Source organism: Thamnophis elegans, chromosome 11 (genome assembly GCF_009769535.1).
Source record: "Thamnophis elegans isolate rThaEle1 chromosome 11, rThaEle1.pri, whole genome shotgun sequence".
NCBI lineage: Eukaryota > Metazoa > Chordata > Lepidosauria > Squamata > Colubridae > Thamnophis > Thamnophis elegans.
The window spans coordinates 24411556-24683881 of NC_045551.1; the positions used below are offsets into that span (position 1 = coordinate 24411556).

The 272326-nt window shown below is 42.3% G+C and overlaps 3 protein-coding genes and 1 long non-coding RNA gene across 7 annotated transcripts in view; 1 reads left to right on the plus strand and 3 right to left on the minus strand.

Annotated features, from left to right (window-relative positions):
• WWC3 (WWC family member 3) overlaps positions 1–50488 on the minus strand; it is a 103641-nt gene extending 53153 nt beyond the window's left edge. The window contains exons 1-3 of one of the 3 annotated variants that reach the window (XM_032226847.1): positions 49896–50486; positions 13002–13111; positions 9392–9595 (exon numbers count right to left, since the gene is read on the minus strand). In XM_032226847.1, the coding sequence (XP_032082738.1) occupies positions 9392–9595; positions 13002–13111; positions 49896–50161 (580 nt within the window). In that variant the 5' untranslated portion in view covers positions 50162–50486. Of the gene's footprint in view, positions 1–9391; positions 9596–13001; positions 13112–49895 lie in introns of all 3 variants that reach the window. The other 2 variants (XM_032226846.1, XM_032226848.1) reach the window with 2 other exon arrangements.
• A 23825-nt stretch (positions 50489–74313) lies between these two features.
• SHROOM2 (shroom family member 2) lies at positions 74314–243320 on the minus strand. Of its 2 annotated transcripts, none has more exons than XM_032226217.1 (10): positions 243093–243320; positions 156195–156346; positions 140493–140624; positions 136637–139277; positions 127957–128057; positions 104981–105733; positions 102235–102786; positions 85159–85336; positions 75995–76267; positions 74314–74765 (listed from the first exon to the last, which is right to left on the minus strand). In XM_032226217.1, exons 1-10 carry the CDS (start codon positions 243318–243320, stop codon positions 74499–74501), a joined length of 5277 nt encoding a protein of 1758 aa, XP_032082108.1. In that variant the 3' UTR covers positions 74314–74498. The 2 variants fall into 2 exon arrangements, with proteins under 2 accessions (XP_032082108.1, XP_032082109.1); XM_032226218.1 differs by having other exon boundaries at positions 74314–74762; positions 243093–243272.
• Positions 243321–262121: 18801 nt separating this feature from the next.
• The window catches only part of GPR143 (G protein-coupled receptor 143), a 14742-nt gene continuing 4537 nt past the window's right edge, over positions 262122–272326 (plus strand). The window contains exons 1-6 of the mRNA XM_032226129.1: positions 262122–262365; positions 265158–265267; positions 268468–268562; positions 269157–269249; positions 271157–271266; positions 271470–271578. Coding sequence (XP_032082020.1) covers positions 262122–262365; positions 265158–265267; positions 268468–268562; positions 269157–269249; positions 271157–271266; positions 271470–271578 — 761 coding nt within the window. The remainder of the gene's footprint in view (positions 262366–265157; positions 265268–268467; positions 268563–269156; positions 269250–271156; positions 271267–271469; positions 271579–272326) is intronic.
• LOC116514544 lies at positions 263631–271746 on the minus strand. Its single transcript, XR_004256138.1, has 3 exons — positions 271336–271746; positions 264671–264779; positions 263631–264155 (listed from the first exon to the last, which is right to left on the minus strand). It is a non-coding gene; the product is annotated as an uncharacterized LOC116514544 (long non-coding RNA).

A 272326-nucleotide genomic window follows, 5' to 3' on the forward strand; every position in this document is an offset into this window, starting at 1 on the left:
TGCTGCAAGTTACCTCTCAACATTAGCATAGTTGTTGAGTCAAAACTGCTTTGGGTAAATAAAGTGTTATCCACTTTGCAGCCCTCCACAGTATCAAGGCTTATTTTTTAAAAATAAAACATTCATATCCAGTCAAGGGGAAGTACTCTCTTTGAGATATATGGTTTATTCTGCTAAAGACTAAGCAGCAACGAGAGGGATGTATCATAGTTGGCAATAAAGAAGGCTTTTAGGACCAGAGATCCATTTTCAATCAGTGCTACAACTGCCCCACTTGTACCACTTGTACTGATGACTCTGCCATGAACAGAAGAGTTTCTCACACAAACGCACCAGTGTGTGTGTGTGCGTGTGCGCGCATGCTTTGATGAATAGGCACAAAATCCTGTCCAGACACCACCCGGAAAGGGGTGAAACCAGTGCTGCTATGCACAGAATTATTATAAGCCACCTCCGCATGTGGTAACAAGTCCACCCAATCATCTTGCTGGTAGTTGATGAAACAACGTAAATACTGCTCCAGAACGGAATTAGTCCTCTCACAAGCCCCATTAGTTTGAGGGTGGTGGGCGGAGCTTCAGCCCTGGGCGGAGCCAATCCACTTAAGAAACTCCTTCCAGAACACAGAGGTGAACTGCACACCCCTATCCGAAATGATGCGGTCAGGCACCCCATGTAAGCGGTAAATGTGAGAGATGAACATTTTTGCGAGAGTCTTAGCAAATGGAATCTTGGTACAAGGGATGAAGTGGACTTGCTTGGAGAACAAGTCGGTAACCACCCAAATAACACTGTGCCCCTGGCTTTCAGGAAATTCGACAATGAAATCCATAGAGATCTCCTTCCACGGGGCGACAGGGCGAGCTACAGTCTGCAGTAAACCCTGCGGTTTCCCTGGCGGGCGTTTAGCAGCAGCACAAACAGAACAATTGGCGACATACAGTTCAATGTCCTTTTTCAAAGAAGGCCACCAAAATTGCCTTTTCACGAGATGCAGCGTCTTCACGAAACCAAAATGGCCCGCCATCCGGGAATCATGAGCCCGTTGGAGAACTACTAGGCGAAGAGATGCAGGAACATAAAGTTTTGCTCCAATCCATGGCAAGTCATCCCTCATGGTGCATTCAGCTACATGCTACTGGAACCATTCATCATGAGCGAGGGCGTTCTTGAGATTGGAAAGAAAGTCCTGGGACATCTCCACTTTAGAGCGTGCCTGAAGTCTAGTAACCACTGGAGCAGCGAGGCTTGAAGTGGGCTGGACTACGCTGAGCTTAGAACAGTTGTACTGAGGAAGTCTGGATAAAGGATCAGCCATGAAGTTCTTCCCACCCGGAATGTATTTCAGGGTGAAATTAAAACGATTGAAATGCTGAGCCCAGCGCATCTGCTTAGGAGAAAGTTTCCAGGGAGTCCTCAAAGCTTCTAAATTTTTATGGTCAGTCCACACCTCGAACGGGTGCTTAGCGCCTTCTAGAAAATGGCGCCATGTGGCCAAAGCCCAACGAACAGCAAACGCCTCCTTCTCCCAGATAGCCCAACGTCTCTCCGTGTCAGTTAGTTTGCGAGAGGTGTATGCGCAGGGTTGCAAGTTACCTTGATCATTGGCCTGAAGCAACACAGCCCCAACCGCCACGTCACTGGCATCAGCTTGAACCACAAACGGTGCGTCCATGTCCGGGTGCTTGAGGACTGGTTCTTCGGCAGAAAGCCGTTTTAACTTCTCAAAGGCAGCCTGACATTCCATGGTCCAATCCAATGGCTTGCTAGGCTTGGGCTTCGGCCCACCTTTGGACTTCAACGGGTTAGTTATGGGAAGAGCAATCTTAACAAAAGAAGGGATGAATTGGCGATAGAAATTTGCAAACCCCAAAAATTTCTGCAACTGCCTGCGCGTACGAGGGGCCTCCCACTCAGTGACTGTTTTAACTTTAGCGGGGTCCATCTCTACACCCACGTGGGAGATACAATAGCCCAGGTAGTCAACTTTCTCTTGATGGAATTCACACTTGGACAACTTGGTGTAAAGCTCCGCGGCCCGAAGCTTCTTCAGCACAGTACGAACCAGCTTCACATGTTCTTCCCATGTTTGCGTGTAAATAAGGATATCGTCCAAATATACGATAACGCCTTGGTAAAAATGGTCATGTAACACCTCATTAATTAATTGCATAAAAACCGCAGGAGCCCCCTGCAGGCCAAACGGCATCACACGAAACTGGAAACAGCCAAGGGGGCAGTTGAAAGCCGTTTTCCACTCGTCTCCCTCTTTAATACGGACTCTATATTATGCCTCCCGCAAATCCAGCTTAGTGAAAATGTGGCCCTTCCCCAATTGGGCCAGCATGTCCTTCATTAGGGGTAATGGGTAGAGGTTTTGGGCGGAGATTCTGTTAAGGTTATTAAAATTAACACAAAGACGAAGAGAGCCATTGTTCTTCTCCCTGAACAGTACAGGGGCTGCCACCTTGGGTCTAGCCGGTTCGATAAAACCCCTTTTCAAATTCTTATCAATGAATCTTCTCATTTCCTCCATTTCCCTAGGGGACATCGAATATATTTGAGGCTTGGGAAGCTTTACTCCAGGCAAAATATCAATGGTGCAATCAGTGGGTCTGTGGGAGGGAAGCTTATCAGAAGATTTTTCACTAAATACTCCTCTCAGGTCCCAACATTCTCTTGGAATTTCTTCCTCCCCTTCGATCCTCTCCTGCCCCCTGGCTGCCAAAGTGAGGTTAGAATCAGCAGGGTCTGGGGTCTCCACCTCCCTTTCAGGGGGCGCGCTAGTGCGAATGCGTAACCACCCCCTCCTCCAGTTAATGCAAGGGTTCCATTTATGAAGCCAGGGGAGCCCTAAAATAAGGGGCCGGTCCATTCCGGGTGCCACAATAAAAGTGATTAATACTTGATGGGTCCCCATCTTCATTTCTAAGGGCTCAGTAGAAAAATGAGCAGGGCCCCCTCCCGCAATAGAACCATCAATTTGGCAAAAAACAATAGGGGTTTTCAAAGTTCTTAATTTCAACCCCAGTTTTTCCACCATTGCTGCACTTATCATACAGCGAGAATAGCCGGAATCCAGGAGAACTAAAAGCTTTTCAGTCTTGCCAGCAAGTGGCACCCTTAGTTCAATAGGGATAAGCATGGGGCCTTTGTTCGAACTCACCAAACGATGTGAGCGGTCGTCATCAGATTTGTCAGACGAGCTGGAACTGATGTCTCCCCCATTCTCTGGCTGGAAATGCTGGGGGATATTTTCAGCGGCGCACGCAGCCTCTCTCTTCTTGCTCAGGGCCTTTACTTGCCCTCCCCTCTCTTCTAGGAGGGGGTGGAGCTGTCTGAGTCATTTTAACGTGGCAATTCATGGCGTGATGGCCTTCCTTCCCGCAGCGGAAGCACATGAAAGGCTTGGGTTTGCCGGTGAAGCTTCCCTTCCCTTCACTTCTGGCGCGGAGGGGGGCTTTTTGATCTGATGGGGGGGCGACTTCTCCTCTTTTCCCTCTTTCATGCATTGAAGTCTGGTCAAATCTAGCTCAACGTCTGCTGCGTGTTCATACCAAACAGTCACTCGGCGAAGGAGGTGTCTGTTAATGCATTGCTGGTAAATTTTTTCATTCAATCCCCCAGCGAACTGATCCAACAAAGTGTCTTCTGACCATCCCCTCATATAGGCCGACAACTGTTGAAACTCCTGAATATAATCAGCCACTGGTCTATTTCCCTGCTTCAGGGTCATAAATTTCATCCTCCCACATTTCTCAATCAGCGGGTCATCAAACCTCCTCTTCATTGCAGCCATAAAGTCATTAAAATTCCTCAGGAGAGGGGAATTGCATTGGTGTAAGCCCACCATCCATTCAGCCGCTTTTTTCTCCAATGCCAGTAAGACCATTCTCACTTTCATATCATCAGTTTCTAAATCCGGACCATAAATTTCCATATAGTTCCAGACCTGTATGATAAACAACCCTAAACTCCTGGGATCACCATCATATTTTACTGTTAAGGGAGGGACTTTTGCCATCCGGCGTCGCCTGCCCCCCCTACTCTTGGAGCGGTCCTAGCTGAGGGGGGGGGCTGGTTCTGGGTTTCCTTGCTCCCAACCCCCCTCGGCCTCTTTACCCTCCCTTAACCTGTGCATGGAGTACCTTTGCTCAAATTCTTCAGCTTGCTCCCTTTCTACTGCTCTTCCACGGCTTTTGCGTTCGGACCAAGCTTCCTCGAGGAGTCTCATAGTGTGGGACAATTTGTAATCCTCTTCCCCAGCGTCACCCCATTCCGCTGATTTTTTTTTGTCTCCTTCTCGTGACTCCCGCATCCAACTCCTCCGACTCCTCTCTTTGTCCCACACCCAAAGTCCATCGGAGACGAACAGTAGGCTCTTCCACCCTCAGTCCAGCCAGCCTTTCAGTTAAAGATGGTTCTACTGCCGCCCCTTCAGTTTCCTCTTGATCACTCACATGCAAAGACATTCTTTTTCTTTTTGTGAGGGCACCCCCCTCAGTAGATTGTAGCTCCGGGTGGGGTGGAGGTCAGACTTAGCTTAAATTGTCAGCCCTTTTTCATTTAAAAATCAGGAAAGAAAACCACAGGACTCCATTGGTAGAAATCAAGTGTACTTTTACTAATTATAAATGAATAGAAGCGAAGCTAAGCTAAGTCTGAATATTTAGGCGCTAAAGCGAAGAATATATTGTATAATTCATTCCCCTCCCATTGGCATCCCGTGCACAGTCCAATCATAATTCTCCCAAATGTCAGGTGTGAGATAACTTCGAAAAGCATCACCAGGATGGAATGTTGGTCCGTTGGCCTTGGCGGGAAACACTCCTCCTCCACATGCGCAGTAAGTTGGACAGTCCAAAATCTAGAATCTTTCTCCAGCACAACAATGAATCCCCTCCCAAACACCATGCCCCCCCCTCCCCGTTTCAATGGCAGCCGAAGCAGCAGCAAAGCGGAGGCTGACAGATTGGGCAGTAGTTTTCTAGATATGGGTCTGTGACCTTTCTATCCCAGTTCTTATTTTTCTAACTTTTTCTTTTCTACTACCTTGCCTATTCAAATAACATAAAGCTTTGCTATACAAACACTGATGAAGAAGCATAGTGTCTGAAAAACTATGAATTATAGTTGTTTTAGGAGATAATTCAGTATTGTTTAATCTCATAGGGCAGTGATGGTGAATCTTTTTGTAAAGGTGTGCCAAAATTGTGCACACGCGCTATCGTGTCTGTGTATGCTCACATCCACAATGCAATGCACCCCACCCACCTGCACATGCGACCCACACTCCGCGCATGCATGCACGACAATCCCACCCTGCGGGTGGAGGAGTTTTTGCCCTCCCCAGGCTCCGGAGGCTTTCCTAAAGCCTAGGGAGGGCAAAAATGACATCTCCTGCCCCCCTGGAGGCCCTCCAGAAGCCAGAAACGGATCGTTTCCGAACTTCCGATTGGCCTGTTATGTCCGTTTTTTGCCCTCTCCAGGCTCCAGAAGTTTTCCTGAAGCCTGAGGAGGGCGAAAACAGCCTCCCCCAGCCCTCTAGAAGGCCAAAAATCAGCTGGCCGGCTTGCATGCTGGCAAATATGGCTATGTGTGCCACGTCGCCATCACGGTCATAGGTGGCTTTACACCTTAAGAAGACTAATTTAGCAGTTTTCAGCTACAATTGTATAATTTTTTTCCTCCATTTTTTTAAAACAATTGTGGGGTCTGATGTAGTTATTTAATTTTTTCATAAATTGGGGCTTTTTTCCTTTTGGGAGAACATAGTAGTAGGAGAATTAAAGTTGATTTCAGAAACATCACAATATATTAAAAATTGAAAGGGTCTGAGTTATATTCCATTTGCAACATTAAAGACTGTAAATGTTTTTTTTTCTATTCACCAGTCCATCACGTCCCTGGGTGAGGTATCCTATTTCTAATGCAAGTCTAGTGCTAAAGCAGTGTTGCATGGAACACCCTTTCAGAAGTTTTCTCAGATACTGCAAATATTGTAGGAGGAAAGCCATACGGTAATAAAAGAAACAGAGGGAGTTTGCATCTGATGAAGCAAGCTGTTAACAAAAGCATATGGTTTTTAATAAAATTGATAGTTTGAAAAGATGCTACCAGGCTTCTTTTAATTCTATATGACCTTCATATCTTTAGCATGTTATCTAGAGAGCAGAATGAAGTACAATCTAAGACTAAAAGCCATTGTGTATTTAAAGAAGCTAGAAAATGCTATTTATTCATTTTTATCCTGACTCTCCCATTAAAATAGCAATTCTCTAAAGCCTCTTACAACTAAACTGTCTAATAAGAATTAAGCAATAATTTATTTTCTTCATTCAGTCAAGGCATTTCTGACAGGACTTTTTACATTTATTGACAATACCATTCACAATTATCATCCAATCAATCTTTTAAATACAATCAGCAAACTCTATGCCAAATATTTATTCAAGTTATATTACTGGACTGAAGATAAGACTAGCTAAAGAACTAATACTTCAACACTAGTAGATACTTATGGATCTAGAGCAGTGGCCCCCAATCTTTTGAGCACCAGGGACTGGTTTCGTGGAAAGAGGTTTTTCCATGGACCAGAGAGGGCATGGTTTTGCATGCTGGTTGCATCCCATGGATGGGGCTTCGCTTATTTGTGTGGCCCAATTTCTGGTATGCCCAGTGCTGGTACACAGACCAAGGATTGGGGATCCCTGATCTAGAGGTCCTCCTTATGCAGCTTTTGTAGATCTCCCACCTGCATTTGATTCCACGTTCATGGGAACCATGCCTATGAAATCTTCACTAGTTTAACACATTATCTGATTCCTAACTATCTGTAGCTCAAGGACAAAGCTTCTGCTTTGCATTCAAAAGTTTTCAGATTTAATTCCTTGTCTCATAAATTAGGATTAGAAATCCCAAGGTCTGTTTGTAGTCAATTTAAAAAATACTGAGTTAAATAGACAAACTGGAATAAAGCAGCTGCACCCTGTATTACTATTATAGAACACAGAAACAAAGAAAACCGATAGCAGAAAAAGACCTATCTGCCCTTTGAAGTTTATTTTTAAATTTATTTTATTTTTAAATTTTGTTGGGTGAGGGACATGTGTTTATCGTGATCATTTTAAACTCAGTTACCGATGATTGGCCCACTGTCTCTACTGAAAGTTTGTTTCAAGCTTCTACTACTCTTTCTGTGAAGTAACACTTTTTAACATTATTTTTGACCGTCCCTCCTGTCATCCCTGTCAGCCAAATGATATCCAATGCAGTCTTAATATTGCAGTGTATGCTGTGCCATAAAATATGACACTAAACAAAGCACATATAAAGAAAATTAGAAGTGTAGCAGTACATTTATTCCACCACAATATTCTATGTTGCCATTTTGTCTACCTCCCTGCCACCAAAAACTTCTATGAATGTCAACCACATATTAATCAGAATAATTATATCCTTAAACAGAGCAAATGCTTGGCAACTGTTAAACATATGTGAAAAAGTATAAGATTTAAGGATTTTTATTTCATATTATTTTGGACATGAAAGGTCAAATAATTATGTAAAAATAAATAAATAAATAAATAAATAATCAAATAAAGGAAAGGTAGGTATTCTAATATTTCTGTTGAATATGTAAAGAAGGGTCTTTGCAAAAGATAACTGTAATTGTTTAAAACACGATTGGGTGGAGTAATAGAATTGTGGAAAAATAGTTTTAAAACTAATTAAATCATAATATAAGTATTTTGATTTTAAAATATAAGTGTTGTTATCTAAAAATCTGCAGGAGCAGCACCAAAAATTCAAAGTACACTACCATGAAAAAAATAAAATATAGTAGAAATGCTATCAAACTATTGGTTTTTAAAAGATTCTGTAAGATCTATATATCCATTTAGTTTTGTCTCAAGAATGAATATAGATTCATTTTTTAGATGAAAATTATATTCCTGAATTATTTAAACCATCCACACACTTGAAATATGTGGCATTTTTCTTTCATTTTTATCTATGCCAAAAGATCTACATCTATACTAAGCTGTCTTATAAATATAACAGGATTCCAAAGAACTATCCTCATGTTATAACTTTTTACATTCTTAACTTTTATATTCTACACAAAATATTTATTTATTTTGAATAATTTGAACTTCCAATTTATACATCATTATTTGCTGAATAGTGAAAGTAAGCATTCATTCATAAGTGGAACACACTATTTACTTCACAAAAAGAGGACAATGATTAAATATAGAAGTATTGTTAACAGTTACCAATATTTAAAAAGAGAATGCACACTATTTTCTACATAAATACTTCCTACTGATATGACCAAATCAAATGAAATCTCTAGATTTCCACAACTGGGTTGGTTTAAGAGCAAATGTGTTGCTCTATATGTATTGAACAATTTGGTCTTAGAATACACGTTACTTGAAAATATTTCAGTAGTTTAACTTAAATTTAGTTCTTCTGGTCTAGATAACATTCATTTTGAAAATATTACATTCTGAATTCCAGAAAATGAATATCAGAATGTTATTATATTTATCAGATATTCTTGTTGACTTGGTAGGCTGTTCATAAAGAAACAGTGTTCATTTCACATAAGTTGCAAAGTTTAATATCAATGTAATCAAGGAGACTTGCTCAAACAAATGTCTATTTGTTTTTCTATTGTTTCACTTAGAATAAGCAATAGAAGTCAGGATTCTGAAAGATTTCCACACGAAAGTAAAATCATTCCCACTTAGTTCATTGTTTGTTTTTCAGGGAAAAATAAGAGGCACATTCAGAACACAGCAACATATAACAGCCACTGTAGGAAGCCGAAGAAATCTAGTATTTAATGGCTGGACTATAATTGGAAAGATCCATGTTCACATTTATCCTCAGTCATGCAAGCTCAATGGTTGATTTCCCATGCTGGCTATTAGGCTAGCTACCATGAATTTGTGGAGAAAAAGTATGATACAGTATAAATAAAGCATGTTACTACACTGTATAAAGATGAGTGATAGTCCCTTTGTTGGTAATAAAATTAATACCCGTAGTCCAATGTTAGCAACAATATATGTTATACTAACTTTCCATTAAATAAAACTATTGTGAAACAGAATCCCAGCCTCCACATAAAATTTAGATTGGTCTTTTATTCTGCAAGTATAACAGCTAATTTCCTAAGACTTTTTAAAGGTAAAGGTCATTTAAAAACTGCAATTAAATAAAAATAAATAAATAAAGTACACATAGTATCAAATGTAGTTAATAGTCTTCAGTAATGCAAAACGCTGAAGTTATCAAGAACAATTTTTGAAGGATTGGGATTTTTAGCTAAAATCTTAACTTTAAATTTATATTATTTGAAGAGGAAATGCAAACTTACTACTTGCATAAGAGTAACTGTCATCCTCACACATTTTGTTCAACTGTTGATACTCTTCTTGTGCTAGCTCAAATCGCTGCTGCTTAATTTGATAAATTTCCATTTTGGCATTAAGTGCTTCCTGAGCGACAATTAAATATTCCTTTAGCATGCGCTCCTGTTCTCTTCTCCATTGCTCTCTTGGGTCTTCAATTTGTGTGAGTTCTGATTTAGAAAGAAAAAAGTGTTCCAACATTTTAAATAAAAAAACAGAGCGATGTAGAAAATTCACATATTATGGCAATTAAATCAATTTTTATTTTTAAAAAAACCTAATGTCTAAAAAAAACTATACTGACATTTAAATTAAACTTGAAAAACTGTATTCTATCCAGGCTATTAAGACTTCAATAGAAATCAATAAAGAAATGTACTTTAATAAATGTAATAAAGAAATTTACTTTACAACCAAGTTATACAAGGTGTAATGCTAAATAGATAATGATCTGAATCAACCTAACAATTAGACGTAATTTGATCACTGCTTCCATAAACCTGCTCCATTTCTTGCCCTTTGAAGATACTGGAATATTTGTTTTATTTTGTAACTACAGGTAGTCATCAGCTTACAACTATTCATTTAGTGACCATTTGAAGTTACAATAGCACTGAAAAAAGTGACATATGACCATTTTCACACTCACGATCACTGCAACATCCCCATGGTCACATGAACAAAATTCAGATGCTTGGCAACTGGTTCATATTTACAACAGTTGCAGTGTTCCAGGGTCATGTGATCAGCTTCAGTGACCTTCTGACAAGCAGGTTTATTTAACAAGTGCAGTGATTCACTTAATGACTGTGGCAAATAAGATCATAAAATGGGGCAAAACTCACTTAACAAATGTCTTGTTTAGGAACATAAATTTTGGGCTCAATTGTGGTTGTAAGTCGAGACTATCTGTATAGTTTCTTATCTTGTCCTAACCGGAAAACATATTTAAATATATTTTATCTCAACAAGCCAAGACAATGATTCTCAATTTGTCTTTTTCTTACAAATTACTATTACAAAGTCATTTTGGATGCAGCAACAAACTGCAACTACTTGAAACTATAAATGGACCCCAAATTCTCATCACAATAGTTGAGATTGTAAGTCAAGTCAAAACTGATTTTATGATTACTTTTATGGTGGTCATTAAGCAAATCACTGTAGTCATTATACAAATCACACAGATGTTAAGCAAATCATATAATCATTAAGTGAATTCTGTTTCCCTAATAGTATATTTTGCCAGAAATCAACATGATTATAGGACGCTGCAATTGGTCTCAGGTGCAATCTGATTGATAAGCACCTGAACTGTGATCATATGATTGCAGGGTGGTATGATGGTTGTAAGTGTGAGTAAAGATTGTAAGTTTCTTTTTCCAAGGCCGTAACTTTGAACTATCATTAAACAAATGGTCATAATTACCTATATTTGAAAACTGAAATGGATGTCTCATGATCAAGTCAGGATTATATACAAATTCAGTCACTAATTTGTTCAAAGCCTTCAATGAACTTGAAAGTTGAATTAGAATTTTCCACAGCAATATTCATTTCATTAATCAATATTGCATGAAATGTGAAAAAATCCATATTTTCCAAATGTTTCAGTGGCAAACAGTAAGGAAAACTGATCAGTTACATTCCCTGAAATTCATAGGTTTTTTTTTTTTTGGCTTAAAAAAGATGGAGGAAAAAACAACTAAAACACATCAAGGAAACCCTTGGAACATGTGGCTATCCCAACTGAGCCTTCATCAAATCCCCAAAAAGAGCTGCTCCATAATAAAGAAGAGAAGAGTAACAAAGCTACATTGTCATTCCTTACGTTGCAAGAATATATGAAAAGCTCAGGAGGATTTTCAACCAATACATCATATATACACACTTTACACCAAGGCAGAAGCTTGTCCACCCCAAGGATAAAACACCCAGACAAAACTGAGCAACATGGTATATGCAGAAACAAAACAACCACTTCACAAAAGAGGGAGAGGGATACGACATCATCTATACAGTCCTTTCAGCAGTTCCAAGAAAACTCCACACACATTTGCACTACTCAGGTAATCCTGAGGATACAGACCTCAACAACTCTCTAAAATACGGGTGTCAAACTCAAGGCCCATGGGCTGGATCAGGATCAGGCCTACGGGGTGTTTAAATTTGGCCCGCGGGGCCAGCCTGAAAATATCAAAGGACCACCCATCGAAAGGGGACATGGGGTGGTGGTAACATGCACTCCCCTGGCCCGTTTTTGGCCTCCATGGCCTCCAGCAGCACTCTGCCGGCAGCAGCACTTTGCCGTTTTCAACTGGCAGAATGCTGCAGGAGGCTGGGGAGACTAAAAACGGGCTGCAGGAGGACTGGATTACAATTATGTGGTGTCAAGTAAGTGCCGGATCTGGATAGAAAACAAGCAACATCCTATGTTAATACTACAGTTTAATGCGAGATTTTACATACTGTAGGTCCATTTAATCTGGAATCAAGAATCTATAATTGACAGCAATTTCTATTACTACCCTGGAAATTTATCTCTGCTGTTAGATCTTGTATTATCATGTTATTTGTGCTATTATATTTTTATTATTAATAAAATTATTATTTATTATGAATAATAAAAATGCAATAGTGTAAATAGCTTTTCTGTCTGGAAAGGCAATTTAATATTAAACAATGGGGTATAAATGGAGCTCTCATTCTCTCTTGACACTGTTTAAGTCAAGTCAGCTTCTTAATTAGTAACATTTAAGCAAGAAACATGTTGAACTAATGTGCTATAACACACTAGATTCCTAATTTAAGATAGCCAGGTCCATTCTTTTAATTTAGGATTATTTTAACTTTTTAATATCTGTATCTGTTAAGAAGGAATCAAAAGGCTGAACAGGAGGCATTTGTTCAGATTAAGATTACATTTTCATTGTTTTCAATTTAACATGCAATCATTTTAACATATGTTTTGGGTTTGTATGCTGATATTTTTAAGAGGAAGAAAAGGGAAGCAATTCCAATTCTTTCAAAAAAGTTATTTATATCTACAAGTCCTATTCTTTCAGTTTTAATCCTTCATTTTCATCTCTTTCCACTGTCTTTTCTTCTGCTCTTTTCTCTCTCTGCTGCCATTGTCCATCTGCCATTTAATCTAATTCAAACACAGTATCTTGGAGTTTTCTAGTATGGCTACCATCAATGGAAAGATTAAAGATTTTTAAAAAGCAATACTAAATCCAAAATTTGTAAGAAAAAAGAATTTATATAAAATCACAGATATTTGAGCATGTGCACTAGAACTTATCAAGCTTGCTAATATTATTCAATAGTTCTATCTCGAATAAAATAAGTCATGATAGAAATCTTCAAACAAGTTATGAAAAGACAATCCTAAACCCATGAGAACTGTGCATGTTTTTTTATAGTGAAGGACAGCATCCACAATAGCAATAATTTTATAATTTTATTGTATCTTTCTCCCTAGCCCAACTCTGATTTGTCTATATATAGATGAATATTTAAGATCCAGGTTTGAGTTTATAACTGTGTAACTTAAAAACAAGACAGGTTACTCACGATTTATGTGGTCCATGTAATAAACCCCAATCTGTTGATCGTAAACAGTTTCCCATCCTAAAGGTAGTTCATCACCAACACAGTCAGCAAAAGTTAATGGCTTGGTAATCCTACAAATTTATAAAAAAACAAAAAAGTTCAAGCATGCTGCATTTAATTATAATTATAGTTGACTATAATGTAACTTTGATAAATTATGATTAATGACATGATGTTTTAATGCCAAAACTTTTAACATAAGATAAAGAAAATCAATCTCAAGTAGGAACATAATTCAAAATGTACTGAAAGGCAAGAATAACACATTTTACTTACAGATATGGACTTTACAATGCACTTACAATTTAATGTAAATTTGCTTTTCTTAACAAAAATGGTATAATGGAAGTCCTGCCAGTTTTTCCTAACAAAAACAGCTGTATTGAAAATAATTATCACTCAAATATATATATTTTAGAAAGGGCCTTGGTACTTACCTGATACGCCTCTTCTCATAGTGGGGGGAGGAGTATCCAGAATGGGTTGACCTTGTCCTCTCATGATTGGATGAGTCAGATAAGCTCTTTGGGTAACGCCCCCGGCCAGCAGATATTCCCCATATTTGATGAAGAGCTCTATCTGACTCATTGCACCATTCACTCCAGACTCTTAATTCAGTTCTTAGCTTTTATCGTCTTCAACATCAATATTTATATAACTTCATAAAACAATGAACATAACACTTAGTCGTACAAACATAGTCAGGGAGGGACTGAATACTCCTCCCCGCACTATGAGAAGAGGCGTATCAGGTAAGTACCAACACCCTTTCTCCATAGTGAGGGGGGAGGAGTATCCAGAATGGGACGTACCGAAGCCTGCATGTTCCTAGGGAGGGAGATCCCTGAGGCCCCATGTCCCCCCCTCATGCCAGTTGAGGCGTGGGCCCCGCCCTGTGAACCGCCTGCAACACCCTGCGGCCAAAGAGGCTTCTGCCGAGGCAAAAGAATCCAGTTTATAGTTCCTAGCAAAGGGAGAGGGGAAAGCCCATGTGGCTGCCCTGCAGATTTCGGCCAGGGACGTCTGCGTGGCCCAGGCCATGGATGTGGCTGCGCTCTGAGTGGAGTGAGTTGTGATATGATTGATGTCTGTAAGCCCTTCAATTGGTATGCAGTGGCAATGCAGGTTCGCAACCACCTGCCTATTGTGGTGGAAGTCACCTCGTTACCCAGGACCTGGTTGGAAGGAGACAAAGCTTCAGATTTCCTGTTTGGCCTGGTTCTCCTGAGGTAAATCCTCAGAGCCCTCCTTACGCCCAGAGTGTGCCACTTCTTCTCCAATGGGTGAGAAGGGTCTGGACAGGAGTTGGGCAAATCAGTTCCTGGGCTCAATGGAAGCAGGGGCCCACCGTGGGGATAAAGGACGGATCCAGTCGTAACCCCATCCTGTCTTGGTGGAAGACGCAGAGATCCGCCCTGGTGGACAGAGCTTGCAGTTCGGATATCTGCCTGGCGGAGGTGATGGCCCCCAGAAAGGCCACCGTAAGAGTCAGGAACTTAAGGGAAACTGTTCGTAAAGGCTCAAATGGAGCGCCTGTTGGAGCGTCCCCTACCCTGTGTAAGTCCCAGGAAGGGTACCTGAATACCGCGTGCGGTTTGGGGTTGGAAGCCCCCTTGAGGAATTGCCTGACCATAGGATGGTGAGTCAAGCTCTGGTTCCTGCCACGCAGGAGAACTGACGAGATGGCTGAAACCTGTCTCCTAATCGTGTTAGGAGCTAACCCTCTGTCCCAGCCTGCCTGGGGGAAGTCCAGAATCTGAGGCACTGAGGCCTGGATAGAATTGTACCCCAGGGAGTTACACCATGAGGCAAAGGCCCACCACCTGGAGCCATAGATACACTCTGGGGAGGGTGTGCGGGCAGTCTGGATAGTCTGCATCACCCTGGGGGGGGGGGGGAAGAGGTCTTTCCCCAGGATGCTCCACTCAAGAGCTAAGCGGTCAGATGGAGCCATTGAGGGTCTGGGTGCTCTAGCAACCCCTGGTTAAGGGAGGTTAAATCCGTGAAGCCGTGAATGGTCGCCGTCCTTCCCTGCTCCGGCTAGGTAGGCGAAAAAATGCTGGAAATTACCACTGAACCTAGCCAGAATCTATGCGGGAAGGAGCTCCAGTGGCGGAGGGTGACCTAGGGGACACGAGCAGGCAGCTATCGGGGGGTCACCGTTTCTCGAGCGGCTCCCAGTCCATGCGACTGCCCTCGGTAGTTCTCCTATTCTGGCGGCGAAGATGATGGCGGTGTGCTGACGGTGCCGTTTTCCGGCGGTTTCCAATGGCCCCAGCGTCCTCCGATTTTGCTTTTTGACTCTTCGACCGAGGGGAGCCTTGGACGGAAAAAACGCAGTAGACTATCTTGCCAGAGAGGGGGTGGCTGATCCGGGATGGCATTGAAGAGATCGGGCAGCTGGCTTTGTTTGCCGCCGCCGTGTTCCTCCCAGGTGCCCCCCCCATCGCTACATTGGCTTGCAACATTCAGGACATCTTCTGGTGTTGTTTTTTCGCGACCAAGAGGAGCCTGGAGGAGACCTTGGATTTATATCGGTTTGTCTTCGCCTCAGAAAGGGGATGGACGATTGTTATGGTGCCGGATGAGATCGGGCAACTGGCTTTCCTTGTCACTGCCGCTGCCCCCTTGGGCGCCCCCCCTCCGCTCCACTCGATTGGGCCTTCTCTGCGGCCTCTCCTCCGCTCTACACCTATGGCTGCGAGGCCTCCTCTCCTGCCTCTCCTCTCCTTTCTTGCCATCTGCGAGGCCTCCTCTCCTACCATCTGGCTCCCTCTGTTCGTGGACCTTGGGCTATTGGACTTACGATCTAATTCCATCTGTTCCACCATTACCATCTTTCACCGCCCTAGGGACACCACCTCAGCCACTTCAGACTTTGCCCTTTTTCCACATCTTCAGCAGACCGGACTCTTGCGAATCTGCCACAAACTTTGTATGAAATTTGCACTTTTTTAACAGCTGCGCAATTTTCCTTCTTGTTTGGGGTATGTATGTGGTATGTATGTGATTGATGGTTGATGTTTGTACCCACTTTTTATTAATTTTATTGTTATTGTATCCTGTAATTTTTAAACTGATTTATGTGGGAACTGTATGAGTGAGTGACTGTGTATGCATGAGAGGACTGAGAGGACTGAGAGAACAGTCGGGTGCCTCCTCCACTGAGTGCTATTGCAGAAGTGGTAGGGGGCCCAGGCCTATCTCCCGTCCTAGAATGATTGAGATAAATGGCCTGCCTGAGAGAGCGGAGGCTACGGGGGGGATGGGGTTTGCGGGTGCGGGAGTGGGCCAGAACATTACGGTCATGATGGGAAGGGGCAGGTACGACGGGAACTTCAGGGCTAGCCATTACCGGGGAAGGAGGGTCCGCTACGTCACAGCGATCCCTCCTTCCGGCCCTGTTAGTTCCACTCCAGGACCAGATGGCGAGAGTGGTCAGGGCCCTGGTCTCAGGCTGTTGTTGCTAAATGCCAGGTCTGTGGTTCACAAGGCTCCCCTCATCTGGGACCTAATATTAGACATGGCATGTCTAATATGGCATGTATTACTGAAACCTGGCTGGGCCAGGAGGGAGGAGTCCCCCTCACTGAAATGTGCCCAGAAGGGTTTCAGGTGCTCCATCAGCCGCGACTCCAGGGAAGGGGTGGGGGAGTGGCTGTCATCATCCGAGGAGCATTAGTTCCTCGTAGGATCCCTGCTCTGGAGCTTGTCGGGTGTGAGTCCTTGTTGGTGAAGTTGGACCTTGAGGGTCAAGTGGGCTTGTTGTTAACGTACCTTCCTCCCAACAGCATTGCAACAGCCCTCCCCTCGCTCCTTGAGTCAGTAGCTGAGCTAGCGGTGGAGTTCCCCAGGCTTATGGTGCTGGGGGATTTCAACCTGCCTTTGCTCGGTGAACGCTCTGATGGGGCGCAGGAGTTCATGACTTCCATGACAGCCATGGACTTGACCCAAGTAATCCAGGGTCTGACTCACTCAGCGGGTCACACACTCGACCTCGTATTCCTCTCGGAGCAGTGGAGACGTAATCTAGATTTGAGGGGTATTAAGATCTTGCTCTTGTCATGGTCTGATCACTTCCTACTGAGGCTTGACTTTCGGAAACCAATCCCCCACTGTAGGGAGGAGGAACCGATTAGGTGGTTCCGCCCCAGGTGCCTGATGGACCCTATGGGATTTCAGACGGCGCTTGGAGAAATACCTGACGCTCTCGTCCACAGTCCGGTAGAGTCCTTAGTCGCTGCTTGGAATATAGCGGCGGCGGGGGCTCTAAACCAGATTGCGCCTTTGCGGCCTCTCCAAGGTAGCGGATCTAGGAGGGCTCCTTGGTTTACCGAGGAACTCCGGGAGATGAAGCGCCAAAAGAGACGCCTAGAGCGCCGCTGGAGGGCCAGTAACTCTGAATCAGAACGAGCACTGATGAGATCCTATATCAAGACCTATCTTGTGGCAATACGGGCGGCGAAATGTCTGCATTTTGCCGCTCTTATTGAATCCGCTGAATCGCGCCCAGCCGCCTTGTTTAGAATAACCCGCTCTCTCTTGAAAGGGAGGGATGCGGACGACCCTTTACAGGGTAGAGCTGAGGAATTTGTTCAGTTTCTAATGGATAAAGTCGCTCAGATTCGGACAGATCTGGACTCCAATTGCACGGTACCAGCCGAGGTACTGGGGAAAGGTCTTGAGCGGATTTTATGGAGCGAGTTTCAACTTGTTGCTCCTGAGGAAGTGGACAAGGTCATGGGAGCGGTGAGTGCCTCCACCTGTATACTGGACCCGTGCCCCTCCTGGCTGGTCTCGACCAGCAGGGAGGTGACACGTGGCTGGATCCAGATGATAGTCAACACCTCTCTCCGGGAGGGATCCTTCCCGCTCCTCCTAAAGGATGCGGTGGTGAGACCCCTCCTGAAGAAACCTTCTCTGGATCCAGCCATTTTGAATAACTATCGTCCAGTCTCCAACCTCCCCTTTGTAGGGAAGGTTGTTGAGAAAGTGGTGGCCTTTCAACTCTGGCAGTCCTTGGATGAAACCGATTATCTGGATTCCGGTTTCAGGCCTGGTTACAGCACGGAAACTGCTTTGGTCGCGCTGATCGATGATCTCTGGTGAGCCAGGGATAGGGGTCACTCCTCTATCCTAGTGCTCCTTGATCTCTCAGCGGCCTTCGATACCATTGACCATGGTATCCTTCTGCGACGGTTGCAGGAGGTGGGAGTGGGAGGCACCGTTCTGCGGTGGTTCTCCTCCTACCTCTTGGACAGGTCGCAGTCGGTGTTCGTCGGAGGGCAGAGGTCGACCCCTAGGCCCCTCAATTATGGGGTGCTGCAGAGTTCGGTCCTGTCCCCCCTCCTATTTAACATCTACATGAAGTCGCTGGGTGAGATCATACGCCGGCACGGGATTAAATACCATCAAAATGCGGACGATACACAATTGTATCTGTCCGCCCCGTGCCAACTCAGTGAAGCGGTAGAAGTGATGTGCCAGTGCCTGGAGGCTGTCAGGGTCTGGATGGGAACAAACAAGCTTGCGCTCAATCCCGGCAAGACTGAGTGGCTATTGATGCTCCCTCCCAAGGATGGTCCAGCTATTCCATCTCTTAGCCTGGGGAGGTGAAATTATACGCCCCTCAGAGAGGGCTCGCAATTTGGGAGTCCTCCTGGATCCACAGCTGACTTTAGAACATCACTTGTCGGCTGTGACCAAGGGGGCCTTTGCCCAGGTTCGCCTGGTGCACCAGTTGCGACCCTATCTGGACCGGGAGGCCCTTCGGATGGTCACTCACGCCCTTGTCACCTCAAGACTGGATTACTGTAACGCGCTCTACATGGGGCTTCCCTTGAAGAGTGTTCGAAGACTTCAGTTAGTCCAGAATGCAGCTGCGCGAGCGATTGTGGGTGCACCTAGGTACACCCACATTACACCTATCCTCCGCGAGCTGCACTGGCTTCCCATTGGTCTCCGAACTCGCTTCAAAGTGCTCGTTACTTTTAAAGCCCTACATGGCATTGGACCTGGCTACCTGAGAGACCGCCTCCTGCCAATTACTTCCCACAGACCTATTAGATCGCACAGGTTAGGCCTCCTCTGGATTCCATTGGCCGGTCTGTAGCTGCTCCGGCCCTCTGGAACGATCTCCCCGTTGAGATCCGGACCCTTACTACCCTTCCGGCCTTCCGCAAAACGACTAAGACCTGGCTGTTCCAGCAGGCCTGGGGCTGTTGAATTATCCAGCCCCATTCTAAGTTATGAATATTGTCACAATTTTAAACTGTTGTTTTTATTTTTATATCCCCCTTCCCTTTTTATTGTAAGCCGCCCTGAGTCTTCCGAGAGTGGGCGGCATACAAAACTAATAAATAATAATAATATCCCCTCCTGGGGGATTCTCCAGGGCCTCTCCCCTGAAAGCGACTGAAGATCTGCAAACCACGGCCTCCGGGGCCAGTGAGGCGCCAACAGAACCCCTTCTGCCCCCTCCTGAAGGATTTTCCATGTGACCCTGGGGATCAGGGGTAGGGGCGGAAAGGCATACTGACGACCCCTGGGCCAGGGGCTTCGCAGACCGTCCACCCCTTCTGCCCCCCCCCCCCATGTCTGGTACCTGGAGAAGAACCTCGGGAGCTGAGCATTGAGGGGCGTGGTGAAGAAGTCAACCTCCGGCCGTCCGAAGCACTCCGCCAGCTCCTTGAAGATTGCTGGCTGCAGCTTCCGCTCCAAATTGTCCACCTTGGTCCGGCTGAGCCAGTCAGCTCTGATGTTCTCCACCCCTGCTATATGTTCTGCCCTCAGCGAATGCTGTCTAAGATCATAGGCTATCTGAGGTACTTTTGCGATTTCTCATAGTCGGACATCCCATTCTGAGTTTGTGGTGGGTTCTGGCATGGGGACTGGCCTGTCTGACCCTTTTTCCCCGGCCATAATGGTGCTATGATTCTATGGCTAGGATTAGCGCAGAGATATTCTGAATGTAAACACAGACAGAGTTCAATGGTCAGCCACTAGAGTGCGTGTAAAGATGAAGTGAGGGAAGCTAAGGCTCACAATAAAGAAAGGCCTGCCGCAAAGGTAAAATAATAATAATAATGACGACGACAACAACAACAATAATAAATAAAATACAAAAGGGGGCATCTTCCCACATGTTAAAAACAAGAAAGAGTAAGGAAATGATTGGTCCCTTGCTGGGAGAAAGTGACCAGAAGGTGACAAGCAGCAGGGGTAAAGCAGAACTATTTAACTCATGTTAAATGAGTTGCCTCTTCATGGAGGGAAGAATGCCGTGGAGTGCCCCAAGGCTCTGTGTTGGGCCCAATACTCTTCAACATCTTCATCAGTGATTTGGATGAGGGTGTTAGGTATGTAAGCTAACAGTTGGGTTAACACTATATATGATAGTAGTGCTGTTTCTTTAAGTACTGCTGTTATCTCAAGCGGTCATAAGAAGGAGCCAGAATGACTGTTAGCTCTCTGTTTGTTAAATGCTGATCGGTGGGGGGACTCATCAGATTTGCAGATGACCCCAAGCTGGCAGGAATAACCAACACTCCAAAATATAGGCTAAAGATACCGAAGGATCTTGATACACTTGAACATTGGGTAGAAGAAAATGAGATTCAATGAAGTAAGGTTCTACCTTTAGGCAATGAAAACGAAATGCACAGGTACAGAATATCTTGCTCCATAGTAGTAACTGTGAAGGGGATCTTGGAGTCCTAGTGGACAACCCTTTAAATATGAGCCAGCAGTGTGCAGCAGCTGCCAGAAAGACCAACACAGTTTTAGGCTGCATAAACAGAGGAATAGAATCAAGCTCCCGTGAAGTGTTAATCCCACTTTATAAGGCCTTGGTAAGGCCACACTTGGAGACTCTAGGAAGAGTGCAGAGAAGAGCAACAGAGGAGATCAGGGGACTGGAGGCTAAAGCCTATGAAGAATGGTTGCAGGAACTGGGTAAGTCTAGTTTACTGAAAGGAAGGACTAGGGGAGACGTGATAGCAGTGTTCCAATATCTCAGGGGTTGCCACAGAGAAGAGGCAGCCCAACTATCCTCAAGGCATGTGAGTGCAGAACAAGAAGCAATGGGTGGAAACTAATCAAGGAGAGAAGCAACTTAGAACTGAGGAGAAATTTCCTGACAGTTAGAACAATTAATCAGTGGAACAACTGCCTCCAGATGTTGTGAATGCCCCAACACTGGGAGTCTTTAAGCTGTTGGATAGCCATTTGTCTGAAATGGTATAGGATTTCCTGCCTAGGCAGGGGGTTGGGCTAGAAGACCTCCAAGGTCCCTTCCCACTCTGCTATTGTATTGCATACTATTGTATTGCATTGTATTTTGCTCTTTGCCTAGTCATCCCCACCCTTGGAAGGCCTTCAGGGGTAAACTCTAACCTGATTGGAGGGTCTTCTGTCCCTCCATTGAGAGCTGTAGCCTTTAGCAGCTAGGGCTGATTTCTGCTTGTTTTCCCAGCTGCAGGGGACTGCCATCTTGGGCCACGTGGGGCCTCTCCTCCCCCTTCTTCCCAAGTGTCTCTGCAGGGCAAATACCATAGCCCCGCCCTCAAGAATTAGCAACAAAAAACTATTTTGCTATTAAGATCTGCCAGTCTCCTGCAGTTAAGTGTGGCCTCCTGCTGAGAGCCTTCTCGCCCCCCCCCCCCCCTTTCTCCCACTTAAAGGGGAGTGTTCTTAAAGGAGAAGCCTCTGGAATTCTCCTGTGACTTAGAAAGGGGCAGAATAGGGTTTCCATAAAACCTGCAAGCAAGGTTGCTGGAACCCAGATGACAAGTCATTGCTGCCTGAAGAGAAAACTAGTGATCTTTCCTCAGTTTCCAGGCACATGGGGGAGGGGCTCTTCCTGCTGCAGGCCTTGTGGCAACTGCTTCTGCCTTTCCTATTTGGAGGTAGGCTGGGGGGAGGGGGGAATTGATCCACCGCCTGCCTCTTTAACCTCCTTGAAGGAGATACGCCTCCTTTTGGCCCTTTGCTGCCTCCCCCGCCCTTGGCTAATGCCTCTGTGATGGTCTCTCACCTTTTTAAGGGCGCCTCAGAGCCTCCGGTGGTGGTTGTTGCTGGAGGGCTGAGAGCTGGGCTCCTGCCAGCCTCCTCTGAGCTGCTGGGGGCCGCCATCTTGGACCACATGGTTTCAAGGTGGCCCCTGGCTCCAAATTCAAAAGGCTCCTCTTTGCTGGAGCAAATGGAAATGGCTTGTGCCTTTGCAGGCTGCCATGCGGCTACCGCTGGAGGCTCTCTCTCTCACCTCCCCCTGCCTCCCGCAGCTCTTCCTGAGCCTCTCCGGCTCTCACCTTGTTCACTGGTGATAGCTGCCAGCGCAGGCTTTCCAGGGCATTTTAACAACCCGCGGTTCGTAGCTCAACCCCTGAGGGGAGCGGAGGAGAGCTCCTGCTCCTGAGACGCCTCTGCGGCAAGGGCTTGCCTGCAAGAGGCTTATGCCCTGTCCTCCTGCTTGCCCAGAAAAGGTCCTCACTGAGTGACCCCGTCTCACTCAGTGGCCAGGGCAGCGTGCCGCCCCAGGGGGCTTGTGGCAGTCCAGTCCTTGCAGGAGGAGGCTGTGCGCGATGTAGGGAGACAGGATTCGCCAGGTCCAAGCTTATTTTCCTTAATCCTTTGTAAATTACTGGAGGTCCAGAGTGGTAGAACCTTTCCAGTGAGTGGATGAGTCAAATATGGGGAATATTTGCTGGCCAGGGGGCGTTGCCCAAAGAGCTTATCTGACTCATCCAATCATGAGAGGACAAAGTCAACCCATTCTGGATACTCCTCCCCCCTCACTATGGAGAAAAAATAATCAGCATTCAAGAAGTTGCACTTGTTTCCTGAAGAAAATTATTAAAATTCACATCATTATATCTATGTTAATAATGTAGTTCCAGTTATGTCCAAGAAGCTTATTATATAGAACCACAGCCAGGCAGCTCAATTATAACAAGGTCCCTGATCAAAGCCTGACTGAGTTGATATTAGTCAATTAAATCCAACCTCTCCTATCCCAAAGAAGTACAAGATGCTTTTTTAATTACTATTCTGGTCCAATATATCTGAAATTACTCAAGTGGGTCAAATTTTATATGGCAACAAGTTATTTGTCTAGATTGGCTAGGACAGTGATGGTGAACCTGTGGCATGCGGAGCCATTTGTCAGGGCACGTGAGGCACTGCCCTGTTAGCTGGCCAGCGCGCACGCACGTGCTCGCCAGCTGAGTTCACCCTTTTTTAAAGCCATTTTTCACCCTCCCCAGGCTCCAGAGGCTTTATAGGAGCCTGGGGAGGCCAAACCTCCCCCGCCCCCCCTGAAGGCCCTCCAGAGGGTCGTTTTGAGCACTCCAAAGCTTCAGGAATCTTCATGAGTTTCCCTGAAGCCTCCGGAGCGCAAAAAACCGGCTGTATGGGCAAACCGGAAGTTCGGGAACGGACTTCCGGTTTGCTCGGAGGGTCGGTTTGACTGCTTCAAAGGCTTCAGGGAAGCCTCCTGAAGATCCCTGAAGCTTTGGAGTGCTCAAAACGACCCTCTGAGCAAACCGGAAGTGACTTCTGGTTTGCTCGGAGGGTCATTTTGACTGCTCTGGAGGCTTCATGGAAGCCTCCTGAAGGTCCCTGAAGCCTCCAGAGGGCTTCCGTGCGGGTGGGGGAGGCTGTTTTCGCCCTCCCCAGGCTCCTATAAAGCCTCTAAAGCTTGGGAAGGTGAAAAAAGCATGCAAAAATGGGGGGAGCGCCTGTAGTGCGTGCATGCACACTGGGGGGGGGGTCGTGCATTGCATTATGGGTGCGGCATGCCCGCACATGACCCCCCCTGCGCTCCCCCCACTTATGGCACGCGAGCCAAAAAAGGTTTGGCATCGCTGGGCTAGGATATTGACACTAATTCAACTCTATCCTTTTTTCACTCCTTTATTGTTAAGTACAGTAGTTACTCGAAAGTAGAAATACTTTGAACTCTTGATCCCTTACAAAAAAATATTTTAGATTGTGTGCTTAAGAACTTTTTAAAATGTAGATTTAGAAAGCTTTCAAATTTCACATTAAAAGTCCCTAACAACTTCAAACCTAAAATAGCACCTTTATGACTATAGACATGGCACATATGAGTAACAGACCTGGTACATTTTCAGATATATTAGTGGAGGAAACACATGCAGTTCAAAGTTAAACATTCAGTATTACATTTAAACTAGAAATTAAAACCTCACTACTGAAATGGCCGCATAGGAATAGAAATATAAGCATTCTCAGTTCTATTGCCACAGATTTACGAGGCAGACAGTATCTTATTATTGTACTCTTATCTTTAGTTCTCATAAACAAACAAAAAAAGAAACTATGAAAGAGTGTATATATTTGTGTTACAAAAATATCCTATTAAACTTTTGTTTTGAAACAAGGGGAAAGGAAGCAAGGGCAATCTTTCATAGCATTTGCCTACTAGCACTTCAAAGTTTATCTGACAGCTTACATTTCAAATGGAGAAATGTGATTCAGAACACATGTGAGCAAACATATAGCCCCTGTTGGAAATTCCTTAAAAATGTGTCGTTCCCAGCCGTAGCTACTTCTTAACTACAGGAAAAGTCACAGTTGCTTTAAAGTGTTTCTGACAAATGCTACATTCATGTCTGTGCATGAGTCAAATCACATCTGTCCTTTTGAATCTAAATTGGTAATCTTGATCTCATCCAATTCCTGATTCCTACTGTCCATATACTTCTCTCAACAAACATATTTTTCAGACTTTCCTAGTTTTGCTTTTTTCTTCACAATATTTAAATCTTGCTTTGTTCTTATCACAATCCACATTATTGCTCCTAGATACTTTGTTTGTTTTGTTTGTTTATTTGTTTATTGGATTTATATGCCGCCCTTCTCCCAAAGGACTCAGGGCAGCGTACAACATTAAAAAACAAACAAACACATACTACAGAATATTACTTTGCTTGTTCTGTTTTCAGTCTGGTTCAATAAGACTTTGATCATTCACTCACCAGTTCTATCTTGTATGTCTGCTTTAATATCTGGCATACTCAAATGCATATTTTAGTTCCATTATCTTGAACATTAGTTCTATTTCTATATCTTGAAGAATCTGCTGTGTATTATTCAATCCCAATCAGAAGATTAATTAGCAAATAAAAAGGATCTATATATTACATCTGCAGGATAAACCATCTTGCAGGCACTCCCTGTAAAATCCATTTTGTCAGCACCTCTCCATTAAATAATTAGGAAAGAAAGACCACGAGACTCCATGTGTGGAAATCAAGTGTACTTTTACTAATTAAAAATGATTAAAGGCATAGCGAAGCGAAAGCTGAATATTTAGGCGCGAAAGCGATTGATATATAAAATAGCCCATTCCCCACCCCTTGGCATCACAGTTACAGTCCAATCATAATTCTTCCAAGTGTCAGGTGCGAGATAACTTCAAAAGGCATCACGAAGATGGAATGTCAGTGCCGTTAGTCCTGGCGGGAAACTCCCACGCATGCGTAGTCCGATCAACCGGTGAACTCCAGAACCTTCCTCCAGCACAATGAGTAACCCCTCCCAAATACCATGCCCTCCCTCCCCGTTTCATGGCAGCCGAAGCAACAGCAAAGCAGAGGCTGACACATTTAAATAAAAGAGACGACTCAGGAAACAATATTTCTAGTCACTCATACAGCTACAAAAAAGTTAAACTCCTTGCTGACAATTGATGTGTGTGTATGTGCATGTGTGTATGTGTACATATACGTACACACACACACACACACACACACAAACAAATCAGTTGTCAACATATACACACACAAAGAGAAAATGTGTCTACTGCAACCTATATACTGTCAGACCTGCAGTCATATTCCTTTTAGGATCTTTGGCCTGCCACACTCTCTATTATTTTACTATGCTGTTTCATTATTGGAGAATTGGGAGGAGGAATAGTAAGGAGTAGAATGTATTGTTGTCAAAATAAAAAAATTCTTTGTCCATGATGTGCCAACATGTCTTTCTTAATAAATTGGAAGTTTGAGGAAAGCTCTGCCTTGGATTCTGATTTAATTGTGGATGATATTTGGAACGCTGACATATATACCATTAGCAGCAAACACAGAAATTCATATACCGTATTTTTCGGAGTATAAGATGCACTCCCCCCGCAAAAGGGGGTGAAAATTTCTGGGTCTCTTATATATCAAATGTTGCGTCAGCTGGGGGAAGGGGTGGAAGGAGTTGCTGTGGTAGTGGTGACAGGCAGCAGCAATCCCCATTGCCTGGAACAGCTGATTGGTGGTATTCTGGGAGGCTGATCCAAGCGCCAGCAAAGACTCCAGCATTCCCCAGCTGAGGCAGCAACGCAGAGGTGAGATTCAGCCAGTTCAACCGAACTGCTTGTTACAGTTTTGTGCAGTTCGGAGAAAGAACGTTGGTCTTACCTGAATTTGTCTTTTTAGGGGAAGAGAGGAAGTGGTCACGTGTGGGTATTCTCAAAGCCTGATTGGTCCAAGACTGAGAGTAAAACTTCTTAAATGCTCCTTCCTGCCCTTCTAGCCGAGTTTCCTCGAAGGCGAACAACAGAACTACAATGGACACAACCAAAACCAAAAAACTCCCCTGGGAAAACACCCGGCCCTCCCCTTGGCCCCACCCAAAGAAAGGCGGGTTGTGACTACTCCCTCTCTTCCCCTGAAAAGACACGTTCAGGTAAGACCAACGTTCTTTTTCCAGTGGAAGAGAGGGAGTAGTCATGTGTGGGGCATACCCAAGTTCAGTCCCAGGAAGGGAAAACAAACCAACAACTATGGCCCAAGGGGAGCATCAACTGCCACCCTCTGCATGATCCTCCGACCAAAGGAAGCATCTGCTGAGGCGAATGCATCCAGATGATAATGTCAGATGAAAGGCATCGGAGAAGCCCAAGTGGCTGCTTGACAAATGTCTTCAAAGGGGGCCCTCGTGGCCCACGCCACCATGGTTATGACACTCCTAGTCGAATGGGCTGTAATGCCCGACAGGACAGGATGTCCCGATGCCCCATAGGCCTCCACAATGGCCTGACACAGCCAACGGCCAATGGTAGCCGAAGACACCCTGGCTCCGAACATCTGAGATTGGAATGAGACAAACAAGGCCTGACCTGAGGACCCCCACCGTCCGACAGAGATAAATCTGCAAAGCGCGACAACGTCAACACGGTGCCAGAGTCTCTCCCTATCACTAGAAGGCCCCGGACAAAAATCGGGCAGAATGATTTCCTGCAGCTTATGGAAGGGTTTGTTCACTTTTGGAAGAAAGGTAGGATCAAGTCGCAGAACCACCCTATCCTGATGAAAATGACAAAGATCATCCTTGGATGAAAGGGCGCCCAGCTCCGAAATATGCCTGGCCGAGGTAATGGCCACCAGAAAGGATACCTTAAGGGACAAGAACTGAAGATGAACAGACCGGAGAGATTCGAATGGAGGCCCCGTCAACGCCCTGAGAACTAGGGGCAAATCCCAAGTAGGGAACCTGTATATGGGAGGAGGCCTGAGTTTAGCTGGCCCCTTAAGAAATCGTTTGATCAAAGGAATGTGTGAGAGGGAAGAGGACCCCACACTCCCCAAGACTGAAGACAGAGCCGCCACCTGATGGCGCAGTGTTGTGTGACAGCCCATCCTCCAGGCCCTTTTGCAGAAGATCCAAGACGTTGGGCACAGTGGCCCTGGCAGGATCAATGCCAAGAGGGGAACACCACCAAATGAAAGCACCTCAGGTAAAGTTGTAAATCAGGGTTGTGGATGGGCACCTAGAAGCTTTGATGGTGCGAATGACCCCGGAAGATAAGTTTGCCCCCCTTAGGAGCCGCCGTTCAAGAACCAGGCGGTCAGATGGAGCCATTGGGGATCTGGGTGAACCAGGACCCCCTGTCCTAGGACCACCTCCTCCCGCGGAATCTTCCACAGAGGAACCGCTGAGAGTTGGACTAGGTCCGCGAACCAGCGCCTCCTGGGCCAATAAGGAGCCATGACTATGACTAGTGCCTTCTCCACTACCACCTTCCTCAGGGTCCCCAGGATGAGGGGAAGGGGGGGGGGAAGGCTTAGAGCAGACCCGGAGACCACCTGCACCTGAGAGCATCCATGCCCTCCACCTCCCGGGACAGAAACCGGGTGAAGAATCGAGACAACTGCGCATTTGCCGGAGTGACAAAGAGGTCCACTAGAGGGTGCCAAACCGCTGACATATCTCCTGAAACAACGACGAGGGAAGTTGCCACTCGCCGTTGTCCAAAGTCGCATGACTCAGCCAGTCCGCCTGCTGGTTGGACAGGCCAGAGATGCCAGACAGGCTCTGACACCAAGGACGACAGGTGCCTCTCCGCCCAGGGGCCGGGCCTGTAGCCAGAGAGCCCAAGAGTGGGTCTCCCCCTGACGATTTATGTGGGCCTTGGTGGCCACATTGTCCATCAAGAGAAGCACGTGACAGCCCTCCACTGAGGTCCAGAAGTGAAGCAGGGCTAGGCACGCAGCCTTCAGTTCCAACCAATTAATATTGTGTCGGAGGTCTGAAGCTGTCCACCTGCCCTGAGCCAAGCAACAGCCCACCAGAGCTCCCCAACCGAACAAACTCGTGTCCGTGGTCACGGTCACCCTGACCGGTTCCCAGAAGCAGCAGCCCCGCCGAATGGCCAGGGAGAACCACCATCTGATGGAAACTCTGACCCCCGCCGGGAGGCGGAGGGATCGAAGAGTTGCTCTTCCTTCCCCTTTGGAAAGGGATGAGTTTGGAGATGGAGCCTGGCCCATGGAACTATCCCTATATAAGAGTCCATCTTGCCCAACAACTGCCACAACATGAGGACCGAAACTGACCGACTTCCATGTACCTTTTCCACCAGCTGACATAGGCTCGTTTGACGGTCCGGGGACAGACGAACCACCCCCGACACCGAGTCTATGACCGTCCCCAAGTGAAGAATGCGCGTGGACGGAGACAGATGGCTCTTCGGAAAATTCACCGAAAACTCCAGGGTCTGAAGACTCCAGATGGTGAGCTGAAGGTCTGAAATCGTCTGGGGAAGGGGCCCCGCCTGAACCAAGACATCGTCCAGGTAGCATTGGAGCCTTAACAGGATGGAGCAGAGATGAGCTGCCAGAGCCGCCAGCACTTTTGTAAATGTGCACGGGGAGGAAGCCAGTCCAAAGGGAAGAGCCCGGTACTGGTAATGGTGATCCCTGTGGGAAAACCTCAGAAACCTGCGGTGAGCCAGGAGAATTGGAATAATAGCAATAGCAGTGGACTTATATACCGCTTCATAGGGCTTTCAGCCCTCTCTAAGCGGTTTACAGAGAGTCAGCATATTGCCCCCAACAATCTGGGTCCTCATTTTACCCACCTCGGAAGGATGGAAGGCTGAGTCAACCCTGAGCCGGTGAGATTTGAACCGCTGAACTGCTGATCTAGCAGTAGCCTGCAGTGCTGCATTTAACCACTGTGCCACCTTGGCTCTTGGAATATGAAGGTAGGCCTCTGTCAGGTCTATCGAGGTCAAGAAATCCCCATTTCGAATGCCCTGAAGGATAGACTTGAGGGAGGACATCTTGAAGCTCCTGTAAACCAAAAAGCGGTTCAGGCGCTTGAGGTCCAGAATCGCCCTCCATCCCACCGAACTCCTCAGGACCACAAATAGGTTGGAGTAGTGACCCAGCCCCCTTTCTCCTGGGGGGGGGGAATACCTCCACCGCCTGAATGTTGAGAAGGTGTTTTATAGCCTGATCCAACAGACGGCGGCGCTCCAGGCTCCGAGATGGAGGGAACGACCGGAAGAGATTCTGAGGGGTGGAGAGAAACTCTAACCTGAGATCGTGACGAACTGTGGGACGAACTGACCCAGGCATCTGACGTGATCTCGTCCCATCGATCCGCATAAAGGAGCAGGCGGCTGCCTATGGGATGACTCGGGTTCGAGTCACTCCCCTCTGCGGTACGGGCGACCGCCACCGCCTCGAAAGGGCCACCGTGACTGATGTTGGAACCTGCCCCTGTCCTGGTAGGACGACCTGGAAAACTGCCTGTCGGACCTGAAAGAGGAAAACCATTGGTGATGGTCATAGTCAGGAGACCTATAAGATTGTCTACGATAAGGATGCGACCGCACCTCGAGCTTTTTGGCATTGGATGGAAAGACCTTTTTCTCATCCTTATTCTCGACGAGAATAGGGTCAAGAGCCTCCCCCAAAAGATTGGGCCCCTTAAATGAGGTCGCCGCCAGATTCCACTTAGCCTTGTTATCCATCTGCCAATTCCTAAGCCATAAGAGACGGCGGGAGGTAACCAAAGTGGCTAACGCGCTGGACGCAAACTTAACCGTGTCCAGAGTGGCATCCACCGAAAATTGAGAGGCAGCAATAATTTTAGTCAAATCCTGGTGGAGCACTCGTCCTGGATCGGAATGCTATCCTGGAGCAGGTGCAGCTACATGATGGTAGTACGGTTGAAATAAGAGGCCGCCATCGCAGACTTTATCGCCCATGCAGTGGCATTGAAATTTTTCCTCAGGGTAAGTTCAGCGCGCTTATCCTCAGGTTTCAACTTGTCCGCCACATTTCCGGAGTCCACTGGGGATGAAGAAACCAAAGTAGCAATAGGAGTGTCAATAATGGGTAACTGGATGGCCTGGGCAAAGGCCTGTTCCACATTGTAGAAGCGGCGGTCATTGCTGTTGCAATTTTTGTGGTCTTCCTCGCCTTGTTCAGGAGAGTCTTGAACATGGCTGGGGAAAACAGGCCCGAGGAAGAAGGATATCTGCAACCTGAAGCTCCGGAGCCACATGCGAGTCTTTGGGTCCTCTGCTGTGGCTTCCTGATGGGTGATCCCACCACTGGCTGGCCCCACCCCTCGCCCTCCCAGTCACTCCTTGCCTGGCTTGAAAAGGTAAGGGCAACAGTGGGGGATTGAGAAATGGCCAGGGCTGATTCTCCGGCACCTCACTTGTTCCAGCCCTTGTTGGTGCTGGGAGTGCTTCGGTCGCTTGGGGAGCCATGCAACCTATTCTCCGCCCTGAGATACTGGCCTGACCCAGCTGTGACCGATGCTGGCTTCGCTAACATGAGGGCAACAGGGTGGGAATGGGAGCTGGGAGAAGAGGATGACAGAAGGGGGATGGGCTCTCTCTGTCTCTCTCTTTCTCTCCGTGTTTCTTCTCTCTCTCGGAAAGCCAAGGCTGCGTCAAGCTCTCCTTGGGGCGCTTCACTATTCCTTTTCTTTCTTTTTGCCAACTTTTTGAAAATCTGGGCTGGCTGAGGAATGAACGTGAGCCGCAGTGGAGACTAACCCTAACCCTTCAGGTGACCCTCCTCCTCCCCCTCCTCCACTTCTCACAACCATAGCTGGCCAGAGACATGGAGAGACACAGAAAGAGGTCAGGAGGGAGGCATAGAGAGAAACACAGAGAAGGGGAGAGATAGAAGGGGAGAGAGACAAAGAGAGACACGCACAGAGAAAGGGAGAAGGGGAAAGAGAGACAGAAAGCAGAGGGAGAGATAAGAGAGAAACAGAGAGAGAGAGAAACAGAGAAGGGAGGAGAGAGAGAGGTGTCAAAAGGGTTTTGTGGTTCCGGGTGTTTTTTAACAACTGGTTCTCTGCCCTAATGACCGACTGGGTAGGTGTGGCTAGGGTGGTCATGTGACTGGGTAGGAGTGAGCGATGGCAAGTTGGCCATGCACACTCAGGTTTTGTGGCTCCCAGTGTTTTATTTTCTGTGGACTCAAAGAGTCCAAATGACTCTTTGAGTATTTAAGGTTGCTGACCCCTGGTCTAAACAATCTACATTTCAAGTCTCTAAACTAGGTGATCACAGCATTGCCCTGATGTTCTATGCAGACCACACTGTGGATCTTTCCAGAACACCAAGAGGCCTCAAAAGAGCTCTGAGAACTTTGGTCTGATACAGCAGAAATGGTAATCTGGAAATCAGAAAACCAAGATTATGGATTCTGTCAAAAAGCCAAAGCTCCGCTTATGGAGCGTTAATGGCCATAAAATAGAACAAGTGATTCGTTCTGATTATTTAGGAGCAGCCATGCATGCTACTGGCTTGAGGAAAGCCCAATGTGAATATCCTGCTGTTACTAGACAAAGATCTGCCAATGCCATCCTTAAATTTTTCCAGTCCAAGGGAGGATATTACATTCCAGCTGCACTTAAACTCTTTCAGACTAAGCCACTAGCCCAATTTCCTTATGGGGTACTGGCTGGCCCTCAACTTGGTGTTTCACTTCTGTGGAAAGGATACAAATCAAATTTATCAGAGGCAATCTCGAGATATCACACTGGATCTCAAATGCACACTGAGTCTCAAAACACAAATGTGCTTCTATGATTGGAGACAAGTATGATATAAGTTGACTCCTGGATGTATCTAACTTTTATAAACCTTTGGTTAAAACTCAACTTCTGTCCTCAAAGCTTAAAGCCATTCAGGACAATTTTCAATCCTCATGGGTCAAGGCTGTTGAATTTAATATTTAAAGTTTAGGCTACTTTCTCTCTTCAGTTCTTAAGATGGAATATGATCAGACGAAACAAACCCTGAAGCAAAGGTTAAAGGATACAGAGAGGCAAACAGATTAGGGAAGACTAGCTCTCCTGACACCAGTACTGCTGCCAGCTACACCTGAAACAACTAAAAACATGCAGCCATTGATAAACTTTCTCTCTTGCCCAATGCGATCTCTACCCTCTGCAGCAGTGGACAGTAAATATTTTTTTAAATACCACTGGCTGAAAGATTCTGCTTCTGTGATTCTGGAAGGTGGGTGAATGACACTATAGGTCAGTGTTGGCGAACCTTTTTGGCACCAAGTGTTGAAATGGGGGGGTGCGCGCGACTTTTGCCTAAGATGTAATACAGCACAGGTTCAAATCCCAGTAAGGGTATGGCTAGCTGATTAGAGCTAAATAGCTTGAAATAGATCTATACTAGTCTCCCTTTATTTATCAGCACAATTACAACGTGTGTGTGTCTGTGTGTGTGTGTGTGTGTGTGTGTGTGTGTGTGTGTGTGTGTGTGTGTCTGTATGTATAAAAGTGAAAACCACTCACGAAATCTCCAGAACCATAAAGCCTACAAACTTGAAATGTGGCACATATGTGCCTCTTGGCTTCTAGGTGCTCGCTTAGAAAGGATTTTTTGAAATGACCATCAGATTATTAGTATTTCTTGTATTATCATTAACATGCTCTGATGCTAAGGAGTTAAGACGTTCTACTCCCCCTCCCAACATGAAAATCTGGACGTGGGCATGGGCGTGGCCAGCCCATAACTCATCTGGCCTGCTGGCTGGGAGTTTGGAGAGGAGCCTGAGGGAGAAAAGGTAGCAAGATAGGAGAGGATTCTGTGGGGCAAGCCTGAGGTGGAGAAGGGGAGAGAAGAGGCCGATGATAACTACTCATTAATTTTCACGTTGTAAGTGTTGATTTATCAAGCCCGATCACATAGTTTTGTAGCAGAGCACGGGTATTCAGGTGGTGTACTAATATGAAATGTCTACAGAGATCCTCAATCATCTAGGTCATGGTTGTCCCAAAGGTGCTTTTCAAAAGGCAACTGGACTTTTGGGGTTTTCCTTGAAAACATTTTGCTTCTCATCCAAGAAGCTTCTTCAGTTCATTTTTTCTTGAAAAGCACTATTGGGACTAATGTGGGTGTGCAACAAGCACAATATACCCACAATATATGTTAATATCCTCATTCCCTGAATTTATAATATATTATAAGGATGAAGTTGATGAACTGGGAACTAGTTGTTGCCATGCTAGTGCATATGTCAGTGCACTTCCTATGGAACTCACTAAGTGCTATTGCCCTGGAAGCATAAAGTTTAAACTCTGAAGCACAGATATAGTCTGTGAATACATTGTAGTGGCCAAACAACTATTATAGTTAATTTTCTCTGCAATAAAGAATTTAATCTAATTGTGTTTCTGAGTGTAAATGATAACTGATTTAAGCATTAAGTGTTTGGACACAATAATTTACTACTGAACTCTCATTTGGAAGACTGCTGAAACTCAATTTTGGATTTTTATTTTTAATTTTTCTCAATCAATTACAATTCTTCAAAGAAAATTGTTGAGAATTACAATGCAGAGATAGCATAATCACACTTTGAAGACCTTTGGCAGAGTCAGATTGGGATTGATACATCCATTGTAGGGTCTTTGATCTCTCATATCTCATGATACCATCAATCAGATATATTTCTGGCTATCCATATGAGGGGAACAAATTACCAGTAGGGGGTCTTCATCTGTCTACATCAAAGTGATATGAGCTAGGAGAGTCATGCCAGCTCAAATGTTACTTAGATTAACAAGGTTTGTGTCAGATGTTGAACAACCAGAACAATATGATATATGGGCTACTAGAACATACCATACAGGGACAAAACAAGAGAATCTGGAAAGGATGAAACAGCGTTACATTAGATCTAATAAGAAGAGATATATAAAAGATATTATGGAAGTAAGGATGGACAAAAAACCTGCATCCATACTGAGAAACAGCTAGTTATCCAATGCTTCAACATAATGAAGAGGAAGCCACTCTCAGAATCTGACATAGATCAGTGGTTCTCAACCTGTGGTCTATGGATCCCTGTGAGTCATCAGAGGGGGGTCTGCAAAGGTTTTAAGAAATGTTATGATTTAAATTTTGAATTAAGTCTTGAGAGTCTGTGGCCACAAACAGTATTTAAGAGGTCCGTGGTGAAGAAAAGGTTGAGAACCACTGACATAGATCAACTACACATTACATCCTGGACTCAAGAAGACTTAGAACACCCGGTTGGACAACCAATACCTGAAGCTGGAATGTCACTGTCATCTCCTCCATTCCATAAGACAGAAGTTAACATGAGGCATAAGATCGTGGATCTACAATCAACTCTTGACACCAGTTTCCATGATTCAGAGAAAAAGTACCACCAGATAATATGTCCATGTTGTAGGAATTCGAGCACCTGGGGAATTTGAGGCTGAAATGGACTCGATAGAGTTGGTGGAGCACTACCTGCAGAATGTGGCCCAGGTTGCATCGTAAATATGGTTCATAGAATTGCATCTGGAAGCCAGTATGGTCTGTATGACTCACCCGGAGAATTTCCTTTTTCTCAGGAGATCACTCTCAAGTGCCAGATGGTTAGCTGGAGCCACTGAAGATCTGACAGACTGACAAGTCCTCAAACCATGGGTATTGGGGCCAGTAGGGAGCTGGATAGCTGTTGAAATAGCACTAAATGAAGCCTCCACTCCATGTGGTCGATGGAAGACCTGCTGAACCAGTTTGCCTGAGTGTTGGTCGTCCCAGAGATGTGCTCAGCGTGGATGGACAATAGATGAGTCTCCGCCCACAGACACAGTTTCTCTGCCTCCTGCATTAGAGCTTTGGAATGCATGCCCCCTCGGTGGTTTACGTAAGCCTTGGTGGCCACGTTATTTGTGAGCAGGAGGATGTGGTGACCTGCGACCTGATCCTTGAAGCAACATAGGGCCAGGTATGTTGCCCTGAGCTCCAGCCAATTTATGCTGTTTTCCAGCTCCTCCTGCGACCAACGACCCTGCGACAGGTGAGACTGTAGATGTGTGCCCCAACCAAACAGGCTGGCATCTGGCCTTACAGTAACTTGATGGAGATCCTTGAAAAGGCACCCTTTCCTTGTGGCTGGGGAAGTCCACCAAAGGAGAGAGTTTTGAACTCGAGTGGGAATCCGCACCTTGATGTTGGAGTTGCTTCTCTTGGTTTGTTGGTGCAGTAGTAGAAGCCATTGTAACAGGCAGGTGTGCAGTCTTGCCCAGGGAACAACCAAAATGCAGGATATCATTTTCCCGAGTAAACGGGAAAGCAATATCAGGGGTACCCGGCATTGAGATCGGATGGATGAGATCATTGCTCGTAGGCTGGATTGACGGTCTGGAGAAAGCAACACCTTGTAGGCTATGGTGTCGATCATTGCTCCTAGGTGTAAGAGTCTGTTGGTGGGCCAGACATGACTCTTCTCCATGTTCGCGGAGAAGCCATGGTTCTGCAGAATGAGCATTGTGGTGCGCAGATCCCGTTGAGTATTCCGTGGTTGTCGCCAGTTTGTTTAAATCCTGGTGGAGCCTGGAATCCTCCATGGGAATTTTATTTAAAAGCTGCCTCAGCCACATAAGGATGGCTGTATTAAAAAAGGAAGTCGAGGTCGAGGCCTTAATGGCCCAGGATCCGACTTGGTGAACGTTCCAGAAATAGGACTCCACTGTCTTGTCCTCCACCTTCAGCCCTTCCATGAGAACAGAAGAAATTAGTGCTGATGACATAAGAGCGGTCATGGGGGTATCTACCCTGGGCCACTGTAAGAGGTTCTCCATCTCAGGAGCTACCGAATACAATCTTTTGACATGACCTAGATCAGCCATCCTTGATAGGCAGGTAGGCTGGCAACCAGAGATGCCCCATTTACCACCTCAGAAACAGGTCTGTATAATTGACTTGGTAGATTGTTCTCAGTCACAGTCTCACCGGATTGTGACCGAGTACTGGGGCAGGGAAGAGCCCAGGACTGGGTGGGAAAGGCGCCCAGGCAGCCTTGTTCAAGGCCTGGCACCACTCTGTTGGGACCTGCAGCTGAAAAAATGAAGCTGTTCCGTTTGATGTTGGAGCTGTTGCAGCTGCTAAAGCTGCGTAGGTAGACTGGTGCTATTATGCTGTTGCAGGGTTAGCCCGGATCTATTTGGCTCACGCAGATGGAGTCTGGCTATCAGGCTGCAGGGAAAGGAGAAACTCAGGTGCAGCCCCTCAGAGCCTTTCCTGAGGCGCACTCTGTTCGAAAGTTCAAATCGCCACTAGACTGGCAGTCCAATCCAATCTAGTGGCCAAAATGGCGACCACACCAAAATAGCAATTCAAAATGGCAGTTACCCCAAACTTGTGCCCAAAATGGCGGACGCACTTCATTTCTTTGACGATGGATCACCTGAGCACAGCCTTTGGACTCCTGCTGAAGCTGCAGCCAAAGCTCACCCGGCCAAATTGCTAACTGATCTGCTAGCCGCTGAAGTGCCCTCATGGATGTCTGTGCTGCTATGGAGCCTTTTCCACACATGAAGATTTGACAACTCTGCCTGATAGCTCCGAGCCTCATGCGAGGCCTGGAAGGAGCCTTTGCTGCTGCGAGCCCCGTGAGGCCTTTTGACAGATGTCAAATCGTCTAAATAAGATCCTATGCGCTGCTGCCACTGAGTAAAAATTGAAGAATCCAAACTATGAACTTTAATTTCTCTGCTCAATGACTGAGGGAAGAGTCAAAGTAACACCAGTGGCCTTGACTGAGTTGAGAAACTGAGGCAGTCAAGCCTAGGAGGCATGGCTAAAAGACTCTAAAATGACTGTTGGCTTGAATGACCTGAATGGTCGTTCTCTTGGCGCTGCGGGAGTGTCCAAGCATGGGTTAACTTCAGCCCAAGGACTGAGTTTAACATTTTTTGTAGCTCCGCCTTTTGCTCCCCTCAGAGACTCAGTTTTAAAAAATGAAGGAGAGTCCAAAAAGGTCATAGATGGAGATGCAGAATGCCCCCACTGGAGTAAGGAGCCCCACGGACACAAATTTTGGGTGGGGTTGACACTCCCGCAGCGCCTAGAAAACGATCATTCAGGTAAGCCAATGGTCATTCTCCTAGGGGCTGCTTGGAGTGTCCAAGCATGGGACATGCCAAAGCTATGCCGGCCCAGGGAGGGAAGAAGAATTGTCCAAGCCCGTGGGAGTTGCGATGACTTGCTGCAGAACTCTTCTCCCAAAGGATGCCTCGGTCGAGGCACAGACATCAAGTCTGTAATTTTTAACAAATGGAGATGGACTGGACCATGTAGCGGCTCGACATATCTCCTCAATGGATGCTTGCGTAGCCCACGCAGCTGAAGTTGCGGCGCTCCTTGCTGAGTGCGCTATGATGCCAGGAGGGACCGGCCTGGCCTGCTGTTCATAGGCTATCTTGATGCAAGCTCGTATCCAGCACCTTATGGTGGAAGAGGTGACCTTCCTGCCCATAGAGACTGGTTGGAAGGATACAAAGAATCCCTCCGATTTGCGGAAGGGAGTCGTCCATTTCATGTAAACACGGACCGCTCAATGGACATCAAGTTTATGCCACTGCCACTTTCTCGGATGCCTGGGGCCTGGGCAAAAGTCTGGGAGAACAATATCCTGTGACCTATGGAACACACTGTTTACTTTCAGCACAAAGGCCGGGTCCAGTCTGAGGACTACTCTGTCCGAATGCACAATGCAAAGGTCACCTCTGACCGAGAGGGCAGCCATCTCGGATATCCTGCGGGCCGAGGTGATGGCAATCAGAAAGGCCGTTTTGAGGGTCAGATGTCGGAGACCAATAGTCCGAAGTAGTTCAAAGGGGGCTACAGATAGAGCTTGCAACACAACCGACAAATCCCAGGTTGGGTATCTGTGGATGACAGGAGGAGAGAGATTGGTAGCTCCCTTGAGGAAGCTACGGACTTGTGGATGTCTGGTAAGCGGCAATTGAGAGTCCGTGGGCAGGATGGTGGCCAAAGCCGCTGTTTGACGCCTGAGGGTGTTAGGAGCGAGGCTTTTGTCCAAACCTTCCTGCAGAAAGTCCAGGATCTGCGATATGGTGGCAGAAGAGGCTACAATTTGATGAGTGTCACACCAGCAAGAGAAGGAAGCCCAAGTCGCCTCATTCTGACAGTGGAAGGACACCTGGATGGTACCAAATGACCTTGTCGGAGAACTCAGGATGTCCCCCTCAAGTGCCAGATGGCCAGCTGCAGCCACTGGGGCTCTGGATGACAAACGCCCCCGTGGCTGAGGGAGATCTGATCCTGAGGTGTGCGTCAAGGCTGAGTGACTGACAAACTGACAAGATCGGCAAACCAGGACCTCCTTGGCCAGTGAGGAGCCACAAGCAGCACCTCCGCTCTCTCCTATAGAATCTTCCTGATCACAGGAGGAATCAGAGGAAGAGGGAAAGCATACAAGAGTCCTGGTGGCCATGGCGACCGAAGAGTGTCCATCCCCTCATCCCCGGGGCAGTGGAACCTGGTGAAGTACCGGGAAAGCTGAGTGTTGGCTTGGGTTGCAAACAAGTCGACCTGCGAGCAGCCAAACCTCCACGCCAGCTGGTGGAATAAGGAAGGGTGAAGACGCCATTCTGAGCTCAGGATGGTGGTTCTGCTCAACCAGTCCGCCGTCACGTTGTCCTTCCCCGATATGTGGTCTGCTCGGAGGGAGGTCAGGAACCTTTCTGCCCAGCGGCCCAGAGCCTCCGCCTCTGACATCAGGGCCAGAGATCGAGTGCCGTCCTGATGGTTGATGTGCGCCTTTCTGGCGATGTTGTCGGTTAGGATCAGCACATCGTGGTCCTTGATCTGATGGTGGAAGTGGCACAGGGCTAGTCTGGCGGTCCAGAGCTCCAGCCAGTTGATGTTGTGGGTGAGCTCCGCCTGTGACCGCCTGCCCTGGACCACCTGAGTCTGGAGGTGAGCGCCCCAGCCGAAGAGGCTGGCGTCCGTCGTTATGACCAGGCGCTCTGGCTCTTTGAAATAGCAGCCCTTCAGAAGTGCATCCGTCTGCCACCACCTGAGGGATCATAGAACCTTTGGAGGGAGACATACCACCCTTCTGGAATTGCTGGCTTTGTGCCTCTGGAGTGGTAGCAGAAACCACTGGAGTTCTTGCGTATGCAGTCGTGCCCACAGGACCACTGAAATGCACGAAACTAGTTTCCCCAACAGCTGGGAGAGGGAAATGACCGATGCTGACCCCACTGATCGGATGGATCTCACCAGAGACCTGATGTCAGCCTCTGTTTTGCTGCTTGCTTTTCGACTGCCACTGAAACAGGGAGGGAGGGCACAGTATTTGGATGAGGGATATAATCTGTACAGGAGGACTGTTAATTGGGAGTTGTTCTCACCATTCGTTTGCGCATGTGGAAGGAGGGGAGTTTCCCGCCAAGGCCAACTGTCCGGCATACCAACCTGATGATGCTTTTTGAAGATGTCTCCCATCTGACAGCTGTGGTGATATACGATTGGACTATAGACTGGGGTACCAAGGGGAGGGGAATGGGTCATGTATTGATATCAACTGCTTTTGCTCAGATCCAGCTTTGCTTAGCTTCTTATTACTTATAATCAGTAAAAGTACTCTTAATTCTGCAAAATGGAGTTGAGTGGTTTCTTTCTTGGTTATTAAGTGAAGGAGCTGTGACATCTGATGCTGTCTACTCTCTCCTGCGTGAGGAAGATCTTGCAATCCATGGAATCGATCACCGTGCCGAGGTGTTGAATTCTGCAGGTCGGTGTCAGGTGGCTCTTGGCGAGGTTGACCGAGAACCCGTGTAGTTGGAGGACTCGAATGGTGGTGTCCAGGTCCCTCTGGGCCTGCCCCCTGGACGACGAATGTATAAGGATGTCATCCAGGTAGCATTCCAGTCTTACCGGGAGAGATCGCAGGTGCGCAGCAATGGTGGCTAGCAGCTTGGTGAAGGTCCGAGGGGCCAATGAGAGTCCGAAGGGGAGGGCTCTGTACTGGAAGTGCTGGTTGGCAAACTGGAACCTCAGAAACTTGCAATGTGCTGGGTGGATCGGAACATGCAGGTACGCTTCCTTCAGATCTATTGAGTCAAGAAGTTGTCCTGCCTGACGCAGCCCAGGATGGTCTGAAGGGACTGCATCTTGAAGCGCTTGTACGCCAGATGCTTGCTGAGTTTCTTGAGGTCCAGTATTGCCCTTACCCCCCCGGAGGATTTGGGGACCAGAAACAGGATGGAGTAGAAACCCCTGCCCTCCTATCCCTTGGGCACCTTCTCTGTAGCCGCTATCTCTAGCAAATGATCTATCTCCGCCCTCATGAGCTGGAACTTGTGGACCAACCTGGGAGTTGGACAACAGACAAAGGTCCTTGGAGGGAAGAAAAGTAATTCCAGGGTCAATCCATGACGGACTGTGTTCAGAATCCAAGTGTCCGTCATGGTCCCCTCCCACTGGTTGGCATAAAGTTGCAGACAGCCACCAATGGGAGGGTCCCGGTGACAGTCACTTTGACTTCTGGAAGGGGTGGTTGGAATACCCCCCACGGAACAGTTTGTGGTAGCCCTGTTGTCTGTTCCTCTCCTTGTAGGAAGATTTATCCTAGGAATGATCCTGGGACTGGGAGTAGGGCCGACTGTTCCCCCCTCCCGAGGTGGAAGGCTCTGAGCTCCGAAAGGAATTATGGTGAAAGGGCTGACCTTTACGGTCCGGCTTCTTTGTGACTGGGTGCAGAACCTAACGCTTGTCCTTGGACTCCGTTAGAAAGGGGTCCAAGGCATCCCCAAACAATTTTCCCCCTTTAAAGGGAGCGGAAGCTAGTTTCCACTTGGCTTTCACATCCGCCTGCCAGTGGCGAAGCCATAGCAGGCAGCGTGAAGTTACGTTGGAGGCAAGGGCTCTCAAGAACTTGGTGGCGGCAAGTGAGGCATCGGCAGAGTATTCTACAGCCGCTATTATTTTGTTAATGTCCTGTCTAGCCCTGATATCCCCTGCAGGGAGGCAGGCTAATAACTTACGTAGCTAGAACAGGGCCACTCTACCAAAATAAGAGGAAGAAGCAGAAGCCTTCATGGCCCATGTCGTGGCTACGTGGCTCTTCTGGAGACAGACTCCGCCCTCTTGTCCTCTGCCTTTAAGCCCTCCAGCAAATCAGCTGGAAGAGCAGAATTAGACGTGAGGGAGACAATGAGGTCATCTACCTGGGGAAGCTTTAGCAGCTCCTCCAGTGGGCCCTCCATAGAATAGAGTTTCTTATCTGTCCCACTAGGGTTGCCCATGGAGCCCGGTTGGTCCATTGGCGTTGTATGATGTCCAAAAACAGCTGAGGAGTGGGACCAGATCCAAAGAGGGGGAAACCTCCTTAAATAGTCCCACACCCGGGTCCTGGGGCCCAACGGTTTCCTTGGTACCCTGAACTGAAGGGGCTTTCTCTTCTGGGGCCGGTAGACCTATCTGGGGCGCAGCCGCCCTAGCCTTGGTAAGGATAGCCCTAAACATGGAGGGCTTGAAGAGACCTGAAGGGACAGGCGTCTCGGGTGCAGAATTCTCATCCTCTGAGAGGTCCGGAGCGTCTTGCTCCGCCTCCTCCCCGTCAGATACCTACCGATCCCAGTAGGGGCCAGGGAGGCCTCCCTAATTGGGGGCTCCTGAGGTCGAGTGGCACGACTCTTGTTGGAACTGACAGGGGAAATGGGAGTAGTAGAAGCAATACCCTGAGAGATTACGCGTGCCACCACATCCTGCATGTATTTGGACAAATGAGGCTCCTGAACCTGAGGCAGGACTAGTCCAGCTTCAGAGAGGGCCAATGGATGACATCAAGATGTATGCTAGAGCTGGCCCACCTGACAGAGATCTACAGCGAGGACACTTGGGATGTCATTAGGACTGAAGAAATATGGCAAGATGGTGATCAAGGGAGACAAGGTAATTAATACTGATGTGTTGGAACTAAGCAGCTACATAGCAGACTCACAGACCAGCTACAAGTATCTTGGTATCCCAAAGTCACATAGGATCCATAATAAGGAGGCAAGGAAAACAGCAACATCCAAGTACCATCAAAGATAAGACAGGATAAGACAGGTCCTGAAGAGCCAGTTTAATGGGTAGAAGGACCATGCCATCAACACTTTTGCCCTACCATTCATCCAATACCCTCCTGGTATAGCTGGCCAAAAGTGCACATGAAATCTGCTAATGTGTAGACCCAGAGTCTCCTCACAATATACAGAAGTTTCCTCCTCAAAACCAACACTCAAGAACTGTACACCACCTGGAAATAAATCAGGCAGTGTGTGTCAAAGTGTTCATCCAGGACACAAAAAATCCAGAGCATCCAGGAATAGATGATACCTCAAGATGAGCTGCTGAGACAATGCCTTAGGCAGCAGCAGGCAAGGAAAATCAAGACCCTAAATGGGATATGCCATCAACATACAGACTAGGTAGCAGACATTGGGAAATTCTACTAGCTGCTGGAAAGGGTTGGAGTTAAAAAAAACAAAAAAACAGCACTGAGTCACTGATTATAGTAGTATAAGAGAACGCATTAAGCCACAGACCCATAGAAGCAGATCTCTACCCCATTAGAAAGTATTTGAGATGTAGACTATGCTGAGAAGCCTCAGGAATAGTCCAACATATAGTGACAGGATGTAAGACAGAACAACATATATTGAACAGCAGAATGAAGTGGCTGGCACTGTACATAGAAACATCTATACAATATGTGGGCTACACTTTTTCAAATTCAGACGGGAGATTCCACAGAAGGTCACAGAGAATAACAGGGCTAAGATTCTGTGGAATTTCTAGAGCCAGACAGAGAAGTTGATATTGGCCAATTAGTCAAGACATCATGTAGAAGACAAGGACCAGAAGATGACAGTAACAATGGATGTAGCAGTACCAAAAACATTGGGAAGGAGGAATGTGAGAAACTGGAGAAGTACCAAGGTCTGAAGAAAGAACTAGAGAGGATGTGGAAAGTAAAGACCAAAGTGGTTCCAACAGTAATAGGTGGGACAGTGACTTCTACAGATGCCAGGAATAGAGTGCAATATTAGGAACTGTTAAGGTACTGCATAGAGCCCTGCCCTTAAACTGTCAAGTGTCTGGTAGGACACCCAAGATTGAGGAAGAAACATAGCATCCATAAGGATAAAAATGACTTTTTTCATATATGTATGTGTGTGTTAGGCAAAGTTGGGAGTAACAGAATCAGGCAGGAGATAAAGTGAAATGAATAGGATCAAACGTATTACTGGAACATCTTTGGGAGAGATTAATGTGCATTATTAAGGACAGGTTACAATGATGTATTTGTTCATAACAGTCACCTAGATTTGAACTCACCTAAATAAGTAGTAAATGTAAAACTTATTCAGAATTATTTTACAATTTCTTCTGACATTTTGAAAAATCTGCCAAATGCTCATGTAAGCTACATAAAATAAAGAAAGATGTTTATATAGATCTTAAGAAAACAGAATAACAAATTCTAAAGCAGGTAACTTAAGGAGTTAAATCAAATTCCATTCCATTCATGTAGTGCATTAATGTCTTACAATAGAAGCAAAGACAGATTTGTCAAGTAACCAGTAAATACATGTCTCAGCTAAAAAAAACTCCTCCAAAGAACTTTAAAGATGTATAATTAATATATGAATTTCACTTCTGTTTAATACAGTAGTTCCAAAGTTCCTAAAGCTCACAGAAATGGCAACATCAGGTAATCTTACCTGCCATGTCTTAGCATTCTAATAGACGTATCAAATATTAAGAAAGGGTAACTTCATAAAGACTGTATAAAATGGTACACAAAGTGGTTCCTATTTTGTTAATCCAATGAAAGCTATAAATGCTGCTTGTGTATTTGCCATAAAGACCAGCAAGTTCAGTAAACATTAAATTTCTTCAGTAATTTTTCTATTACCAGATGAAATTTGCTTTTCTAAATTACAATGTTTAAGATATTTTAATTAATTGATTACTTCAGAGTTTGATGAAATCTGCATTAATTTAATGTTTCATTGCCTGTTCAGTAGAGACTGCCTCTCCCCAATCACATCAGCCTCCCTTATAAGCTCTAGCAGTGAAGGCATGTTGCAGATACCATCAACTAGGGATCTACATTTGGTGGATTCCAGATGTGTCTCATCTGCCATGGGCCCATCTTATTGAACATTCTTCTCCATCAAATTACATTAGTTCCATCACTTTTGACATTTTGAAAGTCCCTCAAGACCTGGATATATAATTAGAACTCCCAGGGAACCAGAGATATACTCAGATGCCAACTTTTATTCTTCCTTTGCGAAGTTTATATATTTGTTTTAATTAACCTCATTTTACAATCTGAATTATTTATTGTTTTTAATATTTATTGTTTGAGTGTTGTACGGTACCTAGAGTTGTATTTTCTGAAATGGGCAGCTGTACAAATGTAAATGAATAAAAATAAAAAATACATCCAATTGAACTTTAAAAAAATCCCACCCAAAAGTTATAATTTGTATACCATAGCCTGTAACAGATGATATTATACGATGAGACCTAAATTAGGGATAATCTATCAATATACAATCCCCAAAGTACAGCTGTCTTAATTGTGGGCTATCCGAAGGCCTGCTACCCAAAGCGAGGTGAAGTATGACTACTGACTCATTCTGATCAAGTACAGAAGAAGTACTTGATCACAAGTGACTAATACAGGATGGTGAATTTCTACAAAACTTTTGGTTTTAAGTAACAGACGCAATAATATACTTTTACAGACTAGTTGCCTAATATTGAATATATTGAAACATACTATTCCCAAAGCATCTCATATGGACTCATATTTATACCTATCAAGATGGCATGCTTCAACTAAATGAGACGTGTGTAGTATATTTAATGCTGTGGGCTACAAATAACCTTCGAGAAGAATGCAGTGGCTTGAAACCTGAAACATCACGAAGCAGAGAAAAGTATAACGTAATTATAAATTAATTGGTATTTAATTAATTAATTATTCTTTTCTACTTCTTTAATCATAGTCCCTTTCTATATTCAAATGTAATTCAGTGACAATTTGAATCGAAGCCCAGAAATTGTACACATCTATGCCAAAAAAAGGATAAATATTTTGTTTGCACAAGTAAACATTTTGTTAAACTTATTCTTTTCTATACCTTGTAGTAGCAAAAATAAGCTTCAAAATATGCACACAAATGCTTCAAAGAAAGTTGATGATTTCCAATTAATCAAGGCAGGTATCCTTAACATAAATGCCTTCACCTCATCCATAATAGAAATAAGCAAAAAATCTATTTAAAACAGCAAAACCAGGTTTTGCCCCATATACATGCACCCACTTCAAATCAACTGCTCTTTCAATTCTTATGTACAATTAGCAGCAATATATCAGGTTTCTTTGCAGAAATGTTCTGCATACAAAAAAGGCTCTTATGCAAGATTACTTTTTTCTTTTAATTAAAATTGTAACATGTCAAATGAAAGTTAAGAAGTGTTTCTCATTGCTTACTAATAAAATGTATTCATTTTTATTTTGTTATGTTTTACAAGCTTTTAAAGTACTGTAACTTGTTTTAGAACAGAAGATGAGGGGTTTTTTAATTTTAAAAAAAGGATTGCTACCTGTAATTTTAGGTTTTCTAGTTGATTGGTGTACTTGATCTTCACAATTTTTAAGGCATATAGTATTACAAATCTATAAATAGTTTCTGAAACTATTTGTCTCTGAAAAATGGAATATTTACAATACTTTGCTGAAATGTGATATCTGGGAGAAATCAAACAACTATGCAACCACTTATGCACATCTTAGAATTATATTTCTCTGATCTGATCCCCAATCCCCAGTCCATGGCATACCAATAACCAGTCTGCACAAACAAGTGAAGCCCCATCTGCAGGATGGAGGCAATACGTAAAACCACATCCCGTCCAGTCCGCAGAAAAACCTTTCTCCATGGAACCGGTCACTGGTGCCCAAAAGGTTGGACTTCTACTAACTCAAAATAAATATTTTATTTGAATTCTTAGGCATACTTTAATGTTATACTTTCAATTTTATTAAAAATGCATGAAACTTAATTACATAGTAAACAGAAAAATATTATGAAAATATTTGTTTTGAAATGTTAAAATTACTGCAAATCAGCTACCCTTACTCCTTTGTTAAAGTATCAAAACAGGAATTTTATAATTTTCTTACTTCCTTTAACAAACTCACAAGAAATCTTTTTAGCAATTATTTAACATTGCAGAATTATTTTTTGCCAGGTACCGATGGCTAATACCCAAACTATGTATAGTAGTCCTGAATGCATAATTCAGTATATGAGAACAAATACATATTTCTTTCACAAAACCACATAATACTGACAAATGTTTGTTTTCTTAATACATTAAACAGTTAGACAGTCACACATCTTTTAGCAACATCAGTCACTTGCACAAAAATAATCTTAAAGTAGTAGTCCTGATATCTATTTCCCATCTTTTTAAAGAGAGACAAAGAAAAATGAATCCAAACTGCTACATCTCAAATCCCATGCACATTCTCAACCCAGCAATCAAATTTTGCCATTTGGTTTAGCAGCCAAATATATTGATATAAGCCCAGAATATAAATTAGGCATAGAAATGGCATACACAATTTCCTTTAAAAGACCCTTCTTACCCAAATCAGTCTTGGCATACGCTACATGTTTTGTACTTAGAATCTGCCAGGGACCATTATAGTAACTATAGACCTTGAACTGCCATTAAATCCTTAGCACCAACTGTTTTTCAATCCTGGTATATATCAGAAACAAGGTACTCCTATTGATTGAAAAAAGGAGACTGAAGCCAGGAATATCTAGCCAAACTTAATATCAACCCAATGGTAATGTGATGGTGGGATCGTTGTAAAGACCACTCAGTCAAATTAATTTCTAAACTACAGTCAAGCAAAATTTCATGCTCAATAAGCATGTCCAAAGGTGCACATAGATGATTTACTACATTTCTCACGTTGATCAGAAGTTGTAGCTTTTTTCACGCTGATGTCATTTATAGATACTAGGATCACAGTTTTTAGGATTTTCAACCAGCAGTACCATCGTACACATAAAGAACACCAGTCTGGAGCAGAATACAACCGTAATAAACCTTACAAAGCCTTTCCAAAAAAGATTTGTGTATTAAATATCCCTATGCAATTTCAACTTACATTTCACATGGTCCCTGAAAGCACATTAAATATTCCTGTGTCTTAGTCTACAGGAACTATAACTTCATCCCTACTTTGTAATGTCTTCAAGAAGCTTCTTGGATTAGAAAGAAAACATCTTCAAAGAAAAACAAGAAAGCTCAGTTACCTCTTGAAAAAGCACCTTTGGGACAACCATGACCTGGATGTCTGAGACTCTCCATAGACACCCTACACTGTAACCACTTAGAATTCCTAGTGAAAGCTAGGGACATTCTCCAAAATCACTAGTGAAAAACTAAGTATTTAACACAAAAGTTATGCTCTTGAACCTTTAAAAATTCACCTATAACTTGCCAGAAAATGTTCTAACCATTATTATTAATTGCATTTGCATTTTCAAGGTTTCTATGGAAAATAGTAAATATAAATAATGGATAATTTCACCACTCAGTGAAATTATGGTAATGTTAAAATTGTAAAATAATTTATGCAGTATTTCCTTAATATAGAAAGTACAGTATGGGCGGAGTATGTTATACAATATTGTCATATTAATACTAAAATAGTCTGATGCGCAATTAGACAGAGAAATCCCAAGTAAATACAATTAATTAGGGGGGGGGGAGCTGCTCTGCAGCTTCTTCTTTTTTTCTTCTGTTTAACTGTGTCCAATTCTCAGACTGCCTGGACAAGTTCCTGCAGTTTTCTTGACAAGATTTTTAGAAGTTTCTTGCCATTGCCTTTTCCTTAAGACTGAGAGAAAGTGCCTGGTTCAAGATAACCCAGCTGACTTGTGCCTCAGGCAGTAGAACTCACAATCTCCCAGTTTCTACCTTTTGTAGTTTGATGCCTTAACCACTACACCAAACTGTCACTTGCACTTAAATACCTAGATTCACATTCAGTATTTGTCGGTGGCTTTTAATGAAAGATAAATATACAGCTTTCTGACATCTAAAACCAATAAATGAAAAGTTAACAAATATAAAAAAGCACTTTGGGTTTCTTTGTCATTGATTCAGATTCAGTAGTCCTAGCTACAAAAGTCCTAGCTACAAATGATATACAGTACATTTAACTGAACCAACTCCTTTTCTGTGTATGGACAGAATTACTACCTGATCATGAGGTTTGTACATCTATTTGGTTAAAGTTTAAAAAACAAAATTCCCCATAAACGATCTGCTGTATTATCTCAGATATCATCCTGATTCATTATTACAATAATTCTGCAGTGATAAAGCACATAGACTTAAGCTCTTAACAATGTACACATGTGGCTGGTACAAATGTTAATGCATGTCTACAGTTCTAAGAGAACACTTCGAATTATTTAACAATATTTGAGATTTCATGTTAAGTTTACAATATTTGAGATGGATCTTTTTAAAATATTTTCTGGAGAGAAATAATTAAACACCGGAGAGAAATCTTTTTTCTACTGTGTAAAGTAATACATTGTCAATGTCACTGGCATACTGATAACAAAGGCAAGACTGCTTTCTAGTCAGCAAAATCAAGAGGTGTCCTAGAAAGCAATACATGGACATATCTGCTCTTACTTCAGATCTACTTCAAAAACTGCAGTTTAAAAGCAAATCCTGTTGTACTAACTTTGAATAAAGAACTGGCCACCTCATTCAAGTTAAAGAGAACGATGGAGAATAAAATGGAGTTTTCATATCCAGGAATTGGAGATGTTCATCCCCTACTACAAAGCTTGAGGAAATGATCGTACACGAATAATTTAGGCTTTAAAAGAAGTCTATTTCTAAAGTTAACTTCTCTGAGAGCTGGCCCGATTTCTCCTTTCTCAACATAAAACAGGAATTCAGGCCTTTTCGAGAAGGCAAAGCGAGGATATCAGACTCCAGCCCCGAGATGCTGGAACCTTTCCTTCCTTCCTTCCTACCAATATCACAGGCCCCGCTGTGTCAATCGAGGGAAGGGTCAGGACTCGGGGCTCCGGGGAGGAAAGGGAGGGGAGAGAGAAGAATGGGTGCCAAGGACGCCAATGGCTTGGCCTTCAAGGGGGAGCCTTTTTCCCAGCCTTTCTGACCTGTCCCTGGGGTCGATCCACGAAGTCTGCCGGGTGTTGTGGTCGATGTAAAAGACGCGTCCGTCGTAGTCCCTCGCCTCCTCCCAACCAGCGGGCAAAGGCAATTCCGAGCTCTCCCGGCCTCGCGGCCCACTGCCGCCGCCGCCGCCTCCGATCGCCGCAGCGGGCGCGACAGGAGGCGGCCCCGTCCCTGATCCTCCGGGCGCCGCCGCCGCCGCCTGCTGCTGCTGCCGTCGCCGTCTCCGTCCTCCGCTGAGCCACGGCATGGCTCCGCCGCCGCTCCCGGGCCGCAGCCTCGGCGGCAAGCGCTCTCCCTCCAGCAGCCGCTCTTCGGCCGCGGGGCTCCGAGTGCTCGGCGCCGCTGCCTCCAGCCCTGATTAGCGCGCGGCCCAGCCGCGTGAGGCCACAAACAGGCAGCTCCGGCTGCAGCAGCGCCTCCGCCGCTCCGGATTCACCATTCTCTCGCCCTCCCGCCTCCGGCAAGACACCGGGACCAGCCCAGCCGCTGCCGCCGCCTCAGCTGTCCCTTCAAAGCGGCCCTGGCCCCGTCCGAGGAAGCAGAGGCCACCGCAAGCTTCCCGCCCGCCCTTCCTTCCTTCCTGCCTCCGCCACCGGCCTCCCCTAGCGGCTCAACTTCGCAGTCTCGTCGGCTCCCATCCCGCCGGCGCCCGCCCCGCCATCTTCCTTCGCTCCCTCCCTTTTGCCCGAGAACAAACTGCCCCCGCCTCCGCTCCGCCCTTCTGCTGCTGCGGCTGCAGCTTCTGGAGGCCCGCTTGGAAACCGTCTGGGTTTCCCGGACAAGCCGGCGGGCTGGGGAGGCTCCCTCGGAAAGAAAAAGTTAAGATGTGGGGCTGGGAGGAGAATGAAAACTTTGCTCGAGCCTCTCCTAACTTCGGCCTTGAGACCACAGCGATGACTGACGGACGGGACTTTTTTAAAAATGAGAGACTCCGGGTTTCCTTTCAGGACAAAAGAAAAGCGGAGCGGTTGTTAAGCAACCCGCTTTCCTGACTATATGTGCAAGCGGGGATACATTTCTGAACCGAACAAAATATTGGCATCCTCTTAATCGAAGGTCTACTCTATACAAGTCACGCGAAAAGAGTGCTGCTAACGAGTCCGACTGGTTTAAGGTGTGGTGCGCTTCAAATATACTGAAGGTAAAAGAAGTATGCCGAAGATGTGAACATGGAACTGTGGAACATGCAAAAGTCACGACTTCAGTTCGTATAAGCTCAGTTAGGATATTCTTTACTGCGGAGGCAGAAACACCTTATTACATTTTCAGCATATTTAGCTGTCAATTCAGTGGAATTTACGGTATTTTAAGTCTGTGCCTAACGATGAAATTGCTACAGGAGTTGCTCTCACTTTTATTTCTTGAAGGCTCATTGGTTGTTCCTTTTTTGGGAAAGCAATTTGGTTAAATTGCATAGTGGATTTAATCTATTTCTCTTGTCTTAATAACTGGTTTTAGAGTGGAGCTAGTTCTTTAACAATCCAGTCCTTTGCTAAAGAAATTAGGCTGAATTTGTTTTTCTGAGGTGAAGAAGTAATAAAGTTTCCTCCTGTGTAACAGTATTTCTAAAGTATTCTACTTATTTTTAGACAGCCAGAAAAGGTTATTATTCTTCATGATAATTATTTAAGTATAGAGTTACAGTACTGTGGAAAAGTTTTAGGCAGGCTTGAAAAATGCTGTAAACAAAGAATGCTTTCAGACATATAAATAATGATTGTTCATTTTTGTCAATTTTCAAAATGCAAAGTGAGGGAAGAAAAGAAAAATCTAAATCACATCAATTTTTTGTGTGACCACCCTTTGTCTTCAAACCAGCATCAATTCTCATAGGTACACTTGCACAAAGTCAGGGATTTGATAGGATTATAGTCAGGTGTATGATCAACCAATTATACCAAACAGGTGCTAATGATCATCAATGTGTAGGAGGCTTAAAACTGGTTGAGGAACAGCCAGACTCTGCTACCAAGGTGAGGTTGTGAAAGACAGTTTCATGGCATGGCAAGATTGAGCATAGCAACAAGACACAAGGTAGTTATACTGCATCAACAAGGTCTCTGCCAGACAAAGATTTCAAAGCAGACTGGGGTTTCAAGCTGTGCTGTTCAAGCTCTTTTGAAGAAGCTCAAAGAAACGGGCAACGTTGAGGATTGTAGACACAGTGGTTGGCCAAGGAAACTTAGTGCAGCAGATGAAAGACACATCAAGCTTATTGCCCTTCAAAATCGGAAGATGTCCAGCAGTGCCATCAGCTCAGAACTGGCAGAAACCAGTGGGACCCAGGTACACCCATCTACTGTCCAGGGAAGTCTGGCCAGAAGTAGTCTTCATGGAAGGGTTGCAGCCAAAAAGCCATACCTCTGACGTGGGAACAAGGCCAAGAGACTAAAGTATGCCGAAAACATAGGAACTGGGGTACAGGAAAATGACAGCAGGTGCTCTGGACTGATGAGTCAACATTTGAAATATTTGGCTGTAGCAGAAGGCAGTTTGTTCGTCGAAGGGGTGGAGACCGGTATAATAATGAGTGTCTGCAGGCAACAGTGAAGCATGTTAGAGGTTTCTTGAACATTTGGGGCTGAATGTCTGCAAATGGAGTTGGAGATTTGGTCAGGATTAATGGTGTTCTCAATACTGAGAAATACAGGCAGATACTTATCCATCATGCAATACCATCAGGGAGGCATATGATTGGCCCCAAATTTATTCTGCAGCAGGACAATGACCCCAAACATATGGCCAAAGTCATTAAGAACTATCTTCAGTGTAAAGAAGAACAAGAAGTACTGGAAGTGATGGCATGGCCCCCACAGAGCCCTGATCTCAACATCATCGAGTGTGTCTGGGATTACATGAAGAGACAGAAGGATGTGAGAAAGCCTACATTCACAAAAGATCTGTGGTTCTCCAAGATGTTTGGAACAACCTATAAGTCGAGTTCCTTCAAAAACTGTGTGCAAGTGTACCTAGAAGAATTGCTGCTGTTTTGAAGGCAAAGGGTGGTCACACCAAATATTGATTTGATTTAGATTTTTCTTTTGTTCGCTCACTTTGCATTTTGAAAATTGACAAAAATAAGCAATCATTATTTATATTTCTGAAATTCTTTGTTTACAGCATTTTTTCACACCTGCCTACAACTTTTGCACAGTACTGTATAAGTTGCATACATACACTGTTTCCCTGAAAATAAAACCTCCCCGGATAATAAGCCCAATCAGGCTTTTGAGCACATGCACTAAAATAATCCCTCCCCCGAAAATATTGCAACGCAGGAGCAGCCATGAGGTGACCACACTCGCTGCCTCCTGCACCTCAAAAACAATAAGACCTCCCTGAAAATAAGGCCAGGTGTTTATTTGGGGGGGGGGAATAAGACCCTGGTATAAACAATTGCATACTGTAATTGCTCCTAATTCAGTAGTACACAAATAGTTGCTTGACAGGTAAAGTATTTGGGACATCGACATTTTTTAAAAATGTAATTCCAAATGTGAGAGAGTGAGAGTGTGTCGTGTCTAGTCCAGTCTAGTCTAGTCTAATACAGTATAGATCTAACAATGATCGCCATCTCTCTTCACTTTCCTGGGACATTTTATGGCAGAATACACTTTTCCAGTCCTTCCCACCTTTTGTAAGTAATAATGCAGGAAACCTCAAACAGTGTTAGAGCCAAGAAAATTGGAAGTTTGGCTTATTTTTTCCCCTTTCTCAAGTATACATGAATTTCACAAGAAGCCTCTATTGATAACAAGAAGAGGTTTTTATTTAATTGCATTAAATATAGTGTGTGTGTGTGTGTGTGTGTGTGTCTATATATATATATATATATATATATATATATATATATATATGGAGGTGGCGCATGTATGTGCACTCTCTCATATTGCTACCAATCCGCTAGCAAAAGTAAGTTGATTTCACCCCTGCCGCCACTTTATTTAATGACTGACTTGTTGGCAATAGTTGCTAAATGAGGAGTGCCTATATACTGTTTGAATTAATATTAAATAATGATTTGTCTTATATGGGATATTCTTACTTTTTCACATGACTGTAAAATCTGTTGCATTTTTATATTCAGTTTCATATAATTCTAATTTTTAAACTATAGATAATTATATTTGTGACTTATTTCTACAAATAGTATAATATGAGCAGAATGTATGTGTTATCAATTACATCTTTTGATCATAGGTTGTAATTTCAGGGGCACAGATCAATAATTCTGGACAAAGAATGCCGTTGAAGCCATGCAGAAGAATGTAGATGTTCATTGAAGAAATTAGAAGACATTTCATTCTACTTCTCTAATGACTCTGTGATCTGTAACTCCATTAAATATTCCTTCCATATCAATGTCATTAATGAAAATGTTGAAGGGATTGAATCTTACAAAATCACATTTAATACACCACCACTTTGATGAGAAGCTTTGACAAACATTGTGATTTGAAGCCAACTCTGTATCCATTTATCATGTCATCCAGTACATGCTTAATAGTTTGCTAATCATAATGTCACAAGTTACTGAATTTTTGAAATGTTTTTTGCAAATGAAATATTGTACATATATATATTCCCCAATCTAAATTTCTTAATTGTGTTAAATAAATTTATTTTGATCTGTTTATTTGACAAAATCCATTGACTTTGGCAATTATGGCATTGTTTTCGAAGTGTGAATGGTTTAATATGGGTATTGGCAACCCGTAGCTCTAGAGCTACATGCGGCTCTTTCAGCCCTCTGTGGCTCCCGACGCCGCTTCTGCTGCTGCCTCCATGGCCTGCCCGCCAAGCACAGCATAGTGAAAGTTAGCACGCTTCACAATGAGGGAGACGGGGTCCCCTCCTCCTTTTGGAGCCCATTATAATGCGGAGCCACAATGTGACCCTCCCCACTCGCCCCGGCAACAGTGGTGGCAATGGCTGCAAATTGGGGCGGGCCAGTATCTTGGGGTGGAGAGTAGGTCAAGCACCAAACAAGGCCAGAAGTAGTCACCCACCATTTCCTGCTGCAGTTGGGCAGCGCGAGAGAGACAGATTTGGCTCAATTCGGCTCCATCTGATCCCCTCTCTCTGCCTTTGTCCAGTTTTGCAAGGATTCAGCAGATGCTGCCTTGGTGATGGGGGGGGGTGTCATCCCATACTTTGTCTTCAAAACATCTTCAGGGGCACCCCGGGATTCTATTTTCTGGCCACTTTGGACCAAGTTACAGGATGCATATGTGTGCCTGTGTGAGTGTACTGCTGCTTGGGCTGCTGCTTCTATGAAGTGTATGCGGCAATCAAAGACAGCAATTTCATGGCGCTGTGATGTAACAGCCTGACAGTCACTCCTTTTGCAACACAAGGTTTATTTTTGTATCTTTCCAGAGACAGAGAGAACATGGCTGAATTTCCTTACAGTTATTCCTTGGGGGTGTGGGTTGGGAAGTGGGGTGGGGAGTGAGGGAGAAGGGGGGGAGAAAAAAGGAGAGAGAGAGAGAGAGTGGACAGGAAAGAGAAAGTGGGGAAAGGGAGGAAGAGAGAAAGGAGGGAAATGGAAGGAAAGGAAGGAAAGAAAAAGAGGGAAAGAGATAGAGATAGTCATGTGACTGGGTGGGAGTTAGTGACATTGAGTTGACCACGCCCACCCAGGTTTTGTGGCTCCCAGTGTTTCCTGTTCTGTGGGAAATGAATACAAATGGCTCTCTGAGTGTTTAAGGTTGCAGACCCCTGGTTTAGCGTGTTGTGTTTTGAATACCATGATTTGAACAATTTGTCCAATATTTTCCAAAAATTCTTTGTGTGTGTGTAAGATTATTGTTGCCCACATTGTACTTTGTAGGCCCATAAATGATGACCAGGCTTCATTTCAAAGAAGTTCTTCATGCAATGAAGATATGTTATTTATCTTATAGAAGCAAATTGTAAAATGATAGGGAAAGATTAACTCATATAATCTGCAGTATATAGCTCATATTTTTCCATTGATATATGTCAAATAACAATTTTCAATATAAACAGGATTTTATCAAGTTATAATACATATTTTCAACTATTAAGAAGTATATATGTTTGTGTAAAAAACATCTAAAATTATTTCCAAATCTGTTAAAGACCTTCAATTCTGATAAAAATAGTTTTTTGAGACTAAAGTCAAAGTGCAGCTCTTGAATATCAATGAAGAGATGACTTGATATCTGGATATCTAAAGTTATCTCACTGATAAAAGGAACAGTTTAAATAAATGAAACATGGAGGTAGAGTAGATCATGTTAGTAGGTGGTCCTTTAACACTTGATGTAATTTGTTTGATCCTTTTCTTTTTTATTAGGAATCTCTAATGTGTTGAGATTGTAAGAAGGATTTTACCTCTAGAGATGTAAATTTGGGAAATTTGTAAATTTAGCACATTATATTACAAATTCACTTACACATGACTCATGTATAGTCCCTTTTTTGTTAACTATTAATCATTTCTCTCCAAAACAGACCATGAGATGAGAAAGATAAAATGGTACCTCCATTCCTCAGTTATTCATGTGAATAAGCTCCATACAATAAATATCAGACTCCCTCCAAATTTTTCATATTGGTAAGTATTGCACTACTTTTTGATTAATAACTGTATTTTACATTGAGTGTATACAAAGGACTAAATGTGTGCTGTTCAAAGAGAAGTAACAATGTAGCTGAAAAACCAGACAGGTAACTGTCTTTCAAAGTTTTCCTGTGCTTATATGTGAAATGGAAACCAATTATTAATTATAATTAATATATTAAAGATGTATGCATACTTGTTCTCAAAATGAAGTTACCTTTATTTTCTACCATCCTGGTAATTTAATATTGCTCCTTCTGAGACAAAATTGCCTGGCAAAATGGTAGCACATAATTAACCACCTTTGAGATCAAAAGCAAGATCAGAACAATCTGGTTAGTTTGGAAAGCTGAAAAAAATCCCAGAAGGCAGTATCAAATTGCTTCCATATTGTTGCCAAGAAAAATATTTGGAAACATCCATAAAATGACGAGGTGTTATTCTCACAATGGACTAGATTTTACTTTTAAAACCAAATTCACATTACTGATTAACAAGAAAATCTCAAAGTTCGTTTAACAATTACATTATTTGTACATCTGTGTTTCTTTTATTCTCCCCCCCCCAAAAAAATACCTGCATTGATTGTTGAACTAATAGGAGGATTTTCCATAATATAAACAATAGTTAACATCTGGCATTTTCAAGTCTAAAGCTTGTCATAACATGCCAAATTACTACATTGCAATATCTATTCATTTTTCTAAAACAACAATATAAATTTTACATGTGAACAAACCAGTCTAGTTGGTAAATTTTGCTATAACAATTCAAGAAACTAGTATGGCCTTGGTAAGTTTCTCTTGTTCTTCATACATCTCTGACTTCTACAAAGGAATTCTTCCTTTTAGAAAAATACAGTTTAGTTTTTATTTTATTTATAACATACCCACTTTTGTTTACAAGTGACATACTGGGATATTGATACGATGGAATTTTCTTTTTCATTCCCTCCCCTCAACCCCCAACTTCTCTAGATCTTCAAGAACTATGGTAGTATTGTTTATAAAGTTAAAGCACATGGCTCCTCCATGAAAGAGAGGGTAAACAAAGAGAATGAAATATCACAGAGGAAACAAAATATATGGAAACCTTTATAGATGGGTGGTAAGGGCAATCAATGACTTAGCAGTTTTTAGTCACATTTAATCACCAAACTTCAACTGTTAATATAGCCACCTAGAATTTATGACATAAAAAATTATTGTATTGACTGGATTCATAGGTGGCAGGGATGTCAAACTGGCAGCATGCCCATCCCAGCTCCAAAGTCACAAAACCTCATGTGACGGCAACATGACGGCATGAGTTTGACATCTGTGGTATATGGCAATAAAAAAATTACACATTAAACATGCTGTCATGATCTAATTCCCAGGCAGAGTTTGATAATGAACCACATTATGACTAGAACGATGTTCAATTTTCTCTGATAGTCTGGATTTCATAGTTATTGTAGTAACGTGCAGAAAGAAACCATCCATTGTTTGTTCCAGTGTTGGGATTCAAATAATTTAACAACTGGTTCTCTGCCCTAATGATCAGCTGGGTAGACGTGCCTCAGTAGTCATGTGACCATGTGGGCGTGGCCAACTCAACATCACTCAGGTCAATGGCCGCTTCGCCTTAGCTGTTACAATGTAATGAGGGTTAACGGGAGAGGCAGTTTCTGTAAGCAGGGTAATAAATATTAGGCTAGAAACAACACCAGAATGTTCCCTTCCTGCCTTCCTTACAGGATTAGCCCTGTAAGTGGAAAAAAAACAAAAGGAGATTTCTTCCAACAACCGGTTTTCCGGACTATTTGGCTGGATTCAAAGTTAACAACAGGTTCTCCCAAATAGGTGCGAATTGGCTGAATCCCACCACTGGTTTGTTTCTACCATGGAGCCTATGTAGGATATAATTAAAAGTCAATCACAAAATACAGCAATCAGCCTTTGACGTCTTTATAATTTTTTATTTAAGATACTGCTTTTCTGTTTAAAAGGAACATGCAAGACACCTTGAGGTAATCCTCAGTGTACTGTACAACAGTTCATTTAGGGTAAGCGTTACAATGGCACCAAAAAAGTGACATGACTATTTTTCACACTTATGACCATTGCATCATCCCTATTGTCACATGATCAAAATTCAGACACTTGGCAACTGGTTTGTATTTATGATGGTTACTGTGCCCCAGAATTATGTGGTCACCTTTGGCAACCTTTTGATAAACAAAGTCAATGGAGAAGTCAGATTCACTTAACAACCATGTTATTAACAACTGCAGTGATTCACTTAACAACTGTGGCAAGAAAGGTTGTAAAATGGGGCAAAATTTACTTAACTGCCTCATTTAACGAGAAATTTTTGGTTCAATTGTGGTCATAGGTTAAGGAATACCTGTACTAGTTTTTTTTTTATTCCCTGAGCAGACAGATAGACAGACAAGCAGACGGACAGCTCAGTCTTCATTGATCTGTTCAGCAGCATTTAGAATAGAATAGAACAGCGATGGCGAACCTTTTTTGCCTCGGGTACCAAAAGCACACACGTGTGCGCTATCATGCGTGCTTTTGTGCCCATCCCCATAATTTAATGCCCCCCCACACTCTGACCCCTGTGCATACATGCATGACACCCCCCCAACTGTCCCATGCATGCGCGCACTGCTTTCTTGGAGCTTGGGAGGGCAAAAATGGCCTCCACCGCCCCCCAGAGGCCCTCCGGAAACCAGGAGCAGCCCTCTGGAACATGGGGAGGGTGAAAAACGGTTAAATTTTTGAAAGATTTGGTACAGTGGTTGTGAGATAACACCTGCCAGCTTCTTCAGAACTCTGGGGTGTAATCTGTCAGGTCCTGGTGATTTTTGTAGCAAGCCTTAGTTCATTCTGAGCCTTGCTTTCCTGACTTTGTCTTTGCAAGTTCTGGCTATCTGCTGATAATCAGCTTAGTTATGTGTCTCTCCTTCCATTTTCTGTGCTTGTCCTTTTTGTTTTTCAGTTTGTCAGAGAGATCTTTATGCAGCAAACAATTTCTTGTTTTAAGCAAATGCTTCAAAAGGTGTGTTATACAACATACAGATCTACAGTATGTATAAAACACCTCTTTTCAATCTGTTAAGGCAGGTTATCCTCAATAGTTCAACTGCTTCAGTACTGTTTCTGATATCTTTTCATACACAGCTTTGCTGAAAAGTTAATTGAAGAGAAGGATTTTATGTGTAATCTTGTACATATTGCAAAGCATGTTTTTTTGAAGCATTTGCATGGCCCTTATATCTCTGGAATCTGTACTACTGCAAATTTTAAGATGCAGTCCTAGAAATAGGACTCTTTGGTAAAGTTGGGGCAACATTTTATATAATTTACTTATATTGATATGAAAATCTAATATTTACATACACACAAAACTATGTGTGAATAATAAAAATAATATTCATATTACTACATTTGAAAAATGTATATTACATTTTAAAGTGTTCATAAATAGCTTCTTAATTTCATTTAAAGTTCTTATTAAATGAATCTTGCTTTCTTCCTATTTCCTTTAGCTTTAAAGTATAACACTATTGCATTAGAAAAATAATAAATGTGTACAAACCTGGCCATTTGACGGAAACTCAAAACATGCTATTTTTTGTAGTGATTAGATTCTTGAATTACTTGCCCTACACTACCATCTTGTGGTTATGATGGTTTATTATTTAATGCTTTCGCTTTTCCCACATAGTATGTAAATTATTTTAAGTGTGTTACGTAATATTTAGAAGAAAGTAAAATTGCCTATTGAATTGCTGACAATTGTCTTTCTAATGGTAAAATGCAAATTCAGTGTTACTATTCATTGCTTCATTGACCTTTCTAGGAGCCTACAGAATGCTATATACATACATGTAAATATTTAAATCTTGAGAGAATTGGTGTGTGTCTGTATGTGTGTGTGTAATATTTTCCTCAATTACTTACAATTATTAATTTAGGAGTCGAATTTTATGAATAATATTCATTTTAAATTTTCTTATCAGTACATTACTCTAATGTGAGATATACAAATGGAAATTAACACTTTCTTTTGAAAGAATGATTCATGATTTTTATTTCATGACTCATTCATGAAAGATACATTTTAGATTAAAACATTATACTTGATCATAAAGTTCACTTATTGCTATTACTATGCTTTTCACATAGCAAATTATTAAATATTTGTTCTAACTTACTTCTGTTATGTTGAAGGCCAAAGTATAATTTTAAAACAATTACAAGTACAGTTATAAAAAAATAAAAATGAGAACATTCAGAAAGTGTAAAAGACAGCAAAACTAAAATATGAGTTATTAATTTTATTTCTTCCAAAAGATGTGGGATTGTATGAACTTGTTTAGGCATGCCATGACTCTTTGTTCTCCAAGAAATGACACAGAATATTGAATCTTTCTAATGGCTTCAAGTTTGCTTTTGGGTGTGATTTGAGGTGTTAATTGATATCTACAAACCCCTTTGTGGCATAGGGCTTGGTTACTTGAAGGACCATCTTTGTCCCATAGTATCTGCCTGGCTGGCTCAATCTGGCAAGATGGTGTACTCTGGCTTTCACTGATAAACAATGGCATGTAACAGAATCCCAGAAGCATGCCTTCTCTTATAGCATTATATGCTTTCTGGAATGAGGTTGCCCCCAAATTCAAATGGCTTACACCCTGTATTAGTATTTCTTCACCTATCCTTTGGCAAGGATGACAGATGCTCCTTTTCATCTCTTTTCTTCCCTCTGTTTTTCCTTACCAGTCTTAATTTTGTGCTATTTTTGTTTGTTTTTTGTAAATGTTTTCAAAGTTGTAACCACTGATACATTAAAAAGAGTTGGCTGACAAAAAAAAATGATAATTTATTATTATGACTCATTGCACAGTCAGTCAGATGTTCAGACTGGATTTGGCATTTTTGTTTACCTTTCAAGTCCTTCCAAAGACCTGGGATAGACAGATGTGGTTGTTTGATGATGTTACGGATGATGTCATAGGATGTAAGCTGTTCCAAGAAAAGTTGCCTTTTGCACTTTGATGTTGATGATGAATTTGTCAATGCTGATAGTGTTCAAGTGGTGCTCCAGTTGTTCTGGAATTACACCCGGGGCACTTACTACTATGGTATTACTTTTGCTTTTTCGCCACAAAAAGCTTTTTTGCTTTTTAAAAAATTTCTACTTGCAGGTCTTTGTATTTTGCTATCTTTCCCACTTTCCCCCCCTTTTATTCTGCTGTCTCCAGTTAACTATGTTCACTTTCCAGACTTTTCTTTCTTACCAACAATTGTTAAGTCTGGGGTATTATGTGGCAGGTGCCTATCTGGTTGAATTCTAAAGTCCCAGAGCAAATTAGCTTTTATTTTATGGTCCTTCAGTTCTTGCTTGTAGGCAAATGGATATTTCTTGTAATCTTCCCATGTACCATTGTTGCAGTTTGTCATATCATTGCTTGTAGTGAATATGTGCAATCTTCTTGCAGCAGCTAATCAGATGATCCATTGTTTCTTCACCTTCTTTCAGAGGTGGGTTGCTCCTGGTTTGGTTTGGTTTAGATCCAGCAAACCGATAGTAGAGGAGGTGGGAGGCTCTGCCTTCCCACCCGGATGCTTCTGCGTATGCATAGAAGCGTTGCTCGTGCGCACAAGTGAACTGTTAGTAAAAAAAATAGAAAGCCATCATTGCCTTCTTTACATAGGCAACACTTGCTATGTGTTGCTCTCTTCTCAATTCTGGTTTTGTATGCATTTGTTCCCTAAGGCTTGGTTTTGTGCAGCCAGAAATAGCCCCTCAATCTCTTTCTTCAACTGTCCTGCTCTTAGCCATTGCCAACAAAAACAGGTATTGATAAAGTTGGAATGTTTTCCATTAAAAGCCCCTCACTGAGAAATCTTTATTGAAGGATCAATAAATGAGCAGAAAGTCAGATGATCTTCAATCAAGATCCTGAGTTTGTAGTTAAAGTAAACAGGATGGTCCAGCTAACTCTTTTGCATTCCCCCCCCCCACACACACAAAGAAACATGTTAATAGTTTAGGTATACTCCTTAATCCATGCCTGTTATTGGATTTGTACATTGTGATTGTAGCAAGGAGCTCATTGACGTTAGGTCAGTGTATTTTGTGTTACTTTTCATATTAGCTTTTTTAAGATGAAAAAATATGGTGAACCTTATCAGCATATCAGAAATTCAGAAAATGCCTAATACGATTTTACTGCATGTCATCACCAATGGAACAAGGAAATAAATCTCTATCTCACCATACCCAATCTAGACTACCCTGAACAGCTGCACTTAGTGGCAGTATCAATGCTGGCCAAGCCCACCCAGTCACACCCACCTAATCACGGTAACCCACCTGTGGCTACCAATCACGCCTATCCAGCTATGCCCACCTGGCTGCTGTGAGCCATCTTAGTCTTACATGCAACTGCCCTTTGAGGGCAACCATAAAGCTGAAGTGGCCCTCAATGAAATTGAGTTTGATACCCTTGTTGTAGTCACTTTGACCTGAGCTGGTAGGAGCTTCCAGCCCTTCAGTTCTAGGAGGGACAACCTCCATGCCTTTCAGCACTGTTTCCTGGGTCCTCAGAGCTGGCTTCTCTGCCTTCTTCCTTGGAATTTTCGCAGCTTTGCAAATGGGGTTGATGGATCGGCATTCCGCAGTTCAGTGTCCCTTTTTCCTTGCACTTGAAGGACGCTGTGGACCTTGGTCCAGATCTACAGTTGCTGTTTGCTGAGCTCAAGGCTTTTTTACATGCAGGATTTGTGCCATCCATGGCCTCCAGAGTGTTGGTCCTGGTGAAGTCGATCTTTACCTCATTTGCTAGCACATACCAGTGTTGTAGGTTGTGTGGGGCCACACATGAAATACAGGTGTTGTAAATGTCATTGAGGCCATTTTTGAAGCAGTTGATCAGGATGTCTTCAAGCCAGGTGGTTAATCTGCACACCAACTTTCAGAACTCTTGGGTGTATGCAGCCATTGACCACAGCCCTTGGATGATGGTCTTCATACGGGTCTGTGCCTTGTGTTCTGTCAGTTGGTCATCAAACCATTGGTGAAAGGCTGCCACAAAGTGGTCATAGTTCCACAGCTGGGGGGCATTGTCATTGTGGAGGGAGACCATCTACTTGGTGGCTGCACACTCTAGAGCCATGGTCATGCATCTTACTCAGGCTGCCTCTATTCCCAGTTCAGCTCCATTTTCCTACATGTCATTCCAGACTTGAACCAAGAACCCTAGTTACTCAGGGTTTCACCTTCATATTTCACCCCCAAGGCTGGGACCTTTGGGGCTCAATACTCCAAGGGGCAGTCCATGTAAGCAGAGGAACCTATGTAGCAGCAACTGGTGGTGGTAGCATTGCTTCTGCTAGTGCCACTCCAGGCAGAATAGGCATGGCCACCATCGTAATAACCCCATAGCTTTGCTTGGGGTGATCTATTTTTTTGCAAGAATGGAGGCTATATTTTGCCTTGCCTCAGCCATCGGTATATATCAGAGGTGGTATTCAACAGGTTCTGACTAGTTTTGGAGAACAAGTAATTTTGAATAGTTCAGAGAACTGGTAAATACCACTTCTGAGTACCCCCATCCCCATCTATTCTCTGCCTCCTGAGTCCCAGCTGATCAGGAGGAAATGGAGATTTTACAGTATCCTTCCCCTGCCACGCCTACCAAGTCACATCCACCAAGCTACAGCACGCCCACCAAGTCATGCCCACAGAACTGGTAGTAAAAAAATTTTGAATCCCACCACACACACACACTCACACACACACATTATCATTACTAATTTCTATTCTTCTCTACAACTGGAAGTCAGATATAGGAGTCTTCTTGGTTGTACTATATAATAATTTAAAGAAACTGTTTGAATATATTTTTTAAAGTATTTTTTAGATTTAAGTTGCATTGGAGATACGCACAATTTAAATAAATTACTAATCCATTTTTTTAATTTGTTATATTTGATTCCGTATTCAAACTCAAAGCTTAGCTAATTTTTTTTAAAGGATAAGAAAAATCAATTTATGTTTATAAATTCTTTTATTAGTATAAATATACATAAGAGCTATTAATTATGCAACAATATAAGTCCTAAAAATTAACAAAACTGATTACATTAATTGATCCTTATTTAACCTATCTAACTAATTTGTTGTATATATGAACATAAACTGGTCTATATATGAAATTAGAAGTCTTATTCAATGGTAATTTGGAGGATGATTCCCTTCTATACAGGTGAAATTCTACTTGATCTAAATGCAATTGGTATTTTTGTCATTAGAACCACCTGCAGTAAAGTAGAAAATCCACTCACAAATAACAGAAAACCTGACATATATCCCAAGTAAATAGCACCCCCAATTTTTTGTGCAATGGGATTTGAGGGCAAATGAAAAGAAGAGGGAAAAGTTATGCCTTCCTTTTTAAATACAGAATAGACATTCCAGCTAATGGAAACAAAGACACAGATGCTAGAAATCATAAAACAGGTGCCTCCAACAAAAGATAGCCATCTAGTCTGGATATGTTTTTGAAAAAAAGTGTTCCATGGAACTAGGAATGCAAACAACAGTCCCCAAAATGCCAAAACGGAGCCAATTAACATCGAGATCTGACCTAACTTCATTTCTATTGGGAAGAATTCTTCAAAAAGGTTAAAATCATGACAACAGCGCAACGAATCAGGTTCTATTGAATTCGGAGGAAGGCAGATCTTCCATATTCCCAACCGAGCAACACCATCTGCATAATAACTACTTTTTTCAATAAGCCACAGCCTCCAGTCTGAGTGATGTACTGTAATCGGCAAGAGGATGCAGCCCAAAGCTGCTGCTGAAAATCCAATCAGTTGCAGAATATACACTGCCTCCAGTGGTGCTTGTTCCTCAGTTGTCATTGTAGGCATCATTTTAGAAACTTTACACAAAAGCAAAGAGTGCTGAAAAATAAGTGATGAATTGTTGTAATTCTTCAATATTTTTACTCCCATTTATCACATTTCTAATCATTACCACTGCAGTTATTTCTATACTATCATAAACCTATTCACTAGCTTGAATTAGCATTAACCGGATGTTGCTCTCAGTTTTTAAATATCATTTCTGTATTTTAGAATAGCTTCTTTAAAAAAAAAGAAATCTAATTAATGTTATATTATTCTATGAATCATTCTAACCTTTCTTTTATAAACACTCAGAAACACTATCTATTATTGGGTGACTGAAAAATAAAATTAAAAATATCAAATATATGAAAATCTTAAATAGAACCACAATATTGATTCATAGAACAAAATTACACATTGGGAGTCACAAAGAAATTCTGTTATTAACAGCCAACTCCTATTCCCCCAGCAAAACGTATTACATTCTCAATTATATCCTAGTTTTATAGCTTTCTTTCTTTCAAAAGATTTTAGAATGGTGAATCTTTACTAATATGTATGGCTAACAACTGAAATGGCGCATTGTAATTTTTGAGTATTTCCTTGGTACTGAAATAATTCCAGGTTGTAGGCCAGCTGTAGTCAGTTGACCTAGTTATGAACTTCATTGAATCAAGAAAAATTGTAAAATTGTAAAATTCCTGGTTTTAATCTGTCCGCTCATTCTTAAGAGCTTCCTTGTTACAGCTGTAACAAGACTCAATTGCATAATTCAAATATTCATTTCAGGAGTAGGACATGCCAGGCTTCAATAGAGATGACTGGTACATAGCATGTTTATCTATACTCAGTCAAAGAAAGAGGTCATATGCAAGTCTGTGTAGACTGACACAGTTTGCAAGGGTTCCAAGAACATTTTTTACAAATTTTACCTGATATATCAGAGGTTGATCATGGTATTGGCTATAAAGTTTATTCGCTACCATTAAACTATGCTTATTTTTTCAAAAAAAAAATAGACTAGATGAAGTCTGCATTTTTCACTAGGAGTCATATTTTGTAATATTTAGGTTAAAGTGAATGAGTAAGACCATTTATTTCTGAAAGTCACAAATTATTTTTATAGGCATGAAATGATTTTGTAAAGAATTGCCATTATAGTTAGAAACATACAGACAAACGTACTGTGTTAATGCCATGTTTCCCCAAAACCAATATTATGTTATATTATTTTTTGCTACAAAAGATGCATTAGGGCTTATTTTTCTGGTTAGGTCTTATTTTGGGGAAAACACAATACTAAGTGCACCTGTCTGGCTGAGGATCTTGATTGAGGCTTGTTTTTTGGGTATGGCTTATGAGCATCCTGAAAAATCATGTTAGGGCTTATTTTCAGGTTGGGTCTTATTTTCGGGAAACATAGGTAATACAATATTTGGTCCCAAGTAATTATATGAATTTCAAGCATATTCAGAGTTCTACTGGCAAAAATTCATTTTGGTTCACAGATGGGGAACGGAGAAAAACAAATTATTCTGTGAACTGTTTTAAGATTTGCAGCAGCAAACCATCAAAGATTTTCTTTTTATTACAGACTTTTGTAGGCTATGTCATTATGTTATATAATTGCAGCCTGAGATGACAAGTAACTTTTACAAGATCATTTTTACAAAAGACATTTATGTCTGGTACTACTCTACTTGTCATCAAATGGTCTTATTGGTTCATGTTCTTAGATGTACCAGCAAAACAAAACATGGACGTATGTCTAGCCTTACTTCTCTTTGTCAGATGAAGTCTACGATGCTTTGCCTAAAAACATATTTTTTCAGTGTTTTGATCAGAAATTATATATTTTTTCTGAATGATTAACTATATGTGATTATACAATGCATATAAGAGCCGAGGTGGTGCAGTGGTTAGGGTGCAGCACTGCAGGCTACTTCAGCTGACTGCAGTTCTGCAGTTCGGCTGTTCAAATCTCACCGGCTCAAGGTTGACTCAGCCTTCCATCCTTCCGAGGTGGGTAAAATGAGGACCCGGATTGTTGTTGGGGGCAATATGCTGACTCTGTAAACCGCTTAGAGAGGGCTGAAAGCCCTATGAAGCGGTATATAAGTCTAACTGCTATTGCTATTGCTATATATGCTTTCTAGAATATTTTGCAAATATAGGTAGTTTTCAACTTACAACAGTTCATTTAGTGACCGTTCAATGTTACAATACCACTGAAAAATATGACCATTTTTCACAATTACAACCTTTGCAGAATCCCCATGATCATATGATTAAAATTCATATGCGTGGTAACTAGTTTATATTTACGACAGTTGCAATGTCCTGGGGTCATGTAGAACCCTTTAGTGACCGGCAAGCAAAGTCAACAGGGAAGGTACTTAACAACTAGGTTACTAACTTATCAACTGCAGTGATTCACTTAACAATTGTGTTAAGGTTATAAAATGGGGCAAAACTCAATAATATCTCAACAGAAAGGTTGGGCTCAATTATGGTCATAAGTTGAGGATTACCTGTAGTTATGAGGGATAATAAACATATATTGCCAACTTTTAAAAATCATTTTTTAAATATGTGTGTTCTCCCTCCCTCCATATATGTGTGGTGTGTGTGTGAGAGAGAGATAGAGTGTGAGTGAGTGATAGAGACAGTGAGGGAGTATTGGTTAATATTCTACTATAAAAAAAATAAAAAATATCTTTCATAAGGGTAAAACTTTTAACCTGAGCTCCATAAAACAGGGCACATGTGAAATAGAATATAATAATGAGATTTGCAATAATAGAGCTATGTTAAAATTATGATGCAAATATTCCTTTGTTTTGCCTGTGGAGGATGGGAGGTTATCACTGGAATTGTTTTTAGAAATTCAGAATGGCTTCCAAGATTCTGCTTCTGATTGATAGTTCTGAGTGATACTTTCTACTTTATCATGAAAGTAATTTGTTGTTGTTTTTAATAGAGCTGGGGAGAAAATGTGTGTGTGGGATGTTTTCTAGATAGGGCAGACAGTAGAAAGCTAACTGTTATTATAATTAATATCATATAAGTAAATTGCTAATCTAGTCTAGAGCTTGTTAACATTACTAAAAAGTGCTAGGTGAATGCTCATTTGATGAACATGATAGGCAACATATCAGCAATGTAAATGTCATAGAGCTGGAATGACCACTGGCTGCCCTTGATGAGTAAGATATGCTTACCAATTCCAGAGGAGTTATTCAGAGTAAGATGGGCAGAAAAACAGGAAATACAAGACTCCAGGGCAGATGCTCAGTGGCAAAAGCAGGAAGAAGAATTTGGAGAAGCAGCAATTTAAGTTTAATTAAATTGTAATTCTTTGGAGATTTAGGTATCAGCACTCTACCACAAAAAATGATAGCACTTTTTTAAAAATCTAAAGCAAAGAATGTAATTTTTTTGTGTTATTTTGTACTGACACATTTATTCTTATACAGCCACTAAGCTAGGTAGCCATTAACCCAGTCAAATCTTTTCATCACATTTTGTGGCCACACAATCACATCAACATGAAGTTTTCACAGCCAGTTCCTCCATGATATTTTACACCTAATGTAATTTCTGTGAATTAATTATAAGAATGTAAAGGACATCAGAGCCCTAACAAGGAAGGTAAAAGCAGTTGATGTATTCACATCTATTGGTTTCAGATTGGACAGATCTAGAAGTTGGGACATAGATAATATTTTCAGAGTCCCCTAGTAATCCAGATTTCACTACAGTGTTCCAATAGACTAGAACAACCCACGAGGTACATGGCTATCGTCAGATTACATCATTAACCTTTTGAGGCAAACTTGAATCACATTATTGTAGAGATGTCACAAATAAATGTATGATGTCCCCAAAGAATAATAAGAATACCAATTGTATCCTCACTTTTTAGCTTATATTCCTATGTACCTATCTTTTTGATCAATAGCTCAAACAATGCTATCTTCTTCTAAATTCTGAGTTTTGTATTTCAGTTACTCTGATCTGCTTAAACTCTTTTCAAAGCAAATAAGCTTAATTCATGAGTTATTATAAATATGGAAAATACATGATAAAAAATATAACCACCTGGTCAAGCTTCCAATAAAATAATTATTTTGAAGATAGCGTTCTCCTCAGTAGAGCAGTTGTTCTCCCAGTTCTCACCAAAATCAAGAACTTTGCTCAAAACTAGTCTTGTCGAGACTTGTCTTGACTAGACTAAAAGAGCTCAAGTATGACTACAGATGATTCTTTTTTACTGGTCAGTTTTGGCAGTTACGTTTCTTAGAATGTTGATCCAAACATTCTTGTTGCCTTGGGAAACCCCAAAGCTTCAGTTGAAATGTTTAGAATGTATTTAAAATAAAATATTTAAAATATAGATTAACTCTTTTGCTCTTTTATTATTAGAAATGTTGCTTTAGCTGCATTAACTACTGGCTCCATACCATAAGTTTTTTAAGATGCAGTGTGCTTTTTACAAGCTCTTTATTCTTACAGCTCATCAGAAAAGACTTCATTTTGGTTTCTATTTTTATATTTCATAATTTTAAAAACACATTCTAAAACATTACCCATAACAAACACTTTGAATGGAAAGAAAATCACATGGAAACAAAAATTTGCTATCAGAAGGTGATCAGGAAAGAAAAGATGGCCTAAACAGATCAAATAAGCTAACACTTTTTCTAAAACATTTTTTATTATAGAATAAAATGGAAAAATATGAACACAAATAATAGGAAACAGCCCTAGTACTTATTTTGGGACCCAAAAGAAAATAAAACTGGGTCTTATTTTCAGGGAAACACTATGTATGCTTACGTGTGTGTGTGTGTGTGTGTGTGTGTGTGTGTGTGTAGTTTTTAAAAACCATATTTTCTTTCAAACTACTATAAAAAGAAAGTAATGCTACTTCAAATGGGAGGAAATCCACTAATGAAAAAATAGTATTTGTCCTTCTGATATCCTAACAGTACATATTGGCAAATTTTTGTGATGGAAAAATAATGAAATAAGACTACAAACTCCCCCACCCCTTCTGTTGCCTCCCCTTTCTGCTTTTATGTCTCTTGTTGCAAACTCTTTCCCTCATTTCCTTTTGCTGTATCCTGCTTCCCCCATTTGCATGTATAAAGAAGGTTCTCAGCTGTATGCAAAACAAACGCTTCGTTAAGGGGAAGTCCTTCATAATCGAGCATCAGGCACCCAGTTGTCTGAAGATTCCACTCTGTCACATAGATGCAATTTTTTGTTTTTCAACAGAAAGACACTTTCCCCATTTAACCCTATCTCGCTTCTTCAAAAAACTTGTCCTTGAATCAGATCTCTTAGATTTCACATCTGTCAATCCCAAAATATATAAGAAATCTCAACCTTGCTATTTCCTCTTTCTTGAAAAGCTACAGCCAATAATCATTTCAATAAGCATGGTTTTTGTCTTTAGCATTATGTTACTTCAGAACTTCAGAAAAATAAGATTTATCCAGGCGTGTCTGAAAGTATTAATAAAGCATTAAAACTTATCAAATAAAATATTAGACATAGTTCATATGTCTGGTCTACTTAAATGCTTCAATTTAAGTACAAAAAATCCTACAGAATAATAAAGTTGGAGTAAGACATTATGGATAGTAAGAGACTTCTGGCAGATGTTGAAAACTTCATATCAAATGAAACAACCTCTATATTAGTGGTATTGGTGAAAAAGTATAAAATGATAACATGCTAGATTATATTGTAACAAAATGAACTTTAAATGCTATTTTCCAAAGATACTGCTCTATTTTAGACATGCCATATACTTTTACAATCAAAAACGTAGTTGAATATTTTTTAATTAATTAGATTTGTAGGTTGTCTATCTACTCTGGCATACTTTGGGGCACAATATATCAAATGAAGAAAATAAAATGTTTACTTTGACAAGAAAAGGCAATTTGTCAGTGATTTACTTCAGAGAGAGAAAGCGAAAAGGAAAATGATACATTTCTTAGTGTATTGGATTTATATCCCTTCTTTTTAATGAGTGCTGAAAGGGATATCTCCTTGGGGAATGCTGAGCTTCAGGGTTGAGAGATTGTGGTCTAGACAAGAGATGTCTTGAGGTTTTGCTGGTAAATATGGCTGGATTTATAGCAGTCCACCTTGACTGAAGATGCCAGCCAGAGTTGCTGGCAAAATGTCAGGAAATCTGTTGTCTAGAGTCTAGACCATAGTTGCTAAACCCTGAAGTCCAACATGGCCTACTCCCTGTTTCATTTCCACAAATCATGTGGGATAGGCTGGGCTGTGATTGAGCAACTAGTCCAAAGTCTATGAGATTCCATGATCGAATCTTGATCTCCCCAGTAGTCCAACATAAAATAACTCTGCTACAATGACACACTGCTATTTATATAAACCAGCATCCATGGCTATATACTAAAAATCTTGAGAACTTACAATTACCAATATATGAGTCTTTGTGCTATTTATTTTTATTGATTTTTTCAAATTATAAAAGCTTTCCAAATTAATAGCCCCTCTTAGGAAACAGAATACTCGTTTTCACATATTTACTGGGTGGCCTAGAAAATTCACTGTTGGGTCATTCTTCCAAAAAGGAAAAGAAGAGAAGGGATAAGAGGCAGAACTTTGTACAGGAATGCTTTAACTTGCTATGCCTTTTAAAAAAATCTATTTGTCATCTCATATTAGAAAAGTGACTACTGCACTTTTTGTATATTGCATGTACAAATAAGAACGTTCCAACTCTTTTTGTATTTTTCTTATTTTACTGTGGAAGCCGTCTTTGGTAAAAAAAAAGTGAAATATAAATTGAAGTAATCTTAAGGATTTATAATTTAATGCTAATTAATCAACATCCAAGTAGAATTAACATTCTTCATAATGGAAAACATTCAATTACATAATGATATTAATATACATAATGGCTGAAATTAACACATCATTCAATACTCAAGCACAATATTTATTTTATTTTCCTTGCTAAAACAATATAACCTTATCAGTAGGTAAATAATTAAGCAAAAATTAAGAAATTGAAATATGTTGTTTGAATTTGAGTAGCATATGGAAAATGAATCACAGGAAAAAAAAATCAAAATATATTTTTACTGTACAAAGAGTCTAAATACTGCAATGATGTACAAGGTGAAGAAATAATCCTTCACTCATGATGCCAATGCAAGACATTAGCACCAGATTCTCTCTCAGATAGAACAAACAATAGAGATATTTGTAAAATATATACACAAAAGAGAAATAAAGGGAATCCCTTTACTGACCCTTTCTAGAGAGCCTGCCAAACCAACAAACAAAATAATGGCAAGCTTAACCAAAGGTAATGATTAAATATATTATTATCCAAATTGATATATAATTATACATTAATTTATATACTAAGTTCATATGAATTATATGACTTAATGCAAATTACTGTGTACATACCTGTTATATTTTGAGTGCACATATACAAATTGAATCACCACAGAAAACTTTTATTTCCTTAAACAGTTAAAGAAAAAATGTTACATTTGATTGGAACAAAAATGCCGCTTTATATTATGTATATGGAAGGATTAAATCAGAAACAAAGTGGAACACTTGTCTAATATGGACTGGAGAATGTATGTCACAATGATGCCAGATATAAATATTAGAGAAAATTGTTAAAATGTTAACAGCATAGAAGGAAATAGCATCAAATGTATGAATTAGCACTGATATGTGGAAAAAGACTAATCAAGAACACATGATTGCAATCTCATATACAAGTGTGTTGTGGTAGGAATCCTACGTTTGGTTTTGAGTAGACATGCACAGGATTGAGTGATACCTGCTTCCGAAATACCTGATTATGTGGAATCAATTATAGCTAGTCCTTCTATAGCTAATAATTTTATTGCTAGAGTAATCAGAACAGCTGAAATTGTACCTATTCTTGTGGAATGATACACAATTAAGTTCTTTTGTAATGGTGCAGTTAATTTAACTTTTAAACAAGGGTACTGGGAAGAATGGCTCAAGGTTTTAGGTAAATTATTTCCTCAGTAAGTCTTAAAAATACTCTATAGAAAAGGCGTAATGATTATCTTTATTCATTACAAACATACATTAATATTAAGGAACATTACCTGTAAGTTGGTTAATACACCAACAGTTATTGCATCCTTATTATGTAAAAGGTTTTAAAGGGGCTTTTTAGATATATATATATATATATTTACATTAGTGTTAATATGTGCCTACATATGATTGGACTGGAAAATAAGATCAAACTGTTATATTATTTGCTAATATAAACATGGTACAGAGGTATTTAACTGTAAGTCCAAGTAAAACAAGGAGTTTCTTATAGCACAGTCACAGGACAAACAGTGATCCTTAAAGGCAAAGTCATAAAGTGAAAACAAACAGATGAGATATAGAACAATCTACAAACATATGACTCACTAAACTCCTGGCAAATAGTACCTAATGAAATGTTGTATTAATTTTGCCCTGTATTACAAACTTAAGACTTATAAGAATCAATTCTTCAGTTTTTCATTCAGATAAGAAAATTGCTTTGAATTAAACTTTTCTTTCTTATCCCTGCCACAGCCATCAATACTGAAGTGATAAATTAATGAACTATAGTTATATTTCATTACAACATTAAAATTCACAAAGCCACAGAAATAAGCAATTTACTGGTATATTCTGAATTAGTTTAATTGGATATAATTAAAATCTTACTTGAGCAAATGATTTTGAAATGATTTTGAAAGGATTAATATCATGTAAAATTTCTTTTTTAAAAAAGTACCTAAATGTAAAATGTTGCCAATGTATTTCACCAGCCTAAACATAGTGCTGGAAAAGTTGTTTTGTCTGCTTAATATAAGTAATTTTTCTCCCTCTCAAATTAACAGTTTTCTTGTTCCCTTTTGGAAAATAAGGGAACAGTGCACATGTGTATATTGGTCTCTTTTCTGTCTTAAAAAACTGTAAAAGGTTTCAAGGTTTGCAAATAAAACTATGTAAAACAAAGTCCCAGGATTATTGCTATTACTTAATCATTATTTGGGTCTTTCAGGTGGGAGACTTTCAGTCAGGCACTTGAGTTGTTCTTCCCCAAGTTTGATTTTGTCCTCCAGCTCTCGCTGTTCTATTATGAGAGCTGATTTCATTTTGACAAAGTGCTCATAATCGGCAAGGCTTTCATCGCTCAGATAGCTGGCCAGAATATCAAAGACAATGCGTTCTCTTCGATCCAGGTTTTCTTTCAGCTCCTTTGCATCTTCATGCTGTCGTATGAGTAATTTCTGTTTTTCTACTAGAATCCGCTAAGGGAACAGAATGGGAAAATTGTAGTGATTAATACATTTAGCTTTATATTCCATTTCTATAATGAATATTCTCCTATCATTGTTTTAAAGAAAACATCTTAAGAAGACCTATATCAGGGATGTCACTCAAGGCCTGGGGGCTGGATCTAGCCCCTGGGGTGCTTAGCTCTGGCCCATGGGGCTGCCCTGGAAATAGCAAAAGACTGGACTGCGGTGCCTCTGCCAGCAAAGATGGAGCTCGAGAGGCCTGCGCACGACCCGCCTGAGCTCCATTTTCGCTGGCAGAGGATTGCACAAAGCCATTGTAGCTGAAAATGGAGCTTGGGAACCTGTTTTCGCTGTCAGAGCTCTCAGGCCTCCACAGACGGCCCCGACACAAGTGATGTCAAGCTGGCCACATCCATCCTGACCATGCCCACCCTGGCCCGAGGTGAAACACAACCCTGATGCGGCCCTCAATGAAATCAAATTTGACACTCCTGACCTACATGCTTCCCAAACAAATAGTAAAATGACAAAGCAGCTTTCTGAATTTTATTATTTGGTAGAAATTTTTTAAAAATATACTATATAATTAATGGCAGCACTCCTACGCCTCAAAAATGTTGATGAAAAATTGATTCACTGTCTGCTTTCTGAGTCTTTTTATTTTTAGAGTTCTAATTAAATTATGTCTTCAGGGACATTGTCTTGTGATGAGTTGTTCTGTTCCATTACCATCTTAGGACAACCACCCTAGAAATGATACAACTTCAGAGGCTAAGTGAGTATTCTTTTCCTGGCTCCTGTATGGTTTGGTCTAAAATATGTTGGAGAATGCAGTTTCTCTTAAGATCTTCATTTGGGAATGATCCACTTAATTTGGTCACAGTATAACTGGTTGGTTTAAAATGCCCCAGCCCTTCCAACTTCACTTCTAGAATTGCAGCTAGCTAAGATGGAGGCTTAGAGTCTGAGATGTCCACAACAATCAGTCCTCACCTACTAAATGAGGAGGAAAAATGCTCTCTTATAGCAGGACTGATCAACAATTTTGCATATAAACCAGTTCAATAAAAGAAAACCTCTGCTTAAGTAACATTTTTCTAGCATAACAGCTTTTGAGCAAAGTTGATTTCTTATTTTTAACCAAGAAGACAGGAATCTATGTATACACTTGAGCTGGCAGAACAAAATAACATGGTGCAATTAGAGTTCCTTCTCATATGACAATACAAGTGCCTTACCCTTTCTTCAGGAGAAGCAGTTTCATCCAAGTTGTTTAATGCATTTTCTACTCTGGCAAGTCGACCAGAGAGTGATAGCAGGAGGTTAACCACTTTGTCTAGATCTCCAATAAACATCCGAAACTTGTCAAATTCATTGGGTTTGCAGACATCCTTTACCACTACCTCCACTTCATCTCCAAGAAGATTATTGGCTTGAATGTCTTCTAAGAGTGTCTCTCGAGCTTCTTTTAGCACTTTTAGTTTTCGACTAATGCTATCTATAAGCTCTTGCTGAAAGAGAGAGAGAGGAGCTAAATTTATAAAATATAATTAATTATTAGATGTATAGGGTTATTCATCTCATGACTTCTTAAATGGTTTGATAATGAAACCACAAGATAATAGAATCTTGCCAAAATACTCTATATATTTTTGTTATTCAGAAAAATCAATGCAAGCAAAATACGTTTGTTTCAAATAGTTAAAGCAGCTGTTAATATTCTCTTAACGGAGTGTATAAAGGCATGATGTGAGCAATTTCTCATTTGGATTAAAAAAAGACAAGGAATAAATAATAACTATCAGTTAAATAAGAAGGATTTTAATGGCAAAAACATAAAAAATACAAGCTGGATTTTTCTTCTGGTGATTTGACCTTAGCTCTTCAGTAAGGCTGGAAAAGTATGTTGTAGAAATGGGAAATATGGATATAATAAAAATAGGATGGGAAAAGTAAATGATGGAATATCAGAAGTAACATTGATCTTATTGCATTTGCATAAATGAGATAATTGTTTTCTCTAAAAAACAAAAGTGCCCTCAAATCAATGTAAATTATAACAGGGTTGAAAGAAGAGAACTGGGATGTCCAACTGAAGAAACAACTCCTTAAAGTAGCAGAACAAGTATGTTATTATTACATATTTAAAATGAATCAAGGATAGTTAAATGAATGTCCTTTGAATGGCAGTTGGACTTACCTGAACTGCATGTTTCGAGGAAAGGTGTGGGAGGAGTAACAATTGGGTATTAACCAAGCCTTCTTGCCTATTGGAGACTGAGGTAATCTTTTGAAGCCACACCTACTGCTCTCCTCTGGCTTCCCAGATTAACCGATGGATTGTAGCAGCAAGGAAGGACAAACAAGAACAGCCAACACATATCCTTCCTAACCGCTAAGGCTGAACCTGGACTCGTTCAGGCCCCCTGGCGCGGGGCACCCTGAACGGGGGGGAAGTGACTCCTCCCACACCTTTCCTCGAAACATGCAGTTCAGGTAAGTCCAACTGCCAGTTTCCAAAGAGAAGGTGTGGGAGGAGTAACAATTGGGACATACCAAAGCTAGATGTCCTGGGAGGGATTAGATGGGCCTGAGCCCCCTGGGGAGTCCAGGACTCCCTGCAGTATCCTCCTGCCGAAGGCAGCCTCCGCGTAGGTGTAGGCGTCTAGTCTGTAATGCTTAATGAATGGAGAAGGGGAGGCCCAGGCGACCACCCGGCAGATCTCCTCTATGGGGGCCTGGGTGGACCAGGCTTCTAGTGGAATGTGCAGTGATGCCCTCTGGGACCTGGAGTCCTCGTGCCCTATAGGCCTGCGAGATGGCCGCTCTAATCCATCTACTGATGGTGGCCGGAGAGACCGTAGCTCCCCGGGAGGAAGGCTGGTAAGACACGAAGAGGGCCTCCGAATGCCTAAAGGGGGCCGTGCGCTTGAGGTATATGCGCAAGGCCCTTCTGACATCCAGCTTGTGCCAGGATTTCTCCCTCTCACCGAGGGATGAGGACAGAAGTCTGGTAGAATAATTTCCAAGGCCCCGTGAAAGGGGGAATTAACCTTGGGCATGAAAGCGGGTCAAGCCTGAGGATGACCCGGTTATCTAAGAAGGTACAGAGGTCCGCCCTGCTGGAGAGGGCGTTGATCTCAGAAACTCTCCTGGCCGAGGTGATGGCGACCAGGAAGACAACCTTGAGGGTTAGGAGCTGAAGGGAAGCCTCCTTCAGAGGCTCAAATGGTGCTTCCGTGAGGGCCTGAAGTACCGTGGGAAGGTCCCAGGTGGGGAATCGATGGACCACTGAGGGTTTCAGATTCGCCGCCCCCTTGAGGAACCTCTTTAACACCAGATGTTGGGACAATGGAGGGGCGTTCACCCCTCCCAGAACCATGGAGAGAGCGGAGACCTGACGTCTAAGAGTACTGGTGGCCAGGCCCTTCTCATGACCCTCCTGGAGGAAGTCCAGGGCCTGGGGGACCGAGGCTGCAGCTGGGCGGAGGCCTTTAACTCGGCACCAGTCTGCAAAGGCCACCCAGGAAGCGTTGTAGATGCATGTGGTTGACTGCCTCCTGGATGCCTCTACTGTCCTGATGACACTCTCGGAAAATTGGGCCTCCCTTAATTGTTCCCGCTCAATCGCCAGACAGTCAGATGAAGCCACTCCGGATCCGGATGCTCCAGAGACCCCTGGCGCAATGTCACCTCCCCTGCTGGGATCCTCCAGTGCGGGGCTGTGGATAGATCCATGAGGTCTGCCAACCAGGGTCGGCGCGGCCAGAAGGGAGCCACCATTATCATTTCTGCTCCCTCCGCTACCACCCTCCTCAGAACCCCAGGGATGAGGGGAAGGGGGGGAAAGGCGTAGAGAAGACCTGGTGGCCATCTGCATCGAAGTGCGTCCGTGTCCCTGGCTCCCATGGTCGGAAACCTTGAAACGAACTCTGGCAGCTGGGCGTTCTGCGGGGTCGCAAATAGGTCCACCGTCGGATGACCGAATCTTTCGCAGATCTGACAGAAGATTGAGGGATGGAGCTGCCACTCTCCGTTGTCGACCGTCTCCCTGCTGATCCAGTCTGCTTGATGGTTCTCTGTTCCGGAGATGTGTTCCGCTCTGATGGACAGCAGGTGCCTCTCTGCCCAGTTCCCCAGCCGCAGCGCCTTGTCACGAAGAGCCCTGGAGTGGGTGCCGCCCTGTCTGTTCACGTGGGCCTTGGCTGCTACATTGTCTGTCAGGACTAGGATGTGATGTCCGGTCACCCTGTCCTTTAAGTGGCGGAGAGCCAGATGGATGGCTCTGAGCTCCAACCAGTTGATGTTGTTTCTCAGATCTGTTGGAGTCCACCGGCCCTGGGCGATCTGGTTCTCCAGGTGAGCCCCCCAGCCGAAGAGATTTGCGTTGGTGGTGAGAGTCATCCTTGCCGGTTCTCTGAAGAGGCATCCTCTGTTCAAGACTGGGGACAGCCACCAGCGAAAGGATAGCAGCACCTGGGGTGACACACAGATCCTGAAAGTGGCGCCGCTCGTCCCGGCTCTCTGGTGGGGCAGTAGGAACCACTGGAGTTCCCTGGCGTGTAGGCGAGCCCACGGCACGATCCCTATGCACGAGATGAACTTCCCCAGGAGCCTGGAAAGAAGAACTACAGGGACAGATTGTGACTTGCAAACCTCATGGATCATTTTAACGATGCTGTCCTTGCGATCCTGGGACAGAAAGACCTCCCCAGCCACTGAATCGATGATGGACCCTAGGTGAAGGAGCCTGGTGGAGGGCACAAGGTGACTCTTCTCCAGGTTAATGGAGAAGCCCAGGGACTTCAGGGTGTCGATGGTGGTATCCAAGTCCTGTTCAGCCGAGTCTGATGACCTGGCTAAGACGAGAATGTTGTCTAAATAACAGAACAAACGGACTGGGAGGGAGCATAAGTGGCCTGCTGCTGCCGCAAGTACCTTGGTGAATGTCCTGGGGGCTGAGGCCAGCCCAAAGGGTAGGGCTCTGTATTGGAAGTGGTTCCCCTCATGGGAGAACCTCAGGAATTTACGGTGTTCCAGGGCGATCCTGATATGCAGGTATGCCTCTGTGAGATCGATGGAGGCCAGGAAATCGCCCGGACAGATGCCCTCCAAGATGGATTTCAGGGAGGCCACCTTAAATTTGCGGTATACCACCCTGGAATTAAGTAGTTTGATATCCAGGATGGCTCTCCATCCCCCTGAGTTCTTGGGAACTAAGAAGAGGTTCGAGTAGAACCCCGAGCCCTTCTCCCCCTCTGGGACCCTTTCAATGGCCCTGATGTCTAGTAGATGCTTAATGGCCTTGGCCTTAAGCGCCCTCTTGTTCAGGTCTGTGGAGGAGGTGAAGGTGCGGAACCTACTGGGGGGGAGGGAGCGTAACTCCAGGTGTAGCCCGAGCCTTACCGTCTGGAGTACCCACTCATCCGAGGTGATACTGCCCCAGGCATCCGCAAACATGGAGAGGCGACCGCCGATGGGGTGATCCGGGGTCGCATCACTTGAACCTGCGGAAAGGGTGACCGCCTCCTCCTCGAAAGGGCCGCTTGCCCTGCTGTTGGCCCCTGAATCTGTTCTGGAATTGTCTATCCTCCTGCATGTGGAACCTGGGGTTTTGGTACCTCTGGTTCTGGTTGTCCCCATCGAGTGGTCTGAAGGGGGTCCTCCTGGGGTATGGCGCGTGGTGGAAGTCCGACTGTTTGGTTGTTGTTGGAAGAACCTTCCGCTTGTTTTTATCCTCCACGAGGATAGGGTCCAGCACCGTCCCGAATAGCTTCTCCCCGGTGTAGTCTGCTCTGGTCAGGTGCCACTTCATCCGGGATTTTGCCTGCCAATGGTGTAGCCAGAGTAGGCGCCTAGAAGCAACTGAAGAAGACATAGCCCGCGAGGCATACTTTACCGCATCCAAGGTGGCGTCTGCTGAGAACTGCGTTGCCGCCAGCATCTTGGAAATGTCCTGCAGGAGGCAAACCTCTGATGCCGGGGTCCTGTCCCTCAGCTGCTCCAACCACAGGACCGTGGACTTGTTAAAGAAAGAAGCGGAGGCGGCCGCCCTGATAGCCCAGGTGATGGGCTATCAGGGCTTCTTGTCCTCAGGCTTGAGGCAGTTGGCAGTGTCTCCTGCGATGACCGTAGAGGTTGAAGCCAGGGTGGCCACCTCTGGCTTATCCACCTCAGGTACCTGGAGAGCTTGGGCAAAGGTCGGATTAAGATTGTAAAATTTTCTCTCATTTCCCCCTGGGGTGGGAAAGGACCGAGGCTTTACCCACTGCGACTTGAGGACCTCCATGAAGATCTCTGGCGTGGGAATATCTTCCTTAGTCATGGGGGGCCTATGGAAGGGCCCCTTTTTCTTCTTACTCTTGCCCTTGCCAGAGGGATCCGTTACTGGTTTAGGATCCGGGGGGGGGATCCAGATGGGCTGTGGCCGATGCCTTGCAGAGCAAGGAGCTAAATAAGGACGGGGGAAAGAGGCCCGCTACGGTGGAATCATCCTCTACCTGGGGATGCTCATCCTCTGAGAAACCCATATCCTTCAATTCTCCTTCCTCCAGGTCTGAAGCCTCGCTAGCCGTGGAAGGGGAGGGAGACCTGGCTTCCCTGGCAGCTGAAGTGCTGGGGCGTTCTTGCTGAACCCTGGGGGGTTCATGTGGGGCCCTGCTTCTGGAGCTCTGAGGTTGCTGACTTAAGCTAGAGGCCATTACCTGGGCCAGAGCCCTAGCTAGCATGTCCTGGAAGCTGCTAGTGAGGTCGGGCAGAGCAGGCTGCTCTGGTGGCTGGGAATATTCCCTGTGTTCAGGGGATAGAGGCGCCAGGCAAGGCCTGGAAGGGTGGTTGCCCTGAGGCCAAAGGGATCCGCTCTCAAGTCCACTGGGGGAGCCGGAGAAAGGGGGGGCGATAGGGAGCTGTGCCCTCTATGGGAACCCCTTGGTGAGGCTGGAGATGCTGCCCGGGTCTCAACCCGGGCTGAAGGCCTGCGGGGAGATCGTGATCTGGAGGGGGAAGGGCTGATGGTCGCCCTGAACTCCCTGGTCGAGGCCCTGGTCACCCTGGCCTCCTTCCTGGGGGCTGCCTTCTTGGGAGCCCTGGCCTTGTTCCTCTTCACTGGGGATCTTCTTCTGGGAGCCGGGGAAACAGCCCTGGAGGTCCCTTCGTCTGCGTCCACTCCCCCTGGTGCTCTGGGCCTGTTATCCCTACTCCTGGTTCCCTTCGCCATTACTTACAGTTGTGGTGCTCACCAACCTCCTCCTTCTGCAGCTGGCTGTAGGGCGGATTTGGTTCTCTGGGGTCTGGATCCGCTTCCCTGCTCTTCTACCGCTGGATTGTGGTCTCAGCTGCCGGCAGGCACAGCCCTGGAATACCCCCCGGATCACCGGCGGGGTAGAGCCTAGATGAAGCCTCTTCCGGCTTCCTGGTGCCTTGTGAGTGCTTTCGGCGTCCGTAGAGGAACACTGATCATGCGCTCACCCATGTGCTCCTAAAATGGCCACGGATCAAGATGGCGACCACTGGAGCTGTCCAGGTCTCCTCTCGCCGCTGGAAGCCGCCGCAGCGATCCTCGGTGGATTCCCGGTCGTCGCAGACCCTCCTGGGCCCCTCCGGATGCCGCACGGTCGTTTCTCTCGTCCCTGCGGTTGCTGGGACTTCTACCCCTTCAGCGCAACCAGCTGGCCGCACGGGGCGTCTGCGCACGCGCTGGCAAGCCGGAGCTTGAAAAGCGGTGCGGAGCACAGCAGAAGGATGGTGAGGCGAACTGCTGATCTCTAATAATAATCTCTGTTGGAAAAAGCTTGCTGAAAGGGAAAAAAAACTCCTAGGTTTTCGAAAAGAAGGGAAAGACAAAGTAACACTCCTTTCAGGCCGAAGACTGAGGTTAATCTGGGAAGCCAGAGGAGAGCAGTAGGTGTGGCTTCAAAAGATTACCTCAGTCTCCAATAGGCAAGAAGGCTTGGTTAATACCCAATTGTTACTCCTCCCACACCTTCTCTTTGGAAACAAGAGAATTTCACAATAATAAAAATCCCAATGCCTTTGGCTCTTTTTAGGAAGTATCTTTTTTGTCTCCTACATTTTATCTTTTTTCATGTGCACACAGAAATTGAAAAAATGAAATAGTGTTTAGTGTGGTTGAGGTCCAGATAGTACAAAAAAGATTTTCAGATACAGCTGGTTCATGACTTAATTATTCCTGGACAAAGCTATATCATGAATATTAAAAGGAAACTGGTTTATTTGACTGGATAAAACAATGTGAACCAGTAGTTTTAGTTTCAGCATTGAGATATAGGTTTTAAACAGCTGATGTCATAACTGTTCTATGCTTGACAAACACAGGCACGGCTTACTAGAACAGGGAATTTTTCCACAAGAAAATCCCACCTGGCTACATATTCCATTTGAATTACACAATCATGTGGGTGTGACATTTAAATCTGAGCCATGAGACACCATCTAATCAAAAGCAACTCCCACATAATTGCACTTCTGTCTATGGAGTATCTCAGACAATATAGAAAATGTGAAAAATTGTACTTCCTCTTTATTGAAAGATAGGAAATATTAACAGATCAAACTTCAGAAGAGTCACAACTTTTTTTTTAATCTGGGGAAGATAAATTTTATAAAAACCATTTTAAATATAACAACTGTTTTTATTCAAATCTTTTCCTATTTATGCACATGTGAAGATAACTATGAGAAGTTATATAAGGAGCAGATATTATCTAGGTGGATATGGAAATGTCTGCAAATAAAAAACCAAGCTCAGAGAAGTTTTAAAACCCAAGATTCTAATGCTCAGTTGGATATATTTTGTACAATTGTGTTACACATTATAGTCCAACAGGGTTATTAATTATTACAGTATATTTTCATTATACTGCTAAGAATATTGTGAATGACTTTATCTTGATTATATAGAAAAAAATTTCCTTTGCTCTTGCCCCTGTCAATTTATGTGTTGTGTAATTTACTTCAATAATCAAATGTTAATGAACATGGATCTAAAGTATATTTATCAAAATCCTTACAAAGATAAATCTTGGAGTGCCAATCTAAGTTGTGGGAAGTCCGTTACTGGAAGTTTTTAAGAAGAGATTGGATCTCCTTTTGTTTGGAATGGTATTGGTACAGGATCTCCTGCTTGAGCAGGAGGTTGGACTAGAAGATATCGAAGGTCCCTTTCAACTGTTATTCTGTTATCTGTTAATTCATCCTTCAGATATCCTGAAATTCTCACTTCTTAACTTTGGCTTTAAATATTTTTTATTTTGTTACAAGTATTTGTCTTGCCTTTAAAGCTACATATAATACAGGGGTGGGTTGCTGCCGGCGTTACTGCCGATTTGCAACCCGCATGCCAGGCAGAACAATTTACAGTGAACTGTGCATGCACAGTCACTAAAATACAAAATGGTGGCAGCCAAGTGGCACCGAGGGAAACAGTTTGGAAATGTGGCAGGCCTGGGTCGCTGCCAGTTCTGCAACCCAGGCCTGAATTCAACTGTCAGTTCGGTCGAACCAGGCCATAATGGCAGCAACCCACCTCTGATATAATACCTCTTTTGAAGTGAGTTATATATTATTTTATTTGTAAACTGTCCAAAATCACTTAGATAAGGATGGTGGTATAGAAATTTGATGAATTAAATAAATAAAAATCTTAACCTAATGGTAAATATAATGAGTAAAAATCTGTAAACAATCCTATTCAGAGCCAAGATAAAAATCAACAATAATTTAAAGAATTTTCATTTAGAAATTGTCATTAACTTCAAATTATGTAAAAATTGAAATGATTAATATAGTTCTTAAACAGGAGGACTGAACTTTCTTTTAGAAGTTCTGAAATGATATGCTTAGAGTTAAGGTCACCAAGAAGGTTCTTTTTTTATGTCCATCAACCATTTGAACTCAACAGTAGTCCTTGAGCAAAACATCAGAATTTGATCTAAATAATTGTGCTGATTCAGTTGGATGAAAGTACCTCATAAATAACTGATATTCTGAGCAGGTTCACTAGGAAATAAATGCTGTTAAACTGAATGGTATTTTTTCTCAGTTATGTTTATATAGGATTTAATTCTAAAAGTTAATGTAAATTCAGTGATGCACAATCACTTTTTTATTTGTTGAAAAAATATCTTCTTTTCCCATAGTAAATTATTCTGTATTCTGAAGAGGCATTAATGCAATCACTTTGCCTTTTTGTTCATTTCAATAGGAGCTTCTCTCTTTTACTTTGTGAATACTGGATACTAGGCACTGTTGCCACCTCATAATTTTTGGCGTGATCACATTTATTTTCAACTGAACAGGCAATGAGACAGAACTACTAGATAGCTCAAAACTATGGCTTCCACTAATAAGTAATACTGATAACAACATCTCATGACAAACTTACCTTCTTCTCAGACAAATTGTGGTCTAACTCATTTTCAGAATCCTCCTCACTTTGCTGCTGTTGCTGCTGCTGCAAATCCTTCATCTTGATCAGAAGTTCTGCTTTGGGTGCAGAGGTGCTATAGTAAGTGGAATTAGTTGTTAAGGGAATGGCCAAAGACAGAGTCAGCTCCTCTTTCCTAAGCAAAGATTTAAAAAAAATACTAGTTTTCAACAGACTCCTTGACATGTTTATGCACTGAAAGCAAGATAATAATTACTTTGAAATACTATTTGAAGTACATAGATTGTAGGGTTAAGAGAAAGGTACCCACAGAAACAATGCATAAAATAACCATATTATTTTATCACTCTAAGAACCAAGCTAGAGAGACAGGAAATTAAAGGAATATCTCAAAATTATGGTCTAAAATGCTGATTTCTATTTTGCTTCTAATTGATGTTCTCTGACCATATTTAGATTTCTATGCCCTACCCTTGATTACATGGGCAATGGAAGAAAGGTAATATTTAAATCTGTTTCTGGCTTTCATTAGCCTTAATTATCTAATCCCATAAGCACACATTTAGTAAATATATAGTTTCTTGGGTTGCATTATCTGAAGTTCTAATGCTGAAAAGAACCTATTGCTAAAAATACCTTTCGCTTAACACTAGAAAAGTTAAGATTCAAACCAGTTCACTGATAGCAAATATATTGTGTATATAGAATCAATTCTTTTGGAACATAATTCGATTAAAGGAGATTTATTTTTCCTTGAAATAAACAGTAAAGAACCAATGATGTCTGCAGTGGGTCAAAACTGGCAAGATAGTGTTCATAGTATCCAACCCAAGCCCTACTTCTTTTAGAGATCAATGCACACATAATCACATACATGCATACATAGAGTACAAAGAGACAAGCCATGGACTATAATACTGAAACCCGTATGTTGCATAATGGGTGCCAATGAGAGGAATAATAAAGAATCAATCTGAGAAAAGCCTTCGTAAAAGGACCATTGACTTACCTGAAGGGTCGTTTTCAGGGCGCTGCGAAGGAGAGTCCAAGCAAGGGTTAAATACAGCCAAACTGCCCAGAGTTGAATTGAAACTTTAAGTCACGCCTCTGGTGCTGATTATCCCCAGATTTTCAATGAAGACGTGGAATTGTTGCGCGCTGAGAAGTCCAACACTGGATCAACTGGAAACACAACTGGAACAAGTCCAACTGGAACATCCAAAGAAACAAACATGATAACAGCGGAGCCAGACCCCAGGGTGGGGTGGACTCTCCTTTGCAGTGCCCTGAAAACGACCCTTCAGGTAAGTCAATGGTTCTTTCCCAGGGCACTGCTCAGGAGAGTCCAAACAAGGGATATACCCAAGCTAAATGTCACTAGGGCGGGAAGCAGAAGCAGTCAGGGTCTCTCCGCTGGAAAGAATACCCTGCAGCACATGCCTCCCAAAGGCCCCTTCCGCTGAAGCAAACTTGTCTAACTTGTAATTCCGCACAAATGGAGATAAGGAAGTCCATGTGGCCACTCTGCAAATCTCCTCAACAGGAGCCTGCGTCGCCCAGGCCGCGTTGGTGGCAGCACTCCTGGACGAATGCGCTGTGATGCGATTGGGTATTGGTCAAGACTGAAGAACATGAGCAAGAGTGATACAGGCCCTAAGCCATCCACCAATCGTAGACGAGGAAACCTTCCTGCCCTGAGACGATGGCTGAAACAAAACAAATAATGACTCCGAACGGCGAAAACTGGCCGTACGCTTGATGTAACGGCATAGCGCCCTGCGAACATCCAGCTTGTGCCAGCGCTCCTCGTGAGGATGCCTCGGGTGCAGACAGAAGTTAGGAAGGATGACCTCCTGATCCTGGTGGAACCAGGAATTAATTTTAGGCACGAAAGAAGGATCCAGCGAAGGACCACCCTGTCCTGGTGAAACAAGCACAAGTCCTCACGGACAGACAAGGCAGCCAGCTCAGAGATACGTCTAGTTGAGGTCATGGCAATGAGAAACACGGTCTTAAAGGTGAGATGTTTCAAGGTGGCCGAACGGAGATGCTCGAACGGCGGTTCAACCACAGCCCGTAAAACCACATTAAGGTCCCAAGTCGGGTATCTGCAAACCATCGGGGGACTCAGGTTAGTGGCCCCACTGAGAAAGCTGCGAATCGTGGGGTGACGGCCGAGAGAAGGCTGCCCCTCAGGGGCCAGGATGGTGGAGAGCGCAACGACCTGACGATGAAGGGTGTTAGGCGCCAACCCCTTATCAAGGCCGTCTTGCAGAAAATCCAGAATGACAGGAATCAAAGCTGAAGAAGCTGAAGCACCTCTGGAAGAACACCAGGTAACAAAGGACCTCCAGGTGACGTCGTAAATCCGAGTCATGGAAGGATGATGTGACGCCTGAATGGTGCAGATCACCTTGGTGGAAAGGTTGTCCTTGCTTAAGAGATCCCTCTCAAGTGCCAAATGGCCACTGGGGCTCTGGATGAAGAAGGGCCCCCTGGCAGAGAGAAATCTCGTGTGGAGGAATCTGCCACGGGTCTCGGACGGACAGACTCAGCAGATCGGCAAACCAGGTCCTCCTGGGCCAAAAGGGGGCCACCAGAAGGATTTCTGCTGCCTCCGCCAGGATCTTCCTGATGACTCTGGGAAGAAGAGGCAACAGGGGAAAGGCGTAGAGCAGACCTTTCGGCCAAGGGCAGTGAAGAGCGTTTACCCCCTTGGGTCGTGGAACCTGGAGAAGAACCTGGGAAGATGAGAGTTGGCCGCTGTCACGAACAGATCCACCTGGGGGCAACTGAACCTCTGAACTATGCGCTGGAACAGCTGTGGGGGCAGGCACCACTCCGAGTGATCGACAGTCGCCCTGCTCAGCCAGTCCGCCTGGGTGTTCACTGTGCCGGAGATGTGCTCTGCCTGAATGGACAGCAGATGGAGCTCCGCCCACCGACCTAGGTTGTCAGCTGCCGACATCAGGGACCTGGACCGCGTGCCCCCTCTGGCGGTTGATGTGCGCGTTCGTTGCAACATTGTCTGTCAGTATCCTCACATGATGACCCTGAATGCCCGTCTGAAACCGAAGTAGGGTCAACCAGACCGCCCTCAGCTCCAATCAGTTGATGCTGTGCGCTGCCTCGGTCGAGGACCACCTGCCCTGAGCAATCTGGTTGCAGAAGTGAGCCCCCCAACTGTACAGACTGGCATCTGTTGTGATGGTGAGCCGGGTCGGCTCCTTGAACAGAGACCCCTTCTTCAGGGCCGGAGACAACCACCAACTGAGGGAGCGACGCACCTTCGCGGAGACGGGAACGAGCCGCGATGAGCTGCTCTCGTTGGCCCTTTGATAGGGCAGCAGGAGCCACTGGAGGGGACGAGAGTGAAGACGTGCCCACGGAACGATGGAGAGGCATGATATCATGGAGCTGTGACAGCAGAACTACCTTGGTACGAGGAGCCCGCCGAACCTGCATGGCCATCTCCCTGAGGCTCTCCATCCTCTCTGGCGACAGGAAGACCTGGCAGGCGACGGTGTCGATGACGGCTCCCAGATGCTGAAGCCTGGTCGTTGGGTGAAGATGGCTCTTTTCCAAGTTGATGGAGAAGCTGTGACCCCGGAGAACCTGCATAGTGTACTGCAGATCCTCGACCGCCTGCTGGGGGGATGATGACTGGATGAGCACATCGTCTCAATAGCAGTGCAGTCTTACTGGTTGCGACCTGAGGAACGCTGCCACTGCTGCAAGGACCTTGGTGAACGTCCTTGGGGCTGATGACAGGCCGAACAGCATGGCCCGGTACTGGTAGTGTTGACCGGCGTAGGTGAACCTCAGGTATCTGCGGTGAGCTTTGCGGATGGGTACGTGGAGGTAGGCCTCTTTCAGGTCTATGGAGGTTAAAATGTCTCCCTGCCTGATGCAGCCCAGGATTGACTGGAGGGACTGCAACTTGAACCTCCGATAGGTGACATGATAATTTAGCCTCTTTAAATCTAGGATCCCCCTCCACCCTCCGGAGTTTTTGGGAACCAGAAACAGGATGGAATAGAACCCTGTCCCCTCCTGACCTGGAGGTACCAGCTCTATGGCCCTGATCTCCCTGAGATGTCTTATTTCCTGTTCCATGAGGGATCTTTTGACTGGGCACGAGGGGACGGGGCACCTGATGAAATGATGGGGAGGAAGTGAGATAAATTCTAGGGTGAGACCCAGCCGGATCGTTTGCAACATCCACTGGGGCGTCTGGAGTAATACGGCTGGCGACCCCTGTCCCGAAAGGACTGGCGGTCCTATGACCTGTCCATCTGCTGGTGGAACGGGCGATACGACTGCGCAGAACTCGAAGAAGTTTCCGAGTTCCGAAAGGACTGCCTCCTATAGGAATAAAAGCCCTTCTTATCGGATTTCTTAGAAACCGACGGCATCACCTTCTTTTTGTCCTTATTTTCCACTAGGACAGGGTCTAATACCTCCCAAAAAGCTTGACCCCTTTGAAAGGGGCAGACACCAACTTCCACTTGGAGCGCATATCAACGTTCCAATGCCTCAGCCACAAGAGACATCTGGTGGTAACATTTGAAGCCAGGGCCCGAGAAGCGAACTTAGCCGCACTGAGTGTGGCATCGGCAGTGTACTCGGTGGCCGCCATGATTTTGTTAATCTCCTGCCTCAACTTGGTATCCTTAACTGGAACCCTCGCCATCAGCTTCCTCAACCAAAGGAGAGCTGCCCTGGAAAGTAAGGAAGCCGAGGCAGACGTTTTAATTGCCCATGCGGCCACCAGGTGCGTCTTATGACAAGCATTCTCCAATTTCTTATCCTCAGCTTTAAGGCCCTCCAACAGATCAGGTGGAAGCACAGATGTTGAGGTGAGGGCCGCAACTGGAGGATCGATAGGTGGTACCTTAAGTAAATCCTCCAGGCTGGCATCCACAGTATACAGCCTCTTATCATTACTAGAGGGGGTAGCCATGGTAACAGGCTGAGCCCATTGTTTCTGAACCAAATTAAGAAACATCTTGGGAATAGGAATGATCTCCTGAACTGAGACCAGCTCCTCAAACAAATCCCCAGACAAATCATCCAGTTCAGCAGGAGCTTGAACAGGTGGAGTGGACCCCATACGGGTGGCCAGCTTGGCCTTGTCCAAAATGGTTTTGAAATTTGCAATGTTAAATAGTCCTGAAAAAGAGGGCTTTTGAACTGCTGCACCTTCCTCCCCAGAGAATTCAGCCTCCTGAACAGGCAGAATGTCATCCCCCTCCTCCCAATCCAAAGCCTCAGAACCTGAAGAGGAGTGGGGGGAATGCAAGGGACGTGGAGGAGAAGCCACCTTGGGAGCCGTCTGGGGCTCTACGTGCTTAGTTTTGTGGGTGCATTTGCCCTTGTGCAACATGCCCGCTTCGATGCCCTGGGAAATGGCCCTGTTGATAACTTCCTGCATTTCCACTGAAAGGTCAGGCCCAAGATCCTCCATGGGCCTCGCCCCGGGTTTAGGCCTTGAAGGCAGAAGCTGAGGGGCCAAGGGGCCTGGGGCAGGGCCTTCTTCAAGATCCGAAGGGTAAGCGGATAGATCAGCTAGATCCACCATAGAGGCCCCTGGAGATACTACCCTAGACATAGAAGCTGTGGGGGAAAACTCCAGGCCTTCATTCTCACTGTCTGAAACAGGCCTTGGCTGGGCTGGAGGAACCTCCATGATGGGCTCCTCAGGAGACACCGATTGGGAGGACTGCGTTTAGTGCTGGGCCTTGGAGAATTGCTTTTCAAGGGCCTTTTGGCGATGCAATGCATCCTTATCTGGCCCTGATCCCTGCTTAGGGGCTGGCCTGGAGTATGGTTGGAGCACCTGATGGCCTCCCTGGCAGCCATGCCAGCCTGCCTGGAGAAAACCCTGGAGGAACCCCCTGCCTGGGTGGAATCCTCGGGAGTCTGCTCAGCCATTATTAAACTGTGGTCAAATATAATCAGGGGCTACCTCCACTCACCACCTTGCAAAGCGCTGCAAACCAACAGACGCTCTGGAGAGACGCAATATCCAGCAGGTGGAATAAAGCATGAGTGTTAACAGCTCCCAGTGCTGCAGGACCAGCAGCCCCAATCCTTGCCGCTCAGGTGAAAAGGATACACCTAATTGCCAGCCAGGCTGGACAAAGAGTGGCTCCTCGCGGCACCTGCTTTGAATCAGGCTGCAGGCAACTGCCACAAGATTGCAATCAGAGGACTTCCGGTTTGGCGTCACGCCGGTGCGAGCTGCCGACAGATCCTCAGCCACGAGCGTGGCTGTAGCAGGCAAGGTCTTTTCGAGGTACGAGGACCAGTGGAGAGGGGAAGCATCGGAGCAGTGGAGGGAGAAAGGCGATCCCCCCCACAAAGCGAGAGGCTCCCTCAGATCGAGTGCAAAGGAGGTCGGCTGATTAATGGCCGACCAGAAGACGTGACTGCCAGCCTTTAATAAGGAAGGGAAAGACAACTGCAGGAAACATATCGGATTGTGGAAGACAGTAAACAAAAGACCTTGATTTAAGAGACTAAATTTGAAGAAACTAAATAATCTGAGCATGGATACGTAAATGGGTGCATTGAGTTGAAGCGGTGAATAAAGACTGACAGGGAAAGATTTAAGAGAGCTGATCGGCAGATCGGACAGAGAAGGACTGAGTTTTTGAATATTTAAATTTGGAGGATTAACAGTGGGCGAGACGGTGAAGAGAAAGAAAGACGGTTGGATTTGCCCTCCTCGTGGGAAAAAAGGGGAAGAAGATTTTCGAGTAACGAGGGTTTGAATTATCTTTAAAACTCTGGTGAGGCGGATGCCGAGACATAGAGACAATAGAGGGGCAACATCTTGAAAGCGAAAACTGAGTGGTGGGGGAAAAAAGTCATCTCTCTCCCTGCCTCTTTCTTTATTTCACTGACAACAAGAAGTGATTGATGGGTGAGCTTTGAAACGACTATCTTGAGCTCTGACCTCTCCCGTCTTTTGACTCTCCACATTGAAATGTACTCTCCCTCCCTAGTGGACTCCTCTTAGATACTATAGAACTGTTTTACTGTATAGTACTGCTCTAATTTAACTATCTTTTTTTTCTTGGGTGTTCATCATAGTGGATCAATTAGATCAATGGATTAATAACTGATTATTCTCTGGTAGATCAAATTTCAACTGATTGCTTGAGTAATTGTTGAACAATATATTGAGATTTGGGTAACTGATATACTATTAACACTATTGACTAGATATTTAACTCATTGATTAATTAATTAATTAAGTATAAGTTATTTAAAAAGATGATAGATTAACGTAATAGAATTGTATAAATACTTTAGCAGCAATTAGAAGGTACTGGAACTACAGATCAAAGGGGGATAGCTGAATTAAATTAATACTATTGGCAACAAGAATAGCAACCTTAACTAAAGGAAGCAAAAAACAAACTTTTCTATCCACTCCGGTGAGGGAAAAGTCGCCTGAGGGCAGGCTGACGGAAGATAAGACAGCCTCAACCTCACAAGGCCAGGAGGTAACGATGGACTCTCTACAGGAAGCAATTTTGAAGATGAATGAAAACATCACCAAAGGCCTGGAGGGAGTAAAAAATGAAATGAGTGAAGTCAAAAACAATATGGGGAGGATTGAAGAGCGAGTAGGGGCTATCCAAGCAGCTTTGTCAAGAAATGAACAGGAAATAAAAGAAGTTAAGGGGAGAACGGAAATAACAGAAAAAAGAATAGATAAGACGGAGGACAAACTGGAATCCATAAATAAAACTCTGGAGGAGGCTATCATCCACCTAGAATTAGAGAGATCAGCGTTTTATTTGAGACTACAAACTGTAGAAGAAGTGAGAGATGAAAATCTACGGGAACTGATTGCAGAAATCTTGGGACTAGTACTTGACAGACCCAAAAACGAGATCATTAATGAATTGGACGAAGTTTATAGAATTAACACAGGTTTCGCGAGACGTCATTGACTCCCAAGGGAGATTCATGTGAGGGTTCTAAGAAGACAATTGAGAGAGGATATCTTAAACACAATAAGAGGGGATTCATTAACATATAAAGGCAAAGAAATACTTATTCTGAAGCAGATCCCCTGGAGAGTTAGAGAGAAAAGAAGAAAATATAACTTCCTCTCTTCACAATTAAATAGACATAGAATCCCGTTTCGATGGCTCCTCCCGGAAGGAATGCTAGTAACATGGAGGGAAAAGAAATACCAGATAGATACTTTGGAGAAAGCTCAAGAATTTCAGGAACTTTTAACTGCAGACGAAGAGAGGTTTAGTAAAGAAGGAGCCTCAAGTAGAGGACAAGAAGATATTATAACTGAATCCCAACTGGAGGAGCGAGAGACGAGAGAGGTCAGAGAACGAGAGAGATATGGCAGAGAAGAATCAAGATCAAGGTCGCCAATTGAGACAAGATCTAAAGGTGCCCTCAAAGCAAACAACATGTAAAGAATTTGAGGAATGGGAAACGAATATACTATCAGCAAATATAAATGGTCTTAACATAACATTAAAAAGAAAATGTGTACTGTTGGACTTATTAAAACAAAAGCTAGATGTAATCTGTCTTCAGGAAACCCACATAAAAGAGAAATACAATAATCTGTTGAAATGCCCAAAATTAGGAAAAGTTTTTTGTTTGTCAGCACAAACTAGAAAAAGAGGAATTGTGATGTATATAAAAGAATGGTTAAACCCAAAATTAAAATATGTAGATAAAGAGGGTAGAATATTAATGGTGGAGATAACGAATGGTGGGAAAAAAATATTACTAGTTGGAATTTATGCTCCAAACCAAAAACAAGAAAGATTTTATGTAAATTTACATAAGAGGATAAATGAAATAAATTGGCAAAATATATGTATTTTAGGGGACTTTAACGCAGTAGTAGACAGTAAAATTGACTATAAGGGTACACACAAGAAAAGCACCAGAAGGAAATTACCGACCACCTATACAAATATGGTGAAGGAATTAGACCTCTATGATGTCTGGCGAACAATGAATGATAAGATACAACAGTACACATTCTACTCTCAACCACATAATTCTTGGTCACGTATTGATATGGTTTGATCAAACCCGGTATTACTTATGGATACAGTAAATATTGAGATATTAACAAACAAGTGGGCCGACCGTCATCCAGTTCTATGGCAATGGAAAGGAAAGACAAAGATAAAATCTAGGTGGACGTTAAACCAGAACATATTACAAAAGAAACAATTTGTACAATCAATAGAAAAAGAATTGGGATACTTTTTCCAAGAAAACTGTAAAGAGCAGACATCAACACAAAACGTCTGGGATACGATGAAGGCAGTTGTGAGGGGAACATCAATAGCTTATATAGCAAGAAGAAACAAAATGCATAGGGAAAAACTCAATACATTGAACAAAGAATTGAGAGAGATAGAACTGTTGATTCAGAAAGAGCCAGACAATATCAAATACAGGGAAAAAGGAGATTTAATTAAACATCAAATAAATCTGATTTCTCAAGAGGAAGTAGCACGAAACATTAAGAGAATGAAGCAGAACTACTTTGAACATGCAAATAAAACTGGGAGATGGTTGGCTCACAAAATAAGAAAAGACAATGCAAAAACAAACTATTAAACAACTGAGGGAGGAGGAGGGGAATTTGAAACAAGAAATAGGGGAAAAGAAAAAGATCGTACAGAACTACTATAAGAAACTATATGAACCGGATGAAATTAGTGAACAAGACATTAGAAAATACTTAATAGAACAGAAACTTCCAGCCTTGTCGGAGGAGATGAGAGAGATGCTTGATAAGGAAATTTCACAAGAGGAATTGAAAAAGGCCATTCAAAAACAAAAAAACAATAAAACACCTGGTCCGGATGGGCTTCCGTCGGAAATCTATAAAAAATTCCAAAACACTCTAGAAGACAAACTATTAGAATTATTTAATGAGACACTACAAAAAGGTAAGGTCCCAAAATCCTGGGGGGAAGCTGTCATTACCCTAATAACAAAAGAAGAGGTGGATAGCAGTAAAATTCAAAACTATAGACCTATATCCTTGCTAAACGCGGATTACAATATTTTTATATCAATTTTGGCGGAAAGATTAAAAATAATATTAAATCAAAACATTCATTCGGACCAAAACGGTTTTCTCCCTAAAAGACACATTCGGAATAACACAAGAATAATACTTAACACTCTGGAATTCTATGAAACAAGATCTGAGAAACAATTAGCATTAATTTTTGTCGATGCGCAGAAAGCATTCGATAATTTAGACTGGAATTTTTTAATCACACAACTAAAAATGATGAAATTCGGTGACAAATTTATTAAGATTATAGACACTATATATTCACAGCAATCAGCAAACATTATAATTAATGGAGAATTAACAGAGAGGGTACAAATCGGAAAGGGTGTCAGACAAGGTTGTCCACTTTCCCCATTATTATTTATTATGTCGTTAGAGGTACTCCTAAACCAGATAAGATTAAATCAGGAAATTAGGGGTTTGACCATAAAAAAAGAACAATATAAAACACAGGCCTTCGCGGATGACATGGTCTTTATTGTTGAAGACCCTCTAACCTCAGGACTGAAACTTTCCCAAAAAACAGATAGAAGAACTAGAGAAAGCAATGGAAATTAAGGTAACCAAAAAGGTCAAATACTTAGGGATTTGGCTATCTGCGAAATGTTCTATAAAAGAAGATAACTATAATAAATTATTACGAAACATCCAAAAAGATTTAAAAAATTGGTCGAAGCTACAAATATCATTGATGGGAAGAATCTCAGTAATTAAGATGAATGTCTTGCCAAAAATACTTTATTTATTTCAAACGGCACCGGTTAAATTAGGAGAAAATTTTTATAATGATTTGGATAAAACGGTACGAAACTTTGTCTGGAACGGCAAAAAGCCTAGAATTAAATATAAACATCTTCAAGATAAAAGAACGCAAGGTGGAATGGGTCTACCAGAATGGAAAACATACCACCAAGCAGCAGCAACAATGTGGATAAAGGAGTGGGTAATGTTAACCAATAAAAGAATCCTAACTATAGAAGGTTATGACTTGCAATGGGGGTGGCACAATTACTTATGGTGTGAGGGAAACAAAGTCCACAACTACTTTAAAAGACACCATCTAAGAGGGGTACTGATAAATGATTGGCTTGAAATTAGAAGGAAATTCTATATCCAACTACCCAAATGGATATCCCCGACGGAAGCCCTGATATACCCAAATCTGATAAACTTCGACAAAAATGTTATTTATAAACAATTGTTAGACAACCAAAATAGACTAAACTCCAGGGAAAACTTGGCTGAAATGGGAATAAATATTGATTGGTGGCCATACTTTCAAATACAAAATAAGTATAAATCAGATCTAGCACAATTTGGCTTTCAGGACAAGGACCAGGAATTGGATAAAATTTTAATAGGACCAGACGAGAAATTAATCTCAAAAATATATAACTGTTTGCTAATTAGGAAAATGGAAACAGAAAGAATGAAAGTTATGGTAACCTGGGCCCAGAATATCGGCCACACAATTGCGTTAGATGACTGGGAAAGGGTATGGGAGTGGAACCTGAAATTAACGAAGTCAACGGCCTACAAAGAAAATGTATATAAAATGTTCTACCGCTGGCATCTCTCTCCAAGACTGGCAAAAATTTCCACAAAATCATTGGCCAAATGCTGGAAATGCAAAATAACACTGGGCACTTACTACCACATGTGGTGGACGTGTCCAGTGGCTAAGACATATTGGAAGCGAATACGAAGGTGGCTAAATGAAATAATGTCAACTAAATTAAACCTCAATCCGGAAATGTTTCTATTAGGGATAATAGATCCAAAAATAATTAAAACTAATCAATATTTACTCGTCCATATCTTGACGGCGGCAAGGATCGCATATGCGCAGTGCTGGAAGAAAGAAAATGCCCCCACTAGTACAATGGTTATGAATAAAATTTTAGAAATAGTGGAAATGAATAGATTGACAATGCGGATTAACGAAAAAGAAGACACAGACTTCTACAAAGTCTGGGAGAAATTATACAAATGGTTTGATAAGAAAGACAATAAGAATTAAGATATAAAATGAGATAGTTGATTAACTTAAAATGACTTAAGCAACAATTTAAATATACAATATACAAAGACTAAGTGACAAATGAGAGAAGAAATGTATTAGAGGTGAGAATTCACCTACAAGTAATATCAATAGACTAGTGTTGGAAAAACTTTGATGATCTGATAGGAAAAATCTGTTATAAATATCTGCATGGAATTAGTAACCTAGTCTTATACTAGGCAAGGTGAGATGAACTATGTGAGATGAACAGTGCCGTCTGCGCTGTAAATATGTAAAGAGTTTTTTTTCTTTTTTTCTTTTTTTTTTGTATTTTGTAAATCTTGCCTTTTTTTTATAACCTTCAATAAAAAATAATAATAATAAAAAGATTGCAATCAGAAACCAAAACTGCAAATAGCTCCCAAAATGGCAACCGGGAGCTCTAATTACTCTAAAGTAGCTCTAAAGTAGCTCTAAAGTAGCCGCCAAACCATCCGAAGCTCTGAGGCACCCACCTGCACATCGGCCACCAAAGGCACAGACGCCAACGCAGGAGCCTCAGCGGGGCTTTCCCCCTCCCCAGCGAGGGTCTTAACTGTCCCAGCAGCTGCCTGCATTCCCTGCGGCGCCTGGGAGTTAAGCAGGACGCCGGAGAACCGAAGAGTGAGTTAGAAACGAATTAAAGAAATCTAATTACACTCACTCAGCCTGATCACCCCTAAACTGAAAATACTCACAGTAAATGCTCAAGAGAGTCCAAGCTAATAAACTAAATAAAGAGAAACTTAAAGTGCGTCTGAACTGGGCTAGCTGAATTGAAAATCTGGGGATAATCAGCACCAGAGGCGTGGCTTAAAGTTTCAATTCAGTTCTGGGCAGTTTGGCTGTATTTAACCCTTGCTTGGACTCTCCTGAGCAGCGCCCTGGAAAATTTTCTATCATGAGTGTGAGGGAGTACCTCAGCGAGACAGATGGAAAAAATGTGGGCTCCGAAGAGCCTCACATAAATTCTGTCTGACAAACCAATGCCAGGGACCCTTTTGGGTCAGAACTCCCCTGGGGGGGGAGCGAAGAGGGAGCTGTGTCTCATCAGACCTAGAGGAGGGTAACAGGTTCCTTGTAGGTCAGAGATTAGTTCTTTGAACCGGCATCGGGGGAGGTAGCATGATAACATGACTACCATTAAGCTGAGGGCTGCTGGCCAAAGCATCTAAGCAGGAGCGGTGTATGAAGGAATGTGAAACCTGATAAGAAGATTTAATTAACAAACTGACATAAATTAGAATTTGGAAAAGGCAAAGAACCTTGTGAGTATAAATAATATTGACGGATAGTTTGTGATTTTGGCAGGAAAAAAAAGAAAGGAAGGGGAAAAATGGTGGTTAAAAATAATCAAGCCCAAAAAGAACAACTTGTTTGGAGACAGAAATGAGGAATACAGAGAATTGACTATCCTACTGAAACACAAACTTTGGATTTGGATTTGAAAAGATTGTGCCTTTAAAAGAGATTGACAATGGAGAGCTTTATAAAGGAATAGAACATACCGAGGAGGCTTGCTTTGTTCAAGTTTTGTCCTAATTAATGTATCTTAAAGAACTATTTTCTCCCTTATAATATAATCTTGTCTGAGCGATGAATGGAATGTAAAGTTTGGAAAGAAACTTTAGAAAGAAGTTTGGAAAGAAGATTTAATTAACCAACAGACATAAATCAAAATTTGGAAAAAGCAGGAGGGAGAGGAGAAATGAAAGTTAAAAGCATACCAAGGAGATTTGCTTTGCCCAAGCCTATCCGAGTTTGTTCTAATTAATACATATTTTAAGCAACTCTAATTAATGAGAGGTGGAATGTAACAAGGAAAAAAATAAAGAAAAAACACTAGCCTGGATTTAAAACTATATTTAAAAATATCAAACTGTATTGCTGGAAACTAGTGGCGAATCATTTGCTGGTGGAAAGAACAAAGAACAAAAGCGAAGTGATTAAGATGTCTCCCCCTTCTCTTCCTCTCTATGTTAGCTGAACTGAAATATATAGCTGGACCAGAGGCTCTCTGTTTTAACTGAACTAGAATATAAATTGGATTGGAATTGTGAAATTATAATCAACAGTATAACTAACTGTAACTTTGGGACTGGACATTATGGAAAGATCAGGATTTGAAGAGTTGCAAGAAATTATAAAAAATATACATAAATCATTAAAATTAAGTTTAAACAGAATTTTGAAGCCAGAATCTGAGGAGAAGCAGGAAATGAAAGAGGAAGATGGAGAGGGTAATGAAATGATAGAAATGGTGGAAAATAATAAGCAAATAAAAGATTTCACTGGGCTTGACAGTGACAGGGAAAATTGAAAAGGGGAGGTGTCCCAATAAAGGGAAATAAAAAACACAAAAAAGATTTTACTGACTCTGACAGTGGTACAAGGAAAATTGCAGAAGGGGGATATGTCCTAACAAAGGGAAATAAAAAGAAGATAAAAGATTCCACTGGGCTTGACAGTGGCTTGGGGAAAATTAAAAAGGATGGACATATCCCAACAAAGAAAAGGGAGACGATCGGAATACAGAATTGGGACAAAAGACTTTTTAGGGGAAAAATATGATATTTAGAAATTGTTATGGGAAGAATATAAAGTTAGGCATGTGGTTAACATCTTTACATGATAATTAAACTGAGTTGCTAACTGATTGAATAGGATAATGGAAAGCTAATTAAATAAAAGTTAAAATATATGAAATATTCTTTTACACAAATTAAACTGAATTATTAATTTATTGAATATGATAATGGAAAGACAATTAAATATAGGTTAAATTACAAGAAAGGTGAATTAATATAGAATTTTTAAGAAGATGAACAAAGTGAAGTGTGTATTGCTTGTTATTTTATGTAGCAGATCAATGGAGTTCTAATGAACACTGAGCAGCGGGGATTGTTATTTAAAGACAATCAAATATTAGCTGTTAAGATATGGAAAAATAGAGGGAGAACATGAAATATACTTATAATGACATTATAAAGACAGATTAAAATTTGGGGCGGGTAATGATATATAACTATACAATATTATGATGAGAATAACTGGGAATTGTAATCAGGTCCACATTCCGGAATAAAATAAGTTGGGGCGGGGGGCAGTTTAAAAATATAATTGCTATATATGTATACTTTTTTTTCTTCTTCATTGCTTAAAAAAAGATGTTAAAATTAAAGGTTTATTGATATGACATTATAAAAACCATCAACTTAAAATGGAGCTTGCTCAGAGGATAAGAGGGAGAGTGCGGAAGAGAGGGTAGAGGTAAGGGAAGAAGACACGGTAAGGAGAGAGGGTAGGGGGGAGAGGAGGAGAGAAAGAAGGAGTGGAAAGGGGAGAGATGAGAAGAAGAGAAGAAGGGGAAGTAGAGAAGAGAAGAATGACAGAGGGTAGAAAGGAGGTAGGGAGGAGGAGGAGAGAGGGAGAAGAAAGTGATGGACAGGGTAATATGGTGTATGGAGAGCAGAGGAACCAATTTTTGGGGGGAGTTGAGGGTAAGACGAATTGTTGTTAATATTTAATATAAAATAATGTTGGTATACAGTGTACATGTGGTTATGTGTTATGAAAATGAAAAAATAAAAACTTTAATTTAAAAAAATTCTATCACATATCACTGCAAAAAAGTAATCAACATTGTTTTATCCCTCAACTGGCTATACTTTAAATAGACACTCTATTAAGAGGAACAAAAATTGAATACCTAAGATATAAACAGCTCTTTGTCTCTCTTTTTGGCATGAAGCAACATGAACCAAACAATCACTTGCTTGGAAATAAGATTCCAGAGTTACGTGTGTGTGTGTGTGTGTGTGTGTGTGTGTATTTATGTTTGTGAAAATATTATATTTTCATTTTCTATCTCCCATTAATTTTCAGTTAGATGTTTGCAATTTCTTATGATTCTCCTCCAAAAATCTACAGAAATATCCAAATTAAATTTTTTGGCAAAGCTTAATAGTCTATATAAAATATTTTATATACTTTATGATTTTTTTACTAAGTTTACAGACAAACACTTACTGGAAGATTTAAGAACTCCTCTGCTATTGTATGAGAAAACAATGTTGTCATAGGACTAAGTGACTTTTACTTATGGTGAATCAGACTATAATTTATCAGAATATTTACTAGGATGTATTGTTTTTTATTTTATTTATTGCAATTAACCCAGCTTTTTCTTCTGACAACTCAAGATTACATATATGGAAGTTCTCTTTCATTCTCTCTGCAACAGATTTGAAAAGTAAGTTGGTCTAAAATAGTGTCTTACCCAAACTGATCTGACTCAGCATCTGCCATATCCAACACTCACCAACACACCGTATTAGTGCTAATCCAATTTACCCACTCTTAATTTGAATTTGTAAGATCTACTGAGATTGCTCAGAAATGTAGATATCGGTGTTGCTGGTGACTTGTAATTACAGTACAAAATTACTGTAGAGCTCCCTGTTCTGTGCAGTAACTCTTACTTGCTATGAAAGATAACATTTATAATAAAACACTAGGAAATAATGAAAACAATTCTTATCCAGCAAGGCACAGTGAATCTGTCAACAACAAGCATATATAATAGTGAAATGAAACCTCCACAATCATTTAGTATTTATACGTTTTTGATAAACCACCAGGAGAAATGGGGATTCATCTCTAGTTTGTCAACTTAACACAAGTATTGGTCCCTGAAAATAGAACGTTGGGTATTTTAGTCTTTTCGAAGCTGTTTTTCCCCCAGATGAGTTAGAATCTAAATCCCAACCAGAACTGGGTGTGATTTGGAAGAAAGTTGCAGTAGTTATGTTTGCTAAGTTTGTCTTGATTATATAACTTATATTTTAATAGAATAAAAATTAAAATAGTATGTGTGCACATATAAGATTTTTTTTAAAAGATAAAAGCATTAATTTGTGTTGGAACAATTTGTACTCACTTTTCCTCTTCAGTTTTTGGTGCTGAAACCTTTAAAAGAAATTTTCTGCGATGTTGTGCTTCTTCTAAGAGATGTTCATCTTTGGGAAAGATTCCCTCCATTAAATCCATTGTGGTTTTTATTTTCACATTTGGGTCTAAAATTTCTGCTAATGATTTATCCTTATCCACTATTTCTCTAGCTAATTCTTCTGATTTCCAGTCCTCAATTGTCTTTTCTTTGGCTCTCACGTAGTTAACTGCATGAGTGGATATGTCATTCTCCTTTATGTTTCTCCCAAAGCTTTCAGTAGGTTGCAAAGTAGAAAGGTTTGATTTGTTCTCAAGCTCAGTTTCCACACCTTGTCTTGTATAAGCACAAAAACGTGAATAGGATTGTTCAAAAGTGCTAAGTGTCTTGATTTGGTCTTTTTCTAAGCCGCTTGGTAAAGTAGGAGGGTCTATTGTGGTCCCAAGATTCTGCCTGCTTGCCTTCTCTGAACGGCTCTCAGAATGTACAATCTTGATTGGAACCATTTTTATGGTTGTATTGTTATCTATCACTCTTTCAATTCTTTAGAAAAAATGGTAAAATAGCACATTACATATATTATATAAACTGATATAAATATAGATTAATAATAGCCTATTTAGGAATGAGTAACTTATCACATTTTATCTTTCACATTCCTATGTATATTTTAAATATCTTTATTTAACCGAGCACTAGCTATTGTTACCAAAGTTATAAAATGTACAAAGAACAGCACTTGACTGAAATTTCAAAGACATCTAACATGTTTTCTCCTTTTAAAAAGATGAACAAAAAAATAAATCTAAATGTACTAACTGATCCCACATATATTGATATGAAGAAACATCTACTTTGTTCAATGACAATTCTTTCCAATAATGTGCAAATTACTATTGTAATCTAAACAAGATTCTCATTGTTTATAACAAACAAAGTTTTCTAAAATGTAAGCTATGTTCATTATATATAAGTGAACAATTGAACAGCAATTTATAAATCAGCATGAAACTTGAATTGGCATATGAGACATAACATCTGGTAAATCTGTAGCTATGACTAATAAAGATTACTTCACTTAAGGCATTTATTATACATAGTCCTTACTTAGAGCCCATAATTGGGACTAGAATTTGCATCACTAAGTGATGCAGTCATAAAGGATGACATCATGTGATACCTTTGCTTAGCAAAGGCAATTTAGGTAGCCCCCATTGCGGTTGTTAAGCAAGGATCAGGTCATTAAGCAAAGAGCACACATGATTGTGATTCGTGAATTCTTGACAGCTGCCACAAGTAAAGTTAATGAGGAAGCTGGCAAGAAGTTGCATGTTTTTAGCATCTTGCAAATAGGCCAAGAGATGGGTAAGGCAAGGAGTGGCTGCCAAGGTGCAGCAGTAACGTGGCCAGATGGAGAGATGGTTGTTATGAGTGCAGGAAGACATCCAGTTAATGAGCATGGCTGGGCAAGGAGGGGCGATTGCTGCAGGAGTAGGGGACAGGAACAACTTGCCATCTTCTTTGCTACCCCCCACCCCCTTGACTTACTTGTGGTAAGCCCATCAGAAAGGTTGCAAATGGTGATAATGTGACCACAGGATACTACAACCATTGTAAATGCAAGACAATTGCCCAGTCCTCAGATTGTGATTGCATAACTACTGGGGTGACTGGAGTGAATGTATTGGGGATTTGACTTGGGTCTTCCCAGATACATCTATTTTCTTTCTTTGCTTTACAAAATATGAAAAAATATGGTCCATTTGTGTTATTCACAAATTAAAATTCAGTGTGCAAGATTTTGAAGGGCAGCAAAGCAGGAGTTCTATACTTTTATATAAAATCCTGCTAACCTGTACCAGTGAAAAGCTAATTTTCTTGACAGTTGTTTTACTTATTTCTGATGTTAAATATCCTTTATTATTGGCTATAGTGGGAAAGAAGTTGTTGTATTATATGCTGTATTTTATGTTTATCTGCCTATGAAGGGAGTAGAAATGTTTAGAAACTGTCTAAGGTTTTCTTTGTTTTATTTTAGGAAGTCCTGTTCTGCTGGCAATAAAACTAAGTCCAAAGAACTGTCATTGTAATATATGATTCCCTGGAGCCACCCTCATCTTCTATCCTAGAAATACAATTGTTCACTTAGAGAAGGTAGATTAACATTGTTTTGCTAACTATTCTGGCAACATTGATAGCAGTTTTCAACCATTCATAAAAATAACTTTCAGATTTCCATAGTGAGAAAGGTATGAACCTCTGGTTTGAAAACATCCAAATATGTTTGCAATAGTATATATAATACTGGATACATGCATTCTGTTTTCTTTGGATTTTATTAACATGGCCATGTGTATAACTCACAAAATAGACTTTGGAAAATAAGTTTTAGGATAATACAGGAACATGCAATCACAGCAAATGTTCATATCTTGTGCTTTCTATTCTTTAATTAGTTTTAGAGTCCTTGGATGATTATCCTTATTTTCAAGAGCTGTTAATGAGATTCACTTGTAAATTAAGCATGTTGCACTGAACTCAGTTTAAAAGCTGAAATAAATTGTGTATAATTTCTGTTGAGATAAAAGAATGTGGTTCTAAAACTCTCTAGGAAGTTTAACATTCAATTGCTAAACAATGTAGTGACTGTACCTGGGAATCTTAATATTAAATTGGTGAACAAATTCAACAATAAAATATGTGACAAATGTTTAACAGTTTGTTTAAGATGGCTTACCTTGTGGAATTTTCATCCTGAGCAGCCACAGGTGGCTTATCAGTCAGCTTCGGTGGAGCAAACTGTGGTGAAGGGGATCTTGATGCTTCCATTCTAGATTTTAGATGGTAACGATAAGCTGAAGGAAGGGGAGGTTCAGATTTGAGATGTCTTTTTTCTTCTAAATGCTGAAAAACATTTTCTGTGGGTGCTAACTGTCCAGTCTCTGGCAGCTCTGCATTTATAAATTTTCCAGAAATTTTTGTGGGAACCTGAGAAGGTGATGAGCTGCCTACAGCTATATTGGGAGCAGCAGGGGAAGATTGATCTGATCTGTTGGGCACTGTCAGTAAAGATTCTGAAACAAGTGAAGCTGAAAAACTATCCTCTTGCCTGTGTTTCTTATCTCGTTTGGCTGCAGGTGGCCTCTGAGGAAAAGAGCCATATTTCTTATTGAGCAGTATAGAATTCCCCTGTTGATTTTCTTTTGCTTTGATATGTGTTAAACAGTGCTGATTCTTATCTGATATTTGTAGTCCAGAAATCACAAGAGGCAAAGCACCACAATCTTTGCTTTTTTCATTTAAATTTTCCTGTGAATATCTGTAATCACTGGGCAATGTCCCAGATCTACCTCGGCTCTGCTGTGATGCAACTGTGGCAGGCCCTGCATGAATGGACCTTCCAGATACTTTCCACTTGTTTCCTGAACTGTAGTCCTCCTGAGCTATGAGTTCTCTCAGACAGTCTTCTGAATACTCTTTATCAGATGATCTGGAGAAATAGGAGGGAGGGGAGAATTATTTGAGCATCAGTAAGTGGGGTACAGTTAGTAAATACATTTCTATTATTCAATTATGTCGAAGCTTACAGTATTTCATAATAAAACAAATGTTTTTGTAATAAAACAGGCTTTCAAAAAACTGTTGTCAAAAATTAAGATTATGTAGAATCACAATTTGTGACATGGTATTTTAGTTTCTTCACACACACACACAGAATTGTTATTTCCTTTTCATGTGAACTAAATGAGGCCACTTGAACAAAATTAGGCACGGTGTATTTTATCTTATTACATAGTTTCTAGATCTATATTCAAACAAAACATTCATTTTTCCTCCTCCTTTAAAACCCTGCAATAAATTGTATTAAAATCAGTTAAAAATTTAAATTAGAAAAAAAATTCTGATATAAATATAATACAAGGAAGATAATGTAGGAGAGAGAGGAAATGAAAATATTTTACAACATATTGGGGTTGTGTAGCAACAAATCCCCACCCACTCACAGTCAAAAGTGATGCTTGCAAAGGTATGTTGACTAACAGAGGGACTTTCCTTCTTTAAAATCCCTGACACAACGGGAATACCATTTTTATAAAGCAATTTTAAGCATCCAATTTGCAAGGGCCAGCCTATTAGAAGTGGGTATCTGTAGTCCTACATTAGCATAAAAAGTACCTACATATCATGGATTGTTAATTAGTCTCATTTGGCCAGTTCCTGGCATCTGCAGAGTTAGTAGTTTTTGAACATATTTGCAACCATAAGCTATTATCTTTTACATCTGAAATTCTTAGGCTACTCAGTGTAGAATTAATATCATATTATACAATTTTGACAATCAGATTATTCAATAATGAAAAAAAATCCTTATGTGCAGACATTATAAATCAAGATAGATTTATATTTCAAGGATTCTTCCATATAAAGTTTCCCTCAATATATAGATGACAGGTAGTAAAAATTATAAAAGATAAAGGGTCCGTTTTTATAATTTCCCTACGTACACAGTAAAATAAATAGCAAAAAAGAAATACATGAAATAATGCATGTGAGATAAAAGTAATTGTTCAATAATTTGTTTGGAATTTAAATGGTTTCCTATAAATAATTCATGAAGTATTTCATATAACTAATAGAAGAGTTTCATTTCTTTTTTTAAAAACTATTATTTTGTACTTAAGTTTGGAAAGGATATAAACATTATTAATTACTTAAAAATTAATAGTAATGCCAGTTAAGAGCATTTAGAGGATCATATCTGAGATACTGAAATATGCATGAGTTTCACTTAATTGAAAGCAGCTTTTTGTGTTGCTTTGTTCCTCTCTTTAAACTGAACAAGCCAGGTCTTTCTTTTACATTCAAATGAGGTAAAAATGGTTATTTTTTCCAAAATAAAGTATAATAAGGATAATGTTGCCTTAGTTGCTTTCATGAAGACACAATTCCCATTGTGGAAATATACCGTATTTTTCAGAGTATAAGACGCACCAAGGTTTTGAAGAGGCAAATTAAAAAAAAAAAGTAGGTAGGTAGATAGAGGGATAGAGAGGGAGAGAAAGAGAGAGAAATACAGTAGGTAGGTGGGGGGGAGAGAGTAGGTAGGTAGGTAGATAAAGGGATAGAGAGAGAGAAATAGAGAAATACAGTAGATAGGGAGGGAGGGAGAGTGTGTGTAGGTAGGTAGGTAGAGGGATACAGAGAGAGAAATAGAGAGAGGGAGAGAAATACAGTAGATAGCTAGGGAGAGAAAGAGAGTAGATAGGTTGGTAGGGGGAGAGAGAGAGAGAGAGGGAGGGAGAGAAATACAATAGGGAGGGAGGGAGGGACAGAGAGAGAGAGTAGGTAGATGTTTCCAGGTGTATTTATCCATGTGCTGGAGAAGGAAATAGCTGACAATCTGCAGCACCTAAGACTTTGTTTCTGCTGGCACAGCACTTGATCAATGTAATTCTCATCAATCAGTTAAAGAGCTTTCCAAAAGGGAGGAAAAAAGTTTTTGCACTATGCAAACTTCCCAAAAACAGCCTGTTTATTTTCAAGGCTGAATAGCCTTGGGAGGGGGGCTTGCAGAGTGTTTCGGGGGGGGGGGGGGAACAAGCAAAAAATGGCCCGTTTTTATCAAAAAAATTGCATGCATAGCCTTATGGAGGTTTATAGAGTGCTGCTGGGGATGGGGGGGGGGTGGTCTGTTTTTTGCTCATTTCTGCCCTCCCCAGGCCTCAGGAGCTCTCTGAAAGCCTCCATAAGTGTATGCATGGCCATTTTGGTGAAGGGGGCAGGACTTCGGGAGGCAAAAATGCTGTATTCGGTGCATAAGACGCACCCAGATTTTCAGCCTCTTTTTTGAGGAAAAAAGGTGTGTCTTATACTCCGAAAAATACGGTAGTTATGTTTGAATTCCTAATTGATTTGCCTAGGTGAAGGGAAGGCAAAATGTATGTGAATACTTTGAAATATTAAATTGAATTTTGTTGGTGATGATCCAAGTATGTTGTAAGAATTAACTCCAAGTAGAAATACCTCTGAGTCTCAGAAAGAAGACAGCTTTGCTCTTTAATTAGAGGAGGCTGGAGAGATACTGTAAGTTTAGGAAAGAAGCTGAAACAGAGAAGCAGGATACTTAGGAATTCTACTTGTAGCAGAGCTACTTACCAAATGAGCAATAAATTAGACATTTTCTAAAGTTAGGTATAAGTCAGTACAGTAAAGACAGCGGTTACAAAAATAGGTCTATGGAGTTTAGTTATCTTTTTGAAAAATTCTAGAAAGCCATTGTTTTTGCCAGCTACATAAAATTATTTAGATATTTACTCTAATAAACTTTGAAACATTAACATGTGAAAATAAGGCTGATTAATAGTACCACGAGCAATGTCAAAGTGAAAAAACAAATGTTAAATTGTGATTATGGTTTGTTTATGGAGTGCATAGGGAGTGATTTGTTTAGCATGTTTGTGAACAATGCATTTTTATTAATCACAAGAATACCACAAAAGGAAAGATAGCAAAATAAAAGCAGGATTGAGGAATCAGTTTGTTAAATGCATCTAGAAAGCATTTGCAGATTTTAATCAAAAGGCTAGAAGAGATGATAATGAAAAAAAATTGGGAAGTGTGTTGTGACTTTTTCTCAGGAAGGCAGTTAAAAAAAAGTTGATTGTATATTTGTTGATATAAAAATGCATATGACTATTTAAACAGATTTGAGTGAATGATTTGAGGACCACACTATGTAAATATGGAGTTTAAACTTGGTTGTTGGTTGTTGAATGCATAAAAGGTATATAGGTAATAAAGGTAGTCTTTATTTAACAACCACAATTGGAACCAGCAACTTGGTTGTTAAACAAAGTGGTTACTAAGTAAAACAATGATGTGCTTATGATCTTACTTCAGCTTTGTTTTACAAATATAGTAAGGTCATAAGTGCGAGGATTGGTTATAAAGTTTACTTTTTGTTAAATAAGGCAGTTGTTAAACAAGGACTATCAAGGACAATAACAAATGCATGAGAATGGAATATGGAACAAATGGGTCAACATTAAACAGGAGTAATTTAAGAATGGGTGAAGTCCACTTGATCCTTATTATATTCTCGATAGAGGCAAAAACAATGTTTGTATTGACATTAGAGATGTACTTGTTGGGGAAGTGACTGCATGTGATGTAAGAACCCAAATGAGTTGCAGTGATTGATAGTATGATGCAATAAGGAATATGGATCTGAAAATTAATGTATCACAAACCAAGGTGGATAAAGGAGGGAATAATTTCAAGTTGTGTATAAATAAATAGTAAAAAAGGGAAGTAGCTAAATTGTGTATGTCACTGAAGACAAAGAAATGATGAAGAAACTTTAAAATGTTCAGAAGTTGGTAGAAAGATAATGGGTAGTTTATCACAAGAAATTAATGTTTCTTTAGAGACCAAATGACTATGTAGAAAGATAGCACAAGGTTTTTTTTTTAACAAGGAACCAAGAGTTTGCTATGTTAATACAAACATAATTGTAAATTGAATGCAATGGGGATAGAGTATTTAAGAAGTGAATATGGTAAAACAGGAAAAGATAAAGTCAAAAATGAATTGGTATGAAATGGACCAAATACAAATGTGAATGACCAGTATGGAAAAAAAGATAATATAGAGAGAATCAATGAGAATCAAACCCCAAAATAAATATATGATGTAAGAGTAAATGGGTTAACAGTAAGAATACTTAAAAATATGGAGGGATGAAAAACAAAATTACAATTACAAACTGGAGAGATACTGAAAAAATACTGAAAAAAATGCCACGTCCTGCATTTTGGCATGCAAATCTGAGAAGGACCAATAGAGAAACTAGCCAAAAAGACACCATGACATGCTTGAATACCCATAATGTTCAATATTATCTTTCAAAACATCTTTTAATTTCTGTTGCAATTATCAAATCAGCAAAATGCATACAATCATGCTAAGGTTCTGATGATCTTAAGATTTTTGCTTCATTTCAAGAGAAACTGCTGTTCAGGAGACATAGCAACAGGAATCTTTTTTAAAGTAATTAACAATGACAATTATTACATTAGTACAGACAGGGTTATAAGAAAAGTGGAATCTTCATTTAACAAGGAGCATATATACACTACAAATGATGATTTTTCATGCAACACATGCTGATCATATTACCCTGAAAAGACAGCTTACTGTTCAAAAAGGACAAAAGAAAGCTTGAAGCACCAGAAGCACCCAGAGGCAAAACCTGTAAAGTGTTACAGCAATATTAACTTTCAACAAGTCTGTGAAGGATTTACAAACAGAGTTTAGAAATGTAATTCAATGTGATTTAGGTCATTTTCCTCTCACAAACATCACAAACCACACATTAAAAATACTGAATTTTAATTAAAAAATAAAACGCACCCATTCTGGAAAACCTATGTCTACAAACTTTGTATAAATTGAAAAATCATCTGGCATTTTAAAATCTCAATCTAAGATAGGTGAGTCATGGCATATGTCTATACTTAATCAAATATTTTTTTGGCTATACAGCTATATATCTCTACCAAAGGAAACTGGTAATTGTTTGTCTGTGTTACATTCCAAAAGTTATTTCACTTATTTTCTTAGAGTGCAGAACATACTTAATGTTCCCTTTAAAATAAATGAAAGTAGACCCTTGGCTTACTACAAAACCAGGTCTCCCAATCTCTTATTTTGTGCTCATTAAAAATTAGCAGTATAGACTGCAAAGTAACTAATCACTGATAAAATGTGGATTTGGATTTATTGCATTTATATGCCGCCCTATTCCCGGAGGGATTCAGGGCGGCTCACAAATCAAGGGAGGGAATACATACAAGGGGAAAAACAACAAACAAGCAACTACAAAAGAATTTAAAAACAATCAACAACCACACAGTTCGAGCGGGGACGGGAACTCGTCAACCCCAGGCCTGTCGGAACAGCCAGGTTTTAAGGGCTTTGCGGAAGGCCTGAAGGGTGGTGAGGGTCTGAATCTCCATGGGGAGCTCGTTCCAGAGGGCCGGAGCAGCCACAGAGAAGGCCCTCCTCCGGGTGGTAGCCAATCGGCATTGGCCGGTAGATGGGATTCGGAGGAGGCCTACTCTGTGGGATCTAATAGATCTGGTGGAGGTAATTGGCAGCAGGCGGTCTCTCAAGTAAAATGTGGCTTTGCATAAAAGTTGAAGCTGACAAGGCAAGGGCAAGTGAAACTATGATTAAAAAAAGCAGCAATCCATACTCAATTTCAAAACTGGGAACACACTATCCAAATTTCCATTTAGTCAAAAAGATTATCAAAAAAGCCTTAGAATTGCAATCCTGGAAAAGACCCGCATTTAGAATTTGATGCACGTATTTCACAAGATGCAGATCTGTATACAGCACACGAGTTCTGTCTTGCCTACACTGAAGAAACTTCAGTGAGTTTCTCCCTAAGCAAGTTTATGAATATAGTTTTAACTTTTTTAAATTAAGTGGTTGCAGTGAAAGTAAAGCTAGAAGTGAGTATTCCTGTGCAAAGGTTACACTTCGCTCCATTTTCCTTGACTAGTACATCAGTGTCCAATAGTATGCCTTTTTGATATTTTGGGAACTTCTTGGATGTTTGGCACCTCTCAACTCAATTTCGCATTCGGTTCCCTATGTAAGTCTGAAAAATTCTGGCTTATTGCATGAAATTCAATACTTTTTCCCAAAGAAAAATTGTACTTTTTGAGTTTCTAAATATTTGCTATTATCTCACTGACATTAATTCTTATATTTAGTCAGATATATAAAGCTGTGGATCACACAAAAGTGCACTGTCAAAGAATTCTTAAAAATTGAGTTTAAATACAAATAAGTATTTAAAGATGTAGGAGCCAGGGAAATTAGCTGGAAAGGACATAGCTACAAGACCCAAGATCTTGTATAGCTGCTTCCAGGACAATAGTAATGCAAAAGACAATACAAAAAGCTACACTTTTTTTTTTTTGCTTTAAAGTCTACTTATCTAGCTAAGTGGAAACAGATGTATGGATTATGCAGACCATAACTATCATATTCTTGGGTGGGCAAATGTGATAGGATTCTTCTTCAATTCATTCCGTACAAAAGAGAAGATAATCATCTTTAAAATGATTACATCCAGAGCTCAGTAAACAGATCCAAAATACTTGTTTATATCTTCTTCTTTTTGGAAATCAAATATTTAACAGTTATTTGCAGAATATGACAAACTTTAATATTATTTAAAATAAGTAAAACACAGAAGAAATTTTATAATCAATAGTAAATTGTGGAATAAAGATTTAAAACATAGACAAGGAAAAGCAGAAAAATGTACAAGTTGATATAAAATACACCACCTTATAAAAATAAAGACTAATGAAGTGAACAGAGAAATAAACCAAGAGACAGCCTAAAGTGCCAAATTCTGTTAGATGAAATAAAGTTGGGACTTAAAAAATCTATTTAAAACAGTTTTCTATCTCTCCTGCTTTTGTAGTATACTATACATTTTCTAAGGTAGATTTATTTTCATGTTCATTAAACAATATCAAGATTTTCAAATTTTCAAACACTTTTATGCAATCCTATAAATAGTGTACATTCTTGTTCCATGCAAAGGCCGAACCACAAGCTACTTCAAATGTAGGAAGGAAGTGCAACAGGTCGCCGACTGCTGACTCACCAAAGCAACTCCAAAACCTGCTGCCAATGCGGGAAAGGTGGGAAAACTCAGACTGAGGCCCCACAAAATGACATTGGAGGGAGTTGAGTTGAGTTGAGTTTATTTAACTTGTATGCCGCCCTACTCCCGGAAGACTCAGGGCAGCTAACAGTAAGAAGGGAAGGGGAGTACAAAAAATAAAAACAACAATTAAAAATTCAGCAACAGTCATAACATCAGATGGGGCTGGATAATTCAACAGCCCCAGGCCTGCTGGAACAGCCAGTTCTTAATTGCTTTGCAGAAGGCCGGAAGGGTAGTAAGGGTCCAGATCTCAATGGGGAGATCGTTCCATAGGGCCGGAGCAGCCACAGAGAAGGCCCTCCCCCGACATTGGCCGGCAGATGGAATCCGGAGGAGGCCTAGTCTGTGGGATGTAATAGGTCTTTGGGAGGTGACTGGCAGGAGGCGGTCTCTCAGGTAACCAGGTCTGATACCATGTAGGGCTTTAAAAGTAACGACTAGCACCTTGAAGCGTGTCCGGAGACCAATGGGAAGCCAGTGCAGCTCACGGAGGATAGGTGTGATGTGGGTGTACCTAGGTGCACCCACAATCGCTTGCGCGGCTGCATTCTGGACTAGCTGAAGTCTTCGAACACTCTTCAAGGGCAGCCCCATGTGGAGTCTAAGTTGTTGAGTTCTCCCCACCCAGTTATGGAGACTGGGGAACTCCAATCACCCCAAAGAGGAGCAACATGGATTCTGACAATAACACCCTGGAAAGTACCAGTCATTTGTTCTGATAGATATAGGAAAGATACATTAACAAATGCAATATATTTTTTCCCTTCCTCATTCCTGCTCTGCAGAAATACATTCAATGCTTGTTTGATATTGATTTAATTTGAAAATACACAATTTAACTGTCAGATGCTGTAACATTCAACCCGTAGACAAATATCTACTGAGGGGACTGAGCAAAAGATGTCAAGCCACGAAAGTGACTTGAAGGAAACTGGAGTCTGCGGGAGTGCCTCAATGAAACCCCATCATCCCAAGGATAGAGCTCCATCCAGGAGATGGGGGCATTGACAAGAAAACTCTGAAACCCAAGTGGTTGCTCACCTTGGGAATAAAGAAGGAAGAATGGGAGGAGAGGGTTTCAGGCATGACATTCACAAGGGAAACCCATGGAGAAGGCAAGGAGAGTGGTGCACCAGCTGGGACAAGGGAGACCTCTGAAGGGAACCAGAAGCCCAGGAGGACATGGTGGACCAAGCCTGGAGACTGAAGGAGGCATTTGGGAACTGCTCAGCCCAAGAGGTCCTTGCTCAGCTAGCCACTACGGCCATCCCAGACCAAGTGGGGGATGTGATGGCTGCCTAGGGAGTCATGGCAGCAGAGTTGCTGCCTTCCCTGGACCAGCACCATCCAGGCAATGCAACCTGCTGTAGCGCCAGCATTGCAGCCTCCTACTCCAGCGTGGGCTGCCCTCCCAAGACAGGGAGCACTGAGACCATCAGCCCTTGGCCTGAAGTATGGGAGGGGATCCAAAGCAACTGGGGTTTTTCCTTGCCCAGATGTGGAATTACATACAAGAGTACGGGGCAGACCTGACCACTGGAGCAGTCCGGATCAGATGCATGACCATGGCCCTAGAAGGCACTGCAGCAGAATGGTCTCCCTATACAATGACAATGCTCCAGAATCCAGAACTTCAACCTACTCATGATGGCCCTACAGAAAACCTACTGGCACAGAAGGTGCACACCTGCATAAAGACCATCAAACAAGACCGGAAAGTGGTGGCTGCCTACAACCAAAAGTTCCGTAAATTGGCATGCTAGCTGAGTGACTGGTCCAAAGACATCCTGACACAGTGCTTCCAAGACAGGCTCAGACATTGTGTACAACCCCTTCCGCACTCTACAGGGAATCCAAGTCATTGCGTTCTCTCCACCCAGTTATGGAGACTGGGGAATTCCAACCACCTCAGAGAAGAGCAACATGGACTTTGACAACAACATGCTGGTAAGTCGCCCTGTGAATCCTGTCACCATTGCAGTCAAAATGAAGGTGCCATCATCGGGGACCCAGGGGAAGGTGTTGGCTTTGCTGGATTTAGGCTGCACTAGATGCGTGGTGAGCCCTGAGGTAATAGAGAAACTGGGACAGAGGCTCCAACAATTGAGGGTGCCCATAACATTTTGCCAGCTGGACAGGATTGTGGCTTGGGGAGCCGGGTCTCACTTTATAATGGAGCTAGTAGAAATGCAGATGGGGAAGCATCAGGAAACCCTAAGCTTTATCATACTTCTGGGAATGGAGAGGCCCCTCTTATTGGGATTGGCATAGCTCCAAAAATGGAACCCTAATGTTAACTGGTGGAAGAGACTGTTAAAAATCCGATGGGTGAGGTCTGAGGAAGAAAAAATCTTCCGCACAGAAAACTAACCACCAAACCACACAGGACATGACAGAACTGGCCACTGTGGCACAAAATCAAACAAGGTGAGACCTAAAAATCCCCAAGGAATATTGAGATCTAAGGGAGGTTTTTAGCAAAAAGGGGTTTATGCACTCCCACCTCGCCGGCCAAAAGACTGTGCCATCAAGATCCTCCATGGAGCTAAACTGCCAAAATCCAAACTGTACTCTATGATCCCCCCAGGAGTTGGAGGAAGTCCCCACTTTCATAGACAAAAACATACAATGTGGCTGCATCTAGTCAGCCATGCCCTGGGTAGCCGCTCCAGTTTTATTCAGAAAAAAGAAAGATGGTTCTCCCTGTGGAGAATGTGTATCCCCTACCATTCATGAAGGACATATTAGCCCACCTAGCCAAGGGAATTCTTTTATGAAGTTGGATTAAAAGCCTATTACCATGATTAAGGAAGGGGATAAGTGGAAAACAAACTGCCCTTTGGGATGTTTCTGATTCAGAGTGCTTCCTTTTGCCTCAAGGGACTAATGCCATATTCATGCAACTAATAAACAAAATCCTGCATGAATACATGTATTAGGGGGTGCTTATGTATTTAGATGACATTCTAATCTATACCAGAATGAGCACGTGAAACTTGTGTGAGCAGTGTTAAAAAAATTATGAGCAGCTGAGCTGTACACTAAGCTCTCCAAATGCGAGTTTCATCAGGACAAAATTGAATACCTAGGGTATCAAAACTCACATGAGGGAGTGGAGATGGACTCAGAGAAGATTAATGCGGTGCTAGAGTGGGTCTCCCCTTGCACCAGGAAGCAACTTGAGCTTCTTGAGATTTGTGAACTTTTAATTGCAATTTATTTTTTCTTTTGAGCAAATTGCCCTAACTACCATGACAAAAGGGAAGGGCAAGCCCAAACCTAGTCAACCTTTGAACTGGACTATGGAATATCAGGCAGCCTTCAAGAAAATTAGGTGGCTATTTGCAGCAGAGTCCATGCTAAGACACTTTTGCCATCTAAGCAGATGCTGGTGATATGGCAGCAGAGGCTGTATTACTATAGGAGAACCCTCAGAGAATCCTTCAATCTTGTGCCTATAGTTCCCAAAAACTAACTGACACAGAATGGAGGGGAGTGGTGTGGGAGGAGGAGGTTTATGCAATTCAATGCACTATTAACCTGGTGACATTTTCTAGAGGGATCTAAACACCCATTTGAAGCATGGACAGATAGTAAGAACTTGGAAGCCTTACAAACCCTGCGGAAACTGAACCCCAAGCAAGCCCACTGGGTGCAATACTTCAACCACTTTAATTTTACCCTGCGCTACATTCCAGGGGGGGCGGGGTGGAGAATCCTTGCAGATGGTTTGTCTCAATTACCACACTATAACAGTGCCAGACCCAAAATAATTTGACTGGTCATTCTGTCAAATCAATTGGCAGTGGCAAAAATCAAAAGAGGCCAGGATAAAATTGAATTGAGTGTCCCTTGCAAAACATTAGACAAACTGAGAACTTTCTTAAAAGATGATGAATGGCTGATAGGTCACAAAGAGGAGTGTACTCTGAGGAATGGACTGGCCTAGGTGGGGATGAAATTGTTTTATAGACTTTCCACAATTCAAAAGCAGCAATGCACTTTGGTTTTGTAAAGACCCTGCATCTGGTCAAATGGTTATTTTGGTGGCTGTCCCTCAAAAAAAAAAACATTGAAAACTATGTAGCCAGCTGCCCAGTGTGTGCTTTGGCAAAAAGGCAACCAGGGAAATCCATGGGATTTCTACAAGCAGTGGCTTGTGCATCTTGGTAAGAAATTTCTATGGACTTTATAGTAGAATTATCTGAAAGTGCAGTAAACACTGTAATGTGGGTAGTCACAGACTTAATGAACCCAAATAAATTGGTTTGTGTGTGTGCGCGCAAGAGGACCCCCTACTGCATGGATTTTTCCAGCCTAGGATCTGAGATGTTCTGTCAGTCTGACCCTTGTCTGGCCCGATTAAATTCTTTGTCCAATGCCTTGTGCCTTTGTGTGGCCGCTTTCTCCTCTGCTCTGGATGCCCTCTTATGGGCCCTGGCCTTGGCTTTGATCTTTGCAGACACTGCTAGGCTGGCTGACCCAGGCTTAACAAGGCCTCTGCCATTGGAATCATCTTGTAAAGTGATGATTCTCTTCTTCCTGGGCCAGAGGCTGCATTGGAGTCCCCAATGGTACTGGAATAGGCCTGACTTGGAAAAACAAAGCTTAGGGAGAAAGCTCAGCTCTTACACCAGACAGAACAGACAAGAGGGATAGCTCCAGGAGAATTATTCCCAACCAAGGATAGTCCTGGTGAAGGTGGGGAGAAATTATCCCCAACCAAGGATAGTCCTGGTGAAGATATGGAGGAGGTGGGGAGGAGGAGGCTTGATTCTGCAAATCACTCAAGAAATTTTGGAGCCTCTGACAATTCCCTGTCCCCAATCTCAGATAGACCTCTCAGCAAGGGAACACAGATTTGGCACTGCTGCCCCAACAATAAGCAACAGAATGAGGCTGGAGGACTTGCCATCCGCACTGAGGAAAAAAATTGGTGCGAAAATTCCTGACACAAAAAACAGGTGCTGAGTCCCTTTGAATGCGCAGCACCTCACAGACCCTATGCAGAAGTCCCACTGCAGCTTCCCAATCTGTTATCTTTGCTCCTTGACAATATGGAGCTTAGGAGCCACTGGCTATAATTGCAGGAACCGCAGGCAGCCTCAGAATTCAAACCACAACTGACAGTGATTTGAAAATGGCTGGCACAGTAAAAGTGCATGAAAACCCCTGCTGAGGCAGCCAAGGACCTCCGCAGCCTCCCAAAAACTCTTTCTTTGCAAGTCCACCTTTCCTAGCCACTCCGTGAAGGAATTAGCTCTGGGGCTACTTGTCTCAATTTTTGAGAGTGTTGGCAGACTTTGAAGCCATGCCACACCAACCGTGGCTTAATTAGGCAACGAAAGTGAAGTGCTCTGCTGAGGCATGCAAAAGGGACTACAGCTGAGGCATGCAAAAGGGACTGCAGCCGGCTCCAATGAGTGGGAAAATGTGTTCCACGGCTCCAACAACCTACTCCAAATCACTACCTATGTTCAATACTAATCTAGGGAAAAAGCTAAATTTAACTATCCAAACGTCGATAACTCAGAGTCCTGAGCTCGAAAGTAAGTCCTGCGAGCTGAGACTGAATTGAAAGACTGAGGACTGTTACCAGGGAGGTGTGTCTTCAGAATTTCAATTCAGTCAATGAGGTAGCAGGCTAGAATAACCCATCCTGGACTCTCCTGTCGATACCATGGAGAATACAACAATTGCAAAACACTTGGCCAGTAGTCCACAGAACACTAGAAGCAGTGCAGGAAGCATTCAAGTGGCAAGCCAATAAAATGTGTGCCAAGCAAAAAAAGTTTAAAGTGGGCAACTGAATATACCCTTCCATCAAATACATACAGTTCACCCAACAATCCAGAAACTTAGGCCCTAAACACGTAAGCACATTCTCTATCAGCAAAAGTATAAACCCGGTCACTGTGCAACTAAAACTGCCAAAGAACCAGAAAAAGAATCCTCCGTTTTTCACTTTAGTCTACTACACTCAAACACAAGGGCAAAGTACAGTATTTAATTGCATGGAAACATTTCCCTGCCTCACAGTCTGAATGGATTGATGGATCCATTGTGTTCGGGCTGCCAAACTCCTACGTTCCTTCCACTAGAAATACCCCAAATGCCTAATCCTACTTGATTGCTTATTAAGTTTTCCCTTTTTTTTTTCCTAGGACTAATATCTCTAAAAAGGGGAACCAAATGTCAGATGCCTATCTTCATTTCTTTGACACTTGCTAGTAACTTCCATAACCAGGGCAGAAGGGGTATTTGGGAAGAGTGCTGGAGATGCGAAAGAATGCTGTGAGAATTTGGGGATTATGGACACTAACAGGAACTAGAGTTGCCAAAGCCAAGTCATCTTCCTGCCTTCAAGGACATTGGCCCTGGGAAAGGAATTTACAGCAGCGCCTGATGCACCAGGTTCCTAAAACATCGGAATAGCATTTGATTGAATTGCTCTCATGAAGGGGAGGATTTTGGACATTGGGGATTGCTTTCGATATATGATTTTCATGTGGGTTTTTCCCAGCTTGCCTCATTTGTGCTAAACCCAGTTCCCTAGTAAAAGTACCTTTTCTCTAACCTCCATGAAGTCAAGTGTTCTTTCCTAGGAGCCAAATTGGAGCCAGTCTGACAGTAACATTTATTGAGATTAAGCAGATTTGGATGTGGCTAGTGCCTTGATCATAGACAAGTCTTGAATCCTAGGAGTATTGCCTTGAATTCCATCAAAGCCTTTTCTATGCACATAATTGGGTTTTCCCCCAGTACAATCCTCATGAATACACAGAAGTAGCCTTTAAACAGCCAAGGATTTGGAAGGAAATCAGATCTAACTGGCATACCCAAAGATGAATAGTCGCTCACCTTTATTCAAGATAACTAGATATTTCAATGAAATAACGATCCCCAAATTCAGAAGGACCTTGCATTCTGGCAAGATTTAATGCCCTTCCAACAGCTGTTCTTGAGGGGAAATTACAGGATATCCCATTCAAAGAAAGAATTTGTCCCTATTGTGAAGGAGTTCCTTAAATATTAAACTTGTTCAATTGCAGCAAAAATTATTTTATTTATCCACTTTATTTACCATTGCTAGTATCTGACCAACATGATTATTTGTCTGAACATGTCTAAATTTTATTTTGCCATTTTGAAAATATGACACTTAAGCTTTATAAATATATGCTTTACTATAGTTTTTATTTGCTATCTCAGGATTTTTCTTTTTTCTTTAGAATTTATGATAGTAATAAAGTTTACTATTACAATGCACCAATTGTTTCCTAGATTTGATGTTTCTTGAAAAGCCAATTTCAAAACTGATAGTATTTATATACCAAGCTTCAGACATACTTCATTGTAGTTCCCTAAGCAAATAACCTGTCATTTGAATTACCTCCAAATACATCAAGATTGAGATCATAAATAGGCAACTGCATCATTCAATTATACTTGTTAAAATTACCTTTCTTTTGTGTTCTTGCCTAATCCTTTACTTCTTGCCAAAAGTATGCCTTTCCTAGAAAATCACGTTTCACATGAATGTCTAAGATGGAGAGGTTTGTATGAAAACTATTAGGAGATTACAATAACATGGGCATAATTATTTAAAGCAGCAGGAAATAAGAATGAGATAAGAAAAAATAGTCTTGAACCGGTGTTTAATTCAGTATTGAACTGATAAAACTATTGTGTATATTGTTTTTGATTTAATTCTTCTTAACCCTAATATTCCACATAGTAGATTTGAAAGTGTTTGAGTAGCAGACTATCTATGGTAGCATAGCATTTGTAAACAAAAGCAGAGATTAAATATAACAAAAAAGTAGCTTGGGGAAAAAAAACTTTCTCAAAATACCAAAGAAAAGGTATTAAATGGGCTTATGTTCAAATCCCAACACTTCCAGTAGACAATCTAAGATACAATTTACTAAAGCAGGATTGGAAAATATTCACTTTTCAATCAAACTTCAAGTGACAGCTGGAAGAACAATCTTACCTTTTTCCCCGTTATAAAGAAAAATAAAGTTGACAATGAGAAAAGGAGAGATCCTACCTGCATTAGAGCTCAACCACTGGGAACTGCTGTCTACGTTACTAACTACTGTATAATTACAGCTAAATGCACTCTTTGACTGATAAATAGCCAATGTCTTGCCTTAAGACTTTGGGAACTAGCAGAGCAGACAAGCATATACTAGATAATCCAGTAGCCGGATTCAGTGTAATACTGCTTCATATTACTAATGCTACTTATGGTTTGCTTATTCATAACTTTCAATGGTCTCTCCACGGTTGTAGATCTGCAGTGTGCAATACATTTCAAACTAGGTATGGATAGGAGAGTCAGCTGGCCACATTGTGAGAGCTATAGGGAAATTAGAACTAACAATGTAAGACCAGACAAATAAATGATCTGACTCAGCAGGTTGAGCCAGCATTCTGGGATGAGAACAGTATTAAAAATCCGAGCATTGTGTGTTGCATTGTCTTTCTCATGGAAATAGCAGTGAAATCAAGCAAATGCAAAGCAAAGGCATGCCTAGGCAGCATTCTAATCATAATGTTGCTGCAGATATACAAAAAAGGGCCTTACTAAACTGAACTAAAAACTCACCAATTTATCCTCCATTCCCCCCCGCTCCCAAGAAATAACTTGCCATCATAGACCCGGGGAGATTATACCTGTGTATGTATTACATTTCTGTCTCGTCCATCTCTAAAGAAATCAAGGAAGTATGCAGGAAGTCAGCCTCACAATACTCACTTTGTGAGGTAGGTTGAATCAAGGGAATTAGCTTGGCAAAATCAGTCAGTGAGCTCCACGTTTCTGGAGATAGGAACTTGAGTATCCCCATTTTATCTTTTATACTATTTTAATAGCACTTTATTCTACAATAATTTATGGTGCTTGTCATCTCCATCTCTTGCGATAATTTTAAGTCCAAAGATTTAACAGGTTCACTAGCATAGCTGATGCCTATGCTTTTCTTCTCAGGCAGCTTTTGATGAAAAACCAGAACTGTGGTATCAAGCATGCTGTTGTTGTTAACTACACAGTTCCAGATAATGCCGTGCCCAATAGCAGAAACTAATAACAAAGAATATTTGTTTTGCTCAACCAGAAACCTGAAGACTTTGAATTTTAGATCTTCCTTAGCTGGGTGGTTTTGGCCCAGTTACTTTGTCAGCCCAACAATAGGATTGTTTTGGGAAAAATAGGAAATAGAAAGAATTGTATAGCCTTGAGTTGTATAAAATAAAAGTGGGATATAAATCTAATAGTAAATACAGTCTTACAAATTAAATATAAAAATGCTTTCCTGCAATCATAAATAGATTCTGCACAGTTAATTTCTAAATCAAAATATGCATATTTATTAAATTACTTTATTAAACATTTTACCCTCTGAAATAACATGGCTATTATTCACAATAATAAAAATATAAACTATCGGTGGAACAGAAGGAAATTCTCCTCCTCCTCATTCAAAAACCTCCACTCGCCTTTCCAACAGAAGCCAAGGTCTAGGAGTCATGTAAGTTTGTAAGTTTAATTTTATTTATAGGCCGCCCAATCCCGAAGGACAAGTTGACAGACATTTTTGATAAATAAACAGCAACTACATATTGTCTAGGCTCAAATTCAGCATGTTTCTTTTTCCCTTTTATACAGTGCATGTCAGAGAAAGACTTTGACAATATTATAATTGTGTATTTAGGGTAAATGAACCAAATAAAATGTTAAAAAGTTAAGGTATTGATGCAGTTATTTACCAATCACATCTAAATTATATTAAAGTAACCAAAATATCTTTACAAACCCCAAGGCAGGTCACGTTTGAGCACCCCTAATGTTTGGAATTTAAAGCTGAAAAATTTGACATGCCCTAGGTAACAATGATAGGATATCATCATATACTGATAATAGTGCAAACTAAACTGATGAATTATCACTCAGTGGCTTTATATACATGCTAAATAGTAGGAGATATAAAACCAAATCCCATTCTAGAATAATAAGTCACTGAGTCAATTTTCCCCCCACAAATACCAACTGGAACCAAGTACTAAAGAAGGAATATGTCAGCCTTCCAGATAATCAGGCAGCTAACAGGACTAGATGAACCAATTCCACTTAATCAAGCATTGAATCATTATTCAGTGGTTTACTCACTGTGATATTATATGTTGCTTTCGGTATAAGGATGGCTGGTATATAAATACAATCAATCAATTAATAGGGATAAGTTTCAGTTAATTTCAGTGTGAAGATATCTACACAAAGTCATGATCAGTATTACAAAAATAAGAACGAAGAAATATTACATAAAGGAGATACTTTTCACTGAAAGCAAATAAAATCAAGCTCCCACAAGATTCAATTCAATTTTCAATTTATTAGACTTATAGGCCGCCCAATCCCAGAGGACTCCGGGTGGCTTACAAAGAACAAGAAAAGAAAAACAAAATAAAAAAAATAAAAAATAAAAAATAATTTAAAAATTCCCCAACACGCATACGTTCTGATCGGGGCTGGACCCTACATAATAAGGTCAACAGCCCCAGGCCTGCCAGAACAGCCAGGTTTTAACAGCTTTTCTGAAGGCCATGAGGGTGGGTGAGGTCCGGACCTCTGGGGGTAGCTGATTCCATAAGGTCGGAGCAGCCACAGAGAAGGCTCTCCTCCGAGGCCCCGCCAGCCGACACTGTCTGGCTGACAGCGTCCTAAGGAGGCCCACCCTGTGGGATCTTAGAAATCTTCTCTATTTATAAATTGTGTTATAAATATTAATTTCTATTCAATTTGTTTCAAGAAGATTGAAACCTAAGCAGAAAATGAAATCTGCTCCAAACTCTGATTCATTGCCTGTTATACAGATGGCTTGGGTTTTCAAAGTCATGCCCCAAAACAAGTGGCTTGCTTTTGCCTTCTTCTGTGACTCAGAAGTTCATACAAGTATTGCCAACTTTAACCTCAACAGGAAAAAGTTATTGCATTTTTTATGTGATCAGAAATTCTTGACCTGGGGAGATAAGGCTTGTGTTCTTTTTTAAACCTCTCAAAAATTCCAGTTCCATAAATATATTTTGGTTTTCAAATGTAACATTTTTATTCTAATGCTGTCCAATTATAGGTTTCAGCGGCAGTATAAGGAATCTTTTAACATAAAGGAAGCCAAATATACATGTCCCAAAATAATGATGCAAGGTTGAATCTGCGTTGGTCATTGGGACCGGAAATTTACTTTTCTGAGCTTTTGGACTCATGTTGGAGCCATTTTCAGGGAACTTCTCTCTAGTGGAATAAGTGATTTGGACTATTCGGTGAGTTGTATTTATGTGATGCTTCCTATTGGCTGATTGTTGATGGCTAGTGATTGGCTGTTGTTTCCTTGTGCTGCCAAATCCCTGACTCCTAAGTACTTGATAAACTGGTGGTAAATCAGCACTCCTGTTAACTAACATGGGGCCTGTTTTCCAGGCTTCAATCATTTCTCTGGCTGTCTTTGTACCTGCATGGCCAACAATCTTAGTATCTGTGAAATTAAATGTGTGTCTTTGTTCATTGCAATGAGTTTAGAATAATGAGTGTCGGGTTTCCTCGTCTGACTGCTCACTTGTGTTCTTGAAATCTGGTGATTAGCTTCCTCCCCGTTTGTCCTACATAGTCACAGGGCAATCCATGCAGGGGATCCTGATCTGTGTTTTATTATTCTCCTACTTTTTTAAAATCTATTATTTCACATGCTAGTTGGGGGGTGGTGGATGTAAATAGGGATACTGCAACAAAGGAGACCATGATCTCATCAGAAGCCACATACAAAGACTCTCGTATTTTTCAAAGATGCACGTTTCCCCCCTAAAAGAAGGTGAAAATTTGGGTGTGTCTTATACACCAAATGTAGTCTTGCCCACCTGCTGGTCCCCACCCTTTGACCTCTGCCTCCCAGCAATTTGCCTTCTTGCAGCAAACAGCGAACAGCCTATTTCAGTTTCAGCACAGCCTCATAAGTACAAGCAGCTGATTGTCAGTTTAGGTTTAGGTTTATTGGATTTATATGCCGCCCTTCTCCCAAAAACTAAGGGCGGCATACAATATAAAAGAAAACACATATTACAAAAATTAAAAGGGACATTAAATAAAGTATCCAAAAAACCCCAATTGATATTTACAATAAAATTTAAAAAATTAAATTAAAATTAACAACCATACACAAACATAATTTGGCCCTCGGCCCCCACCATATCTGCCTCTCCCACAAATAGAGATGGTAAACCCCCCAATGGAATGGCTTAATGTCTCCCCCAGAATCCCAACCCTTCCCAGCACTCCCAACCCGCGCCCATTAGTTAGCTCTGGCCTGTGCCCTGGCAGACTCCCCCCGAAGCCTGTATGAGCCAGCTGGATTAACCCCCCCTGCCCCCCGTTAAAATTTGATTGGATCGTCCTCACGACCATCAGCTGTTTCAGGCTGCAGGGATTGGCATTGCCTATTGCCTCTTCCACGCACCCCATTTTCAGCCTCCACATTCCATTTTCGGCCTCTGTGTGCCCCGTTTTCTGTCCATTCCAATCCCCGCCATCCGGAACAGGCAGAATATGGGGTGCGCACAAGCAGAAAATGGGGTATGCGGAGGCTGAAAATGGGATTTGGAGGCCGAAAATGGGGCACCAGAGACGGCAATAGGCTATGGCAATCCCTTCAGCCTGAAACAGCTGATCATCGAGAGGCCCAATGATTAGCTGCTTGTGCTAATCAGGCTGTGCTGAAACTGAAACATGTTGTTTGCTGTTTGCTGCAAGGAGGCAAATTGCTGGGAAGCAGAGGCAGATTTTTTTTCTTGTGGTAATCAGGCTGTGCTGAAACTGAAACAGGCTGTTTCCTGTTAGGAGGCAAATTGCTGGGAGGCAGAGGCAGATTTTTTTCTTGTTTTCCTCCCTAAAAGCTAGGTGCATCTTATACTTAGGAGCGTCTTATACTCCAAAAATACAGTATATTGTGATTGAAGAGAGAAACAGGGAAAATGTGTCAGTAAAAAATAATTACTATATTGCAATATTTTATTTTATTTTAAAGTAATTTCTATAAAGTACCCATCTATTCTTAATTGTCCTCACTGTCAGAATTTAAAATTATAAGTATTTATACAGAAAATAAAATATTTCTTCAGATAATCGACTTACAACTATTCATTTAATGACCATTCAAAGATACAATGGCACTGAAAAATATTTAAAATTGTTCTTCTCACCACAGCCTCCCTATGGTCACATGATAAAAATTAGGCTGCTTGGCAACTGGCATGTGTTTACAATTGTTGCAGTGTTCTGGGGACATGTGAATGCCATTTGTGACTTTCTCAGTGGCTTTCAACAAGCAAAGTCAATGTAGAAAGCTTATTTTTCTTAATGACTGTATGGTACACTGAACAACTTGCAATGATGGCAAAACTAGTTGTAAAACTAGGTATGGCTCACTTAACAACTGCCTTGCTTAGCAATGGAAATTCTGATCCCAGCTGTGATAATAAATCAAGGACAACCTGTATTTGTGGAATATTAAAAATAATAAAAAATTCTTCCACAAAACTGATTTGTTATAATGCTTTTTGTGCTTAGATTTGGCATTATTATGTTTTTTAATTGTACAGGAAAGGAAACTTTCAATTTTTATAAAGTGTGCAAAGATGCAAGTCCTTAAATAACAAATAACGTTAATAAAAACCATGTGTCAATAATTATACACACGCTGATTTCTCTAGAAGAATCTTGGAGTACTTAGTAAAGGAGTTTATAAAGGCTTGAGTTTTAATTATCAACAAAACACATCATGCTTATAAATGGGCCTCGAATATTGTTGAACTACTATTCTCAGCAATCCCAGTTAGCATAGCCAATGATTAAGAATTTGTGTTTTCTTACAGGCTATCATATCTATCACACAGCAGTAGTTGGGAGTCCACAATTCAATTGTGAGATATTTAAATAAATACTTTTTAAATAACTGCTTCTCTCCCACTTGTAATGCTATACAACATTTGCATCATGCTCACATCTTTAAAAAAATGCACTAAAACACAAAACATTACTAAAATACATGTAAAAGAGATGTCAGTGAGATCCTACCCTACTTTCATCCATGCAGTTGAATATTTATTGTAATACAGTGGAACCTTCAATTATATATTTTTCCTCCTAATAATTTGGCCATCCATTCTCGGAATCTTTCAATGTTTGTTATCTTGTTTGTCAACCTTGATTATTAAGCTTTATAAAAGTAATCTGATATACAGTGACATGCATGCTAACACTGTTCATATAAACATAGAATACTTGGTGGCAAACACACAGAAGCTTCATGGCTGAATAAATCTCAGCCATGTTGCTTTGTGAAACCCTATTTTTTTCTTTCCCCTTCTCTGGCAAGGAGAAGGAGAAGATTGAAAGTTTCATTTTGGTTTTTAGACAGCAGAAATTTAACATACTATTCAAACACAATTCTCTGGTTTAAAATAGCTTTCAAACCAAGCAACAGGAAGAACAACTTTGAAATACACTACTGCATAAAACGGGGCTCCTCAGAAAATACTTTCAAGTGCCACTGATTTCCAATATGTGTTTAAATTCTCCATAAAATTAGATTTGAGAGTGATTATTTATTTTTGAGAGAAATTATTCATCTTAATTTTGGTAAGGAAAACAATTTGCTTATTTAAGATATCAATACTTTAAATATTTCCTCTATTAGTAACAACACAATTATTTAAATATTTCTATAGCATCAAAATAGAATAATACTTAATTTTCAACATATATCTTCTTTTAGAAACACACATTTTTACAAAATGAGGAATATTAAAAATAGATTCAACAGCTTCTGTTCTTCCGGGAAAATATCTGACTAAGCATTTTCTGCAATATATGCTATTAAGACTTGAAGAAAAATCCTCTTGTTTACCTCAAATTGTGGCTGCTTTCATCTGATTTTGCAACAGAGGAAATAAGCTCTTCATCTTTCCTGGATTTTTCACTTTGCCTCTTTGCTTCTGTTGATGTTCCCTGAAAACACAGTTGTATAATATGGTAAAGCAACAAATCATCAAGTTTCAGTTTCCTTAAACATATTATTACACACCCCTTCATTTGTGGATTTGCCTGAAGTCCACAAAGTATCCCGCCTTTTGCTGATTTAGCTTAAACCAAATGTAACATCTTAGTTTTACGAACTTTTCATTCAAGATACTAATTCATCCGACCAGTTTAAAGGAAGAAACTATAATCATTTGTAATTCTGTCTTGGAAAAACGTAAATGAGGACACTGAAAAACTAATGATTATGGTGCTCAAATGTATTTGGCATGCAACATAAAGAAGATTTTTTTTTACCAAAAAGTGAAACTTTTAAAATAATTATTTATACCTGTGAAATTATCTATCTATCTATCTATCTATCTATCTATCTATCTATCTATCTATCTATCATCTATCTATCTATCTATCTATCTATCATCATCATCATCATCTATCATCATCTATCTATCATCTATCATCATCTATCATCTATCTATCTAATCCAATGAATTCTGTCCTCTCCAGATGTTTTCAATTTTAAGTTCCATATTTTCTCAGACGGCATAAAGAGTAGCTGAGGATTATGAAAGTTGAAATGTTAATACATCTGGAAGCATTAGGCTGAAGATGGTTGATATAATCTCTAGAGCAGGGGTGTCAAACTCAAGGCCCGCGGGCCGAATCTGGCCCGCAATGAGGCCAGATCCGGCCCACGTGGCATCTTGGAAACTGTAAGGATCTGGCCCGCATCACTTTGGCCCAGCCCACACCATCCTAGTGTGCGTGCATGCACGCATGCCCACTTCTCCATTGCTGTATGTAGGGCAACTAAAGTAGTTTGTGAGACTATGGTATAAAAAATAGTTCAGACCTTCTAATCTCATGAGATCTTTTTTTTTTCCTGTGAGGAGTTGGAAGGTCTGAACTGTTTTTTTTTTTTTTTTACTTTAGTCCCACAGACTACTTTAGTTGCCCTGTACATGGCAACAGAGAATGGATTTGGATTTTATTCAATTTGTAGGCCGCCCTATTCCCCGAAGGGACTCAGGGCGGCTGAACAAAGCCAAGGGAGGGGAAATTACAAAAAGTGAGACAAAGACAAACAAACAATACAAACAGTTTAAAAGCACAACAGACACAGCAAATTCAAGTGGGGGGGGACTCAACCCCAGGCTTGCTGGGACAGCCAGGTCTTCACGGCTGTCTGGAAGGCCTGAAGGGTGGAGAGGGTCCAAATCTCCACGGGGAGCTCATTCCAAAGGGCCAGGGCAGCCACAGAGAAGGCCCTCCTCCGAGTAGTCGCCAGCCGACATTGGCTGGCAGATGGAATACGGAGGAGGCCTAATCTGTGGGATCGAATGGGTCTGTGGGAGGTAATCGGCAGAAGGCGGTCTCTCAAGTACCCAGGTCCAATACCATGTAGGGCTTTATAAGTAATAACTAGCACCCTGAAGCGTATCCGGAGACCAATAGGTAGCCAGTGCAGCTCACGGAGGATAGGTGTAACGTGGGTGTAGCGGGGTGCACCCACAATCGCTCGCGCGGCTGCGTTCTGGACCAGCTGGAGTCTCCGAACATTCTTCAAGGGCTGCCCCATGTAGAGCGCATTGCAGTAGTCCAGTCTTGAGGTCACGAGGGCATGAGTGACTGTTGTAAGATCCTTCCGGTTCAGGTAGGGACGCAATTGGTGCACCAGGCGGACCTGGGCAAACGCCCCCCTGGTCACAGCCGACAAATGGTGATCTAAAGTCAGCTGTGGGTCCAGGAGGACTCCCAAATTGCGAACCCTGTCTGAGGGGCGTATAATTGGGGATTGAAAGCAGGTTAGTGAAGGGATGTGGCTGACCTGGGTAGGGGTGGGGGGTTGGCCTGGCTAGTGGGCCCTCAGGTAAGCTGGGGCAGGTGGGGCAGCTCTGCACTCCCTGCCATTTTTCATCCTCCATCCCCCCGGCCTTGCTTAGATCTTCTTCATTCTTCTCCACTTCTTCTCCTTGCTCCCTGCTGTTAACTAGCAGGAGGCTTAGCAACACACGGCCACAAAGCGAGGTGGTGGTGGGTGGAGGACAGAGGGGGGAGACAGAGAGAGGGAGAAAGACAGAAAAAAAGAGAGAGACAGGGAGGGAGGGTCTCCAAACTCTGTTTGTGTGTGTATTAGAGTGAGCATAAAATCCGTGCTTCAGCCGAGACACCCAAGCTGCTGACAGCGGCGGGGGTGGCAGGAGCCACCATGATTCCCTGCTCCTCAACCAGCCAGTCCCGCCTGACCTGCTCCCTGCCTGGCCAGCTGGCTGGAGCAAATCCTTGCCATTCTCCTTCTCATTGTTATCCTCCCAATCCAAGAGGCAGCGGGCTCTGCGGGACAGGGTCTTATTCGTGCCACAGTGTGGCAAACTCTGGCAGGCTGGACATGGCTGTGAAGGGACTGGCCCCGCAGTGCTTCCTTGCTCAGTTGAAGGCTTCGTTCAGCCTTTAAACAGTAAGGCCAAGTCGTGGAATTGGAATTGGCCAGGCACAGTAACCAATGCTATTCATGGCCCTGGTGCGCTGCTTGCTTGTGTGTGCCAGCCTTACTGTTTGAAGGCTGAACGAAGCCTTCAATGAGCGCGGGCTGTTTGAGTTTGTTTGAGAAGAGAGGGAAGGGGGAGAGGCAGGGAGGGCAGCTTGTTTGAGAAGAGAGGGGCAGCCTGCCAGCAGAGGCGGGTCTTTTACCCGCCTCTGCTGGCGGGCTGGTGTTCTTTCTTTCTTTCTTTCTTCCTTTTCTTTTATAGATTTTTTTTTATTTTTGTTACATAAACAACATAATCACATAACAATAGAAAAAGAAAGGCAGAGAAGAAAAACAAAACAAAAAAAAACACACACAAAAAAAAGAAAAACAAAGCCCATCATCCCATGCAGTATGTCATTTGATTACAGGTGTTTTAACCTTTATCATTCTTATACATTCATTGTTTCATTTAATAGATTATAATTTAGTATCGTTTCTTATTCCCCTGCCTGTAGCAATCCATCCCTACTACGTTTCCCCCCATACACACACCCCATATCTCTCTGTTATATATTTAATAGACACCACAATAAACTAGGATTAAAAAAAAAAAAAGGAAAAAGCACACAAAAAAAGAAAAAAAAACCCATCATCACATGCAGCATGTCGCTTGGTTACAAGTGTTTTAACATCAGTGTGCTTTCTTTCTTTTGCTGCTGTGCCCCCCTTCCCTTTCTCCTCTCCCTCCCCACCGGGAGCCCCGTCCTGCTCCCCTCTCCCTTTCCTCCTCCTCCTCTCACCTTCCTTTGCCGGCTGCCGTCTCACCCCCTGACTCCTCTGTCCCCGCCCCTGTGTCTAACAGGCCGTCTCGCATCTATGGTGGACATAAATGCGAGACACCTCTGTCGGGGACAGCGGCAGGGCGCTGCTTCTCGCCACCGCCGCGCTCCACCACCTTGCACCCCGCCTCCTCCGTTCCTGCCGCTGTGTCCGACAGAGGTGTCTCGCGTCTATGGCAAACATAAATGCGAGACGCCTCTGTCGGGGACAGCGGTGGGGACACTGCGTCTCGCTGCCGCTGTGCTTCACCGCCTCGTACCCCACCTCCTCTGTCCCCGCCGTTGTGTCCAACAGAGGAGTCTCGCGTCTATGGTGGACATAAATGCAAGACGCCTCTGTTGGGGACAGTGGCAGGAACGCTGCTTCTCGTCGCCGCCACGCTCTTGCCTCACCAACCGTAAACCTCACCGCACGTCACTGGAGACCGGCAAACACTTTTCGCACCGAGAATGAAAGTTTTATGGTCCCTGAAGATGATGGGTGCCTGAACCTGTGTGATATTATAGCACACAGGAGTGTCCATTCTCGGCACGAAAAGCATTTCCAAGCCAACTTTCCTCTCCTCTCCCTTCCTGAGAGGCAAAGAAACAGCAGCAGAGGGGAGACAGATATTTGCAAGGTGAGTCCTTGTGGCAAGAACGGAGGGATAAACATGAGGTATCTTTGGCTGGGGAGGCTTGAGGGCCTGTTCTATCAGTAGTCCCCCCTCCCCCATGGCCTTTCCCACCCTGAGATACCTCATGGACACATAGCTGTTCTGTCCCCCCTTCTCCGCTCGTTAACAGACGACAGGCAAACAAACTTAAAAGGAACTCTCTTTATCAGTTCTCGGCTCAGACTGGCTGCGAGCCCAAAAATAAACAGAAATAAAGTCTCTTTCAAGAAGATAACAGAATACCAAACAAAAACTCTTACAAAGCAATGCACTTCTCCAAGTGTCTCCTTGAATCAGGGTTACAGAAAGCAAATCACTTCTCCAAGTGTATCTCAAATAAACCACGACCGATGATCACTGAATGCATGAATGAACATTGACTCCTGCAACCAGGGCGTGGCACCCTCCGTCCTTTTATCCCCAGAAGATGCCCCTAACGAGCCCCAGCTGCATTGTTAATCTTGCATCCCGAAAAGACTCACAGAAGACTGCTGCTGAGTCACAACACATAGCTATTCTTGAATTGTGAACTCTTAGGAAAATATCCTCTCGTGTGTTGCAAACAGCTATTTCCAGTGTGGAAAACAGGACAAAGAAAGTGGGGGGGGGGGAGTCTGAATTAGACCATGCAGGTCTCTAAAGAATAGCCTTTTAAGGATTATGTATTAATAGGAAAGCAAATAATTTATCTCTATTTGTAAATGCTAAAGCTGTTGCACATAAAAATCAGAGGAGCTCTGATCAACTATCACAGCCATCATTTTGACAGTTTTGCTGTTCTGTTGTTTGTGGACGCCCCCACGAAATGCAAGCATGGGATAAACTGAGCTGGTTTGTTCTCAGTCTCAATCTAAGTGGCCACAAACTACTAGCAGGAGGCATTGAGAAATGTTTACCTTTTTGCATTTGAGCATCCAGAAGGGACAGAAAAGACAAAGAAAAAAGAAGGAAAGAGGGGAAGGAAGGAGAAAGGAGAATGAAGAAAAAAGAAGAAAAGGGAAAAAGGAAGGAAGGAGATTATAATGAGAGGGAGTGAGAGTCTGAAATAAATCCTGCCTTAGCACTTGGCCACCAGCAACCCTGCTGCCCTTTCACCATCCTCCTTGTTGTCCTCTTCCTGACCTCTCCTGGTGGTCTCCCATCCTATCACTGAGGATGCTTTGGTTACAAAGTCGAGTCTCCTCACAAGGAGAAGGAGTGGGCCTCCTTCTGACCCACACACTTTGCCCTCTCACACACACCATGAGCAACCTGGCCAAGGAGAGCGAACACAGCAGCATGCCCACCACAGTCCCCTGAAGTCAACCACAATCCCGATGTGGCCCTCAATGAAATTGAGTTTGACACCCCTGCTCTAGAGCAAGGGTGTCCAACTTTGGCCACTTTAAGAATTGTGGTTTTCAACTCTCAGAATTCCTCAACCAGCATGGGAGTTGAAGTCCAGAAGTCTTAAAATTGCCAAGGTTGAATACCCCTGCTCTACAGTCACGATCTAAAATATAGCTTCAATATCTTGACTGGATCTAAGGTATTGACAAAATAAACTGAAATGGCACTCATTTGTGAATAATTTATTGCAGGGCATGGTCAGAAGAAAAAGTATTTATCTCTTTTTACCTGTGGCTTCCCTCATACTTTTACAAGTGCTGAAAATGAAAAGCTAGTCTTTACTAACAGGAAACCACCATCTTCCTTCAAATAAGTAGAAAGCAACTAATAGCAACTTGAAACAGCATTAAACAATAACTAATCATGTAATATAGATATGTAAACATAAGGAAATATGCCTTGAAGAAGATCCCAACCCTATCCAATACACTGCGGTTTACTGAGATTTTCCTTTAAAATATATCATGGTAGGCTCATTTGTAGAGTCATTTCCAATGTGATAAGACTATGCCATCAGAATGCCCTTTCTCCATGTACATATTATGTATAATAAATGTACACAAAGCTAACATAATAAATAACAGCACTTGTTTATTGATAAATTGCAAAGCAATTTTTGCAGTGTGAATTTACAGGCGTATTAAAACAGTAGTAAAATGCCAAGGAATTACTAAACACTTTTTTATTATATCCTCCATGCTCAAGTTATAATACTTTGCAGTAGACATCAACTTCTTCATATTATTATAAGTGTGCTTTAAATTTTTATTTACAGAACAATGCTACCATGCCAGATGGCTAATAACTGTTGCAAATAATGGATATTTATCTTATCTTAAACTTTATGCAGAATTGTTTCTTCATTGTTATCTGATCTTTAATTCTCCATTCCACATCCATACCCATCAATATGATCACATATTAATGTGTCATCTGATAAGGAGTTCATGTATCTAATAATATGATATACCATGCTTATTTCAAATGGGTTTTTAAATGGGAACACTAATATATAAACATGGCATTTTTAAATGGAACATTATAGTTATATTAGATTTAACCTCTTCTGTCTCCCAACATGACTCTCAGATAATCCTTAAACTCCCCACAGCTGAGTTGGGAAAATTCCCCTTCCTATTTTCGTATAGTGGTGACAAAGATAAAGGCCCTGAGCTGGAATCCCTTGTAGAATACAGAGACGTCAGCAATTAACCCAACATCTAAAAGATGTTTCAGGTTGAATATTTTCAATGGTTTTTTTTTTTTAATCAACAAAATAATATACTCCCCTCTTAATTAATAGACAGTGTCAAAGCTAGACGTTGGCCTGAATTATGAACGAAATAACAGTGGATGGAAGAAATGAATGATGTAGAATGCTAAAGGCTAAGTATATATTTAAGAGAAAAAGCAACACAACAGAGACTGTGGGGATAACCGCATCTGATGCAGGATATTTGTAGTTGGCATTTTAAACAGGTATGTGAGAAACAAATTAAATTTTGGATCATTATCTTGCTGAAGTATCCATTTTCTTTTCAGATTCAGTTTCTTCACTGACTGGACATTATTTACTTCTTTGTTTTTAAATGTATATGTTGACCAATTTTAAATCATTCTGAGTGGCAATAAATGGAAATATTAAAAATAAGGAAAAATACAGCAGAAAAAAAGAGAAATAAAGATAAGAAGGATGACCATAACAAAAACATAAGGAAAACAAATCTGGATAGGAATAAAATGAAACAAATCTATGCAATCCAAAAGGGGGCTTCACTTTACCCTGAAGCAGGTCTTCAAGGTCTTTTAAAACAAGGTCAGGTTTTATTGGTATTTAGCCAAATCAATTCTTCCTTTCGCCCATTCAGAATTTCCTGTGCTATTGTCTCTCATAGAACCACAAAGTATAACTAAAGCAGAGGTGGGTTTCTGCCGGTTTGCCTGAACAGGTAGTGGCGGCGGGGGGAGCACAAGCGTCATGTGCGTGCATAAGCGAGAGCATGTACAAAAGCGAATCGGCAGTAAAATAAATTGAAACCTACCATTGAACTGAACTCTCCATTTTTTTACCAGCTGGCAAGGTATTTTTTTTCTTCAAATACATCATTACAGAGCCATAAAAAAATTTCCTTCTGATAACATTACATGTGTACATTTTTGTTGTTCAGTAAGCAATGTTTTACCAGAGGTAAACAAATATCAGCTAAAATTTTTGGAAGGTCTTTTGAAGTGATCTATGAATACTGTTTTGCAGACCTAACCACTTTTGAATGTCCAATTCTGGTGGAGATTTTTCTTGCTTTCAAACTAATGTACAGCAGTTAATAAAAGTAATTAAACCTGAAAAGAGATTACAGTTCATTATGAAGAATTACATGAAAGAAAAGTCAAAAGTTTTGGAACAGTCCTCTTATCTTCAGACTATAAGATTACTGAACATATATGAGAAGATCTAAAATGTGCAATGGCAGGCAAGGAAACCTAAGAAAATTTCTGACTTCTGCAAGAGAGATAGGGAAAAATCAGTCCAACCCCCAAAAGGTGACTATGGTTGTTTGGAAGCTTTAATTACTACTAAAGGATGTTACAAAGTACCGACTGAAAAGGTTCAAAATATGTCATATTTTCAATTTTTAAATTGGAATCTGTATACAACTAAACAAATACTATAGTAAGTATGCATTCATATTTGCAGAAAAGTATATTTAACGGTTTTTTGCCTTTTTCCGCAAAGGTTGAATCAGTTTTCTGTTCACATAAGGACTCATTGAAGTCAGAGGTGGGTTGCTCCTGGTGTGGCCCAGTTTGGCCGATAGTGGAATTCAGGCCTGAGTCGCAGAACCGGTAGCGACCCAGGCATGCCAAGGTCCCCGAAGTGGTTCCCTCGCCAATGTTGGGCTTCCACCATTTTGGTTTTTAGTGACTGCGCATGCGCAGTTCACTGTAAATTGTTCTGTGCATGCGCAAAATGAACGAACAAACGTGTGTGAACCGGTAGTAAAACCGGCAGCAACCCACCCAATTGAAGTGTATAGTTTAACAGGGTTGCCTGAAATCTTGTATACAACAATATGCTTAAGAAATTTCCTCTTATCATTGTATCAGTTGTGTGTGTGTGCGCGTGCACACACACATACATACATACTTATTTTTTATTGCTTTCAAATAAATTAAAATGTAATAAAATGTGTTTACCTGCTTGTAAAAATCAGTAGAAGGAGATGACCTGGACCTTTCATGTTTATATTGAGATTTCTCAAGTTGTTCAAAACCAGCATCAAGGATATTATCAGCTGAATGGTACTTTCCAGAACTACAGCTTTCTATAGGTTTTCTCTGCTCTTTCCAAGAAGCCTGGTATTCTGCAAATGTTTCTAACCTCTGAGGTTGTCTTGATTTAGTGATATGGCCACTGTAACGTACAGTTTCACTAGATCTATCAGAAGCACAAAGCACATTCTCAATTCCCAAAGAAGCTGACCGCATTCTTTTTTTGTACCATGATCCTCCAGATTCAATTTCATTAGAATTTCTACGAGGAGTAGCAGACTCTGCTTCTGAATGAAAGTAGGATGCATGTCTCTGTGAAGATGTTTGACAGACTGGCTTACTAGTCTCTTCAAAAAACTTCCACTTATCTGCAAAAGTTTCCAAAGCTTCCTCTGATGTAGTTGGACGATGGTGTGTTTGGCAGTTACCATCCAATATACCCACTTCATTTATTTTCTCGGGTTCGGAATAAGATTTTAACTTTTGTTCTGCAGTAAATCTCTTCCTAGCACCAATACGTGAAAGATGGTGAGCACCATTACTCAGTGATATCTCTTTAGAAGATTGTCTAAGTTCATGGAAACCTAATTCATCTTCAGAAACCAAAGTCAATGGAGATGTATTATATATATTTATCTTTCGGTCTGGAAGATAATCTGCAGAATTGGGTTCCAAGTCTCGGCGCTGAAAAGAAGTGGCCTTCAAAACTCTGGCTTGGGCCTCTTTCAGATTATCTTTGTACATGTGAGAATAACAACTTTCTGATAAAGAAGCTGTCTTTTCTTGAGAATCATGCTTCCAGTTCTCAGCACAGTCCTCTTCCTCAGTTGGCTCTATTAAGGCTGCTGTGCTTTTGCTTTTTTGGAGTTTTGCTCTCTTCATTTGAATTTCATTTCTCAGTGTGGTAGCAAAACGATCACTCCTTCGTGCATTTTTGCTTAGGTGAACATCAAATCCTGTCTGTTTATTAGTCCCAATTTCGGCAGCAACATTAATCTGCCTTTTCTCTTCCTGAGCTAAAGAATGCAACATTGGGGTCTTTTGGGGAGAAATATGATAATTCTTCTCCTGATTCCATTTGAAATCTTTTTGGGCTATTTTAGTGTCGGACACCTGAAAATACTCCTGCCCATCCTTATATTCATGACTACTGAGATTTTCTTCAAATGTCTTATTCTGACTTGATTTCTCAGAGTAATTTATCTTCCTAGAATCTTCCAGTACAACAGCCTTAATATCCTCTCCTTTATTAACTACACAATGAGCTCTCTTTTCACATATATCCAGAGAAGACTCAGTAAGATGCTGAGGTAGAGAATATTTAGGATTTTGGCTCATGGTTATGGCAGGATTCTCACTTGACACAGAAGCATCAAGATTTCCTGTTCCAGAATTCCTACGTTCATTTTTAAACTGTAATGATTTTGAGGTTCCCTGAGCAGACTGCTGCCTCGCTTTTACACAGTAATAATGATTTAGTCCAGGGTTTTCCTCAGAACCCATGTCAGAAACTGCAGTGGTGGTATTACTAGGAATCCTGATTTGGTTTAGATGACAGTTATGTTTATCAAAAGGCCTTTCCCTAATGTCACTGTAAAAAGAGAGCCATTTTGGCTCTTTAGATGATGCAGAGGCTTTTGCATTGTGAAAGAAACTATATTCATCACTATATTGACGCTGATGTTCATGGTGCTGAGACTCAGGAACGGACTGGGCAAATCGAACATCAGTACTAGACAGAGAAGAATGCAGCCTCTTAGCATGTCCCATATTATTGTTTATCCTGTCACCTGGGGAAGATAAATCATAATTTGGAATAAAACCAGGTCTTTGTATTGGGCTGCTTCCTCGTCTTCTGTGTGAGGCCTTCTCAACTGACCTGATCATTCGCTTTTGTTCTTCGGCAGTGTCAGCACTCCAGTCAGTTCTGATTGGTGTTCTATTTTGGACTTCAAAATGCTGGGGGCTCTGAATGCCATCTGAATATAGAGGAGGTGCATGATCTCCATCATGACTTTTGGTAGCAGCAAAACTATCACTACGGAGAGGGGGTGGGGGAGGTGGAGGAGAAGGAGACTTTTTTCCTTCAGGGACATACCATACAGGTACAAAATTAGATCTTCCAGGCCCAGAATACACTGAATTAGTATGGTCTTCTAGTCGTGAACGTAGGTTGTTTTCGTATTGTGGTGGAGTTGCAAAGGAGTTAACTTTTTCTTCAAATCTTCCATTATCACTCAGAAATGAAACAGTCTTGCTATTCCCTTGCTTTTGAGTTTCCCAGTGACCCACTTTATACATCACATTCTCTGTTGACAGAGCATCCACACTGGACAATGTGTGATCAGGTGTACTGGAGCTAGTAGAAAAAGAACCATATGCAGAATCTCTTTTGCTGGGATTGCCCAGATGATCAATGCTGCTATTGGACTTTGCAGAGGAAATCTGTCCATACTGATATGTTTGGGGTGTGTGATCCCAGATTTCCATGCTTCCCACAGAGCTGAACTGGCCTGAGGTACGATGTAGATTTGATTGATTCCATGAATTTGAAAGATCAAAGGAACTGCAACAAATAAAACAAACATACCTCCATTAATAAAGTACACACATACACAAAACTATCATTACAATTACCTACAGCAATAATGTATTTATTAAAACTTAATTAAAATCATATTGTCACTTTTAAAAAATTGTGAAGTGTGAAAAAAGCTTTAGTGAAGACTATAACAAGCCCATGATTATATCTATCAACTCTGCATCACTGACCACTGTCTCGAGATAAGTTTTGATATGTTTAGTTTAGTATGTCAGCTAATATTTTGTTTTTAAAAGATTTTTCTCACTTCTGTCCTACTACAAAATCAGCACAGACAGAACTCCCAGGTGAATTAGTTTCATTCAAAAAAAATTCATAGTATTTCTGAAAAAGATGCAATACAACAGTAAAAAAATAGATATATATTTTTTTAAAAATCCTACAGAATTCCTTGAAGTTTATTTCCAGCTAAACTGCTATATGATTGCAGCCATAAATAGTTTTCAAAACAGAATATATTATTTAATAATATATAACCAACCAGCATTATAGTGTCAATCATGTTAAATGTGTTTCTAAATTCATTACAAATCTGAATATTTTATATTAAGGGGTTTTGTGTTTGTTGTAACTAAATCATAATATTATGAATGATTGAAAAAAATTATATCTTAATTATGATGCTTCTTTTTTAAATCCTGGAAGAATTTTCACAGAAATAATTATTGTGGATGTTTCATTTATTAAAAAGGCAATGGTATACAATACCTATTTTCATCAAGGAAATTACACAGTAAATAGTAAAGTATTTACAGAATTATTCTTTAAAATGATGCCAGAGAAGAATACACATGTATAATTTTAAGAAGCTACCCTGGAACAGCAATTTCAATTTCTTCCATCAAATGCTACTGGAAGAAGTTATTTGGTACAAATAGCTGCTCAGATTTGAAACGATTGTACATTCTGGTGCTAGTAGTAGGGAAGAAAAAAAATCATTGGCCATCAAAACTCGCCGGTATTATTTTTCATTCTTCATAATGAAAAAAAATTGTGAATTAATCTCTCAGGTATATAATTTACTGATTTTTTTAAAATAATAGAACTTGCTTCATACCGTAAGCCCAACAAGACAACACGGTACCATTACTGGCAGTTTAAAGTTAAAAATAAAATAAGACAAGCAATTATTTTCTTACCATTTGAGCCTGCTGCTTGTAACTTTCAACAGGAACTCACCTTGAATGATACTGAGAGGGCCATGAAGCACAGACATTGGTGGAGGAGAGTCTTGACGCAGCTGTTTCAAGTCGATTCTCCGTGAATTTGGTAGCATGCCAGGAATGAGGCCTGCAGGCTAGATCATTTTTTCTGGAATGAGAAAAGTGAAGCAGCTACAATTATTGCATATGGAAATCACACTATGTGGAAAACAACCAAAGACGTACTTTAACAGATGCAATAATAAGGATTGAATTACAGAACATTTTCAATTTTCTAACAAATCACCTCTTAGAAGAATTCAGCTTTTGTTTTAAATGACATTCCAAATGGATGATGAGTCAGTAACAGCAATCTGAAGCATTTTTTAAGAGCAGGTAAATAAAATTCAAAACAATTAAGCCTTGTATACAAGCAAAGAAGTACAAAAAAAGTATTCTGAGCTTCATCAGAGCTCAAACATTCCTCTTATTTGAATCTCAGAATAGAGTAGGTGTGGTTTGTTAGCTGTAGGAAAGGCTAAACTTTGATACAGATGCAAATGTCTGCTGTTTACAGAATCAAGCATCACCTTGAAAGAGAATTCACCCCACATTCTACAACTGTAGAATCCCACAGCTGAAGTCCAGAAACTTATATCTTTACTTTTATAACCCATTTAGTTTTCTTCTTCAGGTGTACAAAAATGTACAAAACAACAAGCATGAAGGAGCCTCTTACGCTGTCTTGACTTTTGCTGCTCTACCGAGCAGGGTGGGGGTCTTTGCTTCAAAATTTTACCTAACCTGGAATGGATAGAGATTATAGCCCAAAGTGCATGAGAAAAAATAGTCTGTACTAACATTCCTATTTCCTAAACATCCTCAAGTCCTATGTAACTTCCTGCATGAAGCTGTCTAATGTTTGAGTAGATATAATTCCACCAATCTAGTAATACCGTATATACTCGAGTATAGGCCGGCCCGAATATAAGCCGAGGCACCCAATTTTACCACAAAAAACTGGAAAAGTTATTGACTCGAGTATAAGCCTAGGGTGGGAAATGCAGCAGCTACTGGTAAATTTCAAAAATAAAAATAGATACCAATAATGTTTTTGAATATTTATTTCAAAGAAAAACAGTAAACTAGCTCTGGGACATCGTTATGTGGCTGCTTGCCATAACAAGGAGGAGGTGGGACATCGTTGCAGAGCAGCAGGAGGGGGAGGAAGGGGAATCGTAAGACAGCCCTGCATTACATTAGAACGTGAGGAGGGGGGATGGTGCGGTGCGCGCTGCGCGGCAAACTGACACAGAGGGAGGGGAAACTCACAGGGGCGCCGGGCCATTCATGAGCGTCACCCAGCGGCATGGCCCCGCCCCTTTTTCTCCTCCATTTCGGGCAAATTTTTCACTGACTCGAGTATAAGCCGAGGCGGCTTTTTTCAGCCCAAAAAGTGGGCTGAAAAACTCGGCTTATACTTGAGTATATACGGTAATTATTGTGCTGATCACTTCATGATCAACTGATGCATAATTGGGTTGCATAATGAAAAAGATAAATATAAATAAGTTTTACATTTACAGTATAATTCTTTCAGAATGATTATATACTTACAAGGAAATTCATAGGAGTTATTTCTTTATGAGCATTGGTAGAAATGCAGACTTTTATTACAAAAGTCCCAAAGGTGCTTTTTCAAAAGGCAACAGGACTTTATTGTTTTTTTCTTTTGAAATAGTTGCGGTTCTCATCCAAGAAGCTTTTCATAATCAAAAAACAAAGAAAGTTCAGTTGCCTTTTGAAAAAGCACCTTTGGGAAACCATGACCTGGATGATTAAGAAGACATTCCACTACAAAAGGTTAACCTTTACATTTGTTTATTATTTATTTAACATATAACTCACCCCTCCCCCACAGGAGGTCATTGTATCTTATATAGCAATCTCCTTTCATCTTACCTTCAGATCAAGCAGACTTGTGAAGTAGGGTAGGCTGACTTTATCATGTGAGTTTTTATGGATAAGAGTAGACTAAAAACTTCTCTCTCTTGGCCTTTGTTCTATAGCTAAGTACTACATCACAATAATTCTACTGGCTTTTTATTTGTATGGGATGTAGCCCAGTTATAGAATATTTTATTTCTGGATGAATTTGTGTTAAACTCTTATATCCCAGGTAAGGCTATAAAGAAACATGGCTGCAATTGACAAACAATTGTTGAATGCAAATCTTTCCAGACACACAAAGCTTATCTAATCAACTTCCTCTTAAACTGATTCAGGTCCATTAGTTACTGTGGACAGATTTTATTATTTTTGTCCTGCCTTTATTATTTTCATAAATGTTTATAAATATTTTAAGGTGGTGAACATACCTAATACTTCTCCCTTTTTCCCCATATCAAGAACCCTGTGAGGAAAGTTGGGCTGAGAAAGAGATTGGCCTAAAGTCACCCAGCTGGCTTTCATGCCTAAGGCAGGACTAAAATTCACTGTCTCCTCTAGGTTGATGTGTTAATGACTAGGGAGGTGGGTAACACAAGGAAGCTGAAAAGAAACCAGAGTGGTTGTGACTCATAGAGACCTAAACATATGAAAAAGCATGGGTGATAATAACTTCCATGTTCAAATCATGTTATTACTTCCCTAAGATTTTAAAAAAAACCACCAGATCTATGGTATGTCCTAATGTGCATGCTAGGCCATCAATAACCTGGTTAGATTTATGATTATATTCTTCAATCTCATTATTATCTTCAGCCAGTTATTGGTTTTGTGGGCTTTTCTTACATTAAGTATTTTTTAAAAAAAAATATGTCGGGGAATGCTCTACTACAGTTTGTGCTATAAAGCCCTCTTTACATTCTTTTCCAGAGAAAAATAATCTTTCTACTTAATATTCCTGAACATATTCAGAAGCCTTAAACGATATATTTTCCACAACAGGTGCTATTCTGTGAATGCATGCATTTAACAAAGTCAATCTAAAAATGAACATTTAATCCCTACATTGTTAAGACTCTTAATTTGCATAAGATCAAGGGCATATTCACCAAGCTATTGGTGTCTTAAATCTCATAGTGCTGCTTTGTTAACCAGCAACAGATGTATGGCTTTACCTCACAATGTATTTATAAGGCAATATAATACCTTGACAGCTTTTTGATATCTTATGTCTATTTTTCTGTAAGGCATAATGGATATTCATGGCTGTGTTCACAGGATCAGATTTAATTTAAATGAACAACATCAAGGAAGGAGTTTTTATTATATGGAAATTGTTGTTTTATGACTTAACCCAACATGTACATTATTTAAAGACAAGCTTCTTTAAATGTCCATTGGAATGAAACTGCAAGCAGTAGCCTTTATAAAAAGGTTTAGCTTTAACTTAAAGAAAAGTTGAAGCAGCAAGTCTCTTTTCTGATTAAATTATTTTCACTAAGGAATCATATACATATTTGGGGGGGGGGAGGAGAGAGATATGCAAATTTATCTTTCTATGAGGTTCTCAACTCTTTAAGAAATGGGGTGGCAAACAAATATAATGGAACAGTGTTATTTAACTACAACTCTCCACAATCAGGTAGCAGTGACATTACTGCTATGAAAAAAATAATTTGCATTTTATAAATATAGCCTGCATCTCTACCTTCGAACTAAGCTAAAGTGATTTATGGTATGAAACTGAAGTTGAAAGGAAATTATACAATGAAATGAATAAGACAAGGAACTAGAACATAAATATAATATAACTTTAGAAAATAAGTAAAAAAAGACAGTAACTGATGGTTTTATGATGCAAAATTAGGCAAAATTACAGAATAGCAATTGTAAAGTTATCATTGAATTAAACTTCCCTACTGAGGAATACACTACTTTTTTGAGTAGTATTGCCTAACTTTAACTTCAGTGGAAAGACTAAGGTACACCTGGGTGTGATTACTGAGTGCATTATGTGCTGGGGAAGCAAAGGGCAATCATACTGTATATCATTGATTTGTATAGATTGCATAGTTTTACCCTTATTTATTTCTTAGGACCAATTTACATAACAAAGAAATGTTTCATTGCTAAATATATGCCTTTAAAAAAACAGAAATATCGAGCATTTAGAGCAGAAGTGTCAAACTCAATTTCATTGAGGGTTACATCAGCATTGTGGCTGAACTCAGGCTGGGTGGGCGTGGCAAGGTGGCCCAATGAGTGTTTGTGCTGGTAGATTGGGAGTGGCCATCTTGACGCTGCTCACGTCAGGAGTCAGGCCATGTGGGGGATCTAGCAGGGCTAGGGGGGATAAAGGGGTCTCTGGCAAAAAGGGGCGGGACCAGAGCAGATGCAGGGCCCTAATCCACAAAAGGAACAAAGACAGAGGGGTTGCCGCAAGGATGTCTAGCTGGTCGCCATCTTCACGCTGCGACCCCTGCACGCTCTTGCCCGCCATCAAACCTGGTTCTTCAGCAAGCCTGTCGTATGCCCACTCACAAAGGCCTGGGCAAATGGGGAAGGTGAGGAGCGCCCATCCCCAAGAGGCAGCTGGGAGTTTGCAGCCTGGGCAGCGCAGATGTGTCCAAGCCCTGTGGCCGCCGGGCTGAAATTCCAAGCAGCATGCAAAGGAACCCAATCAGGCTTGCCAGATCCCCAGGTGGCCACACGACCTGCCAGATGCATAGTAGCTTGATCCATCTCAACCGCGGCGGTCGTGGACAAAGACAGATCGTGGGGTTGTGGTAAGGAAGCCCAGCAAGTCACCACCACACTGCAGCCTCTGCATGCTCAGCTCCCTCCCTCAAACCTCGTCCTCCAGTGGCACTGGGATGGGAAGGGCAGAGAGCAGGCTCACTGAAGGATGAAGCTTGAGGGAGGGGGCAACTGCACAGGGGCTGCAGCATGATGGTGACTGGCTGGACTGCTTCACTGCAACCCCACAATCTGTCTTGGCCCATGGTGACTGCACAGCAGCCCAGTGCATCTGGCAGGCCATGTGACCGCCTGGCGCATCTGGCAGGCCAGATTGCATGCTTTCGCCTGCTTCTTGGAATATCAGCCTGGCAGTCACAGGGCTTGGACCTCCCTGTGCTGCGCGGGCTGCGGACTCCCAGCTGCCTCTTGAGGATGGGGACTCCCCACCTTTCCCGTTCATCAGGGCCTTTGCGAGTGGGTCAGGCAGTATAAGACTTGTCTGCATGTGCAGTGGAGTTAGAAAATGAAATTGGATGGCTCCACCCCGCCCTGCATCTGCCTCCCCTCACTTTGTGACAGCAGCACAGGCAGCAAGCAAAAATAGAGGCATGGGGGGGTTGGCACGCAATCCAGCCTGCCAGTTGTGCTGGTGGCCACCTGGCCGCCTGCCCCACCCAGCAGGCAGGTTGATGGCTGCCCAGCACTTCCAACAGGTCCAATCAGGTGCCTCTTTCCTTGTGCCTCTGCCTGCTGCTTAGGGCCAGCCTGGCGGTCACAGCACCCCAGACCCACCTGTGCTGCGTATGCTGTGGAGTCCCTCAGATGGCAGGCTGCGACCGGGCACCGTTGGCCTCTGTACACTCACTGCCTCCTGTGCGTGTTCCAGAGTGGTTGGCAGGGGTGGTCAGTCCGTCACTATCTCTAGGGCAGCTTTGCAGGCCAAATCCTGGCCTTGTGTTTGACATGTCTGGTTGAAGGCTTCATTCCTGCCCTAAAACAGTACCGCTGGTGAACATAAGTGAGCAGTGAATCCAGGCCATGGATAGTGTTGTTTCCTGTGCCTGGCCTCAGATCTGACCTGCGGGGCTGCCCTGCCACCTTGGCCCCGCCTCCTGGGCACATGCACGAGTTGGCAAATGCACAAGTGGAGTCCTCAGTGAAAAGTAAAGCGCTCATACCATAGTCAGTCTGCGGGGCAACACGGCCCCCAAGGATGGCAGGCCCCACACGTGCTTACCACCTCCTGTGCAAGTGCCCAGGGGCAGGGTTGGGGCTGCTCCACAGATCTAAGGCCAGTCATGTTCTGGCCCAGATGGCTACCAGCAGGTTGCAGATAGGCACCCAGTTGGGTTGGGCTGGGCCAAGGTACTGCGGGCTGATCCTTCACTGCTCCCGGGGCAGCCCCATGGGCAGGATCTAACCACCTTGTGGGCCTTGAGTTTGACACCCCTGATTTAGAGTGTGCCTTGATATTTCATTCAGTAATATTAAGAATTTATGACATCATTAGAAATTAACATTTATAATTTGGGATATTGCTTTATTTATAAAATAATACTATCCCAGAGGATCTATATATTATAATTGCTATTAAATCAGTATAGATTTATTATTTAATTTTATTGATTTGTAGTTTAGTATTGATTTCATACCAACAGGAGTTGCTAAAAAATTGGGGATTCTTATAAAATTAATAAAAATAAAAAATAGCTACTCCACAAATGGTTTAATGATTTTCTTAGTTTCAATATTTTAACAAAAAAATTATTAAAATTTAATACTCATTGAAATTGATGTGAGATTTTAAATAGTAGGTGTTTAAATCACAAAGCATGTAACAATTAGCAAATGTCTTCAGCTTATTGCTTTGCTTTAATTCCTCAGGGCACTAAGAAATTCAGCAAAAAACAAACAAACAAACAAAATCAACAACAGCAATAATAAAATTCCCTTCTTTATATCAAGCCAGTAGGAGACAGACCAACTTCAGGGAATTTAGGAATGTATTTTCATAATATAATCTTTGTTTTGGTTTTTACCGGACACAGCTGCAATATTACAGCTAACACACAAAGTTAAGACAAAATCAGGAACATTAGAAAACAAACTACAGGGAATTTCTTTTGAACTTATCAGGTATCTAGCAGACTAAGACATCACTTCTTCCTTCCTATTAAGACTTACATCATCCTGTGTGTCATCAAGTTGAAAGACAATATAAAAAACTAAAGTGAATTCAGCATAAAAACAGCTTATTTCCAATGCAATTTCATGTGCTTTCTTTTTCCCCTCTCTAAATTGCCAGTTCATTAAATATCAATGGAAAGAAGATATAGAAATCTAAACCAAGGCATTTTTATCCATTGAAACATCAGGAACAGAAAAAATAACTTTGAAAATGTCATATTTTTTTTTAAAAAAAAAAACTTTTTCAAGATATGGAGTAGTTTAAGGCATATTTCAAAATTATTTGAAGTCTTTACATTTATTTTCTTAATTCACAATCTCTCCCAGTATGAAAACTTTCCCATTCAACTGCATAAAAATTTTACAGAACTGTCATGAACATGAGTACTACCATATTTTTAGAGTATAAGACGCACCTTCCCCCTCCTAAGAGGGTGAAAATTTGGGTGTGTCTTATACACTGAATGTAACCCTGCCTACCCACTGTCCCCCATCCTTTGGCCTCTGCCTTCCAGCAATTTACCTCCTTGCGGCAAACAGGGAAATAGGGCTTGCGGAGGCTTCAATAGGCTATAGCAATCCCTGCAGCCTGAAACAGCTGATGATTGGGAGGACGCTTAAATTGAATGTGAAACTTGCTGTTTGCTCCAGAAGGCAAATTGCTGGGAGACAGAGGCAGATTTTTTTTCTTGTGCTAATCAGGCTGTTTGCTGCAAGAAGGTAAGTCAGTAACTATAAATGCCTATAGAATGTTCACATTATTAGACTTATTTTTTAAAGACTGCTTTATTATTGTTGTAGACATCTTAACAAAATGAAGAAGCTTTTTAAAATAAATGTTTGATCTGAAGAGATCCAGTGCTATTGTATCTTCTTTTAAATAGCAGAGAATAACTATACTTCCAGAAGTCAATTTTAACAGTATCTGTACAAGTATAGTCTAAAAGGTAACACTACAAACAGTGTATATTGTCTGTACTGTTTGCTGTTTGTTGCAAGGAGGCAAATTGCTGGGAGGCAGAAGCAGATTTCCCCCCCTTGTTTTCCTCCCCAAAAGCTAGGTGCGTCTTATACTTCGGAGCGTCTTATACTCCAAAAAATACGGTAATCAAATCTTTCAGCTATGTTTCTATACCTGGGATGGTGAACCTATGGCACGCATGCCACAGGTGGCATGCGGAGCCATTTGTCAGGGCACGCGAGGTGTTGCCCTATCAGCTGGCCAGCGCACATGAGTTCAGTCTTTTTTAAAGCCATTTTTTGCCCTCCCAGGCTCCAGAGGCTTTATAGGACCCTGGGGAGGGCGAAAAGAGCCTCCCCCCAGAGGCTCTCAGGAGGCTTCAGGAGCTTCCTGAAGCCTCCGGAGAGCAAAAAAACAGCCCTATGGGCAAACTGGAAGTTCGGAAATGGACTTCCGGTTTGCTCATAGGGCCGGTTTAAGCCCTCTGGAGGTTCCAGGGAAGCCTCCTGAAGGTCCCTGAAGCCTCCAGAGGGCCTATGGGGGGGGCTGTTTTTGCCCTCCCCAGGCTCCAGAGGCTTTATAGGCGGAAAAAGCATGCAAAAAATGGGGGAGCGCCTCTCATGCGTGCATGCGCACTGGGTGTGTGTCGCGTGTTGCATTATGAGTATGGCACACCCATGCACAACCCCCCTGCGCTCCCTCCCCTTATGGCACACGAGCCAAAAAAGGTTCGCCATTGCTGTTCTATACTGATAAAGGGAATATTCCAAAAGAACTAATGTGACGTGTGTGTGTGTGTCTGTGTGTCTGTGTGTGTCTGTGTGTGTTATGAGCACACAAAGTAAGATCCTTAACTGTGCAAAAATTTAGAACCATGAGAAATATCAAAATAGATTTTCATTAAAGCTTAATGTTTTTATCATAATATATCAAAATCATAACCCTATACAAGTACATTAAATAATAATGGAGACACTGCTGAATCCAAATTTAATTCCCTAATTCAGAACAGCATTTAAATCAGTTGGATCAAATAAATAAAATATCCACTAGAGGGCACCAAAAGCAAAGAACCAAGTTCTTATAGTTGCAATTTAATATCATTTGGAAGCAATTTTGACATTTTAACAATCTACTATAAAATATTGAAGGTTGCAAAATATGCAGTTAAAAAAAATAAAAATAATGAAAGATGGAAAGAAGCACCATTTGCAAAACTTGAATCCAAATGTTTGGCATTTTTATGTACTCATCAAAGTAAATATAAATTATATCTATTGGGTATAAGAAAAAATACTTGAAGAATTACATCAGTGAGGAATAACTGTAACATAAAAAAGTATTTATAAAGCAAAATCTAACATTTTGGAAACCGCAGCAATAGTTATTAACCATGAAATATTTCTTGTATGTACTGTTGATTCAGTAGGTTTATAAAAAAAGCATTAGGCAGATGTAATTAAAAGGCAGCTCTTTCCCGAGGCCTCCAAATTGTTCCATAATGTAAAAATAATTTGTAATATTTGTTAGAATAATTACTATTTCTTTTCACATTTATCATGCCTTTTTAGAAAAGACAAATACTGGTTACATCTAGGAAAAAATGGTTCCCAGCAGGACTGCAAAACCCATAGCTTGGCTCATAAGAAATTAAACAAGGCATTAGCCCTATTTGGAGGAAGGACATGCATAGCTCTACTTTTACTATTCCTTCAGAAAAATACCAGTACTATGCAAATGTTTTGCTATCTAGTCATCACATTTATTTACTGCATATGAATTACACATGGAGGGAAAATAGAAAAGTGAATAAATCCATATTAATAAAGCACAGATCTCCTTAACTCTTTTGGTATACTGTACATACTTTGTAGAAATCTTCCTACTGTCTAATTTTTACTTTTAATTAATCTACCATAGTTTTTTTCATTAAATATATACAGTACTGTGCAAACGTTTTAGGCAGGTGTGAAAGAAAATGCTGTAAACAAAGAATGCTTTCAGAAATATAAGTAATGATTGTTTATTTCTGTCAATGTTCAAAATGCAAAGTGAACAAACAAAAGAAAATTCTAAATCAAATCAATATTTGGTGTGATCACCCTTAATTTTCCTGCAATTAGACTATTACAATTAATTGCTAAAGTTATGAAAAACATTACACTATAAGTACCTGTAAAGAGAATTACTTAAATCAAAATATCATGTCCAATCCCTAGGCAGCCTGTATCTGCTGGAACCATATCCCTGCATCACCTTTATCAAAAGTTTATTTATTTTTCATTATTTAAATGAACAAAAAATTAACAAACAATTAATCCACAAATAGTATATATGTTTTAACTTTTTACACTCTATACCAGGTAGTAGATCCTGTGTTTTAACTGATGTAAACTGCTTTCAGAAGACAATAGCATCTGAAGTGTAAAGGGAAAAATCTATTAAACAAATAATTCAATAATCCTCACCAGCAGATTGTTTTCTATAATAAAAATGTCTTTTTCTCATATAATACCCATGTATATACATTTATGATGAAAAAAATACTCACACACTGTAAAAGGCAAAAGCTGAGAATCCAAAATTAAGCTTATTTTGTACTGATTCATCTTGACCTTCCAATTAACTTCCTCTGAGTAAGCATGACTAAAACACATTTAATAGATGGTTACTCAAATAAATGTGCATTCCAGTATAATTCATTTCTCAGTTTAATGAAACAATGTATTTCTTACATATACCACATCCAGTCATAAATACCAAACCTCCACAAGCAAAAAGAATCTTACTTTATTGTTTTCCTGCAGAACAGAAATATTTCTAAGGTAAATTATTTGGTGTCCCAATCTGTGCACATTTTCCTACCACCTTATAATGGGACGTTTGCAGCTTACAGCAATGTCCTTATTTTTTAAAAATCCAAATGTGCATACTTGTGTACTAGGATTTTAAACGAAGAAACAGTCTATTATAGCAATTGCCTTTATCCTGCGGAGCTACCCCATAACTGCTTCTGTCCTCACTGCAGTTGGCTTTCATTTTATTTATGTGACATATTTTTATGAAGGTTCATATTTAAATTTTTATGAATTTTATTTATTTACAAAATTTATTTACTCATATGCAATGACTTTGGGGCAGCTTACAGGATAAAGCATTAAAAACATTAAAATCATCAAAATAATAATGAAATGCTGTCGTCAGTGCAGCAACAATAGGAAAGGTACTATATAATAACTCTTGACAAGAGTTGGTACATTCCAACAGTTTCTCTGACTCTCCCTAACTAATTTTGTTCTGATGGACGAAGTTGCTTGATGAGCAACAAAATGTCTCAGATTAACAAACTCTGGTCCAGTTGCCACGATTCAACCTTTAGACACTTTTGGACTGGATGATTGAGTCTTCACTGACATAAAGATACTGTATAATACTTCCTATAAAACTTTAAGAAGGAAAGGATAAATGGATCTGAAGGTTCCTTAGTGCTCTCTTAGTTTGATTGTTTTGTTGCAGGCGTTTCATTACTCAAACCAAGTAATATAATCAGACTAGCACTGATGATGTTACCTAGTTTGGGTAATGAAATGTCTGGAAGAAAACCACCAAGCTCAGAGAGCACCAAGTCCCCTCATTTCAAACCTGAGCTACAAATATTCTCCTTTATTGATATATAGTTTATTCCGAAAAGGCTGATATACCGTTTTTCTTTTAGAGATGAGGTAAGAAATTTAGCAGTTTTTGTTTTGCCATAATGGAAGTATAGGTGTTATCAACATGAACATTTAACTGATAAAAGAACAAATCCACAAGTGCTTGTCAAGTTCATTTAATAAGTACTAAATCAGGTTCTGCTGCAGTAAAATATACAAATCAAGTTAGTTGTTTTTACAATTAGAGTAGACTGCAATTACACACATTAGTTAGATTATTTTGGTGTTCTTTTAATACAATTACAAACACAAAACAAACAAAGAACACCCACACTGGATATGCGGAAAGATTCCAAAACTGTGTGTGGAGGGAGAGGAAGGTTACATACTTTTTAGATGAATAGCATTTCTACAATGTTTTCAAAAGAGAAACAACATACTTGCCCTAGCAGGTCCAAAACAATAAATTAAAGAATACTGTTTACTCTACATTTGATTTCGTTAGTATAAAAATTAAAGTGTTAAAAGGAAGTTCAACACCACATGAAACTTTCATTTTATTCATAGATTCACTTATTTAATATAAAGTCAATATGCTTCCTAAGTGCCTGAACTCAGCCTATCATGGATTTTGAGAATTAATATCTCAGAAATGCAGTATGCTGGAAGAGATTATCAATTCCAGATCTAAGATTTTAAGGATTGGATGAGTATTTAAAACTATTCTTAACACAGAGAGACTTAAAATTCACTTATTTTTATTGGCAGTTAGTTTAAACAAAGCAATATAAGCAGGGCAGAGAAAACTAATATCTTCACTATTTCAGTATCTCTGCATACCCCAAAATACACAGTATGGTTGATTACAGACTGCTTTTAAAATATTAATGAAAAGGTTCAGACTAATGCTCAGAACTTCAAAAAGAAAACATATTTTGCCATTAGGAAACGCCCTGGAAAACAAAGATCAATATCTTAATTTGGTTGTTTCTCTCATTCAAGCACTTAGGAAGGAATTCTCAATATAATCCTCAGCACAATGAGGAAAAAGAGAGCAACTCACTGGTACCTTCTGACCTGGATCAGGTTTGTTTCTGCTATCTGACAATTTCCTTGACTGCAGCATCAAATTAATTGACCAAGTAGCCTAAGAAATTCTAATGCTTTTCTGTTTCAAAGTAACTGAAGAGTGAAGCTAAACAATAGATATAAACGATGCCAAAATTATACTGGCAAGTTTTTCAGTCTGTCCAAAACTCCACCACTGAAACTTGCAGCACAGCAAGATGTATAGATACATTATAAGTAGTCCTCAACTTAGGACCGGTCACCTAACAACTCTTTGAAGTTACAACAAATCTCCCTGGGAATACTTACAATTGGATTCAAACTTCCAATAGTTGCCTCATTATTTTGGTGCCTGGCAACTGCATCACATGTTCATATGAGCCATGTTCATATGACATATTTTACAACAATTTTTTTTGCCAAAAACCAACAGCATTTACTTCTGGTAAAACTGTGCCTGTAACAAATCATTGGTTTGTTTAATGACTGCAGAGATTTGTTTACCATCATTAGCAGAAAGTTGATAAAATTGAGTTGGCTAGATGAGTGACCCGATTTACGACCATGATAGGCAGGTTGCATTATGATTATAACCTGAGGACTAATTGTAATATATTTGCTAACAAAACAACAAAAACAGAGCCAGTATCTAGACGCAGATTCATGTAATCATTCAGAAATAGCATGTATCTTTATAGTTAAGCAATGAGATATCCTGTAGAATGTTTAAAAGACTTAAAATAAATATATAATAAAAATTCTGTGCAGCTTAGGGAATAGCTGACACTAACAACAAGAACCCAAAATGCCATCAAATATTCAGGCCAGATGGGGTTTTGTTATAACCTATTAGTTCTTTGGATAGACACTTTTTAGTAGGTCTCCCAGAAACTATTAATATTTGCTGTTATTGTGACATCTGTTTACTGCTTCCTCGATTTCTCATTCCTTTCACTTCCTACTTCTCTATCACAGCAATTTGTGCCTTTACAGAAACATTTAAAAAGTTAAAAGTTCTTCTGTTCTGTGGCATTTACTTGGAAATCATTTTATGAATAAATTCAAGTCATGAAAACCATTAGCCAATCTACATGTCCTATTTGGGGGAAGCGTATTCTGGAAGGTTTTGTGTTTATACCTGTCTTATTGTCTAAACATTTCCAGTTCAGTAAGTTTGGTTTCAAGGATAGAAATTTGCTCCTTTAGAGCAGGAACTCATGGCTGTGACATAAACCCTAACTATAAGCAACATAAGACATTTGATACAATATAATGGCACATTCTTTGTTCCTTGCTGACTTTGAATTTTCCTCCTCCCTCTCCCCTTTTTATGCCTCTCCAAATTGTTACAAAAAGCAGTGCCCAAAAGTTGATTGTTTAGATATCTTATTCTGCTTTCTTTAAGGACAATAGTAAAATATTAAACACCCATTGCTCATGATTCTATATTATAATTCTTCAACAATTTCTTAACACATTAGATAACAAGGATTAAAGACCAATAGAAGATATTTCACTAGATGCTTAGAAGTAAAGTAGCATATGGCCTAATTATAGAACTGAACCAGCAGGCTGTTCTCAAACTGACTCCATAAACTCCATAGCCGTGATTGTGAACCTATGGCTCGCATGCCAGAGCTGGCATGCAGAGATCTCTCTGTAGGCATGCACGCCGTCACCAGCTGCTTTTCTGGTTTCCAGCATGCACATGTAGGCTGGCCAGCTGGTCTTCGCAGGCGCCGGAGCACCAGAAAACACCCTGAAAATGCCCCCCAAAATGCCCTGAAAAAACAGCCAAAAACCAGGCTGGTTTTAGGCCTGTTTTTTGGTGGTTTTCGGGCCATTTTTCAGGCGAAAAATTGCCTGAAAATGGCCCAAATAACAGCCTGAAAAACACCCAAAAAACAGGCATGTGCGCGTGCCATCCAGCTGGTCTTCAGGTTTCTGGTGCTCTGGCGTGCACACATGCATACACATCACTGCTCTATACCCTTTCTTTTTGAATTACAGGTATTTGCTGTATGTTTTTTATTTATTTTTGCTTTTGTGTGCGTGTGTGTTTACTTGATGTGCCAATCTTATTGTGTAAGTTTCTGGAGTCATTTTACTCTTGAGGCAATATACAAGTGGATGGTGGATTGATAATCTAGTTACTGTACATAAAATTTGTGCACTGTAATACACAGAAATTAAAGCCATTATACGCTAATCTTTTTCTTTCCATCTTTCTGAGTTAACCTATATTTGTCTATTCCTCTTATAGTCTTCAAATGCATCTAATCTATGTTGACATAATTTCTTTAGGATGCCAACTTCATTCTTTACATATAGCCATATTGTCCTATAACTCTACTTAATTAGATTCTCTCAATATATGCAGGGACAACAAGCCCCAGACTTCTGAAGCTTTGGGTTATTAGGAATATTGGAATTGTAGATTGAATACATGGGCAGTTTTCCAAACTGGGATAGAGTGTCTTATACAATCAACTACCCCCAGAGATCCGGACCATACCCACTCTCATGGCCTTCAGGAAAGCTGTTAAAACCTGGCTGTTCCGGCAGGCCTGGGGCTGTTGACCTCATTGTTGAGGTCCAGCCCCGGTTAGAATGAATGCATGTTGTGATTTTAAACTGTCTTTCTCTTTTTTCTGTTATTATTTTTTTCTTTCCCTTTTTCTTTTGTAAGCCGCCCGGAGTCCTTCGGGATTGGGCGGCATATAAATTTAAATAAATAATAAATAAATAAATAAATAAATAAATAAAAAGCCCACATACATAAAAACTGCAATGGAGATATGAATATCACACTTTATAACCTTTAAAGGAATGAGAATGAATATTTCCCACAATCATTCAATGATTAAACCCATGATATATGACAAAGCCTCATATCTATATATGAGGTGCATTTCCTCAAAACTGTCATAGTCATAAGTGATGAGACTTAAAATACGTACAAGCCAGATGCTTACCTTGCTGTTGTTTTGGTTTAGAAATGCAACAGAACAAACCCTATTGTCAAGTAAACTTTTCCCAAAAATAAATGATACAACAGACTAGCAATTTAAAGCAAGAAATTTGTAAAGTGACAAAGGAATGTCTGTAAAAAGTCTTCATTGTCATTAAAAATATCCAAACAAAACCTGATTTCAGTTTTTGCTACTACACATTGTGATCTTACCTTTTTATCACAAGCTTTAGAAATTTGTGTGAGCTTTTCACCAAACAGATTGCCTCTTGTCTGAAGCCAGAGAGGTTAATGTCATTGATGCTGACAATCTCATCTCCAGCCAGCAATTTATCCACAGCTGCAGCTTTGCTACCTTCTTCAATCTGAAAAATATAAATGAGAAAAAAAAAAAAACTGTCAACTCTGTTTACATAGGTTATTTAAATAAACACTTATATTGTGCCTGTTTATCTCATAGAAATCCATCGGCCAACTTGACAATAGTGTATAAAAGAAGCATTTTATTTATTTAATTTATATCTCACTAACAAGTGATTCTGGGAAGTGAAAGGAAAAGGAAAAACAAGGAATCCAAACTTAGTTGATTAGTACATTACGAAGGCACTGTGGTTAAATTTTCTTGTCCAAAAGTCCCTTATAACACCATTTTAAGAAGCAAAACTAACATGCAGTTACTTTCTTCAGCTAAGCAGCAATTCCAAATTGAAAGTGCTATAAATCTCAGCTTCCATTATAGAAAGTTGGACATTCATCCCGATATAAATATTCCCACAAATGACACTGCACTTATCTTATTGGAATTAAGCATCAATTAGATCACTAAGTAATCAAAACGCACCTTTTTTCCTCAAAAAAAAAAAAAAAGGCTGAAAATCTGGGTGCGTTTTATACATCAAATACAGCATCTTTTTGCCTCCCGAAGCCCCACCCCCTTCACCAAAATGGCCATGCATAGCCTTATGGAGGCTTTCAAACAGCTCCTGGGGGCTGGGGAGGGCAGAAATGAGCAAAAAATGGGCCCCAGCCCCCAGCAGCACTCTATAAGCCTCCATAAGGCTATGCATGCAATTTTTGTGACAAAAAACGGGCCATTTTTGCTCTTTTCTGCTCCCCCCAGGAGCACTCTGCAAGCCCCCCCAAGGCTATTCATGCCTTTTATTTGAAAAATCGGGCCTGTTTTTTGCAAAAAATGGGCCATTATGGGGAGGTTTGCAGAGAGTACAAACTTTTTTTTTCCTTTCGGAAAGTTTTTTAGTTAGAGTGATTGATGAGTTACATTGATCAAGTGCTGTGCCAGCAGAAACAAGTCTTGGGTTGTCAGCGATTTTCTTCTCCAGCACATGGATAAATACACCTGGAAACATCTACCTACCTACCCTCTCTCCCTACCTACCTACCTACTGTATTTCTCTCTCTATCCCTCTATCCCTCTATCCATCTATCTATCTATCTAGCGGTGGACGTGATGAACCAGGGTCTTGAGGCCGTTAGGGACTGGATGAGGGCTAACAAGCTTGTACTCAACCCGGAAAAGACCGAGTGGCTGTTGTGTTTCTCTCCCAATAATTTGGTTAGTGTTCCATCGCTCAGGCTGGGGGGCCAAATTTTACACCCCTCAGACAGGGTTCGCAACTTGGGAGTCCTCCTGGACCCACAGCTGACCTTTGATTACCACCTGTCGGCTGTGACCAGGGGGGCATTTGCCCAGGTTCGCCTGGTGCGCCAGTTGCGACCCTACCTGAACCGGGAGGCTCTCACAACAGGCACTCGCGCCCTCGTGACCTCTAGGCTGGAATACTGCAACGTGCTCTACATGGGGCTGCCCTTGAAGAGCATCCGGCGGCTTCAGCTAGTCCAGAATGCAGCCGCGCAAGTGATTGTGGGTGCACCTCGGTTCGCCCACATAACACCTATCCTCCGCGAGCTGCGCTGGCTACCTGTTGATCTCCGTGTGCGCTTCAAGGTGCTTCTTACCACCCACAAAGCCCTTCATGGTAGTGGATCTGGGTACTTGAGAGACCGCCTCCTGCCAATTACCTCCTCGAGACCTATCAGATCTCATAGATTAGGCCTCCTCCGAGTGCCATCTGCCAGCCAGTGCCGGCTGGCCACTACGCAGAGGAGAGCCTTTTCAGTAGCAGCTCCGACCCTTTGGAACGATCTCCCCGTGGAGATTCGTACCCTCACCACCCTTCAGACCTTCCGCGTAGCCCTCAAGAGCTGGCTATCCCGTCAGGCCTGGGGGTAAAGATTATAATTCGCCCCCACCCGAATGCTGAATGAATGTTGTTTATTCTTTTAATTACGTGTTATGTTATATGTTACTCTATGTATCCCCTCCCATATAAGTTGTTAGCCGCCCTGAGTCCCCTCAGGGAAAAGGGCGGCCTATAAATAAACTTATTCTAAATTCTAAATTCTAAATTCTAAATTCTAAATTCTAAATTCTAAATTCTAAATTCTAAATTCTATCTATCTATCTATCTATCTATCTATCTATCTATCTATCTATCTATCTATCTATCATCTATCTATCTATCTATCTACCTACCTACCTACCTACCTACCTACCTACCTACCTACCCTCTCTCTTTCCCTACCTACCTACTGTACTTCCCTCTATCTATCTATTTACCTACCTACCTACTCTCTCCCTCTCCCTACCTACCTACTGTATGTCTCTCTCTCTCTCTCTCCCTCTCCCTACCTACCTACCTACTCTCCCTACCTACCTACTGTATTTCTCTCTCTCTCTCTCTCCATCTACCTACCTATCTACTCTCTCCCTCTCCCTACCTACTGTATTTCTCTCTCTCTTTCTATCCCTCTATCTACCCACCTACCTACTCTCTCCCCCTCCCTACCTACTGTATTTCTCTCTCTCCCTCTACCTACCTACCTACCCTCTCCCTATCTATCTACTGTATTTCTCTCTCTCTCCCTCTACCTACCTATCTACCTACTTGCTCTCTCCCTACCTACTGTATTTTTCTCTCTCTTCCTCTATCTACCTACCTACCTACCTACCTACTCTCTCTCTCTTCCTACCTACCTACTGTATTTCTCTCTTTCTTCCTCTATCTACCTACCTACTTTTTAAAAAAAAATTGCCTCTTCAAAACCTTGGTGTGTCTTATGCTCTGGTGCGTCTTATACTCCGAAAAATATGGTAAGTTACAACGTTTTTAAAAGGGAAGTCTGTTCATAATTGAGATTCCAGCTCCAATGCAGATCTAATCTTTTATATATTTTATGTTTTTAAAAAACCTTTTATATGATCTACTGATACATTATTTTTTTCCAGACAAAGTCAAAATACAACATATAAAAAAACCTTTTGCATGATTATTTTGGACATGTTTGTGGTTTTATATTTTTTCTGTATGTTGCCTGGAATCACCTATGACATGGGTAGCCATAAAAACTTAGTAGATTATTAGTAGATTAATAATTTTATTATATACTAACATATACCTAGGACTGAGAAACTAATATCCTTAAATTAAAATGTCCTTCATATCTTTCCTCCTAATACTTTCTAATTGATTAACTTCCTGACATACTCATGCACAAAACAGTCTGTGCAACAAAAATCAATGTCCCCTTTGGCATGAAGTACAAACTATATAACCACCTCAAAGTACTATAGAATGTAATTTTACAATTTTAAAAAGTCAGTTTTCTGGACTTCCAGGAAAGAAATGGCAAACAGAAGACTGCTCCACAAAAGAGGGAGCTCATGACTGTGGCCGAAGAAAGAGCCAGAGAGTACTGTATACTAGGTGTTCGTAATTCGTCTCCGGACAAGGAGAAGACTTGAGATTATCAACAAGTGCTCCAAACAGTTGTTCCTTATGAGGAGATTGTAAGACAATAGTCTCTGCGGGTTTAGAGCTCTGGGACATGAAGGAATAGCCATCTTGCTCAAATCAGGATATCAAGGATACTGGTTTGCTTTATTTCCTCTTCTAATCACTTTCGGAAATAGCTTATTAACTCCTTTTCAGCTATTATGAACCTTTGGATTGACATGTTTTACAACCCTGGGTAATTTTTTTCCAATCCTTAGTGAAAGTCATTCAAAATACAAATTTAATGACTTAAAATGTGTTTGGAATAAATAGCAAAAGAAGGATTTTTTTAAAAAGCTACAAATAGACTAAGGGTACAAATAAATCTAAAAGGAGATTTTGGAATTAATTTAAAGAATACTTCCTGTAGGAAAATGCTTTTGTTTTGATATTTTTGAAAGAAGATAAAACTTTAAAAATTGGATGCCAGAGGAAAATAGAAGGAATGATAGATTAGGAAGAAAAATTCAACTGATAGGAAGAAGCAAACTATTTTGACATTGGACATATTGAAGAATATTTTTTGGACCCTGGAATTAATTTTGTCTGCCTGTATAGATAAATTGTGTTTAAAATATATTATAGAAGTGGAACAAATTTTATCGTACATGGTTGAGACTGATTTTGAAGTGCATTTAAAAATGACAGGCTACAAGAATGAATTGCAAAAAAATGTAACATTGGACATACAAAGGTTACAAACTGTCATAATAATTAAAAGGAACATTAACAAACCAAGAGAATGGCTTGGATAATTTTCCAATAGGATTTCATAAGAATCTTGTTAAAGCTTTGAAGAATTTTGAAGAGGAAGGGGCAAAGAAATATGAAAAGAAATCAACTTCTAGTGTATCTTGAAGGGAAGATTTGAAGGGACTAAAGATCAAGATTGTCAGAAGTGAAAGGAAGGAGTATAAATCAAATATGGTTTATTTAATCAAGGTTAAAACAGATATACTGTTATCTCTGGTAACCCTTTTTGCTGACATCAGGATTGAAACAATGAGGCTTTAAGGATCTGTTCACATAGATAAAAGATGGGCAATGGGAAGAAGAGGCTATTTGCTCTTATTTTAAGAGAAAGTGATAACTTTCTCTTACAATTGTTCATACATTTGATGATGAGAGAAGAGTCAATTTCTTTTTATATTTCTTTTTTTCTTTACCATATATTTATTTTTTTCTTTACTATTTTATTTTTTCTTTCTGCACCTTTTAAAAATGAGTTAGTTTTTATTGTTATATTTGAAATTTTTAATAAATTAATTATAAAAATTCAGCTTTCTGTAAATTTTGAAAATAAAATTTCATGTGCTGTGTCTCAGCCAAAGCTAGAAAAGATGATTAGATTTGTAAATGAGCAGCTATTACACTGATAATACAATACTTTTATAGACTGAACAGACATTGATAATAGGTTAGGATGGATGTATCAAAGATTTGACAAACTTGAACATTGGCACTATCTAATAAAATGAAATTCAATGGTGAAAAGAGTAAGGTTCTACATTTAGGTAAGAAAAATGAAATGCACAGATACAGTATAGGTGGTACCTTGCTCAATAGTAGTAACTGTGAGAGGGATCTTGGAGTCCTAGTGGACAACCATTTAAATATGAGCCAGCAGTGTACAGCAGCTGCCAAAAAAGCCAACAAAGTTCTAGGCTACATAAACAGAGGGATAGAATCAAGTTCATGTGAAGTGTTAATACTACTTTATAATGCCTTGGTAAGGCCACACTTGGAATACTGCATTCACTTTTGGTCACCACGATGTAGAAAAGATGTGGACACTCTAGAAAGAGTGCAGAGAAGAGCAACCAAGATGATTATGGGACTGGAGACTAAAACATATGAAGAATGGTTGCAGGAACTGGGTATGTCTAGTTTAATGAAAAGAAGGACTACCGGAGACATGATAGCAGTGTTCCAATATCCCAGGGGTTGCCACAAAGAAGAGGGAGTCAAACTATTCTCTAAGGCACCTGGGGGTAGAACAAAAAGCAATTGGTGGAAACTAATCAAGGAGAGAAGCAACTTAGAACTGAGGAGAAATTTCCTGACAGTTGGAACAATTAATCAGTGGAACAGCTTGCCTCCAGAAGTTGTGAATGCCCCAACACTGGAAGTCTTTAAGAAGATGTTGGATAGCCATTTGTCTGGAACGGTATAGGGTTTCCTGCCTAGGCAGGGGGTTGGACTAGAAGATCTCCAAGGTCCCTTCCAACTCTGCTATTGTATTGTATTGTATTATATTAAGAGTAGGCAGATCTAATATCAACAAAATTAAAGTTGAGATATAAATATTAATTTCAATAAATGTTTTGAAAAAATGCAGAAGATCTTATGCCTAAGCCACATTTCTGAACATGGAAATTTCTGGTATACAATCAGGATTTGGTATAGAATTATTAATAAATGAGTTGTTATCATTAGTTATCAATCAAATTAATGCTCCCTTAGTTGCAGAAAGCTTTCTACAAGTTTAGAAAGTAACTTATTTATGTTTCTGTATTTTACAAGTTTAGTCTTACCCAATATTACACTGTTTCCTTAATTTCTGAATTCATCATTTGACAAAATGCTGTACATCAAAAACATGAGTATGACAGCATTTTCTGAATAAACTCACCTGAATTCATGCAGGAGAATTCAAAAGCTATTTATTAAAATGGCTAACACTGATCTAAAGCTTTTTAATCACTGTTCAAACTAAATATGACATGCCATGTACAAAGAAAGCTGATTTCTGAACAGAACTGTAACAAAGTGCTATAAATCCTTAAACTGATGAGGGGAAGGTTGGTAATCCCCCCCAAGGGGGGGAAAAACCTTCATTAAACAATAATGTAGAACATTCCAAGAATAGTTACAAATCTATTTTCAAGCACTGACATCATGCAAGGAACAGGAGGAAAGGGAATGTCTGCAGATTTAAAAAGATAAAAGACGAATAGAGATGCTGCAGATCCATTTGCTGATCAACTTTCATTGTTGATGCAAAAATGTCCACATTCCTTTAACGACACCTGTATGAACAAGCAGGCTATGTCACACATTATCTAGTGTCATGTGGAATGATGACTTTGTATCAAGTTATAGTCCTTGGAGAATTCACATTTTTGTTTCTTTTCATTAATATCTTATGCTGGAAAACGATCCTTAGTTGTCAGCATTGCTTCGTTATCAGACATACAGTAAATGACCTCAACTCTCTTTCCCTAATATCTCTTACAACTAAAAATAAATTTAGGATATCTGGCCTGTTAGTGTCTTGAGCGTTATTTTTTTTTAATGGACAAAATCTAGATCTTTCCTCCCATTTCTTCTTTTTCTGTTTGGCTTCAATTCTTAGAATTGGCTTTGTTGATGCTACCTGGGAATTTTGATAATAAAGTCCCAACAGATAAAGATATGCTCAGAGTCACTTCTAGGCAAGATAGGCAATGTGTAACTCTAATAAGCAAACAAATATTAGGAAGAAGAAAGGTTGATTTAAAATTATTGTTCCCATCTTGTGTGAACTAATTTGGGTGATTTGGATGGCATATTAACAAGATGAATATTATAATTAAAGGACATCGTAAATTGTAAAAAACAATTTACAGTTGCTGAAGTCCACACATCTTAAACTTGCTGGGTTGAGAAAATGCTCTACTGCAGGGATATCAAACTTGCATTGTCACAGCAGCATCATGTGACTTATTGGGACTTTTTCCCCCTTCGCTAAACCATGAGCGTGGCCAACATGTGATGCATCCATTCTGCGATTTTGACAGTCCTACTCTACTGTATATAATGGAGAACCTCCCGCCGCCACTACTACTGGTTTGGCCAATCCAGGCCGAACTGGCAGCAACCCACCTCTCAGTAAATCTGCCTGTGTAAGGAAGAGTTCTGGAGTTATGTCTACAGACTTTTCTAATGCTACTTGCAAAGAAAGATATCTGAAATTGTAATCTTGATAAAATGTAGAGAACTGGCAAGTGAAAGGAAAAGTTAATAAGCAAAAATTGAAGGTAAAATCAAATCATGTATTTTCTATGAACTACTTTTTCCTCTTTAAAATATTAAGTGGTGATTTTCTGGAGCGAGGCTCCAGTGGATGGTATTGACACGCCCATTTGGCCACGAGACTGGGATGAAGCTGAAGACACGCCTCTGTGCTCCACCCTTCCTTCTCCACTTCATCGACTGGAGCCTCCTGTCCGAGCCCCGAAAATAGCAGTTCAGGTAAGACCAACTGCCATTCAAGCAAGCATATATTCTGAATTATTACTTAAAAAAACTTCAAGATCTGAAATACAACCTCAATTTTTCAGTTATAGTTACATGTTTAAATATTTTTACATGGCTACATATTTACAATAGTTTAAACATTCATTTCAATGGATTTATAGTTCAAAACGTCGTGTGAAAAATTACCCGACTACTTTTTTATCCTCTCATGTTTTAAAGAATGCTCATGAACCTCCTTCCAAGAAACATTAAAATATTTCTTGTTAAAGATCAAGCTTGCCACCCAGGTTGCAAAAGCTGAAACATTATGGAAAAGAAAATATGAAATCCAAGATTTAATTTAATACCCACCTTTTCCTTCTAACTTTTAATCTTGAAAAGTCTGAACAAAACAGTTTATTATTGTGGTTAATATTTGTGATTTGTACAAGCAGGCATTTTAACCACAACATTTTCACTTATGCTAAATATATACTTCCTGATAATGATTTATATTTCTTACAATCTATTTCAGAAAAGTAATAAATGTAACCATTACAATTCTAAAACAGTATTATTCTATATCTTGAACAACTAGACATATTTATTTATTTATATAGTAATAGTAAAACTAAAAACAAAACAGAAGCCAAACATTAGAGCAAATGAGATCTGTGGGAAGATTAAACTTGAAGTTTTGGTTCAAAAGCAATCCTGTTTAATAACATCTTTAACGCAATCCATGGATATGATGATTCAATAACATTTTGGTGACAGCAGTTCACTTTTAATGAATCTGACTGAATCATAAATCTCAAATCAAGATCATATGAAGTGTTAATACCACTTTATAATGCCTTGGTAAGGCCACACTTGAACTGCATTCAGTTTTGGTCGCCACAATGTAGAAAAGATGTGGAGACTCTAGAAAGAGTGCAGAGAAGAGCAACCAAGATGATTATGGGACTGGAGACTAAAACATATGAAGAATGGTTGCAGGAACTGGGTATGTCTAGTTTAATAGAAAAAAGGACTACGGGAGACATGATAGCAGTGTTCCAATATCTCAGGGGTTGCCACAAAGAAGAGGGAGTCAAACTATTCTCCAAGGCACCTGAGGGTAGAACAAGAAGCAATGGGTGGAAACTAATCAAGGAGAGAAGCAACTTAGAACTGAGGAGAAATTTCCTGACAGTTGGAACAATTAATCAGTGGAACAGCTTGCCTCCAGAAGTTGTGAATGCCCCAACACTGGAAGTCTTTAAGATGATGTTGGATAGCCATTTGTCTGAAGTGGTGTAGGGTTTCCTACCTAAGCAGGGGGTTGGACTAGAAGACCTCCAAGGTCCCTTCCAACTCTGCTATTGTATTGTATTGTAATTGAACCTTGGTCGATTTGATTTGTACATCCTTAACAGAAATTATTTCAAATTGCATGTCTCCAAAATAAGAGAAATGCTATGGTTTGCATTTATTTTATTTCCTATGGAATACAAGTTCTGATTCAAGGGGCTATGCCTCCAGAGGTTTGGGATTCATGAAAAAGGCACCAAGGGAAATGGGTGTGGGTCATCTTGGGGACACGTCATCCCAACCATCGGACCCTGGGGAAAGGGCCCTGCGGTGGTGGATAGTGTTGTGACTCAGCAGTCCTGCTGAGAGTCTTTTCGGGATCAAGATTCATTAGGCAGCTGGGAGTGGTTAGAAGCAAGTTTGGAGATAAAAGTAGGGATGCTGCCACGCCCCAGTCACTGGAGTCAACGTTCCTTCATGTGTTCCATGTCTGGTACAATATTGCTTGCTTATTACTCGTGATTATGCCTGTTACATTTGGATAAATGCTTTGGTGTTTTCATGTAAATCTGATCCATGGAGACGGTGGAAGAAGGGCAGCGTTTGTAAGAGCTTTTGTTTTGAATTCTTATCACAGATTTATGTTTATGTTATTTCTGGGCTCGAAGCCCCTTTTGAACTGAAAACTGATAAAGAAAAGTCCTTTTAAGTTTAATTGTCTGCATTTGTTAATGAGCCATCAAGGGGGGGGGGGGTCAGAACATATGTATGTATGTATGTATATATATGTATATGTATGTATGTATATATATGTATATATATGTGTGTGTGTGTGTGTGTGTATATATATATATATATATGTATATGTATATGTATATATATATATATGTTATATTTATGCTGATAAATAAATAAAGGGAGACTAGTATAGATCTATTTCAAGCTATTTAGCTCTCATCAGCTAGCCATACCCTTGCTGGGAATCGAACCTCTATTGTGCTCTATTGCCTCTAAGGCAGATGTGTTAACCATTGAGCTACAGGGCTCGACTCCTTATCAGCCAGGCCAGGGTGAAAGGTATATATTTAAAGTCACAACCCCTGGTATGCCCAAATATGGGAGGAAGGTCACACTTCCATTCCATATATATGTTATTAACTACATCTCTTATCATTAGTTAACAACATTTCCAAGCCTTTTTTTCCAAGTCACTCTTTACAATTTATATCCAAATTCCTTATATTAAACCAGTACATATATATGTCGTTAACTATATCATTTCATTATTATTGTTATCATTAATATTTGTTAACAAAATCATTTATTACTTATATCCAGCTTCCTTACCTCCAGCCAACATAGAAATATACCTTGTTACCATTATCAACTATTTAAGCAAGCAATCTAAAAATTACTAAATTCCTACTTACTAATCATCAAATGTAGCTATTATTATTTTTTATTATCAATTTTCATATATCAACCTGTGTCCTTCCAGAAAGCATGTAGTCTTATTTCTTTTGCCATTTGTGGAGTTAATCTTCTGTTTATTTCCTTGATAAAGATTTTATGGACATCTCTCCGCACCTTGCTGTCTGTTGGATCTCTCAGGTAATCTCGGCGCCCTTTTGCTACTTTAATTGATTTATCTTTGATTATCAATCCTACTTCTGATAAAAAATTTCTCTTTAAAATCATCATTTTGTCTCTTTTTTCTTCTTTTATGCCTTGAAAATTGGGGTAGAGCTCTGGACCATTGAATTCCCCTCTCCATTCTCCCATTTTTTCGTTTTCAACCACTTTCATTTCAGAAATCAAATCATTAGTTTTCTTGTCTTTGTGTTCATTTTTCTCTCCAGTTTTTGGAGCTCCATCTCCCTCATTTTTTTCTAATATAAACTCTATCTTCTTGTCAATTCTCCAGGTTACCTCCAATAACTTTTGAATTGCGTCCCAAATCTTTTGCAAAATAAAGGTTTCCTCTTCTGAAAATTAATCCATGTTTCCAAATTGTAAATTAATGCCACTCTAGCTTCCAAGACTATGTATGTATGTATGTATGTATATTGTAGCCCAGCAGGAGCCGTTGGAGCTGCCACCAGATTCCGACAGCGAGGGGCCCTATGAGTCGGCTCTGGAGGATGTGGAGGACCCTGGACAGGGTTCCGACTCCAAGCAGGGTGCAGCGAGGCTGGTTGGCCACCAGGAGGCACCTGAGCCTTGGACCAGTGGGGAGGAGACAAGGGAGAGTGAGCCGGAAGCCAGTATTGAGTTGTTCCTGGATGCATGCCATCAAAGTGCTAATAGGTGTCAGGAACAATTATGCAATTACAGGAGGTAATTGCACTCAGTTGGTGGTCATTAGGCTCCTCTCCAGACTATAAAAAGCTACTTGTACACACGGCCCTCTTTGCAGAAGTCAACACAGAATCAAATGTCGGAGAACTTTGTATGAGCTTGGCAGGTTGGATTGCTGCCAAGCCTTAGCTGGGTGAGATCATTCGACGGCACAGGATAAAATACCATCAATATGCGGATGACACTCAGTTGTATCTGTCCGCCCCGTGCCAACTCAGTGACGCGGTCGACATGATGTGCCAGTGCCTGGAGGCTGTCAGGGTCTGGATGGGGGTTAACAAGCTTGTGCTCAATCCAGACAAGACCGAGTGGCTGTTGTGTTTCCCTCCCAAAAATTTGGTTAGTATTCCATCACTCAGGCTGGGGGGTGAAATTTTACACCCCTCAGACAGGGCTCGCAACTTGGGAGTCCTCCTGGATCCACAGCTGACTTTAGAACATCATCTATCGGCTGTGACCAGGGGGGCATTTGCCCAGGTTCGCCTGGTGCACCAGTTGCGTCCCTACCTGAACCGGGAGGCACTCGCAACAGTCACTCACACCCTCGTGACCTCAAGACTGGACTACTGCAATGTGCTCTACATGGGGCAGCCCTTGAAGAACATTCGGAGACTTCAACTGGTCCAGAATGTGGCCGCGCGAGCGATTGTGGGTATACCTCGATACACCCATGTTACACCTATCCTCCGCGAGCTGCACTGGCTTCCAATCGGTCTCCGGATACGCTTCAAGGTGCTAGTTATCACTTATAAAGCCCTTCATGGTATTGGACCTGGGTACTTGAGAGACCACCTGCTGCCAATTACCTCCCAAAGACCCATTAGATCGCACAGGGTCGGCCTCCTCCGGGTTCCATCTACTAGCCAATGCCATCTGGCTACGACCCGGGGGAGGGCCTTCTCTGTTGCAGCTCCGGCCCTTTGGAACGAACTCCCCGCGGAGATTCGGACCCTCACCTCTCTCCCTGCTTTCCGAAAAGCCGTTAAAACATGGCTGTGTCGGCAGGCCTGGGGTTGATGAGCTCCCTTCCCCTCTCGACAGGTGTGGTTGTTGGTCATTTTAAATGTCTATTTTGTACTTGTATGTTTCCCTTTCCCGTTTAAGTTGTTCGCCGCCCTGAGTCCCTTTTTGGGAATAGGGCGGCATATAAATAAAATAAAACTTAAACTTAAACTGAACTTAAACTTATCTGTGTTTATTGCTGCCCAAGCTTCTCTGTGCTGGGTTGCTGCCAAGGACCTGTTTGTCTGTTAATTAAATGCCGTAATTTATCTCTGGCTCAGAGTGTGCTTTGGTGTGGAATGAGGGGGGTCAGAACACACACACACACACACACACACACACACTGTTGTATTTGTGCTGATAAATAAATAAAGGGAGACTAGTATAGATCTATTTCAAGCTATTTAGCTCTCATCAGCTAGCCATACCCTTACTGGAATTCGAACCTGTGCTGTAAATATATATATAGTGTCACAACCCCTGGTATGCCCCAATTATGGGAGGAAGCTAACTGCTTCCATTATCTGTCAATCGGCTCATCACAAGAGTCCATCACGACAGAAACCCAATATTTTTACTGTTGCCTTTGTTATATTTGTGTTATATTTGTGCTGATAAATAAAATCCCTCCATGTATATATATATATATATATATATATATATATATATATATATATATATATATATATATATATATATATATATATATATATATATATATATATATATATATATATATATATGAAAGAGGTTCCATTTCCCCCCCTCTCCCAGTGCCGATAAGGCTCTCAAATGACAGCTGTGGTAAACACTTTGTGCCCTTGGCTCAAGGAGCTTTGTTACGGAGCTTTGAAGTACAAACACAGTGAAATCAAAGGAGAAGCAGGATCAAAATTGCGAGGAGCACTTCAATCCATAGTGTAGTTACAAAAAGAAAAGCATACTGACCAAAACAATCCAATAAAGATCAATTTCGCTGCTTACTTCTTATGCTTAAGGATTTAATTTAGCATAAAAAAGAAGTTCTTTGGGGCATTTTTTTTTCCAAAACAGAAAGGATTCACCAGATGATCACACTTTCTCTTTCCGTTTCCTTCCGTTCCTTAGCCATCTCCACTTCATCAGCCTAGGCTGCCTTTTGTCGCCAGCTTGAAGTCCTTCTCTTGTATCAATCAGAGACTTGCGTTGTCCCTGATATCAGCAAGACGTGGTCTTCCGGTTCACCGTCTCTTTGGAACGGTTTAGGTCCAATTGGACCCCCCCAGTGGCAAAAGTATTGGCTGCAGTCTCAGAACATCGAGACCGCATGTCCATACCATAGAGACGTTGGCTCCTCCTTCCCTCCCAGTCTTGACCCACACCTCCGTGCTGTTTTCGGGCGCCGAGCTTGCTGGCTTGCCCCCCATCCCCATCGCGGCTACAACGGTGGTGGCTTCGGAAGACGTTGGCCAGTGCGGAGGCACAGGTGAAGGCTGGGATTGGGGTGCAACACGTGGAGGCTCCCCGCAGTTCCTCAGCTCCTCTTCCATCCTCGGCTGTTGCAAAGAAGAAACAGTAGCTCTGGGTGCACCATGGCTGCTTCGTTCTCTTTGAGAGCCGCCTTGCAAAATGTCAGAAAATTCCCCATTGGGCGGAATTTTGCAATGCAAGTAGCCTTCAAAGTGCCAGAGCTATTTCTTCTCGGGGTTCTGGATTTCTGCTTGGTCTCCAATGCTCCATCCAGCAGGGGCAGCGAGGGTGGGGCGCAGCGGTGGGGGAGACTGCCATCCCCCAAGCTGGCTCTCAAGAGGAAGGAGGCAGGCATGCTGGTCTGGGCTCATTTCCCATACCACTCACTGCAGCCATCCCTGCGGGACAGAGTGTTGGAGGCCAGGCCTTAATTTACATAAAACATTCTTGTTATTTTGTTTAGAAAAGAAAGTATTTATATGGGTAGGTACATGTTCTGGGATTTTTCCTGTTAATCTATATATTTAAAAGCCAAATACCACTCACTCATCACGAAATCTCCAGAACTGTAAAGCCTATAAACTTGAAATTCAGCACATGTGTTTCTCTTGGCTTCTAGGTGCTTGCTTACAAAGGATTTGTCGAAATGACTATCAGATTATCAGTATTTCTTATACAGTATTATATTAACATGCGCCAATGCTACCCTTACACTAGTCCGGGCGTGGCCAGCACGTGATTCATCTGACCCGCAGGCTGGGAGTTTAGACATTCTACTCCTTACCTGAAAAGAACTCTGTTCCACCTGCCAGTTGCCTTATATTAACCCGCTCTGATGCTAAGGAGTTACACATTCTACATTAATTTTCAAGCTTTAAGTATCAAGCCTGATCACATAGTTTCGTAGCAAAACACGGGTATCCAGCCATTTCCATATAACAGAGACATATGCATTACCTAGTACAGTGGTCCCCAACCTTTTTATCGCTGCGGACCAGTCAGCCTTTGATAATTTTACCGTGGCCCGCTGAGCGCGCGCAGGGGTGGGGGGGCGAAAATGGGGGAATACAAACATACTTTTTAAATCCACCTTCCCAATTCAACACCTGAATCATATCCCACCTTCCATTTTGTATGTAGATTTTAAGGAATAAACAGCTGAATTAATCAAGGTCAAAGATAAAAAGAGCAAGGGCAAAATTAAATAAGCCAGAGGATAGCAATGTAAAAAGAATACAGTATTAAGCCCATTCACTCTATCTAAGCCCCCCCACCTCACAAGGTTGTCGTGGGGGAAATAGGGGGTGGGAGTATTAGGTATCTTCACTACCATATATAAAAGGAGATACTATCTTAAATAACAAAGTGGGCCCCCACCTCCAAAATATACTAAAAGAAAAAATATTCCATGTGCTCAACTAATTTTTTTTTAAATCATCACTATATTATGGACTACAGACATATATATATATACATACATATATATGTATATATATATACACATACATACATACATACATGCATATATACATACCGTACGTATGTACGTACGTATATATATAATGTCCAAATAACAGGAAAAGCGCTTCAAGGACCAAAGTATATTCCTTTTTTGCAGCCTTAAGAGAACTCTCGTTTTTTGAGGCTCAGAACCAAGCATTCTCGTGGGCTGCAAAAAGGAAATGCGACCCGGGAGCGCAGCCTCCAAGAGTCCATATTGCCAATAACTACGCATGGGGGGAAAGGAAATGTGTTTTGTGAGGAAGAGAAAGAGCGCGCTTCACCGATGCCCGTTGGCGAAATTTTGGAAGAGAGGCAAGAGACTTCAGGCACCGAGCCCCCACCCCTGGCTGCGGCAACTGGAGCGGGCGGGAGGCAGGGAAGGGGTGGGCAAGACCGCCGCTTTTCCACCGTGCGCTGCAATAGCGGCAGCGGCGGCCTGAATCTGGCGCCAAAATCGCGCACCCCCCATCTCCCCTCAAAAGACCCCCCCCGCCCTCGGCTGCCCGACGTTCTCTCTCTCTCTCTCTCTCTACCTCTCCCGCCGTTCCTTCTCACAAGCCAAGGCTGGGCGGGAAAAAGAAGAGAGCGGCCTCCAAGGGCTCCGCTTCCAGCGCATGGTCCGCCCCCTCCTCGCCTCGCTTCCAGGCGAGCCGACTGAGGCGAGAAAGGAGAAAGAGGCGGAGGCGTTCACTGAGGGGACGGCTGACTCGGGGAGGGGGAGGGGGTGGTGTAGTAGCGGGGGATTCTTCCTCCTCGCCTCACTTGCTCCTGTGCTTCCGCGCAGCTCCCCCCCTCCGGCGACGGCACTGCATGAGTGAAGAGTCGGCCGTTGCATGGCCCCCGGCCGCTGCGCGGCCCGGTGCCAGGTACTCCACGGCCCGGCACCGGTCCGCGGACCGGGGGTTGGGGACCACTGACCTAGTATACCACCATCAATCCAAGCCATTGAAAAACAACATGATCCTATAAACTCTATTTTATATGCATTCATATTTCCTTTCAAAAGTAAACCATGACATTGGTGAGAGAGATTTCCACAATATTAAAAGGGGAAACACATGAAAACTGTAGCAGAAAGACAGGGAGGGAGGCCCTGAAATTCTTCATCAAACCTATTAAGCCTTGCAGAAAGTCCTATGCATGTTATGCCTCTCTACTTTGCATTATACTCCAACCATTGCATCTCTTGTACAAGTAGTTATTTAGTAATTGCCTTGAACAGTGACTTCAGTCACAATGGTGATAAAAAGCCAACTTTGTGACCAATGCCCATATTTATAATCTTTGTGGTGTCTTTAAGTCAGATATTTGCCATTACACTCAATTAGCAGGCCGTGTCCTGTGCCTGATCCATTATTTGTTACCCTCTTATTAGGTGTTGTCTAAATAAGTGATTCATTTCTGAGCTACTTTTCTGAGCAGCAAAGTACTTCTTGAAAAAGTGTTAACTGCAAGTTAACAAGTTCAGTTGTGTGACCTTAATTAGTTATTAACTAGTTGATTATGGCTAGTTGGCTTCAGCTGCTACCTGAAACTGACAAGATTCTAATCAGTTTCACACTAAAGGCTTTTGTTTGCCTCCTAAGTGGCTCAATATGATCATACTATGCAAACAACCAGTAGTACTACATTCCTCTTAAAGTGTATGCTTACTGTCTTGTAATCACTACCTCCAATGAATGTAAATAAAAATGTTAAATCTTTTCTTGCTATTTATTCCAAATAAACATTTCAAAGGGTAAAGGAGTGAAGAAAAAGGACTGTAAGATTTGACCTTTTATCCAGCTTCTTTGTCAATTGAGTTTTCATGCCATTTGGGCTCATCCAGCTGTCTGGAGTTGTATGAGTGTAAAACAAAGGAAAAATGAAATAAAATAAGCATAGCACAATCATAATTTTTTTTCACTTAATGACTGTTTTGCTTAAAGACCAAGTTGCTGTTCCATCTGTGGTTGCTAAGCAAGGACTACCTATCCTTGCTGGATATCCCCTATCCACCAAAACACTGACCACTCTGATTATAGCAATAGGGCATTTGTCATGTCCAACCAAATTTATGTTATGTAGATGAGCAATCAGCAAGGATAACTTTGTTAGCAATCTCAGTTATAACTACCATGGTGTAAATGATGATATAGTTCAAAAAAGAAAGGGTGGAATTTAATTCAACAGTTCAGTTTGTTTGTTTGTTTGTTTATTTATTGGATTTAACAAACAGTGATCTCTTTACAATGCCAAAATCCTAGTTCTCATCAGATGGATCTTTTGCAGTTCTTCTAACACAGCACATCTGACTTTATCTGAAACTGATCTGATTACTTACAGGACAAAAAGAAAACAAATGGTCTTGAAGGAGTTATGCCATTTAAACAGTTGAAAACTAACTTGAATTAACAGCCTAGACAGACATTATAAAGAAATTGTTGCAAACCTTTAAATCTGAAGGCTCAGATTGTGAGCTACATCTCTTTATAGGGAACACAAGCTATTATCTAAATTTGTGTCATTAATTTATAATATTAATCTCCTTGGCAGTATAATGTTACATTCAAACATTTTCTCTGAGGAAACAAGATACTAAAGATCCTCTCCCTGCATGCTCTTTAGGATAATTAACTAGATTAGAAATTAATGGATAAAGCTTCTCAATTATATATGAGGTAGGAGGTGTTAATTTGCTTAGCTGGAAAATCTATCTGCCACTTGAAGATAGAAAAAAATAGGTCAACTTTGGTTTTGCTTAAAAAAAAAACCTACCTAACAATGTTTCATCACTACATCTATAAAATATACATAACAGATTTGGATTGTAACATCTTTTTTCTTAATGTTTTTCTATGCATGTATTTTAAATATGGAAGTGCACTGGCTTTTCTACTCTAGGTATGATCACATTTAATTTAAAAAATAATATTTAATAGACATGTAACTATAGTTGTTTATTCATTTACAGTCCAAGATCAAATGAGAAAATTTAAAATGTATCACATCATTAATGAAACATACATACATAGAAGAAAAAACACTATAAAATTATTCATTAGAGAGGCCAAAAGGTTTTTACAAGAAAAGGCAATAAATAAATAAAAATGCTAATGCTTTCAAAACACTAAGAGATGCCTCAGTTATACAGAGAGAAGAAATGAGAATAAAATTGCAAAACAAATATATGAAGGAAGAATGAATGGACCAAGAAAGCGGAGACTGAAAAAGGTGTCGGTAAATGGAATTATTCCAAAATGCAAAAGATGAAACTATAAAGAACAAAAGGTAATCTTGTAGTATAAGGTGACCAGATTTTAACATTGGTAAAGAGGGACACCATTGACGGGAAGGGGGGAGGGGCATTCTTGATTAAAAAAAATTTAAAAATCGGGACGCGGGACAAATTGTTCACGTGTGCATCCTCACGTTTGTGAACCTGTAAGATTCACCACTGGTCCTAAGTCACTTTTTTTAGTGCTATTGTAAATTGATTAGTCATTAAATGAACTGTTGTAAGTCAAGAACTACCTGTACTGTTCTAAACAAAAAACCTTATATCCATATATCCCCATATATGTATCCACATGTAACCATATATCCCCATAACCATTAGTCTGATCAGCCCTTGTAACATATATCACAGCCTTCAAGATGGGGACATCTGCAATAGGAGATCAAAAAAGATAGTTTTCAATTATAGGCTGGAACCAGCATCTTGACTATTCTGACTCCCCACAACCCTACTTCATGTTAATATAAAGAAATTAGGTGGATACAATTCCATATTGAATTCAAATTGACTTACAATCGTGTGTGTGTGTGTGTGTGTGTGTGTGTGTGTGTGTACACAGTATATCATATATATATATATAGCATTGTAAAAGTGAAATTTCCACCTATTGTCACTCATATACTGGGTTCCTAATTTTATCTAAGTTCCTGTTAATTTTAATGGTTTTATATTGCTGCTTTATTGTATTGTAAGCTTCTCAGTATCACTTTGGATAGTAAGATGAGTGGCATATAAATTTAATAAATAAATAAATAATACTCATTAACTTATATCTATCTATAGATAAGCGCAAAAAGCAATTAAACAAGCATTTTCAAGAGGAGAAAAGTACCTTGAGTCTAAAAGATAACCTCTTGGGATTAGGGGGCATGATTTTGTTCCTTGATTTGGCAGATATGCCATCTTAGCAAAACGTTTCAGAATCCAATCCTTAAACCTAAATCATAGTTTGCCGGTTGCCTGAAGAAATATCATCTGTTACTGAGATGGATTAGAACTAGTTAAACACCAAGCCTTCCTTGAAAGGTAGGGAAACCAAGTTTCTTAAGCATTTTGAAGCAAATATCATTTAAAGGTCTTACTTAACTCCAAGTGAACTTTTGCATATTGGGGAGGTAAGTAGGCTAAAAACAATTCAGCCTTTTATTTCCTATCAATTCTGGTGCAAGGTGATGGTTTAAACCCACCCACCCCCCCACACACAAATAGCGCGGAGGCTGAGGAAAATGAGAGCGGAGAATCGAGCTGCTCATTTTTCCGCAACCTGGCAGGGCAGAGGAAACGAGGCGAGGTGGCCTCAGGTGCCAGCCCTTTGGAGGCGTCCCATCTCAGGCTGAGCCCAGGTGCGTCTGTAACAAAGCCCATGGTAAAGTGGTTGCCACCGCAGCGCCAGCTGCCTGATAACCGGGTCCTGCCCCTTTAAGCCGCCGGAGGGTGGGATGGAGGCAAAGAAATCCTTTCCATCCCAACCTCTGGCCGGTTCCTCCGGCGCTCCCGCGGGTCGCTGGGTCCTGGAGCCGTCGCCCTTTCCTTTTCCTCCTTTCACGTGCTCATTCCCCACCCCATGTGGGCGGCGGAGGGGAAGGAGTTTCTGGTGGCTGCAGCAGCAGCAGAAGCGGTGGCAGCGGCTGGAGCACAAATCCAGGCAGGTGGCTCTGGCTCTCCCTTCTCCAAGCATGTCTCGTTGCTGCTGGCGCCACGGCGGGAGGAGCGAGCGAGCCACCGACTGACCCCGTGCGTCCCATCGCCGACTCCAACTCGGCGGGCGAAGATGCAAACTCTCATTAGCAGCGGGGATGGTTAAATGTTACATCGGAAGATTGATGGGGTATTTTAGAATGCAATCAGCGCAGTAACAACTAAACAGGCAGGCATGCCAAATGGCACAGGACAGGCAGGAATTTACCAGGGGCTTTTTAATTAGGAGTGGAGGGAGATGGACCTCAATTCAGGACCGCACGAGGGAGTCCTGTTTTTTCAAGCAAGAATTCTCAAAGAGCAGTTGCTGCTGCGAACGAAAAGCAGCTTTTAACCCCAAGCGTGATGCCATGAATGTCACTATTTCCATCCGAGCCGCCACCGCAATCCTTGCACGCTGGTGAGAAAGAGGAAGTGGGAAGAAAAAATAAATAAATACCCCCCCCCAAGCAGCCGGAGCTTGCAAAGGGCAACGTTGCAATGAGGGTCATACTCCTGACCCTCTAAAACTCTCGGGAAACTCCTTTGCAGCCACGGGGGGGGACCCCGTCACAGGAGCAGCCCCACTGGCAGGAAAATGATGGGACAGCTGCAAAAAGGCACAAGGGGGGGATTGACAGCAAGGGTCCGTCCCACCTAGCCGAGCTCTGGGGTTGCAGCCACTGCTCGCCATTCCCTCAACTCGGAGTACAGAGTGCGTGCAAAACCCTGCCATGTGGGACTCCCCGCAAACCTCTCGCATATTCCCCCCCCCCGCTCGCTCCGTCTTACCAGATTTCGGGGGGTATCTGTAGAGGGAATTGGACGGGACATCCACCTCTTCCACTCCAGCGTTCTGCCGGCTGGTGAGCGCTCCTATGCTTCAGGCGCGGCAGCAGAGGGTATACGGGGTTGCGGGGGGACAGAGAGGAGGGGCGTGCGTCAGCTTCCCAGTTCGCGGCAGATCTTTTCTAGCTGGCGCAAAGGACTTCCCTGGACTTGCTTTGCTGAGCTGGGCTTTGTAGAAAGGAAAGCAACTTCAGAGCTGGCGTCGGGCCGGCAAAGGCTTCACACTGATGGCTACGCTTTGGATCTCCAATGCCAGGTCCACGCCAGGAGGTTCGGGGCTTCCCCTCCAGGCGACCTGCACAGCCAGCAGCCGCGTCCACAGGCTCCGTGGGGAAAGTCGGGCCATGGGAAAGGGGAGCAAGTGCGCTCCCCGCCTGCCCGCTCCAATCTCGCCCGCCCAGTTCCCAAACCTCTCTTCGGAAAGAGTTCTCCAGCAGCCTCTGGCAAGGTGTCTTCCCCATCCCGCTCAGGCCGAAAGCAAATAAAATATAAAATGCTGGTTTACCTTTCTCTGCTGCTTCTCTCCCAGGCTGGAGCTGAGAGGAGATCTCTGTCCTAGTCTTCCTGCTGTCCTTGTGGCACGGGGAAAACGGACGGTACTTTGTCCCTTCTGTCTCACCGTTGCTCAGAAAAGCAACTCCGGGAAGGTCCTTTGGTGGCAGCAGGCGTCCTAGAACCTGCCTGCTAGCAAAGGACCTTCCCAGAGTTGCTTTTCTGAGCAACGGAGAGACAGAAGGGACAAAATACCATCCGGCCAGGACGGGTATATAGGGATGGGGGCGGGGCAGGCTTACTTCCAGGTCCGGTCACAAAAATCGGGACTTTTTAAGAACGCCCCGGGACGCGGGACAAATTGTGCAAAATTGTGACTGTCCCGCAAAAATTGGGACATCTGGTCACCTTATTGTAGTAGCATATGGTAGACATAATGTAACTAGGAATAAAAATTAGGGGGAGATATGATGAATAGTGTTAGTTTATAATAAATGGACTGTGCTTTTTTCTTATTTATTTGGCTTAATATTTATTACTTTTTCTGCACTCCATATAACAGTACTTACCCTAAAAGGGAACAGCATGAAAAGTATGTATGTATGTATGTTTATCTCATTATATACAATATTACTATATTAATTAAACAGGGAGGAAAGTATGCATGGCATTCATTCAAAGGTATGAAGCATGAACATACCGTATTTATAAAACAAAAGATTAGCAAAATATAGATATATTACAAATATATATTAAATTGAGAATTTAATATGAACTGTTAATACAATGCAGACATTTCATTCGGGTAGGTTCAGCTTAGCTTTAATTTATTTAAATAGTAATAGTGTAATCTGATCCATATGTATTTGAATGCCTGCTAGATATAACAGAAAGTTATTCTGAAAAAATGCATATAGGATTTTAGACATGTGAAAAGCAAATTATTTTAGAGCAGATTGTTGTCATATATTGCTGAAAGCAAATTATACTTAACGTATCTCTTTCTATAAACAATTTGTTAGCATCTAGGTGTAGTGAGGCCAATTTTCATTTTTTTTAAAGCAACTTGACTGTAACACAATTGCACAAATGAAAGCTGCATTGAAAAGTTCGAGCTCACTAGCAAGAGCAGCCTAACCGGAAAAGCATCTTTACATTACTGAAAACATATTTGATTGTTAGAGAGATAGTCAGTTCCATTTAAATTGTCTTCTTGTTGTTAACAATATCAGTCAAAAAGTATGGGGGATGGTGCAGTACTTTCTTGTAATTCAGTACAAAGTTACAAACAAATAACAATCTTTTGCATTTTAAAGCCTTTGGAGGAAAAAGATACTACTTAAATTGGCCCTATTCTTCCAGTAAGAATTGAGGACAGATTTGTAGTTGCAAAACAACCTTATAAAGTAGAATAATATGAGAACATGAGTGATCTTCCCACTATAAAGTTGGTAGACTAAAATGTGAAATGTACATTATTCAAACACGGTTCATAACCAACTTTTGTGGTGGGTTTGGAGTCCCAGGAGAGAGGGACTGCATTCCAGAGAGTAAAGAAATAGTGAATAATTTGCAAGATTCTTTATTATTCAAAATATTCACAGCCCTTTTAGCTATCTTCTTAAATCAAGGATGCAAAAAATATGAAACATAGTTCTGTTTGGCTCCCTGTTCTCCTTTTTGTGGTTTACCAAATGTAGGTAGCCAAAATAAGGAAGACTGTTTCAGTACTCTTTGGAACTTTGTAAAAATGCATGCCTTAAATCTCACAGAGACTTACATTACATAGTTCATCTCTTAAAATCCCAGATCCTCCTACAGAAACTGGTGTGGCCATGACTAGTGCATCTGTACTAAGTAACATAGCTACTTGGTTGAAGGAGCATAAGTAAAGTTTCACTGATATAAATATGGCTATGAAATACCAACTGACTTTGAGTTAGTTCAGCCTCCAGGGTCAAATGGAGCACAACTCGAGTTCTGAAGGTGTGGCCAAACCAGTACTGCCTTTACAAAATCCCTGCTATATGAAATGTAACACTGGAGAAGGAAAATATTTTCTAAAAATGGAGAAGGGAGGATTTGGAGAGCTACAGATTAGAAGGTACAACAGTGATACTTGGGAAAATTCTACAGCAAGTCATAAAATGATTTATCTTTAAGTATGTGGAAATACTGAAACTAGAAATAATCATGTCTGTACAAAGACAAGTCTTGCCAAACTGAACTTACTTCTTTTTCAATCAGGCAATTTCTTGGGCAACTATGAGAATGCTGTGGATGTAACCTACCTTGATTTCAACAAGGTATTTGACATAGTACCCCAAAATGCTCTGATTAGCAAGCAGCATGGTATACCTATTATAGAGTTACAGTGAAGTTAGAAATGTTTCCAAAATAGTACTAATGGATTCCAATCAAATGTGTATGTATATATACATATACATATACATACATACACACACACACACACACAAACACACACACTGTTCTAAACAAAAAAATTCCATCTGGATTCAGATAAACTGAAACAAGAGCGAAATAGAAATTGAAAAGCATAATTAATGGATAGGGAAACAAATCTTATGGAAGGGGAATGAGGGAAATGGACACGTTAATTTTAAGAAAAGATGACTAAGAGGGATGTAATAACATTTTTAAAGTACCTAAACATATCACACAGAAAAAGATGAAGGATGTGTCTCTACTTGCCCTGATAAGACTTTTCTCCCAAAGATACTGCCTTTGCCTCATTCCCAGCCATTGACTTAGAAAGGCTTAAGAAATCCTTAGCTACACTAGTACAGTTGCTTTCTTCCTTATTCTGACACTGTCAGGGCTGCCTCTCTTTTTGCAAGGAAGTCAGATTATTATTAATGTCTAAAAACAGAATGACCGTTGACTTACCTGAACGGTCCTTCTATGTGTGCTGCGAGGGGAATCCAAGCATGGGTTAACTTTGTCCATTAGCCTAGAGACTGAGTTATGTAAATTGGTGACCACGCCTCCTCTGACTGGATGGGTCAGTTCTGTACGAAGTCAGCCATTTAATGATGTATAACAAGAACAATAACAATAACAAATAAAGGCCGTAGCCCAAAAGGTATACAAACATTGTCAGAAAAAAACAAGTCACAAGTAGGTAAAGTCCGTCATAGTCTGGTCACAAGTCAATGAGGTCAGTCAAGTTCAAGTCATGACCACCCTGGCCAGCCGAAGCTGCGGGCGGGTTTGGATTCCCCTCACAGCACACATAGAAGGACCGTTCAGGTAAGTCAACGGTCGTTCTCCTGTGTGCTGCTTGGGGAATCCAAGCATGGGACATGCCAAAGCAATTAAGGTCCAGGGCGGGAGCTAGGCTGGCCAGGATCCCCCGCAGGGGGGAGCACCTGTTGCAACACACGCCGCCCAAAGGAAGCTTCAGCCGAGGCATATACGTCAACCTTGTAATGTCGGATGAACGGCGACGGTGAAGACCAGGTAGCCGCCCTACAGATTTCTTCCACTGAGGCTTGCGTGGCCCAGGCCGCTGTGGTGGCCACACTCCTGGTAGAGTGGGGAGTGATGCGCCTGGGGACCTGTCGAGATTGACTGTCATAAGCAAGAGCAATGCACGCCTTCAACCAACGACCTATCGTATAAGAAACTTTCTGTCCCATGGAGGATGGTTGAAAGGACACAAAGAGTGCTTCTGACCGCCTGAAGGACGCTGTGCGTTTCACGTAGCGACGAAGAACCCTGCGAACGTCCAGGTGATGCCATTGGCGCTCCTGCGGATGAGAAGGGTTGGGGCAAAAGTCCGGAAGGACGAGCTCCTGAGCCCTGTGGAACAACGTGTTGACTTTCGGAAGAAATGCTGGGTCCAAACGGAGAATGACTCTGTTGGGGTGGAATATACAGAGATCCGCCTGAACGGAAAGTGCCGCCAATTCGGAAACCCGTCTGGCTGATGTAATAGCCACCAAGAACATGGTCTTAAGAGTCAGTAGTCGAAGACTGATGGAAGTAATAGGTTCGAATGGAGAGTCCATAAGTGCCCTGAGCACTAAAGTCACATCCCAAGTAGGGTAGCGGTGCACAGTCGGAGGCCGGATGTTGGCCGCCCCTTTCAGGAAAGCCTTGACTTGCGAATGCTGCAACAAGGAACGTCCCTTACCTCCCCCAATCACCGTGGCAAGGGCCATGACCTGCCTGCAAAGCGTATTGGGTGCCAAATCTTTGTTAAGACCAGATTGCAGAAAGTCCAACACTCGGGGCACCGAATCCTGGAGGGGGTCTGCCCCAGTCCGGCGGCACCACCTGCAGAAAGCTTGCCAGGTACCCTCGTAAATTCGAGTGGTGGAAGGCTGACGGGCCGCTTGAATCGTGTTGATGACTTCAGCACTTATGAAAGAAGGCCTCCGACTGCTTCCAACTGTCTCGGACTTCTTAGGCCTGTAAGAGGAGGATACGACTCACTCCCCCGTACACCCCGCCCGGACCATAGCTGGACTTCAGTCACCCTGAATGTTAAGAGCCATTTGGCCTTGCCTGATTTCGCACTTTAATTTCTGCACAATTTTTCTTTCTATCTTTTTCTCTCTTCTTGTCTTCTTTCTTCCTTTTGTATGGGATATGTATGGGATACGCGTGTGATTGTGTGAATGTGCCCACTTTTATTGCCCTATATTGTTGTATTTTTATGTGTTTTTAACTATTACGTGGGGATTGTATGAGTGAACGAATGAGTGTGTTTGATTCGGAGGGCCTGCCGGGGAATGCGGGAGCTATAGGTGTGGTTGAGGGGACCACGGACACGGGAGTGGGCCGGAGCATTACGGTCGTAATGGGGAGGGGCAGATATGGCGGGGACTTTAGGGCTGGCCATTACCGGGGAAGGAGGGTTCGCTACGTCACAGAGATCCCTCCTTCCGGCCCTACGAGTCCCACTCCGAGGCCAGATGGCGCGAGTAATCAGGACCCTGGTCTCCGGCTGTTGTCGCTAAATGCCAGGTCTGTAGTTCACAAGGCTCCCCTCGTCCGGGACTTAATTTTAGACGAGGGGGCAGACCTGGCATGTATTACTGAAACCTGGCTGGGCCCAGAGGGAGGAGTCCCCCTCGTAGAGATGTGCCCAGAAGGATTTCAGGTGCTTCATCAGCCGAGAGCTCAGGGAAGGGGTGGGGATGTGGCTATTGTTATCCGGGAGTCTTTAGCACCTCGTAGGATCCCTGCTCCGGAGCTTGTCGGGTGTGAGTCCCTGCTGGTGAAGTTGGACCTCAAGGGTCAAGTGGGTTTGCTGTTAACGTACCTGCCTCCCAACAGCGTTGCAGCAGCCCTCCCCTCGCTCGAGTCAGTAGCCAAGCTGGCAATTGAGTTCCCCAGGCTTATGGTCCTGGGGGATTTCAATTTGCCTTCGCTCGGTGAACACTCTGATGGGGCGCAGGAGTTCATGGCTTCCATGACAGCCATGGGCTTGACCCAGGTAATTCGGGGCTCAACCCACTCTGCGGGTCACATGCTCGACCTCGTATTCCTCTCGGAGCAGTGGACTTGTGATCTTGGTCTGAGGGGTAACGAGATCATACCCCTGTCATGGTCAGACCACTGCCTACTGAGGCTTGACTTCCGGAGACCAAACCCCCACTGTAGGGAGGAGGAACCAACCAGGTGGTTCCGCCCCAGACAACTGATGGACCCCGTGAGGTTCCAGACGGAGCTTGGGGTTATTCCTGATACTCTCGCCCACAGTCCGGTGGAGACTCTGGTTGCTGCCTGGCACTTGGCAGCATCGGAGTCCCTTGACCGGATTGCGCCACTATGGCCACTCCGAGGTGGTGGATCCCGGAGGCCTCCTTGGTTCACCGAGGAGCTCCGGGAGAGGAAGTGCCGGAGGAGACGCCTAGAGCACCTATGGAGGTCCAATAAATCCGATTCGAACCAAGCACTCTTAACAACCTGCACCAAGGAATACATCAGGGCACTTAGGGCAGCAAAAAGATCTTATATTGCCACCTTGGTTGCGTCCGCTGAGTCCCGTCCAGCCGCCCTGTTTAGGATAACCCGTTCCCTCCTAAATAGGAGGGATACGGGGGACCCCTTGCAGGGTAGGGCTGAAGACTATGTCCAGTTCTTAGCGGACAAAGTTGCTCGGTTTCGGTCGGATTTGGACTCCACTTTTGCAGATCCAGCCGAGGCACAGGTGGATAATTCGGTAGACCATCACTGGGTTGAGTTTCAGGATGTTGCCCCAGGGGACATGGACAAGGCCATGAGAGCTGTGAGTACCTCCACTTGTGTACTGGACCCGTGCCCCTCCTGGCTGGTTGCCAACAGCGGAGAGGTGATACGGGGCTGGATCCAGGCGGTTATTACCGCCTCCCTTCGGGAGGGGCACTTCCCCGCCGCACTTAAAGCGGCGGTGGTGAGACCCCTCCTGAAGAAACCATCTTTGGATCCAGCTGTCCTTAACAACTACCGTCCAGTCTCCAACCTCCCCTTTGTTGGGAAGGTTGTTGAGAAGGTGGTGGCCTCCCAGCTTCAGCGGTCCTTGGAGGAAGCCAGTTACCTAGACCCATTCCAGTCCGGCTTCAGGCCTGGTTACAGCACAGAAACCGCTTTGGTCGCATTGACCGATGATCTCTGGAGAGCCAGGGATGGAGGCCATGCCTCCATTTTAGTTCTCCTTGACCTCTCGGCGGCTTTCGATACCATCGACCATGGTATCCTTCTGCGACGACTGCGGGAGGTGGGAGTGGGAGGCATTGTTCTGCAGTGGTTCTCCTCCTACCTCTCGGACAGGTCGCAGTCGGTATTGGTGGGGGCAGAGATCAACCCCTAGGCCCCTAACATATGGGGTACCGCAGGGGTCAGTCCTGTCCCCCCTACTATTTAACATCTACATGAAACCGCTGGGCGAGATCATTCGGAGGCATGGGATAAGATATCACCAATACGCGGACGATACGCAGTTGTATCTGTCCGCCCCATGCCAACTCAATGAAGCGGTGGACGTGATGAACCGGGGTCTCGAAGCCATTAGGGACTGGATGAGGGCTAACAAGCTTGTACTCAACCCGGAAAAGACCGAGTGGCTGTTGTGTTTTCCTCCCAATAATTTGGCCAGTGTTCCATCACTCAGGCTGGGGGGTCAAATATTACACCCCTCAGACAGGGCTCGTAACTTGGGAGTCCTTCTGGATCCACAGCTGACCTTTGACTACCACCTATCGGCTGTGACCAGGGGGGCATTTGCCCAGGTTCGCCTGGTGCGCCAGTTGCGACCCTACCTGAACCGGGAGGCTCTCACAACAGTCACTCGGGCCCTTGTGACCTCTAGGCTGGAATACTGCAATGTGCTCTACATGGGGCTGCCCTTGAAGAGCATCCAGCGACTTCAGCTAGTCCAGAATGCGGGCGCGCGAGTGATTGTGGGTGCACCTCGGTTCGCCCACATAACACCTATCCTCCGCGAGCTGCGCTGGCTACCTGTTGATCTCCGGGTGCGCTTCAAGGTGCTACTTACCACCTACAAAGCCCTTCATGGTAGTGGATCTGGGTACTTGAGAGACCGCCTCCTGCCAATTATCTCCTTGCGACCCATTAGATCACATAGATTGGGCCTCCTCCGAGTTCCATCTGCCAGTCAGTGTCGACTGACAACTACGCGGAGGAGAGCCTTTTCAGTTGCAGCTCCGACCCTTTGGAACGATCTCCCCATGGAGATTCGTACCCTCACCACCCTCCAGACCTTCCGCACAGCCCTCAAGACCTGGCTATCCCGTCAGGCCTGGGGTTAAAGATTATAATCCATCCCCGCCCGAATGATGAATGTTGCTCTATTCTTTTAATTATGTATTGTCCTATATGTCATTGTATGTTTCCCCTTCCTACATAAGTTGTAAGCCGCCCTGAGTCCCCTCAGGGAAAAGGGCGGCCTATAAATAAACTTATACAAATACAAATACAAATGACCTTGCTGGAATAATGAAGGTCAGTCAGAATAGTCTGCTCACGTGCCACACGGCTAATTGTAGCAACTGGGGGTTTGGATGTATGAGGGCCCCCTGATGGAGCTGGATCTGATCGTCCAGGATCCTCCACAAGCGTGAGATCGACAGGTGCACCAGGTCGGCATACCAGGTTCGCCGGGACTACATTGGAGCCACCAGGAGTACTTCCGCTCGTTCCGACAGTATCTTCTGGATGACCGCCGGGATCACTGGAAGAGGCGGGAAGGCGTAAAGGAGGCCGGCCGGCCACGGGCTGTGCAAGGCATCCACTCCCTCCGCTCCGGGAGTCACATACCTGGAGAAGAAATGGGGCAGTTGCGCATTGTGAGGCTGTGTGAACAAGTCCACTACTGGATGGCCGAACCGTAGGGAAATCTGCTGGAAGAGTTCGGGATGCAGCTGCCACTCCGCATGATCCACTGTGGCTCTGCTCAGCCAATCCGCCTGGACGTTGGATTCGCCTGAAATGTGCTCCGCTCGAAGGGACAACAGTCTGGACTCCGCCCAATGATGCAATTCTCTGCCTCCATCATGAGGGCTCTGGAACGCGTGCCCCCTTGGCGGTTGACATGTGCCTTGGAGGCCACATTGTCGGTCAGGATCAGTACGCGTTTGTGAGTCACAATGTCCTGAAATTCCTGCAGGGCCAGTCGGATGGCCTGTAACTCTAGCCAATTGATGCTGTTGGACAGCTCCCGGTCCGACCAACAACCCTGTGCCACCCAATCCAGGGCATGGCCACCCCATCCAAACAGGCTGGCGTCCGTCGTAACCTGGACGCGTTCCGGTTCCTTGAACAGACACCCCTTGAGAACCTTGGAGGACGCCCACCATCGAAGTGATCTGAGGGCTTTGGGTGGAAGACGGACCTTGAGTTGAGAATGACTGGTGTGAGACCTCTGATAAGGAAGCAGGAACCATTGGAGTGGTCATGCGTGAAACGTGGCCCAGGGAACGATGTCGATGCAAGAAATCATCTTCCTAGCAGCTGAGAGAGTAAGGCCAGGGGCACAAGTCGCAAGGCTGACACTTGAGATGCCAGCTGTTGGATGCTCTGTCGCCTCTCCAGGGACAGGAAAACTTCGCAGGTGACGGAGTTGATGACGGTCCCTAAGTGAAGCAGCGATGTAGTTGGCTGCAGATGGCTCTTGGGAAGATTCAGCACGAACCCGTCCCTCCGCAGGGAGTCCATCGTTACTTGAAGATCCCATAGGGCCTGGTCTCGGGATGGTGACAGGACCAAGATGTCGTCTAAATAGCAATTCACCTTCACCGGAACCGAACTAAGAGAGGCCGCCACAACCGCCAGGAGCTTGGTAAAGGTGCAGGGCACCGACGAAAGACCGAAAGGCAAGGCCCGGTACTGGAAATGACGGCCCGCAAATTGGAAGCGCAGAAACCGCCGATGAGCTGGATGAATGGGCACATGGAGGTACGCCTCCTTGATGTCGACTGATGTCATCATGTCGCCTTGGCGGATGGATGCCAGGATGCTCTTTAGCAACTGCATCTTGAACCTCTGATACTTGATGTACCAATTGAGTCTTTTTAGATCTAGAATGGCTCGCCATCCTCCTGAGTTTTTGGGTACCAGAAATAGAATGGAGTAAAACCCCAGGCCTTCCTGCCCTTTGGGAACCTGTTCTATTGCATTGATGGAGATGAGATGATGTATTTCGGCTTCCATGAGGTGCTGCTTTACTGAACACCTGGGTATGTGGCACCTGATGAACCGTCTTGGGGGAATGGAGAGAAATTCTAGGGTGAGGCCCAGCCTTACCACCTGAAGGGCCCAGGCATCGGTCGTGGTTTCCGCCCACTGATGAGCGAAGGCCAGCAGACGCCCGCCCACTGACTCCTCCCCTTGTGAGTCACCGGTACCTCCGAAAGGACCGATTCCCCGAGCCACGAAAGGATCTCCTGTTGTGGGATTGCGTCTGGTGCTGTTGGTGCCCCCTATCCCTGCCCCCCCATGGTCCTGGCCGTGGTCCTGTGACTGATGAAAACCCCTGTTGTAATGGGAAGCGAAGGGGGCCGCTGAGTAACCAGAATAGCCTCCCCGAAAGGACTGGCGTCTGTTATATGGCTGCTGCCTCCTGGTATTGCGCCCCCCCGAGGAGGGAAGCACCTTGCGTTTGTCCCTGGTCTTTATGAGTATGGGGTCGAGAACGGACCCAAACAAAGCCCCGCCCTTGAACGGCGTGGACGCCAGGTGCCATTTAGACTTAATGTCAGCTTGCCAATGGCGGAGCCACAAGAGGCGACGAGACGCCACATTGGACACCACAGCGCAAGAAGCGAACTTGGCAGCATTGAGCGTGGCATCCGCTGAAAACTCTAAGGCAGCCATAATCTTAGTAACGTCCTGGTGAAGACGTACCTCATCAGGAGCCAGTCTCTCCTGCAACTGTTTAAGCCAGAGCACAGAAGTTCTATTAAAGAACAATGCCGCAGTAGCAGCACGCAAGGCCCAGGCCGCAGCCTAGTGGGTCTTTCGAATTACTGTTTCAGCTTTACGGTCCTCTGCCTTTAGACCCTCAGAAATTTCAGACGGAATCAGAGCAGGGGACGCTAGGGCTGCCACTGGCTGATCCATGGTTGGGAATTGCAAAATGTTTTCCAAGTCAGGAGTGGAAGTGTATAACTTCCTGTCCCCATTGCTGGGCGGGGTAACCGCAGTTGGCTGATCCCACTGTTTCTGAATGAGATCCGTGAAGAGCTTTGGTGAAGGAATTACTTCCTGCAATGAGACTGGTTCAGCAAAGAGGCGCTCAGTAGTGTCGAGGCCTACAGCCGAACTGTCCTTGGGAGCTACGTCTCCCATATGAGTAGTGGCCTTAGCTTTAAACAATAAGGATTTGAATAGAGTAGGTTTAAACAGGCTAGAAGAATTAGGCTGATCAAAGCAGGCCCTCATCATCAGAGAACTCCCTATCTAGTAACTCCCCTTCCTCCACCAAGGCCGAATCCTCACTATAAGTAGAGGGGGGAGGAGAAGAAGAAGGCCCTGCATGCAGATCAGGCAGATCTACAAGTGGAGCCGGGATAGGAGGGCCACCTTGGAAACTAACAATCACCGGGGCCTGGTTCCTTCGAAGCAGCTCAGCATCCACCCCCTGGATATGGCTGCAGAGATCATCTGGTAAAGGTCTGGAGATAGGCCCTGGTCATAGCTTTCCATAGGCCTTAGGCCTGCAGCAGTGGGAGCAAATGTAGCGGAGGGCCCAGCATGTGGCAATAAGGTTGGAGCAGCCTGGGCCTCAGATAATACAGAGGGGGGTTGGAGCCCCACCCCCCCTGCCCCAGTTTCAGAAATAGCAGGGAGGGATCGATCCGGGGACCAGGCCTGATGCCCTGCTGGCTGGGGAGCAGGCGAAATACGCTGAGGTAAAGGCGCGGGAGGGGAACTCGTACCCTCCCCGGAGGTTTTTGAAGCTGACTTGGACTTATCCTTCTTTTTGTGGCCTTTATCAGGGGCCCCGGAGGCCTCCCTGGGCCTCTGGCTGGTGGTTCTAGAGGCGGCTCTGCCAGGCCTCAAACTAACTCCCGCTTGGGCAGTACCCTGGTTATCAACAGAGGGCTCAACTGTACCTCCCAGAGAAGAATGATCAGCCATTGCAATGATTAGATGTAAAAAGACTCAAAGGGCACAAGCACAGCGATCACTTGCAAAGAGAAAGGACCGCGTGGTCAGCAGCAATGCCAGGAACTTTTCCCCAAGGCAAACAAAGCCGAAGTGAGTGAGGTGGGAGGGCCGATGAGTCAGCAGCCCCTTTAAAGCGCGAGGAAAGGCAATGCCCGATCCTTACAGCGCCTGCACTCCGAACGGCTCCAAAATGGCGACCGCAATTCAGGCGCCAAATTCAAACCCAGCAGGGAGCGAAAAAGCCATCTTCGCCTCCCACAACGGGAATCAGGCCAGCGGCGGCGATAGGGCGCTCCCAGGACGGCCCACGGTCCAGCGGTGGGTTAAACCGTGCCGCGCACAGCGGGCTGGCCCCATCGGCAGAAAAAGGAGCCGCGCCGCGAACGGTGGGCGTTTTGCTGGCTCCAAAGCGGCGGGCTCTCCAGCAACAAGGACAGCGCAAGCCGGAACACACGCTGCGATTACGAGCCCCCAAGCCCCAAAACGCAAGCAAGCGCTTGTCACCAAGTGCCTTGCAAGGCTCCAATAGCCTGCAGCCAGAAACCTTAGAGCTAGCTGCGACAAAAAACAATGCAAATACCTGATCGAGGCAACGAGCCACAAAGGGACTGGGCAGGCAGCGAACTGCCGCCTCTCCCCTCTTCATACATAAGTTTCCACAAATCCAAGAAAACACACTTGAGAGAAAATCCAAGAAAAAGTATAAATTTGTCTCATTAGTCTGGAGAAGAATTGGTATACGTCTCTTTCGGCTGGACTGAGTTAAAAAACTGACCCATCCAGTCAGAGGAGGCATGGTCACCAATTTACATAACTCAGTCTCTAGGCTAATGGACAAAGTTAACCCATGCTTGGATTCCCCAAGCAGCACACAGGAGAAGCTATAGAGGCTGGATGAGAAAGGGTGTTGGTACTTACCTGATACGCCTCTTCTCATAGTGGGGGAGGGTTATCCAGGATGGGTTGACCTTGTCCTCTCATTGATTGGGCTGAGTCAGATAAGGTCTTTGGGCGATATTCCTGGTCACCAGGTACCACCCAGTTATCGGCGAAGAACCTTATCCGACTCGCTGTGTCATCCACTCCAGACTTTATCTTAGTTTCAACCTTTATTTATTTCAACAGAACAGTTCAACCATCAAACATAACGTTCATGTTACATAACCATATCAGGGAGGGGCTAGATACTCCTCCCCCACTATGAGAAGAGGCATATCAGGTAGGTACCAACACCCTTTCTCCATAGTGAAGGGAGGAGTATCCAGGATGGGACGTACCAAAGCTTACATGTCCCTAGGGAGGGTTACCCATGTTAAGAGCTCGCACAAACCTTATGCCTGGCGAGGCATCACCTCCGCCCTGTGCACAACCTGCAACCCCTACGCCCAAATGAAGCCTCTGCAGAAACAAAGGAGTCCAGTTTATAGTTCTTCATGAATGGTGAGGGGGAAGACCACGTAGCTGCCCCTCAGATCTCAGTCAATGAGGCTTGGGTGGCCCAGGCGGTTGAGGTGGCCGTGCTTCATGTGGAATGCGCTGTAATAGAGCTCGGTGTTTGCAGACCTCGTGCTTGGTAGGCGGTAACAATACAGGTTCGTAACCACCTGCCTATGGTGGTGGATGTCACCTTGTTCCCCAGGGATCCCGTCTGAAAAGAGATAAACAGGGCTTCAGACTTCCTGTTCAGCCGGATTCTTCTGAGGTAAATCCTCAGAGCCCTCCTTACGTCTAGGGTGTGCCACTTCCTCTCTAATGGGTGAGAGGGGCCGGGCAGAAATTGGGCAATATCAATTCCTGTGAGCGATGGACACACCTTATGGATGAAGGAAGGGTCCTACCTTAGTACCACCCTGTCCTGGTGGAACACACAGAAATCCTCCCTGGCCAATAGAGCCTGTAGTTCGGATATCCACCTGGCTGAGGTGATGGCCACCAGAAAGGCCACTTTAAGAGTTAAAAACTTAAGAGACACCGTTCGCAAGGGTTCAAAAGGAGAGCCTGTCAGAGCGTCCAACACCTTATGCAAGTCCCAGGAGGGGTACCTGTGTACCGTATGTGGCTTAAGATTGGATGCCCCCTAGAAGAATCGCCTGACCATAGGGTGGTGAGTCAAGGTCTGAGACCTATCACACAGAAGTACCGATGAGATGGCCAAGATCTGTCTCCTAATCTTATTGGGAGCTAACCCTCTGTCCAGGCCCACCTGAAGGAAGTCCAGAACCTGCAGAATTATGGCTCGAACCAGATCGTGGCCCCTGGAGCTGCACCATGTTGAAAAGGCATGCCATGTAGTGCCGTAAATGCGCTCCATGAAGGTCTGTGAGCTGCCTGAATAGTCTGTATTACCCTGGGGGAGAAGTGGCCTTCCCTCAGGATGCTCCGCTCAAGCGCCAAGCGGTCAGCTTAAGCCACTGAGGGCCGGGTGCTCCAGCAATCCCTGGCTGAGGAAGATCATCTCCTGGGGGGATCCTCCAGGGCCTGTCCACCAAGAGAGATTGGAGATCGGCAAACCAAGGCCTCCGGGGCCAGTGTGGGGCACTCACCACCACCTCTGCTCCCTCCTGCAGGATTTTATGTATGACCTTGGGAAACAGGGGTAATGGTAGATATGCATAGAGGAGTCCCCAGGGCCATGGGCATCGGAGACCATCCACCCCCTCTGCCCCTCCATGTCTGATACCTGGAATAAAACCTCGGGAGCTGGGCATTGAGAGGGATGGCGAATAGGTCGACTTCTGGGCGTCCAAAGTGCCTTGCCACTTCCTCGAATATCGCCGGCTGCAGCCTCCACTCTGAATTGTCCACCTCGGTCCAGCTGAGCCAGTCGGCTCTGATGTTGTCCACCCCTGCTATATGTTTCGCAGTCAATGACAGAAGGTTCCTTTCAGCCCACTGTCCAAGTCGTTCAGCCTCCTTCATGAGGACCTTCGATCTGGTCCCCCCCTGTCTGTTTATGTGAGCCTTGGTAGTGATGTTGTCTGTGAGGACTAAGATGTGGGTGCCCCTGACAAGGTGATAAAATTGCAGGAGGGCCCGGTGGACTACCCTGTGCTCCAACCAGTTTATGTTGTGAGTCAGTTCCACCTGGCTCCATTGTCCTTGCGCCATCTGACCCCGCAGATGGGTGCCCCATCCAAACAGGCTTACGTCCATTGTTACCATCACCCTGTGTGCCATTCTGAAGATCTCGCCCTTGGAGATTGCCGGGGACGTCCACCAAGTCAGTGAGCGGGATACTTCTGTGGGCAGAAGAACCTTGGTCTGGGAGCAGCTCATGCGCCTTCGCTGGAAAGGCAAAAGGAACCATTGGAGGTCTCTGGTATGGAACTGAGCCCAAGGGACAATGCCAATGGTAGACAACATGGTGCCAAGCAGCTTGGACAGTTTGGCAAAGGACACCCTACGACCCCTGACTACCTGAGCGGCTAGCTGCCTAAGAGAGAGCTGTCTTTCTGATGACAGAGAAACCGTGCTTGCCTCTGTATCTATCAGGGGTCCTAGGTGGACCAGACTAGTGGAGGGTTAAAGGTGGCTTTTGGCCAGGTTCACCGAAAACCCGTGGTCTGTCAGGACTGCCAGTGTCCAGATCCTGTAGCGCACCCTTGAAGGAGGACGACTGCAACAGCAGGTCATCTAAATAACATTGAATTCGAACAGGAACCTGCCTCAGGTGAGCTGCCAATGCTGGCATTACCTTCGTGAAAACTCGAGGGGCGGATGACAACCCGAAAGGTAGGGCTTGATACTGGAAGTGGTGCCCTAGATAGCAGAACCTGAGATGTTTACGGCGTTCCGGGGCTATGGGTATATGCAGGTAGGCCTCTGTGAGGTCTATGGAGGTGAGAAAATCTCCCTGCCTAATCCCTTCCAGGATGGAATGCAGTGAATGCATCTTAAACCTCCGATAGCAGATGAAAAGGTTCAGGCATTTCAAGTCAAGAATCGCTCTCCAGCCACCCGAGGCCTTAGGAATTACAAAGAGAATAGAGTAATACCCCTGGCCTTGCCGCTCTAGAGGCACTGGCTGGATGGCCCTGATGTCCAACAGGTGTTGGATGGCCTCCTGCATCAGCAACCTCCGGGTCGGGTTGCTTGAGACAGGGCAGTTCCGAAAGGAATTCGGGGGGTTAGCAAGGAACTTGAGTGAGAGACCATACTGAATGGTGTTCTGGACCTACTTGTTGGAGGAGGTTAAGTCCCAGTGGTCGGCGAAGTACGCCAAGCACCCCCCAATGGGAGGTGAGCTATCTAGTTCTTGCAGAAGGAGCACCCACCTCCGTCTCCTCCGCCCCCTCGAAAGGGCCTCTTCTGCTGCCTGCCCCTGTGCTTTCAACTTTAATTTTCAACTTTAATAAGATTTGTATGCCGCCCACTCCCTTGGGACTCTGGGCGGCTCACAACAAAAGTAAAAACATATAAAATTTTAAAATACAATTATTAAAAAATTAATATATCATCCATTCAATCAAATGGGGCTGGATATTAATCAACAGCCCCAGGCCTGCCGGAAAGCCAGGTCTTGGTCGCTTTACGGAAGGCTGGGAGCGTGGTAAGGGTCCAGATATCTGCGGGTAGCTCGTTCCACAAGGCCGGTGCAGCTACAGAAAAGGCACTCCCTTGGGGAGCCGCCGGCAGGCATTGTCCGGTCGACGGCACCAGGAAGAGGCCCAACCTGTGCGATCTTATTGGTCGTTGGGAGGTGAATGGCAGGAGGCAGTCTCTCAGGTAGCCAGGTCCAATACAATGTAGGGCTTTAAAAGTAACGACTAGCACCTTGAAGCGAGTCCGGAGACCAATGGGGAGCCAGTGCAGCTCGCAGAGGATAGGTGTAACATGGGTGTATCTAGGTACACCTATTATCGCTCGCGCGGCTGCATTCTGGACCAACTGCAGTCTTCGAACACTCTTCAGGGGCAGCCCCATGTAGAGTACGTTACAGTAATCCAGTCTTGAGGTGACAAGGGCGTGAGTGACCATTCAAAGTGCCTCCCGGTCCAACTGGTGCACCAGGTGGACCTGGGCAAAGGCCCCCCTGGTCACAGCCGACAAATGATGTTCTAGTGTCAGCTGCGGATCCAGGAGGACTCCCAAATTGCGAGCCCTCTCTGAGGGGCGTATAATTTCACCCCCCAGGCTAAGAGATGGAATAGCTGGACCATCCTTGGGAGGGAGCATCAATAGCCACTCAGTCTTGTCGGGATTGAGTGCAAGCTTGTTCGTTCCCATCCAGACCCTGACAGCCTCCAGGCACTGGCACATCACTTCTACCGCTTCACTGAGTTGCCACAGGGCGGACAGATACAATTGTGCATCGTCTGCATATTGATGGTATTTAATCCCATGCCGGCGAATGATCTCACCCAGCGGCTTCATGTAGATGTTAAATAGAAGGGGGGAGAAGACTGAACCCTGCGGTACCCCATAATTGAGGGGCCTAGGGGTCGATCTCTGCCCTCCGACCAACACTGACTGCGACCTGTCCGAGAGGTAGGAGGAGAACCACCTTAAGACGGTGCCTCCCACTCCCACCTCCCGCAACCGTCGCAGAAGGATACCACGGTCGATGGTATCGAAGGCCGCTGAGAGGTCAAGAAGCACTAGGATAGAGGAATGACCCTATCCCTGGCTCGCCAGAGATCATCGATCAGCGCGACCAAAGCAGTTTCCGTGCTGTAACCAGGCCTGAATCCAGACTGAAAGGAATCCAGATAATCGGTTTCATCCAAGGACCGCCGGAGTTGAAAGGCCACCACTTTCTCGACAACCTTCCCTACAAAGGGGAGGTTGGAGACTGGACGATAGTTACTCAAAAGGGCTGGATCCAGAGAAGGTTTCTTCAGGAGGGGTCTCACCACCACATCCTTTAGGAGGTGCGGGAAGGATCCCTCCCGGAGAGAGGTGTTAACTATCGTCTGGATCCAGCCACGTGTCACCTCCTTGCTGGTTGAGACCAGCCAGGAGGGGCACTGGTCCCGTATACAGGTGGAGGCACTCACCGCTCCCATAACCTTGTCCATTTCCTCAAGAGCGACAAGTTGAAACTCGCTCCATAAAATCCGCTCAAGACCTTCCCCCGGTACCTCGGCTGGTACCGTGCAATTGGAGTCCAGATCTGTCCGAATCCGAGCGACTTTATCCATTAGAAACTGAACAAATTCCTCAGCTATACCCTTTAAAGGGTCCTGGGTCCACTACCTCGGAGAGGCCATAAAGGCGCAATCCGGTTTAGAGCCCCCGCCGCCGCTGTATTCCAAGCAGTGACTAAGGACTCTACCGGACTGTGGACGAGAACGTCAGGTATTTCCCCAAACGCCGTCTGAAATCCCATAGGGCCCATCAGGCGCCTGGGGCGGAACCACCTAATCGGTTCCTCCTCCCTACACTGGGGGATTGGTTTCCGAAAGTCAAGCCTCAGTAGGAAGTGATCAGACCATGACAAAGGCAAGATCTTAATGCCCCTCAAATCTAGATCACGTCTCCACTGCTCCGAGAGGAATACGAGGTCAAGTGTGTGACCCGCTGAGTGAGTCGAACCACGGATTACTTGGGTCAAGTCCATGGCTGTCATGGAAGCCATGAACTCCTGCGCCCCATCAGAGTGTTCACCGAGCGAAGGCAGGTTGAAATTTTCCAGGACCATAAGCCTAGGGAACTCTACCGCCAGCTCGGCTACTGACTTGAGGAGCGAGGGGAGGGCTGTTGCAACACTGTTGGGAGGAAGGTACGTTAACAACAAGCCCACTTGACCCTCAAGGTCCAACTTCACCAACAAGGACTCATACCCGACAAGCTCCGGAGCAGGGATCCTATGAGGAACTAAAGACTCTCGGATGATGACTGCCACTCTCCCACCCCTTCTTTGATGGCGTGACTGGTGAAGCACCCGAAACCCTTCTGGGCACATTTCAGTGAGGGAGACTCCTCCCTCATGGCCCAGCCAGGTTTCAGTAATACATGCTAGGTCTGCCCCGTCGTCTAACATTAGGTCCCGGACGAGGGGAGCTTTATGAACCACAGACCTGGCATTTAGCAACAGCAGCCTGAGACCAGGGCCCTGACAACTCTCGCCATCTGGTCCTGGAGTGGAGCTAACAGGGCTGGAAGGGGGGATCGCTGTAACGTAGCGAACCCTCCTTCCCCGGTAATGGCTAGCCCTATAACTCCCGTCAAACCTGCCTCTCCCAACTATGACCGGGATGAACCGGCCCATCCCCGCACCCATAGGCCCCACTTCCCCTCCCATGGCCTCCATTCTCCCCGGCAGGCCATTCATACCACACATTCTGGGATGAGAGGCGGATCTGGGCCCCCATCCACTTCTGCTTCTGCACTCAGTGGAGGGGGCACCAGGCCGCACTCTCAATCCCCCCATACATACCGACCTAACATTCTCCACATGCATACCCCACTAATATTAAAATATACAAAGATACAGTAAGATGGTATGGCAGGGGGTCCAGAAATCGAAAGTGGCCTCCTAAGCATCGACGGGCGGCAGTGGTCGCACCAATTTGGCAGGTCGTAAGTCCAAAGTCCAGGTCATGAATCCAAGTGAATCCAAAGTCCAGCAGCTGTGAGCAGGGGGAGCCTGATGATAAAAAGGAAAAGCCCTGTAGTCCTGAGGACAGGCAGAGGGGAGGCCGCACCGCAGGGAAGGCCAGTCCAGTGGAACAGAAGGGGGGGGCGCCCAAAAGGCCGTGGCAACGATAACGTAGCCAGCTGCCTGGTCTTATTGAGCGCCATATCAGGCTAACCCCCCCCCCCTGTAACAGTCTGATATAGTCCGAGGGTCACCAAAGCAAGAGCAGAAGATGTCAGCAAAGATGTTAGGAAAGATGTTAAAGATGCCAGAGACGTTGCATGTTGTAAACTGACAGAAACAGGGGGAGGGGGGCTCCCAGGGAGGCTACAGCAGCGGCAAATAGACCAGCTGTCCGACTCCATCCAGCGCCGCTCTACACCGACCACCCCCTCTCTGTCAGCAGTAACGCTCCAGCAGTCCAATGTGTTCCAGGGCCCCTCCCAGTCAGAAGGAGAAACAGGGCCCGGACTGTGAAAATTCATCGGAGACAGTGCCGTCAGTGCAGCGCCACCATTTTCGTTCTTCTGCTCACCGCCGAACGCTGTAAAGGTTGTCCCGGGAGTCCGCGTGGGCTGGGGGGCCGCCTGATAGCGGCGACCCTCCAGATAGGCACCTGCTCAGATCCACCAGGTTTTGCTCTACCGGTGAGACCCCTTCCCGCATGCTCTCCGCACTGAATTACCCATTTTTTTGATGATTTTTTTGCTCTCCCGGTCGGCGTGGAGAAGGCTGCCGACCATCACACTTCGCACATGTGCCAATCACTCATAATTGCATATTCCATAATTGCTGTCTATCTGGGTATCTCTGCCTGGATGAAAAACCTCCCTGGTACTGCCTGGGGCCCGAGAACCCAAACTCTGACCCCCTGAAGGAATCCTGACCCCGGAAGGGGGACCCGAAATCCTGCCCCCAGGAGTTGGGGTGTCTATGGTATGGTGCCGCCCTGAAGTTTGATTTCTTGTGAACGGTGGGGAGCACCTTCCACTTGTCCTTGTTCTCTACCAGGAATGGGTTGAAGGCTGCTCCAAAGAAGGATTCTCCCGTGAAGGGGGCCGATGTCAGGTGCCATTTGTGGCGTACTTCCGCTTGCCACTGCTTCAGCCAAAGCAGCCTGCGAGATGCCACAGATGAGGCGATCGCCTTGGAGGCAAACCTGGCTGCAGCTAAGGTGGCATCTGAGAAGAATTGGGTGGCGGCCACCATCTTGTTGATGTCTTGGTGGGCCCTGCCATCTGAAATGGGGATTCACTGCTGCAGATCTTTCAGCCACAGCAGAGAAGACCAGTTGAAGAAGGAGGCAGTGGTGGCTGCTCTCACTGCCCAAGCTGCTGCTTGATGCGTCCTCTGTAAGATGATGTCCGCTTTCTTGTCTTCCGCCTTCAGGACATTCTCTGGTTCCCCTCGCATATGCAGGGCCGTGACAGGCGTGTCGATGGTGGGTTGCGAAAGCACCTGGGCCATGTCTCTGTCCACATTGAAGAAGGTCTTGTCCGTGGAAGTGGGCATGGGGCCTGCCGTGGGAGAGGCCCATTGCCGCTTGATCATGTCTAGGAAAGACTTAGGTATGGGCACCGTGTCTGCCTCGATAGCCTGCTCCTCGAAAATGTTTTCCGTTGAAAACCCCTGGGGTTGTGCCGGGCTTCTGTTGGCCTGTTGCCAAACTTGGCAGATATCTTGGCCTTGAACAGAAGGGATTTGTACATAGGGGGCTGGAACAATCCGGAGCAGGTAGGTTTGGGAGCAGGCATACCTTCATCCTCAGAAAATCTATCCTCTCTGATTTCGCCCTCTACAGAATCCGAATCGCTGTCCCCCTGGGAGGGGGCAGGTGATTCTGGAAAATCTTCCTCCTGAGTCTCTAGCCCTTCCGAGACCCTAGGTGCAGAGGCTGCCTGGATCTGCATCTGTGGCTGCTGAAAGGTTACTGCTATGCACTGCTGGAAGGCTTGCATCATCATATCCTGGAAGTTGGGCATCCCTGATGTAGGTGGTATTCCCGCCCCTGTGCCAGCATGTGTGGATGGGAAGAGCTGTGGCGAGGGTCCCACTGCTGTGGGGCATGGAGGAGATTGCCATCCTTGTGCAGCCCCCCCAGATGCCCGAAGTATCAAAGGGAATCCTCACCTGTGGGGGGGTTCCCCATCTGCAGTCCTGCCAGGAGGGAGAATCCCTGAAAATCCTTCCCCAGGTTCCTGGCCAGGGGTAGCTTTCTTGCTGTTGGCCTTGTGGCAAATGCGCTCCAAGGCTCGGTGCCTCTGCCTTATATATTTGGAGCCAGACTTTGGGGGCTTGGAGCTGCAGCCTGCTTCTTTGACCCCCTTGGAGGAGAAGTGCTTTCTCTTTGCCTTTGCCTTGCCTCCTCCTCTTTCCCTATCAGCCTCTGTAGCAGTCTCTGACCTGTTTAGCTGCTCCTCTGCTCCTCCGGTGGAGCTGCTGGCTGCTGGGCTGGAGGCTTGAGTTCTGCCGGCAGCCTCTATGCTGCTGGGCACAGCCATCTTGGATCACGTGGTTCCAAAATGGCCACCGGCTCCAAATTCAAAAAGCTCCTCCCCCTGGGAACACGTGGAAGTGGCTTGTGCCTTTGGGGCTGCCGCACGGCTTCCACTGCCACTGGAGAGCTCTTCTCTCGTTTCCTCTGCTCTCTTCCAAGCTTTGTGAGCTCCTGCAGGTCGCTATCTCTCTCCGGCACTCTCAGGCAGGCACTGGCGCTCTGCTGCATTTAAAAACGCCCCGCTCAACCCCCTGGGGGGGAGCAGCAGAGTGCTCTGGCGCCGGATGAGCCTCTCCAATGCCTTCCCGGGGCTTCCAGGGGAGCGTCCCCTCACCCGCAGTCTCAATTAGTGCCCTAGGTCTCTATGACCTGGGCTGCGTGTTGCCCTGAAGGGTTTGCTGCACGTGCTCTCTCTCTCTCTTCCCAGCCAGGGAATCAGCCAAGAGCCAGTTACTCACTCAGGCAGGGAAGCAGCAAATGCAATCAAGTGCATAGTGAGTTCAGTCCTTCTTTAAAATTTTCCAGGAGCTTGGGATGATCACAGCCGTCCGTTGAGGGGCTGAGTTGATAACTGGATGGTACCTGGTGACCAGGAGCATGGCCCAAAGAGCTTATCTGACTCAGCCCAATCAATGAGAGGACAAGGTCAACCCATCCTGGATACTCCTCCCCTCACTATGGAGAAATGGTAATAAGCATTAAACATTCCATTTCTTTAGACCTAAGGATGAGTTGGTAGTTTATAATTTGCTATTGGGAAAAAGCCCAAATACAAGTTTTTTATTTTTCCATAATGCAGAACAATTAAACTTTATGCATTATACAAAATGATAGAAAGCTATAATCTCACAGTCTGATAAATCTGATAGCATAACCAATGTCCAAGAAGAAGAATAAGGAATTAAACACTTAGGAATTAAACAATTATTTAAAGAAGTTATCTTAAAAATACATTGCCTACTACATAGGACCACATAGTATAAGAAAACCCATTTTAAAACTTCACCTAATTTTGCTTTGGTTTTCCACTATTTTTTCAATATAATGTCCCACATGTTTTTTTATAGTACAGATCTCTTTTTAGAATATATAACATTGCCAACATTATCATATATTACTCTTGTATACCAGTATTTTTCCAGGAGTATATATACGTACTTAGTACCTTGATTAATATGAAAAGCATTACATGTGATTAAGCTAGTATACTTTCCAAAATTCTTTTTAATTAGCAGCCCAATAAAAAGAATGTTGGTCTTACCTGAATGTGTCTTTTCAGGGGAAGAGAGGGAGCGGTCACGTGTGGGTATTCTCAAAGCCTGATTGGTCCAAAGACTGAGAGTAAACTTCTTAAATATTCTTTCCTTCTCTCCTTGCCCAGTTTCCTCGAAGGTGAACATGGTACTGAAAACGAACACAACCAACAACCCCCTCCGGAACTACCCGGCCCTCCCCTTGGCCAAAACCCACCTAAAAAGGGCGTGTCGTGTCCACTCCCTCTCTTCCCCTGAAAAGCCACGTTCAGGTAAGACCAACATTCTTTTTCCAGTGGAAGAGAGGGAGTGGTCACGTGTGAGACATACCCAAGCTTAGTCCCAGGAAGGGGAAAGAACAACAACTACGGCCCAAGGGGAGCGTCCGCTACCACCCTCTGCAGGACCCTCCGACCAAAGGAAGCATCCAGGAGATGACGGATAAAAGGCGTCGGCGACGCCCAAGTAGCTACCCAACAATTGTCCTCAAAGGGAGCCCTAGTGGTCCAAGCCGCCATGGTCGCAGCACTCCTAGTGGAATGGGCTGTTATTCCCAATGGGACAGGATGCCCCGCTGCCCCATAGGCCTCTACGATAGACTGTCGAAGCCAATGGCCGATGGTAGCCGAAGACACCCTGGCCCCCAACATCCCAGGTTGGAATGAGACAAACAAAGCCTCAGACCGGCGGACCCATACGGTCTGCCAGAGATAAATGCACAAAGCACGATGAACATCTAAACGGTGCCAGAGTCTCTCCCTATCACTAGATGGGCCCGAGCAAAAATCGGGCAGGACGATTTCCTGCGCCCTATGAAATGGAGTGTTCACCTTGGGAAGGAAGGTAGGGTCAAGGTGAAGAACTACCCTATCCTGATGAAAATGGCAGTTCTGGAATACGTTGGGCCGATGTAACGGCCACCAGAAACATAACCTGTATCTGGACCCCAGACCCAGGTCCTCCCCCACCACTAAAGGACTCTCCCCCTGGCCCTGGGGAATATCTGAGCCCCCTTCCATTGTCCCCACTCATGTGTCCTGTAGCACGGGGCACAAACAAATTAGGCCGCTGTAGGCCTCGCCAAGGCCTAGACCCCCGAGGCATGCAGGTGTAGGCTCCGAATCTGCCGATTCGTCGGTAAGGCCTCGATCGGCTGTCTGGCAAGGCAAGGCTCCTTGCACATGGCACAGACAAAATGGCCACCGAGCATGTGAACGCCCAAAGCACGGGCAAAATGGCGGCCACAATGAACTCCGAGGCTGTGGCCGACTTGCTGGCACTAGATTGGCTTCTCGGGTCCTGGGACACGCAGCTCACCGGCTCGCACTCCTCTAGGACCTGCTCCCTTCGGTACCATCAGGACATGTCGTGCGGAGGCCGCCCGAATTTAAAGCAGCGGCTCCATCAGAGGCTTCACACCCACACCAAATGCGCGAGGAGGCTCTTTCAGATAGATCCAATCTTCCCCCCCCCCCGCAAAACGCCTCCGAAGCAAAGAAATGCCCTTGAGGCTGCAAAGGAGCTCGACACCCCCTCAGACCCAGGGATAGGAAAAGGAAGCTCCCAGCCCAGAGAGGGGAGGGCGGACGCCCCACAGTGCTCTTGCCGACCGCACGAGGCAGAGCAACTGTCCCTGGGGCCGCAGCAGTAAATTAGTACAGAAGGAATTTAGAATGAGTTTAGAATATCCAATTAGCCAAAATTAATCAGAAAAAAACGAATGACTACAATATCCTACCTAAATCAACTCAAACCAGTGCTTGGACCAACAGACTGAGAGGAAACTGGGCAAGGAGAGAAGAAAGGAGTATTTAAGAAATTTACTCTCAGTCTTTGGACCAATCATGCTTTGAGAATACCCACACGTGACCACTCCCTCTCTTCCACTGGAAAACTCAGAGCATATTTAATTTACAATTGTTTAAATAAATCACAGCAATTAAACTTTAATATCTTATGATCAGTATAAGTAAATCTGCTATAGAGCAAATAACAAAAAGGATCATTAGGCCTTTATTTCTATATTACATACTACTGCAAAACAAATATATACACCTTTATTTCAATTAACATTTTGAAATAATGACCTCTTTTTATAGAACAGCAATCGGGCAATGTTTACTTTGAACATAGAAGGGAAACCCAACTAAGATATGATTCAATATTTTTTATCACAAGACAAGCAATTTAAATATAATCCTCTGAATTAGGAGAACATTGGTGCATTCTTAGCATTCCAAACAGAATCTGGTATAGTACTTGGAGCAATATAAATTGACCAGTCTTAGTCTTGTAATATCATTCCTGTTGAGCTACTACACATTTCAGATTCTATAAAACAGAAGATTTAACATTGAAAAATATTGATTTGTCTTGGCTGATTATGACCATACTAAAATGATTTTCAATTCAGCAACACTGATCCTCTGCTGTAGCACCTTTATTCAAGCCTAACTGAGACACCCATGAAAGAACTGCTTCGGTGAAACTCTTTTATCCAGAGAAAAGAATGAAATAAATATTTTTGCCTTAGGCTTACCTTGATAATCCAGAATTTTCCCCAACCTGAGTCAACAAACTCATAGGTTATAAATATTCTGATCCAAACTTGGATCCTTGTTCTGCTTTATGAAAATCTTCTACTGACTAAATTACAATCTTGTGAGTATTCTATGCATAGTATCTTCAAGAACCAATTTTCATTGTTTTGTCTATACAGTGGTCCTGTAGGTTATTGTAATTGTCTAGGGTTTCAAAAAATTTTAGACAGACCAATGCTGAACTTAGATTAAATATTCAAAACAGAAAGCTGCCCTCAGCTAATTTTAGAAATTATTCAAATTTTTAGAAGCTAAGAAAAAAGTCCAAAGAACATGTATCTTAAGTGCCCTATTTATTTTCTCAAGCTGATAATTATCTCAAAAAAGTATTCCAGACAAAGCAGAACTAATATAAATGGATTAAATATGAAATTAAAAGTTCTTAAGAATCAGAAAGGTCAATGGCAATTCTGGATAACACACTACAGCCTTACCAACTTCCAATCAGTTTTATATGCCATGTTTCCAAATGGATGAAATTAAAGCTCTCAGTCATCAAAGATTTACTAGCATAACCACACATTAGTAGAATTTTAGCTGGAATGCTCTTTGGAGTGTAGGGTATCACACAAATTGATTTATTAATAGCATTTTAATAGCCGTTGCAGATGTTAAATTGTTCACAAAATGTTTCCTTTGATGAACATGGCTATCCCTTCTCTCTTCTCTCCTTTTTTTTTTTACACAAACCAACAAAGACAAAACACCACAAATCTTATGAGATAGCTTTCTATAAGACCCTACAGATTTTACCAAACAGCCCACCTTTGACTTTTCCTGGACAAATGAAGTGTAGAGCTGCCTGGTTTCAAAGGAGATGGTTGTGATCATAGGCATCACACTGCCTGCCTCTGAACTGAACTAATATTTATGAAATGAAACCACATATTCAAATTATAGAAAATCATTTCTGCACTTTTTCTACTTTTTATATACATACTTTGCATGTAATATAAATTTATGAATAATATTATACCAATGAGATATGGCTCAATATTGTGTTTCACATCTGTTTATTCTTTCTGGATTATAAACTATTGTCCCCACACAAAAAAAATATTTTAAACAATTTTAAACACATCATTAACTCTAAACATAGAGTATTATTGATTAGTTTTTCCTATTGCACTAATAAAGAACCTGTTTGTAGATAGAAAGAGAACGTATATCGATTGTAATTCTTTAAAGCAATCATTTGCTGAAGTACTCTCAAAGGAAACATGCTTTAAATTTCTTAACATTCTTTTCCATTTAATATGGTATATTCCAACAATTTAGTGCAGACTTCTTACTAATAAGACCTACTTTAATACTTTGAAAAAATACTGTATATTTAAATCATCCAACACATATTGATATTGAGAATATGGAATTTTCAAGCACATCTGCAAAGAATTATAAAATCAAGTATTTAAAACTTTATGCTCATGACTTTCAAGAAGAAAAAACGTGCAATTTTCAAAGTAAAATTATTCCAGAATAAAAGTTTATTAATTTATTAGATTTTTATTCTGCCATTATTACTTTTATAAATAACTCAAAGTGGTGAACATATATTATAATCCTTCCTCCTCCTATCTGACCTCACAACAACTCTGTGGAGTGGGTAGGGTTGAGAAAGTGACTAGTCCAAAGACACTCATCTGGTTTTCATGCCTAAAATGGAACTAGAATTTACAATCCCTGGTTTCTAGGCCAGAGCCTTTACCCCTGCATCAAACTGGCTCTCCTTTTTATCATTGTGAATAGGGGTCAAAGTTATGTTTCTATCACCAAATGTTCCAAATTTCAATATTACTGCCTTTAATAAAGTGCAATAAATTACCAAAAATTTAGTCACAGGATAGTCATGGAACTATCATATCAATATATTTCAAATATTTTTGGTAATTCCATTCCTTAGACACTTATATTTTATAATAAATGTATATTAATCATTAAGTAACACTGATTTTGCCACATTTATTTTACTCCATAAACTCCATGGAATGTTTTTAAACAATTTATTCATATCAATGTTAATCATGCGTAAGTAATCACACCCACAGATAAAGTTTCTTTGGACTAATTATTTTCAAAGTTTGCACATGTTAAACTCAGTACTTTCATAAATTTTTATAGAAACTTTACAGCTTAAAGAAAGAATATGAAACCTAATCCAGTTCACTGGATAATTTATGAAAATGTTTGCCCAATATCATTATGTTTTGAACTGGTTCTCAGTACTCATCACGCCTTCTGGAACCAATTAATGATGATTACCAAAATACCACTGTATTAATAAATCATGAGAGGACGCAACAATATCCTTGACAATTTCAAGAATTATTTTTATAGATAAATCTTTCTATAGCAACCAGCAATAATGAGTAGATCTTCTTCTCTATAAGGTGTACTCTGAAATCAGTAAACTAAACTTATTTCCCTTGGAAGAGATTCATTATTGAATTCACCAGGCCATGCAATTAGATAATGTGAACATAAAGAACCTCAAAACATATTGGAAATTCAATAATTAATTGAAAAATAATTAATATGTCATTTTAAAAAAATTCAACTTTTTAATAAGAAAAATGCAGCAGGTCTTTAACAAAACAAGTGTTATAATACATTTTAATTAAATCAAGAAAAAGCCAATGGCAGAGGCTATGTTTCTGTATGTTTTCCTTCAAGATCATACAAGAATTCCTAGCACTCCATCTTCACCAAAACTAGAAAATATATTCCTTTTCTCACATCAAGATGTTAAAGAGAAAGAAAACACATCCCTGAATACCTGTGATAAAAATATCTCAGCATGTGGAATGTAGGAGCACATTCTTGTATTAAAGTTTTCATTTAATTTGCAGCCTAGTCTATCACTTTGGGGAGGGAATAGAGAGGACTTTGAATGTTGCATTCTTTTTACCTCAAAGTTTATCTATCCCTTCTCTGTAGCATGCTCCTTCACTTCTGTAAAGGAAACAACATCCTCTTTAAGAAGAGTAACCAAATTTTAAAATATACCATTAACTTTTTCAGTATATGATATCAAATTCTTTTCAAAAAGACAAAATGATTTCCCAAATTATCACAATATTACTGCTTGAAATTATTATTCCTAATCTTTGTTTTTTTCATATAGAATGTATTCATTTCAAACAAAGTTTCTAATTCTAATGACCACTGGCTTATATTGAAAAAATGGCAAAATATATGTAAGGATAATAAATTTGTCCGTTTTCCAGGAACATTGTTATTCATTCACATAAATTATTTTTTGTTAATGAGCAGCGTTTGGAAAATGAAAACTTGAAATATGCAGTGTTTTTTTTTAAAGAGGGTTATAATCCCCTTTATGCCTTCTCAATGTAGTCACTATTTGACTTGTGTGAATAAGACATAGATGCATTCATTTCTCACTTTTCATCACTATCAGACAGGGTTCGCAACTTGGGAGTTCTCCTGGATCCACAGCTGACCTTCGAACATCATTTGTCAGCTGTGACCGGGGGGCATTTGCCCAGGTTCGCCTGGTGCACCAGTTGCGTCCCTACCTGAACCGGGAGGCCCTCACAACAGTCACTCGTGCCCTTGTGACCTCTAGGCTGGAATACTGCAATGTGCTCTACATGGGGCTGCCCTTGAAGAGCATTCGGCGACTTCAGCTAGTCCAGAATGCGGCCGCGCCAGCGATCATGGGTGCACCTCGCTTCACCCACGTAACACCTATCCTCCGCGAGCTGCACTGGCTGCCTGTTGCTCTCCGGGTGCGCTTCAAGGTGCTACTTATCACCTACAAAGCCCTTCATGGTACTGGACCTGGGTACTTGAGAGACCGCCTACTGCCAATTACCTCCACTAGACCGATACGATCGCATAGATTAGGCCTCCTCCGAATTCCATCATCCAGCCAGTGTAGACTGGCAACTACCCGGAGGAGAGCCTTCTCGGTGGCTGTTCCGACCCTCTGGAACGAACTCCCCGTGGAGATCCGGACCGTCACCACCCTCCAGTCCTTCCGCGCCGCTCTAAAGATCTGGCTGTCCCGGCTGGCCTGGGGTTAAGATTCTAACCCCACTCGAATTGTGTGACTGTTGTGTTTTCTTTTTAATATGTTGTATTGTCTTCATGTTGGAAAATTGTTCGTCCTTCCCCCCCCTTTTTTTGAACTGTGAGCCGCCCTGAGTCCCCCCCAGGGAAAAGGGCGGCATACAAATAAAGGGAAAATGATAAAATGATAAATGATTGCAAGTGAAAGTGGGCATGAAAATTAGAAGACTGCAATTAGCTGCAATGTTAGGAACAAAATATTAATAATATTCCTTTTAAATCTTAGTTTACAAGCACTTTCATGTAAGTCTGATATAATAATACAGCTCACTTCTCACCCGTATTTCCTGAACATCAAAAAATCCTCGTGAAACAAATAGACCAAATCAGCAATCATATTGTCTATTTTTTAATTTCTAAGCTACTAACATCTTAATGAAGTCCATAACTTACTGAACTTCGTCAGCACTTACGAATTGCATTCTGAAAAGAAAAACAAGATAAGGAAAGGATAAAATGAAAACGGGTTATTAGGTTATCCTAAGAAGTTCCTGAAAAAGACCATTGGTTCTTACCTGAAGGGTCCTCTGCACACTGCGGGAGAGTCCAAGAATGGGTATTATCACAGTCTGCTTGCCCTGGACTGAGAAGTCTTTTCCCTGGCCACGTCTCTCCAGAAAAAATGGAAGTAGTCAAGTCCGTGAGGATGTCACAGTAAGGTAGAGTACAAGTCCGTGAAGATGTCCTGCTAAGAGACAAGATCAAGTCCAGAGGACACACAAGTCACAATTCTGAGTCACAAGATGATGGTACTAACATCCCCGGGACAGCCGGGTGGGTTGGACTCTCCCGCAGTGTGCAGAGAAGGACCCTTCAGGTAAGAACCAATGGTCTTTCTCCTGCACACTGCTTAGAGAGTCCAAGAATGGGACATACCCAAGTTACTGTCCATCAGGGCGGGTAAAAGAACTGTCCCGGGTCTCATCCGTCTGAACCACCGCCTGTAACACCCTCCTGCCAAAGGCTGCCTCAGCAGAGGCGAAGGCATCCAGCTTGTAGTGCCTGACGAATGGGGAAGGTGAAGACCATGCTGCCGCCCGACAGGTCTCTTCGATTGAGGCCTGGGCAGCCCAGGCTGCGGAGGTGGCGGCACTTCTTGTTGAGTGGGCCGTGATGTTTCGAGGGACCGTCTTGGCCAGACTTTCATAAGCGGAGGCGATGCATGCTCTGAGCCAGCGCCCCACGGTGGAAGAGGAGACCTTCTTGCCCAGAGAGCCAGGCTGAAAGGAAATGAACAAGGCCTCTGACTGCCGAAACCCCGACATTCGATGAATGTAGGCCTTGAGGGCTCGCCTAACGTCCAAGGTATGCCACGAGCGCTCCCGAGGATGGGAAGGACGGGGACAGAAACTAGGGAGGATGACCTCCTGAGCTCTATGAAAGAGTGAATTGACCTTCGGGATGAAAGAAGGGTCAAGTCGTAAAACGACCCTGTCGGGATGGACGATGCAGAGGTCCTGACGCATTGACAGGGCCGCCAGCTCGGAGATGCGACGTGCCGAGGTGATAGCAATCAAAAAGGCTGTCTTCAGCGTCAGGTGGCGAAGAGAAATAGAGCCGAGAGGCTCGAAGGGTGGTGCGGTGAGTGCCTGGAGCACTATGGACAGCTGCCAGGAAGGATAACGGTGGACGGTGGGTGGGTGTGGATTTGAGGCACCTTTCAAAAAGATGCGCACCTTGCCTAGGGTCAACGAAGAGTCCCCAGCCCAAACCGTAGCCAAGGCAGCCACCTGGCGACGCAGAGTGTTGGGGGACAAACCTCTGTCCAGTCCCCCCTGCAGAAAATTCAAAACGCGCTTCACGGGTGCAGTGACCGGGTCTAAAAGTCGTTCCTCGCACCACCTGGCAAAGGAGACCCACGTGGCGTCATAAATCCTCGGCGTGGAAGGACGACGAGCAGCTTGAATGGTATGTATTACCTCGTCCGAAAAACCTTCGCTCCTCCACAGGTCCCCTTCAGGTGCCAGGCAGCCAACTGCAACCACTGGGGTCGGGATGTACGACTGCCCCCTGGCGAAGGGAGACCAGATCCGGAGGAAAGCACCACGGAGGAGGCACCGACAGGCTGACCAGGTCAGCGAACCACAATCTCCGGGGCCAATGAGAGGCCACGAGAATCACCTCCGCTTCCTCCTCCATGATCTTGGAGATTACCTGAGGTAGAAGCGGAAGCGGAGGGAAGGCATATAACAGGCCCGGGGGCCAGTGGCACCGCAAAGCGTCCGTCCCTTCTGCTCCCTGAGACTGGAAGCGGGAGAGAAACCTTGACCGCTGAGCATTCTCTTTTGAGGCAAACAGGTCCATCTGGGGTAGGCTGAACTTGACGGTCAGACGACGGAAGAGGGCGGGGTCGAGTTGCCACTCGGCAGGGTCGATGGTTTTCCTGCTGAGCCAGTCCGCGCGGGTGTTGTCTACGCCCGAGATGTGGTCTGAGCGGATGGACTCCAGATGGCGCTCCGCCCAGCGGCCTAGGGCTTCCGCTTCCGTCATCAGGCATTTTGACCTGGTGTCACCCTGGCGGTTGATGTGCGCCTTGGTGGCCACGTTGGCCATCATCAGCAGGACGTGCCGTCGACGAACCTCCCGGTGGAAGTGACAGAGAGCTAACCTCGCTGCTCTCAGCTCCAGTAGATTGATGCTGCAGCGGGATTCCGATGCGGACCACTTCCCCTGAACCACGAGATGGCCCAGGTGCGCTCCCCAGCCAGAGAGACTGGCGTAGGTGGTGACGACCACCAGGTCGGGTACCTTGAAGAGGAGGCCCTTGCGTATTGCCGGTGATGCCCACCATCGGAGAGACCTCTTCACGGGCGGAGGAACAGTGATCAACATGCTCGAGTTGCTCCTGTTGGCCCTCTGGTGGGGTAGAAGCAGCCACTGCAGAGTTCTTGAGTGCAGCCTGGCCCAAGGAACAATCGACAGGCAGGCAGATCATCTTCCCCAATAGCTGAGATAGAATAATCACCTGAGTCTGCCCTGCACGGATCACCTGGTGTGTTAGGGAACGGAGGGCCACTACCCTGTCTGGGGAGAGGAAGATCCTGCAACAGGAAGAATCTATCACCGCCCCCAGGTGGTTGATTCTGGTGGAGGGGGAAAGATGGCTCTTTTCCAGATTCAGGGAGAACCCGTGGTTTCTGAGGGCTCTCATGGTTATGCGCAGGTCCCGCACGGCCTGCTGCCTGGACGACGATTCTAGGTAGCATTGGAGCTGTATGGGTCTGCGCCGGAGGTGCGCAGCCACCACCGCCAGAACCTTCGTGAAGGTCCTGGGGGCCGACGACAGGCGAATGGAAGGGCCTGGTATTGGAAGTGTCGGCCGGCATAGAAAAGCGCAGGAATCTCCTGTGCTGCAGGCGAATGGGAATATGAAGGTAAGCCTCCTTCAAATCTATTGAGGTCAGGAAGTCCCCCTGGCGGATCTCCGCCAGGATGGATTGGAGGGACTGCATCTTGAACCTCCGATAGGCGATGAACCAGTTGAGGTTCTTGAGGTCCAAGATGGCCCTCCACGCCCCTGAGCTCTTGGGGACGAGAAAGAGAATGGAGTAATAACCCCTCCCCTCCTGCCCGGGGGGCACCTGCTCTATGGCGTTTATCTCCAGGAGGTGAAGGACCTCCTGGTCCATACGCTCCCTCTTTACAGGACAGGAAGGGGTAGGGCACCTGATGAAATTCCTGGGAGGGGGGAATTCCAGAGAGAGCCCCTCCCTGATGGTCTGAAGTACCCAGGCATCCTCCGCTGTCTGGGCCCAATGAGAGGCAAACATCTGGAGGCGCCCCCCTATGGGAAATGACATCGGGAAGTCACTTTGACTTGCGAAAAGGCCTGTTAGAGGCCCCGCCACGGTTAAACTTGCGGAACCCGAATTGCTGCCCTCCCCTGTCGCGAAAAGGAGGACCTCTCCTGCGCCCTCTCCCCTGATTGACCCGAGGACCGGTCAGCGGGGTTGAAGGCGGTGGAGGTGGAGGGCTCTGAGGCACGAAAGGACTGCCTCCTGCGAAAGCGAAAGGGCCTGCGATCCTGCTTCTTAGCAGTAGAGGGTAAGACTGTTAGAGGCCTCTTATCCTTGGATTCAATAAGGAATTTATCTAGCACTTCCCCAAATAATTTGGCACCCTTGAAGGGCGCTGTGGCGAACTTCCACTTATGTTTTTGGTCCGCCTGCCAATGGCGGAGCCAAATAAGTCTATGGGAGGTTACGTTCACAGCCAAGGCCCTGGACGCAAACTTGGTGGCGTTAAGAGAGGCGTCCACGGTGTACTGGGCGGCTGCAATGGTCTTGGACACGTCCTGATGAAGACGTCCGTCTTCCAGAGGAAGTTTACGCAGGAGCTCCCTCAGCCAGATCACGACTGCCCTATTGAAGAAGGAGGCGGATGAAGCCGCTCTAAAGGCCCAGGCTGTCGCTAGGTGAATCTTGTGACCGGCCTTTTCCGCCTTTTTGTCTTCCGCCTTGAGACCTTCAAGGAGATCTGCGGGAAGGGGCATGTTGGAAGTAAGAGCAGTGATGGGGGGGGGTCTACTTCCGGGAGTACCAGAAGGTTCTCCAGAGCCGGCTCCATGGTATACAACTGTTTGTCCACCCCACTGGGGGAGGAAGAAGTGGCCGGCTGATCCCACTGGCGCTGAATTAAATCAAGGAATAGTTCAGGGACCGGTACCAGCTGTTGGTGAGAAGGAGGGAATTTAAACATCGCCGCATTGGGTTCGCCGGGGCGGCCCCAGTGGCAGGAGGAGCTGGGGTGGGTTTTATCCCTTCACCAGTGGCCACTTTCACCTTCTGTAAAATAGATTTAAAAAGTGAAGGCTTGAAAAGCCCCGAGAAGGATGAGGCATCAGATGTGAGATCGTCATTGTCATCTGACAATTGAAGGAGATCCAGAGTCGGATCCTCAGGAGCCGAGGTCTCACTGACCACAGAGGATTCAAGAGAGGGATGGCGCACCCGCTTTGGCGGAGGCGGCTCGGTAAGGGTGGACTTAGCGAGACCTGATACTGGGCGTTCACGTTTACGCATGGCAACCTCCACATGGCCCTGTCCATCATCCTCTGCATGCTAGGAGAAAGCTCAGCCTCAGAGTCAGGATCCGAACCCATGTCCGGATCCGCTTGATCTCCCTGAATGGGAAGGGAATATCCTGAGGGAGGGCGATAGGATGAGCCACCGATTCCTGCTCTTGGTCATAGGACCAGGAAGGTGAGGGTGAGGAAGGGCCAAGGATCTGCCGGGGGATAGATCCTGCGACTCAACCTCCTTGGCCAACATAGCTGCGGGATCCCCTCTGGGGGGGGGAGGAGCCAAGGGAACCCCAGGGGTAGAGGAGAGAGCATCTCTCTCCGCCAGGCGCCTGGCTTACTCAAATTGCTTGTCAAGGGCCCTCTGGCGCCTCTCAGCATCCCTGGCCTCGGCCATAGAGTGGGTCTTAGGGGGTTTACCCTGACTGACCCATCCTACATAGCTTGGGGAGAACCCACGCTCGGAACCTGCAGGGGACCCTGTCTACCAGCAAGGGAACCTGAGACAGAAGAATCCATGAGGAAACACACAGGTTGATCAGGCAATTGGCAGAAAATATACCGGCCACTCTGACAGACTGCTCTGCAATAGAGAAGAATAAAAGAATCCATGAGTGAGGCACATCACAATACAGATGAATGCACAATGACAAGAGAAATAATGCATCAGCAGAGCAGAGAGTGAGGAGGATACAGAATGTGTAAGCTAACATTCAACTAGGCTCGAGCAGGGGCCACCCACAGCCAGCAATGAGGAGGGGAAAAAAGGCCTCTCCAGTTTTAAAATTTATTGCCAATCTGCAGGCCAGGGGCCTACCTGTGCTGAGGCTCAAGCCTGGAGCCCAGGAGCCAGCACCGCTAGAGTAACGATGAGGATGGTCTGGGAGCAGTTGAGGGATGGGAAGAGCCCCCGCTGACCCCACAACCATCCAGCAGCAGCCTAGTGAGACAGGGCTGAAGCGGAGCCAAGGTCATAAAAGGGCGCGAAACTCCCAGCCTTAAAATGGCCGCCGCAACAGCGTGAGGGGAAAGAGGAGAATGATCGTGAGCACGTGCGGCTGCTCCGCAGGCCCCGATCATCTCCGCGGCAGGCCTCCACGTTTTCTAGGGCCAAGGGCGAAAAAACCTCGAGAAAACAATAAAAATGACCAAAACGCAGCCCTGCTGCGCTCCCTGAAGGCCTCTGCCGCCCGCTGCGCTCTTTAGATAACAAGCGGCGTGCCTCCGAAGCCGGCTGCAGGCGCGCGGCTTGGAAGCACCCCCCCCCCCACCAGCCGTCTGCCTCCCAGCCTCGCACGAGGCTTTAAAGCAGCAATCCAAGCTGCTACCATAAGAGAAGTGAAAGGAGAGGAAAAAAGAGAAGAATTAAAGGGAAAAGACAGTTAGAGAGTCCAAGTTAGGTAAAAAAATAATTCAAAAAAACCTGGAGCTCACAGAGAAACAATCCGATCGGGCTGGACTGAGAATTTTTTACTGGAGAGACGTGGCCACGCAAGGAGGTGTGGCCAGGGAAAAGACTTCTCAGTCCAGGGCAAGCAGACTGTGATAATACCCATTCTTGGACTCTCTAAGCAGTGTGCAGGAGAATTCATGTTCCTACAATTGAACCTTTTCTGTAATTTGCCCTGGATCTCTGTAATGTCATTGCCAAACTGAAGGATAAACATAATGGAGAGATGTTAAAAGAGTTCTAAAATAAATATCTTTTAAAACATGTATATAATTATTAACTGTTTCAGTTCTATTTTTTATATTTTTATTAACTTCTGAGCGATTTCTCAATGGTAGCATAACAAGCTGGCAGTAAATAAACTCAGATACGTGGATGCATGTGTGCATGCTTGTCTGTGTATGTGTGTGTCTGTGTGTACATGCTTGTCTTTGTGTATGTGTGTGCACCTTTGAGTCATTCTTTATTCTTGGTGACTGGACAAGTTCCCGCATTTTCCTTGGCAAGATTTTTGAAGTGATTTATGACTGTCTTTTTCTTGGACTGAGAGTGATTGGCCCAAGGTCACCCAACGAGTTTTGTGTCTAAGGTGGAACTAGAACTCAATCTCCTGATTTCTAGCCTGTTGCTTAATCACTAAACCAAACTGGCTCTAAATAAGCTTAAGAAAGCAAATTATACATTACTATTTACTATTACTCTTACATGAACCCAAGTAACTATATCCAGTTATTAAATATTCAACATTTTTAATATAAAGCAATGCTGGTTTTGTGGCAACAAATCTTTTCCTGGAAAGATGGCGATGATTAAAAACAACTGATCCTATAGTTCAGAAATGGAGAATATAGAACCATGTTAAACAATTAGTGAAACTAACGGTAGTGTTAAGTAAGGTAAAATGTTGATCTTTGCTCATAATAGATTGAAGTATTCCATGGTCTGATAAAATCATACCAATTTGAAAAATAACTTTAAAATAACTTTAAAATCTATAAAACATGAGATTATGAACTCAGACAACACTTTTGTCCTAAAGATCCATTTAGCTTCTAAAACTTGTGCTATATTTTGAAGTTCATAGAATAATATTCTACTAGAATTGCAAGGTGGCATCTTTTTTTTTTCAATCAAATTTTTATTTTTTTATTCTTTATACATATCACTGCATGAATGATGAGGTAGTTGGGTAATATACATTTAAGTACACATAAACATAGTCTTATTATTCCTAAATATTACAGTTCATTTCCATTGTTTCACATTATTTATACATGTCTTTTATTATCACCCATCATTTCTGAACAATCTTTATGTCCTTTTGTATATCTTAACATATTAATATGTAATTATTATTTTCCCCCACTATTTTCTATCTCTATTTTAACTTCTCCCCACTTTCATATCACTATAATATTCAAAGATGTGTTTTCCACCTATTTTGCTGTTCATATTTCCTTAATTAAATCAAAGTTCCATCCTTCATTCTTCCATTTTTCAATATCTCCTTATACAGTTATCAATCACGATCATTTATACAGTTAGGGTATTTCTATTCATATCCTTTCCAGTTCTTCAATCCATATAGTTCTACTATTAATACATGTTTAGATTAATATATATTTATTTCCCTAATCGCCTATTGTTGAGTTCTAACCTTTCTCTGTTATTCATATTTTTATATATATTTAATAGTACAGTCACTCAAAATCTATTTTCCCCATTCTTCATATCCATTTGTATTATAATATTATTGTGATATTTATCACACTGCTAAAATAATAATCCAACTTGTATAGTTGATTTTAATACACATTATTGAAATATGTTCATAAAAATATTATTTAATTCTGTTTTCCCTTATCCTTCATCTCTTACCCACATCCGAACTTTTCATCTTATTAATTTTCCTTCCATATTTGTCCCTTAGGTCTTTTATTCCCTCTATTTGACTATGCAATTTAACTTTTCCTCTCAACTCTACCCTTTTCCACTGTCTAATTCCAGAACTATCCATTCTACCTCCTATCTCTTTTCCCCAGTTCTCTTCCTGTTTCTCCCATTCCCTTTTTATGTCTTTTATATTATTTCCCTCCTTTTTTAGTTCCTTAATCACTATTCGTTTTGGGAACATCTCCTCCTTGTTATCTTCTTCTTGCTGATTTCTCTCCACTTTCCCCTCTGTTTCTTCTGGTAGTTCCATTCTTTCTTCCTTGTCCTGATCATTGTCCGTTATTCTTTGTATTAAATTTCCCAATTTTTGGTCTATACGATCAAATATTTTCCCAATGATTTGAAAAAGCTCCATTCTGTTTAGGTTCTCCTTACTTCAGTCTTATGTTGCATCTGTGTTTAGTCAATCCCATTTTTAGTCCACTGTCCAGAGTTCATTAATTCAAAAAGCCAAACTTCCAAGTCACAATTTGAAATGTCTCATCAAAGGTCAGTCCAAACAATTTAAATTCACCAGGTTATCCATGCCTCTTCAAATTACTTTATATGTTCAATAACATTCAGTGATGTCCAGGGGCTCTTAACTGAAGTCTTTAGTTAATAATCAAATATCTAGATATCCCAGATCACACTCCATTCACTTTCTCCTTTCCAGCACAGTCTTAGGTATTCAGACTGTCCCCGGTTTCATGGAGGCCATTTTGGCTGCCGCTGCTCCTCGTCTTCAGATGGGGGGGGGGCTTTCCCAGTCAAGGAGATGCTGCTCTCCTCGACCTGCCAGGCAGTCCCCCTTTACTTCACCACCCCTTCAGGGTGGCTGTGGTTCAAATTTGGACCCTCCGACAGGGAGAGGTCAGAGCTGACTGTAAAGCTTGTGGATCAGGCTTCCAAAGGGACCAGAAGTACAACCGGATGTCTCCGCAAGGTGCCATTCTTGTTCAGTGCAGCTAAAGCCTCTGAAACACTTGTTTAGTTTCTGCCTGAATACATCTAATGATCTACTTAAGGTCAGCTAACCATCTCTCTGGCATATCACCCAGAGATGAGGAGCAAGATGGGAGACTTAGCAGATTTCATTCTGTGATTCATCAAATAAATAACTACTTCTGAATCTAACTGACTAAGGAAGAAGTACCTGTACGGCAGGAATTGCCACTGGGAGGACAATCAGAGATCCCAAGAACAATTTAGTAAAGCAGGGCCAGACAAGAAAAACTAGAATCCAGATCAAGCAAAGGTCCATCATGCTGAAATGCACAATGTAAGAAACCCTGCAAAATTATTGAACAGTCCCTGAGATGGTGGGACAGTCTTATCTGGGGAACATTATTCCCAACCTAAGAGTCACTAATATCTGATAAAAAATTCATTCTTTTAAAATCTATTTCAAGGAAAAGATTTCCTTCAGTATCCAATAAGACTTTTCCATTTTGTATAGAAACCATTTGAATTCCACATGACATTTCAGAGACTAATGCATCAAATCAAATAGAACTGCCATAACCAGTTTTTGGAAGGCTGGCTTGTAACCTGCCAAATGCCAACTTTACCTAGCTCAATTAAGTTGACTAGGTAGATCACGAAAAAGTCAAGACAAAAGCCCCCCAAACCCATACCATATAGAAAGGTACACTCCATTCAGCAAGAAGGTAATGCAATTATTTCTGTGGGCTGCAAGATATTAAATACATTTTATTTCTCACATCTCCTAAAATACAAACCCTCAAAGACTTCCCTAAGAGCAGCCTACTGAAGTCTGTTGGGCATCAGAATGTCAGAAAATTTTTTTCAGGTTGAAAACTGCTATGCATGAACCCAATATTAAAACAATATTCATCTACTTTTTCTGCTGTATACTGATAGATGTTATGTGAACCTTGTATTGGTCTTGACGTAACTATTCGACAGGGGTCAGCAACCTTAAACACTCAAAAAGCCATTTGGACCATTTTCCCATAGAAAATAAAACACGGGGAGCCACCAAACCTTTCCCGTGCCTGACTGTTTCCTGAGCGGCCACAGAACTAGCATACCTAGTTGAATTAAACATTGTTTTCTTCTGAAACATTTCTTTTCTTGGATTTATCCATGGTTGGCCTACCTGGAGTTGAAAAGCTCAATAAATCGCATGCTGGCAGGTATCACACACAGCAGAGGGATGAAAGAGCAGCTCCGGAGCCTCGGGTTGCTGACCCCTGCTATAGGAAGGCACATTCTTAAGTGGATTACTAAAAGCCTACAAGCACACTTGTGGTGTTGTGACTTTAGCATAATCACAGATTACCAATTAGAGTGGAAGAAACATACAATTCAAAGACTCACACATGGGTACTTCACCTTCCAATTATATACGTTTACAGCTTTACTGTAATGACTAGGATAAAGATTTTAAAAAAAATTGCAGTGACCTGCAAATTCCTTCATTATCAGTAAAGAGACCCATCATTTCACACAAAGGCAATAAAAAAAGAAAATGAAGAAGATTCTACTCAGTATTAAAGATACATCCCAATTATAAATGAGAAACAATTTAGTTGCCAGAATTCTTGTACGTCATCTTTTTTTCCTTTTGAATAAATATTGGTAACACGACTTTGTGAGAATTCTGCTTAGGAAAGAAATTACTTGCATTTTTTTGAAAATGCCAAGAACCAACATTAATATCAATATGGCAAACAACTTTAAGTTGTTTGACCTTCCTCGCCAGCTTTAGTCAATTCTGAACAGGATCCGTGAGTGACTGTGGTGCTCCTCAACAAAATATCTATCACATTGGGCGGTCTGGATATTAACATTTGAACTACTTAAGTCCATGTATTTGCCATATGCAAAATAAAACAAATAAAACCAGCATGTATATGTTACAAATCCACTATTAAGTGTTTCACTCAGAAAAGACAAAGCAACTTTTCCCTTCCTACCCTCAGTGACCTGATCTGCTTGTTGATAGTGAACTGGCTCATTCCTGTGCAAAAATGATGCAGTTTCACAATATCTGTGTGCCAAACTGGTCCAGGTAATTCCAGGTCTACCAATGTTCCCTGACCAACAACTTTGCACATGTAAAGTCAGAATCCTGAAAAAACATGGGCCCACTCAACCTGGAAAGCATAAACTGGAAAAATGGCACTTTCTCCATAGTGAGGGGGGAAGAGTATCCAGAATGGGTTTGACTTTGTCCTCTCATGATTGGGTGAGTCAGATAAGCTCTTTGGGTAACGCCCCCTGGGCAGCAGGTCTCCCAGATTTGACTCATCCCAATCAAGGGAAAGGTTGCACCTCTCTAGACCTCCAGTAATTTACAAAGGATTAAAGAAAATAAACTTGGACCCGGCGAATCCTGCCTCCCTTCATCGCACACAGCCTCCTCCTGCAACGACTGGATTGCCACAAGCCCTCTGGGGCGGCACGCTGCCCTGGCCATTGAGTGAGATGGAGTCACTCTGTGAGGACCGTTGCCGGGCAAGCAGGAGAACCGGGCACACATGCCTCCTAGAGGCAGCCCTTGATGCAAAGGCTCCTCAGGAGCAGAAGCGCTCCCCCGCTCCCCTCAGCCACGAGGGTTTTTAAAAAGGAAAACCTGTGCTGGCAGCTATCACCAGTGGACAAGGGGAGAGCCGGAAAGGCTCTAAAACAGCTGCGGGAGATGAGCGGCAGCCGCATGGCAAGCCTGCAAAGGCAAAAGCCATTTCCATGTGCTCCAGCAAAAAGGAGCCTTTTGAATTTGGAGCCGGGGGCCATCTTGAAGCCACGTGGTCCAAGATGGCGGCCCCCAGCAACTCAGGAGGCCGGCAGGACAACAACCACCACTTGAGGAGACCTTAGAAAGGTGAGAGACGATCGCAGAGGCATTAGCCAAGAGCGAGGGAGGCAGCAAGGGCCAAAAGGAGGCCTATCAAGGAGTTAAAGAGGCAGGCGGTGGATCAATCCCCCCCAAGCCTACCTCCTTGTTGAATCACAGAGGCAGCTGCAACAAGGCTTGCAGGAAGAACCACCCCCCCCCACCCTTTCTGGCTGCCAAGTAACAGGAGAAGGCTTCCTCCATAAGAACATTCTCCTTTAATTAAGAGACAGAGCGGGAGGGGCGAGAGGCTGACCGGCATCCGTAGCAAGCTGTGTTTGCCGTGGTTAATTCTTGATTCCCCCTTAAGAAAACTCTCCTTTAATTAGGAGACAGAACGGGAGGGGCAAGAGACTGATGGGCATCAGTAGCAAGCTGTGTTTTGTTTTGTTAATCCCAAGCCAGCAGCCCCCTGCAGCCTGGAAAAACGCAGGGAGGGGGAGGAATATTCAGCCCAGCTGCTAAAGTGCAGCTCCCAATGGAGCCCCCAATCAGGTTACTGAAGACCTTCCAAGGGTGGGGGTGACTAGGCAAACGGCTAATGCAATACAATACAATACTATGCAATACAATAGCAGAATGGGAAGGGACCTGCAGGCTTTCTAGCCCAATCCCCTGCCCAGGCAGGATATCCTATACCATTTCAGACAAATGGCTTCCTATGGTTGATTAGGCTGACTCTGTAAACCACCTAGAGAGGGCTGAAAGCCCTATGAAGCGGTATATAAATCTAACTGCTATTGCTATTGTCATTGCCACCCAACAGCTCCTTAAAAAACTTCCACTGTTGGGGCTCTCACAATGTCTGGAGGCAGGTTGTTCCACTGATTAATTGTTCTAACTGTCATGAAATTTCTCCTCAGCTCTAAGTTGCTTCTCTCCTGGTTTAGTTTCCACCCATTGCTTCTTGTTCTGCACTCAAGTGCCTTAGAGGATAGTCGGGCAGCCTCTTCTCTGTGGCAATCCCAGAGATATTGGAACACTGCTATCACGTCTCCCCTAGTCCGTCCTTCCAGTAGTCTAGACCTACCCAGTTCCTGCAACTGTTCTTCATAGGCTTTAGTCTCCAGTACCCTGATCCCCTGTTGCCTTCTCTGCACTCTCCTTAAGAGTCTCCACATCTCTTCTACATCATGGGGACCAAACTGAGTGCAGAATTCCAAGTGTGGCCTCCCAAGACCTTATAAAGTGGGATTAACACTTCATGGGAGCTTGATTCTATTCCTCTGTTTATGATGCCAAAAACTGTGTTGCTCTTCTGGCAGCTGTTGCACACTGCTGACTCACATTAAAGGGGTTGTCCACTAGGACTCCCAAGATCCCCTTCACAGTTACTACTGTGGAGCAAGGTATCCTGTACCTGTGCACTTCACCTTCATTGCCTAAAGGTAGAACCTTACTTCATTGAATCCCATTTTCCTAGGTAGTGCCCAATGTTCAAGGGTATCAAGATCCTTCTGTATCTTTAGCCTGTATTCTGAAGTGTTGGCTATTCCGGCCAGCCTGGGGTCATCTGCTAACCTGATGACCCCCCCCCCCAATCAGCCTTTAACAAACAGAGAGCTAACAGTCATTCCGGCTCCTTCTTATGACCGCTTGAGATAACAGCAGTTCTTAAAGAAACAGTACTACTATCACGGCATATAGTTTGCTATCCCAAATGTTAGCTTACACACCTAACACCCTCATTCAAATCACTGATGAAGATGTTGAAGAGTACTGGGCTCAACACTGAACCTTGGGAGACACCCTGCACTCTTCCCTCCATGAAGAGGCAGTTCCATTGAGGAGTACAGGTGGGTGCACCAGTTACCAAGGCACCTGGGGTGACTAGGTCTAACCCACATTCTTCTACTTTATCTAATAGTAGGTTATGGCCTACCTTATCAGGACTTGCTGAAGTCCAAGTTAACTATATCAATGGCATTCCTATGGTCCACTAGGGTTGTCACCGTAATCGAAGAAGGCAATATGGCCAGTCTGGTATGATCTGTTTTTGACAAACCCATGTTGGCCTTGGGCTCTCGAGACGGTTTTTCTTCCTTTCTGAAGGGGGGGAATCACATCAGCAATTCTATAGTGGCTCTCCGGTACTCCAGGATCTCTGATAGATATAGTTTCAGTTGTTTGGAGATTTGTCCGCCAGCTCCTTCAGTCCCCTGGGTGTAACCCACCCGGTCCTGGGAATTGGACCTTGCCTAAGATAGACAGGCTACCATTTCTTCCCTATCTCATCTTGGGTTCCTAATCTGAATTTGGGATGCTGTTCTTGATAGGTTGGATTGTTTATCCCTTCGGGTAAAGACAGATGCCAAGCACGAGTTAAATAGTTCGGCTTTACCCCTGCTGCTTGTCACCTTCGGGCCACTTCTCCCAGCAAGGGACCAATCGTTTCCTTAATCTTTCTTGGTTTTATCAGGCGGGAAGATGCCCCCCTTTGTATTTTATTCTATTTCATTATTATTATTGTGGTTGTGGTTCTTGTTATTATTATTAATTTACCTTTGTGGCAGGCCTTTATTGTGAGCCTTAGCTCCCCTCACTCCATCTTTACACACACTCTAGTGGCCGCCCATTAAACTCCGTCTGTGTTTACATTCTGAATATCTCTGCGCTAATCCTAGCCATAGAATCATAGCACCCTTATGGCCGGGGGGAAAAAAGGGTCAGACAGGCTGGTCCCCATGCCAGAACCCACCACAAACTCAGAATGGGATGCCCGACTATGAGAGATCGCAGAAGCACCTCAGATAGCCTATGAATTTAGACAACATTCGCTGAGGGCAGAACATATAGCAGGGGTGGGTTCATCAGAGCCGTCTGGCTCAACCGGACCAAGGGGACAATTTGGAGCGGAAGCTGCAGCCAGCAATCTTCAAGGAGCTGGCAGAGTGCTTCGGACACCCGGAGATCGACTTATTCACCACGCCCCTCAACGCTCAGCTCCTGAGGGTCTTCTCCAGGTACCAGACATGGGGGGGGCAGAAGGGGCAGACGATCTGCAAAGCCCCCGGACCAGGGGTTGTCGGTATACCTTGTCGGATTCCCAGGGTCATATGGGAAACCCTTCGGGAGGGGGCGGAAGGGGTTCTTTTGGCGCCTCACTGGCCCCGGAGGCTGTGGTTACAGATCTCCAGTCGCTTCAGCGGAGAGGCCATGGGGAATCCCCCAGGAGGGGATATCCCTTAACCAGGAGTCGCTGGAGCACCCAGACCTTCAATGGCTCCAGCTGACTGCTTAGCTCTTGAGCGGAGCACCCTGGGGAAAGACCTCTTCCCCCCCAGGGTGATGCAGACTATCCAGACTATCCAGACTGCCCGCATACTCTTCACAGAGCGTATCTATGACTCCATGTGGCAGGCCTCTGCCTCATGGTGTAATCTCCTGGGGCACAATCCTAGCCAGGCCTCAGTGCCTCAGATTCTGGACCTCCTCCAGGCAGGCCGGGATAGAGGGTTAGCTTCTAACACAATTAGGAGACAGGTTTCAGCCATCTCACCAGTTCTCCTGCGTGGCAGGAACCAGAGCCTGGCTTACCATCCTATGGTCAGGCAATTCCTCAAGGGAGCTTCCAACCCCAATCCGCACACAGCATTCAGGTTCCATTCCTGGGACTTACACAGGGTAGGGAACGCTCCAATAGGCGCTCCATTTGAGCCGTTACGAACAATTTCCCTTAAGTTCCTGATTCTCACGGTGGCCTTTCTGGTGGCCATCCCCTCCGCCAGGCAGATATACGAACTGCAAGCTCTGTCCTCCGGGGAGGATCTCTGCTTCTTCCACCAAGACAGAGTGGGGTTACGTCCTTCATCCCCAGGGTGGGCCCCTGCTTTCATCAAACCCAGGAACTGATTGGCCCAACTTCTGTCAAGACACTTCCCACCTGTTAGGAAAGAAGTGGTTCTCTCTGGGCATAAGGAGGGCTCTGAAGATTACCTCAGGAGAACCAGGCCAGACAGGAAATCCGAAGCCCTGTTTGTCTCCTTCCAAATAGGGGCCTGGGTAACAGGGTGACTTCCACCACATTAGGTAGGTGGTTGCGAGCCTGCGTTGCCACTGCATACCAATCGCAGGGCTTACAGACACCAATCACATCACAGCTCACTCCACGTGGAGCGCAGCCAGGGCCTGGGCAACGCAGACACCCCTGGCCGGAATCTGCAGGGCAGCCATGTGGGCTTCCCCCTCTCCCTTTGCTAGGAACTATAAACTGGATTCTTTTGCCTCAGCAGAAGCCTCTTTGGGCGCAGGGCATTGCAGGCGGTTCACAGGGCGGGGCCCACGCCTCAACTGGCATGAGCGGGGGACATGGGGCCTCTTGGGTCTCCCTCCCTAGGGACGTGCAGGCTTTGGTACGTCCCATTCTGGATACTCCTCCCCCCTCACTATGGAGAAAGGGCGTTGGTACTTACCTGATACGCCTCTTCTCATAGTGGGGGGAGGAGTATCCAGTCCCCCCCTGACTATGTTTGTACGACTAAGTTTTATGTTCACAGTTTTATGAAATATAAATATGGATGTTGAAGACGATAAAAGCTAAGAACTGAATTAAGAGTCTGGAGTGAATGGTGCAATGAGTCGGATGGAGCTCTTCGTCAAATCTGGGAGACCTGCTGCCCAGGGGGCGTTACCCAAAGAGCTTATCTGACTCACCCAATCATGAGAGGACAAAGTCAAACCCATTCTGGATACTCCTCCCCCCACTATGAGAAGAGGCGTATCAGGTAAGTACCAACGCCCTTTCTCACAGAAATTTTGCTTAGAATGGACAAGCCAAAACGATTTTCAATACCCATACAATTTATTCACAATCCCCTAAGGGTTGCAGCTCACAAGCTAAGAATTGTTCTGGGGTATTTCACCTAATTTTGTGTCAACTGCAGATTTCCCCCTATTCACCAAAGTCATTAAAAAAAAATAGTACCCAGGATTGACCAGTACCCCACTTAAAATTTCTCTCCTATCTAATGAGTAAACATTAATGATAGTCTTTAAGTACAAGTTTCAATTTCCACTTTCAATTTATATCCACTCCATTTGTATGCCATGTTTCCCAACATTAACTTCCTTTCTTCATAATCAGCAAACCATGGAATAACTGGGCTGTATATAAATATGGATAGAAGTCAGGATTGGGTACACTTTTTCAGTTCAAACTGAAAATATTTTATTCATATATATTATCAATGTATTCCAGTTAGAATTCTATTGTACTAAATACATATTATGTCTAGTTGTAATGTATTTTGAATCTTTTAAAGTACGCTTCTAAATTTTACTGAAATTTATTACTCCAGGAATATCACATTTCTCTTTTATGTGGTTTCTATGCATGCAAAGTAGAGAACAAATTAATCTGCTGAAAGGTGTGAATTATGGTGTGCATACCCATTTAACAAGTTGGCAACATTATACTAGTTCCTTTAAGCTCCATTAATCTTAACACAACACAACACTAAACAAAACAGTTTCCCTTAATGGCCAGATTCTTGACCTTCTGCTGTTCTGGTGTTAGAGTGGGGGTTGGGATAAAAAAATATACCAACCAATCACATCCAAGTGATGCAGTATGACACATACAGAATAGCCAGGAAAAACACAAATCCTTTCCCTATGTAAAACCACCATGGCAACTAGCCAGCATTCCTGCTTCATAGTCTGCAAACAATAATTCAAATTCACAGAAAAAAAATACTTATTATGATTGTGATAAGGGCTATCAAGAATATTTGTATAGAATTTGTCAGTACATATATTTAAAATCAAGCAAAATGCAAAATTAACAGATTTTAGAAGTTTTAGAAACTAAAAGTGAAGAGATAAAAAGATAATTGTGTTCATTTGTAGCTATAATTACCACTGAAACTCCATCCTCAAAATAATTTCTTACTCAATATCTCCTCCTTTTTCTTACTGTTTAGTTCCAATTCATACTGAGAATGTGCACAGCTTATTTATTAATAAATTTCAGTTATTTCATAGTGCATCTGTTCTATAGAGTCTCCTGCTTGAGCAGCGGGTTGGAGTAGAAGACTTCTAAGGTACCTTCTAATTCTATTATTCTGTTCTATTCTGTCATAGAAATCCAGTTCAAAATAGACTAAGTTTGTATATGTGTTTGTGTGCATTCGTTAGAATAAGCAAGAATTTGCTTTTATTGCTAATAAAAATTATATGGCAATGCAAAGTATTTGAAAGAAATGTTTTACAAGCAACACATGAAAAAAAAACAATTTCCTTAAAATTGTAAACTGGCTGTGTCCTTTGAAGGGAAAAGTCTTTGAAGCAGAGAAGGTGACTAACCCTTCTGCAGGCCATGCCTCCTTTAATATGTTGAAAAGGGTGTTTCATACCGATATGCAACATATTCTGCTTCAGCTCCTAAAAGTTCAGGGAACAAAGAATATACCGCATATGAGTAATCTTGGGCTCCAGAAGTATAGTGTCAGTCCTTCTTCATTCACAAATCAGGAAAGAAAACCACCAGACTCCATTTGTTGAAATCAAGTGTACTTTTACTAATTATAAATGAATAGAAGCGTAGCAAAGCTAAGACTGGTTATTTAGGCACGAAAGCGAATAATATATTGTATAATTCATTCCTCTCCCCTTGGCATCCTGTGCACAGTCCAATCATAATTCTCCCAAATGTCAGGTGTGAGATAACTTTGAAAGGCATCACCAGGATGGAATGCTGGTCCATTGGCCTTGGCGGGAAACACTCCTCCTCCACATGCGCAGTAAGGTGGTCCGGTCAAAATCTAGAATCCTCCTCCAGCACAACAATGAGTCCCCTCCCAAATACCATGCCCCCCCTCCCCGTTCAATGGCAGCCGAAGCAGTAGCAAAGTGAAGGCTGACATATAGTCTCTACCTTAAGTTTATAGTGTATGGAGTAGACATATCTGAGCCCAGGTCACATCTGAAACAGCATAAACCACTTTCAATCATGGAAGATTTATGTGATTTATGTGTGGAACCTTTCTGCACCACATCTAGCCAGTTGAGACTGATCCAGAGAAAATTCCCAAGTTTCCTAGAATGTTTCATCCTTGGAATGCAATAATTTACACCTCCCTATGGCTTTATTTTTGCCAACTTGCTTTGTGAAGCATGTTTTTTTGAATGCTTTACATAATACTAATAACCGTCAATAAAAAAGAGAACTGTCTACTTACACTGCATCTTTTTGTCCTTTATTTTTATCTAAAATCACTGATACAATTCAATTTCTAAACCAATGTACTTATTAAGGCTATGAAAAGCATTTGAAAGCATGTGAGATGCTTTGTTGAAAATTAAATGCCTATCCTCAGAGCCCCAAGCTAGTTGCATCTCTCTGAATGCTTGGCAAGGTGCTTTGAAGGATTTCCCACCTTGTCTGCATGTATATACAATCAACACTTCTGCTATCATTGCAAGAAAGGGAAATGATATCACATGATTAGAGATGTAGAGATCTAGTGAAGCTTTCAAAGCATTGTACGAGTCCTTAGGAAGATGTGCCTCCCCCAACCCAGATATACCAAGGGTACATCTGTGTACCAAGTCATTTCAGCGGCCCAGGTGTTCCAGAGTTATGTTGTAACACCCACCTATAGAGACACCCAAACCCCAAGGGGTATTAGGGGTGTGTTATCCCTACAGTATTTGTTTCCAGAGAGTAAGTAATCTGTGTACCAAGTTTGGTTGAAATTTTTCAGCGGTATTTTTATTTATTTGAAACCACCTTTTTTATTTTTACAAACAGCCCAATGCAGTGAACATATCCAACACATCCTCCCCCTCCTATTTTCCTCACAAACACTTTATGAGGTTAGTTGGGCTGACAGTGACAGAACTTGAACTCACAGTCTCCTGCTTTACCTGGTGCTTTAACCACTAGACAAAACTGGCTTTTCATTAGAAGTAAAAGGTTGCAACCCAAAAATCCCACTGAATATGCTATATTCAAGTGAAAATTGATATAAAACCCCCGCATAGTAAAACTGGTTTGTTTTGTGTTTTTTTAGTGCAAATGGGAGAAGACGTGTTTCTTTTGTGAAGATAGGGCAATCTACATTTGTTGATTATTTTGGTAACTGCCGTTAAATTTCTTATCATCAGTGTGAGAAATCATTCTAGCCTGAGGGAAGGCACAATACAGCGAAGGTGTTCTCAATATCCAAGGTTGAGAAGTGAAGACCATTACCAAGTAAAAATAGGGGGAGGAACATAATATTTAATCCTGTTATACTTTGCAGCCTGAATTGCTAGGTTCAGAAGTAAATTTCACAGGATTTCTTGTGTCTGCAATAAAATCTCTCTCTCTCTCTCTCTCTCTCTCTCTCTCTCTCTCTGTGTGTGTGTGTGTGTAGGTGTAAAACTGAGCCTTATCCTTGACCCTTCTAGACAGATTTATTGCTGTACTTTGGCATGCAGAATCTTATCTAACCACTTTCCACAGCACTGTAAATTAGGGTTCTTGTTACTCCCATAGATGCTAAATGACATGAATTCATATTTAACTTAATGAGATCATCTTTTCTGAATATGATTCATCTTGCACATATAAGATTAATTAAAATCTTTTAATTACATTTACAGAGAAGATATTTAATCATAAATATATTTACAATAGTCTTGGCTTTGTCACTAAGCATTATTATTTCAGTCCTCATTTACTTTTTTGTTGCTTTTACTTTGCAAAACTCTTTCAAATAACTTCACTGTTTTTAATCATGTTTCTATTCTTATTTTGAACCTTATTCTTAATACATAACAGTGCAGTGAAACGAATTAGTGAGTCAAGACGAAGTCTGTGTGTTTGTATGTGTGGTCCTGTCTTCATATTCAGAAGAAAAATTTTCATTTCCAGATTTTAATTAGCTCAAGAAGAAATATGTACAACTACATACTTTCATGTTGGTCCAAAGATTTCAAATGAGATATAAAATAATATATAATTTTGAGTTTTCTAAAATACGAAGGCAAAATATGTAGTACTGCAGTTGGAAGAATTTCAAAAAAGGACAGTAAATACTTTCAAAACACAGGCACACATATTTCTTCAGTTATGCTGAAAATTTCAGAACAGATATTTGAGATTGCATATTTCATAAATCCAAGGCAATTTTTTTGGAGTTTATTAAAAGCAATTATGTACAGAAAATGGCTAAAATGGGTTGAAATTACCAAGAAATTATTTTGCTTTTATTAGAAATTAAGTCACTTCCTCCAATATCAAAACTGTTGATACCACATTTGAGTTAGAATCAACACAGAGAAAAATAAAAGCATGGCAGTGAGAAAAAAATTAAAATCTTCAGAACTAATGTTAGTTTTTTATGTTATCTTGCTCCTTTATTCATAAATGTTAAAAACAAAGCAAAGCAGTAATGTTAATATTTATGCATTTATTGTTTTCATAAATTATACAATATAATAGCAGAGTTGAAAGGGACCTTGGAGGTCTTCTAGTCCAACCCCCTGCCTAGGCAGGAAACCTTATACCGTTTCAGACAAATGGCTATCCAACATCTTCTTAAAGACTTCTTAAAGAATGTTGGGGCATTCACAACTTCTGGAGGCAAGCTGTTCCACTGATTAATTGTTCCAACTGTCAGGAAATTTCTCCTCAGTTCTAAGCTGCTTCTCTCCTTGATTAGTTTTCACCCATTGCTTCTTGTTCTGCCCTCAGGTGCCTTGGAGAATAGTTTGACTCAATCTTCTTTGTTGCAACCCCTGCGCTATTGAACACTGCTATCATGTCTCCGGTAGTCCTTCTTTTCATTAAACTAGACATACCCAGTTCCTGCAATCGTTCTTCATATGTTTTAATCTCCAGTCCCCTAATCATCTTTGTTGCTCTTCTCTGCACTCTTTCTAGAGTCTCCACATCTTTTCTACATCGTGGCGACCAAAACTGAATGCAGTATTCCAAGTGTGGCCTTACCAAGGCATTATAAAGTAGTATTAACACTTCACATGAACTTGATTCTATCCCTCTGTTTATGTAGCCTAGAACTGTGTTGGCTTTTTTGGCAGATGCTGCACACTGCTGGCTCATATTTAAATGGTTGTCCACTAGGACACTCCCTCTCACAGTTAATAGCAATAATAATAATAACAGTAGACTTATATACCGCTTCATAGGGCTTTCAGCCCTCTCTAAGCGGTTTACAGAGTCAGCATATTGCCCCCAACAACAATCCGGGTCCTCATTTTACCCACCTCGGAAGGATGGAAGGCTGAGTCAACCCTGAGCCGGTGAGATTTGAACCGCTGAACTGCTGATCTAGCAGTCAGCCTGCAGTGCTGCATTTAACCACCGCGCCACCTTGGCTCATTACTATTATTGAGCAAGGTACCACCTATACTGTACCTGGGCATTTTGTTTTTCTTGCCTAAATGTAGAACCTTACTCTTTTCACCATTGAATTTCATTTTATTAGATAGTGCCCAATGTTCAAGTTTGTCAAGAGCCTTCTGTATCTTAAGCCTATCTTCTGGAGTGTTGGCTATTCCTGCCAGCTTGGTGTCATCTGCAAATCTGAAGAGTTCCCCATTTATTCCCTCATCCAAATCATTGATGAAGATGTTGAAGAGTACTGGGCCTAAAACAGAACATTGGGTACTCCACTGCATACTTCCCTCCATGTAGATGCAGTTCCACTGAGGACTACACGTTGAGTGCAGTTGGTTAGACAGTTACGAATCCATCTAGTGGTGATGCTGTCTAATCTACAACCTATAACCTACAACCTACATTATGATCTAAAGTTTGCAGCATTAAAAGCATAGTTTTAATTTTGTCACATGTAGTGGTCTTGTAAACATGCTAAATCATATTTGAATAAATATAATAATAGTTTTGCAGAATTAAAACACATTTATTAATGAAACCTGAAGCCTTTCTTCTAGGTATTATGGATAAATCAACAGAAAAACAATTTGGAACTTTATTTTTGTATATGGTGACAGCTAAAAGGATTGAATATGTCAAATATTGGAAAGTAAAAGGAAAACTGACAATGGAAGAATGGATTTTGAAACTGACTGAATTGGCAGAAATTGCAAAATTAACTGTATCATTTAGAGACAACGGTTTGGATAAGTTTATAAGAGATTGGAAACCATTTGCAGAGTTTCTGCAAGTAAATGTAATAATAGATTGTTAACAGGACTTTGGAGTTTAATACATTTTTTGGGTCAACAGTTAACAGCTTTTGTACAGTAAACAGATGTTGGGTCGATTTGACTGACAGATAATAGATTCTTATATTTGAAATATTTGTTAAGAGAATGCGATGTAAAATTTATTCAGCATAGATGAAAAATGTATAACTATCTGTAGACTCGCAATGCAAGGAAGCAAACCTATTAGATTTGTGTAAGATACAGGTATGAGCATTCAACTAGAGTGGAGTTAATATGTTTATTGTTAATGTTATATTTGTTTTCTATATATTTTTCTTTTTTATGTTTTGTTTGTAATTCTGGTTTTGTTTTTTCATTCTGTATAAAATATATTTTTTATAAAGAAGTGCAGATTATAACCCTTACAAAAGTGTGATATTATCATTTGCCATTAACTAGTCATAGGCTCCCTGGTTCAAAACTCCCCACTAACTCAGCCTCCCAAAATCATATTCATTGTCTATCAGCTGATTTTCAAAATGAATTAGGACTGAAAACTTGTTAATTTAAGTATACAACAGATAATAGAAGTAATGTCATAAGTGATAAACTTCAGATAGGTAATAAATTCTCAAGCACAGTAGTCGACTATGAGTTCCTATGTGCAATTCTAATACTCAAATTATGACTTTGCACAAGGGAAGTATCAATAGGAGATAAGACAATATCTAAAAATAAGGTTTTGTGGGCTAAAAAACCACTTAAATTTAATCCCTTCATAATCAGATTTTTTTAAAAAAAAATTAAGACTTTTCTTGACCAAAAACATAATGTAGATAGTTTTATTATTATATAAAGTACAAAAAACAATTAAATGGTAAACAGATACTAAATTCTGAAAACATTTTGGGGGGAAAATAATTTTTAATTCTTTAAAAAATGGAAGGAAGACACAAATGCAGCTCTAATTACCATATTGCTTGCAAACCAAATGTGACCTTTTTCAGAGGACACTACTTGGAGATGTGTCCAATTGGATGTTTTCTGTATTTCCTGAATAATTAGTAATCCACAACTGCAAAATGCTTGACAATTAATACTTTTAAGAGACATTATTAGATCAAAGGGCATCAAAGGACAAAAATTTTGAATCTTCTTTCCTTCATAATACAGTTGAAGTTATTAGTTTTCTTCTTAGCAATAGCAATAGCAGTTAGACTTATATACCGCTTCATAGGGCTTTCAGCCCTCTCTAAGCGGTTTAGAGAGTCAGCATATTGCCCCCAACAATCCGGGTCCTCATTTTACCCACCTCGGAAGGATGGAAGGCTGAGTCATCCTTGAGCCGGTGAGATTTGAACAGCCAAACTGCAGAACTGCAGTCAGCTGAAGTAGCCTGCAGTGCTGCACTCTAACCACTGCGCCACCTCAGCTCTCTTAAACAATGGTATTTGGACAGGATGATTTATAATTAAAAGACTGTAAAACTATTATGCCTAGTAATTACTGATAAAATACAGTTAATCTTTCATGAATGTATTTAATACATTTAAAATCTATTATAAACTATTTTCCATGATATATTCCAAAGTTTAACCATACAGTTCATTAAATTTCTCGTGCAACACAAGATTCAGCAGTCCATCTGCATTTAAAAGACAAATGCCACTCTTTTGAAGACAGCAAAGTCTACATTTTGGACAGAGAGGACCGCTGGTTTGAAAGAGGGGTCAAAGAGGTGATTGATCTCAAAATTAAACATCCCTCTCTCAAAAGAGGGGAAGGGATACAACATCGTCTATGACCAGCCTGCAACACAGTCCTTTCAGCAGTTCCAAGAAGGCTCCACACCCATTTGCACTACTTGGGTAACCCTGAGGACGCAGATAAACCTCCAAGAGGCCACAATAACACTCTAAAAGAACGACTCTCTAAAACTATGACCAGCCATCTGCAAGAAGTATAAATCCTGCCATTTCCCACCAACCAGTCAAAGCTGAAGAAGCTTCTTGGATGAGAAGCGAAACGTTTTCAAAGAAAAACAAATATGTCTAGTTGCCTCTTGAAAATAGCATCTTTCACATAACCATGAACTGGATGACTGAGAATCTCCCTAGACATGCATCACTACTTTCCTTTCATACAGTTAAATTTGAATATGTAGCCGTTTTCGCTTCAAAAAAGCAAGATCAAAATATATGCTTTAGATCATACTACTAGGAATGATTTATTATCATAAAATATTTTTATTCTGCTAGTTTCTATTAGTTTGCTAGTTTCTACTAATTTCACAAGATTGAAAGGGGGGCATGCAGAGCTTTGGGAGGCTTGTAGAGTGCTCCTGGGGGTGGGGGCGAAATGAGCAAAAACGGCCCCTTTTTTGCTCATTTTTGCCCTCCCCAGCCTCCAGGAGCGCTTTGCAGGTATCCCAAACCCTCTGCATGTCCATTTTTGCAAAGGGGGTGGGGTTAAGGTAGGCCAAAAATGCTGCATTCAGTGTATAAGACGCACCTAGATTTTCATCCTCTTTTTGGGGGGAAAATGGTGCGTCTTATGCTCCGAAAAATATGGTAGCAACACAGTTGTTAAGTGAATCTGGCTTCCCCATTGACTTTGCTTATCAGAAAGTCGCAAAAGGTGATTGCAGGACCTTGGAACACTGCAACTGTCATAAATATGAACCAGTTGTCAAGTATCTGAATGTAAGTCATGTGACCATGGAAATGCTGCAATGGTCAAAGTATGAAAAATGGTTATGTCACTTTTTCTATTGCCATTGTAACTTTGAACAGTCACTAAATGAACTGTTGTAAGTTGAGGACTACCTGTGCTACTCTAGAAGTTTTTGTATATAATTGCATTGTGTGTGTGTGTGTGTGTGTGTGTGTGTGTGTGTGTGTGTGTGTACTTCTCTTTTGTCATATTTTCATCATATGCTAAATAATAATTCTGCTAGTGGCACCTTCAAATGTATTTTTTTTCCAAATTCAAATGTATTTGAAGGATGCTTTAATAGCAATAACATTTAGGCTTAAATATCACCCCATAGAGCTTTACAGCATTCTCTGGATGGTTTACAATGTAAAGCATTATTTGCATATTGCCCCAAACAATCTGGATCCTCATTTTATTGACCTTGGAAGAATGGAAGGCTGGGTCAACTTTGAACCCCGTTAGTATCAGACTCCAGGCTGTGGGTAAAGTTTGCCTGAAATACCGCAGGAGGGCTCATTTAAAAATTCTCTTCCCACTACCTAATCTTGTGTAGACATATACACACACCTATTCCCCTATAAATCAATACTTAACTTCTGAACTCATTACTACAAGATGTGTAGATGGATATGAATTTTCATGGCCTAGGAGGATAATTTAATGGAGTATGCATTGTTTAAAAATGTATTACGTAGAAAAGATTTAAATTTTCAAAGGGCATGTTTTATATTTTGTATAAAAGCTCAATTGTGAAATAGAACTTTGCAGAACAATTCTACATGTCTAACGAGATATCTCCAAGCATAATGGAGTTAAGCTAACTTACAGGCAAATGTGTATTCAGAATGCTTCCAGATGTGTTGATTTAAATTCTAAATTTTTCCTGTAATTATTTCTGAAAATAGCCTGGAATCACAACTTGCAACTAGTAAGGTATATTTAAAAGGAATAGCCATTGGGTTCAATTTATGAGATAATTTTACTAATTTTTACTATTTTTTATATAAAAATAAAAATAATTTCAGTTTTCTATGAATAACTATTATACTTAATTTCATCATCATTCACACAGCACACAGGAGTTGTGGTGGCACAGTGGTTAGAATGCAGTATTTCAGGCTATTTCTGCTGACTGCCGGCTGCCAGAGGTTTGGCAGTTCGAGTCTCACCAGGCTCAAGGTTGACTCAGCCTTTCATCCTTCCGAGGTCGGTAAAATGAGGACCCAGATAGTTGGGGGCAATAGGCTGACTCTGTAAACCGCCTAGAGAGAGCTGTAAAGCACTGTGAAGCAGTATATAAGTCTAAGTGCTATTGCTATTATTCTTTTTAAAGAAATGCAGTGCAATTACAGAAGCTGAAAGTTTTGTTCTATAACTACTAAACTGGGTGAGAAAAAACTTGTTTGTACTACATAGTCAGAATTCATTCAGACAATACAGATAGTCCTCAAATCAAGACCATGTCTGAGATCAAAACTTCAGCCATTAAGTAATGCAGTTAAATGAGTGAAGCCTGATTTTACAACCCTTTTTACTACAGTGAAATCAAACAGTTTTTAACCTGGCTTCCCACACTAACCTTGCTTGTTGTAAGCCACCTGGGAAAGTAACAATGGGAATGTGTTACCATGGAACACTGCAACCATCATAAACACATGTCAATTGCCAAGTGCCCAAACTTTGACCATGGGGACACTGCAATGGTCATAAGTGTGAGGACCAAATGCAACTTTTTCTGCATCACTGTATTTTGAAGAGTTCTATGGGAAATGTATGTATAACCGAAGAAGAAATGAAAGGTATCACCACCCTTTGGTTAACAGTTTCATAAGATATATTTAAAATAATATGTGATCCAGCATTCAAGAGGAAACCAGGTAACTAAAATACAGGTGAATCTTTGACCTTCACCCACAATTGAGCCTGGGATTTTGATCATACATCATTGAAGTCATAAGTCAAATCACCACATGACTGGACTGGATTTTAAAAACCATTTTTACAATGGACATTAAGCAAGTTAATATGGTAGAAAATAAAATTCTATTTATTTATTTATTTATTCAAATAGGAATAAAGCTTACCCAATGGGTGGTTTTTTCCACTTAAATGGCAAAAAAGTCACAAAATGTGATCATGTGACTACAACCAGTCTAAATGTGAGTCAGTTGTCTAGTGCCTGAAATGATTATGTGACCACCGGGATGATGCAGCAGTTTTACTTTTGAGGATGAATCATAAATGCTTTTTTTCAAATGGCCATTAGGCAACAGATCATATGTCGAAGACTACTTGTGTATTTTATAGAAATAAAGGGCATTGTGGCTGCTTTATTTTACTATTATAATGATGAAACTAATCAAAGGGTCAAGATTCTGCTTTGAAATAAGCCTCAATGATTTCATCGTGATTCTTCATACATGAACCTGATTGAAATTTTGGTTTCTAAATATACAATTTTAATAACAGGCAATTTCCAATATATTTGCATCATTTTTAACACAGTTGTTGTCCAACTGATAGGCTTGAAATCACATTCTATCCTGGCATCACTACAATTGAAGAATGATAACTGGGAAGGAAGCACTATTATTCCAAAGAACAGAACCACCATATTCAGTAGGATGACAATGTTATCTCTTCATGACAGATGTGCATCCTCATTATGTAATTACAGTGCACAATTAAAATTAAATTAAATGTTGCATGTATTTGTATGTTTTTCGGGTATTCGGTTCACATTACTGAGCCAACTTTACCATTCACATTCATGAGATACTTGTGGATTATTTTCCTAATAATAATAATTCCCCACCCGAATGATGAATGTTGCGTTTTATTTTTACTTGCACTGTTTTCATGTTTATTGTTTTACTGTCTTGTATCCCCTTCCCTATAAATTGTAAGCTGCCCTGAGTCCCCTCAGGGAAAAGGGCGGCCTATAAATAATAAACTAAACTAAACTAAACTAAACTAATATTATAGTAAAAATGTGAGTTCAGAAAGTCTACAAAACATGAATTTTGCACATCCAATATCAAAAGAACAGAGGGTTTCTTCCTTACAGGATGAAAGTGCCAGTCTTGACGGTACATACAATGATTATATTGCTGTATGCTTTTGCATGTCACTTTTTAAAAAGAAATGTTAAGAACAGACAGGATTTTGCACTGTATTCTTTCACCTTCAACAAAAGCTTCCTTGAAGATGAAAGACGAGACAAAAACAGTACACCGTTCAATAGTAAACAAAAACAGAAGATTGTATCAATAGGCAAAGCCACCTTATGGGTAAATAAGTGGAGAAGAAATCAGAGACTTTATCTGCCTAGGTTCAAAAGTTTATATCCGTGACAGAACACAGAATAACAGAGTTGGAAGGGACTTTGTAGGTCATCTAGTCCAACCCTCTGCTCAAGCAGGAGACCCTATACTATTTCTGACAAGTGGCTGTCCAGTTTCTTCTTGAAAGGCTCCAGTGATGAAGCCCACAACTTCTGAAGGCCAGCTGTTCCACTGATTGAGTATTCTATTCTCGCTGTCAGAAAAGTTCTCCTTATTTCTAGGTTGAATCTCTCCTTGATTTGTTTCCATCCATTGTTTCTTGTCTGGCCAGCTTATTGTCATCTGCAAATTTGACAAGTTCCCCTTCTATTCTGTCATCTTAGTCATTTATGAAGATATTGAAGATGAGTGTGCCTAAGACAGAAACTTGTGGTACCCCACTGCTTACTTCCCTCCATATAGATGTAGTACAATTATGGGCTACTCATTGAGTATGGTTTGTCAGGCAGTTATAATTCCATCTGGTGATGATGCTATCTAACCTACATTTTTCTAGCTTACCAAGAAGTAAGTTATGGTCTACTTTGCCAAATGACTTATGAAGTCTAAATATATTATGTCCACAGCATAATGAATGAAATATGATTGATTTGGCATGATCTGTTTTTAACAAACCCATGCCGACTTCTAGTTAGAACTTTTTTTCTAGATGTTTGCAGATCTGTTTTTTGATTATCTTTTCCAGTACCTTCCCGAGTATTGATGTTAGGCTGATTGGTCTGTAGTTTCCTAGGTTCAGCTTAAGTTGTGTTCTAAATAGTAGAGCAAGAAAAAAAAGAAGTTGGAAAAACAAGAGATAATTTCATTTATGTATTTATATTTGTACAGTAATGCAATTACTGTATTAGTGTTTTAAACAATGAAAAATATTCTGAAAATGTTATGCATGAGCTCAACTATTGTGTGTTCCTTGTATTTTACTGTTTAATATTATATATTATTTTGGCTCAAGAATCCATTTAATTCCAAACCAAAACAGAGAAGACTTAAGACAGGGTGTCCACATAATGTCACAGACCAAGCCGCTACATCTCTCTTTGTGCACACAACACACATTAAAAGAGATAAGGCTTTGAATGCATGGTTGTGCTCACCATTTTAAAACCAATGATCTAATTGTAAATGCCCCTCGTTAAGAGCCTACTAAGTATTAGAATAATCCAAAATGTTGAAGTCTTCTTACATTTGCATACTGTGGAAAGTATCACTGGTGATACTTTCATTGTTTGCATATTAATACTTACTTGATTCCACAGTATGGCTTTTATAATATTTTATTAATCAAAACTCAATTGTAATACTTATTTTATTCATTTATATTCCATCTTTTATTATTTTTATAAATAACTCGAAGCACAAAGTTATCTAACATATCTTCCTATTTTCCCCACAACTCTGTGATGTAAGCTGGACTCAGAGTGTGTGATTGGCCCAAAATCACTCAGCTAAGGTAGAACCAGAACTCACAGTATCTGGTTTCTATCTTGGTTCCCTAGTGTTTTCTTTTTTCTGTTTTGTGACATGCTCATGCTAAAAATCAAGTAACTTCGAAGACATGTGGGTTAGACAGCATCACCACTAGAAGCATTCATAACTGGCTGACTAACCACACTCAATATATAGTCCTCAATGTAAGTAATTCTACATGGAGGCAAGTATGCAATGGGGTACTCCAAGGCCCTGTGTTAGGCCCAGTACTCTTCAGAACTTCATCAATGATTTAGATTAAGGGATAGATGGGGAAGTCATCAAATTTGCAGATGACATCAAGCTAGCAGGAATAGTCAACACTCCAGAAGATAGGCTCAAGATACAGAAGGATCTTGACACATATGAGCACTGGACCCTACCGAACAAAATGAAATTCAATGGTGAGAAAAGGCGGCTCTACATTTAGACAAGAAAAACCAAATGTACAGGTATAGAATATGTGGCACTTGGCTCAATGGTTGTAACTGCATGAGGGATCTTGGACTCGCTTCACTATGAGCCAGCAGTGTGCTGCAGTTGACAAAAAAGCCAACCCAAAAAAGCTGCATTTAACAGAGAGATAGAATAAAAATCATGTGAAATGTTAGTACCATTAAGAGCACACTTGGAATATTGCATCCAGTTTGGTCACCAGGATATAAAAAAAGGTGTTTGAGACTCTAGAAAGAGTGCAGAGAAGAGCAACAAAGATGATTAGGGCATTGGAAGTTAAAACCTATGAAGAACAGTTGCAGGAATTGGGTTTGTCTAGTTTAATAAAAACAAGGATTAGAGGTGATATGAGTTAAGGGGCTGCCACAAAGAAGAAGGGTTCAATCTATTTTCCAAAGCATCTGAAGGCAAAACAAGAATCAATGGATGCAACTAATCAAGAATCAACCTAGAATTAAGGACACATTTCCTGACAGAACAATTAATCAATGGAATGACTTGCCTTCAGAAGTTGTGGGTGCTCCAACACTGGAGATTTTTAAGAAGAGCTTGGACAACCATTTGTCTGAAACAGTGTAGGGTTTCCTGCTTGAGCAGGTGGTTGCAGTAGAATACTTCCAAGGTCCCTTCCAACTCGATAGTCTGATTATTATTTATTTCCTCTTTAAAAGCAGCTATTCCACATTACTCAAAACATAGTATCTAAATATGCTATGTCTACCACATTTCTGAAAAAGGCCCAATTTTCTTATATCTTTCTCAAGATGTATATACCTGTATAGTATGAAAGGGATATTTTCACTTTCTAAATAAAGTGAAAAAGAATCTACTAGTAGATTCTTATTAATGATTCTTAATAATTGTATGTTTTATTTGTACTCTTTCTTCCTTTAGTATTTGATATTTACTGTACAAAATAATATTTCCATAGATAAACATTTGCAAAACTATGTTAAATCAAGAGAAAAGATAGTTCTGAATCTTTTTTAAAAAAAATGGGAATGCATTTTGAAAATGCAAATACCTTCCCTCAAAACATTGCAATTTGGATTGAATTGAAATCCATAGAAAAAAATAATCAAACATTACTTTTTATTTCCCTAACATAAATTTACTTTTAAAAAGTATGCAACATTTGCTTCAGGGTATCAAATCTGCAATAAAATCTAATCATCCACTACAAGAACAAAACAGTACAGATCAGTGAATGATCTACTCAAAGTAGATCTTTAAATTCTGAAGCAATGAATATGTAGCTATTTTCCTCGAAGTTTCTTTTGAAAAAGAAAAGCAGATTTAGACAAATGATTGTTACTTCCATTTTGAATAAGTATACACTGACAGAATCACATTACACTTGGTTTTTCTTTTTTAAATTCTGGGGGGAAATGTTTCATATAACAAAAATCATCACCTTTTTCTATGGGTTGAGCTATACAGAGAACCACTTTTTAGTTAAATGTGTCCATCTCCAGCATAATAATTATAACAGAAGGTGAAAACAGCTTGCATTTACTAAGTGATAACCTCTTGCCATATCCACTTACATCAAGCCATGAAAAATCTTGTAGAAACATCTCATAAAATTTCTATTTTATTACTAATCTGGCAAAGCAAGGCTGAATAGACAGACTTTCAATAATAAAATCAAATACCTTAGAAGTTATTTGTGTATACCGTGCAATAAATTACTATTAGTAAAGGATTATCAGTATTCAGCCACAGAAAATATCCTACCAGAAAACAAATCGCTAGGTAAATCAAATAGGTATTTTTGATTGATTGAACAGCACACTAGTATTGAACTAGATGTTGTAACAATTGGCAATGTCTATGGTGTCACTTGTGGTTGATAGGGGAGGATCATATGACATCATACCTGTCTACTATTTAAAAAAAGGTAATGTCTCCTTCAAACTGATTTCCTAGTGAATTATTTGATATGCTTTTCTTAGCCTTAGAAATGCTTTGTCACAACATTCTTCAATTTCTAGGCAATCCTAGGGATTTAGGTTAGATTGAGAAGAGGGCTGCTTTAATCACAAAGAGATACTATGCTTGTGTGGATTACAAAGCACTACTTCTCAATTGTTTCGTAGCATTTATGACCCGACTGTGTAACAGTTTTTTATTGTAAAATACATATAGACTGCTAAGCTATCATGAACTCAACCTTGATTAATGAATTAACCCAGGTACCATATTTCCATGTTTATGCACAGCAGAACAATATTAAATTATCAAAAAAAATAATTTTCTGATTGTTTCCCACAGGGATGGGTAGAAGGTAAAATTTAACAAAGATTCTCATTCAAAATAGTTAAACAATAACAAGCAAAATAAAAATAATTTGCCATTGTCTTTACGCTGAGCCTCTTATAAATCAAGAATTTGAGGATGTCTTAAATCATTTTGGATGTCTGAAAAGTAATTAATTTATTTTCCTTAACTTTAAAAAATAACTATAACAATACTTGTATTACTCTAGGAAATATTGCGTTGCTGAAATAATGAGTTTATGTATAATTGAAAAGAAACAAATGAATAGATTCTATAATATAGCTCACTTGTTGCTATAAGGTTTTTACAAAACCTTTATAAAAAAGGAAACAAACCTAAAGGGAAAGTTTATAGAGGAAAAAGCTATGCATAGCTGTTCTGTGTTTCCTCGCATATATCAATGTTCAAATACATTACTATGATATCTGTTCTTATCTGGGCTCCATCAAGGAGATGGGAGACTTCTATTTCTGAAAACAAGAGGAGTGGCTTTAATTAAAATTAGAGCTGTACTGTCATCATATAAGATTCAAACTACATTTTGTAAATCATTTTTGAAACATGCAGAGTTTATCACACATGAACTTCTGCAGCTTAGTCCCTCACCAATGTATCAGGTTACAGTTTTCAATACTTTTCAGCTCCTTTGCAGTCTAACTCATATGGAGGCATCAGCATCAGGAATACTGACCTTACACACAGATTTTTGAAAGTAGTACAAGGAGGAACTTGTTTGAAAAAATAAAACTACGTACTCAGTTTTCACCATTAAATAAGGACCCTGACCCCCTTTTCTGGCAGAGTCCTTATTTTCTATCTCAAGTAAAGATACCACAAGAAGTCATAAGTTAAGAATTTTGGTTTGATATATATGTTTATGGTCTAACCCACAATGAAATGTTTATTTAGTACAGGTGAATAACAATGACACAGAAGGAAATGAAGGAAGGAAGAGACTGCTTTTGTGGGTTGCCAAAGGAGGAAACTTCAGTGCTTTCACAAGGAATAATGTTCATTTTTAATTAAACACTATATAATCATTCAGAAAATTCAGAAAAACAAATAGGATATGTAGATTATTTACCCCCAGCAACCTCAATTACTTTTTTTTAACTTCGCTAAATATTGTACACAAGTGCAAAGGTGAACTTTCTTCCCAGTGGCAATCCAGTCCAACAACTGTGTGATAGCTGATGAATTAACTTGAAATGTTATTTTGAATTAATTAATGAGGCTAGGGGGGTTATTAACTCTAGCAATGCCTATAAATGTTTAGTCACAGCTGAATGGGATGTGCTAAGTATTTATAAAACAGTAAAGCTAAGCTTTAATACATTAATTACTTTTAATCACTAGAACTTGTGAATGTTAACTATAATGAAAACATCTATGTATTAAGGCACAGCCAACGTTTGCCACTAAAACGTCTGGTTCTTGATTGCACTGTCCATGTCCTTTTTGTAATTCCCCAAATAACCAATACGAAGTAGTGACCGAGCAGTTTTAAGACCCACATTAAAAGGCTTTCCAGCAATCCCTTCCTTACAGGCGATCGCTAGTTCTAAATTAAAGCCATTAAGCCAGCGGCAAGAACGTCGCAAGTTGTCCTGTTAAGGTACACCGCAGCCATCACCGTTTCATTTCTCATCCCTTCCCCCACCACCACACGGAACCCTTTGTATATTCAATTGTTCACTCAGTGTCAATTGGTAGCATAATCCTATTCTCCAGGCAACAACAAAAACCCCAAGAAACACGCCTAGTCCAGGGGCACCCCTTCCGCTTCGACAAGGTACGCACCAACTGCACAGACGTCCGTGCAGTTCTTGCCCCTTACCTTAGTGATGATCAGAGGTTCTCCATGTTCTTTGCCGCCTTTTAATGTAAATCCCCAAGGAGCTCCGCCACTTAATTGTACTTCCACCAGCTTGTAGGGATCAACTCCTCTCTGCTCTCCTGTCGCCAGCTGGTGGGGGTGACCCTGATCCATAAACACTGCCGAATTCAGCCTCGGATCTTTGTCGGGACCTCTTTCCGGTCCGCCTCTGAAGTCCATATTCTCCATAGTCTCTCGAACTGCTCCCCCCACCACCTCCAGTTTCTTCCTAGTTTGATCCCACGCGCCGCTGACCTAGGAACCACATACCTCCCAGCAGTTTTTCAGGCTGCTCCCAGATGGGAAGGGAGGGGGATTGTAAACCCCTTCCACACCCTGGCTCCTCCTCTTCCAGAGTTCAGGCTCTCTTCTTTCTTTCTTTCTTTCTTTCTTTCTTTCTTTCTTTCTTCTTTCTTTCTTTCTTTCTTTCTTTCTTTCTTTCTTTCTTTCTTTCTTTCTTTCTTTCTTTCTTTCTTCCTTCCTTCCTTCCTTCCTTCCTTCCTTCCTTCCTTCCTCCCTCCCTCCCTCCCTCCCTCCTTTCCTTCCTCCCTCCCTCCCTCCCTCCCTCCCTCTCCTTCCTTCCTTTCCTTCCTTCCTTCCTTCCCTCCCCTTCCTTCCTTCCTTCCTTCCTTCCTTCCTTCCTTCCTTCCTTTCTTTCTTTGAAAGAGAAGCCCAAAACAGCCAAAGGGGGGGGAAAGCGAGCGAGCGAGGAAAGGAGAGGCTGAGCCACGGCAACGAAAAGAAAAAGGGAGAAAAAAAACCCGCCCTCTTCCCCTTGCAGGTTTTCTTAAAAAGCAGGCAGCGCCGGATCCTTCCGGCTCCTTGGCCGCAGGGCTTCACAAGGACCTTTCCCCCTCCCACTGCTTCGCCGTGGAGGACACGCACAACAGGCGCCTTCTCCGGCTGGCTAAAGGAGGCTTTTGTGTCGGAGGGCGACGAGAAGTTCGCTCAGCGGCCTTCCAAGAGGCCCCGCGGGGTGGGCGTTTCAGCGGCCCAGACGAAGGCAGGAACCGCCGCCAGCAGGACCTCGCAGCACGAAAAAGTTCCGGCATTTTCCTTGCTGGAGGTAGAGAGGCGGGCGCCACCGAGCTACCTGCGAAACGCCTTGGAGGCGGCATTTTTATTGAGATGTCCCCTAGTGGCGGCTGTGGGAAAGAACAGCGGAGAGCAGCGTCGCCTTCGACTCAAAGCGCTTTAGCCAGACTAGTCGAAATCCGGGTTTAACGAGGACTAAAGGCGACAATCTCCCGAGTGGCAAAGGAGCGGTTGTGCAAAAGCTCTGAACGGAATTGGAAATTCCTTAGTCTAGTGCAGGGGGTCGCCAAGCTTAGCAACTATGGCGTTCAGCTAGCAGAATTCACCAGCCAGCGTGATATCAACCAACTAGTCCAAGGGTGTCAGACTCAAGGGCTGTGGACCGAACCCACCCGCAGAATGCTCCACCACAGGCACCCCTGACACAAGTGATGTTTCACACACACCCCTCCCAAGGTGAAACACAACCCAGACGTGGCCCTCAAATGAAATCGAGTTTGACCCCTCCTGATCTAGTCTAGTGGCTAAAAACTAGGAGTCAGTGAGTTCTAGCCCTGCCTTTGACATGAAAGCCAGCTGGGTAACTTTCAGCCAGTCACTGTGTCTCAGCCCAACCCATAATATGGCGTGGGGAAAATGGGAGGAGGAAGGAACCTTGTGAGTATTCACCGCTTTGAGTTATTTATAAAAATAATAAAGGTGAAATACAATAATGTATATCTTTCTTAAAATCTGCCTATTACACTGACAGCACAAAGTTGGTGTACTGATTAAAGTATCAGGCTAGAAGCTGAGATTGTGAGCTCTAGTCCTATCTTGCCACAAAGGCAGCTGGGAAATCTTGGACCAGTCATTCTCTTACCCTAGGAAGAAAGCAATGGCAAATCATTTCCAAAACCTTGTCAGAGAAACTGCAGGGATTTACCAAGGCTGGCTTAAAAGCATTAAAATGTTACATTAACCCACCCTTTGTCCAATTAATGCTCAGTAGGGAGAAATTTACTGTTTTACAAATGAGGGTAAATTCACATAGCGTCTCTGCCCTGCTATGTGTGGGGTCTTCCATGGTGGTACACTCCAAACTACTGCCATTCAGGAATGCACATTGTGTGTTGTGCTTTAGGATCTGAAATCCATCAAAAGGATGAGTAAAAAATGCAGGGCTACTACGTAGGTGGGATACATGTCAACACTGGACAAAGATGCCCGTCCCCTCCTGCCTGCAGCTACTCAATGCCATGCACATGAATAATTTCTGAGTCCTGGCCATCACTAGACACCAGCCACTCCATTATTACATCTGTTGGCTTGGTCTTTGTCATGCAATTGCCATAGTGACATTGTTCAGCATTGCTGAGGCAACATGTACCATACAAAATCACAAATGCATTTGAGTTGTCTGATAATTCATTCTTCCAGTTCTGTTAATACCGCAATACCAGGATTGCTTTGCAATTGACGCTTCCATACAAATCAAGGAGTCCCATTGCCATCTGCTGATACAGGGCGTTAAAAGACTGCGCATGTGCAAGGCGGAAGATGGCTGCTCGAGTGAAACGCTCGAGTTTTACGAGAAGAGAGGAGTGGAATTGAGAGGGACGGAGCTCTTGGAATCTCGGAAGGAGAAGTCCCTTGTGGAGGTGATCGACCAGGCAATTCGGGGGTGCGCTTTTGAACCGGAGGGGGGCCGCGTAAATACCCCCAGGCGCCCTGAATGAGCTGATTCTTCCCACCTATGCTTGCCTGTAGCAGAGACGGCGTGGAAGATCAGTGGTAGAGATCAGCTGTAGAGCGGCTTCAGACCAGCTGTAGAACGGCTCTCTGAGCAGAATTGGGAGGACTTGGAGGTGACTGAGCTGGCTGTCCGGGGATGCGTTTTTTGACCGGAGGGGTGTGTGTAAACGCTCCCCAGGCGCCGAATTTTTCCATCTTATGCTGGCTTGTAACAAAGATGGCGTTGAAGATCAGCGGTAGACCCAAGAACAGTGCGGCTTGAGAGCGCTGTGGCCAGGCGTCCAGGAGATTCGTGCTGGAGCTGTTTTTACTGGCTGCTGGAGTCCATCACGCCCCAGGGGCTGAGGGAGCCCCGGCTGCCTGGGGGGGGGGGTGGATCCCAGGGGCTGGGCGGTTTGCTTGCTTGCTGGGAGGCGCCGGAGTTGACATCAAAGCCGCTGAGCTGTTGATTAGCTGTGGGGCCTGAGAGATTAACCAGGTTTCCCGGGAGTTGTCTGACTGTTAAAGAGAGATTACTGAGTGCTATGGGAGTTGCTGAGAACGCTGAGAATCCTGAGAATGCTGAAAATACTGTGAACGCTGAGAATACTGAGAGAATATTGAGATCAGAGAGAGATCACTGAACGCTTTGTGGAGTAACATCGCTCAAGTAGCCGGGCGGCGCTGAACCATCTTGCGAATTTTATTGTGCCATCTGTGGCGAAAGGCGGGCTGGGACTACCTGACCACCGGGACCGAGGGGGCCTGTTGGAGCCTGGAAGAGCTGGCTGAGACTGTCTTGGCTACCATGGAGACAGCTATCAGAGACTGTTTTTGGGGGACCCGACCCCCTTGACTGTCTGATGCCTCCATCCGCTGTTTGTGCTGCTGCAGGGTCAGGCTAGGGACAGGGTAGGGTTAGATTAGAATTATTGGGTGGGGTCAGTTTAGTTTAAGATTAGGATTAAGGTTAGGGTTAGGGTGAGGGTGGGGGTGGGGTTTCTAGCCTGACGGCCTACCGGTTGGCTGCCACCACTGGGAGTGTTACGGTACAGCTGGGAGAGGGGCTTTTTCCTCCCCCCCTTTTTACCGTAGGGTTTCCCTGGCTCCCGTGTGTCCTTTTGTTCCCGAAGGAAGGGGTGTTGCTGGCCTGTCGTCGCCTATGGCTGGCCCCGCAACTTTCACTGTTATATCCACCGCCTATGGCCTACTTGCCTCCCAGACATTTCCTGGCCTTGCCCTCCGGACCATCGTTGGGGAGCAAATTGGGGCCTATGACCTTATTGCCATCCTGGGCTTCCTGTTCATACCCCCACTGACTTTCTATAGTAATGAGAGAGAGGACTGGGAAGTGTGGCTCTCTCTTTTATTGCTATCACCATATGTCTCTTTCATCATTTCCTGGATCCTGGGCTCTCGCATGGGAGGTCTTGGACATTACTCCCTCCTTGGCTTTTTCGGACTATATTCGATCAATTTGCTATATTGCGCAATTTTTATAATTTTTATAAATTTGTAATTCTTGTAATTTTTAATTGTATGGAGAGTGCGTGGTATGATTCTGGTTGACTGAATGTTCCCACTTTTATTATGATATTGTTGTTTCCCTTGTTTTTAACTTGTTTGTGGGGATTGACTGATTGTATGTGTGCGTATGTGTGGTGGGCCGGGAGCATAGCTGGGTACCTCCTGCACTGAGTGCTTTGGAAGAAGTGTCAAGGGACCCCAGGCCTAATCCGGCCCTTGGATGTGTGTGTTGAAGGGCCTGCTGGTGAATCCGGCGGCCAGGGGAGAGGGTGGAGGGACCATAGATGCTGGAGTGGGCCGGAACATTAGGGTCATATCGGGGAGGGGCAGATATGGTGGGAACTTCAGGGCGAGCCATTACTGGGGAAGGAGGGTTCCCTACGTCAGAAGGATCCCTCCTTCCGGCCCTGTTAGTTCCACTCCAAGGCCAGATGGCGTGAGTAGTCAGGACCCTGGTCTCAGGTTGTTGTTGCTAAATGCCAGGTCTGTGGTTCACAAGGCTCCCCTCGTCCAGGACCTAATTTTAGACGAGGGGGCAGACCTGGCATGTATTACTGAAACCTGGATGGGCCCGGAGGGAGGAGTCTCCTTCACTGAAATGTGCCCAGAGGGTTTTCAGGCGCTTCATCAACCACGACCCCAGAGAAGGGGTGGGGGAGTGGCCATTGTTATCCAAAAGTCTTTAGTTCCTCGTAGGATCCCTGCTCCGGAGCTTGTCGGGTGTGAGTCCTTGCTGGTGAAGATGGACCTTGCGGGTCAAGTGGGCTTGTTGTTAACGCACCTGCCTCCCAACAGTGTGGCGACAGCCCTCCCCTCGCTCCTCGAGTCAGTAGCTGAGCTGGCAGTTGAGTTCCCCAGACTTATGATACTGGGGGACTTCAATCTGCCTTCGCTCGGCGAACACTCTGATGGAGCGCAGGAGTTCATGGCTTCCATGACAGCCATGGGCTTGACTCAAGTAATCCAGGGCCCGACTCACTCAGTGGGTCACACACTCGACCTCGTATTTCTCTCGGAGCAGTGGAGTTGTAATCTTGGTTTGAGGAGTAGTGAGATTTTGCCCCTGTCATGGTCGGACCACTTCCTACTGAGGCTCGACTTTCGGAGACCAATCCCTCACTGTAGGGAGGAGGAGCCAACTAGGTGGTTCCACCCCAGGCGTCTTATGGATCCTCAGGGTTTCCAGACGGCACTTGGTGTTGTGCCTGATACTCTCGCCCGCAGTCCGGTGGAGACCTTATTTGCTGCTTGGAACTCAGCAGCGTCTGAGGCTCTCCACCGGATTGCGCCTTTACGGCCGATCCCCAGCAGTGGATCCAGGAGGGCTCCTTGGTTACCGAGGACCTCCGGAAGATGAAGCGCCGAAAGAGACGCCTAGAGCGCCGCTGGAGGTCCAGTAAATCCGAGTCAGACCGAGCACTATTAAGAGCATACCTTTCGGCAATACGGACAGCTAAGAACACCTATATTGCCGCTCTGATTGCGTCTGCTGAGTCGCGCCCTGCCGCCTTGTTTAGGGTAACCCGCTCCCTCCTGAATGGGAGGGTTGCGGATAATCCCTTACGAGGTAGAGCGGAGGAGTATGTCCAGTTCCTCGCGGACAAAGTTGCTCGGCTTCGGATAGACCTGGACTCCAATTGCGCAGAGCCACCCGTGGTACCGGGGGAGGGTCTTGAGCGACATCTCTGGACTGACTTTCAACTTGTTACTCCTGATGAAGTGGACAAGGCCATGGGAGCGGTGAGTGCCGCCATGTGTGCACTGGACCCGTGCCCCTCCTGGCTGGTCGTGAACAGCAGGGAGGTGACACGAGGCTGGATCCAGACGATGGTGAATGCCTCCCTTCAGGAGGGCTTCTTTCCTCCGCCGTTGAAGACAGCGGTGGTGAGACCCCTCCTGAAGAAGCCATCTCTGGATCCAGCCATTTTGAATAACTGCCGTCCAGTCTCCAACCTTCCCTTTGTTGGGAAGGTTGTTGAGAAAGTGGTGGCCTTTCAGCTCCGACGGTCCTTGGATGAAGCCGATTATCTAGATCCCTTTCAGTCTGGATTCAGGCCTGGCTTCAGCACGGAAACTTGTGTGCATGGGAGTTAGAAGAGAAATCCATCAGAAGTACTATTAACAAAATGGCAGAGAGAATGTCATTGAGGTGGTCGTGGAGCAGGGAAATGAACAAATATGAAAGTGGGATTTATATTATGAAACGTGTAGTTTTTTTATTTGCTGTTGCTATTTGTGCTAGATGCCAATGGATGTTGGTCTTTTTAAACTCTTGTCAGTTATATCTGACAAACCTTCTCAATGCTAAAAAGAAGTCTAATGTTATTGTATAATTCATTTGTACCATGAAAATCCAACAAATCCATAATTAAAGGAAGCATGTATTAAGACATGCATCTGTTGTTTTTTTTTACTCTTGAAGGTACCAAAACTTTCCAGAAGCAGATATGAGAGCTCTAAAGGAGTCCTTCAAAAATAGAAGCAAGAATGAAATGAATAAAGTTGAACTTTTTTCAGAATATGTTTAATTTCCTTGTTTTTGAAATGTCATTGGAATCCATTGGAAAACAATTAGAGAAATTATTCTTCAATTTATATTAATTAACCTTTGTTCTTTAGAAAACCTCTGAACAATCTAATCTTGAAGCTGTTGCTGCTAGTTAATATAAATCAAGAAAGGGGCACTTCTGGCTATATTCGCCTATATTCTTTTTAAAATTGTTTTTAAAACCACAGTTGTAAATGGGTAAAATGAATGAACAATTTCAAACACACTTACAGAAATTTAATGTTAAGAGGATGGTGTTTATACAAAATATTTGGTTTTGCTGCCTAATAGAGCTTCCTCTCAGTCTAACATAAAAGCTTTTTTTATACATCAAAATAAAATCCTGCTCTTTCAGAAACTTTTTAAAATGTCCTTCCCCGTTTATCATGATATCAGATTATTTCTGCAATTAGTTACATGCTTATTTAGAAATGAGGAATTTATTTATGTATGTGACTATGAGGCTATACACACACACACACTCACTGACACACAAAACAAATACAATCAAAGCAGTAAAAGCAGTAAAAAAGAGTTTGTGAGCCATTTACTCATTTAAGATGAAAGTGTGACCAAATCCATGGCTTGAAAATGAACTTGAAATGAAAAATCATGTCAAAATTATTCAAAATCTTTGCCAATAAAAATAGAAAATAATGAACTGAAGAATGTTGACAACTTACATCTATGCCACTAAAAAGATGATCGTAGACAGTAATGTCATAATTAAGCTAGCTTGGTGGGAGGAGCCAACGTCGCAATGATACATTGTGTGGATTCGGCTGTCCGAATCCGCCAATGACACTTTTGCCCCTGGATGGTCCGGCAGGACCTAAACTGTCCCGAAGAGATGGTGGCTGGGAGGACAAGATCTTGCTGGTCACAGAGACATCGCAAAGTCCCTGATCGACCCAAGGGGAGTGCTTCCAACCGGTGGCAAACAGGCAGCCCCCCCCTCCCGGCTGACATAGTTGGAGATGGCTCCAAGAAGAGAGAATGAAAGTGTTTCTATCTGGTGAGGGTTTTTTTTTTTCTTTTCTTTTAGAAGATTGCCCTAAGAAACTCTTTTCTTAAGCTTAATTAGTCCATTAAGCAAGAACAAAGCGGTGTACTTAATCCCCATTGGACTGCCTTAGAATTTTTTTTGCTCTTGCTTGTAATCATTTGTGGATTGAGTGATTGCAACGCTCCCGCTTCTGTGAGGTGAAGGGATCTCTTCCTATTTTCCTTTACTACTTTAACTTCTTTGGCTTAAATTAAAACTCTTTTTACTTTAATAAATTTCTTCTTCTACTTGTTGCGATATTATATTGGAGATACTTAAAGAAAGAGGTTTTAAAAGTATCGAATCTGCCACTTGAAAGCCCAAATTTGAAGCTTTTTTCCCTTTGCTGCTGTAACAATGTTTTCTTTGTTCACTCATATCTGACTATACTGACTGTGACTGTGCAACAAAAGGGTTTGGAACGTTTCTTTAAAACCTGATAAAGACTCAAGGTCACAAATAGTGGTGTGTGGAAAATATTTTGACAAGAATTGGAAAAGGAAAGAAAAACTTTAGAACCTTTCTTTGAAAACCATAAAAGAACATTCATCTAAAATAAAAATAGATATATTCTTCAAAATCTGTGACAGGCTAGAGTGGCAGATTGTACCAAATTCCTCCTCTTGTTCTTTCTCTATATTATTCCTTATTCTAAAAAATGGAGCAATACTCAGATGAAGAAAACTTGTTAATTCAAAACATTTTGGCTGGACTTCAAAACATCTCAGAAGGATTTGAGAGATTCTACAAGAAATGGGACAGACTATGGGATATTACAAAAAAAGATGATGGGGTTATAGCCCCAGAAATTAAGGAAGTGAATGGAAATACAGAAAACAAAGATAAGAACCCAGATGAACTTATAAATGGAGTAAACGTGAGTGAAAGTGGAAAGAGGGGAAGCTGGAAAAGTGACTTTGATAATTTGGTGCTCCACCCCAAACTTCAAGATGTAGGAGAAAAAGAAAAAGCAAAAAAGATGGAGGTAATAAGACAAATCTATTCAGAAACAAACCTGACAACTAAAGTTAAGCTTACATTAATAACAACTCAAGGGCAACAAAACTACATGAGAGATCGTTTAAGCTTCAGTGTGCAGAGAGAAGTTTTAAACCCTGGAAAGGTTCTGGATATAGAATTGACACAACTGGCAAGAGATGAAAGACTATTTTTTTACTGGAAAGATACTGGTTAATAATGCCAATTGATGGAAAAAAGCTAGTTAATTTTTGATGATTATTAAGTAGAGATTATAGTACCTTATAGACTGTTTTAAATTACCACTGAATGTTTATCTATTAACATAAATTTACTATGATACTAATAGAGAAATAATAACCCTAGTTAGGATAATTAACCAGACCATAGAAATGCTAATATACATTCTGGGTGATTGTCAAGTAGAAATATTAATATTTCTTAGATTGTCTTAGATGTCTAATGTTTATTTTCTTAGCATGTGATTAACTAATTTGGGATTGAGGGAAAAGTCCTATAAATCTTATTAATAAATCATTGTTTAAAGACGGTTATAAAGTTATAATATTGTGTGGGCCTGGAGAGGAGAGGTGAGATAATCAGTAAATAACCTTTAGTTAACTACAATAATAATAATGAAATGTTAATGGACAATATTTAATGATATATACATGTGTGTTATGGGGGGGGAATGCTCAGATATCTTACTTAACCGAATTAATTTTAGAACATGTCATAAAGTTGTAATGGTATTGGAGATCTATTGAAATTGCAAATGAACGCCAGTAGGTGGTTGTGTCTTCTAATATAAATGATTCTAGATAAAAACATGTTTAAACAGGGACTTCCTGTGGTGACATCACCGTGCTTAGAGCAGAGGAAAGGGAGCTCTCCTAACCTCTAACTCTAACTTCTTCGTTTGGACTCATTTTTGAGCGCTGTTGATCCTGAAGGGGCCAGCAGATTAAGGGGGATACTCTGTAGACGCTGGGATGATAAGGCAAATCCCCCAGCGGATAGGAGAAACCCTCTAAACAGACGAGGAACTATCCTGCCATTTGGTGAGGACCGGAGCGATGGCGACCTCATAAGAAGGAAGGAAACGGAGAGAGAAGCAGTTGAAATCGGGATACCTGTTACTATTACTGACAACCCAAAGAGAAGGGCAACGCAAAATTGGCAGAGAGGGTGAGCTGGAAAGAAGGAGGCGCTGGGAAGGAGACTGTTTTTGCAGTTCATTTTTGCTGAAAAAAGTGAAGCAGAGACGCTGAGTTGGAAGGGACAGCCGAATAAGTTGAAGGAATTGGCCACAGTGAGAACAAAAACCCGGCATGGACAACAGGAGTGGAAAATAATATCTGCCGAGAAGATCTGGAAAGCTCAGATTGTTTAACAGTCGGGTTGGTAGTTGAGTTCTTTTTTTTGCTTCTCGCTCTTCCTTCTTCTGTTTTGTTTTCCCCAAAGAATAGTTGAACTTATAAGTACTTGATATTTATTTGCCTTGGAACTTGGAAACAGTAGAGAGAAGACTGTTTTGGAAGGAGACTTTTTTCTTCACTCTTCTGCTGGAATCGTGGATATTAACAGTGACAGTGAGCAGAGGGTGACACCTAGTGGACTGTAAATTTGGACCGTGAAATCTGATACAAGAAAACCAGCGGTGACATAAGCTGATATATATGTGTGTGTGTGTGTGTGTGTGTGTGTGTGTGTGTATCGTATATCGTATATCGTACATATATACACATATATACATATACATACATATATACATACATACATAGAGAAAAATTAATTATCAGAATTGAATACCTGTATAAATGATAAAATTGAGAGGGATCTATTGGTATAAGATAATAGTGTGGTATATAAATCTATGATATATATTAATTAAGGACCAAAAACAGAATTGAATGCTACATAGGAATGTTTAGGTATTGAAACGTGATAATAATTAAGGAAGGTTAATTATTGTTAAATATTGAAATATACAATTACTTATATCATTGATATTACTGATAGAATAGAAGTAAAGTAAAACTTATATGCAATTGTGGGCAAGGATAAATAGGGGGATAAAAATGGCAACGTCAGTAAAATTAGTGAAAAAAACTACACCCAATGTGATTTCAGCAACACCCCCGCCCTCAAATGAAAGATCAATTGAGAGTGCGTTGGGGTTGGAGAAAGGTGAAAAGATAGCAGGAACAATGGGGCCAGCTACAACGATGCAGAGTATGCAATTGATGCTCCAGATGATACAAGAGACATTGGCGAAAAGCCAAGAAGTGACAACTACCAATCATGAAGAGACAAGGAGGAATCATGAAGAAATGAAAAATGAAATGGGTGAATTGAAAGGAACTATTAAAAATGTAGATGACAAAATTGAAAGGATACAGAATGCCTTAGCAATCAATGAACAGAAAATCCAGTGTATGGAAGAAAAAATAGAACAAGCAGATCAGAAGATGGGAAAAATGGAATTGGAATAGAAACAACTTAATAAAGAATTAGAAATATCAATAACCCAGCATGAAAGAGCTGAATTCTACCTAAGATTCCAAAACATACCGGAAGAGGAGGAAGAAGACCTGAAAGGAAAAATGATTGAAATCTTCACTGAAATTCTCCAAAGAAAAGAACAAGAGTTGAGAGGAGACGTCGATGAAGCTTATCGGGTGCATACTAACTATGCCAGAAGACATAAACTCCTGAGAGAAGTGCATGCAAGATTTGCTAAAAAAAACAACGAGAGATGAAGTGTATAAAAAAACCAGAGAAGAAACGATTACATTACAGGAAAAAGAGTTGATCACACTTAAACAGATTCCACGGAGAATTCGGGAACAACGTAGGCAGTACCAATTTTTAACAAACCAGTTAAATAAAAACAGAATAATGTACAGATGGTTGGTACCAGAAGGGATTCTGGTATTTATTTTATTTTTATAATTTATTTTATTTATACGATTTATAGGCCACCCAATCCCGGAGGGCTCCGGGCGGCTTACAATGAAGGAAAAAAGAAATAGTAAAAAATGAAAATAAAAACAAGTTAAAATCAACACACATACATTCGTTTTGATCGGGACTGGACCTCAACAATGAGGTCAACAGCCCCAGGCCTGCCGGAATAGCCAGGTTTTAACAGCTTTTCTGAAGGCCATGAGAATGGGTAAGGTCCAGATTTCTGGGGGTAGCTCATTCCAAAGCAGCCACAGAGAAGGCTCTCCTCCGGGGAGCCACCAGCCGACATTGTCTGGCTGACGGCATCTGAAGGAGGCCCACCCTGTGGGATCTCACTGGCCATTGGGAGGAATGTGGCAGTAGGCAGTCTCACAGGTATGCTGGCCCTAATCCATGTAGGGCTTTAAAGGTAATAACCAACACCTTGAATTGCATCCGGAGACCAATAGGTAGCCAGTGCAGCTCGCGGAGGATAGGTGTAACGTGGGTGTACCTAGGTACACCCAATATCGCTCGTGCGGCTGCATTCTGGATTAGTTGCAGTCTCCTAACACTTTTCAAGGGTAGCTCTATGTAGAGCGCATTGCAGTAATCCAGCCTTGAGGTGACTAGGGCATGAGTGATTGTTTGGCGTGCCTCCCGATCCAAGTAGGGTCGCAATTGATGCACCAGGTGAACCTGGGCAAAGCCCCCCCCTGGTCACAGCCAACAAGTGGTGTTCCAGTGTCAGCTGTGAATCCAGGAGGACCCCCAAATTGCGGGCCCTCTCTGAGGGGTGTAAGTTTTCACCCCCCAGGATCAAGGATGGACTGTCTGGACTGTCCTGCGGAGGCAACATCCACAGCCACTCAGTCTTGTCAGGATTGAGTACGAGTTTGTTTACCCCCATCCAGATCCTGACAACTTCCAGGCATCGGCACATCACGTCCGCCGCTACACTGAGCTGGCATGGGGCAGAGAGATACAATTGTGTATCATCAGCATACTGATGGTACTTAACCCCGTGCTGTCGAATGATCTCGCCCAGCGGCTTCATGTAGATGTTAAATAGGAGGGGGGGACAAGACCGAGCCCTGCGGCACACCACATTTAAGGGGCCTAGGGGTCGACCTTTGTCCCCCGACCAACACCGACTGCGACCTGTCAGAGAGGTAAGAGGAGAACCACCGTAAAACGGTGCCTCTCACTCCCACCTCCTCTAACCGTCGCAGAAGAATACCATGGTCGATGGTATCGAAGGCCGCTGAGAGGTCAAGAAGCACCAGGATAGAGGAATGTCCTCTATCCCTAGCCCGCCAGAGATCATCGGTCAGTGCAACCAAAGCGGTTTCTGTGTTGTACCCAGGCCTGAAACCAGACTGAAAGGAATCTAGATAATCTGATTGATTCAAGGTCCGTCGGAGTTGAAGCGCCACCACCTTCTCAACAACCTTTCCCAGAAAAGGAAGGTTGGAGACAGGACGATAGTTCTTAAGAATTGCTGGGTCCAGAGAAGGCTTCTTAAGGAGGGGCTTTACCACCGCTTCCTTTAATGGTTGCGTGAAAGACCCCTCCTGTAAAGATGCGTTCGTAATCATCTGGAGCCAGCCTCGTGTTACCTCCCTGCTGGTCGAGACCAGCCAGGAGGGGCACGGGTCCAGTAAGCAGATGGAGGCACTCATCGCTCCCATGGCCTTGTCCATTTCCTCAAGGGTGACAAACTCGAACTCATCCCATCAAATCTGACTAAGACTCTCCCTCGGCATCTCAGCTGGTGCTGCCTGAGTCCAGGTCTGCCTGAATCTGAGTGATTTTATCCGACAGAAACTGAACGAACTCCTCAGCTCTTCCCTGCAGGGGTTCCCCTGCTTCCTGACCTTTCAGGAGGGAGCGGGTCACCCTAAACAGGGCGGCTGGGCGAGATTCCGCGGATGCAATAAGAGCGGAAAAATGTGTACATTTTGCCGCCCGTATCGCCACTAAATAAGTCCTAATAAAGGCTCTTAGTAGTGTTCGGTCAGATTCGGAGTTACTAGCCCTCCAGCGTCGCTCTAGGCGTCTCTTTTGGTGCTTCATCTCCCGGAGTTCCTCGGTAAACCAAGGTGCCCTCCTGGATCCACTGCCACGTAGAGGCCGCAAAGGCGCAATCCGATCCAATGCCGCAGCTGCCGCAACATTCCAGGCTGCGACCAAGGACTCTGTTGGATTGTGGGCAAGGGAGTCAGATATCCCTCCAAGCTCCTTCTGAAATCCTTCCGGGTCCATCAGGCGCCTGGGGCGGAACCACTTAATCGGCTCCACCTCCCTGCAATAGGGGAGTAGCATCCTAAAGTCGAGCCTCAGCAAGAAGTGATCTGACCATGACAAGGGTGAGATCTCTATTCCCCTTAATTCAAGATCATGTCTCCACTGCCCCGAGAGAAATACAAGGTCGAGTGTGTGTCCCGCTCTATGAGTTGGACCCTGAACTACTTGGGTCAAGTCCATGGTTGTCATGGAAGCCATGAACTCCTGCGCCCCATCAGAGTGTTCACCTAGGGATGACAGGTTAAAGTCCCCCAGTACCATCAGTCTGGGAAACTCCACCGCCAACCCGGCTACCGCCTCTAGGAGCGCAGGCAGGGCTGTTGTGACACAGCTGGGACGTAGGTACGTCAGAAACAAGCCCAATTGAACCCCTAGGTCCAACTTCAGGAGGAGAGACTCACACCCCACAATCTCTGGGGCAGGGATCCTGCGAGGAGCTAACGTCCTTCAGATAATAACTGCCACTCCCCCACCCCTTTCTCTGGTGTTGCGGTTGGTGGAACACCTGGAACCCCTCTGGGCACATTTCTGAGAGGGGGACTCCTCCCTCTTGGCCCAGCCAGGTTTCAGTTATACATGCCAGGTCTGCCTCCCCGTCTAATATTAAGTCCTGGACGAGGAGAGCTTTATTTACTACAGACCTGGCATTTAGCAGCAGCAACCTGAGACCAGGGCCTTGATCTCCTCTGCCACGAAGCCTTTGAGTTGAGCCAGCAGGGCCGGAACAAGGAATTGCTGTGATATAGCGAGTCCTTCTTCCCCGGTATTGGCCAGCCCTACAGCTACCGTCATATCTGTCCCTCCCGGTCGTAACCGAAATGCTACGACCCTCCCCCATCCCCGTAGATCCCCACCCATCTCCCATGGCCCCCATTCTTCCCGACAGGCCGCACACATCATTCATTCCAGGATGGGGGGCGAATCTGGGCCCCCATCCACTTCTGCGTCTGCACTCAGGGGAGGGGGCTCCAGGTCGCACACCCAGTCCTATCATACACGACAAGCAGACACTCTCCTCATACACACCCCACAATAATAATTAAAATACAAGATAATAGTATAAAATTAATCAAATTAAAAAGTGGGAACATTCTCTCTCACATTCATACATACATACACTCAGCAAACAGGGTGAAACGCAGTTCTTAACCCGCAAGGGCGGTTACCGCAAATTTGAAGTGGGTGGAATTGGTAACAGTTTGAGAGAGGGGGGTTCCTCACTCTCACTCTTCTCCCCTGCGGAGTCCAGAAGAATACAAGAAGTCTGAAAGTATCTTGGCAAGGAAAAAGATATAAGATAGAGAATACAGAAGAAGCACAGAAATTCTATGAAGAATACTGCAGCAGGGAAGAAGAACAAAGAAGTAAGGAGGAACTAGAAAGTAGGGGTCGAGAGGAAGAAACATTTGGAGACAAGGAAAGAAATAGGAGAGAAGAACAGAAGCAAGAAAGAGAGAGAGCAGAGGACAAAGGCACAAGAGGGAAAAGTCAGATACAAACTAGAAGTAAAAAAAAAACAACCCCAGCTAAAGATGGATCAAGAAATAACAATTATCTCGATAAACTTGAATGGACTGAATGCACCAAAAAAAAAAGAGCCCAGATGTTTAATAACCTTAAGAAATTGAAAGTAGATATAGCCTGTATACAGGAAGTAAGAATTGACAGGGCTTGGATTTCATCTGGCCTATGTAATCAAATAGACAAAATTGAAATAGAACCAAATGAGTAGGCAGATCAGTTTAATAACTCAAAAGGAATTAGCACAGAAAATTAAAGTAGTTAGACAGAATTACATTGAACAAGCCAACAAACCAGGACGATGGCTGCCATATAGACTGTAGAACGAAAGAGAAAAAAGAAAATGATACGAAACTATATCTGGGTTTGTGGAAATACCATCCCCAAGAAAACATAAACTGAGATTTGAAAGTGACACCTATAACAACAGAAAAAGAAAGGGAGAGAGGAGGAGAGGAAGAGGAAGGAAGAAAGAGAGAAGGAGATGAGGGTGGAAGGGAGAGGAAGAGGGTAGGAAGGGGAAGAGGAAGAGCAGGGGAGAGGTAAGGGAAGGAGAAGGAGAGGAGGAAGGAAGTGGAGAAGGAAGGGAAAGGAGAGGAGGATAGAAGGAAGAGAAAGAGAAGGAGAGATAATAGGAAGGGAAGAGGAACAGTGGAGGAGAGGTAAGGGAAGAAGAAAGAAGTAAGGAGAGGAGGGTGGAAGGGAGAGAAAGAGAAGGAGAGTGGATAGGAAGAGGAAGAGAGAGCAGGAGTAGGGAAAAGGTAAGGGAAGAAGGAAGGGGAAGGAGAGGACGCTGGAAGGGAGAGAAGGAGAGATAGTAGGAAGGGAAGAGGAAGAATGGAGGAGAGGCAAGGGAAGAAGAAAGAGGTAAGGAGAGGTAAGGAGAAAAGAAAGGGAAAATAAGGTGGTGTTACAACAGGCACTAGGGATGGTAAACAAAACAACCCAAACTGTACATTATAACATTTTAAATGGAATAACAAAAGTATAAGAATGGCAAAGAAAAAGAATAACCATGTGAATGTATATCTATAATTGTATGTAAGAGAATAAATGATAGTAAGAATATTAAGCATAATATAGGTAAATAATATTTTGTTATAAATAGCTAAGTATAAATAAATATAGAATAGCACATAAAAATGGACAACGAATAAGGAGACCATGAATGCAAGATAGAAATGTATAGAAGGGAAAACATTAACTGTAAAGAAACCGATATGGAACTGCTGTATGATATATGATGGAACTTCTTGTTCCTATGTTGTTTTAAGTCATGTGTTTGTTTTTGTTGATGTGTTTATGTGTTTAAAATAAAAATTAAAAAAACATGTTTAAACAATGGTAACCAAATGAGAATTATGGTACAGGGATAGTAAAATATATAACTTTTCTTTCTTGATTTAAAATGTACAACATGATTTGAATGAAGTATGTAAGGATTGTGGAAGAAACGCACGGAATATATTTGTAACCAATCGATACGCTTTCAACAAGATGTAACGAAAGATGGTTTTTTTCTTATTTTTTTTTCTGTTTAACTAAAGCAATAATTTTTTTTCTCAAAAATAGTAATAATTAAGCTAGCATTTCAGAACATCACAACCTACTTCAGGAATATAATAATTTAATTAGTGTATAATACATGTGCTAACACAAGGTTTCACAACTTGGATCTGAAATGCAAAAGCAATATAGAAGTAGAAAAGTATGCAAATGATTATGTGACGAGAAAAAAAATGAATTCACCAATAGTCAAGGATATATATTGTAATTAAGTGAGTAGCCTCAAAAAATGATAATGAATTGACCTCATTATACAACAACAGAGCAGTGTTGGACAAACAACAATCCTTAGTTGGATACATGACCTTGAAAGACCAGAAAAACACCCAAATAAAATAATAGTAATATGACTTAATAATGTGACTCAATTTAAAGGTGTTAACTGGAAACAATTTGGAGTCAGCTAAAGAAGACTTAATCTTGCAATAGATTGATTTGAGCTGATAATCATGATACTGATTTGCTAAAAATAAGTCTTATCAACTAAAACGGACTTCAGTACATATCATTGAAGATGAAATGAATACAAAGAACAGACTGAACAGATAATTAAAAAGAAATACCCAAATACTGGGGTAAATTCTTGCCTTTGGTTCTATTTTTTTTAAGAAGACAAACTTCTTTTAAAAAAAACAAAAAAACTGCAGTACTAACTTAAGTCTATGTTATGTTTTTCAAGCTTGGCAACCTTAAAATGAGTGGACCAACTCTCAGAATTCCCTTGCCAGCATACAGATTAGGAAATTCTGGGAGTTGAAGCCACAGAACTTAAATTTGCCAAGTTTGAAAAAATGCTGATCGAGTGAAAGGTTAGGGTTAGTAACAGGTTAGCCTAGGGTGCAAAAGCCCAGTAGACATCTCTAGCCAGCTGCAATGACACAGAAAGCTCCACATCACGGGTGTCAAACTTGATCACGTCACGTGACGTATCGCAACGTTTGTTGCCTTTGCGGAGCAAGGGGGCGTGGCCTGCATGGGACGCATCTGGCCCGTGGGCCGCCTGCTTACATCACTGTCATTATCTAGTTTCCATATGGATTTCTGAGCTCAGAGGCGGTATGATACTGCAAAGTGGAAATTCGAGATGCAGTTGATGGAGGGAGGCTCAAAGCAGTAACTAGTGGGCCCTGGGATCAGATGGTGTGATCTCAAGTCTCAAACCTTTTAAGTTCTTCAGGAGGTGCTGGAGTAGAGCTGTCAGCAAACTTTGGAAAAACTGTTTTAGGGCTACCAGGATTTCAGGAAACAGATCCCCCAACTATAACAACAACCAAATGGCGGGAGGAGGATCGATGCCATAGCGAGTAGCACTAACAACGTGGAATGATTTATGAGAAATGATAATCCCGTCCCCAATTTACGAGATGCGAAAGTTGATCCTTTTAAAGGGATTGCTTCCTTTCAGATGGCGCCTCTTCAGAAACTCGCTTTCTCTCTGAACCCCTCTCCCCCCAAAAAGAGGGCACATGGTCCTGCAAGAAGCAACGCGTTTTGAGTGAAGCCCTGCCAACGCCTCGGAGCAAAGAGGAGACACGCGCTTCGGATTTCTTGCTGCCACCCCGCCCCCCGTTTCTCTGCCCTACTAGGATTTCCGCCTGGTGGGGGGGGGGGGATCCGGAGCCGGGAATGGCAGCTCCGAGGGCTTCAGTCGCCACTTCGCCACATGATCCGGCCATCGCGTGACCCCAATTCTAAGCTGCAGGAAGAACCGGGCAGAAAGCCTGCGAGAGCTTCCTAGGAGCAAGGGAAAGCGTGTGGCCCTTCCTCCCACCCCGACCCTCTAGTCTCCTAAAAACTTGCCATGGCCTCTCCGAGGCTGGAAACTTTCTGTTGCCCCAACCGGGACGTATCCACGAAGCTTGTGGTGTCTTTCAAGCCGGAGGTCTTTTGCGGGGTCTGCCTTGGCAGCGCATCTGCCGGGATTCTCTTGAGTGCCCTGCAGCTCCTCCCGAAGAAGGGCCGGGGCTCCCGGGCGACTGCCAAGGCTTCCTCCTCCACCACCATCCTCCTCCTCATCTCCGCCTGTGACATGCTGGGCTCTCTTGGTAAGAAGGTCACTTCTGGTGAGATGGGCCGCTATGTACATTTGTTAATTAAATGGGGAGGTTTGGGGGAAACCTCTGCACCAAAGGGCAGAGAGAAAGAGAGACGGAGGGGCTGGGAAAAAGGGAGACTCCTTTTCCAGCTGCCAAACGACGTTTTAATATAAGATTAAGGTAGAAGGTGATGGAGAAACAAATAAAGTATTAAGTAACCTTGACAAGGCACATCAATGGTTTGGAACCCAATAGAGTTTCACTAGCATTGCAGTCTGGTTTCTGCTTTGTAACAAGCCCAGTGGTTTTAAGTGGACTTACTTCTAGGTCAGGAAAAAATGAAATTTCAGATGTTTTAAGACTGAATCTCTCCCCACCCCTTCATTAACTTTAATGTATCCAGAGAAATTGAAAAGGATCATCATGGCATTCCATATAGACTGAACAAGCTAAGTTGGCTACAGTTAGGTTACTGGGAAAGCTGTAAGAAATGACATTATTCTGCTAGCAGTTGGGTTAGTGGGTTACACCAAGTAATATTTGAAATATGAAATGTTAATAGGGAATTTTTAAAGCAGGAGGTTGGACTATAAGACCTACAAGGTCCCTTCCAACTCTGATATTCATAATACATGTTATCAGAAGACAACAGTACCAGTAAATTAGCTCCTCTGACATAAAGAAAAACAATAGGCAAAAAAAAAGTCAACAGTTGAAATTTATTCTTGGACTTTCTGATATGCAGTAAACTATTATATGTTATTTCAAAGCAAGGTATGGTTTGTGATTTGTATTTGTGACTTGGATTGCAGTTGCTGTTGCTATCAGTTCATTTTAGCTTTATATAAAATAAGCCAGCTGTTCTGTTGCCTAATTGGTTTGTCTACTAGCATGTAAGCATTCTTGATCTCCTTTCCACAGACTTAATACTCAAGACTCAATTTGATATATTTGAAGCCAGATAGAAAAGCCTTCAATGACCAGAATTGTCCTTAAACTTGCTGTTCTAAATACACATAGAAAGAAATATATTTGGATGTGATGGGAATTGCAGCTACTGCAGCTCGAGTTGGTATGCACTATAACAGAAAGTGATTTTTTAAAAGATAAATTACTGTTAGGCAGACAAAATAGTAATGAATATTTCACAGTTTAACCCATAATTTCCAATGAAAGACTGATTAATGTGTTAAGGTAGAATATGAAGGAAATTGAAGCTACTGCTTTATTTTTTTCCAAACATGTTTATTTAAATACAGTTTTTGCTTTTCTGCTATTTGTAATACAGTTTGCTAAAAAAAATCCCATTTAAAAAGTCTATTTTCCTCTTTCCTCATGAAAGATATTCATGAAAGCAGAATGGGAGGGAGGGAAAGAGAGAGAGAGAGAGAGAGGGAGGGAGGGAGAGAGCGCTCTTATTGACCTATTTATTTTCACTGCCAAATTTCCTCTGAAGAATTTGGCTAAAACCATTTAGTTTTTGATCCCTTACATGTCTCAGTTCATGAATGAAATCCATCCTTTCAGATCTAGGCATTCACATGACCATAGTGAAAATTTGAAAGCTCGGTCTGCAGGCAAGCATATGATTTTTCCCAATCCTTCTCCCACAACGCAACCATAGAAACCAATCCCCATTATCCAGTCAGTGGTTCTTGCAGTATGCAGTCTTACTATGACAAAGGTCACTGAGAATGCAGATTATTCATCCTTCTTTCCAGAAAACGGCTATAATTGACTAGAGAGCAGACAGGAGATTCTTATATTGCTGGTCTTTTCCTTATTGGCCAGGCAGGTAGCTGTGGACCAGAAGATGGAAGGAAGATGGAAGTGTATATATGCGAGAGGGAGTAAATCAGTAGTACTTCTAATCCTGATTCATACCAAAGATGTACCGTTTCTACATTTTCTATCCCCAATACATACAGAGAAGCAAAGTTGCCAGTCACCCTCCCTTTAACTGTCAGGCCAGAGCTTTTATCAAAATACTACTTGAGAAGAAAAAAACACTCCCATTGCAATATAATATATCTTTACTGAAAGATAAAAACAAAAACAAAGGGCATGGGTGTCATCAATCCTGTCTAACCTCATATAAGATGAGAGATGAGAAAAAGTAGATAAAAAGAACGTTTCTCAGTTCTTAAGGCCATATTCTGAGTTACAGTGGTGGGTTTCCATTTTTTTTTACTACCGGTTTGCTCGTGGGCGCTCATGCTCGTGTACGTGCAGAAGCATACAGGTGGGTGGGCGGAGCCTCCCGCAACTGCCACTACCAGCTCGCCTGATCTGGGCCGAATTGAGAGCAACCCACCTCTGCTGAGTTACATGGGAAATAAACTTTGGAAAGCAGAGCAGCAGAATCAAATCCTTGTCCATCATCGACCTTACTTCTTGATAGCTTCTGCTTGCAATGTTGTTGGCTGTTTGCATTTGAGGAGAGAAAGGGGACAGAGAAGATGTTGAAATAAAAGCAACAAAAATATTTGGAACATATATTTTAGAAAATGTTTTCCCCTTTCAAAGGTCCTTGAAAGCAGGCACCAAACATAAAATGGTTTTACAATCACTAGCAACATAGATGGGATATAATACTAGTTCTAAAAATGGGCAATTTTGAATGGGAGATTCAAAATAATTCAGAATAGAACAGCTTCAAGTTATAAAAGGGAAAAACAATTGACCATAGAAAACTGAAGTCAAATTTTCTTTCTAATACTTTGGGAAAGTATGAAACAACATGAATTTTAAAGTGGTCAGAGTCGTACCTTATTAATATAGATTTATTCTCTTCCTTATAGGTATAATCTTCCGATCTATCATCTGGTTAGGGTTCCCAGACTTTGTGGCAAATATATCTTTAGCGAATCAAACTAATATATGGCCTGCTACATTCTGTGTTGGAAGTGCGGTAGGTATAAATGAAATAAATGAAACTGCTACTAGGTTGCATTGATACCTCTCTCCTTTGAAAAGGTCAGGATAAATTACTTGGTGTGTGTTCTCATTCTTTCTCACCCAGGGGAATATTGGAAATAAATTATTCAAAGATAACAGGGATTCTGTCTACCTATTTGTACAGGAAAAGAAAGGATCATATTTGATATGGGGACACAATAAGTAGATTAATAAAATACCAAGCTTAAAAATGGGCCTGATCAGCCCTTTGGTTGTAGAGAAAAAAATAATTGGAATGCTCTATGCAAACTAAACTGGAAATTGCCCACAATACTGTTGCAACTTACATTCCTCCAGGCCATGGACAGTGACTTGGAATGTTGGTGATTGCTCCATTCCAAGCCTTCCTCGGGTGCTGGTCATGTGATCCCAAACAGGGCATTATATGGCGTGCTCTGCTTAAGCTACTAGTGCAGAAACATACATCCACACCTATGACAGTTGTTGATAAAAGGATTATAAAGCATTCTAGAAGATGTGTTTCTCATGCTTTTGTTTCCTATTTTATATTGGTAAATGATTCAGTGTATGAGCTTTTAGTGGAATGGAATGAGTATGTGATATCTCATGAACTGTTCACTTTTTTTAGTGTTGGTTTATGTGCAAAGGCATGCAAGAGTCAAATCCATATATGTCACAACGAGAGAGAGAGAGAGAGAGAGAGAGAGAGAGAGAGAGAGAGAGAGGGAGGGAGGGAGGGAGGGAGGGAGATAATAAATATCTTTTATAATAAATGTGAAAATAGTGTTAGACTGGTTTGATAGAAAATTCTTCTCCATATATTGTAAAAATGAGAAAATGAAACAAAGAAGAATATGTATGAGATGATAGAATGAAAAATTGAAAACCTGAAATTAGAAAAAAGAAATACCAATATGAAGCTGTAAAAGTGTAATTGTGATTTTAATGTTTGGAAAATGTCAAATAAACAACAGTTTTTTTTAAAAAAAAAACTCTTCTCCAACCACAATCAGAACTGATTAGTAACTACTTTATTTCCTGAAGCCATAGAATTTCTCCCAATGCAGCTCCTAAGTATTCTGAACTGAAGTTCTACAGTGTTTCTTATTATGAGATTTAAAAACTTTTCAGGAAGCTCATAGTCAGCTCATGGGTTATAGAACTTGGTAAACACATTGTTATACTAGTTTTCAGAATTTATTTTTTTATTTATGCTAGTAATAAATGTGTGACTTTTGCAAAAATACATTTTTATATAAATAAAAAACAGGTTATAGTCTAAAGCAGCAAATTCTATGCCCATTTATTTAGTAATAATTATCTTGAATGTGCTTAACTACTTCTCTTCATTTGATTTTTTTGTTAATGTTTTTAGAATTGCATTTGCTTTCAACAACTGGGTTTTTTAAAGCTGAATTTCATTTATTTTTTTGAATACATACATACATACATACATACATACATACATACATACATACATACATGTTGTGGCCTGGCAGGAGCCGTTGGCCACCAGGTGGCGGCAGAGCATTGGATCAGAGGGAGTGTTCAGGGAAACACTTGGGAGTTGTTGCAGGATGCACCCCGTCGAAGGGTTACTCGACGGAAGGAACAACTGAGTACTGACAGGAGATGATTGCGAGCAGCTGTTGCTCATTGGGATCCTCTCCTGAGTATAAAGAGACTGCTGGTGCCACGCCCCGGTTGCAGAAGTCAACGTTCCATTCCCGTTCTAGTGATTGTTCTTGTTCACGTTCACAAACCAAGAGAAGCCAACTTGGATAAGTGGTTTGAGATAAGAGAAGCCGGATTTGCATTTTGGTGTGAGTTATAGGACTTTCTGCTGGAGCTATTATCTTTGTTTATTTGGGCTTGCAGCCAACAAGAGCTTGGACTGATTAAAAGAAACCTTTTTAGTTACGTGGCTGTTGGCTTTCATTTCTGGATGGAGAAGGGGGGTTCAGAACACATACATACCGTGACCCGACAAATGCGCAAACGACAAAAGCGTGCCGACAAAACCGCGGCGCTAAAACCACAATGTCAAAAGCGCGCCGACAACAGCGCGCCGACAACAGCGCGCTGACAGAAGCGCGATTTAAGTTAAGGTAAGGTTTAGGGTTAGGTTTAGGGTTAAGTTTAGGGTTAGGTTTAGGGTTAGGTTTAGGGTTAGGTTTAGGGTTATGGTTACAGCGCGCTTCTGTCGGCGCGCTGTTGTCGGCGCGCTTCAGCGCTCATTCGTCAGTGTGGTTTTGTCAGCGCGGTTTTGTCACCGCGGTTTAGTCAGGCGCGCTTTTGTCGTTCGCGCATTTGTGGTGGAACCATACATACATACATACATACGACAAAAATAACTTAAGTAAAAATAAACAATTGAAGGAATTGAAGTGGAAGTCAAATACAAATAAAGTTTCAGATCAGTGAAATATGCTGTGAAAATTCAGTCCCCATGAGCAAAAATGCTAGATTTGTAAACACTATTAAGAACTGATAAATGATCTAAACAAAATGTGTGAATTCTGTACAGAAAAATGGAATTTAGTTTGATTGAAAACTTAGATTCTAATTTCCATTCAATTTTCATGAGGAATATGTGCAATCAAGTTTAATGTATTTAATAATTTTGTCATGAAGCACAGTCACTAGTCCTGAGTACTCAAGATTATGAGAACTGCTCTTAGTTTTGACTTCTCACCATGTTTAAATATCTTTTTAAATATCTTACCGTTCTTTTGGAGTAAAAAAGAAAGAATTCTGTAGTTGAATAGATTGTACATTTGGATTTTGCAGGATTTAGGATTTGATTATAAAGATTGCAGATTCCAAGCACCTGTCTGTATCTCTTTAAAGTAGCTGTGTGTTTTCCTATATTCACATGGCTATGGGTGAGATCAGTGGTATAATTCTGGGAAAAGATGCAGCTATGGTAAAGACTTGTATTCATGCTCTGGCATGATCTAAAACATTTTTCCTCCAAATTATTTGAATTTGAAGTGCTGAACAAACATTACATATATCTGAATTTAGGAAAAACATGCTACTCATGGATAGGTGGAAATTACTTGACCCAATTGTCTTTGATGTTCTGTGTAGTACACTGAACATAGCTGGACATAACATTTCAGACTTACAGGTAACAATATTTCAATAATCCTATTCTAAGTATCTTAAGATTTTCTTTTTGTTTCTCAGATGTGGATTCAACTTTTGTACAGTGCTGTCTTTTGGTGGCTGTTTTGCTATGCCGTGGATTCGTACTTGGTAGTTAGAAGATCAGCAGGAGTAAGGTATCGCAAATGAACATTACATTTTAAACATGGGATATTTTCAGGATGGCATATTTTCATAATTAGGTGCATATTTAGATAGCTTTATCTTCATGGATGAATATGGATAATAGTTTGCTTAATAATTAATATGAGAGCCAATTTGGCGTAGTGGTTAAGGCATCAAGCTAGAAACAAGGTGACTGTGAGTTCAAGTCCTGTCTTAGGCACAGAGCCTGTGACCTGGGATCAGTGACTTTCTTTCAGCCCCAGAAAGAAGGCAAAGTCACCTATTTCTGAAAAACTTGTAAAATAAAATTCAAGGATTTCTCCAAGCAATATCTGAGAATTGAACACAATTGAGCAGAAGAAAAAATATATTTCTTTGCTACTTAATATTTGCTATCAACATTCAATTGGCTTTTATTCTGTTTATATTTGCTGCAGAATGTGTATTTTCATATTGGTATTTTCTATTGTTATATTGTATTGCTTTTCAAAACCTTATCTTTGTATTCTTTTTCACCATCAGTTCAACTTGCCTTGAAATATGAAAGTACTCATGTAATTTTAACAGTTGACATTCATATCTTTTTCTGTACAATATCCTTCTAGCACTATTGTGTTGTACCATATGATGACATGGGGCTTGGCAATTTTGCTGTGTGTGGAGGGAGTTGCTATGCTCTACTATCCTTCAGTTTCTAGGTAAGCCTAACATTGCCTGAATTTTAAATCATTTCAATAATTTGTTTAAATTAAAGGATACCCAAGGATATTTGTTAGATCCCTATTTATTAAAAGGAGGGACATATAATCATTTGAAAGCCAGCTTCACTGCCATGGTATACAATGGAACCCAACCTTTGTTATGTTATTCAGTCTTGAGGAGATACTTTTCCAAAGTTAGGAACTTGTCAGTGTCTATAGACAGCATGGTAATTTGCATGCTAGAGAAAAATTAAGAAAGCATACACATGTCAAAAAGAATTAAAATACCTGATTTATTATTTACTTGAGTAAGTCTTGGGGTTTAATGACCATTATAAGGAAAATCCTGCAGGACAAGCTCTTGTCACAATACAGTGCTAAGGTGGATATTGACAGGAGTCATTTTAGGGGAACCTAAATGCATGTAAATGTTTGGCTCTTCCTCCAACTACTAGTTTTTGTTTTAACTGCAAACATCCATTTTTCCATAAAATTTTAATCTTACAAAGGAACTCTAGTTTAAGGAGGCCTGTGGGAGATGGGGAATTGTTAAAGCAGTGGAATGTGAAATTTGTATATGAAAGAAGTAACATCCTTTTTGTTTGCTGATTTTTTTTTGTTCTCAAATTCTCAAATGGGCCATGTAACCAACAACAGGGTGCGCTTCAAGGTCCTACTTACCACCCATAAAGCCCTTCATGGCAGTGGATCTGCGTACTTGAGAGACTGCCTCCTGCCAATTACCTCCTTGCGACCTATTAGATCTCACAGATTAGGCCTCCTCCGAGTTCCATCTGCCAGTCAGTGTCGACTGGCAACTACGCGGAGGAGAGCCTTTTCAGTAGTAGCTCCGACCCTTTGGAACGATCTCCCCATGGAGATTCGTACCCTCACCACCCTCCAGACCTTCCGCACAGCCCTCAAGACCTGGTTATCCCATCAGGCCTGGGGATAAAGATCGTAATCTGTCCCCACCCGAATGATGAATGTTGTGTTTTATTTTTACTTGCACTGTTTTCATGTTTATTGTTTTATTGTCTTGTATCCCCCCCTATAAATTGTAAGCCGCCCTGAGTCCCCTCAGGGAAAAGGGCGGCCTATAAATAATAAACTAAACTAAACTAAACCTGCTGTATTTGTATAACCGATTAAACCATTAAGAAACATATCATTATGGAATTGCAACTGATCCTATGTCTACTTGCTGTGAAATGAGCAAGGAGGTCATGAGAGAAAAGAGGAAGGTGAAGTAGAGGAAAGGGTATAAGAGAGAATGAGTAATCTCACAAGTTTGGGATGTTGTCTTGCTCACCTCTTTAGCACAATACAAGCAAAATTGGTGCAACCTTCAACTTCTGCTTTTATATTTTACTAGCTCTCTGCCCCTGATCACATTTAAAGATATTTTATCTGAATAACTTAAATGCCTTTAGTTCTCCAAATACAAATTATGGAATCATTTCTCTCTTTTCCACATAGAGCATTAGAATAGGTTCATACTTAGCCATTTTGGTGTCAATCAGGTTAGTATTGATTTCTTGCATTAGGATGTTTTTCAACTGCATTTCAATCTCTTTTCTTATTTTTCTATAAATTGAATCAATTAAGTTGTCTCCTGAAAGCTTCCACTTTCATAGGATTTCTCCATACAATCATTCTTTGTTTGAAAAATTGTCAGTTACTGTACTATCACAACCAGTTAAATACTATATATTTGTTCACACAAATATAGCCTTCTGATCAGCTAGCAGTCAATGCTGCCATGGTGAAGATGCCGATTCAATATATTTCTAGTTGCATTGTAAGCAAACCACAAGAAATTTTCCTTGATTAAGCAGGAAGCCTTTTCAACTTGGCAACAAATAAATCATAATTTTAATCTGTCCTATCTCCCTATTTTACAGTTGTGAAAATGGATTGGAGCATGCAATTCCTCATTATGTCACCACATATGTTCCACTGGTGCTTGTTTTGATGGCCAACCCAATTCTTTTCAGTAGAACTGTGGCTGCTGGTAAGATTCCAAATGGCAACTGGATTTTTAATAGGAAAAAATAAAGATTAATAGAGCAATTCTACTTACTAGAAAGTGGGGGCGGGGGCAGATCCATGACATATTGCCTTCTGCATTCAAAATGTGGCAGGCTTGCTCTTGCTAGGCAGGATCGGCTTCTTTATAGAACGATATAATGAACACACTTCATTTCTGCTTCTCAGTTGCATCTTTATTGAAGGGAAGACAAGGAATCTACACAGAGAATGAAAGGCGGCTGGGGACAGAGATTAAAAATCGCTTTTTCAAAATTATGCTGATCATCATTGTTTGGTAAGACTAAAAAATATTAAATGAAACTTTTCAAAGTCAGGCAAATCCATAGGTTGGATTTTTGGCTGAACTATGTCTATTTTCTTGATCTGTAAGTGCTCCACTGTAATTGTAATGTAATATTCCTTTGTCTCTTCCTGTTATAATGCAAAACTTTTTTTAATGTTGCCTTTGACAACAGCATTTATCTCTCTCATATGTGGTGGCACAGTTGTTAGAATGCAGTGGTTGAATGCCATATTGTTCACTTCCAGGAGTTTGATCCTCACTGACATGACTCAGCTTTCCATCCTTCTGAGGTTGGTAAAATGAGGACCCAGATTGTTGTTAGCAATATGCTGACTCTTTAAACTGCTTATAGAGGGCTGTAAAGCGCTATGAAGCGGTATATAAGTCTATGTGCTGTTGCTGTCTATTGATGTATTATTTATATATCATCCAAAGCAGATTTGATTTTTCATTCTTGGAATAAAATTTCCATAAGGGAAAAAAATACCAAATATAACTGGAAAGATCATTCTGGATACTACGGAACTCTATGAAATATTTGCTTTGAGACTGTTTATCCCACACATAATAACCAAAAGTTAATGGCAACAAATTTTGGCATTGTAGGATTTAAAAATAATAGGAGAGGATGGCCTGGAACATAAAGCAATAATATATTTGAAAAGATAGGAATTTTTGGAGCATTTATGTAACCTATCACTGGTTGACCCAGTGTTGGGTTTAGGTTCTTTTTGTATTT

Bases quoted from the DNA above. Each gene is read 5' to 3' on its own strand.
- SHROOM2 (XM_032226217.1), bottom strand. From the start codon at position 243,320: ATGGAGAATATGGACTTCAGAGGCGGACCGGAAAGAGGTCCCGACAAA. The intron at 156,347-243,092 runs GTAAGGGGCAAG...TATATTTTTCAG, and splicing joins AACCTCTGATCATCACTAAG to ATTGAAGAAGGTAGCAAAGC. The intron at 102,787-104,980 runs GTAAGCCATCTT...TTTTTTCTAAAG, and splicing joins CAGGATGAAAATTCCACAAG to AATTGAAAGAGTGATAGATA.